The 210939-nt window shown below is 41.9% G+C and overlaps 10 protein-coding genes, 1 long non-coding RNA gene and 3 other non-coding genes across 22 annotated transcripts; 8 read left to right on the top strand and 6 right to left on the bottom strand.

Moving 5' to 3' along the window:
- The first annotated feature begins 11802 nt into the window (after nucleotides 1–11802).
- On the top strand, nucleotides 11803–31374 carry ccdc9 (coiled-coil domain containing 9). The gene is made up of 15 exons (XM_026369628.1): nucleotides 11803–11937; nucleotides 12591–12631; nucleotides 12777–12881; nucleotides 13142–13291; nucleotides 16095–16601; nucleotides 17139–17222; nucleotides 17492–17656; nucleotides 17750–17931; nucleotides 18710–18774; nucleotides 21812–21932; nucleotides 22050–22182; nucleotides 22507–23020; nucleotides 23863–24081; nucleotides 24351–24506; nucleotides 28932–31374. Exons 2-15 carry the CDS (start codon nucleotides 12629–12631, stop codon nucleotides 28934–28936), a joined length of 2409 nt encoding a protein of 802 aa, XP_026225413.1. The 5' UTR covers nucleotides 11803–11937; nucleotides 12591–12628; the 3' UTR covers nucleotides 28937–31374.
- A 587-nt stretch (nucleotides 31375–31961) lies between these two features.
- LOC113173815 (putative transmembrane protein INAFM2) lies at nucleotides 31962–32849 on the top strand. Its single transcript, XM_026377392.1, has one exon. It carries the CDS (start codon nucleotides 32435–32437, stop codon nucleotides 32711–32713), a length of 279 nt encoding a protein of 92 aa, XP_026233177.1. The 5' UTR covers nucleotides 31962–32434; the 3' UTR covers nucleotides 32714–32849.
- A 1787-nt stretch (nucleotides 32850–34636) lies between these two features.
- On the bottom strand, nucleotides 34637–39567 carry LOC113169614. The gene is made up of 3 exons (XR_003299573.1): nucleotides 39438–39567; nucleotides 35387–35713; nucleotides 34637–35040 (listed from the first exon to the last, which is right to left on the bottom strand). It is a non-coding gene; the product is annotated as an uncharacterized LOC113169614 (long non-coding RNA).
- A 37-nt stretch (nucleotides 39568–39604) lies between these two features.
- pak4 (p21 protein (Cdc42/Rac)-activated kinase 4) lies at nucleotides 39605–70241 on the top strand. Of its 3 annotated transcripts, none has more exons than XM_026370881.1 (11): nucleotides 39605–39745; nucleotides 57031–57267; nucleotides 57537–57748; nucleotides 57974–58181; nucleotides 58496–58702; nucleotides 59277–59735; nucleotides 61001–61134; nucleotides 61549–61675; nucleotides 63920–64045; nucleotides 64133–64267; nucleotides 65348–70241. In XM_026370881.1, exons 2-11 carry the CDS (start codon nucleotides 57067–57069, stop codon nucleotides 65501–65503), a joined length of 1965 nt encoding a protein of 654 aa, XP_026226666.1. In that variant the 5' UTR covers nucleotides 39605–39745; nucleotides 57031–57066; the 3' UTR covers nucleotides 65504–70241. The 3 variants fall into 3 exon arrangements, with proteins under 3 accessions (XP_026226666.1, XP_026226676.1, XP_026226656.1); XM_026370891.1 differs by lacking the exon at nucleotides 39605–39745 and adding an exon at nucleotides 49512–49742 and having other exon boundaries at nucleotides 59280–59735; XM_026370871.1 differs by lacking the exon at nucleotides 39605–39745 and adding an exon at nucleotides 49512–49742.
- A 1900-nt stretch (nucleotides 70242–72141) lies between these two features.
- On the top strand, nucleotides 72142–81534 carry zgc:152863 (CCP domain-containing protein). Of its 3 annotated transcripts, none has more exons than XM_026370997.1 (5): nucleotides 72142–72365; nucleotides 76894–77000; nucleotides 78590–78787; nucleotides 80422–80572; nucleotides 80959–81534. In XM_026370997.1, exons 1-5 carry the CDS (start codon nucleotides 72157–72159, stop codon nucleotides 81296–81298), a joined length of 1005 nt encoding a protein of 334 aa, XP_026226782.1. In that variant the 5' UTR covers nucleotides 72142–72156; the 3' UTR covers nucleotides 81299–81534. The 3 variants fall into 3 exon arrangements, with proteins under 3 accessions (XP_026226782.1, XP_026226774.1, XP_026226790.1); XM_026370989.1 differs by having other exon boundaries at nucleotides 80956–81534; XM_026371005.1 differs by lacking the exon at nucleotides 72142–72365 and adding an exon at nucleotides 72413–75663 and having other exon boundaries at nucleotides 80956–81534.
- Nucleotides 81535–87032: 5498 nt separating this feature from the next.
- On the bottom strand, nucleotides 87033–103641 carry hif1al (hypoxia inducible factor 1 subunit alpha, like). The gene is made up of 15 exons (XM_026370862.1): nucleotides 103533–103641; nucleotides 94732–94922; nucleotides 93769–93947; nucleotides 93063–93147; nucleotides 92858–92973; nucleotides 92125–92309; nucleotides 91934–92040; nucleotides 91397–91544; nucleotides 91051–91304; nucleotides 90456–90634; nucleotides 90258–90362; nucleotides 89954–90117; nucleotides 89287–89398; nucleotides 88826–88955; nucleotides 87033–88509 (listed from the first exon to the last, which is right to left on the bottom strand). Exons 1-15 carry the CDS (start codon nucleotides 103565–103567, stop codon nucleotides 88442–88444), a joined length of 2058 nt encoding a protein of 685 aa, XP_026226647.1. The 5' UTR covers nucleotides 103568–103641; the 3' UTR covers nucleotides 87033–88441.
- Nucleotides 103642–108459: 4818 nt separating this feature from the next.
- On the bottom strand, nucleotides 108460–116032 carry zmp:0000000529 (WD repeat-containing protein 20). 2 transcript variants are annotated; one of them, XM_026370844.1, is made up of 4 exons: nucleotides 114840–116032; nucleotides 112026–112208; nucleotides 110032–111500; nucleotides 108460–109677 (listed from the first exon to the last, which is right to left on the bottom strand). In XM_026370844.1, the coding sequence occupies exons 1-3, from the start codon at nucleotides 115254–115256 to the stop codon at nucleotides 110034–110036; spliced, it is 2067 nt and encodes a 688-aa protein (XP_026226629.1). In that variant the 5' UTR covers nucleotides 115257–116032; the 3' UTR covers nucleotides 108460–109677; nucleotides 110032–110033. The 2 variants fall into 2 exon arrangements, with proteins under 2 accessions (XP_026226629.1, XP_026226637.1); XM_026370852.1 differs by having other exon boundaries at nucleotides 110094–111500.
- A 201-nt stretch (nucleotides 116033–116233) lies between these two features.
- LOC113169403 (mitogen-activated protein kinase kinase kinase kinase 5-like) lies at nucleotides 116234–141134 on the bottom strand. 2 transcript variants are annotated; one of them, XM_026370796.1, is made up of 32 exons: nucleotides 140800–141134; nucleotides 128602–128659; nucleotides 127650–127740; nucleotides 127501–127565; nucleotides 126735–126790; nucleotides 126489–126536; nucleotides 125917–125959; nucleotides 125492–125564; nucleotides 124900–125031; nucleotides 123982–124044; nucleotides 123664–123745; nucleotides 123250–123366; nucleotides 123074–123155; nucleotides 122858–122910; nucleotides 122274–122320; nucleotides 122145–122189; nucleotides 121970–121990; nucleotides 121831–121879; nucleotides 121493–121646; nucleotides 121296–121396; nucleotides 120738–120779; nucleotides 120204–120282; nucleotides 120040–120116; nucleotides 119875–119935; nucleotides 119273–119375; nucleotides 119113–119171; nucleotides 118822–118922; nucleotides 118095–118272; nucleotides 117943–118011; nucleotides 117425–117517; nucleotides 117214–117340; nucleotides 116234–116854 (listed from the first exon to the last, which is right to left on the bottom strand). In XM_026370796.1, exons 1-32 carry the CDS (start codon nucleotides 140905–140907, stop codon nucleotides 116758–116760), a joined length of 2574 nt encoding a protein of 857 aa, XP_026226581.1. In that variant the 5' UTR covers nucleotides 140908–141134; the 3' UTR covers nucleotides 116234–116757. The 2 variants fall into 2 exon arrangements, with proteins under 2 accessions (XP_026226581.1, XP_026226571.1); XM_026370786.1 differs by having other exon boundaries at nucleotides 118822–118925; nucleotides 140800–141133.
- Nucleotides 141135–145569: 4435 nt separating this feature from the next.
- Nucleotides 145570–150300, top strand: eif3k (eukaryotic translation initiation factor 3, subunit K). Of its 2 annotated transcripts, none has more exons than XM_026371096.1 (8): nucleotides 145570–145743; nucleotides 146787–146885; nucleotides 147140–147260; nucleotides 147946–148020; nucleotides 148336–148402; nucleotides 148571–148648; nucleotides 148791–148916; nucleotides 150150–150300. In XM_026371096.1, exons 1-8 carry the CDS (start codon nucleotides 145682–145684, stop codon nucleotides 150179–150181), a joined length of 660 nt encoding a protein of 219 aa, XP_026226881.1. In that variant the 5' UTR covers nucleotides 145570–145681; the 3' UTR covers nucleotides 150182–150300. The 2 variants fall into 2 exon arrangements, with proteins under 2 accessions (XP_026226881.1, XP_026226872.1); XM_026371087.1 differs by having other exon boundaries at nucleotides 147943–148020.
- An 879-nt stretch (nucleotides 150301–151179) lies between these two features.
- On the top strand, nucleotides 151180–163881 carry zgc:85932 (CysPc and EFh_PEF_CAPN13_14 domain-containing protein). The gene is made up of 20 exons (XM_026370822.1): nucleotides 151180–151490; nucleotides 153932–154001; nucleotides 154679–154797; nucleotides 155011–155144; nucleotides 155518–155689; nucleotides 155816–155887; nucleotides 156086–156177; nucleotides 156278–156352; nucleotides 156760–156920; nucleotides 157257–157414; nucleotides 157789–157997; nucleotides 158179–158224; nucleotides 159736–159810; nucleotides 160041–160101; nucleotides 160463–160527; nucleotides 160794–160862; nucleotides 160990–161068; nucleotides 162446–162562; nucleotides 163198–163256; nucleotides 163399–163881. Exons 1-20 carry the CDS (start codon nucleotides 151248–151250, stop codon nucleotides 163423–163425), a joined length of 2103 nt encoding a protein of 700 aa, XP_026226607.1. The 5' UTR covers nucleotides 151180–151247; the 3' UTR covers nucleotides 163426–163881.
- Nucleotides 158892–158964, top strand: trnak-uuu. Its single transcript has one exon. It is a non-coding gene; the product is annotated as a tRNA-Lys (tRNA).
- Nucleotides 161217–161289, bottom strand: trnak-uuu. Its single transcript has one exon. It is a non-coding gene; the product is annotated as a tRNA-Lys (tRNA).
- On the bottom strand, nucleotides 161851–161923 carry trnak-uuu. The gene has a single exon. It is a non-coding gene; the product is annotated as a tRNA-Lys (tRNA).
- Nucleotides 163882–166971: 3090 nt separating the features above from the next.
- On the top strand, nucleotides 166972–209876 carry actn4 (actinin, alpha 4). 2 transcript variants are annotated; one of them, XM_026370774.1, is made up of 22 exons: nucleotides 166972–167365; nucleotides 194987–195101; nucleotides 195779–195898; nucleotides 197443–197529; nucleotides 198639–198726; nucleotides 199117–199195; nucleotides 199459–199540; nucleotides 202141–202226; nucleotides 203453–203545; nucleotides 203648–203773; nucleotides 203846–203950; nucleotides 204124–204271; nucleotides 204489–204639; nucleotides 204802–204910; nucleotides 205112–205252; nucleotides 205408–205590; nucleotides 205902–206036; nucleotides 206414–206593; nucleotides 206772–206918; nucleotides 207814–207894; nucleotides 209353–209511; nucleotides 209592–209876. In XM_026370774.1, exons 1-22 carry the CDS (start codon nucleotides 167240–167242, stop codon nucleotides 209748–209750), a joined length of 2700 nt encoding a protein of 899 aa, XP_026226559.1. In that variant the 5' UTR covers nucleotides 166972–167239; the 3' UTR covers nucleotides 209751–209876. The 2 variants fall into 2 exon arrangements, with proteins under 2 accessions (XP_026226559.1, XP_026226551.1); XM_026370766.1 differs by lacking the exon at nucleotides 202141–202226 and adding an exon at nucleotides 200488–200573 and having other exon boundaries at nucleotides 166973–167365.
- Nucleotides 209877–210939: the final 1063 nt, after the last annotated feature.

Genomic DNA, 210939 nt, shown 5'->3' with positions numbered 1-210939 from the left:
TGTTTTGCCCATATGAAGTCACATATCCACTCATAAGTCATTTAATTTGTTCACTCTGCACATCGATCGGTGCATTATCTGAATTCGACCTTTGAACAAATGAAACTCTCTGTACCCTTCCAGTCGTGTTTATCTTCAGGGACAGTTAACGTGCTTTTATTCTGATGGCCAAAGATGTTTGGGTATTATTTTGGTAACTTCACTTCCTTTACTCTCCTCCTCCACAACAAGTGCTGACATGCTCCGTCACAGGATGCTGCTCTCTCCAACCCTCCCACCGCTCTTTAGTACTTTTCTTTGTTTTTTCTTATTTTAAATGATTTTTTATTCGATCTTTCTGCAGCATTTTATTATCTGTGTTCTAGTTGCACACATATTTGCATGACTCTCTTTTAACACCAAAAAGTTCCAAAGGATTAAACCACTGCACAGTTGCAGTCCCTCATATCCTGTATTTACCCTTCCTTCCATCTAATCTTTAATCTCAGGATACAACACATTTCCTCAGCATGTGACAATCAACAAAACATTTCCTCGATCCCACCCTCAGCTTCTCAGTTTGACACGTGGAGCAGCAGCTGTAAACTAACACAATGTGATGCTGTGTTTAGATGAAAGCAGCACTGTTAACCAGTGTCAACGCCATTAACACCTCTAATCACCTCTGACAGTCGTGATTTGAGTTTGCAAATGAATGTAAAGAAAAATAAACCTGTTTTCAAACGGAAGCAGCGAAGTCCAGTTTCCAGTTCTCTCATGTTTTTGAACATGATTTTGAATTTGATGGTGAAAGCTCATCACATCGATCCAGGTAGCTACAACAGCATGAAAACACAATTAATAATGGACTGGAACTGTAGACTTGAAGATGTTCCACCAATCATCGTCAGCGACTCTCATGTGACACCATGATGCCAACAGTCCTGTGTAGTTTTAAAATGCAGGGATTCCCCTTTAGTCCACCGTAGGAGCCTCTTGGATGCTTGCTGGTGTAAAGTTTCTATCCAGTGGATAATTTATTTTGTCTCGAGGAGTAGTTGTTGCATTAAGTTTTCATAAAGTGACAGCTGAACAATCTGTCATTGGGAATCTCTCCTGTTAGAGCAGCTGTGGTCCCGTCTTCTGCAAACAGCCTTTCAGTATCACTGCATTTTACATAGACTGTGACTAAAGCTGGGATCCTGAAATGAGCTGATTAGTCTGTTGTTTGTCCATTTTAAGCTTAAACTAATGATCATATCCCGTCATTTCCTTTATATTAAATGGAGGTCAGACTGGCATGTATTTAAAGTCTGTGTAAGTTTATCACGGAGAGGGAGAGGTGCAGTCAGCCAAAGGTAACATCTAAAACATAAAAAGATAGATGTTTGAATCCTTAACTCAACAAATAATGTTATTTTATATAGTTAATTTATATTATATAGTTCACATTTACATTTAGCTATTCAGCAGATGATTTTATCCAGGTGAGGTAAAAAGCAAAATATCCTATAAGAAGACAAACTTCAAAATAAAGTGCTCTAGATAGAGCTGCTTCAGTTACATGGGGTATAAGTGCAAGTTAGTTTTTTTATGCAGAAAAAGATTTAAGTGCAGAGAAATGTTTTTGAAAGTTCAGAGGGCAAATCTGCATGATGTGGAGACAGAGCACATGTGGTCGGTAGAGCTCAGCTGATCATCAATGACCACCCCCAGGATTCTAGCAGACTTAGTTGGATCAGTCACGTGGACCCTATGTTGATGCTGATGTTGTGTTTTATTGAAGGTCCTGTGGGAAGACGAGAACTTCTGTCTTGAGGAGGTTGAGCTGAAGATGCCTCTCTCTCCTCCAGGCAGTGATGTCCCAGTGATGCCCAAATCAGAAAGTGTAGCCAGGAGGGTCTGATGGTCGACGGTGTCAAACGCTGCAGATAGATCAAGTAGAATTAAGCTTTTGCAGCTCGCCGAGATTCCACGACCTTCAGGGGTGCAGTTTCTGTGGAGGGCCACTCTTGACATCTAGGAGGTCGTTCCTAGAAAGGAGGTCAGTCAGTTCACTGAAGACTTCGCGTTCAAGTGTCTTGGCCAGAAATGGAAGAAGAGAGGCAGGTCTGTAATTCTCCAGAGGGGGAGGGGTCGAGAGTTGTTTTTTAAGGAGTGGGGTGATCTGGGTCTGTTTAACGGAGGTGGGAAAGGTGCCTGTTGTGAGAGATGTGTTAATGAAGATTAGTTCAGTTAGGTAATACCCCTAATTCTAATCCAGTCGAGTGATTTTGTTGGAGCTGCACAGATGTTGTGCTGCTACGTGAATATTTAGTAGTAATACATTATTTATTTAAAACAATAAATGGACGTTTGCTGATTTGTCTTTTTGACAAATGTATAATGAAGCCAACATGTGTTTAAGTTTTCATTGTTATCTGTGATTTTGTTACTAAACCTCGAGTCTGACACGTTCTTTTAAATAGAATCTGTGCACTTGACGCTTCAGCACACATTCCTTTTTATTGCATATAATTATACATTATATTGTATATTTCCTGAACCCAAACATTAAAAATTATATTCCAGGATTAGCAAATGTTTTGTTAACGCTGCCTAACTATTTAATCCACATCTTCAGTCAGTCATTAAACGCATCTCAACGGATGCATGTTGCTGTTTTTATTTATTTATTTAAAGATTACAGTTTAATGCATTTCTTTTAATTTAATTTTATTGTGATAGTTCCTGATGTTCAAACACCTGCACTGCCTTCGCCCCTCACACCAACCCCCCTAATTGTTCAAGCCTTTACACCCGACAGCCCCCACCACATCAACCCCTGACCCTTAGATCATTGTCTTCTGTGCACACCCCTCAGCTGCAGGACGTGGGACAGGGGCGGCTCAGCCAGGCTGCGGGGTCCAGCTGGATAATCGGCTGGAAGTGGCAGCTTGTCTCAATGACCCCCCCCCCCCCCCCCCCCACCTCCTCCGGCAGATTGGTGCACACCCCCTTGTTTGTGAGGAGAGCCTGTAGAGGGCTTGGTCTCCTCTCAGGTACATGCCCGGGCGAATATCCTCTGCCAGCTTTGAAACAGACAGAATGACACGTGGCCAACAGTGAGTTTAGATAATGAACGCTAGTGTGAGTCGACACTGTGTCAATGCTCTTCTGGATCTTTACTTCGATTTTTTATTATGAAGCCAGTGACACAAGTTAGTGAGGAAATTCTTATGGTCATGAATTTAATGCGTCATTTCTTCTTCTAAGATCCTTCGTGGTAGTCTTTGTTTTCTTTGTTCTAGATCTTTTTTTAATCATCTTTGTACTTTGTAATAAAAAATCTGTAAATTCAGTAAAAAATTCACAAATGACCACAGTTAATTTTAACTAACTAATCGTGACAATTAGCAGTTTGATGCAGAATCTAAGATTTTACTAGAATGAACTGAATGCCAGAACATGAGACTTCATCTGCAGATAACCAAACATGCACTGTGGTCATTTGGTATCTATTCATACCAGAAACTCAAATTTTAGTACCTTAAAAAGTCATTCAGGTCGGTATGTGATGGGGAAAAATCTGTCGAGCTCAGACCTCAGTAGTTTCTTCCAAATGATCCCAACCTATATAGAGCGTCAGTACACATCGGGGATTCTTTAACAGCCAGTGTCAACAGGAGGAATGATGCACACTGACGCATCAAGGAAAACACGTCACCTTTAAATTCCTTTTGTCTGAATGTGACGATATGTTTTAAATGTCTTTTATCTTAATGTAGATTGCTGCAGCATTAGAACAGCAGCAGACTAAAGGGACAGTCACACAGCACAATACACCTGCTGATGCCAATCCCTGTCTGATGCCACCTGCGATGAAGTCACCTGCCGGGTGTTTAGTTCCAAGCAGCATCATCAATATTGTTTTCTGTACTGCAATGTGTGTGTGTGTGTGTGTGTGTGTGTGTAACCTGAGTGTAGCCATGCTATAGAGAGACGACATGACGGCACCAGATAAGGTGTACACACAGCTCTGTGACCCTGTTACTGTGTTCACCTGCATCTCGCTCTCTCTCTCATACAGACAAACACACACTCGTGCAGGCGTCGCTCGCGCTCTGACAGGTAATCTATACCTCTGCAGTTGTGATAAGTATGTAAATGAAATCTGCCACCTTGTGTCTCACCTCTGCAGTAAAACCATGTCACTCTTTTCTCTCTTTCCACTCTTCAGTCCCCTCACACTCAAAATTTAATCTCAACCTCTTCGTCTCTACATCAACGGTAAAAGAAAACAACCGTAACTTTACCTGTAAGAACATTTTGTGCTGTAACAATGGAAATAAAAAAGACTGCTGGGATGGTTTGCATGGCTGACAGACTCTTGATCAACAGCAAAATGCAGGTTGAATGGTTGGTGCAGCATGTCATATGTGTGACTAGCGCATCATGCTGACCTTTGACCTGTGACCTGAAGGTGTTTCCGTGATCCTACATGTGATTTCTTAAATAGTTCAGAGTTATCTGTGGCTCCTACGATCATGCACACACTCTGCTCATGTGATACTTTAGAGTCTTATCTAGGAGCCAGATATTGTTGAGGACATACAGTCACATTCATTTGTTCATTTATTACCAGGCTGTAAACTTTAACTCAGCTGCTGCAGGTTGGATTATGATCCTGTCAGAAATATGTTTTCATTTGCACTGGATTTACTTTAGGTTTTAGTTTGACTCCATTTGGTCATAGAGGAAATATGATTATGTCAGTGTTTACCCACTTCCTCTCTGTTCCAGCGTACATCCCCTTTCCACCGAGACACTCTGAAAAGCGGTTCAGAGCCAGTGCCCAACTTTGATCCAGTTTTTTCCATTTCGAAACTGAAAGATCCAGCTCTCGGACAGGAAAACTGATCCCAACAGCTTTGCTAATGCATGTGACTGTTGTGCATCTTCCACCAGTTCAACCATCCCCATGTAGCACAACGCTTATTTGAGTTTACATTTGTGCAGGATGCCTAGGCAGTGGAAAGGAGAGGCTGACAAAGCTCTGTCTGCCAGTGTTTGGGACACAGACACTGAAAGTTTGAATTGACCTTAACACTGAGCAGGTGACTGCAGAAGCTGAGTGACCTTCCCAATGAAGGTTACCAGAGCAGCAACAGCTCTGTCGTGCAGGAGGAAGTGTCACGATACCACAGACTGTGGATTATGGACCGACTTCACATGAGGTCAACCTGTGACAGGACCAGAGCAGATTTTAATACTTTGTTTGACTGTTCTAGCTGTCTACAAAAATTAAAAGCTCTTTTCTTCCCTCTGTGCTTCATTAATTCACATTTTTATCAAACTCTGCCCCTTCTCTCAGGTTCGGACACTCTGGCAGCAGGTGGAAGACGCGAGGAGAGCCTTGAAGGAGGAAGAAGACTCGGTGGAGTCCCCTCCAGAAGTTTGTGTCATACACAAAGCAGAAGGTTACAGCATGTGGATGACAGCTGTAAGCTGACCCACTGTTTCGCTTGATCCAATGACATCACCTCCACCACATCATCGTCTCTTCATCTACCCCAAAAGCCCAGTTTGTCCTCTTTTTTTAAATGAAAAACCCACTGTTTATCTCCCTTCTCGTTCCCGTTAAGCTCTCCTTTCTTTGGTGTCTTCATTTATTTATCATCACTCTTTTCTCACCTTCATTTGACAAAGCGGCTCCCACTGCTGCAGTGATAATTACCCGCTAAAGAGGCACCAGAGGAGGTGGGAGACACAGCGGAGGGTAAACATCTCTCCCGTGTGCTGATGTGTCAGCGGGCACAAAGACACCTGTGAACAGGTGAAGGTGAAGCCATGTTGGGCTCACATTCAGTCGTCTCATTGTTGTTATTCTACAGTTAAATCTTTGACTCTCTCTACTTTTCTCTGTGCACAAAAACCTAAAGAACAGTAAAAAACTGTCTTTTAATCAACAAGCATCAAAAGTGCACCCCAGCTAAGCAGGACTGAGCCTCAGTCTCTCTTTTGTTTTGTGTGTTGATGCTGGCGGACGACAGAGAGAAAGAGGCTGATGGACGGATTTATGAGAGAAGACGTCAGGCTGAAGAGCGAAGAGCAACACCATTACCTCATCGCTTTCACCTCAAACAGAGCCGGACAGATGGACCTGGTGTGTGTGTGTGTGTGTGTGTGTGTGTGTGTGTGTGTGTGTGTGTGTGTACTGTGGTGCCCTGCTCGGTCTGAGACAACCCACCAAACCAAATCCCTGTTGTGATAAGACAGGTCAACACAATGTGGAGGAATGTGCATCTGCAGCACTTCACATCTCATCTTCACACATGGATTCATTTCTCTCTCTTTTCATTCTAACGTTTGGTGAATGTCCTTCAGTACTTTAGTGAATCCATTAACCTGCTTTTTCTGATAAGCGGTGGAGGAGCTGGTCCCAGCTGTCACTGGGTTCAACCTGGACAGGTCAGCAGTCTGTCACAGGACTGAATTTAAAACCACCAATCAGACAGCATCTAAATATCACCAGACTTCACTGCTGTTGGTTACAGTAATATGTACTTTTGAAGTTTATTGTGAAGACACATATCAAACAGAAAACGACTGCACACTGAGGTCAAGTGATTTTATTTGTCCCAAAATGTTAAAATGGCTCAACGACTGATCTTAAAGAGGAAAATCTAAAAGTAAGAACCGCAAATGAATGAACACGTGGACATGTATTCAAACTAATCTTTAAGAGAAGAGCTACGTTATCTCTGTGACTTGTTGATAATGTAACCTAACACCACCAGATATGTGATGTAAATTATATCAATGAGGCTAAAAAACATCTCTCTGTTTAATCCAGAATTCTCCTGAAGCTGAATCAACTAAAACTGAGCCTCATTACCTTCATCACAGAGGATTTACTGCATTTACTGTTGGGTTAAACTTAGTTTTAGCCCCAGAAACTGGGAACTGAGCTGCTCTTTAAAATCACAAATCATCTGCTGTAGGACGAGACTAAAGGGAATGTTTTGTGAATATGGGAGATGCCGACGTCTGGTATTTCCCACATTTCTCAGAGGAAAGTCGGTGACTTCCCCTCAAACAAGTGGATTCTTCTGTTGTGAACTTGACAGAGACGCTCCGTAAACCCCCGAGTGCTGGTTGTTTGTATCAACAAGAGAAACCATCGTCACTTTCCTCTGTTCGTGCTCAGAGCCTCCAGGGTTCTCATGTTATCCCCGGGGGAGGCTGTTGTTTGGCTCTCACAGCAATGAGCTCATCGCTGAGTCCCCCTCAGCATCCAGGCCTGGACTGAAAGGCGATCCACGACTCTGCCCTTTCAAAGCAGCACGTGGAGCTGCGGGATAATTAAACTCTAATTAATCCAGCGTACACATGTTGGAGCTGATCACAGGGTGACATAAGGACCGACAGCAGCCCAACAACATTTAGTAACTTTATTTTTAGATTTGATGTGTTTATTATTCGTTGGTAGTTAACTGTGACACTACTTTGAAATGTGTGTTTAGCTTACATAACATTATATAAGAGCTGCAGGGGTCATGTCACCACACTTCACATCATGTTCCCGCATGTTTAAAAACATAACATATGACTATACAACCTCAAATTATAAAGACACATCATGTGAGCTCTGATTTTATTCAGTTTATTATTAGTATTCAGGTCAAATCATCTAAGGTCAGCTCCAGGTCCCACTTTTTTCATAACACTGTTGTGTCACAACCTCGTCGTACATCTAGGCTCCTAATATAAAAATCACACAGAGTTAGGTCAAAGGTTTGTCATGTGAGATCACATGTCATGTTTGATGTCACACCAGATACTGGTTTGTGACTTGGCAGCGTAACAAAAGCCTAAAGGTGTTGTTAATTGACTGTGAGCCTGCAGGAACTACTTTATTAGTTTATCTTAATACTGAAATGTGCATTTCAATAAGTAGAGATCCAAAGACAAATAGTTGGTGGATCATGAGAACAGCCCTGCACGTCCGCACTCCGTGACGATACTGTGGGTAATAGGATGAATCGTCTGGGTCTAGATGCTGGAAAACATTTCACTTAACATCATCCAGTGCTGCATGAAACTCTTTTACACAAGGAGGAAGCCAAACATCAATTCTGTGCAGAAACGCAGCTGATTCTTTATAGACTCATGCTTGTGTCTGTTAAACCAAAGACAGTGGAAACGTGTTTTACCAGGTTCTAGTTTCCAAAGCTGAGAAACACCATCCGTCAGCCAGTGGATCAGTGCGCAGGGGGATCAGAAAGGGTTTTAATGAATTAACAATCCAATTATTTCATTTTAGAAAAAAGTCAACATCTTCTAGAAAACCTTTCTATCTTCTTAGTTCAGGACGCATCACCCTGTCAATTATTTAAAGTTTGATTCTGTGAAGTTTCCATTAACTTTCTTGCTCTCACTGCTTTCCACACTCACATCACATCGTTTGTGGTGACTTGTTATGAGTAGTGGTAACCCTGCTTGTCTCTATGGGACATTAGATCGGTCTTATCAGTGTAAATGATGCGGCTGCCTGTTGGCTCTCTTCACCTTTACCTTGGCAGCAGGTCCTTTCTACTTGTCTGCTGGTGATATGATTGCACAGATACTCAGCTCTGGTTGCACGATCTTATCAAGTGATTAACAACTCCTGCGTGGTCATTACTCAGTGTTCTGCCTAACAACAGTGTAGCTGTTTGTTTTGACTGTGTCCACTGAAACTGGGCCGCGGGATAGTCTGTCATCGTGTGTGTGTGTGAAACAGAGCGAGAGCACGGTGGAGTGTTAGTGTCTGTGTTAGAGCAGCAGTCTGGAAGAAGTAGTAATTTAAAGTTTTAATAAAACTGGAATAAATGTGCATTGTTGTTATTTTTCTAATAATGTTATCACCTGTATTAAAAACTAATAGAAGCAGCCTGTAAACACGTCTGAGGAATCGTTAAAAGGAAAAGCTGCTCATCATAATGTGCTGTCTCAGTTGTGACTGTTGCACAATCAGCCTCATATCACCTGTGTGTTATTCTGTCCAGACTAATTAGACTCATCTATTCAAAACAGGTACGTCATAGTACTGAAAGGTGAGAGGGGTCACAGTAACTGCTTAGTCATAGCAAAAGGTGGTTGATGCAGTTAAGAGGATGTTACAGGATGAGGTGAGGGCCTGTATTTAATTATGTCATTAATAAATATGGTAGGGATTAGAAAAATCTTTTTATCATTTAAATTTGTACTGTGCCCTTTTGTTTTCCTGTTAATATTCTTGTTTTATAATCTTCCAGTGCTGTATGAAGGATGATTGGCAATAAACTGCAGATGAAATGAACTAAAAAATAACTGTGGTAATACAGCCAATAGAAACGTTTCAATTAAACCTACAGACATTTAAGTGGTCAAAGGAGGAAAACTACAGGTTACTCATAAGTAACAGGGTGACAATGAGCTGCTGAAATCCTCATTCATTTTATTATATACACCTGTTATGTTCCTACTATGAAAAATAAGGTACAGATGTACAGAAATAGTTTTAGTTCCTGGTTTAGTTCTTTTATAGTTTCAGCTATATTGTTATATAATGTAATGGGATTATTTTTACTGATGAATTAACCATTAAGCAGCATTTTAATATTACATTGCAATTGGAAGATACAAAAACATATAGATTGTGTATCGGCACAATTATGAGTATATATGTAGCTTTTTTGTTATTAGAAAAAGAAAACATAAATAATAATACACCTCAATAATACAGTAGGTACAGAAGGAGAATATCAAATCTAAATTAAACTACTGTAACTTTTTATTCAGATACACAAAGTAAAGTAGAGAATAAACTATAAAAAAAGAAAAAAGTGCTGTATGCAAATGAGTGACTTGTGAAATGTGTAAAAGTGATTTATCAACACAAAGTGGAGGAAACAGAAATATCACAGTGTAGTAGAGATACTTCAAAACTGTAATAATATACTTAGTTACTCTAAACTGTAAGTAGTAACTTTATTTTATGTGACAGTATATAAAACTATAAAATACCAGGATACACATGGACGTACAACAGGCTTACTGGAGACATCATATATTACAGTAGGCAGTGGAATTATAGTAGAAATAAAATAATAATGCACTGTATCACAGTGATAAAGTATAAATATATATAAATCTATATAAATCTATATAAATACATATAAATATATATAAATATATATAAATACATATAAATCTATATAAATCTATATAAATACATATAAATATATATAAATATATATAAATATATATAAATACACATAAATATATATAAATACATATAAATACATATAAATATATATAAATATATATAAATATATATAAATACATATAAATATATATAAATATATATAAATATATATAAAAACATATAAATATATAAAAATATATATAAATACATATATATACATATAAACACATATAAATACATATAAATATATATAAATATATATCAATATATATAAATACATATAAATATATATAAATACATATAAATATATATAAATATATATAAATACATATAAATACATATAAATATATATAAATACATATAAATATATATAAATACATATAAATATATATAAATACATATAAATATATATAAATATATATAAATACATATAAATATATATAAATATATATAAATACATATAAATATATATAAATATATATAAATACATATAAATACATATAAATATATATAAATATATATAAATATATATAAATACATATAAATATATATAAATATATATAAATACATATAAATATATATAAATATATATAAATACACATAAATACATATAAATATATATAAATATATATAAATACATATAAATATATATAAATATATATAAATACATATAAATATATATAAATACATATAAATAACATAAAATAAATATAATATATATAAATACACATAAATACATATAAATATAATAATAATATAAATACATATAAATACATATAAATATAGATAAATATATATAAATACATATAAATTATAAATATAAGAAATACATATAAATACATATAAAACTATAAATACTATAAATACATATAAATATATAAATATATAATAAATACATATAAATAATATAAATATATATAAATATATAAATACATATAATTATAATAATATATATAAATACATATAAATACATAAAATATATAAATATAGATAAATATATATAAATATATAAAACATATAAATACATATAAATATATATAAATATATATAAATATATATAAATACACATATAAATATATATAAATATATATAAATATATAAATACATATAAATATATATAAATATATATAAATACATATAAATATATATAAATATATATAAATACATATAAATACATATAAATATATATAAATATATATAAATATATATAAATATATATAAATACATATAAATACATATAAATATATATAAATATATATAAATATATATAAATATATATAAATACATATAAATACATATAAATATATATAAATATATATAAATACTACATGTTTACTGTTTTGTACTGTGTGTATTTGTTTACCTTGGGGCGGAAGGATCTGGCCTCATCACTGCAGCTCAAGTTCATTTGCCTTCCGCCGGCGCCCTCTGATGGACAGCTGAAGAACTACACTTTCGCTACAGCTACATAACATCTGTTTTCTATTTTCTACGCGTTTGTTCGTTATATGTTTAAAATAGTGAATACAGAACTGTTTTCTAGCCGTATTTGTTAGCGACAGGTAAACTAAAAGTGTAGTTAATACGGCGCTGTCTCTTTAAGCCCACCGAGGGGGGGTCTTTATTTGGCAGGAAGTTAGCGCAGCTAACCGGAAGTCGAATAATGAGGACACAGCGAGGAGCAGAAATTGGCAACGAGTCCAAACGTTGCTCGTCTACACTCGTTTAAAACCTCCCCCGTGATAAAGGTAATAAAAACTAAATGTGACTTTAATTAACGTTAACGTTTATTCCGCTGCTTGGTTGTTCATCGTCTCTATTTTTGGTGTGGTGCGTTTCCTTCGTGAGCGTGTTGGGCGCTTTGTATCTGGGCAGACATGGCTCAGTGTGGTTAGATTACTACAGATCAGACCAGAGTGAAACTAATACTTCAAATTAAACACATCACACACGATTCAGCGGGCTAAATATCACGGACACGCTTTTTACTGGGCGTATAGGTGCTGCTGCGGGTCAGGTAGTTTATATTTGCAGCTCTAAGACGCTTACTGAAGCTTTGCAAACACAGGATTTATACATTTGGGTCGCTCCTGCTCATGCGTACACCTGGTGCAGCCTCACCTGTGATCAGCTGGTACCCAGTGGACCCTGTGTAGTCCACAGTTATGTCCCTCTGATCAGTGGTACAGAAGGTCTATTCAGTGTGGTATTGGTCTAGTAACTAGTGTGCCAATTATCTCTGTGCTTAATTAAGTGGTTAATGATGTGGTGACCAAAGTGTCAGTTAGTATTCAGTTTTTTCTCATTAAAAGACAAACTAATGTATTCAAAAAGTGAAAACGAGCTGCTTGTGTCAACTTCTGCAGAATTGTCTTCATCCTATTTATCGTCTGTGTTACAGGAGGAAGAGACAGCTGAAGAGACAAGTTGGAGGCAGCTATGGTGAGTAAGGCGGAGAAAAAGAAAAGTGAATGTAGTATTGTAGGCCGTGGCAGGAGTAGCGAGGAGATACAAGAAGGCAAAACTCAGCTAAGTTTACCTGCTGCTAAGTTTAGAATTATCCGTATCCTTGTCCCCTCTCTGCCAGTCTTCAGCGGTGGATCTCAAGACCAAGGAGGAGAAGGACGCAGAGCTGGACAAACGGATCGAAGCTCTGAGGAAGAAGAATGAAGCTCTGGTCAAGCGGTACCAGGTATGGAGGTATATGTTTGTATAGATAATAAGAGAAGATAAACTTTCATCCATTTAAATGTTGAAAGAGTGAGTTCAGTAAAGTCACACATTTCAACATCAGTTTATTCAGAACACCTGGATGTTGCTGTATGTGCTTATTTTTCAAATTCATTCACAGTCTGTTTTTATTTAGACTGCTGTAGCTGCTTAGAATCAGGTTTATCTTTTAAAATACAGCTTCAGTCTAATCTCACTTATTCTGTCACTTGATGCCAACAGGAAATAGAGGAGGACAAGAAGAAAGCAGAGCAGGAGGGCATTGCTGTGACAACACCTCGGAAACCCCGTCCCCACGAGTTGGAGACGGACAGAAGAAAGACGGAGAAAGAAAACTTCACAGTCACAGTCGACCTCTCTAAACCGACAGGGGTAAGACTTGATGTAGATCCTCAACTTTACTTAATGTGACATCCACCATATTTGTTTCAATCACCTTCAAACTAAAAGATGAAACCGTTACTCGGGTATAAGAACACTGAAAAGTCTTTCCATCGCTTGATGTTGTTTCATGAGCTGTAGCACAGATAACTTCTTTATCTGCTTTATGACGGTCCTGCAGACAGAGGATGCATCTTATAAACTCTGACAGATTCTCATTAGTGTGATGAGTTTTACCAGCCACACGCCTGCCAGTCTGCCCATCGCACCCTGCATCAGACCTCCTGACCGAACATCAAGCACAATAATTTAGTTCTTCTAGAGTGAAGATGGTTGTTGGGTGGAATCTGTTGACTCTCTGAAAAAGTCATGAGCAAAAAACTTTAAAAACCAACTATATAAACTCAAATCCTAAAAGTAAAGCATAGTCGATGTGAAATTGAGGCTGTTTTTTGAGTCATGAATACAAATATTTGTGCGAATATATAACAAAACTTATCTCAAGGCACTTTATAAAGGTTGAGACCATACAGAATTATACCCTTTAAATAAAGTATTCCTTTGAGCAGCAGTAAATGAGAGTGTAGTGTTTAATTAAAGAAATCTCAAGCAGAAGCAGGCTCAGGGTGGGTGGTCATCTGCCTCCACCGGTTGGAGTTAGTGGAACGAGGAGAGAGAAAAAGTAGCAGATGATGCAAACACGACTATGGGACAAAGACGTAAAAGTTAAACGACAAACAACAGGGACATGAAAAACAGGAGGGGAAATCATAAATATCTTAGAAAATACCCAACACCAAAACACGCATTACTATTATGTCGATACTGCATTAATAATGAGGAAGAGTTTCTAGCTTTCAGTTTTAAAACCACCCTCAGGAGGCACAGGTGAAAAAGAAACCATATGATAAATACCAGTTGTCACCTGATTACCCGAGCAGCTCAAAAATAATGGGTGCGCTCCAACACTGTGCTGGTTTGTGCTAGATGGGTGTGGTTGCTCTTCCATTTAAATTGGGCACAACAAATTACACAAGTGGCTGGTGTCATACTTGACACTTTTGTAAAATCACAAAGGAAATTAATTTAATTAACATATATCTAATTTGATGAGATGGTGCCATCTTTACACTTACATGTACATGTTCATGGCCTAAAAAACGGAAATGTATACTATACAGTATTAAGAATTTGCATATAAAATAAAAAAATAAACTGTAGCACACTAAACATACAATGAGTTCCTGAGTTATCTGTTTCCCATGTTGGTTAGTGATCCATGTAGATCAGCACCTGGTGCACTAAGATTTGATCAAACAAACATTTACAACAATTTTCCCCAAACAGAGCTGAGCACTTACAGCAGCATAATGTTGTAACAGCAGGTTCTGGTGCTTGGTGAACTTCAGTCAGCGTATGAAAGTCCACAAATATCCTGGAAAACGAGCTCTGTAAACTGTTTATCCAGCTCTTTCAGTACATTCTGGGCAGTTTACCAGATCACGGTGTTAACTATACTCGCATCCTAAAGATCATCTGCAGTGCGTCGACGTTTGCTTCATGTGAAACTAATTTACACATCATGAGAAATTAAATCAGCAGAACCAAAAAACTAATCGGCCGCACCTAAACAAAATGCATCACGCTTTTGATTTCACATAAATCTCTAATAAGTCTCTGTCGTTGTTCCCTCTGTGTTTATTTTTACTGTGAGATGCCGTCACGGCCTGATGACAGGAAATGTTTACATGTTCACACAGGTGAGACACCTAAAATAAAACACATGCATCTGACTGTTCTGACACCAGTCACATTGTCAGACGATGAATATGAATAAAATCTAGGACCAAATACAAAAATCTAATTTGTGCCCCTGCAGCATGTAGTGTGAACACAGTCTGATTTGAATATTGTAGAGCAGCATAATGACGGTTATCCAGACATGAAGCAACAGTAGCATTGATTTCTGGACAGTAGTCGCTCATTGTGTTTTTATTGTCTACTAACTCCTGATGGAAAGTTGTGGCTCATAAGAAGCACTCACCAGCTGCTCACCTGCTGTGTCTGTACAGAGGCTTGTAACTCGCATCATTTCATATTATCATCAGACACGTTATTTTAAACAGTCGACTGTAGCTGCTTTAATTAGCTACCAGAGTTGAGTGATGCTGTTGTTATTAAAATTCATGTCATGTTTCTAACTGGCCTCCTGCAGGCTGCAGGGCAGGTGAAGTAGGTGCTAATCAGGTCCTAGAGGGATGGTGGGGTAACGGTGCAGTCACCACCTGCTGAGGCCACAATCAGTGATGTGTGCAGACCCCTGGTGGTAAAACCTGCACAAGTTGCAAGACAAAGAAAGGCCTGAAGGGTGCACTAAGGTTACATTTGTTCCACACGTGTAGCTGTCTGAGTGGATATTGATTCAAGTTCAAAAGGTGAAATTTGATTAGTCTGGTAAACCTCCTCTAATCCTGAAATCCTTAAAAACAGAACACCCACCGCCTCCCCTGTCTCTCGCTCGCACTCTTGTTCATCACCTCACAGCCTCTTCCGTGACACTCACTCCCCATCATGTTGTAGTTTTGCATAATCCACGGCCCTGATTAGTCTTTTGTGCTTTTACACGGCACCAGTTAAAGGCAACTGAGCTTAAATCAAAAGTACAGGGGTCAAATTCAGGACAGGGAATGAGTTCTTCCTCACAAACTCACAAACCTTTTACCACTTTGTTACGAGTCAAATTAACTCTGATTTAAAAGTACATACAGAATGTGTTTTCTTTCTCCCCATTTAGGACAAGAGAGTCGTGAATGACTGGAAAGCTGGAACGCCACGTGGCCGGAAGACATCAGAGGAGAGCGACGGCCACAGGGGGCAGAGCGACGGCCACAGGGGGCAGAGCGACGGCCACAGGGGGCAGAGCGACGGCCACAGGGGGCAGAGCGACGGCCACAGGGGGCAGAGCGACGGCCACAGGGGGCAGAGCGACGGCCACAGGGGGCAGAGCGACGGCCACAGGGGGCAGAGCGACGGCCACAGGGGGCAGAGCGACGGCCACAGGGGGCAGAGCGACGGCCACAGCCCCCCCAGGAGGGCAGGGTCAGGGCGAGTAGGTCGAGGAGGTCAGAGAGGAGGAGGAGGAGGAGGAGGTCGCCAAGAGAGAAGAGATTGGGAACCAAGGACACACAGGGATGGAGAACCTGGGGAGACTGCAGGACAGGGACGCAGAGGAGGAAGGAGAGGAAGGGGAGGAGAAATGGGAGGAGGAGGGACACCAGGAGGCATGGACAGGAAATCCAAGGTGAGTGTGGGTGAACTACTGAGTGTTATTAATAGATTAATTTAAAGTTAGGTCTGGAGCTTGACAAACACCACACGTGTTGCAAGAACAGAAATTCATGCTCTTGCATCAAAAACATGACCAGCAGACTTTTCAAAAACATGTTCAGTTAGCACTGAAATGAGCAAAAAGGATTTCAGGTGAGATCCTGGATGGAGAGGTGCAGACTATTATCTGCAGAGCTAACAGAAGTAAACTGAGGAAAAATACCCATTAAACGAAGCTGCCGTCGCTGTGTCTCCCCTGTTGGTACACAGCACCAATTTTAACGATCTTCATGACAAAGTCACATTCATGTGGCTGTACAGTTACAGTAAGGGTGTGCTGACCTGAAGGGAGAGTTATGACCAACGTTAGCCAGTGTGCTGCTACTGAGTCAAAACAGGTGGTACTTTATGCAACTTTATGCAAATATCGTCTGATGCAGATCTGTGAACTTTCCAGAGTTGAATCCTTCAAATAGTAATTCTGTAACAAATGATTTTGTTTCGTGGACAGGAATGGGAAGAGAAGAGGCGACAGAACATTGAGAAGATGAATGAAGAAATGGAGAGAATAGCAGAATATGAGAGAGGACAAAGGGTATGAGAGAGCCAAGACTTTGGATTTCACTACACATCATATAAATTCACACAGACCTGCCTCTGTTGTTGTTCTCTGACTCTGATATTTGTTGATCTTGTTGATCAGTTGTTTGAAGTGAAGTAACTTTTTGAATTGTGTGTTGATGAGAAACCAGCTTGTTTTTAATTAAGCTTCAGCATTTTAATCATAATGAGTTGTGCTGTAAGTGAAATTACAGGAAACTGATCAAATGTGACAAAGAATTACATTAGAATTCATCTTCTTAGACGGATGGAGACAAGCCGATCCGTAACTTCCTGGACGACCCGAGACGTTCAGGCCCGGCGCCAGACACAGACCGCAAGGAAGGCAGTAGGAGACATGTTCGAAACTGGGGAGGGCTGGACTTTGACAACGTGAAGACACGAGCTGAAATGGAGAAAGAGTGGACTGTAGGTCATAGTCTTTAAAAAGGGTGAAAAAACAACCCTCTACTTTCTCTCAACACAAATTTGATAACTTTGTGACCTGTCCTGTCTCTGTAGAGTCGAAGGCCTGGTCCAAAAGGCTCAGTGGACATGACCATGTCCATGACGGGTCGGGAGAGGTCAGAGTACCTGCGCTGGAAGAAGGAGCGTGAGCAGATTGACGAGGAGAGACTAGCACGCCATCGCAACGCCACAGGCCAGTGGAGACGGGAGTGGGACGCTCAGAAGACAGAAAACATGTAAGGAAGGGGGGGAGGTTATTAAGACTGGTTTATTAAGACTATATTTCTTCTACAGGCTGAATAAAATGACTTTCTCTCTCATATTGAAATTACTGTTAAATCTGTCACATATCTGCAGCATCCAGACATTTAACTAAAAACAGGTGGATTTATATCTGAAGTTTAAAAATTACAGCTGCTCTTGAAGGAGACTTTTAGAAATGATACTGTTTAAATATGTAGATGTGGTATTTACTCAGTCGTCTCCTTGAGAGAGACGTTCAAACTGTGACACTTTTCTCACAGCAGACAAATCACGACATGACAAGTGTGATTATGGGATTGTCGGGTTTGGAAAGGGGAGTGTGTTCAAGCAGCTGTTTGGCCCTCCTGCAAACACTTGTGAAGCTTAAGTTACAAAAACTGAGCAGATTAACCTTCAGACTCCTGCTTATTGGAAAATTGAATGGCAAACGATTAAATGTAAAAGCTGTAAGTCGACCATTAGTCCTCTGACGGTCAGTTTTATCTGCTGGATCTCTTGTTTTCCATCACGTCCATGTGTTGTCAGTTCTTATCTGGTGGTGATTCAGAAAGGACACAGCGTGAATAAAGTCAGTAAACACAGCACATGCAGTTTATCAAGCCTCCAGCAAGGTCCTCGCCCTTGTCAGAGGACGGTAGACGGTTTGTCGTCATCTTTATTCCAACTGACAGGTGCTCTGAGTGGCATGACGCAAAGGACACGCTGATTTTTGTGGTGGGTGCTCGTCTAACCCTGCGGCTTTTTTCACAGGTTCAAGGAGGACCCATGTGTGGCTGCAGAGGGCATCGCATCTGAACAGGGAGGCGGCAGGAGAGGCAAGTCCTACACACACACACACACACACACACACACACACACACACACACACACACACACACACACACACACACACACAGTTGCTGTGGTTACACAACACCTGGCAGGACTAAAACAGAAGCAGACCCCTGATCCACCTCTGTCCCACATCTCTGCTCGTCTGACACGATACTGCTCCAACATGTCGTCACATACACACGGTGTAAACACCAAACACACAGCACCACCCAGCACCACCCAGCTCTTCCAACTTATTAAGACCGTTATGTAAATAAGTTGATTAAACTTGTTATGCAAATGTTTGCTGTATTTCCCTAGAGTCCAAATCAACCTCTTAAGCCACGGTCGTGTTGATCTCAGCTTTCAAAAGGACCCAGTTTTCCTTAATGGGTATAAACGGCAGGGAAATAACAATAACATAACATACACCACCATACACTGGCCAAAATATACAATTTAATATTGCTCATCTTTCTCATTAATCAGTCTATTAACTGCCGATCACACAGAGACCAAAGTTATTTGTTAAAATGATTCACACATCATTCTTGCTGCTTCTCTAAAGGAGTCACAGCCACAGCTAAATTCTAGGGATTTAGTTCATTTCTGGCCAAAACGTTGCTAGATGTGTAAACAAAACAAAAACTGACAATAAAATTATCCAGAAAGGGGCGAAATTAGCAGAAAGTCACGTGACCACGTGCCAAAATAACTTCAGCTTCGTCCTTGTTCAGGTTCCGTGATAACATGTTGTTTTCCTTTAAGCATGTGTAAAGATGCTGTAGATCGATGTGAATACAGCTTCATGTCACTATATTATTATTGTTATTATTAAAATATGTCTGAGTGAGATGTTGATTTATTTCAAAGAAAAACTGCTGGATTTACGTCACATCACATCCGTCATCTCAGTGTGTCGTGTGTGTTTTAGCTCTCCGCTGTTCATTTTGATTTAGTAGGGAGATTAATGATGTTTATATGGATGATGTCGTCTTTGGTTTCTCTTGTGGACGTGGTGTTTGTGTACATGTGATGGATACACTGTAATATATGTGTGTGTGCGCATCCTCTCTGCAGCCCGGGGACGTAACTCTCGTACAGAGCCTCGGGGCAGGGCCTCAGGTTAGACCACAGCATGGGTCTGAGATTACATTGTGTGTTTTTGTGTGTGTTTTTTCTTTTTTGTCTGTTTGAAACACAAACACCTGCACCCTGTACTAAACTCCCCACCCCCACAGCCCTGACTCACCCTCCTGAGTCACCCATCCCTGAACTTAGTCCACTGTTAAATCTTATTTGCACCTTTTATGTACCCAGAGAGGCTCATAATGAATCGTGTGTAACTTGAAATTGAAAGTTTTAAAAGTAAGTGAACGTCTTGCAGACATTTAAGATGACAAAGAAATCCTGGATTTGGCCTTTGATCTAAACATGAAGCTTCACAGACCTTTAGATTTGCTGATCATCTTTTTGCTGGCAGCACTTCAGAAGCGTCCGACTGCACACACACAACACAGCAGGACGATGAACAGCTCCTGTGAACTGTTGTTAGTGTTGTTCTCAGAACCTTGTGGGTGATGTTTGACATTTGTCTTTCCAGAGATCCACTAGGAATTCAAATGACGTGTTGTTTATCCGATCTTCCAGCCTCTAATGTTCTGGGAGAAGGTTTAACAATAAAAAACGCTGTTCAATCCTGACTAGAACTGCAGCGTATATTACTGGTTATGGAAGTTCACAGTCATCACGTTAAAGCCTGCTCTTGCTCTTGTGTATGCGTCTCCCCGGTGTGTGTGCATTTCTTTCTTGTTTAACATTTTTAATTTCTGCTATGACTCGAGTGTCCTCTTCACAGCCTCAGGTTCCTCTGTTAAATCTTTTCATCTTCATCCTCTATCTCTATATATTTTCTTCTCCTCACTGATCCCTTCCTTTCTTTTGCACTTGTGGCTTTGTCTTTGACCTTTTTATCACATTCTCCATTATTCTCTCATCGTCTGAGCTCTTATCCTCCTCCCCTCCTCTCTCTACCTCCATCTCTTCCTCCTCCTGCCTCCCTCCCCTCGTCTCACATCTCTTGCTAACTTTGACTGTTCTCAGTCCTTCACACCTTGGATTTCTTTCCACCTTTCTTTGCCCTCTTTCTCTGACTTTGAGAGAGGTGATGATTCATTCATCATTTCAGAGGCTGCAGTTTGTGCTTCTGATGAGCTCTATTGCATTAAACAGAAAAGGATTTCTGTTTTCTAGCCTACCCTCGCTGATGTAAATGCAGTGATCTTCTTTGCTTCCCTCCCACGCACAGTCCCCAAAGCATCAGCAAGTACACATTTGACCTTGTCCCTCGGTTCAGATGGACTCTGCTAGTGTTTGACGCTGCAGAACTGCTGCTGTCACACGCGTCCTGAATTTGTTGTTATATAAGAAACAGACTGAAGCAGCAGGAAGGACAGAACAGAAACAGGACTAGATCAACTCAACTGGTCTTGTATTTACCTACACTTCTTTAAATATATATAGTTTTTACAGAACATGGTTAAAATGAATTTTTGAATGACCTTATTGTACAGACGTTACATTATATATATCTGTGTCATAATCTTGATCATTATCTTGATCTGTATCAGCAGGAATATATCACGATGCAGACACAGTGCTACGATGCAGTGTTACGGTTCAATATACTGCAGCACTGCAAGCAAGGCGATATGTGCAGTAAGAGTTGTAAAGTCTTTATGTAATCAGAACATCTATTTAGCTGAAACACAAAAACATTTCTCTCTCTTAAATCTTTGCACCATCATTATCATCAGATTATCACTTCTGTGTATCCCCTTTTAAGTGTTATGTGTTGACATTGAAAAACTGAATCACAAAGTGTGTCTTGCCTTTTTAAAAACTACTGAAGTGGCTGTGATAATAATAAACACACGTCCATCATCTCTTTTCTCTTTTTTCAGTCCTTCTTCTCTCTGATTCCCTCTGTCTTAAAAAAATAATTACAAAACAACTTGATGTGCACATTATCTCCTCCAGATGACAACAAGAAGCCTCCTAAAGCTCCGACATTTGGCGACTTCCTGTCCCAGGGCAGGACCCAGGGGCCACGAGGGGACCGAGGCAGAGGCAAGAGTCGAGGACAGAAACCGAGCTACAGGTAAATCATCCCCTACTCGTTAATGGTCACACATTACTTTTTATTAAAAATATGTATTTTACTCGGTAAATGTGTGTTTGTACACTGAACCTCTGACACTCTGGATGCTTTTGACAGTATGCATGACAACCGCTGGGAAAGCGAGAAAGTAGAGGAGAAGGAGAAAGAAGACAAGACAAAGAAAGAGGAAAAGGAAAAGGCTGAAAAGGAGAAGGAGGAAGAAAAACCGAAACCACCTGCAGCACAGAAGGTACTGTAGGAGGCCTGATAATACAAATAGCTGCAGCTGAGCATTGCTGCACAGCAGCTCCAGTCAAGCTACCAGCAGTACATGAAAGTAGCTTTAGGACAGATAACAACATATTTTCACAGTTCATCACATCGCTGCTTTTATGTGAAACAAGTAGACTCTGTGGTTTCATCAGCTCTTTGAAGCATTTTAATATGTGCAACTTTCTCTATGAGCCACAATCTGTACAAATAATGTTAACTGTTAATGAGAAGCTGGTGAGCACAGTGGAGAATATTCTCTCAACAGCTTGTTTTTGCTTCCTCCTTTTTTGGCTTTCAACAGGTGGAGGAGAAGAATAAAGATGGAGACGAAGATGAAGATGAGTGGGAGGATGCCAGCGATGGAGAAGATGTTGAGGAAGGGAGCGACTTGGAACATGACTCCAGGGGCGATGAGAAGAAAGACACTGAGAAGGAGAAACCAGCCAAGAGCAAAGACAACTCCCCTACGTCCCCTACACCTCGTTCTCGACCCGCATCTGGAGGAAGCCCCAAGGAGCAGCGGACTCCCAGGCCGAAGGTCCATATCCCACCTCCAGGAGCTGCTCAGGAGTCTCCAGAGGGAGGCAAACCCCTCAGCCCCTTCTCTCCACTGGACGGCCACAAGCCTGTGTCAGACTGGGGAGAGGAGATGGAGATGCTGTCGCCCCGAAGCAGCATGGGAGGTGAGAGCCCACTGAAACCCCCGAGCATTGAAGCCAGCCCCCCCCAGAAGAAGGAGCAGGATGAGAAGGAGCCAGAAAGCAAAAGTGTCACCTCCAGTGAACCTGCTGAGCCACAGAAAGAGGAGAATACAGGTAGGACACGTATCCCTACTGTTCAGTAGGTTTAGTTTTTGATTTCCTGGAGCTCAGATGTCAGTGAAAGTCTTGGTTCGTGTTTCTACTGAGATTGAGCACAAATACGGCATAAAAAGCATAAGATGGTTCCTTTGAAGGCCATGTTTGGTCAGCGTGAAGCTGCAGAGGCACCTGAAGATGGCAGGATGATGACAGCTGTGAGATTAATATGTAATGCAATAAATTATTTCTGTTAAACCAGTGAAGGAGTCTGAAAAGGAGGTCTTCAGGTGTAGTAATAGGAGTCCAAACATGGTCATATTGAAATAAATCTCTGGTTTGGACGTAGCGTGCAGAACAGTTTTTCTTCAGTACAGCTGTGTGGAGCAGACCTTTCTAGTGACCGACTGATCAGTCTGAGCTGCATGTGATTAAATCGTTTGTCCACATATTGTCATTAGATGTCATTGTGTGAACATCAGCTCTGCTTTCTGAGAGAAGAGAACTTGAACCTGGAGCATCACCTGTCATTTGTGTGCACACTGTCAGTAATTAGGTGACAAAACCTGAATCCAGTAATAGCTGTACTGTTGTCAGTAAAAAGATCAGTGTACTGACGTTCTGCTGATCTTTCTTATATCTTTGGTGTCTCCGTTTGTCCCATGATACCTGTCCTGGATTTGTATCAACCTCTAGATAATAAGCTGTTTGTAGACAGAGATTCAGTTTGAAATGAACCTTTTCTCTGACTCATTGATTTTCTGACTCTCTGCTCAACCTCATTTGTGTCTCAACACTTCCCACTTCTCTACACCTCCTTTCCTTTTCTCCATCTTTGTCCTTTTCATGATCAACCATAGATGTTTCTCTGGATGAAATTAAAGCCCAGCAGACTGTGATGGTGTCAGAACCAGAGTGTGTCCCCTCAGACTCGTCTGCTGCCTCTCCACCTGACCCCACCCTGCCTGAGGTCTCTGACTGCAGCCCCTCTGTGTTTTCTGCCCCGGTCCCCTCTGAGGTCAGTGGGACGGCTGAGACGATGGACCAGGATACGCCAGCGGCACCATGTCAATCAGAAGGTAATGAAAACCTCAAAAAGCCACGACTGTGGTTCTGTGAGACTCTGCTGGTGCTATTGTGCATAATAAAACAGTCATATTCGTTATGATCAGTGGTTTTTCCTAAAGAGCAGCTGGATTCTTTGAAAGTGTAACATGGTGAGATTAGACCTCCCGTGTCTTCGTCTCCCTCCAGTAGTTGTTGAGGTATTTCAGACCCCACTAGTGCAGTAACAGACCAACATTTCTATGAACTCAGAAGGTAAGACATACTGATTTCTCTTTGACAGGTGACGAACTGGACACCCCTCCCTCTCCCACTGTCCCTGAGGCCGACCAGAGCTCCTCTGAACCAGCAGCAGGGACGGACGATGCCACGGCGTCTCCTGTGACCATCGCCGCTCCAGGAGCTGAGTCAGCGGAGCCCTCGGAGCAGCCGTCCTCAGGTGCGGTCATTATCAGTGACTTTGAAACAGTGGCTTTCTGTAAGAAACCTCGTGCCTACGTCTAACATCCTGTCTCACGTCACTTTTCACCTTTTTATTTTTGACTGTTTCTCCTTCTGTCAGCTTTACTTTTTGTTTTTGTTTCTTCATCTTTTATATAAATCGTAGTGGGAGCTTTTTGATGGCATCATGAACTCAGACATATTTAAACACTCACATATCATCTGAGCCTTTTGCCTGGTTTCTGGACTTGACACCAGCCGGTTTTGTTTTCACTGCCTCCAACCAATCAACACCCCCCTTACAAACTCCTGCTCCTCCTGTGATGGACTGAAAGTGCTAATTCCACCTCCTGTAATACCCTGTGCTGTCTTACTCCCCTTCTGGTGTATACTCCCCTGTCTCTCCTCCTTCTGTTTTCCTTTCTGTTTATCATGTAAAACCTTTTTTTATGTGCCTGTAATGAAAATGCTTACACTGCTGCATGACATGCTGCCTGCATTACCAAACCCTGGTGTACTGCTTCTTACCCGCTATACCTAATTTATCCTGGTGTTAATGTAAAAATGAGCATTTGCTGTTTGCATTCATGGCATCTTGGAAATCAGATAAACTGCATATAAACAAACTAAAATATACTTTGCAGTATGTTTTCAGAAACTAATCACAAACTGTTGACTGTGAGTAGATCTGGGTGGTACACAGATTGAGAGGGTGATACTCTCAGCCAACGGCTTAGAAATCTATCCACTAATCAGGGCCCGTATTTATCAAGTCTCCGTGCAGGGAATCGCTCCAGACATGTTTTGGTCCTAAATTTAGGCTGAAGATTAAAATCATTTTATTGAAATTCCCAACTTCTGAAATCACTTTATCCAATGTTAGGGAACTCTCCAGATGTTTCCTGATGTGTATCACACATTCATCTGAACTGTGTGTTAGTGAGTAAAATAATTCTGATGCAGTGAAATTCAAAGTCACTAATGGAGTAATGACAACACTTTCTGATAGAAGTCTAAACCTGCAAACAGGCATTTAGAGCCCGAGGCCTTGTGCATGTGCAGAGGAGAACACATGCTCACGTCCTCACAGCGTTTATAACGTACACATCTCTGACACTCATAAATCAAGCTTTAACTCCTCCAGCACCTAAAGGTAATGTGCTTGATGAGGGTCTCGAGCCGACTAAATCTTATATGATTAAGTTGTCTCCCTGTGGCTGGATGTCACCTTCATAATGAAGGATATCACAACTTAATTACACGGGGAAATGGATTATACTGGTGGGTTTTCCACATGTAGGGCACAGAACAGGAGGGTTTGGACAGGAAAAGAGAAGACTTCATGTCCTTCACCGAGCGACGTGCTGTCCTTTTACATACAGACATTTTCTTCAGCCAGTGTTAACTTACAGGCTGTTGTTCCTGTTTAGCTCTATTATATGATAGCAGTCATTTAGAGCTGCTTGGTAGATGTATTTATGTTTGATCTATTAGTTTACTTATTAGTTACTTATCTATACATATAAAAAGAGGGGTGCCATTTTTTATATTTCGATGTTTTATGACCTACTGTTGTCGCACTGTTCCAGAAGTGTATTCTCCGTCCTGAAATAAGGGAAGTTAATGACACTTCCTAAGTATCCCCCTCCTAAAGTCAGTGAGATGTGCTGTTTTTGGTTCTGAGACACTTTAATTATTAATATAAACCCAGATTTTCTCACATACACATTTAAATTCTGATGTACCTCCCACTTTTTATAGTCGCCTGTGGAAGGTGAAACTTTACTAAAGCTCAAAATCCTCCATTAGCTAAAAGAAACAATCGTCTGCAGAACTCGTCCCACCAGCAGTTTCCCGTTCTTATTCGCCATGAACGCAGCTTGTCTTCAGCTCCTGCTCAGTTTCTGATTTATAACTGGTTTATAACTTTTCCATCAGATCTTTAATTGTTTCGTCTGCACCGCTTCACTGCTCATGTTAACGTCCTTATACTGGTTTTACTTCTGTTGTTTTCTCCTTCTATGTTTGAACATGTCTGTGTTATTTTCCCCCTGTGAAATACCTAATGTGTTGTTTTAGTCAAATAGTTTTTCATTCTGTGCCAAACCATAAAAAGGCTTTAGACTCCACTTGGAGAACACATGGATCCAAAGCAGCTCACAGTACCAGGAATAAGTGGTGTGTGCGTTTTGAGCACGGGAACCATCAGTGGGAATTCAAATCACTCACCCTGGTTAGAATCCGTGTTTTGCTTCATGTTTTCCTGTATGTGGTATTTTAAAAGTGAGTGAGCTAAGTGGATAAACCACAGACCAGAGGAAATGAAGCTGCTCTCCTTACAACCACTTAGCTTGTGGTTTTGTTTCTCTGGCTAATGGTAAAAAAAAAAAAACACATCTTCATCAACGTGGACTTAAACTCACACAGTAACATTTAAACATGGGAAATGTTGCTTTGGTTGTTGGGAAGTACAAAACTCAACACTCAAGTAAAAGTACTCCAGTAGAGATACCACTTAAAGTACATGCTCGACTCCATGTTTAAAGAAGGAACACAAAAAGGTCTGGTTGTTTGTTAGTGGACGGCTGCTACCGAACTGGGAGGCTGGATTTACAGCATGTCAGAGGACAAGTGGACCTGTTGGTCGGACTGTGGAGAAACTGTGATTAGAACACGGTCAGTGTTGTCTAGTGTCGAGAAAAAGCACAAAGTGAAGGTAACGGCTTCAGAAAGATGACAGCAGATTATTAAGATGCTGTGTACTGGGGATGGATGACGTGAAGCATAATCTAGTCACAGCATGAAGAGAAGCAGTGTGTGCAGAGTACAGAACAGACAGTGTTTTATCTGCACAGGACGGTGTAAACACAAGTGAAGCGGAGACAAATACGGGTGGAAGAGTGGAGCTGATGTGTTTAGTTTTAAGACATGGTTATTGTTGGTGGAGAGAAGGCTGGTCTTCAGTGTCTGTGGCTGATTCCCCTGTGAGAGGGGTCAGACGTGAGGTTCTTTGTCTGATCAGGGAGGTCTGTGAGAGTCTGACACTCGCTCTCTAACAAAAACCTCTTATTTAGATTTAAAGCTTTTTTTATTTTTAATACTTGAACGCACCACATGAATTTAAGCATTGGTGCTGCTGTCGTCTTCTCTTTGCTGATCCCATTTACACTTGTCCTGATGACTCATTTTTGATAAACAGCAGCAGTCAGATGAGCTCATGTGGGCATTGGGAGTGTCTGCGTGCACGTGCACGTCTGTTGATGTGATTGTGCAGCAGTGTTGTGTGTGTGTGTGTGTGTGTGTGTGTGTGTGTGTTGAGTTGGTGTCAGGGTGGAGATGAGGAAACCAGGGAAATTAGAGGCACAATTAAGTTTTTAAAAGCCTTTTCAGAGGAAATGAGCTGCAGCCTGCTGGACAGATGATCGGGCAGATAGGATGGAGGTCGTTTGAAGTCTGATTGAATTAGATCTTGTGATGTTTCTGAGGCTCCACAGTGGAAAATGAGACTGTGGATGGAGATGAATGGCACTAATCACTCAAGGACCAGCAAACACCCATATTACAAACCAGTAAAAGTATTCTGGAAATCTGTGAGCCAGTGCTTTTTGAGGGCGTGATTGTTGATGCCATAAAACACCCAGTGACTTTGAGAAAGGATGAGTCTTGGTGATATCCGGGAGCAAAATAGCTGCTATAAGTGGGTCCCATTTGCAGGACAGGTAATGATAAAACTGATGCTACGTTTGCACTAACGACAAATGATACCATTAAAACAATCCTGTTCCCCACGTTCCCGGTCTTTTGACTAAGCTAATCTACCCTCACAATCGAGCTGCAGACACAGGAGACTCTCTAGAGGATGGATGCCTGGAACTGACGGAGTCAAACTTTAGGCTACACAGGTACTAGAATACTAAAAACCTCACTCGTAGATACGACATAAACCAACGCTCTGTTACTCTAATTTAAAGTGCTATTAAAATTTGACATAATGAGCTGACTGTGCTTGTTACTGCACAAATACGTGGCCCGATCCACACTCTGGTGTTCTCATCACGATATATTCTCTAAAGTTAATTTTTACTGTAAATTCATATTCAGCTTTTTGATATTTAGTGTACCCTGTTTAAGACTTAAAGATCAGGATCAGTTCTTGCAGCTGCATGATTGAGTATTAATTATTAGTCACTCTGCATGTGATTATTTCCTCAGTTCAGCAGCTGAGTAGCTGAATGAGAAGATTAATGGCAATAATTCTGCAGGAGTAACAGGAAAGATTCTTCCCGGGGATGTTAGCTCTATGAAAACGTGCACGCTTATGGTACTGTGATGTGCTTTGGATATAGAGACACACACACACACACACGTTCCTGTGCAGTGTGTGACCTCCTGCACCACTTCCTCCCTGTGTTTGTATCAACAGGCTGAAGCCTTTGGGAACAGACAGACATCTGAGGAGGATGGAAAATCAAAGGAAGAGGAGACGGATGAAGACGTCACACAACTCATCACCGGAGTGGTCGTCACACATAAAAACATAATGGACCATCCTCTTTTTAGCGCTCTGTCTCTAAACTGTTTTCAAGTGTTTCGAGTCAGCGGGTCTGATCACCTGCGGGTTGGTTGCCATGTTTTGTCTCATTCTGTTAAATATTAAGAAGCTCAGAGTTAAAGTGTCAGTCACTGGTTTTCAGTAATGAAAAGCTTTAAAATGCTTTGTTCTCACAGTGGGGTCTGAAGTTTCCTGTAGAAATTATTGTCACAAATCGGCAACAAGCCCAGTTTTCAGCTATGAGGAGTGTTTAAGGTGTCAACAAGAACACTGATTGTTCGTAAGCTCATTTAGCAAAAGTCCTTTTCCCATTTCATGATGGCCCTAAACTAAGCAGACGCCTGCTGAGCCCGACCACCTCACTGTGAGTGAAGTAGAACTTGTGGGTTTGCGTCTCAAGAACATGTATGTAGAAAAAAAAAAACACGACACCAAGTCCTAACTGGTCTGATACCAGTTTATAGCTCACTGCTGTGGAGCTCCACATACTCTTAGAATATTTAAATAAATCAACATGTCTGCTGACAGAACAGTCGGAGGTTTGGTTTTGTTTTGCTGGTATCAACCAACGCAGCCTCAAACAGAAGCTACAGAGGTTTTTTATTTTTATTTTTTTTAAGTTGACTGCATGATTCCATCAGGAAACGCAAACGCCTGCCTCATGATGTCATTACATCCAGTCCTGGTGCGTTTCTCTAAACTTAGAGACGTCCTAACACAGACACCACAACATTAACATTTACAGACGTTACAGTAAAACACAGTTATTAAACTCCAGCCTCAGCTGGGTCACCTCACAGCCAGGAAATCAGAACGCCACCAGGAAAAGACTCTCACGAGTTCATAGAAAGACATGAAACTCCTCAACACAGTGAGAGCCGCTGGATACTGAACACACACGGACACACTTTATCCAGAGTGCAGCACCGGAGCTGTGTAGAGCAGGTTCCTGTACTGACCACAGACACGCAGCTTCTGCCAGTAGCATGTTCCACACTTCTAACTTCACACACACCTCTGGACAAACGATCTGCTTTATACTATTAACATTTTACCTGTCGAGCTCCTGATGAATATATTAGAAACGAACGGATCGTTTTTCTGCAGGACGACGCTGATTAACTCTCACTAAACACTCTCACTCTCTTTTTGTTGAGACAGTATTTGCAGCTCAGTATTCCTCAAACCGGACTCGGGACTCGCTGCAGTGAGGCTGTGAGCGAGTGTGGCAGCCATCTTGTGACTTTTCTGTCAGTGATCTCGGCTCCATTAGTCTTCCTGATGCAGAGATGGGACTCCACCCGTCAGCCTGCTCCAGACCCCACTGACACTTTTTAAACCATCTTTATCTTTTACATTAAAGGCGCTTTGAGGGATTCCTCATGTCAAATCTACACAAACACCAATTCTGTACAATTTGGTGTTTTAATGATGTGTTTCACATTTTCACTGTCATTTTGAGAATCGATCGGAGCCCAACTCTGCACAGAGATCTGTCCTTTCCGTCCTCTTAATTAGACAGTTTGCTCCTAAAATCACTGGCTTCATTCCAAAATGAAAAAACAAGCCACTTAAAGAGCTTTTTAAAATTTAAACAGATATAATCATCTATCTGGAAACAGAGACGTGCATTAAATTACTCATCGTGGACTAACAGTGATGTTTGCTGCTGTTTTGATGTTTTATTTTGGAATGAAACCTTCACTTATACCTCAGCAGACCAAGGGCTTTAGTTTGGTTTGTTTCCTGCGGACGGCTCGGTCTGTGAATGGTGTCAGTCGTAGCGACTCGCCTGTGGCGTTTGAGGACAGGGGGTTAAATGAGACGCTTTAATGTTGTGTTCTGCATCAGATGAATAAAAGTGATACATCTGGAGTGAGAGGAGCTGCAATATGTACAGTTTTTAAATGGAAATGATCATTCCACCACAGGGTGTTTGTGAATAATGAAGCCTGAGAGCTAGAAGAACTATCTTTTTATGTTTTGTTGTTTTCTGAGCTTCGATGATTGTATTTAAAGCAGTAGGTATTTCATCCGTTTCTACTATGTCTTCCTGTTTGATACATCGCTTTGAGAACTAACTGCATTTGCCTTTTCAGAGTGGTTTGCAGCTGTTTTCATGAGACGATCAGGACTAGCATGAATCCAGAATTGTAGCTTTTTAATGTTCGTGTATCAGCCATAGGTGAAATCATCGACCTCAGACACAGAGCGGGAGTCAGTCCCGGTGTTTGTTCCAACATAAAATGTAAAGACGCCGCCGTTTCAGCAGGTTTTGTTTTTTCTCTTTTAGCCAATAAATGTTTTTCTTTGATGTCTTAAGTCAGATGTGTTTTCTCTCTGTCTCTAACACGACGCCTCCTGACAACTGTGCAGTGAGTCGATGTTGGATGTTCACAAGCTGCACATGATCACATCCACTGATGAATGAACCCTGCTGCCTCTTCATGACACATGAAGGCTGTAGAACATCCACTCGGCCTCTTGCTCCTGACCGGAGTGCCGTGTCTTTGTTTGACTCTTGTGCCTGATTGTGACCTTGGCTGCTGCAGAACAGTGTAGTTATTCTGCTGTCAGGTGTGACCAGGGTTAGAAACCCCCTCTCGGGTGTCTGCAGGCTGCAGCTTGTGGTTCAGGTGGAGTAGGAGAGGCTCCTGGTGGTTTGGACCCCTCTTTCATGAGGTCCTTGGTGGGGGTTATCTGTGGATGCTCTGCGCCTGCATCGCTCCCATCTTCTGCTGCGGGACGTTTCTCTCAAACTATGACCCAATCGTTGGGTGTTGCGTACTTTTGAGCTCCTCCTCGTTCTGAGCTCGGTCAAGCTGGAGGGAGACGCGCGGAGTGGAGCCGGAAACGCTGCGAACTTCTCCTTCAGAATAAGAGGGCATTGTTTTCCCGTTCTCATCACTAACTAATGGGCCAGCAGCCCATTTATAGTGTGTTTCCATCTTCAACATGTTGCATTTAAAAGTAGTTTTGAAGCGATTGTAGACATTTAAACAGTAACGGTGATTAGAATGAGTATTACTAGAAGGATTCACAATAATTCTTGCAGTTGCCGTTTTTTATTTTGAAAAGCCACATCAGGAACAGCTGGTTTAACCCCGGCCAGCTTGACACCAGTCCCATCAGATGATGACAGAGAAAACCTTGAGTTCAGTTTGCCCGGTGCGCACCGAGGGATCAGAGGGGTCACGGAGCGCGTCAGTCCCGCGGACGAGGCACCAGAGGAGGCGGCGGGACCCGAGCAGCTGCCCTGCGGTGAAGACGGGAGGAGGAGAGGGGGCAGCTGGCTCAGCTGTCCGGACTCAAATGATCACACAACAGCCAGCGGAGGAAAAATCGTTGGATAAGGTCTCAGCGCCGATACCAAGATGAAAGCGGCCGGCAGGCAGGTCACCGTGACCGGGGAGAAGCTGAACGGGGACATGAAGCGGAGGCCGAGCTACCCCGGAGAGCTGCGGGCCAAACACGCCAACATGTCAACTAAGATCTGGGTGAAAGTCGCGATGGCGATCGCCTATTTCCTCTGCGTGTCCGTGGCCGCGTTCATCCTGGTGATTTACTATGTGTTTTTCTGGACACCGGGCCCGGTGTTCAACAACAGCACCGAGTCACCGAACCGCACCGAGTGCGCGCACAGGCTGGGATGACTACACGGCGCGCGCACATCTGCACGCAGTGTGTAGGTGAGCGCACACACCTGACGTGAGGCTGGAGGAGGGAGCGCGGACAGAAAGGACTGAAGGACTGCATCCAGAGTTTGGGATGCAGGCTGAGGACCCGAGGGAGGACGGGGGGGGGGAGTGCTGCCGGGATGCATCGGTGTTCCGCATGCAGAATGCAGGTGGGGAGGGGGGGGGGGGGGTGTTCTTGCCAGCTTTACCCAAAACCCAGTCCAGAGGGGAACCAAAAGTCTTGATGTTGCTGCAGCACCATGTTATGGACACTTCTTCCCTGAACCCTTGTTTTCTTTGGAAGACCCCTATGAAGCTTTATAGCCCATTAGAAACCACAAGCACCCTTCACGAACTCTTCAGTTCCTAACGCATCAACCAACCCTTCACCCTAACTGGATCCCTGAATGATCCCTGAATGACCTCTGGAACTGTCTGCAGAACCTCCTCTAGAGCACCTGAAGAATGTGTAAAGCCCAGATCAACCCCTGAACCCCAAAGATCCCACACCTCGCTCTGAGATCCACTGCTCTGCACTGATGGAGCCTCCTTTTTTAACAACATGCCTACAGAGGACTGATTTCTTTCCACAGCCGGATGCTGTTTTTATTCAGGTATCTAGAGGAACTTGAAGCGGTACTGTACTGTAGCAGCAGTAGCCTAAATTGTGATGTGCGAGAGCTCGTAGCTGTATGAATTGCAAGGCCATCACTCTGTATACTCTCTGTAGCTGCAGCAATTTTACTTTTGTAGAGAACTTTTGTCTTGCATAGCCTCACAGAATGAGCGTAAATAATCAGTGTCACGTCCCGTTTGTACCTCTTCACAATGACGCAGTCTGTTCACCTCACTTCCTGTTCATAATTTAGGCTACACTCCCTAAATCTTCTAGACTGTTTTATTTACGATTTAGCCTCGACACTTTATTGTAATGATATGATAAACTATGCATTTATTCCAATGTGGGTGGTGTCATTTTGTCAACACTGGAGGACGAGCAGACAGTGGTGCAGGTCACTGCTGTTGTCGTTCTGCTCTGAAATGACAGGAGCACATTTCCCCCCAAAAGGCCAAGCTGACGTCAGCTGATCCGAAACATTGCTGCTTTATTTTTTCTTTTTTTACAAAATAGGCTTCTGTGACATTTTGCAGCACTTTCTACTTTCTGTACAAATCTGTGCTCCAGGAAATAATACTCACATCGGCCTCTTCAGCAGCTTGTCTTTCTGCTCCACCCTCCAAATCCACTCACGTGTCTTTTCTAATTATTATGTTTTGTTAACCTGGAGAGAAATTTGCAAGGAGAGAAAACTGTTTAAAATGAAGTTATAATAATACAAAAAAAAATATCACAAATATTTCCTATGCCAGTGTCATCAGGGAAAAAAACCTAATTGATAGAATAACCTGGTCCTTCAGTATATTCAGGTCATCAGCTGACCTCATTCTTTAGACCTGACCAACTGCAGCAGCCCCAGATCATAGCACTGCCCCCACAGGCTTGTACAGTAGACACTAGACATGATGGGTGCATCACTTCACCTCCTCTCTTCTTACCCTGATGCTCCATCACTCTGGAACAGGGTCAATCTGGACTCATCAGACCACATTGGACAGGTCTTAACCCAGTTTTAGTAGTTTCATCATCTCCTTAGATGTTTTCTTTGTTTGATTCATGTCAATAATTTGATCCTTCTGAAACAGATTAACATCTCTTCTATGATCACAGGATGTGTTTTAAGATGTGGTTGTTCCTCACTGCATCAGTTATGGTTAAATAACTTGTTGGCAGCTGAAACATCATCATTCATGCAGTAATTATCCAGCGGGAGGTTCTTACCTATTTGCTTAGTTAAATCCAGGTGGTGACTTTTTTTTATTTTGAGTATATGCAGTGTATTTACTCTTCAGATTCACTTTAAGTTGTAGTAACATCCTTTACAAACGTTACAGCTAGTAAGTGCAATTGAAAACTACAGGAAAACTAACTAAAAAAACAAAAAAAAAGCAACTGAAGACTCGATAAACGACGGCAGAACAGGAGGAACAGATTTACTGTCTGTGCTTAAACCTTATGGGATACTAAAAAAACAGCACAGTGTATTGTACCAGTCACTGGCAGGATTTTACACTTTTACACACAAAGAATTAGTCCATGTTACAGACAACTCCACCGTGAGCGTGATATTTATTTGGATGAGGCTTTATTTGCTTCATGTACTGACTCCTGTGTTTTGGTCACATCCTTCGTGTGCAATCAGTCAAGTCTCTTCTTCAAAGACGACTCTTCATTTTTTGATTCACTGCAAAAAAACACACACGAAGGCATCACCGAACAAATGAGGGGATGATTTTACATAAAGAATCCAAATGTGGACAAATGACAAGATTTTAGTAGAGAAACTAAAGCTACAGTAGATTATTAATGTGATGCCATGATCAGCTGTACGTAGGTGAATGTAACTTACACATAACAGACCAGGACTTTAGAAAAAACAGATGTCAGTTTGTGTGTAATATTACATATTGTTATAAGAGAGATAATCCATTTTAACCCCAGACTCTCCTCAAATTGAAATATAGAGGCTGAGAAATATAAAGATGTGTTTGTGCCAGGTCACTGTCATCATCGCTCAGTGTGCTATTCACCTTTCTTCACACAAACGTCCTCGGAACGAGCCCCAGGGACGTTACTCTATGTATTATTTGTAATACAAGAGCACAAACTGTGTGTGTGTGTGTGCGACTGAGAGTCGCTGTGCCTCCTCCAATCAATAATTAAATTAGCAGCTGAAGTTGTCAGCAGTTGTTCTTCCTCATAGTCGCTGCAGCAGCTGCGACCTGAAGACGAGGCTTGTGTGACTCAGCAGAGCTCATCGTCTGCTCCGGACTGCAGCACCAACCAAACTGGAACCATTTCCACCGGTTTTTAACAGGATTCAGCGTTTGTTTGTCATTCAGTCCTTTACGATTCCCCTGTATTAAGAATAAGAAGTGGACTTTTAGTTCAGAGAAAAGGATTAACTGAATGTAATGATCCACAACAAACAGCCTCTTCAGCTGATGGGAGAGGTTTCATTTAAAATGCTGCAAAGTGGCCTGAGAGCATCAGTCTCAATGACTTATCAGTGGGGACAAGCAGTCACCATCAATTCCACTGTCAGAGGACGATAAGCTGTATATTGTATTTAAATGAGCTGCATCCTTTGACAAACTGGTAAAGTGGGTACAGACGTCTTTCCTCACTCTTATTACTTATTAATATGTTTTAAAAATGTTTTCTTATTTAGCCTGCAGCTCTGGGAACTAATAATATAGAGAATATTATATGAGTAATCACAACGACAGGTTGTGTGACTTTAACATCTGACAGCTGATGTGTAATTCAAATTACAAAAAGGCTGCAGACTTTCTGTGTTCTGTTCTTTCCAGACTGAAACCTCTGTGGACAACAAGCCTGAGTTGTAGCATTTCTGCAACAGCATCAACTCTTGATGCATAACATTAAACTCTCCATCTGTGCTCTTTCTCTTTCCTCATTACACCACTTTTTGTACGTCACGTCTTTTGTATGTAAAGTTACTGTATTTTACAGTATTTCCATTCCAGCACTCATGGACATGAACTCTTTTTACATGGCTGTTGCAGTTGTGCAGTACTGTTGATATCCTAATATAAGTATACAATGGTGCCTTCAATGACCATGGTGAATAAACAAAGTCAAACAAATGCAGACATAAAGTCAACAACGCCTATCACACTAAACTTCATCAATCCCATTAAATTACACTAGGCAACTAAAATAAACATGCGAGAACTTTCAGGGCTGTACATGTGTGAATATATAGGCAGCAAACACAATTTTAATTTTAACACGAGGACTCACAGCTCAGGCAGTAAAACCTGAACCGTGTGATGAAATGAGCCAAACTTTATATTTTACACTTAATGCTCTCCCTCTTCTTCAACACCTTTTTCTGACACACTTGACCCCCTGTTGAAGTAATTAGCCGGCTCCTGATCAGAGGCAGGATTGATGATGGAGCTCCGCGTGATCTGACCACGACTTCCATTAGGAAGATGGAAACCAGTGAGGCTGCTCACCTGAGACCGCTGAGCTGTGGAGCAGAGTCGACACTGAAACTCTGCCATGTTAGTGCCTTTAGCATAGAAGATATTCCTTTCATATGATTTTTCTAGTGATTTATAATAATGTTTGAATACAGATTTACAGCCTCTGACTGCATGCTACTCCTCCACCTTTGACCTTTAACGAACCTTTAGTGAAACAAGCCAAACAAATTCATATTTACAATAACAGCCGCAGAAACAGAGAAACTGTGTTCAGCCACTCAAGAAACCAAACGGACAGAAAACGCTGTGAGACGTTAAAATACGTCTCTTGTTTTTACATTCTGACAATAAAAATAGACATTTTAAGTTGAATGAGCTTGAAAAATTTAAAACGTACATTAACATTTTTTTGGTGATTAACAAAACATTTGAATAAGGATTATTAGTTGATAGGTGCTCGGCTGGATGTGTGTTCTATCACTAGAGGTCAGTGTTGTACAGATTTATCTCTGCTATTTCTAAATGCTGCTGGAGGTTAACAACATATTTGATCACTCACTGTATTTATGCAGTGATATGAGCTTTTGTTCAGTTATACATGAATGTTGAATTAGAATCAAGATGTTAAGTCATACAATAACAAAAGGTAAATAAAAGGTAAGTAAAATGGATGAGTTTAACTAAACTGACCTGTCCTGTTACCTTTAGACTTTCTAGTACTATTAACGAATACTTTATTGATCCCCCTTCACACATACTGTCAAGGAAAAGTAAATGAACTATTAGCAATTTATTGATTTTTAATGTCTTTATTGAACACACCCATTAAAGGTACAGAGTGATAGTAGAAAAACTGTGTTTTTATAACTGGTTGAATCATATTTGGCTCTAAGCTCTTCCTGTAGCTGTGGATTAGACCTGCACAACCCACACAGAACCGCTTCAGCTCGGACACAGACGTCTGGTGTGAACAGCTCTCTTCACGTCATTCTGCAGTATCTCTAATGGGTTGAGGCCTGGGCTTTGACCTTTTGACTCCAAAAGTTGGAGTTGATGTCTCTGAAGTCATTTTGTAGTAGATTTACTTCCACTTTCCACTTTACTTAGTCATCGTCCGGCTGCATCACCAGCGTCTGCAGCTTGCAGACACCCTAACATGTTGGATGCCTTTATAAACTTGAGAAATTATTTTCTCTCCTTGATGGCAAAGCTTCAAATCACAATGCTCCTTTCATAGGATATTTTCATGTTGGTACACAGTTCGCTTTTTGCAGTGTGAGTACTTCCACTTTCTTTACTTAAAGTACCTGTCAGTGGAGGACATTTACTACTGATGGATTAAGGGAACCTTTATAAACTCCTGACCTGTTTTGTACATAAAATCATAATCTAGTCAAATAAATGTAGTGAGAGAATAGCAGTATTTCCCTCTGAACTGTACAGTGCAGTACAAATATGGAGTGACATTATGTGAACAGTACTTCAGTAAAGGTATTTAATTACCACTGTCTATGAGGCTTTATTAGTAAATAAAAAGGTTTTATCTGTGTGACATTTCTGTCTGACATCACAGACGGAGTTTTCAAATACCACTCAGCAGCAGCTCACTCACACTGGTCGTTAGTGATTATTGATTGACTGAACCAGCAAACCGTCAATGAAACTGCAGCTGTCCTGCTGACCTGCATTAGTGAAACACGGGTTGTTTTCACCCACTAACATAGTTAGATAGATACATCGATAGATAGATCAATAGATAGATAGATGTCATTTGGAATAATCTGAGAAGAACATTTAAAAAACTAGTTTAAAAAATCTCTCTCTCTCTCTCTCTCTCTATATATATATATATATATATAAATATGATTTAAAAATTGTGCAGCAACGTCTCTTGGTGCACGTCTCTATAATAGCAGTGTAAAACCTATCAATTACTAATGTTTTTATGGTTTTTCCTGCCAAAGTAAAATCTAAAACAATTAATTGTATGTGTATGAGTATGTGTCCTTCATATATGACCTGAATCTAATTTTAAGAAGAAATACTAAATGAATTAATCTAATATAAACTGATATTGTTGGCCTAACACACATTTTATATTGGAGACACTGATTTATAAAATAACCTGTTGTAATCACCAGGAAACACTGGTCTTCTTTTAACGGTTTCAGTATCCAACATGAATACTGTGTAAGTAATAAAAGTTAACCAAATATATTTATACTTGAAGTGCTGTGTGATATTACTGGATAATAACTACTTGTGTTGTGTTTATCACTGTAGTGTGGAGCTTGTTTTATTTAGCCTTCCTTATAGGATGTTTATTATTATTGTTTTGAATGTAACTCTGTTGTAATTGTGTTAATTGTATGAAGTATGAAGAAGCATAAAATAGCAACGTTCAAGTAAAGAAGAAATACCTCAACATTGTACTTAAGTACAATATTAAATGTATTAATTAGCTTTACTAGTTACTGTTGGTAACTTCAGTTACTAGTTACTTTCCTACACTAACCCTTCGTTTTAATATGTCACATCCTGGTTAAAACTATGAATAACATTAGCATTCAGTTTATTGCACTGGCAGGTGCAAAGGTGGGACATGTTCTTAATAGTACAAGCTTACCTTTTGGTGTAAGTGTGACTCAAAGATGTAATTATTATAGTTATTATCTAATTTAATGTTAGCTTGTTGAGCTAGCAGGTTAGCACTGTGCACCTCCGCGGTCCGTCGCTGCCTCGGTTGCCATGGAGCTTGGCTGTGGTTTCCCGGATGTACTATTTCCCCCCGTTCAACATGGCGTCGGGAAAGTGAGACTTCGGCTAATGTCACACAGTTCACCCAAAGTTAGACCGTTTCTGCTTTTTTAAACAGAGGAAAGTTTGTTTCCATATCGCAGTGGCAGCAGAAAAGGGGTTTCCTGTAAGCAACGGGTGAGTAGGCGTATTTGGCTGTAGTAGGTGTAATTAAAGCGTGTTGTGCGCTAGCTTGTGGCGCGTCTTTGCTCCCCGTTTGGTTGCTAACAGTGGCTAACGTTAGCTGCTTTCAAGTCTGGCCGTCCTGGGGTTGAGGAGACCGGACAAACCTCCTTCTGTCTGCTCAGTGTCTCTGTTTTGTGGAGAATGCTTTATGGTGATGTTTACAGTTTCTAATTGTCAAGGTGCAGCACAAAGTTCAAGTGGTCGATGAGTTGTGAAAGTAGTTCAACAACTAAAAGCTGCAACTCCGAAGAACACAACATTAACGAGGCTAATTTTATGTTGGGGCTGTTTCTTTGCTAAGACCCCCTTAACTCTGTGGACGGCTTAATGGCAAATCCTGGAGACAAGGTAGCCACAGGAAGATTGCCTTTGTAAAATCTGTCTACCAGCTGTAGTGAAGCACAGGACCAGTCTTCATTAGTGACAGAGCAGTGCATATTTATGTCACTGCTAAGTTAAACTGGTTTTAACAACCTTAATGACAAGTTAGTTGAAGTTTCAATTTCACCTGTGAAGCAGAAATGTGACAGTGTGCCTCAGACTTGCATTGTCTATCAGAGTTAAATAAGTTACTGTTTCTCCAGTTAAGACTAGAGCCCTGTCGATACAGGGTTTTTTTCTGAACTCAGCTGAGCTGTGATGTGTTGGTGATGTTAAATATTCAAGCTCAGTGCTCCCTGGTTGGTTAATTACACAACAGGGGGACTAGTAGAATAACTCAGTAGTTTTAGGCTTTCCGTGTCTTTAATTTGTTGTTAGACACCAGTGATTACAATTGTTGATACCTTGAAGTACATAGGTTTACTTATCCCCAGCCCGTGCCTCTCATGTATTAACTTACATTCATGTCATATTTGAGAGAAAAATAATCTGGTCCAATGCATAAACCATTATGCATTTTAATCACTTTCTAGTACAACTTGAAAATCAAGGGTAGTAGTTAATATGTAGCCCACTACTGGTGAGCAAGATGATTTTGAAAGTTACTACCTGAGAAACTGTGAGGATCCTGTTCTGTTTTTGTTTTTGCACCAACCTGGATTATTTTAAATCCAGACAGCTTGAAAAGTTTTTGAGGATTTAGGAAATACCTTCAGCATTTGTGCAAGTGTTGTCAAATGACCGTTTGGATTTAGAAAAGGTCACCATGAATTGATTTTTGGGGTAATCTTCAAGTTATCCTTGGGACTCAAATGGTAATACACAAGAGGCACAAGCTGCGGCAAAGATCATAGCATATTTAGATTTCTGTCTCATAAAAATAACGTATTGGTTGAAAAGGAGTTATATCAGATATTTATGTTTGCAGTGTGACTACAGACCTGTGTGTGGGATTCACTTATAATAATGATTACATGACATACTTTATTGATCCTCTTGGGGAAACAGCTCTGTATATTGCTTTAAATCAGTAATAGGAGATGCAGTGATGTAGCAGCAACAGACCTACTATCTCTGGTCCATGACCCCACCTTTATTGCACATGTAGTTTTTTTCTCATTGTCTGGTCTTTCAAGTTATTCCTTCCTTTTCTTTTTCTCTCAGCTGGCAGATATATACTTTGTATGTGTGTTACACTCAATGCTTTCATATGTGTGCAGTGAGTGAGTGGAAAATAGATTTTGCATGCAGTTATCCAGCAAGGTTGTGTGATTAGTGCTGGGCACGCTACACATTCCTGGGATGCCAGAGCTGTATGGAAGGGTCACTCTTCTCTCTCTCACACACACCATACACCAGCAGTGAGCGCCCTTATCAAATTCAACCCCCAACACTACATCATGCTATGCAGATTATTCAGAAAGGATAACTCTATTCAGGATGACTGAAGTTTTGTTGATAGATCAGCATGGTATCAGCAGATTTCTGCTTGGAAAAAAAATATTTTTTAGAGTTAATTGTGTGCATTTGTGCTTATAACAAGACAGTTTTTCTTGGATATGTTACTATCAAACATGCAGGTAATGTGAATGTAAATTGACTTATTTGGGTTGATTATATTTGAATGTCTTAATCCAGCCTTATGCTGCTGAAATAAGAAGCAGCAGCAGCATCATCAGAAGAACTAAAACCTAAAAGAACTAAATAGGGAAAACAGGCTGTCTGGCTAAACAGTCCTCATATTTAAACTGAATATTTTCATTAACAAATTTTCATTTTAATCTATTTATGATTTTCAAATTGCTTCCTTTGATTCTAGTTTGCGGAGTACAGTATTGAACTTCACAAAATTAAAATATTGCTGTTGGAAAGTTCTCCAGGTGACATCAGCTGGAGGAGTTTTTAAGCTAGTAGCAGAGAGATTTAACACTATTTATATGAATGTGCTCCAAAAACTATCCAAAAAACTATAGAGAATAAGTTAAAATGAGAAATCAGGAGACATCTTGGAACATGCTCCTCTTCCTGCTGTCTAGTAACAGTAAAATAATTGGACACTGCAGAAAGACATTCTCCTCTCTCAGCAGTTTAGCCACTGCTCAATAAAGAACTAGCACAAGGAAGGACATGATTCAGGTCCTAAAGATGTAGGTGCGCCCAACATCCAATAGGAGAAAGACATTTATCAACATGATTTTACTATTTCAGAATCATTTCCTGTTGCACAGCTCTCTGTCTGATTTTGGTTTTTAACTTTCTCACTAGTGTCAGGTTAGAAGGGCATACAGTTCCTCGCAAAACTGTTAAGACATTTGCATTACGAAAGGAGTTTTACATGTTTCTTTGTTCATGGAAGTAAAGTTAGGCACGGAAAAATCAAAATGAAAACAGTCTCTCTGGCTGAAACAGCACCTGTTGCTGGCAGGTGTAATATAATTAACTACAAAGTAAAACTTATTTTAGTTACTCAGCAAAGTAGATTTGGTGGTTTCCTTCTTGAGCTTCAGCCCATTTTGGAAACACAGGTTTGGAGGATGAGTGTTTATGGTAGATCACAGTAGGGAAGTCAAGCCATGAAGGTGCAGACAATCAGGAACTGTCTGACTGTTGATAGACGTGTCAGCAGGAGTCGAAGCTGATAGCAGGAGGGATGTTGTCATTAGTTTGATGTGAGTTGACCTGAGAGTTCACTGGAGAAAGACACAAACACAGCTGCCATTTAGGGGTCTTCCATGAACTCCAAGAAGGTTTCAAATCAACATGTTATGTGGCAATTAGATGCTAAAGCTGTAAATGATGATATTAGCAGCTGAGCTTATTATAAGTAATCAAATTCTACATCTCATTTTCTGTGTTGGTTTCCTTGTTACTGAGACTGATGAAAAAGAAAATGTGATTTTCTGCTGTGGAGTTTTTCCCAAAGGTCAGAAAGTTGCTGAGAGAACAGTCACTGTGTTTCCTTCCCAGAGCATTTCCTGAGGTTGTGGTTTGGTAGAATTACTTCCTCATAGTGCTGCATGATTAATCCCACTGCAATGCCAGTCCATGCAGTTATATAAGTGCAAAATGCTCTGATTTAATTAAATAAATATCAACATAGGTACAATATCTCACCTGTTCTGTTTGTGTGCATTTACCTCATTATCTATGCCCCTAATTAAGAGATGACCAGTCAGCCTCTGTTTACACAGTGGCACACAGTTGTATGTTATCATGTGACTTTCTGGTGTGCAGTGTTGCTGATTTAGCTCCGATGTTGCTGGATTTAGCTACATTTCAGACTCCTTTAGTGACTGTATGTCAAAAGAAAGAAAAAGTGAAGTGAAATTCTTTGCTTTGAGTATTTTTCTGTGTAATGTAGGGACCACCAGATGCTGTTCATTGGCAGAGTGCAATGGGCGACTAATATTATCTGGTGTCCACACTAATCACAGTAAGCATAAACAAGTGTATAAATGAGTTCACTGTTGCATTTTAACATGTTTATTCATTGAATAGTAAACTATGCAGTTATTATTTATTTTTAATTGTATTAGTTGTACCTGATTTCTGTGAGAGCATGTAAACACTGAAAATCTCTCATCTTTCTGATGGGATCAGGTGTCAATGATACTAGCTTAAAAAGACAGGGAAGGGGGGTGAGTAAGTCATAAATGGAATCGTGATGTGGGAGAGAGGGAGGCAAAGATAGATGCTTGTTCTCTGTGTGCAGCCCCTCAGACAAACTCGGTCTCTGTCTGGAGACAGAGGATCCAGCTTAGCTGACTGGAAATGAATCAAATAAGCCCTGAGTGGGGAAGAAAAAAGATAGAACCAAAAGGCAGAGCGTCATATCAGACCCTACAATGTGATTCTTCCCTGTAACAGGGAAACGGGCCAGACTTTTTGCTTTAGAGGAAGAAAAATCCTCTGTGGAATGACTGCAGCAGCAAACAGCAACACCGCCCTCGAGGTGCTCAGGAACAGAAGCAAGAACACAAAGTGTAAATAAGAAAAACTATATAAGTGTTTTAACAATAAATGGTTTGTTATTTTAGGGTTTTCATAACAGGATCCCTTCCTTAAAAGAAGATAATACATTATTATAATGGAGACTTTATATTTTATTTATGCTAAGTCAATTAGTCAGTAACTGATGAAGATTTCTTTATTGCTCATTGTTGGTTGCACAAAACTGGGCAATATTAAGTATATCATTAATCTTTACAATTCTGTGATGTGAATCTTACATATTATCTGACATTTTATTGACTGAACAATTAACTCATCAATACAGAAAAAGAGAGATGAATCAGCAATGAAAATATGTATTGCAGCTTTAAATAGCTTCCATTGCTGGTAGTTGTTTTAACCACCAGTGGAGCCTTGTATAATAGTACTGTTTGCTCAGGCGAAACTCTGTTGTCCTTTTTCTGGCTGTTTGTTTGAACATAGGAACAGAGTGTGGAGTTTTGTTCTTGTGTTTGCATGTACAGTTGTTTTAATTTGAGCTGAAAAATCAAGCCTGTGCCTGCACGTTCCTGATGACAAGGAGGTTTCATAAACACGCACACAACACAAAGAGAGAAGAGGCTTCTGGATTTCCCTTCACTTGTACTGGCGTTGTAATGCTAGTGAATGGTGGCATGTTACAGTTTTGTTTTTTGCACTCGCATAACACTGGAACAGTCCAAATGGCACATGCAGGACTTTGCTATGTTTGTATAATAAATATACAGGTTTTTTCCTCAGGAGCAACTGTCTTTATCCCCTTTAAATAGTGTTAAACATGTTTTAAGGTCATGAAGGTCATTCACAGGAAATAAATTTACCATCTGATCTTGATTTCTTTCCTCTGGATTACATTACATGTTTGGCAGAACTTCTTACATCCTGTAGAGCTCAACCCAGATGATGGAGTGATGACTGGTCTCACTAATGACAGGGGAGATTGATGTGATGTTTGACTTCTTCAACAACATCACATCATTGCCTCTGTTGTCAACAACATGCCATCAGTGTATAATGATGGTGCTGCAGCTGATGGCTGGTAGGCTACCACACTGGATGTGAGTTGTTTTACAGTGTGCTTTAATGTTCAGCGTAATAAATAGTGAGCAGCAAACAATATTTTTATAATCAGTGTCAGGGATGCCTTGTGTGTATTACAGCTTTTTGTTTTTGATTGGATATTCAGAACTCTATACTTTCAAATCAAACATTAAAAAGGTATTTATTATTTTATCAAATATTTGTGCACCCGCTTTGGGTTCAGTTGTTTTTTTATATAGTTTATGCCGGCCCAAAAGTATGTTCATCTTTGTGATTCCTCTGTTTATTGTATTTGTGAGTCCTGCCAACACAAAACAAAAACTGGTATGAACTGTGCCTCAAAAACTGAGGTCTAAACCGAACCATGGGTTTTGGAGATTTGCTAAACACCCAGGGTGACTTTTGTTCTTTAAATCTTTAAAACCTTTAGTAGGGAATATTTCAGCAGTAATGCCATGTACTATTCTAAAAGTCTGTCCCAGGAGGCTTTGATAGCACTTCGCCACATTAAGATAAGTTATGGAGCATTTATGAACCTAAAATCTATATTTTTAAAGTTATACTTACTACAGCTTGAGTCTCTGAAGACACACTGAGACGTTATGTTTTCTTGTTTGCCGCTTGTGCAGTTGAGCATATCTTGTAGCTTTGAGTGTGTTAGCTAAACTAGTATCTACATATTGTACAGTACTAGTATCATGTGTTTATGGGACACTAACATGTTATGTTGATGAGTACAGGTTAATCCGGTATAGTCGTCTGTCAGTTTAATGAAAGACTGCACAGATCCACTGATCTGCTGCTCTTCATTCAAGAAATTCATAATGTCGGGACTTAAAAGATCAGGAGTACATTCAGATAAAACATTAAAGATTGTACGTGTCTCGGCTTGATGCCCAGGCGGTGCTGAGTGGTGAGTGGGCAGCAGCAGCACTTGAAAACCTGTTGCTTACTTTTATTGTGTTTTTTAAAACTCCAGTAGTTTCCTGAATTTACTTGTTTAACTTTTCACCCAGAACCACCCACCCACTAATCACCATTACCGATCAGTAAACTTTACTTTTTCCACTTCACTGTTTCTGTACTTGTGACTAATAGAGTCAAATGATAGCACCGTGGCAGTCCTAATTTTCTGATCTCATTACCATCAGAGCTGCATTGAGTTCTGTAGCTGGGGAAAAAAATAATAATAGTGTTTTTCCCCCATCTTTAGTAATAAATTGTAATAGGATGCAATACAGACGGGAGGAAAATGTAAACTAGATAGAATCACACTAACTAGATCAATATCTTTTACCATGCTCTTTCTAAATGAAGAAAACATAACTTGTAGTTATATCCTTCATGCAGAGTTTTAATGTGCTACTTTACATTTTCAGTGGTTCAGCAATGAGCCAACACATCTTGACAGAACCATCTTCACACATGCATTATGTTGTGTCCCAGATCTTTATCTTCTTTAAGATTGTTTTTATGACACCTGTAGTTCCTGAAGTCTTTCCGGGGAGTTTAATAAACTTTCTGTGTATGAGTTAGCAAGCAAAGGTTCGAAGGTCCTTAGCAGTGTCAAAGTATCCGGTAATCCCTGTGTGTGTTTTCAGATATGTGGAACGTACATTGTGTGTCCTCTTAGTTTTTATCATTGACCTTTCCACATTCCACAACCTGCCTCTGGAAGTCAGCTACTATTGGCTGCAACACTGCATGCTTTGTTTGAACTCGGCCTTGGGATTGGCAGGTTTGTGTGTTTCTGGCTGTGATGCGTTGAGTGGACTTGTTCCTGCTGTAGTTTTACTCTCAGAGGAATGTATGCAAGCCCTTTCCTTATTGAAGCTGACAGCTTATTGTTTGTTAGATGGTGGATAATAGATAATGAAACAAGTCGTGTTTCACAATACTCACTCAGGCTGGGTGTGATAAGGAACTTTTATTGTACATTAATCAGTGTTTATTTTATTTAGGGCCACTCAGTAAAAAATGGAGAAGAGTAAACCTGTGAAATCATTTCCAGTGGCCACTGCAGTAAATCTCTTTTAAATATCTCTCTGAAACAGGTGTTTGTGTGTTTTAAGTTGCTGTGTGTTTATCCATTATGTAATTGTGCTGTTTAGATTGGCAACACTCCCAGCACAATGAGCAGTAAAGCAGGAGTCAAAAATCAATTCTCTTTCTCAGCAAGCAGCATTAAAGTATTTGATTTAAACAGCAATGCTGACACAGTGCCTTGGCCAGTGCAGCCCAAAGTTCTTTTGCAACTGTGATGATGTGTTTTATCATTTAGCCTTGACTCAGTCTCTTTTGTATCTTCAGTGATGGGTCTGTTTATATTTGCAGTCAGACGTGGTATTTCACAATAGCCTGCCTCAATCAGCTATGAATAGCAACAATTTGAGCCATACTGTCAGTGTCTGTTGTGCCAAAGTGATTCACTGTCGTGTGACAGAAGCAAAAACTGCACTTCAAAAGTTCATCTCTAAAAATAAGATCCCTCTGTGTCCTTCTCATTAACCTAATTTAACAACAAATAATGTTTCATCATCTAGGTCTTCTGGTATCATAAAGTAAATAAATCAATCAATCTTATATTGACTTAATATTAACATGTGAGTTTGTGTCATTTCAGAGCCTGTAAAAAAATATACAGTACAGTATTGATTAATTATTTCAATCAGAAATAATTAAAGATCAGCTTTAACTAACAGAAGTCGAAACGATTAGTTGACAAACTATTACTATTACCAGTCAATTAACCATTAAAGTAATTGTTTTAGGAGTTAATTCAGAAAGAATCAGCACTATTATTGTTGTTACGATCATTTATTTAACTAACTTTTTAACTGGCTCCTATTGTTCTTGCAGATGCTGAATGTTCTCGCTCCATTTATTGAAGGTGCATAACGAGGGTGGGCTTTGAACAGGTGCAACCACACAACCGGCCTCAGTGACCACGAACAGTTCTGTAGATAGTAAAGGGAACTGGTATTAATGTTATTGCAAGGCTAGCAACTCCAACCAGAACAAATGCAGCTGGCATGGTGCCATCTCTGCCTTCTCCGGTGCATCTCTTAACATTCTTGATGTCGCTGTGTAATTCCAGGTGAATCAGAGTTGATAAACCTAAACAGGTACTTCTGGAAATCTCTCCAGTTTGACTGCTCTCAGGGAAGAAATGCTCTTTTGCTATTGGATGACACTAAAGCAGATCAAGTTTGCATAGCCTACCCTGAACAGTGGTGCATCGTGCATCGTGCATGATCTGCGACTGGAAAATGTGTCTCACAAAGGATGAGGAACTGAGCAGACACGGCTCTTTCAAAGAGCATCACCTGTCGTGCGTTTGTTGTTTCGTATTATTTTTTGATTTTGTAAATAAAATAATAATTGCACATATTTTATCCCCTCACAAACTATTTTGCTCTTTTGCTTCATTTAAAGTCAGAATAGTTCTATTGATTTAGAATTTCAGGGTCTGCTTATAAAAATAAAATGCTCGGCTGGTTTATAAGGTGGGAGGTCAAGCTAAGCATTACTGTCACTATTGTTAGTGATAATGATTTGATTGTGTTATTTAAAATGTCTTTAGGATAAGGCCTGGTGATCTTCTCCCATATAAAACACTAAAACTATAAATTGATGGTTGTTCTTGGGCTTTTTAAAAAGATACTAGTGCCCCATTCTTTAAGGAACATGTCACGCAGTGCAGCACTGTGGCTCACTGATGTGTTTTTAATAGCTTTTGAACAACAATGGAGCTTGATGGTCCAGATGAATCAGATAAAATCAGGTTCTGGGATCACGGTGAATAGACACAGCTCATTGTGGGTTTTAGTTTTTTTAATTTGTTATGAGATTTGTTTGCAAAAATGGAAAATTACTGGACTCATCCTGGTGAATGATATTTAATTGAATGCTAAATGCTAATATTAATGCTTATATCAGTATGCAGATTTAACGTGTGCCTCATAGATTTCATACAATTTCCCCAAGGGGATCAATAAAGTATTCATTATTAGATAATGTAAGTAGAGTGAAAGTCCTCAATTAGCAGAATGATGTGTCACTGATCAGTCACAGCAGATTTTAATTACCTTATGTAATTATACAGGACACCTGACAGGTATGTTCGACAGGAAGGAAGGAGTATGGTAGAAAAGAGGAGGAGGAGACGGTTTCGTTATCATCTGTGTAGAACCTCTCTAAGACCTGATGTCATGTCCCCAACAGACCCGGCCTCCCTCCCTGCCTCCCTCCCCCGTGACGTCATGATACTGGGCCGCTGCTTGCTGAAACCATAGGAATGCGACACACTGAGTATTTACACGGAGAAGCTGCAGCGACTCGTGTTTTCAGTCGGGACCTGTGTTCATTACTCTGCTCGCTCGTTGTCGGTCTTTCTTTTTTTAATGGAGACGTAACGATGAGTTGAATTTCGTCGCGGTATCAACTTTTCTCTGTGTGCGGGTTTCCCCTCGTCCTCCGACATGAGATCAGGTGGATAGTGTGTAGCTGCTGGCTAACAGAGCACCTGGGACCAGAAGTGAGTGTCCTCCTCCATAAAACGCTGGTTTGACACCGCTCGGTTGTGTTTTTACTGCGAAGTGAGGAGTTTAAAAAGTTGTGTTCGGGCTGTGCTGCTGGCGAAAGTTAATCTGGGGCCATAAAAACAAAAGTCTGTTGTTAAAATCTCACAGCGTGGATTAACTGTGAGTCAGGGGGAAAAAAGCATAATAACTTTATTGTTTGGCTTGTGTGAGGGGGGAGAGAGAGCAACCAAGCAGCAGTAGAGACAGGGGGAGATCTCTGCTTCACACAGACATCCCTGTCGGATAGGATCTGACTGTATGACTGTCTCTTTTAACTCTCCTCCCTCCTCTTCCTTCTCTTCCTATTTACTGACAGCTCATATTGTGACTGTCAAGGCAGCTGTTGGACTCCGCTTGTTCTGGTCATCTGTCTCTCTTTGCACAAGTGTTGGTGACACATGGAGATGTGATGGAGGGGGTGGCGGTGATTCACTGTTACCTACAGTGTCTCTGCTGGTTTACTTCACTGGGAAGTTTTGTCAGTGTGCCTATTTACAGGAAGTGTTTTATTTATTTATTTATTTAAAGGCAGTAGTTTGAACTTCCTAGTCTGATATGAGCATGGAGTTGTTGCTGTTGCCGGTGCTGAATAAAATATCCAGTTTAGATTTTTATATATATGTATATAGCAAATATACACATTTGGCAATGTCACAAAAACTTTTCTATTTAAAAGCAAATATATAAATTGTCCTGCAATACTTACATTTTGTCTTTTTAATTGTCTGAGTCTGAGAAGCAGCAAAAGGGAAAGTACAAACACTTTTTGTTAACATTTAAAAACATTTAAAAGGCTTTAGCCCACAGTGTATATTTCTGAGAGAAGGGGGAACAAAATAGTAGAAGCTCCAATAATTGTTCAACAATTAGTTTGTAATTTTAAATATTAAATACTAAAATACAAAGCCAGCCTAGATAGTATAATACAGATTTTCACATCACATACAACAAATCTTTGTACACGTTGTCCATGCTGATATTTCAGGTATCTTCAGTGATTGTTGAAATCTAATCTGGTCTTTTCAGATCTACGACTACAACTATCTTTCAGTTGAGTGAATTACACAAAGATAAACTGTTCATATCCAGCCAGAGTTTCTCACCTCTATTTGTTTTCATTAGTGTCTTTATTTTTCCAGACTTGTCCTTCCAGATTTCAGACTGGTCCTTCCAGGCTATTCCATTATAACCACTCCTTCAAAATGTAAACATGAATCATATTTAGTATTGAACTTTTTCTGGTTAACATGCAAACCTACCTTCACATCTAACATAACAACCAACCAATGCCCACGAATGTGCAGAAGAGATGTAAAAGCCAGAACTGGATCTTAATCCAGAACTGTGTTTAGACTTCTTGCTTGTGAGATCTCGTGATTTGCTCAATGCAGTTTCACATCACAGTAACTTAAGTAAGTGTAACAACCAGTTCTGTATCTGAACTACCTCATTGACTATAATAGCAGACAGATGTAAGCAGTCCCACACACACACATACACACACAGTGTTATGAACATGCTGGTGGCCCTTAGTGCAGTCGGTAGCTCCAAGGTCACACTGAGTACAGTATGTTTGCACAGCACTCTATAAATCTGGGAAACAGAGTGAGAGCATTGCTGTGTGTGTGTGAGTGTGTGTGTGTGTGTGTGTGTTTGCAGTAGCGCGAGAACAGGCTATTAATTATCGCCACTGCTTCAGCACCAGCCAGCTAATGTTAGAGCAGCACAACAACAGAGGTGACATGAACGCTACTGTCTCATTTTTAAATCGGTTTCTCTTTGTTCCTAGATTAAGAGCTAATTACTTTGAGATTTGGTGAGCAACACTTTATAGAACAATTAAGGTAAAAATGCTTGTGTAATGCTGTAGCGTGAGAAATTGCCACCTGACAAACACTGGTAATGTTTTTCTTTCTCTTTTTCTTTTTTTTTTGGCCTTGGCTGGTAACTCTGTGTACTCTACCAGTCACATTGGCAGGTTACCAGCCCTCATTTAGAAGCTCTTGCCTCAATTCTTGATGTGGTCAGCTGTAAAACATTTGGATTGAACTCTCACTGTGGTTTGTATGTAAACAATAGGGTTTCTGTGCATTAATTAAACTCACTCCAAAGATCCAGAAACATCTGTTTTGCATTAGACAAGAGACCTAGTCAGCAACACTTAAAATGGCCTCCAACATACTGACAGCTGAATTCAGAATACTTAAGAGTGTAAGAAAGAAATTATCTTGATAGATGTTGCTTATTTATATTTGGTCATGAATAAACTGCAGCCTAACAAGTAGAGTGGGGCGTAATAAGATAAAATTCTGCAAATCATGAGGGTTTATTTAGCCCTTTTGAAGTATGTTTACATTTACCCCATCAACATTTGAGTGTCGTTAGTGTCTTCTTAAGAGGATAGTTATGAGAGGTATGTCTCAATCTAGCCACAGAAAATCATTATTGGAGGTCTGTGTTGTCATACAGATGGTGTTGTACTATACTACGTACACTGACAGATGATTATTTATGGTATTAAGTGAGTGTTAAGAGTATTTTACAAGTTGTTACAGGAAAGAAGTGAGGCCAAATCTCCTCACTGAAACTGACAGAAGACATGGTAGTTGATATGAAAATCATAATATATATAATAGGCTCCACATTGTAGTAGAAATCTACCAAAATACTAGTAAAACACTTAATATTGAGTTTTGCCTTGGGTGGTTATGGGATTGAATGTGGTAAGGAGTCAGTCAAATCAGAGGATGCCCCTGATTGCAGGAGGCCAGTTGACACCTGCTGTTGATAAGTTGATTGACCCTCATTGTTAGCGAAGCGCTAAAGGGAGTCACTCATGAAACCAAAGAACTGCTGAAGAAGACATAGCTGGTACATTATTCCCCCCCCGTGCTGATACACGAGTAGGAAAAGAGACCAGAAAACCAGTTTTTGTATTTACCACCAGTTCAGCTTCAACTTTACTTTAGAGATACAACTACATGTGTGTTAGGTTTAAAGTTGTTTATAGATCTCAAAAAGCAACCGTTTCACAGTCGGCTGTATCACTGCAGCTCAGTAGTATTGTTGTGACCAGTGGTGTCCTTCCAAGTGCAGACCACCCATGTACAATACTTGAATCAGGCCGAAGGACAGCAGCTTCATCCAGAGCTCATCAGCTTGGCTCTGGCCCGCTGAGCGGACAGGCTTTCTCACTGTTCAGCCAGGCATACACGAGTGGCAGCGGAGCAATGCAAGGAGAGAGGGACGGGGAGAAAGAAGGGAGGAAGGGTGGGAGACTGTTAAAGGGAAACATAGCAGAGAGAGACGGAGATTAAAAGGAAACTGTGGGGATGGAGAGATTGAGGTGTGGGGGAGTGGATGATGAGAGAGAGACGGATTTTGAGTTGAGCAAAAGACAGAAAAGCTATAACTACAGTGATTGTTGTGTTCAGGGAGGGGTCTGCTTGTTTTACTTTATGAGAGGAGGGGCCCTGTTATAGCTTCTGTTTTACTTTGTCTGTTACAGAGAGCATTAGCACTGTTTGAGGGGGTGGCTGGGTGCAGCGGTGCAGCTGTAATACTGTTTTAGCATCAGATCGACATCCCACTGTAAGTTTTTTTCTGTCTAAGCCAGTACAGAAAGTGATTTATAGCTCACCTCGAGATCAGGCTGCGCATATTTATCTTTTAGCTTGCTGTGTGGAAAAGTACAGTAAGAAGAAATGTAATAAAATATGATTATTAATTGTATTTGTCATTGTTTAAAGTCTCTGTTGGACAACAGAGTTTCAGTAGGAGTAAATAAAAGCTGCAAAATTGTTGAAATATAAATTTTATTCTTTAATACATTAGATCGTCCTCAAGACACTAGTTTTCTTTGAGTAATGTAACTGATTGCGTAGTCATACTTGACACTTTAGTTAAAGAGGCTGTAAATGAGCTTAACAGGTCTTTAAAGTTGAGCTGAGCATGCAGAAACGTATAATCATCTCGGAGAGGAACGGGGAGTTTAGTCCACTCCTCAAATTGTGGTTGCTGAATACATGTTTACTGTACCATATGACTGCTTATTCTGTCTGTATATTGAATTTTAATCAAAGCATTAGATCATTTAGTGATCACAAAGAGCAGACACCTGTTGCTTTCACACTTTCTGTTTTATGGTGATAGGGATATGAAGCAGCAGTAGGGAGGGGAGCTCAGGCTCTGAGCCCCGGGGCTGTCTGTGATGGATGGAGTGACTGTACACCTGTTGTAGCTGTTAATCATGCTCCTTATCTCAATGCCTGGAGCTCACCTGTTTCCCCCAGCACCTGTCTGACTCTGTAGATGTCAGTACAAAGCTAGTGGCATATGGGAGAGAAAATCACAGTTGTGTAGCAGTATTTTGATAATCCTTGTCACGTCTTCGTTTGCATGTCAGCTATCTTACTTTATATTTGTTTACAATTTTATATGAAAACCGAAGCTGTCCTAATCCTCATGCATAAACAATAAGCAGTACATTTCTAATTAAAAGGTAATTTATTTGCTTTCTCATATTTTAATAGTTTGCCAGGCACAGTGGGTGGTATCACAAACCTCCAGTCTGCTAATATAATTTTATGCACATCTCCATTGTTATTTCCTGATGTTGTGTGTGGATTTATTGTCAGAACTTTAATTTCATATCTCATCTCACATTGTCACACAAAGCCCTCCATTTACTCCCACACAGTTATGATTATTCATACTACAGCCAACTATGTTAGTGCGACCTTGTGAATAAAGTTCTCTGTCAGATCAGATCAGGTCTTTGAGGTAAGAGCTCTACTCTCTGTTTTGGTTTGTCGCTTGGCCTTAGTTCTGTTCAAACCTTATCATTCTATCTTTCTTGGCTCTTGACAGCAGCAGTAAAGTCTTGTTTTTCACCAACATGCCTTTTAACTCAGACGTCTAGATGGCGTTAGCTGCAGTAAAAAAGCTCAGCAGTTGAAAGCCGCAATCCTCCATGAATCACAGCCAGACCGCTGCCTGTGAATATAAGACTTTCAGTGTCATTCTCAGCACCCACATGACAGTTTATTGTTGTGATTTACAGTCTGTTGAAGCTCCTTATGCTTTGAATAAGATATTATGAATCAAGCCATTAATTATGTGCCCTAAATGTGTCCATCTTGCCTATAATATATCTAAAAATAGTACTCTGTACTTATTGTACTCTGTAGGTATAATCATACTTTCTCCAGCCAGCTCCTCCAGTCTTCACTAATTTCATTGTTCCTTAAGGCAGTAGTTAGCATCTGTGCTGCAGAGTTTGGATGCATTGATTGATAGTATTGCTCTCCCAGTCGAGCACTAATGATAGGCGTCCACAGTGATTTATACAACTTTTCCCTGTTGTCACCAGACTCATTATGGCTGCAAAGAGGAATTTATCACCAGTGTTGTAACCTCGCTCTTATGACATCTTTTTCTAATGGCAACAAAATGCAGAGCTGGTAGTTGTGTGCAGATGAACACTGTTTCTGTTTAAATTTTATACATGTATTTATGCTAGTTTATATTTAACATTTCATTTAATGTATTTAAAAAATGACATGTGAAAAGTGAAGAAAGTGATAAAACTGAAAAGAAGATGGTAGCATCATTAGAAAGTAATTCATAAGCAAAGCTAGTAATTAAGTTATGAGATAAACACCATGGTTGAGGACACGAGCAGCTTTCTTCCATCTTGGTTTGTTTACAGACGTGTTTGTGCACTTAGTATTTCTCCTCTGCAACTCTGACCACATATAGCCAAACTTTTAGTGGATTCATATGTCAGTTACTGTCTACTATTTTATGTTCCTGCAGCCTATGCATCATGTAGTAACATGTTCTTTATATCACTGCACTGTTAGTAAATAATCCACATTTCTTTGTCATGTTTTACTAAAGTTGGTGTTGAAGTTCTGTGTCTGCACTTTATTGTTGGCTGTGAACCTCACTTTTCTGTTTTTTCCTGGGCGGGTGCTGCTACACTTCAAACACTCCTACTGAGAAAGGCTTTATTAACACTGGAGACTGCGAGCCCGGCAGCATGACTCATGCCCTCTAACTTAAGACCCACCCAGATCGCCCTCACGCTTCACTCACCCACCCTCCATCTGCCTGCGCCTTTTTAGTCCTCACACCCCTGCATCTTTTTTCATCACCCTGTTTTTAACTTCCTATGTTTTTCGTTCTTTTTTATTTTGCAAGAGTAAATGGAACAAGGTGGGACAGTATTTTGTAGAACAACAAGAAGAACTTGTATCAGAACTTGGAGGCCAACTGCACCACCACACCTACTGCCCCCTCTGGCCAGCTGTCCAGCAGGGTCTGGTTCTGCTTAAAACACTGACACAAGCCTCTATTCGACTACTGGGAGTGTCTCTTTTCATATTCACTGAAAAAGGTGGAAAAATGAAAGGGAAGCAGTTCAGCATGTATTGTCTGAACATATATGTGTGACTTTATGTTATGTTCCTTGTATAGTAATGGTGGTACTGTATTGGACTGTAGTATTTTGTGTGTCTGGTATTTTGCCCCCCCTTGTTGACATTTAGCGTATGGGGAGAAAACACATGCTGTTCTTTTGGTTGTGACCCACAGCACCACACCCTGGAATCCGAGTCCCGTTGCAGCCATCAAGCTGTCCTCAAAGTAAAACGTCAGCATGCAGCATGTGTAGATACCAGGACTGGGAAAAGTTCTCACTCTGATAAATTAGGATTGTTTTTAAATAGCGCAAAGTCCAGAAAGTGGCATGTATCTGTTTTATGTGACAGAGAGTGAGCTGTCAACAGTCTGAGTAGAAACAGAATATACTGACTTTGACACTGGAGCTGTAACAGACGAACAGGGAAATGCTTTATGTATGTAGCTGCTGTGATATAAGAACAGTAAAGAGAGAGAAGCAGTGAACCTACTCATGAGCCTGTTGATGATCTTCAGCTACAGGTCGCAGCTGGTATAATTCAGGAAGGTCACCAACCACACATATAAACTCCAAACATTTTTCTATTTAGTGGCTGCTTTTACAGTCACATTTTATGCTGGATAGGATTTAAGGAGTTTAGTTTTACATGCTGATTTATATTTGTAAATACAGCTTGGACAAGGTGTTTCTTTTTTTTCTGATTGTTGTCTGCAGGCTTGTGTGCATCATGCACAGTATGTTTTACATATGCCACTGCAATGTTTCACATTTGCATTTTCCAACTCATCCGACCTCTCTTTGCTTCTTCCTCACTGCAGGTCTGATGCTAGGCTGCAGCTGCTTCGGTCGCCATCATGTTCACCAAAAAGAAGAAGTCTCGTATCCAGATCTCCGCTCCGTCTAACTTCGAGCATCGCGTACACACAGACTTTGACGAGCAGGAGCAGAAGTTTGTCGGTTTGCCGCGGCAATGGCAGTCGCTCATCGAAGACACAGCCAAAAGGCCCAAACCCTTTATCGATGCAACGATCATTACTACTGTAGAGCCACGCAAGGTGGGATGAATGTTAATTTTGTGAAATTATGCATATTTTAAATGCGACTGTCATGAATAGTTTAACAATTTTTGTAGATCAAGCTAAATTTTGACTCTAATTTAACTAAAGATACTCATTTCTAGCTAATTAAGACATCTGCTTTTTTACCACTGACACTTTTTTTTCCCCCTTAAAAAGCTAAATTTAGATACAACAATAAGTTTTATTAGGACTTCTCATCCTGTCACTATCCTCTATAGTTATTTTGTTTTCTCCAAAATCTCCAGACCATTGTACGTGGCAACAAGATGGCGGTGGACGGCTCTCTGACATGGCTGTTAGATGAGTTCGATACTATGTCTGTGACGCGCTCCAACTCCCTGCGACGAGGCAGCCCTCCCATTCAGCCTCGCAGGGACTCAAGTTCGTCGGGAGGGGGAGGTCAGGAGAACGGAGATCCTCACCACAAACACTACTCGCACCCAGACAGACAAGACAGGTAAGCAGTCTAACCGCACCTCCAGTTGGAGCACAGGTTTTGGACAGAAATAAAATCATAAGTTATGATTGTTGTGTAGCTACAGTTCTGCTTCTTTCGTCAGCAGCAACATGTTGTACTGATGTTACAGCATCAGGACAGAGCAGTGATTTTGTTAAAACAAGTCCAAGTGTTGCACCACAGTTACTCTATGTGTACTGATCAGCACATTACCCTGCTTCTCAGAGATCGATCCAGACTAGACCACCAGAGTGGAGGTGACCCCCGCCAGGGCCAGCGTGCAGTTTATCCTCCTCAGAGAGATGAGGGAGTCCATGGTCGGCCCCAGCAGCAGCCTAGGGGCCAAGAACCCAGCAGGGCCCACAGAGACAGGCCGGGCTCTGGGCCTCCCCCTCCACCTCACAGAGACAGAGATCATCGGGACAGGGACCAGGTAGGGACTGAAACCTGGGTCAAACAAACAAAACATCTTCAAATCCATATGTATTAATATTCATTATGATTCACATTGCTCCCTCCTCCTCTTGTCTTCTAAATTTTATTTACTACTCAAACATTTAAATTGCATTGCATTTTTCACAGTTATGCATATGGTGTGTGCCTAAAGCTAATATTGCTGCAGATATGATTTCGAGGTCCTAAAAAACTATGAGTGATTTGCCTTCATTTGACCCTGCAGCAGAAATCCACTTTTCTATTTCTTCTAGTAATTTTCCCAATAATCTCTCACTCAACTCTGCCTCTCAGGGTGATCACAGGCCAAAGTCAAGCTATGTGGTACGGGATGGCAGCCCTCAGTCTCCCAGGGACAAGAGGCCTCTCTCTGGACCCAACATCCGCACCCCAAACCTGCCAGTAACAGAGGGGGGAATAAAGACTGCTCAACAGAGCACACGACCGTTTAACACCTACCCACGAACAGACAGTGATGGTGGGCGCAGCCCCACCGGACAGGTACGGGTGGCATCATTAACAAAAAGACAGGCTTCCTTTTAGGTTAGACAGAAGGAGAAGCAGCAACCCAGAGGGAAGCTATTGACTGAGAAGAAGGTAGACAGGAGCAAATTGAGCCACTAGCTGATGGATGATGGTTGTTATCACCTTGTTCTTGCTCTGCAGACCAGATTTAGCCGCATCTGTCCTGGTTCTCTTTTCCAAAAGCTGTTATGATGCTTGTGTGATAATGTCAAGATTTGTGCTGTTCTATGTCTGGGTTTTTAAAAAACAGAACCACTATAGGTCAGACTGCCTTACAGAATTATGTAACAGAATTAAAATTAAAGAGTTACATATATGAAAAAGTCTAGTCTGATAGGTCCTAGAGTTACCACAAAATTGATTAGTTCTAATAGGCAAAAACTGATATTTCTATCTTGTAATTTTTCCGTTGATGTGCAATATAATGATTAATTCTTTGTTAAAACCTGCTAAGTAATAAATATAAGTAATATATTGGATGAAGGAAGTTATTCATAAGTAACATGTTGCAGCTCAGATTTCACTGAATTTGCTGCATGTTTTGTTTCAGCAGGTGCGACACCCTGAATCATCTCCTCAGAACGGTCCCTCCAGTGGCTCCACCCGGGGTTCCTCCAGCTCCAAGCCCCCTATAAGCCATCCACATCCTCATCACGCTTCCCACCCTAGCCTGACCCCAGAGGCCAGTCAGCATCCACACACCCCTCACCCCAGCGTTCCAGCCCCACGACCCCCAGTGCCCTCTGGGCCACCGGCGTTAGGTGCTCCACCTCAGGGCCGCTCGCCTCAGAGGGAACCCCAGAGGGTTTCCCATGAGCAGTTTAGAGCAGCGCTACAGATGGTGGTGGATCCTGGTGATCCACGGACTTATCTGGACCACTATATTAAAATAGGGGAGGGGTCCACGGGGATTGTCTGTATTGCTACAGTGAAGACAACAGGGAAACTAGTCGCTGTGAAGAAGATGGACCTGAGGAAACAACAGCGCAGAGAACTCCTCTTCAATGAGGTAGGAGTTCATGACTTAATGAATGCTGTTTGGTGGAAACTGTGATTTAAGGCAGTTTAATGTTAAACTCACTGACTGTGATTAAAAAACGGAATCACTAAATGCTTTAATACACTTAAATCTAATAGTGTGGAAATATCCGATTGTATTTTTCTTCTTTGGCCTGTTATGATGACAAATAATAATTTAGTAATAAGTGATTATCGTGGTCCAAAGTCCTCTTTTCAGATCAAAGTAATTTTTGTATCTTATTTGTAAATCAAGTTTCCAGAGTCTGGAGGTAGAGTTAAGAGGTGAACAATTCACATTTGTTGATTTGGGGCCATGTCATCTGTCAGCATCTACCAGGAGATTTTAAAGCACTTCATGGTTCTGTCTGCTAAAAAGCTTCATGGAGATGATCATTTCCTTTTCCAGCAGGACTTAGCACCTGCCTGCAAAACTACCACAAAATGGTTTGCTGATCATACTTTGCTTGATTGAAGACGGCCTATTTGCTTTGCCTGAATCCCATAGATGATCTGTGAGGTGTTCGAGAAACACCCGACCCAATAATACTAAGTCTGGGCTATAATCAAAGCAACCTTCATCCTTCACTGCAATGATGCAGTAATTCATTCTAAAGGAGCTGCGACGTGTGTCTTGAGTGAATAAATGAATACACTTTTCAGAAGTTTGATATATAAAATCCTCTTTTGATTGACCTTAGGAAATATTGCAATGCTTTGATACACAGTTTTTCATGTATTATATACATGATCATTAGAAAGAGTTCTGACTTCAGTGCCAAAACATATAATTGAATGAACACCTAAATGACAGTGTGAGAAAAACCTGAATATTATATGCACTATAACAGTAGAACTTATGGCACAGCTGTTGTATTGGATTACATTAGATGATATAAGTGTACCTAATAGAGTGACCTGCGAGTGTGTAATTTACTGGAGGTACACTGTAGATCGTAGTCATTAAGACCTCACAGGTATGAAAGCTCCTGCAGCCATTAGACATAAAAGCTTTGGATAAACGAGTTCACCACTCAGTTTCAAACTCGCATTAGTTGCAAATTGTTACCTCACATTTTAGACATTTGAATCAGCTGATCAGGTAAGGATGTTTTGTCCTGGTTGTTGCTCCACACAGTATTGAACCTACAGATATGTGAGTCTCTCACCTTTAAGGCCTCTCTGCTATTCTCCTAAATCTAATATGTCATCCTATTAAACCCTGTCTGTGTCCATCTGTTTCCACGGTAACTGCAGGTGGTGATCATGCGGGACTATCACCATGAAAACGTGGTGGAGATGTACAACAGTTACCTGGTGGGAGACGAGTTGTGGGTCGTTATGGAGTTCCTGGAGGGCGGCGCTCTCACTGACATTGTGACACACACTAGGTGGGAGATTTATTTATCTCCACATTTAAGGGTCTTGTATTAAGGGTCTGGAATTACCTCTTATCAATGGGTGTCCATGTGGTTAAAGTGTTTTAATTTCTAATGCAGCTTTCCTCCTCCCTTCATGTTGTTGTTTTTTTATCCATAAGGGGGCAGTGTCACCTCATGTGTTCCTTACAGAGAACATTGGCCTCTGTCCTTGTGCATTTTAAAACGTTTTTGCTGACTCTGTTTCCAAAAACTATAAAACAGTTTGTTTTTCTGATCTGTGTTTGTCTATATCACATATAATATACAGTCTTTAAAAATAATCACGCCCATTGACAGACAGAACAAACAATACTAATACTGCAAAAACAACAGATGGTGAAAAGTCCAAACTGACATATCTCACTGGTGTTTCCTCCACTCCAGGATGAACGAGGAGCAGATTGCCACCGTGTGTCTGTCTGTCCTGAAGGCGTTGTCTGTCCTCCACACACAGGGTGTGATTCACAGAGACATAAAGAGTGACTCCATTCTCCTTACTCATGATGGCCGGGTATGAACCACACTTACCACCATCCCAGGAGTTCTTCATGTGTTATTTTCAACCACCAGACAACACTAATATATTATATAATCTTAGTTTTAAGGAGGAAGCGCATCTTATAAAAGGAATTAAAACTGTAAACTATGTGCAAACTATTTTTGTACGTGTATCTCAACCAGCTTCTTTTTAAAGCTTTACATGGTGTTGAAAAGTTTTTTATAAACTAACCAGTCATAACAATGAGTAGTGCAGTGGGGGCTTTACACTTTATTAGCACTAGAGCATAATCAGCTCTTTTTTACAACAGGCTAGTCATAGCAGAACAAGCACAGGAGTCATTAATGTTAATTACAATTCTGTTCCAGGTTTCGGTCAGCCATCTCAGCACCCAACACTGGCACACTTAAACAGTATGCGGCAGCCATAAAATCAAACACTCATCTTAGTTATTATTTCACTAGCTACACAAGTGCTTTTCCTTCTAAGGCTAATGGTTTGCACATGATGGACAGACGGTGCTCTCTCCTGTTCAATGTTTGTGTCAGAGTATGTGAGGTAAACTCAGTGCAACTCTGCAGCCGCTGACGAGACATGACCCACTTTTACAGGCATAAAGAGAAAATGTTGACTGAAAGGAGGAACTAAATACCTCTCTGTTAACCCATTACTGTAGAGCTGTGGCAGATGCCAAATCACTTCCTGCCTGTTGACAAGCAGGTTTCTGCTTTCTACACAAAATGAAACTAACATGGTTGCACAGCAGTGCCAGAGAAGTTCTAGTGTGTCCTTAATAATATAAATGATGCCTTATTTCATTAGACATAATGATTTAATTTAGTTTAATAAGTTTACTGAAGTTAGTGTTTGAGCCTGGCAGGGTTAGTTTTACTGACTCTTCGCTTACAACAACAGACACAAAGCGTGCATGTCACACATTTCATGCTAAGATGAGCTAACATGTAAACCACAGCGTCCTTGATAACAGCTGATGTGTGTTTGTGGTTCAATGTCTTCATGAGGTGTGGTTTCACCCATCTTCTTGGCCTCCAACAGAATGCATGGCCAGGCAGTCTGCACTGTGACACTGACGTGCTTCTTCTCCATTGCTGAGAACCTGCAGGCAGTGCTTCGTGTTTCTCATCTTACTGTTAATGGGTTTCTCAGAGGACACTTGGTGCCGCTCTGCTCTTTGATCTCAGTAAAGTTTCATCAACAGCGAGGACTAGGTCTGACTGTTTTGACTATCGATCTGGATGATATTAAAAAATAAAGTATCAGCCTAAAACTATGCACATTTTGTAATTATTGCCCTTTTACCAAGCCCACAGTGTCATCTGTGGCAAGAAAAGAAAAAACACAATGTGAGGTTGCACCAAATGCATTGAAGGTTTTGGCAATATAAGATTTTACTGCATTTTAACACTTAAATATACATTTCCATTCAAACCATAGTAGTTTAATTTTGGTAAGACCTGTGAGTCACACAGAAACTGTCCTGTTTCTGCTGTGCAGTCTTGATGCTAAGCTGCGTTTGTGTTGTTGCTTGTGGTTTAGCCTGGCAGGGGACTTCGGCTCGGTCAAGCCTGAAGCGTTTCTCGTCATTAGGTCAGGTTTGTTAGGTTTGTCTGGGTGCACCTGTGTGCTGGGTGGTATACAGTTGTATGAGAAAGTATCTCACACAACTGTATAAATAAATAAACCAAACTGCAGGACCTTTCCCAGGTGGTTCCCCCTCCAATGTAACTGAATGAAAGCAGTTCTGCACAGAAGAGAGGTTCAAAATCCCACCTCAGCGATTGGAAAGACTGATCTCTAGTTATCTGCAGAGTTTAGCTGTAGTTGTTTCGTTTCTCTTTCTGATCCATCTGAGAACAGCACTTGGCCTCGTGAGCAATATCAGAGTCTGGTTCTCTCTAGATATGCAGCCATGCACAGACTTTCTCAGAAGTAAGGGTGGATAGGAGGAGGTAGTGACTGGGGGCTGACCTCACAGACTGGACTGCTCTAACTGTTCATGCATAAGATGCTGTACTTCGGATTTGGAAATTAAATTTTTATTTTTATGCAGCTCAAACACCTGTAGTATGACTTTGCTGAACCAGCATAAATACACTTAATATAAAATATAAATAAATTGATACAGATCGTATTCAGCCTCTAATATGATTCTTAATGTGTGTTCTGTGAGAAAAGTGATCATGACGTATTTTGCTTTTTGTTTCTTTTCTCTCTTTCTGCCCACATCCTCTCCAGGTGAAGCTGTCAGACTTTGGTTTCTGTGCACAGGTATCTAAAGAGGTTCAGAGAAGAAAGTCTCTGGTTGGAACGCCATACTGGATGGCACCAGAGCTTATATCCAGACTGCCCTACGGGCCAGAGGTAACCCTCATGTCTTTCTTATCTTCAAGATCTGACTTGAACTTTATTCGAACATTTTAACAAACGCACCTCTACCACCATGTGTAGGTGGACATCTGGTCTCTGGGTATCATGGTCATAGAGATGGTGGACGGAGAGCCGCCGTATTTCAACGAGCCACCGCTCAAAGCCATGAAGATGATTCGAGACAACCTGCCTCCGAAACTGAAAAACCTACACAAGGTACAACAACAGAGAGCGGTATCAAAGCTTGCGTGCAACAATTTTAGACGTCAGAGCACTCGTTATCTCAGATAAACACATATCTGATTTATTCTTTTTTATACATTTGGTGTTGTGGTTTTCTTTTTGCTAAAACAATATCAGATACATTGGAAACTGCTAATTGTTATTATCACATAAAGCTTCTACAAGAGAAATGCTTAGTCATGTTTGTACACACTGAGTGTGTGGAAAAGGTTTGATTACAGCCTCTGTCTTTTGTTGTTGTTGCAGTTGTTATTTATGTGGATTGAGGTTGGCAAGTGACATACAAGGTTAAAGAACTGTTGTCTGACTGTCTCTTATTGACTTGTTTTCAGTGATTCATTCATTGTTTTCCCCTCTTCTGGCAGAGCTCCCAGTACTACTGGCACCACCCTGGCTAATGATAGCATATAATTTACACTGACTCCAAGATTACATTGTCAAAGTTAAATGAAGAAGATGCTAAATGAAAATGGTGGTTAAGCACAGAAGTGTCACAGATGGAGTGACAGAGGAAGAATAACGTGCTGCATTTTATTCACGTTAAAACGCAGTTTAAAATAGTGTTTCTAAACAAAACGTGCAAAATCTCTGAAATGTTATTAATAGTTCACGTGAACTTTCAGCAGTAGTGGCTCCATTTTTGTGCTTCCATGTTGGCGACAGCCATGGTCAGAGGCATTATGTTTTTGGGTTATCTGTCCCATTCTCATGAACACAATCCAGAATCAGACTAAAATGGAAAGTTAAATAGCAGACAATCCAACTTCTCTGCCAGGAAAGAAAGTTAATTTTAGTCTGCGATGTCATCTTGCATATCACTGAACATGTCCCAGTTTGAGTCATGTTTTGAAATATGTGTCTGTGTGGGAGATATCTGATTATTCACACAAGAAATTCACATGAAGTTGAGTTTCGCAACATCACATCTCACTTTTGAAGTACTTGTAAAACAATTTTTCCGATTTCACAACCTGAAAGTTCACGGCTAACGGTTGGTTAATGTGGTGTCACTGCATCTTTTCTCCCTCTCCTCTCATTCTTTCATTCTCTCAGGTCTCCCCTCTACTTAAGGGTTTCCTGGACAGGATGTTGGTGCGAGACCCGGCTCAGAGGGCCACAGCCAGTGAGCTTCTCAAACACCCCTTCTTGTCAAAGGCAGGTCCACCGTCCTGCATCGTCCCCCTGATGAGGCAGAACAGGATGAGATGAGACATGCAACACTAAGACCTCCGGACTCTGGGGGGAACAGAATACTCCTGCACACAGAGGAGTGGCCCGCAGAGGTCACAGATGAGAGGTCTGAACTTTGGGTGAAACCCTCTGCACAGACTGTGAGCTGCAAAGTGTGGACCAGGTGTGCAGGAGTATTCTATGTGTCTTATGTGAATCACTGAACCGTGGGGTGTGTCCCCGAGTAAGAGGCAATAAGGCTGTGTGCGTGTGCGTGTGTGTGCGTGTGTGTGCGTGTGTGTGTGCGCGTGTGTGCCAACAGCAGAAAAGCCACCACTTGCCTGTTGAATGATTTTTAGCTGATTTTATGTAAACACCTTTTTGAATTGAAGGGCCTGAGCTGGAAAGTTTAAGGACTGTGGTTGCTCTTATGTTTCCATTTGGACCTTACCTGGATTTTAAGTGTGAAGGTTTTTGCACACCATGCAGATGCTTTGAAGGAGCTGCAAGCCTATTGGCTAATTGTAGAGGTAGAGATGTCCCTACTGGACAGTCTGGAAGCTGAATTTTTTTATCACTACAGGGACCTCTCTCACAGCCAGATCCCAGACTCAGACACTATCCTCATCACCCAGAACTTACTACTGAGGGAGGAACTGTTTTGACTTCAGTGAGTCAGATGGATTTTACTTTGTCGCCGTATAAATACTAGTTTGCTTACACTAATTCAAAAGGTAAACACTGGAGTTGTGGTTTTTTAACTGATGATTTTTTCTCTCCTATTTTCTCTTTATTTTTCTGTGTAAGTACCATGAACATAGAGAGATATATCCGTTTTGTTGTTTCACCATCTCTGTTTTGTGATTGTTTTAATATTATTATGATTTCCTGGTTTATTTTAGAGTGAGATGTGTTGATTTTTGAAGCACTGTTGAAAAGAGATAGAAGCTGCACACCCAGCTGATTCCAGCACACAGATAGTAGACACTACACTAGATAGGACCTTTAGATCTTTACCCTCAGTGGTTAAAGTGTCAGACGAGCAGGAAAGGTTTTACACTAAACATGAAATTGAGGATGAGGATACATCCCTGTAAAAGTGAATGTGTCTAAAATTCTGATGTTTTTTGAGGAGAGTAGACTTTTCTACACCCTGTTTTTTTATTTTAATTAATCATTTCAGCTGGTAGAGATAACTAATCGTACACGTGTTCATTCTGTGCTGCTCGTTAGCTTTTTGAAATATAATCATTCTCCTTGAGCAAACACACGGTGGCTGCCGTTTTCAGTGAAAGGTGCTGACATGGAGGAGCCGTCATCGTCTTCCTCTGCTACAGTCGCCCTGTTAAATCAATTCATGTTTGATTTCTGTGTCAATCTGGGTTCTCCTCCTGAATTCACCTCATAGTGTGAGGACTTGAAAGGAGGAGATTGTTGGTCGAGTAAATTAATAAAGAAAAACTCTGACACAGGATGTTACTGAGATCAGAAAGAGAAGCGGCTTTATGTAGATGTGTATCGCTAATGAATCGCGCTACTCATGCTACTAATTCATAAGTGGACCGTCAGGCAGAAAACGGAAATCTGCTCTGTGTGTGCCAGCGGGTAATGCATGAGCTAAAAGAATGATCAGAGCTGGGTACGATGGTTCTGGATCAGAGCACAAGCAGCGATTTCTTTATAAGCATAGACCAACTTTTCAGAAAAAGGCTTTCATGGTGGAGTTCGTAGGTCTGTTGTAATGAAACCATGAAGAATTAATTCCACTTGAGTTTGGTCCAGGTCTGATTTGTGTACACCCACTTCTTCCCTGGGAGGCATCTTTATCAGCAGACAACTGTAGTTTCACACTGACCTTTGTAGCCACAAACAGTCATTTATGCAGGAGATGAAATTAAAGATGAGGCCGTAGCTGTGTTATAATTCAAGGTAATGACACACAGGTGCACACAAACACATTCTGCAGACACATTCCTCTCTCCAGGGCACAGCTGCTCTTTCCATTGGTTCTATGTCTTCCACGTCAGCTGCTGCAGAACCTCCTCTTATCAGACTTGACCTCAGTTGATTAACATTTTAAAGTTTTTGATCTGATGGTTCTTGGAAATGAAGGCAGAGAAGGGTTTTCTCACACTTGCCTTTTCTCTCCAGGAAAAACTGCAACTAGGTCTGTGTTGTTGCACAGAGCATTGTCAGGTACTTTTCTACATAAACATGCAGAATGTGCACAGTATAAACACTCAATGGACAGTTTATTAGGCACGTCAACCTGAAGCTAAGTCAGTCCAAAGCATCAGTCCTAAGTTGATGATTAGTTTCTGCTCACGCTGCCCAGAGTGTTTACTGTAAGTACACTGTTCAGATTCCCTACATGTGCTCACACAGAACGATCGCTTCATTTGCAAACAGTAAAACTAACTGAGGCCTCGGGTAAAGAGCAGCAACACAGTAGGATGAAAACTTATCTGAATATTTTTATAACATAGTTAATAATTACTTCAAAGCACAGTTAGCTGAGGACGGTGAACTAAAGTGATCACGATGTTGTTTATTAATGTTCTGTAGCTAATTACTGCATAAACGTGTCACTGTGGTTACTGTGATAATGATGCTGAGTCAATTAGGGTTCACCTCAACCCACAGTGAAAATCCTTCTTCCAGACATCTCTGTCTGTAACTTCAAACTCTTCAGAGTCCTGTTTTTACTGTCGTTGAGCTCTGTTGTTTCTGTTTCTCAGCGGGTTTTTAAAACTACATTAACAGCTCCCTCCTGCTGTTTTTTGTGCCAATTACCATTCTTTAAAAACACTTTATGATTTTTCAGCGTCCAGACTGAAGCTGCTCAAGAACAAGGTTGTTTTTAGCCCCTGCAGTGTGAACGCTGGTTCATCATAAACGTTGTCACTGCCAGATTTTCCTCCATAAACAGTCACCCACGTGAAATATGTAGTGGGCGTTTTCTACATTGTTTCCTTGACAGACACAATTTTCAGTTGGTTAGTTTCTGAATTTGTTTTGTGGTGAAAAGTGGAAATCATCAATACTGAGTGAGATTTCAAAATGTGCTGTGGGTGTTTCATTTTCCTCTGAATGACAATCAGGAACCGTTTAAGAAATTCAATGTGGATTTTCCTGTTTTCTGGTTTGAGTGTCTCCTCACAATCAGGACCACAAACGCGATTATTGATCTTGAGCTGAATCTTTAAAACTGGACAGATTGATTTAAAGCTTACTTTGTGCATATTGAGAAAATTGTCGGGGATTCAGTGCTGATGATTTGTATCCGGCGCCACTGTTAGGAAAGAAATCGGAGAATTAACTCACAGCATCTACAAACATCTGCAAACGTCTTTCTTTTGGTCAAATAATGATATTCTGAGAGAAAAATAGTCTGACAATAATGTTTTTATCTCTAAATTTGATTAATTGGTTTTCTCTCACTGCACCGTCCAGTTGCTAATTGTAAAATTCTAATTTTACCTCTGTTGTAAATTTATCCTCCAAATCTAAATTTCTTTCTCAACATATTCCAACTTCAGTCTTGATAACTTTCCTAACAGTTGCCTCAGATATAAGTTCCTTTTTTACCTTTTTTTTTTTTTTTACCTGATGTTTGTCCAGGTGTCAACAAACACTTGTCTTGTATGTTCTTACTGACTTTTCTTTCTGTTGTTTGTCTGACATTGGATCAGTTCTTATTATTATAAATGTGAAAAACCCCAAATCTGCTCATTCTGCTGGTGGACTGACGTTCATCAGGTTGAGGTTCACGCCCTAACGGTTACAATCACTACTTGATGGATTATAATAACTTCCATCATGCTTTTTTCTCTTCCTCTCACACATGCAGTCTCCTCTGAAACGACACGGCTCATTCATTTGTCTTTGATGTGCACCATCCATGTGCCGGACAGGTGTTTGTGACCTGAGGGAGTCCTGTGAGGTGGATTTTCAAATACGTGTTACTAATTTACCTGCTGCTCATTTTGGATCAGAGAGGAGAATTTATGCAAACATTTGATATAATTAAGAAGGTTGTGAAAAAGAAATAAACCCCCGGTGTGAGCAGCAAACACGTGACAGAAGCATTTTATGAGAACTGTGACGAAAAACAAAACAACGAAAGCATTATCAACAAAGAGCTGTTGAATGTATACAGGTGTACGTAGCATCAGTTATCTTCTGATCTTAAACCCAAATGTCTTCCGTTTACAGCAGGAACAAATGAATGAGCTTCACTTTTAAAGGGGACTGTATGAAGTTATGTTATTTCCTCTGGTATTTCCATCTAAAGGAAAAATCCCTCATTTACATTCCTCCGTGTTTTCTAATTACTGACACTGTTCAGATTCAGATTAACGATTTTCCAGGGTGTTTTTTTTTTTTTTTTTAATAATGTAGTTACTGAGGGCCTAAACGTTGGCGCTCTTCTCACCTCGGTTACATTTTCTAAAGGTTCGGTCCAAAGGGTTTTTTACTAAGCAGGACCGGAGATTGTCCTGCAGCTTCTTGGACACTCCTGAACATGGGTTAGAAGGAAACCGTGACCACTACTGACCAACCTGCCTGCTCTCAACCAGCCAAACGTGAACTCTTCCTCTGCCTCGTGTTGAAAAGCTGATTGTGTTGATCAGTATTGACATGTTCTGACTTCAGATTCTAACAACTGTACCTGCACCATTTTGTTTTTCCTAAACTTCACTGGTCTTGTAAAAACTTAGATTTCACTTTCTAATGTAACTTTGTTTTTTTGCAAATACAGTTTTTGTAAAAGTCGTCCACGTGTCTGTCCCCTGTGCTTCTTTAGTGTTTGAAATGTTCAACAGAATAACCACAAACACACGTTCGGTTTTGACACATCCTTCTCAGCTCTCATTTAAGGACCAGGGAAGGATGCACCATCATTTCTGCTTTGAGTAATGACCTGACTGACCTCTCTCATAGGTTCTCGTGACCTGATAATCAGCTTTCAGTGGAAACCCTGAAGTAACGTGTGCTGTTGTCTCTGTATTAGAGCAGCAGGAAGAGTCAGCACAGCTGTAAATTTAGCATTTCCGTCGAGACGCCGCATCAGTTGAGGTAACGGAGCAGCAGGTCGAGCTCTGCAGCTTTTACTGTAAACAGTCAGCCTGCAGGGTGGGTCCCTCCAAACAATGACAGCTCCTGTACACAACAGACAGCTGTGTTTGTGATCTGTGTGCCACTGTTTTCCTCCATCACAGCAACAGAAAGTGAAGAAGTAAAGACATTCAGCTGGTTAGTGGCCAGTAAACAGACAGACATCAGGATTAATGTGCACTGATGTATAGAGGGTTATGATATACTGCTTATTAGAAAGAGATTTACAGTGCACGCAGCACAGAAATAAAACTACTTCTGCTTTAGGGGAGAGATGTGAAACTAAAACACTGCTTGTGAGGAGGTGAATAACGTGTTTGCCGTTTGGTTTTGACTTCATTACATTTACATTTAGACATTTATCAGACGCTTTTACCCAAAGTCCCCTCCATGTACAAGTGTAGGCAGACGGATATTTTAAAGAGATAATTAAAGAAAGCAGAGTTAATATGTATTGTTGTATTTTGTTCTTTATTTGCTCAGCTGACAGCAGGTCCCCTCCCACCGCCTCATGAATCACATTTCTCTTGTCTCTGTATGAACATGACTGATGAGTGTTTTTTTTAATTTTGGTGTTTTTAAGGTAGAAAAAAAAATGTTTAACACCTGAGAGAGAAGAGAAGGAGGCTGCACCAGGGGAAATACACAATAATTAGAAATCAATCAAACAGTAGTTTTACTGTGAGGATGAGGTGAGGTTTGGTGAACGTATTCATGGTTTGAGTTTTCACTTCCTGTGAATTCTTGGTTCAAAGTTTCAGAGGAACGTGGCTGCAGAACCCAACAGGAAGTTGGACCTTAACACAAAGATGGTTCAGGTTTAGTTTCTTACATAACAATCCAAACAACCCAGTTGGGTCATGGAAAAGTATTTCAGGTCATTTTTTAACAGACACAATAAACAAAGTCTTTTTTTTTTATTATCATGAGAATTTCTCCTCCACATCAACAAAGATGGCGGCAGGAAATGAAGTGGTCTCCCATCTTATTCGTAAATGTTTTGGCATCTTACTGAAGGAAGAAATGAACAAGATGCAGATCTTCATAGAACTATAGATAAATACTAAAATAAAATCAGACTTTTCCTGCTGAAAAGGTTCTTTATCTGCAGCTTGGTCCCCAGATGATGAATCCTTGAGGCTTGTTTCCCTGTAGTTTTTCATCCACCACATTTCTGTCTTAGTGAAGCTGCTGGATCATTTAAAAAGTGTTTTAGGGTCAGAATGAGACAGGATGGGAGTTAAAGTGACAAAAGACGAAACATGATGTAAATATGTGTCTTCAGAAAGAAGAAGAAGAAGAAGAAGTGGAGCCGTGTGTGTGAGGACAGGGAGAGAGGAACTGAGTGGTTTGATGGTTTCTCAGTAACAGCAGCTCTGGTGTGTGTGTGTGTGTGTGTGTGTGTGTGTGTGTGTGTGTGTGTGTGTGTGTGTGTGTGTGTGTGTGTGTGTGTGTGTGAGAGGCTGAAAAAGGAGCGTTTCCAGAACATGACGGAGCAGCGCAGGTGGGCGGTGTTTGTCGACCTGCAGCGACCAATAGGAAGCCAGGGTTTCTCTGTCAAACACAGCTGATCGATGAGTCAGGAGGCAGCAGCCAAAAGGTTTCACTTGTTGCTGAGCAGCAGCAGCAGCAGACGACCAGAGACCAGATCCAGATCCAGATCCAGGTCCAGGTCCAGGTCCAGAGCCAGACCACGTCCTGAAATCTCTGGAAAACGCCAGGATTCGCCTCCGCAGCCCGAGAATCCGCCCCCCCCCGCTGCTGCCTGGTCGACAGCTCTCAGGTGAGACCCGTCTCCGTTCAACCTGCTTATTCCTGCACACGGGGTCGTTCCGGGAACTTCACCGGTGAAAACCGGTGATTAGAGGAAACGGATCCGAGCGAGGGTTCGGTCCGAGCCGCGGGTTCAGGTCCAGGCCCGTTAGACACGACTGGATGTCAGAGCTCATTAATGATCATGACTAAAAGATGACATCAACGCTTTTTACATAATGACCTGGTCAACTGGCTGCTGCCTGGTCTCCTACTGTGGATTTCCAGGAGACCTGGAGCGGATTCAAGGTTTTTCAATGGGGGTTCAGGTTTCTTGCAGGACCTCTGGGCTGTACCTCAGGTGCACCAGGTTTCTCTGTAGAGTCCCCGTCCAGTTTTTGCAGCTTCAGGGTTTTTAAATAATAAATAATCTGCAGCTGAGTTTATTTAAATGATCTGTTCAGTAAAACATTTTCTGGTTCCAGTTTCTTTCATAGTTTTCTTCATACAGTCCAAACCTGCTGCAGGTTTTCTGTAAATTAAGACGGGAACTTAGTTTTACACCTGTAAACACACACATATGTGTTCCTGCAGGTTTGTGACCTTGTGCATGTTTGTTGGGGACACACGTTCTGTTATGACTCGTCCTGACATCCAGTGGAACCACTAATAAACTGATTTAATGCCACAGATCAGCTGACGCACAGACAAAAAAAGCTCTGCTACCAGTATTAAATGTGTGATTATCAGTAAGTGCATTTGAAAGATGCTTTATCTGGAACTAGTGTCTGAGGAAACAGGTAAAGCAGCTGCTTGTTGAGATATTAGCACTTTATTAATGCTCTTACATCACAAGATGAACCAGCAGCAAACGAACGACCTGTTATTAATTCTGTTTATATCTATTGACGTAATTAACCAGGTTATTAACCAAGTGTTTTATGGGTGAAGTTGCAGAAACATTCATGTTTGCAGAAAAAATTGTTGCACCACGCAAACCTGTTGGACACCACCCCCGCCCCACCCCTCTGCACATCCCTGTGACCTGTTGAGTAACGCAGCCTCAGCATTTCCACTGTGTGCTCATTGTGTGTTGTGTACACTGGCTGTTCAAAGCATTGCAAACACCAGCTCATCCTGCTATTTTAAATAAAATGCACGGGCTGGAGGAAGTTTTGAAGGCGTGTATGGTTTTTTCTTTTTTTAAATTTGACTTCCCCTCTGCTGTATGTGTAAAAATACTTAGTGTGTTTCCTTTTCTTCTGACCTCATTTAAACCCAACACACTGAGAAGTGCTGAATTGATAACACTTCCCTCTTAACATTTAATGAATGTGATGTTTCTGATCCAAACATACTGGGATGCTGCTGCAGCTGCTTTCTGCTTTCTGTCAGTTCAAAGTGATGCATTTCAGCAGTTTCTGTATGTGGAGCTAATGAAACTGTTCGAGCATGAAAACTAGAGCACGCATGTTTTCCACGGTTGTTGTTAGTCACTAGTTAATAAAAGAGAAAAGAAACACCCTGGCATTAAATTTTAATTCTACGCGGTTTGTCTTCACGTGTGCTCAGCGACTGTAAAGCATCAGAGCAGAACGAGTAAAGTTCAGGCTGCTACTGATCAACTGTATGTGGGTCAGTGGATTAAAGACTTCCAGTGGACGCCCTCATGCTTTGTGTTTTGCTCTTATCTGTGGTATTCAGGTCAGTCTCAGACATCAGTTAAGGCAGGAGCTTCCTTCCCCGTGGAAGCGTCTGTGGCATCTCTTTTCTTATCTGTGCTGTCGTCACGTGTGCACAACTACCAGCTCTTCCTCTGTTTGCGCCAAACAAATCTCTGTTGTGGCTGGAAACATAAAATGCATCACTTCCTGTGTGCCAGAAAATATTTCCAAGAACGCGCTCGCAGGGTTTTCAGCAAACGTCGCTTCACATTGTTTAACTTCACATAATTTAGTATTTGTTCGTCGCCTTTATCCGGTTTATCTAAAGCCAGGGAGAGCTTCTATTACATCACAATCATATATAACTACTGACATTTTAAGCATCCAAGGTGCGTTTGAGACGTCGTGTTCCCAAGTTGTGAAGAAGACGTGTGGATCTGATCTGAGACACACACAGAGCGACACATGTTCAGTTGGAGAAAGGTCCTCGTGTCCCTCATAGGGACGTGAAGAACGAGGCAGCAAAGTCCAAGACCTATTTGCATTATGATTCTTGTAAGAACAAAACAGCTTCAATGCAGGAATCTCAGACTGCACAGAGCTGCCGTACACACACATTCACATATACAAATAACACATCGCTCTTCTCCTTAAGCCACAACTTTCTTTCTGAGTCTGTGGTGGTCACTTACTGTATTTGATGAGTCATTGCAACACGTTGCACTTCCTGCAACAACAAATGTTTGGGAGGGAAAGGTATTTTAACTTCCAACCAGGTAAAAGTGGTCTTTGAGACTCTCAGGGCCTCTATCGTTGAGTCATAGTATATTGGTTTGTCCCTCCACTGTCTTTAGCGGCACCAGTTGCAGCGTGAACTCACCTGTAGAAACCTGCAGCTTCAGTGGGAAAACTAACATTGAGCTTCGTTTGCAAAGATTCTGATTGTTACCGCGTTGATACGTCGCATCTTTTACCACAGCTTCTGAAAATGTGGTTCAAGCGAAGCTGAGACGGTCGAACTCTTTATAAAAAGTTCAATTTACTTCTCACAGCAGAGAGATATTTTCTAATTTGACAAACATTACAGCAGAAGTTCTAATATCACAGAGGGCATGATGACTAAGACTCAGACCTCCTACACAGGTTGTGGTCACATAAGATTGTGTGTGTGTGTGTGTGTGTGTGTGTGTGTGTGTGTGTGTGTGTGTGTGTGTGTGTGTGTGTGTGCACCACACTAAGACAATGGGGCCCTCCCTCGCTGCTCCCGAGATGACTGGCATCTCCCCTGACATGAAAGCTCCAAACACAGAGTAAAGAAGCAGCGCACACCCACACACACGCACTGAACACACTGTGGCATTTAGGTTGTCACTACAGCTCAGCTCCAGCTCCGGTGGCACTAGTTTGTGACAGGAAGTGCGTGTCTGGGACGAGCGTGATGCAAGTCATCTGGAGAAAGAGTCTGGGTTTTGGTGGTGATGTGTTTCTGTTTCAGTGTGAAGAAGGCTTTGTTGCTGCTCAGCTGCAGGTTGAGGGTTGGTCAACAGGGTCAACACTGAAACGGTAAACAGTGCAAAGTGATAGTTTCACTATTGGTCGACTGAGAGGTTGAAGCTGGGCCAGGTTCACACTTGTGAGAGGAGTCTGAAGAAGACAGGAGAGCAGGTTAAGCTTTTTAGATTTCTACATGAATTCATTATTAAAATGTCCTTCGTCTGCTTTTTGTTCTCATTAATTACGACGTTCTTTTGTTCATGTTGTTTATTTCTGGGTCTTTTTTAACGATAGCACCGAACTCTCTGTCCGCCTCTGCTGCTTTTAACAGCTTGTGCCTCGACCGTGTGTATTTAAGGAGGTTACAGTCACACACCTCAGGCTAAGAAACTGTGATGGTTATATTTCACTGTGTTATGATGATACCTGCAGATTTACTGGTTGATTGCAGCGTGTTTGTTGTCTTAAAGGCGTGAGCCAGGTGCCCGTATGAACCCTGAAACCAGTTGTACCCGCTGTTAGTCCTCTTGGTCCATGTGATACTCAGGCGTCTATCTGTTGTGTAGATGAAAGTTAAATGATGTAGTTGTCACATGAAGTGGACTCTTTAACATTTGCAGCGTCCGCTGTAAATCTCCAGATTTATAAAGGGATGATGAACATTAATGAACTTTACATAGTTTCTTACCAGTTATAGAGCCTCACTTAAAAAAACACCATCACAGTTTAAGATTAACTAAATTACAGAAATACAAAGTTATACAGTAATAACAAAATAATGTGAATACAGTAGAATTTAAGGAGACACTTTCTGGAGTAGCACAGTCCACTCTTGTTATGCTTCTTGCTTCTTATCTACTCACAGCTGGTGGGAACAGGAACAATAGATGGAGAAATCTGAACTGTATTAAGTCATCTTCTTCTTGTAATTCAGACCCTAACGCTCAGTTAAACGAGCGCCTGCAGGTTCAGGTTGACGGGAGGTCGCTGTGTTGTGAAGTGCTGCTGAAATGCTGCTACCCAGCAGCTGACAGGTGTTGATGAACACAGCAGCAGACTGGCTCGTTCTCATCACCGGCTCCCAGCTGACACAGCACATTAAGACTCACAGTGGTGATGTCACTTTTCCAACATTTACTTAAACGGACACTTTTTTTAATGCATCTTTTAGTGACAGAGCTGTGACTTCTGCTTCCTGTTACTAAGCATGTCCTCTGTGTGTTTATACAAAGACCAAATCAAAGATCTGCACACTGCGCTTCCAGCAAGTTTAATTATGAGGTCATGTTGAGATTGAGACGCTGCTGGATAATTAAACATGGAGGGGAGAGAAGAGGGGACCTTCCTCTGGCTGCTGCTGTTTTTTCTGCCTCTGACTTTTCATCTCTGCTGCGTCTTCAGGAAGTCTGGTTTGATGTCGTCACCAGTCCCGTATCCATGGCCGTGTGGACGCATCAGTCTGGTCTGCGGACTCCTCCTCGTGGCCTCCTCACCGCTCCTCGCTGCAGGTACGACATCTGACCCCAAACCCCTCTGTGCAGGTTCACTTATTCATTAAATCACTATGGTTTCACCTTCATTTGAGGAGACAGGTGCAAACTGTGACTCAAACTGTAGAAACATCAGCTGCGCTGCACTGTTTACACACAGTTCCAGCAGTTTGCAGTTAAACATCTGTTATCTGATATTATGCATCATTTATTCAGTGTGACGTTGAAACATTTGTGTGCAGCTAACACGACCTTTAATACAATGTTATGTCTGGTGAATGTTTTCTGCAGCTCATCTGCTGCATGTGGTAAATAGTCAAACACTGTGAAACCTCATTGTTTTTATATCACAGCAGTGAGAAACTTTAGCTTTAAAATACCAGAATCAGGGTTTGTTCACGAGTGGTTTGGATTTTGTTGGACTTTTATCCTGACTGATTGTGAAACACTAAATGAACTTTAGACAGTGTATCAGCAGGATGTAGCAGGTTTCTGTTGAGCTCGACATGTTCACTCTGTTTGTCAGGTTTGAAACTCTCTCGTTCTTCCTCTTATTGTCATAACTTATTTTCTTTTGACTGTACAATTTTATTGAAGCTGCAGTCCGACACTTTACGGCTGCTCCGAGTTCCTCAAAATGTGGCTGCCAAGCTGTATCCTTCCTGTTTGCAGTTTAAAATCATAACTTTGCTTTGACTCCAGGATTGTGAAAGCTGGAGTATTTCTAGCTCAGAATTTAAGAAAACCCATAAGTTCCCTTTTGCTGCTTCCTTTGCAGAAATTCAAGAGGTTTTCCACTCTGACCTACGCTTCAGATGTCGGTTTTTGGGGCTTATTAACTTGCAGAGGTTGTGAAAACTATAGTGATACAGAGACAGACGCTTTAGGTGGAAGGTGAAGAAACAGAGGAAGCGGGTAGCAGCGTCGGCTGCTCTGGCAAATCTGACCATTATGTAAGCTGAGGAGGCTACGGGCAACGATTTTCTGTTTGTCTTGAGCAGGAGGTTTGTTGGAAGTGCAGCATGCAAAATGAACACAGACTTACACAACAGTAACTGAACCAAATCCTGACTCCACGTCGAGGCTTTACCCACGTCAGCATTTGTTTGTTATAACAATATCACTTTACTGTTCTTCACGTAGCATCACCATCGCCCTCTGACCCTGACGTACGGACGTCTCTGTGTGTTGGTGTTCAAACTGAGAAATGAAACAACAGCAGAAGCTGTTTTGTCTCGGTTCCTCTTTGCCCTTTTTATTCCTCCACCTCCACAGCCCTCTGCTGCCTCTCCTGACCCAGTAAAATCTACTGGATTTCATTTCAGCACAGAATGAGAAGAATTGACTGTAGCTTCCATCCACACTGAGCTAAATCTGTCAGGGTTCCTGGCAGCGACAGCTGGTGGACGGAGTATGAGTAAATGACCTGCACGATGTTTCATCCTCGTCTTAAAGCCAAAAGACTACAAATGCACGTGGAGCGGTGCTGCAGAGTTGAAGGCCGGGTCAGAAAGATGAGGGTTTTATGGGAAATGCTGTTTCAATCCTCAGATTGTCGGGCTGCTAATATCACCCTTTAAAATCAGCTCTCATCTGTGTTTCTGCAGGAAGGCTGAGCAACTGCACTCACCCTGTGGTTCCAGAACATGGAGGTTTCCGATGTGACCCGTCCCCATGTCGCGGCTTCCCTCAGAAGAGCTCCATCCATTTGTTCTGTGAGCCCGGGTACCACATCAAGGTCCGAGTCTCCAGGTGTCACCACGGGAAGTGGCAGCCTCCGATACCTGCCTGCATCCCTGTCAAAGGTGAGAGTCTGGTGATTTGACATGACTTCTCTTTACTTTATAATTCATATGCAGACAGTGAAGTTCCCTGTGAGGGTTGATTCGTATTGAATGTGAGACTCAGCCTCAGCTGAGAATCCACTGAACCATTAGTCCATTCATTGTATTTTGGTTTCAGCTGCTCGTTTCGTTCTTTTGGTTTGTTCAGTCAGACAAAAGAAGTAGAAGAAATGAGTAAGGGAAGCAGCTCGACCTTTAATACAAACAGCTGTACAATAAAAACACTGCACTCCTCAGACATTAACCTGCATAAATAAAAGACACACAGCAGAGTTCACTTTGATCCTTTTATCACAGAATAATGTGCTGCTAAAGAAATAATCTGCAGAACGTGGGTTTCTGAATCAGACCAAACGTATGTGTGAAAAGAATTAACAGTCGACATCATCACTCAGCTGTGCACATTTTACTTAATGCAATAAAATAAAAACCCACATTTGTTTGTTTTAGTCTCTGGTGCATGGTGGTTTTGAGTTTCTCTGCTCTGAAACTCACCACTTCCTTCAACATGAAGTCCGATTCAATGAATTCACAGAAAAACGTCCCTCTCAAAATGTTTTGGGCCACAAACAGCTGGGTTTGTAGTTTGAATCCCTCCCACTCTGCAGCTCTCTGCTTTCAGACACACGACACATGACTTGAACCCCCCCTTCTTCGTTATAAGCAGATGTTCTTGGAGGATGTTTTCCAGCCCCATCCTTCCTCAGAAACTACCTCAGTGTCATGAATCATCACAGCGTCAGTCGGAGCTGTAAAAAGCTCATTAGTCAACTTCATGGTAACTTCTTGTTGTCAGTATCTACTCGTCATTGCTGCTGTCAGGGGGGCACTGCGTGATAACCAGTGAAGTGACAGTTACTTAAACTCATCATCTTTAACAAGTGAGACCTAAAGCTTTCTATCAGGTGTCGTCTCACCACCACAGCTTTAATTTTCTAATAATCATTGAACCCCATGTGTCAGAACGGAGGCTGGACCCGTCTGACAGCAGCAGCAGCAGCAGCAGCTCGGGTTCGTCTTTGACCTACTTAACAGAAATGCACAGACACGCTCGTGCTGTGTGCAGAGTTATGGGGAACTCAACTTTCCCCAGACCAGTGTCGACTTCCTCTGACATCGTTCACTCAACAGGAAGACGCGACAGGAAGACAGAGCGCAGAAAGAGGAAGCGGGCAAAGCCACCATAATAACCATTAAACATTTCCTCTGCGTCGACGCTGTCAGAGCCTCATGGAAAGCTCCTCATGTACTGTTATGGGCACCGAGAAACCACACGTGCTGATACAAATCTTCCTCTCATAGATATTGTGTCTGATAATTTATTCTATTCTATATTCTATTTTTCCCACAGACGTGCAGCCAAATTATGGATTTAGAACTAAATTACAAACTGGTGATGCAATAAATCACCATTGAATGTTTTTGCTTTAAAAATTATTTAAACAGCATCATGGTTGTTGCTTTATTTTCTGTTAATCAGTTAATTCAGTGTGTTCAGGCGTCGCTGTATCCAGATATATTATGAGCTTTGACTGTAGGAAATGTGTCTCCTGTATCGTCTGTGTGAATTAGACATTTATCTTCCTCCTCCTCAGATGGTCCTAAGGTCCAGAGAGACGCTGACGACAGGCCGAACGACTCGATGCCCAGCATGGCCACGACAGCAGTGGGCGTCTCCATCTTCCTGCTCACCACCACCGCCTGCCTGGTCGTCAAGTCCCGCCTCTACCCCTGTCAATCACATGGGTAAGAAAAGCTGAATACACATATAGAAGCCGGGGTTTTATCCTAGTTAATGTCTCGTTTTACAGAAAGCTGGTGCAACTTTTCTTTTCAGTGCACAAAACATGTGTTGTAACTGTAATTGTTGCTGGTTCTGTTGTGTAATCGTGCAACACTGACATCCTGCTGGAGGTTACTAACCTCAGTGGACTGTGATGAGATAAAGGTTAAGTAAATGCAGATCACGTCATATTATTGCTCACAGGTAGAATTACTGTTGACTCTGACTTGTTCCCGTCATGAGGAGGAGTTATCACCCCCCTATTAGAAACAACGTGACTCTGATGAGGGTCAGAGGTCAGGAGGTGCTGTGTGTTTTATCAACTCTCCTCTTCTCTTGATTCCAGCAGCCGTCGCTCCTCAGACCAGCTGGACCTGATGGTGGACGGACTTCCTGTCCCTCTTCCCTCCTACGAGGAGGCGGTGTACGGCAGCTGGGGGCAGCGCCTCCCCGCCTGCTCAGCACCTGGACCCACCCAGCTCCTGCTGTCTCAGGAGGCTCCCGGCCACCACCAGGCGTCTGTCACCAACCAGCCGGACGGGAGTTACCGCCCTCTCCTGTCCAGCCAGAGCCCTGACAACCCCCCGCCCCCCTACGAAGAGGTCCAGTCACCACATCGTATAGACAGGACGAGTGACGGGGACGTCCGGCGGCTACACGATGCACTTTCAGACGACAAAGACACTTGATTGACAGATTGTCGAGGTCACATGTGACTCTATTTCTAGCACACGTGTGCAGTCGTTTAGCAATGAGAGCAGGATTTTGATTGACAGCTCTGCTGCAGCGTTCACTCTGCAGACGACAGCTGAAAACAACAAAACTGGACTGACAGCAGACTCCTGTGCTGCCTGCACTTTTCCTGGTTGGCTGCAGCTCACCAGCATCAGGACCCTGTGTCCTATCACACGCTATTTCAGATGAAGCTCATAAGCTCTGAGCGTTGGGTCAGAAAGACCCGAGCGAGGAGGATTAAAGTCAATTTATTAAACAACTGTTGATTGTATAGTGTAATGTTTGAATGTATGTGACAGACGGAGGAGGTGATGTGCACGTGTACGTCTGCTGTCAGGTGAAAACCTTCTATCAAGAATCTTTTCAGGAAAACAGCTGCCTTGTTTATACATATTTATTATTTTTAATGAGAATGTAAATAAGTAAATAATATATAATATTATGAAGGATTTCCCAGGAGAGCAGCAGCAGAACAGTGGAAGTGCCTGTGGGTGTGTGTGTGTTTTCAGCTTTGTTCTGGAGACGTTGTCTTTCCTTCCCGTCAGTGACGGGCTAATCGACGCTTCCTCAGCGAAGTAGGTGTTGCTGCAGAAACCTGCTCGTTTCCATGGCAACCGACTCTCTTGCATTTCCATCTCCGTTGTGCTCGTGCATCGTCACCCTGCAGAGTCTTACTGGTGAACGTGTTGTTGATGTGAAGCCGCCGTGGTGCACACACACATACACACTGATGGTGACTTTGTGAAACAGCAGCATGTTGTGATGTTGATTTTAAAATGAAATTAAAGGTAATTCTGTGTACAGCTACTTGAAAATGCTTTGAAACCAAACAGTCTTTGAAAGTGTTGCTCCTGTGCTCAATCGGTGTGAAGTGATCGAAGGTTTCGTTTGAATCAACAGATTTATCTTTTGTTCGTTTCTGATTGAAATGGTTTTGCAGTTTTTAATTCCTCTGGTGGCATCAGTGGAGACACATAAGTGCTTTTATCAAATCCCCAAATAACCTGAAACAGCAGTGATCAAACACTGACTGTGTTCTTGCTTCTCCTCGCTGGTTCCCCCTTGTGACTTCTGCACAGCGACTGACGCCTTCACAGACCTTGAATGTATTTTATGTTTCACTATGTGGCAAAAAGAAAAAAAAAATCTGAATTAATATATGGATTGTAATATTTACAGAATGACTATTTGTATATTGTATTATTGCACAGAATTATATGATGAATAAATGTTGTTTATCTGACATCCTGGTCTTTGTGTCTTAATGGAAGTTCATTAGCATCACCTGGGGTTGTCAGTGTTGCAGGACACACCTGTGTTCAGAGCAGAACTGGTCCAACGCAGGTAAAGAAATCCTTTGTCTTCTTTTATTTCTGGAGATTTACAGTAGCAGCTGCTAAACTAATAAACTGTTCAGTAAAATCTCCACAGAATCTGATCACTGTCCTGAAAGACGTGATTTAAAATGTTCACACATCAGATGCAGCGTTCACGTGTTTGTAAAACGTGGTTTCATTGCTCTGTTTATCAGGTCCTGCTGATAAACTCAATTTGTTCCCACAAGATAAAGTTGATCCTGATGTGATTGACCCTTCGCTTCTACCTGCTGCAGGTCAGTGCACAAACAAACACACACACACACACACACACACACACACACACACTCAGCAGCACAGTTAATGATTGTTTTACACTTCATAGAAAGAGAAATCGATTCCTCGATTATCCTTCGAACTCAGTCACAGCAGCGGAGTTTGTCCTCAGGTCCCAGCTCCTGGATGAATTAATATGATTAAAAGAGTTTTAAAAGCTGAAGAAAGAAAAGAGCCACGAAGTTTAAGAAAGAACTAAATACTGCTGAGCCTTCCTGTTAGTTATAAAAGTTATTACTGTTTCTTTTGATTTGCTGAATTTACAAACTAGAATGTATATTTAGTGATGGAAGAAGCACTTGATACTTCATTTACTTATAAAAGTATCATAGTACAGTGTGAAAATACAAGTTAAAGTACTTTACAGGAAAATGTTGCACAATTAAAGCATCAAATTATTCAGACTGGTTGTTTTAACATTGAACTTCTGCTCTGGAATAAAGGAAAATGTTACATTAATCCAAAAGAAATTAGTTCACTTGTCATTAGAAGATGTCTCTGAAATACTGTGCAGTAGAAGTAGAAAGTAGCTTTAAATGGCACCATTGCCTGGAGTTGATGTTTTCAGGCCACACTACACCTGTGGACTGTGACTTATAGTACATTTGACTCCTGAAGACGCACAGTAAGTTGTAAACTACTGCGTCATGTTCCTTCTTGTTGCTGCTGCTTCTATAAATATCGAGCGACTTGCTTCCTGTGATTCAGAGGATTTTCCCCAGGAAGCTGAAACGTAATCCTGTAAATACGAAATGACAGACACATGTTCTGACGGTTCATGACACACCTCAGCTTCAGCGTGACCCCTGGGTGCGTTCGAGGAGTTTGTCCAGTTTGACCAAAAGGAGAAGCTGAGTGAGCTGTCGGGAAACGAAAAGGAGAAGAGTCGGCCTGGTTTACTGTAACCTGCAGGTGTGACTCCAACACGTTAGTGGATGAATGAAGAAAGTACTGCAGTACTGTAGTACTGTAGTAACTGTAGTAACTGTAGTTACTGTAGTACTGTAGTAACTGTAGTACTGTAGTAACTGTAGTAACTGTAGTACTGTAGTACTGTAGTAACTGTAGTACTGTAGTAACTGCAGTAACTGCAGTAACTGTAGTACTGTAGTAACTGTAGTAACTGTAGTAACTGTAGTACTGTAGTAACTGTAGTAACTGCAGTAACTGTAGTAACTGTAGTAACTGTAGTTACTGTAGTACTGTAGTAACTGTAGTACTGTAGTAACTGTAGTAACTGTAGTACTGTAGTACTGTAGTAACTGTAGTACTGTAGTAACTGCAGTAACTGCAGTAACTGTAGTACTGTAGTAACTGTAGTAACTGTAGTAACTGTAGTACTGTAGTAACTGTAGTACTGTAGTAACTGCAGTAACTGTAGTAACTGTAGTACTGTAGTAACTGTAGTAACTGCAGTAACTGTAGTAACTGTAGTACTGTAGTACTGTAGTAACTGTAGTACTGTAGTAACTGTAGTAACTGTAGTACTGTAGTACTGTAGTAACTGTAGTACTGTAGTAACTGCAGTAACTGCAGTAACTGTAGTACTGTAGTAACTGTAGTAACTGTAGTAACTGTAGTACTGTAGTAACTGTAGTACTGTAGTAACTGCAGTAACTGTAGTAACTGTAGTACTGTAGTAACTGTAGTAACTGCAGTAACTGTAGTAACTGTAGTACTGTAGTAACTGTAGTAACTGTAGTACTGTAGTACTGCAGTAATTGTAGTACTGCAGTAATTGTAGTACTGCAGTAACTGTAGTACTGTAGTAACTGTAGTACTGTAGTAACTGTAGTAACTGTAGTACTGTAGTAACTGTAGTACTGCAGTAATTGTAGTACTGCAGTAATTGTAGTACTGCAGTAACTGTAGTACTGTAGTAACTGCAGTAACTGTAGTACTGTAGTACTGTAGTAACTGTAGTACTGTAGTAACTGTAGTAACTGTAGTACTGTAGTAACTGTAGTAACTGCAGTAACTGCAGTAACTGTAGTACTGTAGTAACTGTAGTACTGTAGTAACTGTAGTAACTGTAGTACTGTAGTAACTGCAGTAACTGTAGTACTGTAGTAACTGTAGTACTGTAGTAACTGTAGTACTGCAGTACTGTAGTAACTGTAGTAACTGCAGTAACTGCAGTAACTGTAGTACTGTAGTAACTGTAGTACTGTAGTAACTGTAGTACTGCAGCACTTTAGTAAAACATTTAACAGTTACTCTACAGATTCATGACAAACACATTGTGATTAAGTGAAACACAGATTGTACATGAATCCATTTGTCATGTTTCATATGACATCATCAGATCTCATCTGTATCTCGGTCAGAGCAGTAGAAGTACCACAGGGTAGAAATACACCCTGCAGTAAAAGTAAAAGTACCTGCTGCCCCCCCATGAGTCTTCTGATTACACTGTGTGGAGTTTTACTTATAGGTGAAAGTACAACATTTACCTGTTGACCTACTTTCTTCCTGCTTCTGGCTGTTTAAGTTTAGTAATTAATGAACTCTAAACATCTCCAGTCGTTTGCTTTAATCATTTATCAGCCGGTATGTTGTGACACAGGAGCCCTGTGACCTCTCGACCCCTGTGTGGAGACCAACACCTGACAGACGCGTGTGAACGAAAAGTGATGGAGCCGACGTGACAGGTTAAGTTGCACAAGTGAGGAAACACAGGATGAAGCTTTGAAGCTGTTGCGAGAAAGAACGACGTGTTGTCTCACTTTAGGTCTTTCAAAACGCTCTCGTTGTCCGAGGATTTCCCTCCTCAGCTCAGAGTAACACCGTCACAGTCGGGGTTATTTAAGATGATCACCTGCAGCGCACCCTGCCAACAGTGTTGTTTTAAAGTAGACACATGTCAAACAAGTCACGTCTTCAACATCATGAAGAACAGTCTCTGTTCAAAAGATTAGATTGAATCTGAGCTCTGATGTTCAAAGATGGTTCAAATAGTTCAGATTAAACTGTTAGAAATCACTGAGGACCCCTTTGTAAATGTTCCTTGAAGTTATCTTGTGTCTGGACGTGGTGCCGACCACTTCTATAATCCTTTACTTACTGGCAGCCTGAGATACGGCTGCTTTTATTTTTAACTGTCGGAGACCAGATCGCTCTTTTTGTCGACACTTTTCCGTGAAGCAGCCAGTTGAGAACCTGTGTCTGTTTCCTCCAGCCTAACGTATTTGTCCATTTGCTGAGTTGTGCACCACGGCCTCCCACTCCTTTCTATTCTGGTTGGATCCAGTTCGTGCTGCTCTGTGAAGGGAGGACTGCACAGTGTTGATGATATTTTCAGTTTCTTAATTTCTAACAGATGAGTTACAGAGAAAAGGTCTTAGCTTCTGCTCCAGATACTGAACCAGACTGAAGGAGGGCAGTTTTAATACTATTTCTATTGATTCATTTAGAAACTGATGAACGTTCATTAACAAACACGACAGATCATCGGCCACAGGATGAGGGGGTGTTGGAGAGAGGCGGAGGGACTTTAATCCTTTACCAATACAATTCAAAGATATTCTATTAACAACAAGCAGTGACAGATTTATCACATTATTTTATTGAAACCTGAATCTAGTTAAAACCCAACCTTAAGTACGAGTCCTCTAAAAGGTCAAAATGTGTCTTGTGTTCTCTTTATGATGAATACTTCTTAATCTTAATCCAACTACTGCAACAGACACAAGTAACAGAGCGAAACATCAAGAAACGACTGACGTGTTTCAGAAAACTCTAAATATTTCCCTCTGAACCATAGTGAAGGAAAAAGTAGCTGAAACTTTTACTCTAATACTTGAATAAAGTTTATTTCTTAAAGTGCAGATCTTTAGTGAACGTGCCTGGTTTTGTTCCAGCGTCGTCTTCCTGCGTCTGTGCACATTAACAGATTGTTATTTTCCTGCAGGTGATTCACCAGGTTACACATCTGAGTTTCTGGATGAATCTTTACTGATGAGGACAAAAAAACTCCTCCCTGAATGAGGTAAATGTGTCACCGCTTCTTCAAACACACACACACGAGACACAAACGTCTGCTTTGGCAGCTTTATTTAGTCAAGAACAGTTACAGGATCGACAGTAAAAAGAAAAATAAGGTAAGAATTGATTCTGGGGACATGTAGAGCAGGTCACGTGAGGAGGTAACAGGTTCAGTGAAACGTCTTCTCTTGGATGATTAAAAGGCACCGACAGCTTTGGAAGACGTAACATTTCTCATTTCCACTGAATTAGGACAGAATTATTTGCACTTTTCAAACACTGCAACTCAAAATGACAACACTACAATCTACTTTCAGCTTGTACATGTTTTACGTCAGAGAAATCCCAACATATGCACGACAACATGGACGCTAGTGTTTAGTTAAACTTCTAATGAGTACATAAACAAGCTGACTACTACTAATTAATCAGATTATACATTTAAAAACGATAAAAAAGACCAATAGAGCTGCTTCAAATCTGCATGGATCAATACGTTTTGCCGTAGTCCACACTGACGCCACAAATGGGAAACATTTCAGTCATGATGCGTCTGAAAGTCAATTTACTCAAATGTTTCTGATACAAATGGCTTCACATGAGCTCGTAGGGAGTGTTGGATCAAGTAAACCCCACCCGTCTGGCACTTCAGGTAGACTAGGACAAACGCCACAAGTAATCTGCAGATGATTTGGGACTTTTGATTTACGGCTGACAAATAAAAACCCCAGTTGAGAACTTTGTCGTAAATGCATCAATTTAATAAAAAAAAGCACAAGTGTATAAAAAGACGTAAAAAGATGCCACTGAAATAAACGATGCCACTGATATTCGCTTGTTTGCCGGTGTAGTTGTTTAGAAGATTACGGCAGTGAGACTGACTTTAAAAACAAACTCTTGCTCGACAATTGTTGGCTCAAAGTCAAAGCAGAGCAGCGCGGGAGTCCGCTTCGTGCGCAGAAGGTAAAAAGTGACAATTAAAACTTAAAAGCAGCAACAAATTCAGTTTAGCTGCACAGAGAAAAATGCTTTTGTCTCACTGTTGAACCCTTGTTGAATCTTTAACCCCCACTGTGCATGAAAAGAAATCAGCACCACCGGCTGAGTCCATACGACTGATCACAATGATTTCTCACATTAAATCAGTGATGATGTGCATGTAGAAGGAATTGGTTTGCAGCTGCGTCAGTCTGACTTTTCCCAGCCTGATCTACAACATCAGCTCTTGTTTCACGGTGAGAGAGGGATGAGAACGCAACGTGAGTGACTGTCCTGGTTCAGCTACTGGTAAAGAGGTGTCACGTTCAACCGTACAGCATGGTTACAGAGCGGGTGTGGGTCTATATTCATGTGTGATGTGTTGCTTTTGCATGTGTGTGCTCAGTTTGCAGACAGATCCCGTGACGACTTTCCCGCTTCGAGCGCAGAAGTCGAGCCAACTCTCGCTTGACGGGAGCGCCGTCAAGTCATGGGCGACAGAGGTGGCGTCAACTCCGGTGGGCGAGGTATGAACATGTCCCTCATCAGAGCTGAGAGAGAGACGAAGAGCACAAGGTCAGAGAGAAGCTTTTAGAAGTGTGATGGAAGATGTGGTGTCACTATACTGGAGGTCGTACAGGTCGTATTCTCACTGGACAAGCTGCATTTTGATTTTAATAAATTACACAAACATACTGAGGCGTTTCAGGCCCGACCGTCATTCTACTGTAACTGTTAATAATAAACAGTCTGAACTGTTCTGTCTGAACATTTAATTAAAAATCAATGGTTAATTGATCAGAGTCTGTTAGAAAAGTCTTAAATGTAGGAAAATGAAAACTGTCTCTGTGTCTGTGCTCGTCTTACCTGCAGTATCACAGAGTCCCTGTATGCCTCCTAAAATAGGGTCTCTGTCTGTGAGCAGCTGACTTCGCGCCCCTGAGCCCAGGTCTGGGTCCAGGATCAGATCAGATTGGTCCGTTTCATCCAGACAGTCCTGAACATGGAGATGAAACAGAATTATTTTGGAGCAGAACCTCGGTGATCAGGTCTTTAAAGTGCAGGTATGAATGTTATTTAATTAATAACCAATGATATGTTCAGTGAAATCATTAAAGTCCTGTAGGATGGTTGGAACCAGAACCAGACTTGGACTCTAATGCTGGTCCTGCAGCTGTTTTATCTGATTCAGCTAAATGTTAAAATAGTGCGACTGCTTGTTAAACACAGTAGAAACCTGCTCACAACTGTCGTTGGTTTTTTCATTCTTTATATAACACAGAAAAAAAAAAGAGCTGGATAAACACATTCTCTTCTCTTTAACTCACCAGTAATCTGTGGCTGAGGAGAAGTTCCTCTTCTATTGAGGAAGGAGCTCGTTTCTGTCTCTTCTCCTGAATGATTAGCTGTGCTGGCATCTCTTCTTCTGGTTTATGGGTCCTAAAGGAGAGACGGTGATTATGAAACGTGTCTGTTTGGACTGTAAACCTTGAACAACAAGTCTGAAGGAGCAGCTTCTGTTAGAAGTCCATCAGCCTCCAGTGAAGGTCTGCAGCAGCAGGATCGGATCAATTTATCCCACAACTTTAATGATCTGGTGCCACCTGCAGGACAACAGGGACATTTCATGTCCCACTAGGCCGTGATCGGTTTCAGGTCCTTTTTTTTTTTCCCTTTTGCTTTATTTAACTTTAATTCAAAGTCTTAAGACTAAAGTTCTAAATGCAGGAAAATAAAACGATTTAAAACTGATTAAATAAAAGCAGTTAATGCTCCATTTTAGACGTTTTGCATGAAAAACAGCAGAAATTGTCAGGTGATGTGTAAACGGTCTCATATCTTCATTTTAAAGTAGCTGTCTGCATTTAGCAAACAGTTCATCCACCTCTTCATGGGACGTTTTTAAAATGTATTTTTATGTTTACTTCCTGTATTTTCTCAAGCTACCATTTGATTTTCGACACTGCCTGAACACTTGTGACGAGCCTTTCTTACCGTTTCCTGCTCACTGCGGCTGCAGGTTTCACAGCTGAGGCTTCAAGCGACGAGGACAAAGGTTTGTCGGCTTCCTCGGGCAAACTGCTGAGGAAGGTGAGCTGGAAGTCATCGTCCATAGAGATGTAAGGAGCCAACATGTCCAGATCCATCCCATCCATGTCCTGAGAAGAACAGGTATCCCTTAAGTTGGAGTCTAAAAATGTTTAAAAATCAAGCTGCAACTTTTCTGATTTGATCTGTTTAACTAAACATTTCCAGCTCTCGTTTCCTTGGCTGAGCTCTACGGATGTTCTGCTCTTACCCCCAGTGTTTGTCCTTTCTGCTGACCATCTTCTGGCCAAACAGCGAAGAACTTCTCCACTTGGCTGGTGTCCATCACCTCCTCCTCCTCCTCTCCACAGGGGCTCTGTGAGAGATCGATGTTAAAAACTAAACCATTAAATCAGAAAAAGAAACTTAAAGTTTTATTGTGTATGTTCGTTGTTATACTTGTACTTACCAGCAGCGGTACGGGAGAGGAAGCTAGTGATGACGATGACGACGGCAGTGATGAAGGTGGTGTGATGGCGTTGAAGATGGGTGTGAGGAGCTGACGCAGCCGGGGTGTACACAGATCCTGAGGGTGCTCTGGCAATGTGTTCGGACTGGGGGGACTGGCAAATGACAGCTCAACAAAACCTAACGGGGACAGAGACGGAACACAAAGAGCTGGTAAATGATCAATAAAACAAAGAATCATTAAATTAAAAATTAAATCTAAATGAGATTAACTCAATGTCAAATGGCAAAATTAGGACATTTGAACATGTGATTCTATGCTAGGACCAGTTAATCCTGGTCCAACGTCCCTGCTGATGGGCTGAACACACCTGAACACCAGCATCAGAAGCAGTAAGTGCAGGGGTGAAAACAGGAGGTCGCCACCTCTGTTCAATGTAAACTGACATTTGACTTGTTTATGAAAGTAAAACTCAGCTACTGCTTGAACAAATGTACAAAATTTAATTCTAATAATATCACATATATTGAGAGTGAGCAGCGAGCTGAACTCAAGAACATCACTGGTGCTCAAGTAAAACCTGAACGTCTCTGACCTCCGGCCTCGGGAGCCAACTGGAGAAGCTCCTCCGGCTTCTCCTTCAGTTTGAAGAACAGATCTGCAGCGCTGCTGGGAGTCGAACCTGCAGCCTCAGGTTGAGCGGCGTCAGCGAGATCCTCACTTTCAGGTTCGGGGTCACACATGTCGTCAGCCTCTGCTGTGGCCGCTGGCGACTGTGGCTCCGCTTTAAGCTGTCGGCCACAATGGATCTGCTCGATGGAGAAAATGATGTCGGGCTGCTCCACGGCACTACAGAAGAAGAAGGAGGAGGTGGATATTAAAAAACAAAGGACAAACAAAGAGTTTGTTGTTAAAGTAAAGTAAGTAAGTAAACTAAGTACCTGAGTATGAAGTTGAGGCAGACGATGGCTTCAGGCTGCGACGTCTTGTTGCTGTAGAGGACGGTCGCCTGCGTCTCTGCCCAGACGAAGCCGCCGTTGTTTGCCAAGAAACGGTACTGACTGGTGCACACCTGACCTTTAGACAGCACTAGATGGGACAGAAACAGAGAAGAGAGCTGAGTAAAACACCTGCTGCTCCTTAGTTAGATTCAGATTTATACGTCTTTATAAGAACCCTATAAATCTGTGACGTCTAATAATAAACTAATGCTGGAAATAATAAAATAAGACATTGACATACAGTAAAGTACTAATAGTAGTTCAAATGTTTTCTTACAGTAAATCCTGAAAATGTTACTGTTGGGAAACAGTGGTGGAACGTAATACATCAAATACTGTTCAGTACAAATACAGTATTTCTACTTACAGTATTTCTACTAAGAGTATTTCTACTAACAGTATTTATACTAACACAGTAATTTTAACTACATTTAAAAGGAGATACCTGGCCCCCCCAGGTAAGACTATTATACTCACATGTGTGCAGACTTTTGTTGACGTGATCCGAGTCGAGCGCGTGATGGAACTCGTAGGCTGAGCGACCAATCAGATCGTCAGGGCTGTATCCCACCAACTCTGTCACCCTGGAAACAGAAAGATGGAAGAACATTAAAAACGGCTTTAAAAAAACCAAACCACCAACAAAACGTATCTCAGATCTTTCCTACCTGCCCTCGCAGTGTGTGAAGCGCAGGTCCATGCTGTGGCGGGTGAGGAAGGTGCAGGTGTCCAGAGGGAACTCCACGCTGGACGGGTGAGGGACCGGCTCGCACAGCAGCGTCATGACTCTGGCTGCAGGGGGCGACGTGGAGCTGCCACCAAAGGGACGCATATGACCTGTGCAGTGGAGAACCTGGAAAAAAAAAACGATTTACTCAGAATAGAGTTCAGCACTGATCAGTAACGCAGTAAAAACCTAAATACAGGGTTGTACAGTGAAAAGCAGCTTTTCTTACTGCAGAACAGGTTAATATCATCACACCAAGAGGGAGAGATTAGAGACAGGAGGAGGCTCAGGACTGTGACGGTTTCCACACAGGAGCTGGATACACGTCACTGACGAGATGTTTTATTTAAATTAAATGTCTCATTACTGTACGTATGAAGGAGTCTGTGTGTGTGTGTGTGTCACTGTAAACTGTGACTGAACCACGCGTACTGTGCATGCTGCAGGAAGAGCAGCGGGCCACCTGCCAGAGATCATTTGACCGACTCCTATCTCTTTCAGTCTGGACTTTTGCCCCGTGTCTGTGTGTGTGTGTGTGTGTGTGTGTGTGTGTGTGTGGTGTCCTCAGAGCAACCGCTCTTGGCTAGACGGAGCTATCTGTGATTGATTTTAACACTGAGATACGTGTGTGTGTGTGTGTGTGTGTGTGTGTGTGTGTGTTTATATGCAGCTACCTTCCAGGTAGCAGACTTGAGGTTGACGGTGCGCCCCCTGTTGGTCAGTGTGCTCTTCATTCGTAGGAAGAAGTTCCTCTCGCTCTGCAGCTGCGTCTGTGTTTTCTTACTCAAGCCTGAAAACACAATAACAAAGCTGATGTGCTGCGTCCAAATGAGACATTCATTTTAGATTTTATATACGTTTCCTTCTTGGGTGTCTGACCTGGACGTGGAGCCAGCAGGTCTCTGAGCTCCTCCTGATCACAGGGATGGATGAAGTCATAAATGCTCTGACCCAGAAGCTCCAGCTGTGGAAAACACACACATATTAATCAGATTGAGGTTAGAACATTTTGCACAGTCTTTATCAGTTCACAGTGGAGCAATCAAAACAAAGTGAATCAAATGAAATCGTGTGCAGAGGGTGGGGGAGTTACATCATTACAGCAGGATGACACACTTCAGCTCACGTTACCTCAGGTAGTCATAACAGTTCTGTTTCACTGATAAATCTGATCTCACACAGAGCTAAGAATAGATTTAAGACCTGCTTCTTCATTCTGCTTGAGTTGAGTATAATAACAGTCACATAGAGCCAGTGTGATAACATGCAGAGCCAGAGTTTGGAAGTAACAAACTACTTAATTACAAAATAATCACAAGTTCAGTCTTAAATTTAGTTTAAATAACTGAAAGATGTCAACGGCTGATGTTAAATCTCGTCTTAAAGTGATGATTCCTCACATTTATTTATGAGTAAACTACAACCGGCTCACAGGACAGAAAATGTGAATAGAAATTCTGACGCTGACTTTATCACAAGGCGGTCACACAGACGGCAGCAGCTGAGGGGGAAAAGCTGTAGAGACTAAAACAGTTTTCTCACTTTTCACTTTTCTCTTTATTCTAATGTCGTGTTCCCGCTCTACCTGTGTGATGCCGATGTGTTTGCTGACATTTTCTGTCAGGTAAATCATGTCTCCTTCCTCCGTCGTCACCATGATGAAGCCGGCGAGCGCCTGAGGATAAAAAGTGTCCATCAGATCCTCCTCTTCGTCGTCTTCATCTTTTTTGCTGCCGTCTTCAGTCTCTTCGTTCTGACTCTCACCTGTTATTAGAGCAGTGAACAGGATAATGATGTTCCACTGAAATCAGTGATGTGAAACAATGGTAGCAGCATTAATCATCATCAATCATCAGCCAGGTCACACAGAACCAGGTTTAACGAGATCCTCAGCTGAACAAAATACAGCAGTTTGAATTGTTTTCCACATGTTTATATGGACAGTTAACCAGAGATAAGAAAAACCCACAGAAGACTTCACTCTAGGGCGCAGACGTGTTATGAGAACTGGATAATTGACCAAAACAGGACGTCTTTTAATCCCAGTGAAAATTACTCACATTTCTGGGAGCATAGAGCACAAACATCCCTCTGTAGTCGAGCTTCTCAGTGCTCCAGTTAAATTAAAATAACCCTACAGCTCTGTTGGACGAGTCATACTGGACCAAACGGATCAAATTCTAATAATAAAATGAATTAATCACAAAAAAGAAATGTATTAACCACTTTATAGGCGTTTTCTTGCCATGCGTCACAGTTTGCATCCTACTGTTAAGTTTAGGAACTGGTTGTGCAGGTAGCTCATCAAAAACAAAGTCAGATCCCAGTGTTACGTAATGTTTGTGAAACTAAAAAGATTTGTAACATTAACAATAAATTAAATCCATGTGGTGGTTTTTATGGTGTTCTGACACCTGTAGGTCACTGCCAGCTACGCCCCAGTGCACCACCTTAACACAGCTGAGACTGGGTCTGTGGTCTGTTCTAATCAAACTGAACAAGGACACGACACCTTTAGACATATAGTTAATAGAAAGAAGCTTCTTACCTGGTCGCAGCAGGTGATGCATCCGCAAGAAGCTGAGGGTGATTCTCATGATGGCAGCTTTGTCCAGGTGGGTGGAGACTCTGCGGGGAAGCGGCAGAGTGCGAGCGAGCTCGTAAAACACCTCCGTCTCCTGACTCCGCCTGCATCTAGCTGCATCACGAGAACGCAGCTTCCTCTGCTCTGAACTGGTCCTGCAGGAGGAGGGCGAAGACAGAGGGACGGGAACAACGGGGATGGACGCAGAGAGAGAAGAAGAAAATGAATAAGAACAAATGAAGAAGAAATGAAAGACGATGAAAAATGAGAATTACATGACATAATAAATAAAAATGTACTAAAAATTAACTCTTAAAAATCAGACACTGCTTTTGAGTTGTGGTTCCTGAACAAACATGATACAAACGTCTAAGATCATAAACTCTTCACGTCTCGTCAGCCTCGTTAACATTTTTCTTCCTCAAAAACAACTCTCTCCTCTCAGTCCCAACATCAGTGTGTCTGTCTGAGCTCCTGAGAAAAACAAAATGTCTTCACGGTTCATGTAACACAGAACATTTCAGCTTTTTGAGCTAATAACACCGAAGAGCTCTTCATCTTACACACAATAACACATAATACTGCAAACGCATCGATGTGTATCATTAACTTGTGCTGAACAGATCATTAAAGCTGCGACTTGTGTAAAAACTGATGGAACAACAACCACATTTGTTTTAATTCATTTCTCCTACAGAGACGTCTACTGACAAAGACTCGCGTCTGTTTTTTGTTTTGTTTTTTGAGGGGTTGAGACATCGTGACCTGATCAGCTCTACAAACATTCCCGGACATGTTTTCCCTGACGTGGGAACACGACTACAAAAATAGGGAAAAATGTCCCAAACTAAAGGGAACAGAATGTGATTTATTTCAGCTACTGGGACGTCGTCCAGCACCTCCTCTCCTCCCCCGCTCACTATCTTTTCTTCCCCCTCTCTCTTTATCCACCCCTCAAACTGCCCTGTACCAAAACCATGTGCTGACAGGACAAAGGCAGAGTTTCACTTCTCTCCTCAGACACACAGCAAGCGTTCAGCACAGTGGGTGGATGTGCAACATCAACGTTAGACGTAGGAGCCAAACAGAATAAACCTTCTCCTGAAACGACCTCGCACATGTTCACGCTCTGTAAAGAAGATAAATTCTTTAAACACTTTTATTTCACTAGTAACAAAAATAGTTTATCATCACTGGAAATACGACACATTTTATTTTAACTTCCTGTTTCATTCTATGGAGTTTGGTTCACAGGTCAAAAACTGCTCCAGAGACTCCAGCTCACAAAGACTGAACAGACATGGTCTCTGATCAGCGCTCACTAAACAGATGACAGCAAAGTTGTTCTCATGTTGATGCAATCATCACTCTCAGTACTTTCACACTGTGTTTGAACTCTCAATCTTCAATATGCATTTTCATTCTTCTATCCTAAACACTTTGTTTCTCTATATTAAATCTGTTTGCTGCTGATCGTCCTGGAGTCGGGACCACTCCTCTGTTTCCTTAGTTGCAAAAGGTCAAACAAGTGAAAAAATGCCGCTTCACTAAATAAAGGCTTTCAGGAAGGAAACAAACAGAATCTCATCTATCATTTGTACCTGCTGGAATTAAAACGCAGTGAAAACAAACACCGTTCTGTAGAACACCAGTGTGTCAACGCCACCCGTTAGTATTTAGAGCAGCACGCAATGTTCCTGCAAACATAAAGGTTGACACACCCACCCCATGCGCCCTCATCCAATATGACAGACTCAACAGCTGATCCACCTGTGGCGTTTGAGGCCGAGAGTCTGTAAAACAAACAACCGTCCTCAGAAAGGACAGTTAATCTCCAGTGACCGGGCTTCACTCGCATGACTCACAGGCTGCAGACTCTTTGTTCCACTGAAGCAAAAAACAGACTGGAGCAAATCTATTACAACATCTATATCCACATTATGGCTTTCATACAAAGGTCAGCAATGAACACACACACACACACACACACACACACACACAAACAAACACACACACAAACAAACACACACAATCTGTGTTTGTTACACTAATCTTTTAACTGGAGCCAAGAAATTTCCTCGCTGGAGGGAACAGTTTTACGTCAGCGCCACTAAACCTGCCTGGACATTCTGTGTGAAGAACATTTGTACAAATCACATAAGGGATGATTTCCTCACAGACATCTGCATGTGGGCAAAATAACTTTGCCCGGAGATGAGATCTTGCAGTGAACAACACGACCACTTGTGCAACACGGTGCAGCTTGCATCGATTTGGAGCATTGGTTGCACACGTTGGCAGAAATTAACATCATGTGTGTTCAGGGTTCAATGGCTGTTGTGGTCACTGCCATTTTCTCTACTGTTATCTTAACATTAGTCGGTCGCTGTGGCTTCTGTTTATATTGTGCAAAGGCAGAAGTTGACAAAAAGAAATCCTGCTCTTGGTCAGATACGATTTTGCTTTCGCCTCATTTCTTCATTTTAAACGTTGTGTTTTCACTGTGCAGTCTGATGACACCTCTCGTGTTTATTTTCCATATTCCTGCTGATTCTGCTCGATTGTAGAAGGTGAGTCTCACATGGCCCCGACTCTTCTCTGCTCTGGTCTATTACACACACACACACTTACACACACACACACACACACACACACACACTTACACTTACACACACACACACACACACACACACACACACACACTTACACACACACACACACACACACCTTAACTGAACCCAGTAATTCACTCGTGAATGTGTACGGCCTGCAGCAAATGCCTATAATTACTGACAGTTGACTTAAGTGTCTCTCATTTGTTGCTGAGCGCACAACTAGTTCTTCACGAGTGTAACTGGAGACACAAACACAGCAGGAGGTAGGGGGAACTCTTCTACAAGAAATATAATCAAACCAACACACATGTAGTTCAACACTGAGCAGTGAGATCAGCAGAACCGACCTTCAAAATGAGAAAGTGAAGTGGTTCCCCTCTAACCCCACCCCGACCCCACCCCCAGCACAGTCAGAGAAAAAGACAAGTGCTTTTACACCTTTAGGTCCTTTTGTCTTTGAAACGTTAACTGTGGCAGTTTGAAGGCCGGGAGCCTGGAGGAATTACTTTATCACTGTGACCAGGTCCTAACCCCAGTCTTCCACCGCACAGATCCAGTTTTCCTCTGGTATGAGATCAACCCACGACACTCACGTGACTTCCTTCTTAGTGATGTTTACTATGATCACACAGCTGTTGTCATTCACCTTTATTCTAATAGTAAGAACACGTCTGATTATAAAGTCGAGACTGGATGAATGAAATCAATGATCAGACCTGAAACTCTTCTCCTGCTTTATTGTGGATTCATTCTTTTCAATGTGGACAAAGAAGCAGCAGTGTCCAACGCTTCCAACCTTCTTCAAACTCAAAGAGAGTGTTTCATTGTTCCAATAAGTGGGTCATCAGTGTGACCGTCACATACCCCTCACTAGCAGCAGCACTCCCAACCCCCGCAAAGAAGCAGGAAACTCTTCCACACTTTGTTGGCTACGCCCTGACTCTGCAGATCTTACTTCTTTACTATCTGTTCTGCTTCAGATCTTCCTGAGCACCGTCTCGGTTTTACTGGTCAACAACTTAAAGCTGGTTTAATCCTCACATTCCAGCTCAGGTCCGTTTTCGGGGGGTGAAGCCCACCTGCAGCTCCTCCACACCGGTTCAGATCATTTGTGCACCACATGCTGCCTTTTTAAACTTTACAGCCAATTTGACACTTTCCTTTTTATGGTTAGGATTCAAGTTAAGATGCAGAAGGTGGAAGCTGCTGTAGCAGAGTGAAATATCTCACACTATTCACCGTTTTACATCGGTCAACATCTTTTGTGTAAATAAATACTTCAGGAAGCACCGCACTAAAGATACTGAACATGTTGGACAAGTCAAACGTATCTTTCTATTTGAGGATCATCAGGCATACATACATCCCTGGGGGGGAAGTGCAGCTAAGACACACACACACACACACACACACACACACACACACACACACACACACACACACACACACACAACAGGAGATCACAGAAAGAGATATAACTACCCTGACCCACACATGAATTCCAGGACACATGTCAGCGTGCAGACACGCCCAGGTCAACAAAAACAAACCTACGTCATTCAGAAACACCCCGGGCAGGTTCTTTTCAGCTCAGTAGCCAGGCTGAGCCTAGTTTTCCTTCAACTCTCAGCAGCAATGACTTCATGAATTTCTTTACTGCTCAAAGATGTTTTACCTTTGATCAGCACGTCCACATTAGATCAGATCTCTCTATCTTTACTAACAGGCTACGTACCACAGGTTTTTAAGGTTGCTGCAGTCGGACCTGTACTCAAAAAGATACTCTGGACTGAGGGGTTTGAACCAATTATAGATCAATATCCAATCTGCCCTGAGTGACCACGTGTACAGGAATAACCTGTTTGAAGATCTCTGGTCAGGATTTAGGTAGATCATGGTACTGAAACAGCACTGGTTAAAGCCACTAACGATCTTCTCTTAGCGTCAGCAGAGTCGTCCTGACTTGTGACACTATAGATCACATTTTATTACACAGACTGGAACAAGTCACCTGGGAAGAAACAGCTCTAGGCTGGTTTAAATCTTACCCATCACATAGATTACAGTTTGTTCTTGTTAATGATGAACAAAGCTCCCAGTTCAGGTTCAGGAGTCAGAGCTGGCTCGGCCTTGTTGCGACTTGGCTTTACTCAAGTCATGGAGCCATTTCAGGACAAACCGACTTCAAATTGCTGCTGAGAGGCAGACGGTAATCGGAATTCATGCATTCAAAAAGTTTCACATGATCCCATAGTCTTTATTCACACAAGGGCTGACAACAGGGATTCAACTTATAACATGGGAATGTGCTTTGTTTGGTTTTCTCTAAAGCGGTGGTTCTCAACCTCCCAAAGGGTCATGAGAGAAGTTTAAGGGGTCATGAAATAATTAACAAAACCACAGCACAAAAACACACATGTAAAAAATATTCTAGTAAAACAATCTGAAGAGAAGAACCTACAAGCAGATTGATTTTAGGGAGGCACCCTCATTGCTCATCTGCTGAGAGCAGTGTTTGGTTTTAACATGCGACAGTCAACAAGTTAAAGTTCACTTCAATGCGTGTGATCGACTGTCTGAATGCTGCCATGTCTGACTTTAAACAGTTTCAACTCCAGCTTCAGGTCACCAGGAGAGAGTGTTTAGTCTGCAGCGGCGTGGCGGTAAACGAGTTTCTTCACTGATAAAACCAGTATCTGTACGTCCTCAGGACCCCCGATCCAGCTCAGCAGGTCAGCAGGTATTTCCAACAGCATCACAAACTGTCAAGAGCACACACAGCACTCCCACGATGTAAATAAGAAAAGTGCATCATCTCATAACGAGTAAAACCAGAGTCTGCTGTGAAGGGACTAGAGGAGCTGATTTTATCTGGAAAACACTGAATGGACACCGACTGGAGTCGAATCATTATTTTGTGTTGTTTAGTCTAATCATTAATTAGTCTTTTAAAGTGTTAAACTTGCATTAACAGACACATTGCGCCACTGGAACACAGGACTGGACATTTGCTGATGAACGACCTCTGTATGCTGGTTCAGATCCTCCATTACAAAACAGCCGTTTCTGTATATGATAGTCAGACAGTGTATTTTTACATTTTCAGTTCTACTGTTTCTTCTACTAAACATGTAGAAAGAAAGATGCACCTATTTAAAATACATTAATATGAGAAAAACCATGTTGACCAGAATTCATCTGGAGTTTGGACTATTGGTCCAACACATCAGACACTTTGAAGAAGGGACTCTGGTGAAAAACGCACCGAGGAGTTTTATTACCAGGATTAAATAAACTTCAAATAAGAAACAGCAGGAACAACAAGAAACCCTCTGAGACACAGCTCGTCTCAGGAGGATTTACAATCTGTACAACACAATCTCCTGTTAGTAGTATTACTACCACCATCACCATCAATAATACTGCTGCTAGTAGTAATATTACTACAGGAACTAGTACAACTTTACAGTTACTGTCACCACAGAAAACAGAAACCTGCCAGCTGTGTGGAGCTGCAGAGAACACGGTGTCCTTGGCTGGAGAGCAAGTTGGTCCTTATTGCTCAATGACTGTGAGTGTGTGTGTGTGTGTGTGTGTGTGTGTGTGTGTGTGTGTGTGTGCGTGTGTGAGCGTGTGTGTGTGTGAGTTTGTGTATTGAGATATAAAAGCCTGATTATGCTCTGGACCAAACACCAACATTTGTGTATTTGTGTGTGTGTGGTTACTGAATGTAAACAGTAGCAGGCCCGTGGAAGTGTGTGAAAGGGGAAAACACGCCTCCACGAGGGCCAAATAAAGTCATTCGGGCACAGGACACGCCTGTAGCCTCTTCTGACACACACTCGCTCACTGTAATCTGTGTAGTAGGTGTGTGTGTGTGTGTGTGTGTAAACCGAAATACACAGAGAACACAATGTCCTCTGTGGTCGTCAGTGGGGAGAGGTGGAGTCAGAGAAGATGGAAAGATCTTCAGTGCATCACAAAGATTTAAAGTGAAAGGAGCTGAAGAGACGAAAAGAAAACAATCAGTGACACCCCCCCTCACACACACACACACACACACACACACCCACACACACACTCCAGACATCTGTTGACATCCGTACTAAACTTTGAATAATAAATGCTGCTTGGCCTCGTTTCCGCTGGAACACGCTGTTCACCAAAATAAGGAAGAGGTTTCTGAGTCAGCTCGAGGTTGCAAAATCGAGTGATGCTATCAAACACGCGGGTGCACACACACAAACACACACACACACACACAAACACACACACACACAATCTCTGGCTTCACGTGATCAAAATAATTGACTTCTAGAACATTTTAACTGATGCTGAAGATTGATTTTGCGTCTCAACTATTCCAAATATGCTACAAGCACCGACTGTTCTGTTGTGACAGATAAATAATCTACAAGCTTCAGAAAGTATTGACGACATCAGGAGCATGTTTTCCTCCCTTTACACTTTCTGCAGGACTCACACATCTGAAACTGTAACTTGCCAACATGCTGTGGACACGACAGCTGCAGTGATTAGTTGATTAATCAATTAATTGATCAGTAGTCTGATCTGATCCGTCTGTGCTCAGACATTTGATGAATGGAAATTGTCCCAGCATCAAATCAACACTGTAGAAATACTTCATTACCTACATGTAAAATCCTACTTAAGTACAAGTATGAATACTTGGCCATCACAGGAATATTACATAATCACAGTGTTTAAATGTTTGACCTGCTTTAACCAAAGGTTCCCAACATGGGAGAGGAGAAAAATTAATCTGCATCAACCTCCGTTTATATTTCTTGTACTTCACTGTTTACTTTCTGTTAATCACTGCATCACTTTCCGTCTTTGTGGATTCAAACTGTTGTTTAAATGAAACCATGTGAGGTGTTGAGAGACAAGTCGCACACGTCTGAACCTGGAGAGAGGAGCTCGTTGGTTCTTCTTGCTTTTGTGTTTCTCTAAATATGTAACTGCCTGTAAACTTTCACACATACCTGCGTAGATACGAGTCTCTTTCTGGACAGACCTCCTGCCCTTTACCTTGTGTTCAGGTGCCCTCTTTACCTTCACTAATTTTCACATTTGCCTTCTTATCTGCAGCTTTTTCTACAATCTGCCACATTTTCAACATTCAAACTGCACTGAACAAACAAATCTGTTCACATCCAACCCATAAACTCCACATACAGACTGTCTTTTTGAATCCTAAAAATCTAAATCCATTTGTTATATTTCTAAAATAAAATCTAATGCCAGGGGCTGTATATTACATTCATTCTGTTTTATTGTTTTCATGGGTTATACTGTTTTTATCTTGTTTTATGTCGAAGAATCTTAATTTGTTGCAGGAGACAACAACTGATCCCTCAGACATGTAACATGAAAGGGAAACACCCAAGAACAAGCTCTTAATTATTTTAATTAGGTGCAGCACAGGAGTAAAAAGTAATTTGCTACTTTCTACTTCGACTGTCAGTCAATTTAATGACATTTGCATATTTAGGTGACTAATTGATCAATTAATCAACAATATAAATGAGAGATTTACTGTAAACAATAATTATTAGTTGCCTCCCTGCAGGATCTTTTCTGTTCACACACACAACATAGAAACTCAGTAGATCACAGACAAACAAAACAGTAATCACCATCAACCACATGTCCCACTAATATGAGTCACTAATAATTCACTTGTACAAATAAATGCAAAAACCCAAACAGCCTCAATAACCACAGCAAATCTCACGTATAATAAACCCACAGAGGCCAAGAGCTAAAAAATACAAACAACATCCACCACATGTTTTGCATTTGCTCTGCAGCTGACCCACACTCCTCCATCTTGGATCTCGGATTGACACACATTACTTGTGTTTACTTCTCTCAGTGCATCTTGCATTTCAAATCCCTGTAGACCTGCTAAACGCTGCAAACCACGACCTGTGAGCGGGGACAGTGTCGACACAGACCCGCAGCGCAGCCCCGCACGGTGCCGTCTCCCACCGCCCGGTCGTTACCGACTCACCGGGAGTCGCGTCGGAAAGTTGCATTGAACACAGAATAAAACGCAACAGACACCTTAAAACCGTCTGAATGAGCTAAAGCTCAAATCAAAGCAGTGTTCGGATCAGTTCTCACCGTTTCCCCGCCACAGGCTCCTCGTTCGTGTCCATGTTGAAAGTGTCCGAGAAGCTTCGATGGAGGTTTTATTGTTGTTTATCCTGCAGCGCAGACGTCAGAGAGCAGCTGGACCGTGACGCAGCTTCCGCTGCTGCGGGGCCCCCGTCTTTTCAAAATAAAAGTCTAATTTCACGTCAGAAGCTTTAGTCAGAAAACGTCCTCTACAAGCAGAAGTACCACTCATGATGGTTAGTCAGGTTAAAATCCTATGTGCATGCTGTAAAATCATTTCATAAATATTACTCTGAGCTACAAATAGAAAACCGTTTTGAATACTGTTAAAATTGATGCAGTTGGTAGCATAAGGGTACAAATCCAGTCCAGATTTGTTTCATATCTGCCTCATAAATAAGGTTTCTGCAGAAATCTAAATTGTTCAGGCCTTGTAAAGTTTATTTTACGTGATTTCTGGTAATTTACCTTTAATTGAATGGCAGACATCAGTGAAAATGATTGTGGTGGATTTGTTATACATTTGGTCATTAATAAGAAAATGATGTTACTACTGATTTGCCGAAAGCTGTTTCATCAGATAATAATACAACTATAAGACTCAGAGGGAGGTTCCTGTTTTAACCGGTGTTAAAACCATTGTTTTAGGCCTTAATCCTAATGTAAAACTCTTTCCGCATTTTATGAATTATTGGTATCGGGGAGCTTTATTTTAATGTATTTGTACGAGTTATAACTGGATTTGAAAAATAGTTTTACTTACTATTTGTCATTGAAGAACCTGATTGCTTTTCATGTGACGAGTTGTTGATGCTTTTTACTATTTTTTCTTAAATTGAGTTTTGTGACCACAGTCTAACCTCTGATGGTGATTTATGATTATTGTCTACATCTCCAGGCTGCACACATCACAAATGAGTGATTAGTGATGAAAATATTAACTGATTTCATTCTTACTTACACTAGGTCACAGTCTGGTGAAAGTAGGTCATCTGGTTATAAACTTTTATTTTGTTAGAGATTTGAATTTCCGGTGGGGCTTTAACTTGAGGCTCCGCCCAGAGTCACATGGGAGACCCTCAGGTTTCTGTGCATTAAATGTGGAGGTAGAACCCAGCTGAACCTGCTTGAACCCGGTTGAACCGGGGATGTACAGAACCAGGCTGCAGGTTTGCACAGAGACAGTGAAGCTGAGTGTTGAGCTCTGCAGCGCCCCCTACTGATCATCACACGGGAAACACACTCAGTCACTCACAGCTGTAAATGAACACAACAAAATAAATCTTCACGATTAACTCATCAATTATCACAAGTGCTGCATTACCCTGGGATTCATTTATTATGTTCATGTCTGGGATGAATAAACCTTGACTTACAGAGGTGGTAGAAGTACACAAACTCAATAGTCAAGTAAAAGAGCAGAGAAATACTCCACTAGAGGGTAGAGGTACCCTTTAATCTTTCTACTCAAGTAAAAGTACTCAAGTGCAACCTCTCAATGTTACTTAAAGTACAAAAGTAGAAGTACTTCACTGTGAAAACGGTGTATTTGTTCTACAAATTCTCAAAAATGAAAATTAGAACTAAAACACAGTAAATGTGGAGCTGATTTTAACCAGCATCAGCATTTTATTTTTACATCATGTTAATCTGATCCTGCAATGAGTAACTAGTAACTAATGATGTAGTGGAGTAAAAGTACACAGACAACACACGTGATAGTTTCAGGTTTACCGTTTTAATAACAGATATCCCTGTACAAACTGATACAGTGACGTCATACTGCCGGTGTAACCTCCACCACAGCAGGCGTGAAGTGTGTGTGTGTGTGTGCATATAGAAGCTGAACGGTGATTATGGATTACACATTCACACAAACGCACTGAGACAGAAACCTTTGCTGCAGCCTGAAATGCCAAATGAAAGCCGAAACAGAACACAATCGACAGATTCTGAAAGATCTTTATTCGCGTGTTTGAGTTATTTCTGTGCAGAACGAGGCATCAGGACGAGAACGCTGAGTCTGTCTCTGAGTTTTCACTGGACTGTGACGTCCGCAGCTATTTTTGAACACAGAGTGGGCTCCACTTCTCATTTTTCCTCAACTCAGAGCTGTTGTTGTTGTGTTTGGACTTTCTGCCTCAACACAGCCTGGCGGCAGCACTTTGTAGAGGTCAAAGGTGAGTTATTGGAATTCCTCAAGCTGCTACACTCAGCTGTGTGGAGCGACAGCCGCGCTGTGATCAAAAGATAGAGTCATGGCAAATTACGCAATAAAGAAACATAGAGACAAAAGACAAAAGTAGAGACAAAAAGTGTAAAACATTAGCCGCACTACAAATCAGGCAGAGAGACAGGTTTTCTTTTGGGGTGAAGGACGCTGAGCAGTTTGGTGCAGCTCTTCACTCCGCCGTGTTTTAACTTGCTGTTTATAGTGAAACCAAATCTCAAGTTGCAGAGAAAGCTACCTAAAACAAGATCTTAGTGCAACAGATGGACTGACACTTCTCCCTAAGGTCGGACCAAAGTCCATCGTTATTAACGGACCCGTTTCCTTCTCGACATGATTCACTGATTGGAGGAGTGAGAGGGGACAATGTTCCCCCCAAAACAAAAATATACAGTGTGTAGAAACAGATTCATCTGTGTCTGTGCAGGAGAGATCTGTTCTCCTCTTCTGTTTGAGCTGCTCACTTCACAACCTCCTCATTTCTATTACACCTCTTTAGTGTTTAGGTAAAACTGTTCAGGATTTACAGAAGTCAAATAGAAAATATTAAAAGATAATTAACGGGCAGTTTAGATATAAGTTCATGCGTCTTAAGAGGAAGAATAAAGGTCACATTCAAATTCCTTTAAACATTTGTGCAGCAAACTCCAAGTGTTTGTGTCTGAACAGGTCGGCAACATGAACCACCACCCTCAGAGCCGTGTTCAACAAAACCTCACAAATATATCTTGTATGATTACATCTGGTTTAATTTAAGCTTCTAGTACTGACAATATATTTCAACTAAACAGAAAAATACACGTGCATTTTGAAAAAGAGCCACAGAAGAGGACTGTGATGTTTGAGAAAAACTCAAAATAAGAACTGAAAGATGATAACGGCAAAGAAAAGCTGTGTGAATAGTTTAACACGGTCAGGAATACATTTGCATTCAGACAAAACAAATGTGGTCCAACGCCTCCCTGACCACCTGCTGATGTGACCTGAGACATGAAATCAGGAGGGAGTCGCTCCTCTATTCAGCCATTCTCCGAGCCGGTGGAACAAGCAGCTAAACTCCAGGAAGCCGGTGGTCATAAAATACTTGAAATAAGCTGCACAACCTGGTTAAAGAAATTCAAACCTTCACAAAAAAGAAAAGACCAATCTGCCCATGGTAGGTTGAATATTTCTGAAGGAGGTTCAGATGAATCATTTTCATATTGAGGGGAAATCACTCCTCTAACATCCGAGGGTGAGCCGGTCCAGGTTTGTCTCTTATCTCAGACATCGTGATGAAGCATCAATTTAGCCTTAAAGCTGAGATCGATCCCCAAAAGCCCATAAGCTCATTCATGATGTTTGGCAGACATGTTGTTGCTATGACAACGGAGACAAGTGCGCAGTATGCTGCAACAGTACCCCCACGCCGGCTCAAACACGGTGAAATCAGGTGTTTGGTCTGTTGCTCCAAGGGCATAACCTTGGCTCCTGCAGTCCTGAAGTTTTTTTGCTATTTAATCGGACGTATTGTCAGACGGGAAACTCTATAACTCAGAATTTGTTATTAAAGGTGCTTTTATATTATTATTTATTTCCGCTTAGTGATTCCTGAGAACAACTTTAGGCAGGAGAGAGCACTCAAAATAGGTCTTAGTGGCACAAAAGTTAAGTTTCCATAATTGTCTGTACGAACATTCGCACTGGTTCAATCTGGATCAACCTGCCAGGTCAACAGAGGGACATATATCACCTTAATTTGCAGCTAGCACAGCTTTTAAATTGGCAGAGGCAGAATGTCAAATATGATGAAGCATTTCATGCTTTTTATGTCCAAAAACAAAAATAAAGCTGCCAATGCAAGAATGCTTTATTTAGATTTACTCTTTACCCAAAATGAATCAGTTTAACCCTTTGGCTGGGGTTACTGCTGCCCAAAATCTGCTAAATACTTCTTCTCTTGCATATAAAATATGCCTGGAATCTGAACAAACATCCAATAAGAATCAAATTCAATAATCAGGATCAATATCATAATCAGTGTAAATGATACCCAACCCCACAGAGGCAAAGACAAAGAGAATAAATCTTTAAGCCTTGGACACATCTATTACATCCTCTGCAGCAAAACAATCCAGTGAAAGTGGGTTCATGGGAGCTGTTGTTGCACAGAGATCAGATCCAGTGAGACAATAACATCCCTTCATTTCAGTCAGGGCAGCTCAGGACGGACGGTGGCTTTACTGTATGTGCAAATTCTTGCAAGAGGCAATTCAGGTGCAACAGGAATGGAGTCCAAGAACCACTGTACTGTATATGATGCTACACCATATGGGGTTTGTTTGTGTGCGTGCATGTGTGCATAAGCTGTTTTACGTTAAGAATGTGCAAGACTGTGTGTTTGTTCATGAGTAAAGTTATTGATGAAGGTGTTCAGGAGTATTATTCTGACTATTACCTTGGACAGTCAGCTGAAATGTACAGCTAGCAGCCACTTTAAAGATTGCTCTCTGTGCTCGTCACGGGTCGGTCTCTAAAAAACTCACACTGGACCCAAAACGCTTCCCCATGCGTTTACAGATTCAACCCAGCTCACCTTCAGGGACAAACTGGAGAAACTCTGTCACACAAAAGAACCCAAACAAACAGGAAAAAAACACATTGACATCTTCAGGTTCTCTAAAACAGCAGACATTCAGCTTTTAACTGTGGTTACTATGTACAATAGAAGTATCTTCATATAATAATATTCTTCATCTTTCCTGTTTTCCTTCGCTTTCTTGTGGTCAAGTCATTATTTCCATACACGTTTGTCCTTTTTGTATTTATAGAGTATTTTCAGTATTTACAGTATAAATTACTACACAGTCTTGTGATAAAATAAATAACTTAAATACAATGACCGTGGCTTTTTGCAGTGTCTTTTGCATGAAGGGGAAACAGAAGGATCGGATGTGAACGAGCTGAAGAACAAATGGCTGCTGTTCGCTCCTTGTTGCTTCAGGGTTGCACACAGTGAGGATCAATGAACACTGGGGAGAAACTTCTATCCCATGTGGCATGAGGTGGAAACACTTCCTGAAGACCACCTTAAAACCAGTTCAGACAGTTCAAATCTTAGGTTCTTAGTTAAGGAATTGATGCGGTCTTATAAATAGAAGGTCACATCATCAACAAAACACTTGTTTGTGGCTTCTGGACTCCTACCAAAGCCAAATGTTCCTTTGGGAAACTGAAGGGAATTGTGGGTTTTATAAAGGGAAAGGTGCAGCTAAAGGACGAGGAATAGTAAATAATTAATACTGAGAATTTTGTCATAAAGAACAATAATAATTCCTGCTGTTGCCTTTGTAGGACGGATATAAATCAGCATTTAAATTCTGCTAAAGGTACGTGAACACCCCTAAACTCAGGTGCAGCTTATCAAGTTCTGCTTTTGTGCACGTTGGCATCAAACAGAAACAGAAAAGGGCCAAACCCAGTCTAAAATACGACTGTGCGCTGAAGTGTCAGGTTTCCTTTCCTGGAACAACAGGGGTCCACACACTTTTCCCCTGTGGTCTGCACACGTTAGCTGCCACGACCTAGTCTAGCACGCTAGCTAATGCATCAGCTAGCATCTTTGCTGTATTCAAGTATTTGTCGTTGTTCCCAAAATGATCAGCTAACTTCATATAGTTTCAACCTGCACGCAGATCTTCAGGAAGTGTTTCCAACAAACTGTGGAAATCAACAGGACGGAGTTTGAGTCCGAGTATAATACTGCAGCGGTAGCTCGGGTGCAGCTTCAGGTTTTTGGCCCCAAATTTGACATTTCTGAGAGTCAACGGAGAAAAGACGACGACGAAGAACGAGGGAGATGGAGGGAGGGGTGAGTGCAAGCTTCTCCTCCAGCTATACCACGGTGCCGCTTGGAGAGTTCCCATTCTGTGCTGTCAAGTTCTGAACAAGAGACAGAGACAAAACATAAAGGACATTTAGACACAAGGAAAATTCATACTTCACTTTTAAGAGCAGCAAGATCAGAAGCCAGAGAGGAGGAAAGATGAACTGGTCTCGACTGGGGGAAAGAAACTCCAACAAACTGATCACTGAGCTGCAGGAAAACACTGTTTTAATGAACGTATCCATGTTTATAATATGAGTGATAACATAAACTTAGAACTAGCAGTAAGTCATTTCCATTTTGTAATGAATGTATTTAATTAAGTTTAGTAGCTTCTAAAATGTGATAATATGCTGCTTCATCCACATTTTACATCACTGTAAAGTTAAATATTTTTGAACTGTCATCACCTTCAGCTCTGAGTATGTTTGACGACTATTTCTTCATCATTTACACTTAACAGAAGACGTACCGCCTTCCCGGGCCGCGCCCAAGTGCAGATGAGGCCCTCTTGGCAGGCTGTGATGATGCAGTCGTCCATGAACACCAGCACAGTCAACCTCTCGTGTGCAATCTTCTTGCACACCAGGGGCTCCAGCAGTGGCACCTCATGCATGCGTGGGCACAGTGTGGTTCCCAGGACCTTAGCGCCGTCCAGCCGGTTGCTCCTCGGCGCCACATTGATCTTATCGTTGCTTTTGCTGATGTTGCCCAAGCTGTGGTACCGCTTGTGCTCCTTCTCAACTCCGCTGCTGCCACCAGACTTGTCCGACTTGCGCTCCTGGAGCGACAGTGTGGCAAAGCGGCCGATGCTAAAGGGGGTGCTGTTTCCTCCGCCACTGCTCCCTCCACCTCCTCCACTTCCCCCACCGCCTTCAGAGGACCCCTGGCCCTTGGAGGCATTTGCCACGGCGGGGTGGGGCAGAGAGTTGGAGCGTGAAAGGGAGCGAGGAAGCGGTAAGGGCAGCGTTGGGGGGTTGGAGGTGCCAGTGTTGGTGTTAGGTGGGTGATGGTGACCTTCAACCCCTCCACTTCCTCCCCCAACTGAGGTGCTGTTGACCCCCCCACTGCCTGAGTTGGACAGCGAGGGTCCAAAAGTGTTAGTAAAGGCGCGAGACAGCGGCAGGCGTGGGTACAAGACATCATCCGTTAGGTCCCACAGACAGAACTGGGTGTCCTGCCCCACTGAGCCAAACCGGTACGTGACCGACGGCGAGCCCCCTTTAGAGCTGTGCCGAGAAAGACGGGACAAAGTGCTGCTTGTTCGGACCCGGCCGAAGTGCATGGAGTTATTTGGCGCCCCCTGATGGAGGTCCTCCTCGCTGCCACTAAGCTCCATAGGCTCATCATCTTCCAGTGAGGTTGTGAAGGGGTCAAATGCCACCACATTGACCCAGGACTTGTGTCCGTGTCCCCTTGCTACCACACGGCTTTCTGCAAATGACCACACAGTAACCAGGTCATCCTCTCCGCCTGTGGCGAGATATTTCCCATCAGGGCTCCACGACACACACAGCAGCCCGCCAAAGTAGCTCTTCATCACCCCCTGCAGTTCCATGGAGTCAAAGTGGAAGACGCGCAGGCAGCCGTCCTGTCCCACACAGGCCACGTGAACACCATCTGGGGAGAAGGCAAACTCGTTGAGGCCCCCTTCACCCACAGCCCATCGCAACAGAGGGTTGCGTGGTGTCTTCGTTTTACAGGCGTAGACGGCAAATCCTTCACCCTGCCGCAGCAGGGAATACTGTGGGGCTGTGGTGCCGCATGGATGATCCACATTGTAGAGGTAGAGGTGGCCGCTGGCGTGGGAGGCCAGGAACAGGTTCTCTGACTTCGGAAGCCATTTTAGACACGTCACCTTGGATTTATCTATCAACCTCTGGAAAACAGGAATGTGGAAAGACAGAAAGATGGAGGGAGAGGGAAAATAAAATATAAAAGATAAAAATAAGTTACTGGGAAACCAGGTAAAATCACCTCAATGTTATCAAAACATGGAACAAGTGTGAGCTGCAGCAGAGAAACCAACAGAGAGAGAAAACCAGTAGAAGAAAAGAAAGAAGAGCAAATCCCAGAAAATTAAACAGATTCAGTATACCCATCTCACAAAGTCTGCATGCAGAAGGGCGCACATCCACCCCCAGTCTCCTAAATTTAATTGGGAATCCCATTAAAGAGAATGCCATTAAACAGAAAGAGCCGGTTCAGAAGACACGGCAGAGGAATGTGAGTTTAAAGGCTGTATCACAGCATCTAACTGGGGCAAAATCGATGCAAAGAATGACAAATTACTTCTGCTGTGTTGTGGCAGACTTTAATCACAACAACACAAAGAGCTGCAAGCCCAACCAGCTTCCTCAGCACAGAGGAAAAATAATATGAGCAGACATATCCGGACAAATACCTCCTCATTGAAGAGTTTACTGGTCTCCTTCTTGATGGGGTCGAGATACTGGACCTGTCCGGCTGAGAAACCAACGATGAGAGCTACACTCTCTGCTGTGGCCGAGTATTGGTTGAAGTCATGACACGTCGGCTGAGTCCCCTTGTAGATTCTTTTGTCTATAGGCTTACTGAGGTCCACTGCCTGCAGACACACAGGGTGGAGAAAGAACATGATGCACAAGCAAAACGTCACAAACTGAGTTCCAGAGGATTCGTATGTCCATAAGTGTTTCAGGTTCTCCAGTGAATTCATTTACATTTAGAAATTTAGTCATTTGGCTGACAGAAAGCAAGCAAAGGGTCAGAGGAAGCAATTCATACACATATTAGGTCACACTGAAAGGCCTGTGGACTAGAACTTAGGTTTTAGCAGATTCCAGGTGCAGCTGCAGCAGTTTAGAAGTTATTTTGCTTGAACAGGGAGTTGAGCCCTGGACTCTGGCTCTACCGACTGAGTGGTCCAGGCTCCAGGATACAGCTACAAATATCTGCTAACAACAAACTATAGGATTCTGGGGCCATTTATTATTTGTTGATTATCTTCATGTGCACATCAGAAAAAGTCACACTGAGCTTTTTGCTCAGAAGCGACAACAAAGTGTGAAAGAAAAACATCAACGGCAAACGTTGGATTCTGGGCTCAGAATGAAGGAACAAAGCTACTAAACCGTCATCCAGGGAGAAATCCATCAAACAAGATTTAGAGACGTTTTATTTCCACAAACAGTGGCCACGGGAGCATTTCTAGACTGGTAACTCTCTTGCTCCTGTTATTTATCTCCCCAACAAACGGTACACCGACCGGTCGTACCTGATCTCAGAGGGTTTGTTACACACTGCACCCTCCATGAGGATTTAAATATACTCACTGTGCTGGAGGGAAAGAATATATCTTTACAACATCATTCACTGACAGTGAATTTTTTTTGTCCCATGTAAGGACTGAACCACTCCAAAGCTGTCCCCCATGTCTTCTATTTGAAGTATGTTAGGAAGGGATCTCTGAAAGCCAGAATGAACAGCAGGAAGCATTTCAACTAGTGAAAACTATTATAGTACAGCACTGGCACTGACAATACTGTACTGTTTCTAAATAGATAGAGGAAAAAATGCCAACTTGTCCTTTAAATCAAGGTGTGGTTTGGAGTGAGCATGCAGGCTTCATCAATGATTTATTTGGGGACATTTTATGTGAGGAAAACATTCTGGAAGATGTCACTGGGGGCGGTAGATGACAAACAAAGTAAGTAATGACGGGTGATTTGCAAACATTTACTGTAGACCTATATTTTAAAAGCGGGTCGCATAAGAGAGCTGAAAGTAGTCGAGATCTGCTTTACATGGAAACACGGCCACAAAAAGACCATAAAGTAGTGAAAACTGCCTGTTTCAAGGCTTCAGACGTTCAAATGTCTCATTATATGTCAACAAAGACACAGAAATATTCAGCTTCCTGCCATATATCACAAGGACCAGCTTTAAATCTTCACAGTGGCAAAAGTGTTTGACTAATTCAACTAAGTGTTTCAGCTCAGACCGGTGTCAGCACCAATAATTACTTTATTAAGCAAGTCGTTGGATCAGTTGTGACCAGTTAATGTTAGGTGCATCTAGTTCTTATCAATAGTCTGTTAATAGTTATTAATATCACTATAAGAGTCGGTGTTTCAGTAGTGACCTAGTTTTCACTGCCACGGTGACATACATCAGGTGTCAGATCAGTACTCGGCATCAAGTGTAGCGACAGTCCCAGAGCCAGTATCAGGGAGGAGAAATCACACGATGAACCCCTGTTGATAACATGTAAAAGCTTCAGAAGATGAATTTCAGATTTTACTCTACAGTTTGTGCACGTGGAGCTTGATTTGCTGCATGTCACGCTGCTGAATGTGCATCATGCACGCGTGTTGCATGTTTCCTGCAGACACCATGCATCAATTAATGAGCACTGAATCTGTCCATTTATCCATCCACACATTCCTCCATCGTCAATAAAGACAAAGCATCCTGACAAATGAACAGGGCTCGTTGTAGCAGTGGAGTCATTTTATTATGATGCAGAAAAAAGGAAATATCAGGTGTGCTGACATTTGGACACATTTTCACTCATTGATCCACACCACATTAGAGGAGGAGAAGCTTTTTACACTCCTCTATGTGGATTATTAGCATTCCTCCTTTAGCAGCAGGTGGTGCAGCAGGTTCAGCTCTCTACATGTCCCCGGGTCCCTGAATGCTAGTGGTGCTAAAAACAAGCTCTATGAGGAAAGATCTGATTTAAAACCTTAGATTTAAAGAAATGAGCAGCAGCAGTGTGCATCATTTTCACATCTTACTTTTAATTTTGAATGATGATTATTCATTTTCTCCAAGCTGAGTGTGGGATGCACTGACAAATCCTCTGCTCTTTGTAAAGTCCTGTTCAATATGAGCACAGTTACAACTCCTAATGTAAACCTAGTAATGATTTGTACCATGCAGATGCCTTCACGCACATGCACTTGTTCCTGGAGAGAGTTTCCAGCGCTGCTGCCTCCTGGAGCGGCCGCTGACACCGTGCATCCGTGTGCATGATGCACCACTCAGCGTCTATTCACACACATTATCTGCCCCTCCATTTTGAATTGCATAATAAACAGAGGTGTAATATGTGCATGTCCATCTGCTCTGCGCAGCGTCAGCAGCGAAACATGCTCCGATTGTTTAATATGACGAAATACGAGCTGGAAGCATCACAGCAGCAGCTAGCATGCTAAGCTACCAGCAGGCTCACCTTCTTGATGTTGGTGTACGTGTAGAAGTACAGCTCCCTGCCGATGTTGAAGCACACACGCTCCGACTCCTCGCTCGGGTCCTCGGGCTGCAGCTTGACCATCGAGACCCGGACCGGAGGCAGGAAGCCGCCCGGAGAGGAGTTGGCTGCGGCATTGGAAGAGGAGGAGGCGGCGGCGGCGGCGGCAGCGGCGGCGGCAGCGGCAGCCCCGGGCCCCTGCAGCAGCCCGACCCCTCCACCGGGTATCGGACCGGCTCCAGCCCCGGGGCCCAGCGGGGCTCCGGCGGTCGGACCCCGCGGCAGCCCGCCCCGCTGCTGCGAGTCGGAGAGGGTGAGCAGCTTGTAGAAGCCCTCTCTGGTCCGGAACTGGGATTTAATCTCATTGATATCCTTCAGAGCGCCGCCATCTCCGGCCATTTTTAGTACAAACAAGCCGCACAGGAAACTGCGATTCTGACCTGGAAATAAAAAAGCTGACAGAAAAAAGTCCTAGAATAAAAATGGGAGCGGCGACGGCGACCAGCAGCTGCTGAGCTCAGCTAAACCGACCAGCGCGCCCGGTCCGGTCCAGCGCATTTTACAGCGGCACCGGCGATTATACCGCGGCTCCCTGGTAAATAAACCCGGAGAGAGAGCTCTTCTGAGCCGGTGTAAGCATCATCCTCGGCCGGGTCCTGCCTCCGTTCATCCAGTGTGCGTAAAATACGTGTGACGATACGTCGGCTGCTGCTGCTGCTGCTGGCCCGGTCTGGCACTGCGCACTCCGGATCATGTGTCAGGGGGTAGAGAGGCTGATTTAGCACTCGATTAACCTCCTGGTGACACTCAACAGGATCATCTCAAAGACATGAGACAGAACCGTGCGTCACTGTACAGTCCTGGACTCATGGTTATAATACACCCAAGTACGCAAATATGGATTTGTGGTTTTCTGGCACCTGTTAAAATGAAAATATGACAACGCCAGCATGTTTTGATGGAAAGAGATTAGTGCCACTAGAGATGTCTTCATTTGAATGCAGAAGTATGACTGTCAGGCTGAGATTTAGCTGTTAAATATGAAATATGGTAAATTAATTCAATTTAAGGATCATGTGCATCTGAAACGGAAAGCACGGGCTTGAAATATGCAAATGTTATTGACTGTAAGTGTCTGCTATAAATTCATATTTGCCCTCTATATTTGTCGGATTCATTTGAATTTCATCAGTTCACGATGCACAGGTCACATTTCTGCAGAAAACCATCCTCCTTAGTCTCTCACAGGACAATCAGAGTCTGCTGCTGTGGGACCTCGAGTAAAGTGAAATACCATGTCATCGTCTTTCTAGGTTACTTAACATTCACCTTGATTTGTCCATTTCCCATCCCCGATCAATTCAGTTCACCTCATCTTGTGGTATTTAACTTTATTACAGTGTAACGGCAAGAAGAGGGGTGTATCTTCGATCCAACACTGACAAACAAACTCAGGATACAGTGAAAAGCTGTATGTTTCAGTCCCTGCAGGCGTCTGCTGCTGTGATCAACAATACTGTGGCAGAAATAAGTAGATCTCCTCTTTAGTGTCAGAGAGGAGGACTGTCCTTTATTAATTTAGGGTTTTCTCAGCTGCCTGGATTCTGGAGATTGTTCCGAATCTCACAAACCAAGTAGAAATTACCATAAATAAGAGCAGATTCCCTCAGATTGAGGGATAAAGGTTACACACAACAATTCTTAGGTCAGTAAAATTTTGCAACATCCTGTCATCACATGCTCCTGAAAAATCTCCTCTCATCCCGTGAGAAAACTAAATACTGTGGCAGCTTCCATTCCAGTCAAAGTTCATGACAGACGCAGTGTCTGATCTCGTCCATTGAATGTCGGGAAGACGTTCATACAGAAGTGGATTCCTCCTGTGATGGGACAGGAGAGGTCACGGCAGCATGACGTAATTCTCAGCAATTTCCAGGACGTACAGGTTGGACAGGCCTGACTGGTCCTCGGTCTGACGTGTCTCCAAGACCACCATCCTGCAGTGAGAAGGTCACAGGACGTCAACATGAAGTCTAAACTAAGTCTAATACTCACAATGAGGCTAATAAATCCTCAGTTCACTGAAATAATGGATAATATGGACGTCAGAGGATGAATGGTTGGTCGTCATCTGACCGTCTCTCTAATGCTGGTATGAGTTTACAGTTTTTATGTTAGTGAACTTTCTCATCGACTTTTCATCGAGCACCTTCACTTAGAACTAGAGGTTGCAGACTTCTAGTCCAGTTGGACTCTGTGCTGTAAAAACCTGTTTTCAGGTGAGCCACCACGGGACAACAGCACCACCTACAGCTCATTTCATCCACAGAAACCAGCGAGTGATGGAGTGCTGTACCTGTCGGACTGCACCAGCCTGTGGATCTTCCTGGGGTCTGTCACTTCCTCCAGCACCTCACTGAAATCTTGTCCTCTCCTCTGCCAGCCGTGACGCCACACTGCCAACACCGTGTCCTCAAAAAACACTGAACAGACAGACAGAGAGTCAGCGCTGAGTGCTAGTCACCCCCAACACCAACTGTTGCTCGTTTGTCAGTGGACGTTCTCACCTATAGACTCAACGTCACGAGAGAAGCTGATTTCATGTGTCTGAGCTCTGTTGCTCTTCAACTCTCCGTCCAGATTGACAAAATGCACGGACTCTGTGGAGGACAGAGGAACAAGTCATCAGCAGAGTCTAAATATGGAAACGGAGCATGGACAAAACACAGTGGACGGTTTCCAAGCTGTTACAGATCCCTGTCTAACACACAATCACTGCCTGTGACTGTGGTGAGAGGTGGTGAGGTGGCTTTAACTGAAACCTTACAGTACAATTAAGGAGGTATTTTTAACATCAGAGCCGCAGGGTGTCTGTCGGTTGAAAATAAACCTGGTTCCCAACATGTTTTAGGATTTTAATATATTTATATTAAACAAAAGTGAGAATTTGACACATTAAAGGATCATTACAATTAGTTTTGTACTGTCTTCAATATTCAGGTGGTCACTGAACGAGGAGTTGCTGTGATTGTTCAACATGTGTAAAATAATTAACGACAGCTGGTAAAATAAACGTATTACTTACTTTCTATGAGGACGAGCAGTGAGCTGCCGTCCAGCTGATTTACTTGCACTACGTCTGGAGAAGGTTTCTCTGTACGAAAATCCAGAAAACCAGAATTCAGATCACGGCGTTGTGTTTCTAATCTGTGCACCAATAATGTAGTGTTAACCTACCCAGGCCAGTGTTGGTGAACCAGGACGTGTTGGAGTTGAGGTTGATGTATTCTACACTGACTGGCTGGTTGGGGTTACACCCCTGAGACACACCGATACACACCAGTGGGTAGTCCTGCCGGGGGGCCACCACCATCTCAAACACCCGCAGAGGGTTGGGCAGCGGAAAGTCAAAATGCTGCAGGCATGAAAGTGGAAAAGTCCAGAGATTAGTCTCCTTTTAAACTCGATGTTATGAGTTTTGTTCAGTGAATCTTCAAACTGTGAATAACTGAGAGCATGAATGAAGAAACATAAGAGTTTTATGGTGAGAGGTCTAAAGCTAACTCATAAATTTGATGGCGACCATAAAATACTTTATGTCACTACCAGTAGGTATTTTATTAGCTGCTGTCAGTGTTAACAAGCCAATAAAAAGTAAATGTTGAAGGACAGATAAAAGTAAACCTATAGCATCACCACACTGCACATCATTCATCACTGTGTGTTTTAAATTAAAACCTTGAAAACACAGGACGTTCTTTCTACATCCTGTGATCTTTAGGTTGCTGCCACATCGACTCGTCTATCTAATATGTGCCACTGCCCATTAACGCTTTGTTTAACATTTGACTGCTCCTGCAAACTGCGTTAAATCTGAACAGAAATAATTAACTATCAGTAATAAAAAGTTAGGTAGGGATATACATCCTGCTTAAATCCAAGAGGTTTTGTTTTATAATCATACCTTAATCAGCATGAACTTGTGCATGGGCTCGTACCACTGCAGCAGCACCACACTGGACTCCAGAGCACAGCACAGGAACACACAGTTTTGCTGCGTGTTAGCTGCTACAGGAGAAACATCAGCAGTCAGAAGAAGCTTTAGTTCAACACTGTAAAACTGTCTGCTGGACATGAATCTGCACAGTGTCTGCTCTAGTTTTTTTATTTCAACTAGCACATAGATAATATATATAACCAACACAGTTTCTGCACAGACGTATAAACTGTTAAACACGACTTTCTGTGGTCTCACCGACTGAGCAGGTCTTGCAGCCTTTGGTATCAGGTATTTTACACGTCACTGCATATTTCCTGAAGGCAAAAACACATATTGTTTGTTTTTTAATTGGCAGAAGAATCGAGCAGAAGTTTTGGAGACGGAAGATGAAACAACATCAGGAGAACTGTGTTACCTAGGTAACAGTCTGTGAGTCGGCAAGGCAACCATCCTCTGGTCTTTCCGAGCCTGTTCGTACAACTCCTTTAGTGAATGGGAGTGAAGCTGCGACGACTTCCCTGTAAACACAAACGCTCCGTTTAAAGACCTCATATGTTAATGTGTGGAGATGCTGTCAACAGGTTTCTGTGACCCAGTGTCAGTGAGCTGTCTGACAGCAGTACAGAGATATCGTATTTACACATTCAAAAGTCTGGGCCAGCGACAGCTGCCATTCATTGTCACTATGAGCTGCTCAAAATGAGGCCAGAGGAGAAAAGAAAAACTTAATGCAAATATCCTCTGACACACTGTGAGCAAACTGGGCGGATGCCAAGCACCATCATACTGGCTCCAGCGGAAAGAGGTGATGTGTTGGTGGAAAACCGCAGCTTCAGTTTCCTGATTTTTTATTAATGTTGTAAAGCACCAGGGAAGACACATACATTAAAGACTTGTAAAATCAAACTGCTGCCATTGTTGTAGGTGGATCTGAAAGGAAACTACCGTCTGAAGCTCTTTAAACTCTCTTTAAAAGTCCATTAAGACCTAAATGAGGATCCACTAGTTTTAAATTACCTGATACAGACATGAGGACGTTACTAATGGTGTAGACCCAGGTGCACTTCCCAGGATACAACTGAAAGAGAATGATCAGACATCGTTTGTTGCCTCTTTGTGTTTGTGTCTTAATGTTTGTGAAGCACTGATGTAGCTCTGTGTTAAATTAGATAAAGCTCCTACCAGCTCCATCGTCGCCTCTGAGCCGTTGAGGTTCAGGGTGTAGATTCCTTCCTCTGAGCCCAGGATGAGATGATGATCTGAGGGGGCGAGAGGAAAGCTGATAGTCAGACAGATACAAACGAAGTTTGAGAGAATTTCCTGTGCAGTTGATCTGCTGATACAACCTTTGGTCGCTGGGTTTTCCCAGGTGGTGGAACAGTTAATTTTAAGAGGGCAGCCATGGAAGATCTTCTTAAAGTAAACCTGGAGAGAGAGGGAAGGACATTAAAGTATTCACTCATACTGTCATACTGTAGACTTCATGCATGCAAATACACAACTGGTGTATTTAGTTTCTAGACACAGTGAATGGATGTATATGTGTGCTATGATATTTTTACTGTTTTAATTTCTCGTTTTAATTCTCCCCTCACGTCCATCTCATTGTGCATAATTAAATAATAATAATACTGAGCATAATAAGAAGCAGCTGGATGCTCTGACTTTTAACATTTTTGATGCTGAGCTCAGCCTCATAATCCCAAACTCAAGATGTAATAACAACTGTGGAGCTTCCTGAATTTCCAGTGTCTAACCCAAAGGGTAGTTTCCCTGGGGTAAGACACTGAACTCACAAACATCAAACACCTCCGCACATCTCAGACACACAGAGTTGATGTGAAGGAAGGAGAACTTCTGCCAAAGCAACAGAAACTCACTGGAGGTTTCTTCATGATGGGGCTGATACAATCAGCAGGATTCTGAAAACGAAAAAGGAAGAAGAAGAAAAGACTTAAATAACTGAATCTACAGTGTGGCTGTAATTCTTAACCATGACATATAACCACGTCTGGATGAGCAGGTTAATCTGTAACAGGTGAAGGTGTCATGGTTGAGTATAAAAGGAGTAGACGTGTTTGTAAGCTAACATAGATTAAATATAATAATATTATTAAATAATAAATAATATTTCTTAGCACAAAACTGAGGAAACACTTTCACTGTCTACAGAGCATAAAATTAAGAAAAGCTTCAGCCGCTCAGTGATTAAAATGTCAAATTAAAAGGAGAGGTGATGAAACACAGCAGTAAACATGCCTCTTATGAGGGTGTTGCAGTATTAAATCTATGTTTGATAGGCAAATGAAAGTTCAATGATCAAACCACAGATCTGAGTTTTTGTGGCAGTTCAGTAAAAGTCCCAGCTTTTTTTGTAGGTTGTGAACTCCAAACCGTGGAGACGAACCCCTTTCTTCACATTGTATTTTCTGTTCTACCTTTGATGGGGTTTTCTGTCTGCGGATGCCTTTAGGGGGGAGCTCAGGAGGAATGAGGCCTGGGGGGTTTTCCTTCAACTGGGCAGGCAAGGACGCGGGATCTGGATCACACACACACACACGAGGACACACTGAGTGAACAACGTGATGATGATAAAACAGATGTTTCACTGCAGAACAAAGGTGAGTGCACTGACCTGAGTGTCGTGAGGATCTCGGTTTGGGCGTAGGTCGGACGTGTGTCCCACTGGAGGTCCTAATGAGCGGGGTGGGGGCATACAGAGAGGAGGGTTTCCTTGCTCGATCATCTTCCCCTGCCATGCTTTCCTCTGAGCTTGTCCGTGCTTTGGGCTGCAGACACAGAAACATAAAACAGTGTGTTTGTTAAACCGACTGTTCTTTAGTGTCTTCACAAAATAGAGAAATAAATACAATAACACCAGTTTAATACCAACAGCTACAGTCAAACAGAATCCACAGCCCTGTCACTGTCTCTCACTGTGTTGATGAAGTTATCTGATTTCCATCCACTCACCTTTGGAGGAAGTGGAGGTGGGATGTCATCAGCTCGCACCGTCGTGACACTGTTGGCAGAGAGAGTGTTGATTCAGTCTTTGTGTGAATGATGCAAACACACATTAACACAGATGTAGGTTTGTGTTTGCTCAGTTTACCTGCTGGCTTGTATCGTAGGGCTGAGGTGGGCAAAAAAAAACAGGAGGACACTAGAATTAATTCACACAAGCAACTACTGGACATCAAGTAAACACACTGCTGGCATTAAATTAAGCAAAATACCAAATAAGGCCCAAGAAAAAGAGTAAACGTGGAACTTGGATGTTTTCTTACATGTCCACATCATCGTAGTCATCGTCTGAGTCTGAGTCCTGGTCCCTGAGAGAGGAAGAACATGTTTATTTAATACATACTAGAGTTAACTGTGACTCTGTGTCTGTGCCTGATCGGTCATCCTGTTACCTCAGTGGACTCTTGCTACTGTCGGGGGATCCCACTGAAAGTCGTAACTGGAAAGAAAATAAAAAACACAACTAAATGAAGCGATATTTACAGTTTGGAATGAACAGGATAAGTTGTATTATCAAATCAAATCAGTAGTTCTGTTTGGTCTGTATATCTAATATAGAGTTGGCTCAGAATGATGATGGTAAAGATCCTAATTAAGGAAACAAACGGGGTTTCCTGCACACACAGAGCACGATGGGCTGTTGGTAGGTGAGTCTGTTTGTTACTGTGCCAAAACCAGCAGCGCTGACAAACTGTGATAGCAGTGAAGTGAAAATAGAAATATTTACTTTGTGCTACTAACTGAGATGGAGACAGGCTGAACACACTGCTGACTGTGTGCTATCGGCACTATTTATACAGTACGGTGAACTACACGTACTGTATGTTGGTAACATGTCCATATAGAGTACATGTGTGTATAAATACTGTATCTTTGTGCATGCAAATCTTCCATATTTATAATTTATGAATGTGTTTACTGTATGTGTGAACATAGACCCATATAGATCCACCAGCAGCACTGAGGTGTCGCTTACCGTTACATTCGGCGACTCTTTCTTCACAGGCCTCTGAGTATAAATCTGTTCCACTAAGAAACCAGAAGCAAAACAATTCAACACACTGACTCGTTCATTCACTGTCCACAATATCATATCAGAAGAAATAAGAGCAACTGTAGGTTCCTGTATTTCCATTTGCTTTAGTCAATTAAAGAACGTTTTAAAACACAGCCTGAAGCTGCGTTGACTTACAGCTAATGTCAGAGTTCGTCCTCTCTGCCCGGTTATGTTTGCTGATGGATTGGATCCTCCTTAAAGATCCAGGGACTGCCACCTTAAATCACAGAGATAAAACCCATTTTCATGCTTTGTCTCCAGAGTTTCATCTTAGTTTTCAAATAAAGTGTTGGTAACAATGTGGTTAGGACCTCCATATCCTCATCCTCTGTCACCAGACAGCTCTTCAGTTTCTCAGGATGTCGATACTTCTCCAGCAGGTCCAGGGTCAGCTCCTGGTTCAGGCACTGCTGGGTCAGAAACAAGTGCTGCAGAAAGCAAAAAGGAGTAACAGAGCACAGGTTAAAGGCATGATAGGTCAATTAGTACCAGTTATTGAGTAAGCACAGGTCTTACAGTGATGCTAAATGTGTGTTTACTCTGTGAACATGACAAATGACACGATGACAGCAGTGAGTGAACTCAACAATGATCTGAAGTGAAATGTTCATTTTCTAGCTGCTAAAAGGTTTGAAATGCAAGAAAACGTGTAGATAGAGTCAAATTGGCAGATTTCATAGAGAACTGACTCTAAACCTGAACAGGAGCGTGAGAGTCGTACTGACCGAGAGCATCTTGGAGGCGCCGGGTCTCTTCTTCGGGTTCCTCACCAACATGGCTTTGACGAAGTTATAAAAATTAGACGACCTGTGGGACAGAGAGACCAGAGAGAGGTCAGGGTTTTATAACGTGAAACACAAACAACATGCAGCATTAAATACATGCAGCATCTCATATATAATGCAGTGTATTTAGAAACATACACGTTTCACCACCTTGGATCACGTCATAGGACTGATTGATAACGTAGGAACCACCAACAGCTCCAGAAGTAAATAATAAAACATCATGCACCGTGTTGCTGTAGCAGGTTTAGTATTTACCATTTAGACTTGTCCTTGAGTTTAGGAGGCTGGTAGCCGCTCTTTGACATGAGAAACAGGACCCTGCAGGAAAAAACATGGTAGACCACAGTTAATGAGAACGTGTCTGTGGTTCCGTGTGTGGACGTCACATACGTGTGCACCGTCTTTCTTATTATAGACTCCGTTTTCGTTTGGACTATGTTTCATTGAACAAAGTGAGGCGTGTGTAACATCTGTCCGCCGGACGTGTGGGTGGTGGAAACACTCGATGTTTTGTATGAAATACAACAACACTCATCACTGTGCATGGGTGGGAATTAGTTTAGATACAGTGCGCCTGTGTCCACGTGCACGCTAATGCAGAGAGGGGAAACATTTGAGGTGAGGTTTGATGAGCCACGTGTGCAAATGTTTCCAGCCCCTCTGAGACAGATCTGTGGTGTGTTTCTGTGTGTGAGAGGCAGAAAACAGGGTCAGTCTGAAATTCTAGGAGTGTTTTGGAAAATCTGAAAGGAAAATTCAAGCTGTTATTAAATTGAACTAGAGCTTGTGATCACCTCACACCTGACTGGAAAAGACGCCGAGCTTGTTTCCAACAGTGCTTCGTGTTGACAGCAGGACAACAATGACTGGTGTCCACATGTGGGTCATTAGAGACACCGCTTACCAGCCAGGTTTAACACACACTCACAGCTGACTGACTCGTGTGACCCTAATGGCACACATGACGCAGGAACACAGACCTGCATCTGACCTCAGTGAGCCTCATGTCTCTATGCAGGTTAACTCCTATAGGTCACACTGTACGCCCCATTGAATGAGGTCAAACTGTCGGGACGTGGAGGCTGAGCGGCAGAACAACTTTATTCAACCCACTTATTCTCATTCGTGTGTGTCTGTGTGTGTGTGTGTGTGTGTGTGTCAGTGTGTAATCACCGCAGTGGGTGAACATCAAACATTGGCGGCTGCAGCTCCGCCAGCTCTATAGCAGTGATGCCCACAGACCAGATGTCACACAGCTCGTTGTAGCCGCCTTTGAGCTCCACTGCTGCCACCTCTGGCGCCATCCTGAGGACAGAAGGGGAAAAGCAACAAGTCTCAGACACACAACCAAGCAGCTCCAGATTATAACGAGAGGAAAACAGCAGGATGTAAAAGAAGATGAAGCTATTTTGCTATTGATGACAAAAGAGTTTAACAGTAAAATCAAATCCCTCTCACATGGTGCTGAGTACATGTCATGCAAAGAAATGCTCCTTGTGCCGACATGCAGCATGTTGAATATGCAAAAACTTTTGCACTACTTCACACTGCAGCCTGAGAAGTTCATGTCATTATGCATCAAACATCTAACACATATTTTAAATGATGTGTTATTTTCATTTTAGTTAGTTTATGAGCCACTGTATGCATGAAATAATGTATGTAAATGTGCTTCCTGCAGACTTTTCCTCTCTAAACCTTCTGCTTCAGCTGTTACAGCAACACTCAAACATGCAGAGTGAACAGGTTTGGGTTTTGATCTTACCAGTACGGTGTCCCAATGAAGGACTTCCGCCGGGACAGAGTGTCTGTGATCTGAGCTGAGATCCCAAAGTCAGCTACACAAAATTGGAGACAAACATTTAAATACAACTCAAGTTACAGGTTCACAAACTTATTTTCATTATTAAACCCAATTTTTATCTTCATTCATTATTTTATACTAATTATTCTTTTATCATTTCTTCTTCGTCACAAACTTTACAGTTGAGTGTGATTTGTACACAGTTGTCACGTCGAAGCATCAAAAAAATGAACTATCAAGCAGCGGGGAACAGCAGAGGCCCCTTCAGTCCCTCATGTACATAGAACGTTACAGCGAGACAGTGCAGACGTGTCACCCTTGCTCTCAGTGACTCATCTCAACCACGGCGGCACAATGAAGAGCAGACAGTGCAACCGTCCACCTACCCAGCTTGACCTCTCCGTGATCGTTGAGGAGGATGTTGGCACCCTGAAAGCAGAAGAGGGCAACACAAACATCAACACAGACACAACCACAGAAACATCTTATTTTACCCACGCAGTGATCTTTAACCGAACCCACACAGAGTGGAAATTAAAAACTTAAACATCTAAATAAACTTCTTTAAATAGAAGAAGCATCTATTACTGTCATGTGTTTCCTTACACTTTAGCTTCTCTAAGCATCAAGTAACATCAGTTTTTATCTTGATCTTGATTTGACTTCAGATTGTCTTCATAATATTTATCAACATATGAAGAAGTTATTGTCTATCAGCTATGTACAGATTGTTTACTGTAGTTCCTCAGGATACAGACTGGACCCTAAACTTTGCTGAGTTCTTGTTTACTCTCTGCTGCTGCTGCTGCTGCTGCTGCTGCTGCTGCTGCAGTGACCCAGTTTTTCCAAAAGCAATCTGAAGGTTTCATCTGCTGCAGCCTTCACCACAAATAAATCCAAGACACAAGTAAACAAAAATGTAGAATAACTGTCCCACATCGCTGTGTGACGTGCTCACCTTGATGTCTCTGTGGATTTTCTTTTGTGCGTGCAGGTAGTCCACACCCTGATCACACACACACACACAGACACACACAGACACACACACACACACACACACACACACACACCGTAAACCTGAGTTTGTCACCATAATAAAAATGTTTATGAGTTAATTTCACTAGTTACACAATAGGATTATCAACAGTAGGATGTTTCACATTATTCACACTTAAGCCTGAATGAATAATTAGAGTGCATTTACCTGTAGCATCTCCCTGCAGATGTAAGCTATCTGTGGCTCTGACAGAGGACCAGTCACTGTGGATCACATGTTACTTGTTAGAATAATAATTTAATATATTAAAAGAGAAGATAAAGCAGAACTTGTGTGTTATAATAGGATTATTTTACTGACAAGTGTTACAATGAAAGTCTAGCTACACCTCATTATCTAGATTGGGAAATGTGTCTGTAAATCCCACAGCCCCCATGTTTCATGTGACAGTGGTGACTGAAATGTTGTTTTAGAGTTAAATAAAATAATAAATAATAAACAATAAATCTTTTTAGCCTTCCTGACACGAGTCGTCCTCTTGTAGACCCACTATCTCAGGTGAGCAGGTCAAAACCAGACATTAAGAGTAGGAGGGGGATTCCTGAACATCCTAAATCTCAGAGAAATGCAAACTAATCACGTGTTTTTGCTTTTTCTTATCAAAGCTGTTGCCAACACCTTGATGTGGAAGAGCAGGCAGCTCCTAAAATACATAAAGGTATAAACGGTATAAACGTATTTATCAAGAGCCAGTGGGACTCAGCACCTTCTGAGATGTTCACAGGCCTTGTGGTGCACTTCATCTCAGTCAGGAGTTCAGATTTTTATCACTTTATTGAGGTGTTGGTTCTTTGAATGGTTTTGTCAGTAGAAGTAGTAGAAGAATCGTTTTTATCAGATAAAAAACCCTCCAACTTCTTAAGGTGGTTTCTTTGTGGTTCTTCACTCATCAATAACACACACACTCTCTCACCATGGTAAATGTCCTGAAGGGAGCCTCCTCCACAGAACTCCATGCAGATCCACAGTTTATTAACTCTGCAGACAGAAAAGCAAACGTCTAAGTTCTCTGCTGTGCGAGTGATGGGTACGAGAGAAGGAACACAGAAACAGGCAGCTTACCGTATGTAGCTGCCGTAATAAGCCACTATGTTGCGATGTTTGCAGCTTTTTACGATGATGATTTCCTGCTGGATGACAGAAAAATCGTCCTCTGTGGAACCAGGCAGAGAGCGAGATACGTATTCATTATTATCATCACATTAAATACGAACACAGGAGCAATGACTGTGTAAACATGTAATCAACACCAGAGCCACAGCACTGATGAGGATGGTGAGGATGAAGAGGACGTTGAGGATGAGATGCATACTCATTAAATCAACCACGTAAACTAAGAAAATTATTGTAATATGAACTATGGATGAAAACATCTGCACGCATACAATCATTAGATTGAACGTCGTCAGGAGCCACAGAAATAAGCTCACTGTCACTTTGGGCCAGTACATATACTGTACCGATGGAAACTGACTAATCACTGAAGAGCAGATAGCTGAGGAGACTGTTTTACTTACACAAGTGCAGCTTTAATGACACGCTAACGCTCTTAATGAGTAGAGTAGTCTCTTATTGATGCTATACAAACTAATTACTGTGTTCTCCTTGTAATCAAACTGAATAAAACCGTTTTCTCTGGTCGTTAGTGGAGTCTAACGGCTCATAGCTTTTATTTCTCTGGCTGTTGTTGCTGTGCCACTGTGGAAATGATGACTCCCTCTCTTTCTTAATATGCGTGTGCCTGTCAGGTTTTTAAGAGTCATGGATTGAGTATTCGAGATAGTTATTGTTTTGCATTACAGTAAAACGGTTTGGGGGCTTTCACCAGATGAAGCTGGGACGGTGCACTTGCCTCATATTTGGAAACATGCTTATTACTGTACCTCTGTCCAGGATCATTTCATGAAAAAGAGATGGAAAGAAGTGCTCACAGTCACAAACAAGCAGAACACAAGCACTCGTGTATTTGTGAGAGCTTGTTTTCTGTTCACAGTTACGCAGATTAAACGCTCACCTGGCTCCATCTTGATGACCTTTATGGCTGCCAGCTCTCCATTCTGCTTGTTGCGTGCCTGAAAACGCAAAAAACCCAAACACATGTCACCGTCTTTACACTGCAGCAGCCATGAGATGACAGCACGTTGTTAGTGTAGCGTGTGTTTGAGGTGCATTTTTTGTTTTTCTGCTGAAGGAGCTTCATTTGCATGTTTGCCGTCCAGATCAGTGAAGTGCAACAAACAGCTCACCGCACCGCGCTGTACCATTAGAGACGCAAAACACATGGAAGCTCAAGTTAACACACACACACACACACACACACACACACGCATAAGCGCACATGATGACCTTTATACCAGGGAGGGGTGCCACTTCTCTTTACTTATTCACACTGTTTATACACAGAAGCTATTAAGGTAACTTCCCTTACACTTAAATATGATCTATGGGTCGATGGTGAGTTTTGTCTGTTGCAGAGACCAGAAGGAGTTCCTTAAACCAGTACTACTCCACTCAGATGTTTTTAATTAGCAGCAGTATCACTAAACTCTCACAACACATTAGATTTAATATATTATTATTTAAAATATCACAAGGATGAAGGATAAATGTGTTTTTACAGCTCTCACAAGCTGAGAAGTGAGTTAAAATGCTTCTTTTTAACACAGCGTTGGACAGTTTAAACTGTAATCCAGGTACTGAGGGGATAAGATGACTTAACACGGAGATAAGTGGGTAGTTTATAGATGGCAGAACTGGCAGCCCACCCACCTCACTTTGAGGAAATACCCATCGACACCGTTTCACTCCTGAAATAGAACACAGTCATGCGAGTACTTGGTCAGTGAGGGTGGGCTACGTAGTAAACCATGACGACAGAAACCCTGCTGAGCTTTACCAATATGACATGTGGATATTTGATGTATATAAAGAACCAGATATTATCAAAGTGGTGGTGTCAGTGACGACGAGGTAAACTAATACATCATCGTGTCCATTTTATATCATTCTGCTACTGAACTCTTAAGACAATATTTTAAGAGAAGGAAGCTGAAATATGCAAATTAAATGAGAAATAAACCTTCAGCTATTAAAAGACACCACTAGAAGGCAAATTAAAAATGAGACGGACTGTAAGAGAAGCTGCTGCTCTGCTGTTGGAGACATTTTAACGTTGGCGGCGTTCGGTTGCTCAACCAAAAGTCTCCCTTTAAGTTTGCCGTTGAAGTGGAACAGTGGAAAGTCAGAGTGTGTGGTCGCAGTGGAGGATGGTCACAAACAAATGTCATGGATGTTTTTTCTGAGCACACACCGTCCTTATTTAACCATGACCAAAGGCTAACGCTGCCCTTTCACAAACCGAGGCTGAATAATTAGTGGTTCTGTCAGCTTTTTATTTAAGCTCTTCAAAAACAATTAAATCTGTAGATGTGTCCAGAAAAATCACAAAAGTGTCATAAAGTTTCTGTGTGTCTGAAAACATCAACACGTAAAACTGTGAGTGATGTTCAGATACTGTGAAGTACACAAACCCAAACTGAAAAGTACAAGTACTTGTCTTACAAAATACTTCCAAATATCTCCACTTTAAAATCTTTATTAAAGTCTTGAAGATCCTTGGTTGAAGAACTAATCACATGATCTACAGAAGCAGAACAACAGTACTACACTTAAACACTATTGAATGAGCTGTGGAATTGAACCCAGCTACTGACCTGATCTCAGTGAGATTCTGGGTTTGAGTTGATGAGCGACCACTCTACCAACTGATCCACAGAGCTAAAGCAGCATAAATGGAAACTGACTTGTTTAAGTCTGGAACCAGTAAACTTTAAGATAAAAAGACCAGACTGGGATTAATTGATGCAGGAAATCTAACATCGCACAGAGTGAATTTACAGTCATGTTGCACATGATCACAGTGAAGTGATCAGCAACCTTCTGGTTGTACGTTTGCTCCTCGTTAATTGTTTCTGTCTTTTGCATAATTTTTATCACTGTTCACAAAAACTGCTTCAGTTTAAAGCAGGATTCAGGTCTCATTTTCTGTTTCCTTCCACGCACATCTCCTGGTTTCCCACAGCTCAGGATTCATTGATGCCGTTCGTTTTAGAAAACACAGAATCAGCTCAGGAGGGGACGTTGGGACATGATCGTGCACTGAGTGCAGCTCAGCTTTTCACCACCTACTACGTCCCTCGCTCGTGAACATACCTGATGGCCTTTTCAGTTCCCCCTTTTCTCTTGTTCTGCCCCCTGTGCTGTCCACTGCTCACACATAGCAGCACGGAGGCTGAACACCTACAGATCTCAGTGACAGCAGCCGCCTCGTGCTGTATTTTTACTACTGGTTTGATACTTCAGGCCAATCAGCTGATCAGGCCATGAGGAAGTCCCCTTATGTGACTGATAGATAAAAATCTATTAATTTGTGGCTGAGGTTAACTGACCTTTTATTTTCGCTTTTCTAACTAACACATCCTGCAGAAAGTGAACACCCCCTCGCTGTGTGAGCTGAGGGTAAAGGAGGAAAAAGGAAGGAAAAATAATCTCTTAGATGCTCAAAATTCTTAAGCAGTCACTTTGCATGCACTCGGCTTGTCTGAGAGTTCGTCTACAGAAAGATGAAATGCATCACATGCATATAAAACAGCTGAAAGGCTGGCTGTGAATTTTCCCTGCAGAAAATACCACTTGTTGCAGTAGAACAGTATTTAAATCCTTTAATTTAACCTGTTTACATCTGTACAGGAGAGTCTTCATATAAGCTGCAGCAGACCTCAACAACAGTCTGATGTAATCAGTGAAACCTGTTTCTGAGAAGGTTTAGTCATGTTTATCGTTAGAGAGTAGAGCACATGTACCTGTACCTGGTTAGACATTATTACACAACTCAGGACTTTCATCGCAGCTACATATACCACTTGCTGGGAAGTGACTGATGTAGTCATACTGTGTTTGTACAGTGAGTACAGTAGAGACAAAAGGTTCAAAGTAGCACGATGAAAACAATGACGATGGAAACTCCACTTGGTCAAAGGTGTGTGTCAGTGTGTGTGACATTACAGAGGTCACTGAGGGGAAACACACCCTGTCAGTAAACAAACTGAAACACACACACGCGTGTGAGTTGGACGTCACAGTCGAAGCTGCAGACCTTCCACACCAAGATTTCCACCTGAATGTGTGTTTGCTCTTTTCTTTTGAGCTCAAGTGGAGAGGAGGGATCTTTCCTTTCACTCTGCTCTGTAATCTCACTCACACACAAGACAAAGCGTTACATCACGATACTTGAAGCCAATAAAGCCAGCAGGTTTGATCACACGTGCAATCCACCTCAACAGAAACGAGAGAGGTGAGGAAGGAAAATGAAGAAGTGGATCCTGCTTACTTCCTTTAACTATCGCTGAGATCTGACCTATTGATATGAAAGGTCACAGGGAGAAAGTGATTGAGATGCACACAACTTGAGGGACACAGCTGGTGATTTTATATTCGTGTCAGCAAGGCCCCTAAAAGACTAAAACCTACAGTGAACTGAATTTCAACTAGTCTGTGCAGCGGAGCTCCCACTGTTGTTCAGAAAGCATTAAAAACACATTAGTGACTCACACCAGTGACTAGGTGGCATGTTGCTTCCTGACACACTATGTGACAGCAGTATTTTATCTAAAAAGAGAATGACCAGCACTTTTCACAGTCTCTGCACAGACGTCTGCACAAATAAAACAAGATCTGTTTCTAGATTCACAGATGTACAAATGTCTCTTTATGGGATTTGTTGAAAATCACCGGTCTCAACCTTTGAAAACTGTTTTGATGCACACTGACTGTCCACTATGCTCATTCTCAACCACGTGACACATTAACCACACAGAACAAACTAATGAACCCATGTGTGTAACTCTTAATTAAGCCCAACATTAAGCTATAACCCTAATTTAAACCTAACCCCAACCATCACCTTTATTTTAACACTTAACCTCAATTCCCTCAATTCTAACCACCACCACAGGAATAAAGGAAAGCACGCTTACTTGAGACTTTTCTACGTCTTATTCTCATCGTCAGATGTTGTGAAATGTTCGACTGCTCAGTTCAGAAACATCAGCTTTATCTCTACAGAGGAACTTCTGCACCTCACAGATACGTTTGTCTGAGATTAGCTCTAAGACGGGTTGAATGTGACCATTTAACGTGTTGAAATAAAAAAATAGTTTGCAGTTTGTTTGAAGCTATTAGCTTGGTAAGCACCAGCCTGCGGACTCTGGGTATACTGGTGGCAATCTTGCTGACAAACCAGAAAGATTTCACGTTTGACATAAACTAATTGTTTACTATCTCTGTGGTATACTAGACTTGCATGTTGCACACAACAGGAAATCCAATGTAAAACAATAAGCACAAATTTGACAGGATGGAAACATAAAAATAAAAAGATAAAACCGACCAAGATTGGTTCGACTTTAGCTAAAGACTGAAACACATGAGAGCTGATGATGTTCACGTTGTGAAGATTTAAAGACTAAATGCTGCTTCTTCCTGTTTCTTTCTTCCAGATGGCTGAGACCTGAGCGGCCAGCGTGGTTCATATGCTCAGTGATGTATTTTGGTTCTGAATGAATCAGAGACAAGCATCTTACTTTAAGCTCTCCAGGCCTGTTTTGACCAGAAGCTTCTGCACAAATCATTTTAACCTGCAGGTAGGAAACGACGTCAAGTGTCTAACTCTGTATTTATTTATTAGGATGATAGTGGGCAGACTTACTATAGACTGGAGGTGAATATTAAAGGTTTGAGACGAAGTTTTTATTCCTTTTTTTCTTTTGCACTAAGGAAAATGAATTTTTAGGCACATGTAAGGAACGTGGTCAAAACTTCAATGAACAGAAGTAACGCTGGAAGAATTTCTTCACGACACAATCTTTTATCTTATATGTCACTAACCACCAACAGACTTGATCTCGAAATGATAAAAAATACATCCTGTAGGTCAGTAGAGCAGCATGTCCACAAACACTCTGCTTGAGGGAATCTCTGGTGTGGAGTTAGTGTGTGGGCGTCACCTCTTTTCAGTCCTTTGATTATCCTTCCTTGCATCTATGTGACGTGCGTACAGCTACTCTTACCTGACAGATAATGAATTTATCATCTCATGTAGCTATGTTTCATTTAGGGAGTTATTGGTTTAAGATATCTGAGGTCACTAAAGTAGTAAAACTCGGACAGATTTCACAGTTATGAGCTGCAGTTTGTTTGATCTCCTCTGAATTGTAAATAACTCCGATCAGCCACAACATTAAATCCACCTGTATCTCTCTTCCTCTTTTTTCGGTTAAAGATAAATCAACGCCAACCATAATTCAAGCGCATTTCATTGTAAAACACACATGTGCACACACAGACACACACAAAACCACACTGTTTCAGCAGAAACTTGACACAGTTAACTTGGCTCTGCAGGCGGATTCTGTATGTAGTCCGCTGCTCATTTATCTCACTTCTTCATTTTGCGTCTGAGGTTGCACACACACCAGGTGCAGCCCACAGCTTCTGTGAGGCTACAAGCTTGAAACTAGAGTTGCACCACGTTGAACAGCAAGCACAAGTGCAGCTTAGTAGCACAAGCCACATCAGATAAGGAAAGTCAGGTTTTACTGTAAGAAGAGGAAGATCCTAACATGATCAGATGCAAAGTTGCAGAACAGCTTAGTCAAGTTTGAGACGATTCCCAAACTGCTCTACAAACAGCTAAAATCTCTCAATGAGCATAGATATGAACTATCTTTGTGCAACTATCTGGTGAGAAAAACAAAGTCTGAGTCAAAGTCTGAACTACTGATGGTGTTTTTTAACTTAAAAACGTCATAAAGGTGACACAGAGGAAGTCACCTACTAATATCACAACAGTATACCTCATCACATCTCTGCAGACACTGGGCTTAAAGTATTTATACTAGGACTACATGACGTAAAAGTTGTCCCACATCGCTGTCAGCTTGTACAACCATTGACATCCATGCATTTCGGAAACTTGACAAGCAGTGCTGAAGGCATGTGCTCGCTGTGATGTGTTCAGGGTCACGTGGCTCTGTAGCATCCGAAAGTAACAGGTAGTTGATTAATCAGCTATTTCAACTTCAATCCAACTTTCAAACCTTCGGATTCTGTGTGTGTTTTTTGGCCGTGCTAGCAGGACGACTCTAAGATGAAGGTTTGCAGACATTCATGGTCCCCAGAGGATGAATCCTGGTGACTTTGATGATCATCTTTTCCTCTTGTAAGACCAACAGACTGACATTTTTGTTCTTGTTTGACATCTCAACAGTTATCAAAACGCAGTTAGATGTTAGATATACTTGAGTTTAAGTGATGGCTCCACCCAGTTTCATTGAGTGTATCACTTGCGTGTCTTTATCTCTGCTACTATTTCCAGCTTCTGGGTGTAAATGGGACATAAATCCAGCCCAGTCCGCCCAGCCTTATTTCTCTAGAACACAAGAAGCAGCAAATTCAGTTGGACTGGTTTACCTGAAATGCTTGGTGGCTCAGGCAGCATGCTGCTGGACATCACACGCCTGTTGAACAGCTTGTTTTGTTGCCTAATTGCTTGTGAACTAGAGCTAGCAGAAGAGGACTGGACCTTTTCAGTGTCATGTTCCCAACTCAACAACTCATTGAGCGGGTACCCACCTGAAGACCCTGTCGACCGTCCCTATTTTGCCTGTTTCTCTACTTGTCAATGGTCTTAGGACAGTGAGGATAGCGTAAGAAGCTGTTTAGCAGGAAATGTTTTCAGTATTCATGGCACCACTGTTTCTGAAGTGAGATCAAGCTGATAGCTATTTTTAGTCACTGGATGTATTGAAACAGTGTCTATGAAATCACTGGGTGTGTTCTCCATTACATCAGTGTGATGATACATTTGGGCTAGAAAATGGTGTTACTTCTTATGGAGCCCTGCAGCTTGGTCAGATACACCTCGCTGGGGCCAAAAACATCATATCACATGAATACTGAGCTTCCATTGGAATGCCCACCAATTCTTTGGCACATTTAATTGTGTATTGTGAGTCCCAAAAGCCTTTGACAGCACCTCTCCACACTGAGATACTGTATCTGCAAAACTTCACACCACTGTATAAACTATGGAAAGCTCATTACCAGTTCACGAGTTGAATAGTTTGCTTCCAATTTGTGGTCATACGATTAACAAATCAGACTCCGGTCAATTAACCCTCATGGAAAAAGCCATGCAAATACTTGTACGGCTATGTATAGCTACTAGTTACTACACAACTGCTGTGTAAACTTGTCCAACAAGTACAACAAGGTACTATTTCCAACACAATAGAGAGGAGCACAAAGGAAGTGTGATAGAGACAGGTGTGATGTCTCATCAGGCAGAAATGTTGTTTGTGTGATGACGATCCTTGTTTCACGCTGTCAAAAACAAATGTATCCTGTTTTTATGTACTTGAAAAAGTAACAGTGAAGAATAAAAACATTTTGTGTCGGTGTCATGGGTATTGTAAGTCAAGCTTACCCATAAGGCCTGCAAACCTTCTCAGTCCACGGTCAACTTTTGACTCTTTGCAGATCATTAGTTTGTCTAATCCATGCATTTCTTACTTTACAGCACTCACTGTCTACAATTTCCTGTTGTTCTGCAAAAACTGGTCATGAACTGTGTTCTAATCTTCACCAAATATCAACAACCACAAAATTTCTAAGTGGATAAAAGAATCCTGATAGTTTGTCTTTACTGAACACACCCATTAAATATACAGTGATGGTGGAAAAAGTAAGTGATTTGATTTATTATTTTAATAACTGGTTGAATCACATGTAGCCGCGAGCGCTTCCTGTAGCTGTGGATTAGACCTTCTTCATCACAGAACCGCTACAGACCAAACTAATTCTGAGGACGTCTCTCTCCAAATCATTCTACAACTCTTCTGTTGGGTTGAGGTCTGAAGTCCTTCTGTAGCAGTGGCTCCGTCAGTGGTGTCGTGTAGTGGAAGCCATGCCTGCCTCCATTTATAGGCAGTTTGTCTAATTATAGACTGATGAATATCTCTTGGATATTAATCTGCAGATCAACAACTCTTGATCGTAAGTCTTCTGAGTTCTTTTTTTGTGATGCTGTTTGTGAAAAGCAACCAGACACTGATGAGCCACGGTGGCTCTGAACCACTTCTCTATTCTCTCATCAATTAGACTCCAGGTTTGCTGCTCACTAGTTAAATACAGAAAATGTTTAAGTTCCCAGGATTCTGAGGAGGATTTTATGTGATGTTTATAAATGAAATCATCCTTAATCAAATCGAACTGAACTGAAATTAATCCATTATGAGCTGTGAGAAACGGAAACATGATGCCAATATTCACACCTATCATTCAACACCTTCACTTATTATTATATGAATGACATGTTTTAATGTCACTATGATACACACTCACAGCTCAGGGTTAGAGTCAAAGAGAGACTGTAGGCTGGGTTAACAGGGGTAATAAATGTAGTGCTTCATTTTTTCATTCATTATTATTATACGATTATATCTGATATAAACATGATTGTGGATGCAATTTAGTTGCATAAGAGGATAATGTTTAGGAGACAGCATTAATTGTACCAATTAAATTCACTGCATTTTGATTAATTAAATGAGCACATTGTCCTATTTAAAACCTTTTTACAGCAGTAAACTGAAATTCACTACAAAGGGAAATGTCCATCACAGTACTTGGTTAAATCCAAAACCACTCTAGACTATATAAATGTACAGGTTGACTGATAGAGTAGGACACACTACCTGTTTTTACAGAATGAGATAACATCAGAATCCAATCAATTCAAATCTAATGGATGAAATCACTGTGTACATGAAGTAGAAGTAAACTAAATGTGGCCAGTTTTACTACACATACAGTATCTGTGCAGTCACAACCTTCTCTATGAAAGTGTTGATGTTGGTGTCCGCTCCTGAATGAAGACAGTACTGTTCATTATACTGTGAGGTTATAGAGTTCCCCTCCCTCCTTCTTCAACACAGACGTTTTGGTATGAATAAGGTAATTTCTTCTAAACACTCCCTCTCTCGCTCTCTCTCTCACACACACATGCATGTGAAAGGCCTACTTTCTCATCGCTGCTGATGGTGCAGAAGTGCTGCATTTGCAGGCTGACCTCTGTTATAGTGTGAGTTTAGCAACACGTAGCCAAAAGTAAGTGCATGTGTGTATGTAGGATGCAATCATACATTACCTGTGTGTGTGTGTGTTTGTGTGTGTGTGTGTGTGTGTGTCCGTTTGTGAAGGAAAGACAATTATGCAAATCGGTCTCTGTGTAAAACAGAACACCGGGGTCTGCTGATCTTAGAGGAAGTGGATTCACTCTACAGCAAACCTGCTTTGCATCTGCTACATTTACTGTATTTGATGGCAGAACAGCTTTCAGCTCAGCAGAGTTTCGTACATGAGATGATTAAAAGAGCCTGATACTTCCCAAAGTTGTCAAAGCGTCCAGACGACTAGAAACAGGCACATCAAGGCCAACTGAAGACTTTAAGACCCAAATAACAAAGTGAGCTTTAGGACTACAACTGAGTCTGGAGAGTTGAATCATTCAGGATAAATCAAACTACAAACCAGGAACAAATTAACAAAATGATCACGTACAGTAATAAACACAACTGACTGACAGGTTGTCCCATTATATAGGATTTTAAATGTCAATACCAGGATGATGCCATGTTAAATTTAAACAGTACTGTCGCACAGAGAGACCTTACATATACTTTTTAAAGAAATAAAAATAAAATAAAAATTACAAAATAAAACTGACATGAAGTCGAGAGAAATACTTCATGTCTCAAATGGCCAGAGTCCACTGACAGTGAGTTAGAGTACTTTTTCTGTGGTAATACTTAAATCTAGCGTCATTATGAACCATTCACTGTGGTGACAATAGCATCACACAGTATTTGTGTCTTGGCTTTCACCATCCTTTGTACCAGGTCGACTGTGAACCTGTGTAAAACCTGCAGACTAACAGTCTAGAATCACCCAAAAACTGAACAAACCTGTCAACTGAAAATACTTGAAGTACGACGTGTGCCGAGTGCTTCACATGCCCGTCCATCCACTCTGGTGACACATGTCACAGTGAGCAGCTGAACTCAAGCTTTTATAGCAAATGAGTAGCTTAGGAAACAAATTCTAACTTATTTTAATGGCTCCGTTGCCCAAAAGGGTTAGATTTAGATCAATAGCAGGTTAGTTTAGCACCCATCAGCTATGATTCAGTGAAAAGCTGCAGATGCAACAGCAAAACAGACTGAAGCACAAAGACTCTCATTCAAAAACAGACAGAAAGGAGACAAACAGTGACTCTGATGGAAGCTACAGCTTCACTCTTCACTTACTTTTTCCATGCATGAATGTTTCAGGTGTGAGTAGCTTTGTGGAAAGTACCAGATAATCCTGAGAATACGGCCCACTAGTCCAGTAATTCATTTTTAACACCTCACCCTCCACACTTAAACTGATAATGTACCAGCTCAGTCTCTGTGGACATTACACTTCAACATCTCCGCCGTGGGACCCTACACAGGGTGCTGCTGGAAAAGTCGAGCGAGTGACAAGAATCATTTTAAAGTGACCCAGTTACTTAATAAATGTGATCATCCCAATTCTAATCCAACTTCACTGGACCATCGAAAGCTCTGAGGAGTTCTGAACCTTTTCTTTGTTAAAATCATCACAGTCACATATCGTGACACAGGTCACGTTTGTTTTAACGTCTTAACGTGTCTTTTCTACAGTGTAGTTAAGGGAAGCACCAAGACAACGTGCATGACGTGTCAACAGTGATGAAACTGAAGAAATATGACGCCAAACTACCCAAGAGTACAGTTTAGATCTAAAAGATCACATCCAGGGGATCCATTCGCTGTTTTTATTACAGCTCATTGAAGCTAACAGGGCTCTCGCCATTTTTGGCCCCTGATATTGTTTTACATCCATCCTTTCTTAGTACTGATGTTCCAAACGTTTGAGGTCAGTTCCTGGAAAGACAAGTCGAGCTGACGTTTCCAGAAGTTCTGTCTTCAGAGTTTTGAACAGTACGAGCAGAATTCGAGTCACTTCCACTGCGCTGGAGCAGCAGCAGTAGTTTCAGAGGCAGAGACCTCAAAACCACAGCAGATAAAACCAAAATGGTGCTGCATGAGTGGACACTGCTGCTGATGGGAGGTAGAACAATATGTTCCCCCCATAAATATAGTGTCATGTACGTATATATGAACAGAGGCTTCAGCTGAACATAGAGAACCACAGTAAATACATTAAGTAGACGGGAGTGAGCCTGTCTGCACCAGCTGTGGTCGTTGTTCAAATGAATGAAGCTGATAACAACTTCTGTTCAAATCAAACAATAATCACTGCTGTGAGAAATATAAAACAGGAAACTACAGAAAAGAGAATCACATAAGAAGGGGAGCTGCCTCGATCCCGTGTTCCCACTGTGGTGAACTACAGCCCAGAACTCTCCTTCTTCTTAGGTCTAAGCTTTGTTTTGAACTTTAGATATAAAGTTTCTAAAATACTTTTGACACATATGAAATCTACTAGAAAGCAGCAGCACCGTCGTTCAGGTAGACGTATGTTTCAGTTGGAGTAAAATTCTCTAAAAAGGTTATCAGCTATTGAGAAGAATACTTTCACTTCATGCAAAACCACTTCCTCCAGCAGGCTGGAGCCTGCACTGAAGTTGTGATTGCAATGAACCAATGAAACTAAAATCACTCACACCTAAATTTCCTCCTAACTCCTCAAGAAGTTTACAGTTAGTTATCACAACATGTTCACAGAATGTGTGCACAGTGGTAGGTTACACTGCGAAGTGGCAAAAGTAAGTGAAGTGTGTAAGTAAGACACGCTCGAGCTGTTCAGCAGATGACGACTGATGCTGGCAGTGAGCGCAGTAACATCTGCTTCACTCTCATTCATTTACAGCGTTAAATCTGGATTTTACCCTGAATTAAAACACATTCTCTTTTCTCTGACTGTTTCGTCTTTATCTTTCAAAGAGTCTCCAAAATCTAAGACAAACACAGTTTCTAGATTTGTCACTCGTTCAAATCTCTTTGTGACTCAAGCTGATGCTCTGATCACTGATCGGTGACGTTCAGCAGCAGTTCAGGACTCTGACCTTGTAAACCTCTCCGTAGGTTCCTCCTCCGACTCTCTGCAGGATCTCAAAATCGTCCTGAGGGTTCCTGGTGGAGATGTCCAGAGCTGCCCTGTGTTGGAAATCCATTTTGATGTTTGTCACTAAAATCCCTCCTCAGTCATGTCACACACACACACACACACTCACACACACACACTCACACACACACAACCTCAGTGTCATCTACATCTACAGTCAATAAAAAATAATAAAGTCTCTCTCCGTCTCTTTTTGTCTCTCTGAATTGTTGAGTGTCGTTTAACTGCTGTCACACACACCACACACACACCTTCCTGTTTCTGTTTCTCTGGCTGCTATCAGTCCTCCCTCTCTCCCTCTCTCTCTCTCTCTCTCTCTCTCTCTCTCACCACTCATTTGCATAATCCATTTTCCTGTTGGGTGTGTATACATGTGACACAGACACAGAGAAGCTTTTAACTTTTTTGAGGTTGTGGTATTTTTTGTCTTGTGTTTTTGTGCTTGTGAGGATGAAGCTACACAAACAACACAACTTTTAGGATGAAGAATCTTCATCCTAAAAGTTGATGAAGGGAGGTAGATTTAACTTTTAGGATTAAAAGATAAGACACTAAGTTATAGTGTGTGTGTGTGTGCGTGCATGCACACACACACACGCGTGCACTAATGAGCAGATACTCTGGGAACCTACTGGTGGCTACGCATGTGTGTCTTGCAGCTGATTAACTGCAGTTGTGCTCTTTGGGGTTTTCGGTGTAGGTTTCAGTCTCAGCTTCACGCCTACTAAAATGTGTCTGTTTGTGTGAATGTGTTCGGGTGTGTGTGTGTTGCAGCTCTGCTCTGTGCAAGAAGTCACTCGTGCTTGGAGCTCCCTGTCAGCTTCCTGTTAAGAAGCATTTCCCCACAGAGAAATTAGGCGCTCCTACTGTATCACCTTAAGAAACGATATGATACGATAAATGATACTTAGAACTGGACGACACTGGACTGAACGATGTCACCTGGTTATGTGCTGGTTTACTTCGTTATCTACACTCAACACTGTAACAGGTTCATTTAATTTCATCATTTTTATCTTTTGTGTCTCAGGGATTAAACGACACACTCAGCTAATTCAGATTGAGAATGTACAAAGCTGTGTGTGAATGTCAGATCATTGCTTTCAGAAAGAGGCAAATAATCTAAAGCCCTGCATCGGAGAGGTGAGGGGACACAGTTCACGAGATGCTCTGTGGCAGCTACAGGCGGAGCACTGCTCTAAGTGAATGAGGGTAAATCGATAACACAGTTTAACAGAAGGTAGTGTTCAAACGTCATCACTGCGATTTCAGCTGCGATTTCTTTGTTTAAATGCTACAAATACAAAACCATCAGATTGGTAAACTTCTCCCCACAGGCTTCACATGAAACCTGCAGGGAAATTCATTGACACTGGACAAGAACAGTTCAAAAGCAACAAGTTCACCAGAAGGTTGGATGTTCGTGACTGTCACTACACGTGAGTGAGTGGAATGACTCGAACCATTAGATTTGTCTGGACAGATGGTGAATAAGGTCGAATTTAAGGCCTCTGTGAGGATACTGATGCGGTATAGCATGTCCTCAGAGCGTATAGAGAATCAGACTGAAATTAATCTACATTAAACCATATCAATAAACCTATTGATCATCTCTACTACAATAAAATGCTAACAGTGCTAAATGTTACAGTTCTGATCCCGAGCAGCTCCAATGTTCTGCAACCATCTTATTTAATCTAATGAGAGTTTATATATCTATAAGTCGAGACATGAAAACCATGCACATATGTGAACTCGTGGCGCTACAGCAAAAGTCACTAAAGTTATTAACCTCAATCACTTTCTATTAACCCTGGCGGGTCGAGGCAGATGGCCGTCCACCCTGAGCCTGGTTCTACTGGAGGTTAAAGTAGTTTTTCTTCTCGACTGCTCACGTGGGGATTAGTTGGGTTCTCTCTCTATTATTCTGTGAGGTCTTGACTTTAACATGTAATGTCTTTACAGAATTTCATGGCAGTCCATCGAGTAACTGTTGAAATATTTTAGTATGGAGCAAACTGACCAACACTTTCATCCACATGGCCAGGCTGTTTTCAGCTGGGCTAAAAATCCTGGAGGAAACATACTGATCAAGTTTTCTTATTAACTTCCTTCATGATGTGGTAGTTTTTATTTGCTTGGTTGGTCTTTCTTTGAGGTTCAACCTCGTGTCCTGGTTTCTTATTAAGAGTGTTGCTGAGCATGTGTTATTTATTAAAGGGTTAAATAAAAGAACCAATTCGATTTTATCATATAATGATACCATCATCATCCTTTGACATTTATTATCTGCTCTGCAGCTGACAGCTCCTGCCTACACTTGCACATCTACCACATGGTTCACAAACACCCACATATGATAGACACACACAACAGGCCAGTTAACCGCAAATAACTGCCGCAACCTCAACTGAGCCATGGGACCACGACTGAGATGGTTATTGGGTTTGATAAACTCATACATGAATTGCATTGAATTGAAAGCAGTTTGTTTTCCTCGTGTCTCTAAATTATCTAAAGGTGTTACTTGCACATGCATTATATACAACAACAACAACAACAAATATGCTGGTAATTGGAGCTGCATGTTCTGTTTGCCTTAGTCTCAAAAGACCTTTCCTTATGACATTAAAAATGGGTGCAACAACAACAAGTCTAGAAGAGCTGTGCCATTAAATGATTTCACACTTATTTTGTGTGGGGGGAGCTAACAGGAAATCAACTGTCTGACACTTCAAGCAGGGAGAATGTAAAGACCAAAAAATACTGAAAAACTTCACTGACAGTAGCAACTTTCATAGGAATGAATGGAGCGCCATGTTGACCTGTACAGTACAATGCATGTCAGAACGGGTTGTGTACATGTCATGTTGTATTATGTTATGACCAGTCAGGAGTGGTGTGCAATGAACAGTGATGACATAATAAATCATGACAATGGTCAGTCCGCTCCCCCTTGAGAGGGGTGAGGAGTTGTACAGGTTAATGGTCACTGGCAGAAAGGATCCTGTGGTTCTCTGTGGAGCACTTAATGTTGATCAGACTTTGGCCGAACATGCTCCTCTGTCCAGCAGCACGCTGTGCAGTGGGTGGGAGGGATTGTCCAGGATTGAGAGGAGTTTGGACAGCATCCTCCTCTCATTTACAACATGGGTCCAGCTCCGGCCCCAGAACAGAGCCAGCCCTCCTGATCGCTTTGTTCAGCCCGTTAGCGTGTGCCACCTTCATGTTGCAGCCCCAGCAGACCACAGCATAGAAGCCACAATACCGTATGTTATATTTTGTGCACACACTGGGGTGACACTGAACCCTGAACCCTTGGTGCTTTAAATGTGGCTGCCTGACCACAAGGGCATTAATAAAATGTGAATTATTATCATTAAAAACTATTTTTGAAATAGGGGTAAACTCGTTTCTCACCTGCATCAACGAAGACGTTTTTTTTTCTTTCTTCTGAAGTGCCCTTGAACAAGACACTGAACCCTCACAAGCCCCCAGCAGGATTTGTCTGTAGCTGTCCCTGTCCTCTGATGTCCCTGCATAGAGTTATATGAAAAGACATAAGTATTACTAACGTCAGACATACAGAACACAAAAGGTGGTTGAAAGTCATTTTGTTTCTGTCAATCCAGACAAATATGATGCTACTAAATTTATAGCCTGAGAAAATACACAGCATGACATGTTCTCCAGCATGTAAACAGCTAGAAACTCAAAACTCTACCTGGTATCTAGTAGTGAAAAGTAGGCTGGCTACTTTATTAGGTACACCTGTAGAAAGAAATGCAATCCAATGTAGCCATGCCCCTGTTTAATTACATGAACCACTAACTACGTAATATGATGAACTAATGAACAAATATCACCTTAAACTAAAAGGTTCAACTTAAAGAATGATAAATTATAACCTGGTAAAAGTAGAATATATGTCACTAATAATATGTTGACAATTCACCAAAAAGGTAATTTATTTAGTTATTGATTTTGTTGTTGTTTCACTGTTAACACAGAAATGTTACAGGGATTATTTAGATTCGGAGTCAATGGAAGATATGAGAAGTTTGACGCACTCCCAGTTCAACGTGTTCTAACGGGGATGGTGCGTTCACTGCCCCCTGTGGGGCAAACAGCGTCAATATGAAGTGCAGTGGCATCCGGTAAACCCTTTCAAAATAAGGCAACCAAAACAAGAGAAAAGTTCACACATTGACGAAGATGATGATGTTTTTCTCTATTTACCCTAAAACATTAAATTAATTTTTTGCATTGCTCAGCAGTGAGACATTTTGGGAATTCATTCCTTGTTAATAATAATTTTTGCTTAATGTGAAATTACCGATTTCCCCCCAGTTATTTGTTTAGTATCACTTTTGAATGCGCTTTTTATATGATTGCAGGTTCAGCAGCAGAATTAAACGTATTAACTTAAAATAAAATGCAGACATACCGGTGCTTCCGGTAAGAACTTTCAAAATACATAACAGTGGCAAGCGGGAGGTGATACATTAAAGAGTTATGAAAATGTCGTGTTGACTATAACATACACTGACATCTGCTGAGATGTGTCAGATGAGGATTAACTGATGAAACACATGTACTGAGTTTAAAAACGTGCATTTTGATTGGAAGTGAATTGTTTTAAAACTTCTTGAGCAAAGGTCCTTCGATAAAATGCATCCGTGCACTTTCCGGTCCGCTTGTGCGTCGGTCTTTCCTGTCCGACTTCTTTCTTCCTCCGCCCCGGTGCCGCTTGTTCTCTGAGGCCCACGTGTGGAGTTAATTCGTTTCTAAAATTTAAAGTTTACAGCAAAAGTTTGGACCAAATGTCGTCGTCTTTCGAGCAGATGAGGGCGAACGTGGGGAAGCTCCTGCGAGGAATCGATAGGTACAGATAATTAATTGATGATCGGTAAACCGGCGAACAGGCTAACGATAGCTTAGCCTGTTTGCTAACGTTTTAAGCTAACGTCAGTGTTCGCAGAGTTAAAGTCTGTTCATAAAAGTTTTCTACTCGAGTCAACAAGTTCAGAAAATGTTGTCAGTCCAACACACGTGTGAATAAGATAATTAACATATATCTGGCAAAGTCAGCGAACATGACAACGGATACTGTTATCTTCTCATGCATCATGTTTGCAGCAGCTGCTAACGTTAGCTAACGACAACTCTGCTCAAATTAACTGCAAAAATGGACAAATTTAAACATTTTAAAATTATGAATAATAATCATATTATACGAATGTATTGCTTCTTCTCCATGATTAGACAAACGTTAATAATTTACTTAGTTACGTTTTGTGTTGAAAACTGGTGTTCGAAGCTGACATTAGCTGGATCCAGCTAATTGTGGTTGTTATTAAAATACAGTTAATTTTGTCTTCTGATCAAGTTTCATTGAGCTTCTGCCTGCTCAGTATTGAGGAGGTGTTGAGGATTCTGCCTCTAACTAAGCAGTAATTAGACTAAGAATTGCTAAGAAATGAGAGGATGATCTTAAAAAAACATAACTTTTGTTTTAAACTTTACCAGCAAATACTCATATCATGGATTCCTGACTTCGTGCAGTTATTGATAGGATTCTTATCCAAATATCAAACTGTATTGCTTGATCTTTATCCATCTTCTCTTTCCGCATGTGAATGCCTGTATGAAAATAGTCCTAACTCCAATCTTTTTGTTAAAGCGTTCCAACTCTCTTGATTATTTTATTTTTAATCCAGTGTGGTAGTTTACAAATGCACTATTACACAGTGTAATGTGGTTCTCTGTTTGAATACTTCTGACCGTCACTCATTGCTTGTGCTTCTATCTCTTCATGTTTTGTGTGTTTTATATAGTTTGTGATATTTTACCACTTGGATGAACTTTTGTTGTTTGAAGCATTTGAACTGAACTTGTTAGTTACACCGGTCTTGTTTGTCTTCTCAGGTACAACCCAGAAAACCTTGCAACGTTGGAGCGTTATGTGGAGACACAAGCTAGAGAAAACGCCTACGACCTGGAGGCCAACCTGGCTGTCCTGAAGCTGTAAGTTACAGCGTCATTTAGGAATCAGGCACCACACTGGTGTAGGCTAATTCAGGACCATTTGTTTAGTAACTTTGAGAAGAATCTGGAGCTTGTGTTGACAGATGGCTGAAGCAGAACGCATCATTGTTATTATGACATGTTGAGAGAGAATAACTTGTTTCGTACAGTTTTTCAATAAGTTGTGATTTGAGTGTGTTTTTGTGGCATTGATAAAGGAATACAGGTGTTTCATTAAATCTCTGTCTTTGCAGGTACCAGTTTAACCCCGCCTACTTCCAGACTCAGGTGACCGCACAGATTCTGCTGAAGGCCCTGACCAACCTGCCACACACCGACTTCACTCTCTGCAAGTGCATGATTGACCAGACACACGTATCTTTTTGGTGCTGTTTGATCTAAGTGATCATCTCACTGTTGTACTAGTTTCCTTTATTGATGGATGGAGGGTTTATAAGACCATGCCTGGGATGTACTGTTGATGAACAGCTGACATTAGGGAATCCTAGCAGTAGCTGCAGACACTGATCAAAGCAGCACAGATACAGGATGGGGCAGAAGCACTGATCCAGGCCTAAGTGCCTCACAATCAGTCCAAATTAGTGGCAGGGTGCAAAATGCAAACAGGAACAGCATACACTAAATGACACAACTAAGTATCTGGCATGAATCACAAAACATCTATGTGGATTAAGCACTAGACCAAAATCCAACTTCCATATGCAGACAGGCAGGAAAGTAGTCGCTAACCAAGTGGAAACTGTGCTGTTAGACAAGGGGATAGATAGGGGAGTTAAAAAGGAAGAAAGGGTATGAAATATATCTTATTTTATAATATATCTGAAGGAGGAAGTAGAGAGTATATGGAAAGTGAAGGTCAAAGAGGAACCAGTGGTTATCAGAACTCGCACAGTTGTGAACTGCATCAATCAATCAATCGACACCACATTGTACACAGTTTAAGATGCACTATGCTGCACATGGGAGAAGTAAATAGATTAGAGTGGTTGGAGGGGCTGTCATGGGGTCAGGGGGCATTTCCTTGACTACAGTGTCGCAGCAAGAGGAGCGCCCCATCAGACAGATCCTCTACCTGGGGAACCTGCTGGAGACGTGTCACTTCCAGAGCTTTTGGGTGCGACTTTCACACACACACACACACACACACACACACACACACAGGCTGCAGTTGTTCATATCTCTGCATTAACAGATTAATAACACACTTCCACATCCTAACATGTTATGGGTTAGGGTAATTTAATTATGAATGCAGTTTTAGCAGCTATTGGCCCACGTGTTACTGACTAATCCACCGTTCGGTCTTAATCCATCATTTAATGTCTTAATTTGATTTCCTTATTGCAACATCGCACTCTGTCTTGTTTTGACAGCTGCTGTTGTTCATTTGGTGTCGTTACTAATTATCTCCTCTTTGTCTTGGTGACAGACGAGTCTTGAGGAAAACAGAGAGCTCATCGACGGCATTACTGGTTTCGAGGACTCTGTTCGCAAGTGTGAGTATCATCTTGTGACTCACAGTAAACCTGCTTCTGTTACAGTAAATACAAACAGGCTTCATTTCTTAAAACAATATTAGCTGGAAGAAAAGAGGGAAGCAACCACTCCTCAATTGAAGGAATGCAAATTATACAAATAATATTTCCCATTTTTGTTTTCTTCAGTCATCTGCCACGTAGTGGGCATCACCTACCAGACCATTGAGCACCGGTTACTGGCTGAGATGCTGGGAGACCCCCTCGGTAAGAACTTTACCCAAGTCCCAATCTTCAATATTCACACAGTTGTACACAATCATAGATGTTGAACATGTTCAGTGAGTGCGACACACTTGTGAGAACACGCAGTGACAGACCTAACAGATCCTCTGTCCCCTTTGTCCAGACACCCAGGTGAAGGTTTGGATGAATAAGTACGGCTGGACGGAGAACGAGGATGGACAGATCTTCATCTTCAACCAGGAGGAGAGTGTCAAGCCCAAGAACATCGTCGAGAAGATTGACTTTGAGAGTGAGTGCTGCCTCTCGATAAGTCTGGTGTAAATGTGGAAATACAAAAACACCAGTGTGTCAGAGGGACTATGGTGTGATGTCACCAGTTTAACGAAGCTCGTTTTATTTTCCTCTTCAGAACAAAGGTTTCTGTTTAACTGAAATCTGAATGATGATTCAGACTCGAGTTCTTGTTAATGCTGACTGCTGTTTTGGCGTGCTTCAGTTAAAGAGGCCACGTTTAGGATAATGTTGGGTTCATATTTTATAGTAGAGCTCTCTGTCTGAAACAGTTTGTTTTAGCTCCCGACCTCACAGCTCAGCCTCTCACTGGGGAGTTCTTCTGCCGGCTTCTGAGGCTACATAAACATTTTCTTCTTTGGAAAAGGAACAGAAATAAAACTTTCAGAGCTCCTTCGTAGCTGAACCACAGCTTCCGTGGTTAAAGTCTGGCTGCGTGTCATACCTTCTCTCACCACTGTCACTATCAAATGAAGGCAGAAAGCTCAAAAGAACAAATAGCATTTTCCTTCATAACAACAAAAAAAATAACATTCTGCATCTGCACAGCAGACTAACGTCTCTGCAAACACACCAACTGAGCTGGGCCTTAACAGAGCGGAGGAAATACTGCACCGTACCCAACATACATGCACTCAAGTGTACTCCCGGGTACAGTCGAAGTGTGGTGTAAATGTGAAACCTGGTTACTGTAATCAGGGTCGGGGATTTGAGAAACCTGTTTCTCTGAGGTAGATTTCTCCTGGAGAACTCTAATTACTGCCCGTCTGTCGCTGTGTCTCTCTCATACACAGTAAAAAGGTGAGAGAAATCTGTGGACCACGCTTCTAAAATCGGATTTCCAGTAACCGGGTCTCTTGAGTGAATGTAAACGAGTTCCCAGATTACCAGAGAACCCTGGTTTCTCTCAGTAACCTGTTACTAACACACTGACTGTAGTTGGAGGATGCCCATATTTGGGCTTCAGGGAAGCTGGATGTCATAACAACCAGGAAGCAAAGAGCAAAAATATGGAAAGTGGGGAAACGGGGTGTAAAGAGTAGACTGAGATGTAAGATTAGGTCTTTGAGAGATTTCTCCTGCACACGTGTGGAACTTTGTTCCTGTTTTAATATGAACACATTTAAGTTACAATTTAAAAAATACCTTAAAATCGCCCCTCTTCTGTTTCTGAACTGTACGTGAAGTCACAATTTCTCTTTTTCTTTCTCTTGTGTTCTGTTTTTCACAGGTGTGTCCAGCATCATGGCTACATCCCAGTGATGAACACACACACACACACTCACACACACTCAGACACACACACACACACACAGTCACGCCGGAGTCGACAGGTCATTTGTTTTCAGAATCGCTCTTTTCACAATAAAAATAATTTATCATTTACAGCCACTTTCTGTGTTTGAGTCTTCTTTAGTCTCTTTGAAACTTCACGTCTGTTCTATTACTTATCACATTTATGAGAACATTAATGAACGTCATCTCCAGAGAGGAAATGTTTTCCAGTTCTTCCTGGAAATCTTCAGACTATATCCTGATAGTATTGAGGTGTTGGTGCTGTTCTGTTATTGTGCAAAATCAATTCTGAATGAAATAAGATTATGACAACATGAGTCAGGTGAACCGTGCCACTACTGAGTCATCATATTTTACCTGTCAGACTTCCTGAATGTCAAGTGTGTAATAAGAAGGATGATGTAATGTGTGATTCCCCGTGTTTCACGTTCGCTGAGCGCTGGTGTCCAGCTCCACGAAAATGACCCGAGAGCCTGTGTGACTGAGTTTCAATGCACCTACAGACAGAGATCCTCTCACATTAAAAGCAGGTCCAGAGGAGCAGCTCTGACAGTGATGGGAGAACTGTGGCATCAGGATTCCAGAGTTACACAATTATCTTAAATGATGTTGAGTTGTCATTAAAAACTCTGAAACCTCACCGTTAATGTCAATAAATGGTCATGTTTCCCCTTCACAGTGTGAGAAAAAGCAACAAACAATAAAAGAATATACATACAGTATATTTATTCTAATAATACTAATAAATATGAGTTTGCAGATGTTGGTTCTGCAGCACACCTGACAGATTCCACCTGGTTCTGGATTTGACTTTAATGATGGGCCTGTGTTTCCTATTCTTCCACGTGTCCATAATATCTGGGAGTGCCTCAAAAACCCGGAGGGGTCGAACGAGCAGCAGCAGCCCACACCTGGCGCTCAGGTGAACATGTACCTGTGCGTCGCAGAGGGCGTGGCTTCTGTCTGCAGACATAAGTAGGAAGCTCAGTCCTGTCTGCTCCACTGCTCCACAGAAGCGCATTAACAGTTTGACATGAGAAAGTTGTCGAGGAAGTCCAGCAGCTCCCCTCCTCTGGCGGAGGATGACGCGGACTCGGTCTGCTCCGACGAGCTGCTCGGTTCGCAGTCCCGCCTCTGGCTCACCGACATCATGACCCGGGGTCCTCCGCCGGTCGGCGACGTCAGCGCGCCCGGGCGGGACGGTCTGTTCGTGGACCACTACTTCCCCGTGGGAGAGCTGGAGCTGCAGTCCGGAGTCAGGTGGAAACGACCACAGGTAATCAGACATCATCTGCAGTTTGATGATGCGTTTACTGTCCAGGTGGAGCTGATGATGATGCGTTTACTGTCCAGGTGGAGCTGATCTGCTCTGTAGTAACTTCACCTGTTATCACATGCAGGACAGTTTACACTAAACAAGAAGTAGGAAGACCAGAGATGGAAGTAACTCACAGTAGACTCATTATGTTAATTAACTGTTAATTGATCTAATGAATCAGTAAATATTCTAATAATGAAAACATCACTAGTTATACACACGATACACACACTCTCTGTCTCACTAGTATATTTTGTACTTTGACAGTGTACTTATTGCTGTGTACTGACATTAGAGTATTATAATCATATAATAAATCTAATACATAATAATCATCCATCAACACTAAAACATGAAGTTGCAGTAAATAGAAAAGAAAATGTAACGTAGGTAAATGATGGATGAATTCTGACTACTACACTAAGGAAGTGACATCAAAGTCATTTTCATATTCATTTATTTAGGCCGTTTGCCTTTGTTTGATAATAACAGGAGTAGTTCTGATAAAGAGACAAAGAAATAAACATAAATAAATCTAAGAGTGGCCTAAGACGGCACAGTACCTGATTTTTATCTATATTTATTACAGAGTAGCTTGAAATAATATTTGCTAAACACCAGAAGTAGTAACATCAGTGATAAATGTGCATGTTCCCAGCAGCGTGAATGATCCACATTAGTAACAGTCTGTTGGTTTCTATATGATGACAGGACGACGTCGCTGCTTTTCTGCCTTTTTACTCATTTGAACACAGTAATAATAAAGCGTGCTGTCACAGTTCAACACTGTTGTAATGCAGGGAGACGTTTGACATAACAGTCTCATAAAGTCGCGCCTGGATCTCTGTGTGAGTCAGACGGGATTTATTGTTTGAATTTCCACATGTTGTTTTGTTCCTCGGTGTCGTAACTAGACGGACTCCCTCAGTATTGAACCTCCTGACACTTATTTTTTACTGCATGACATAGAAAGATAGAAAGAGACGTTTCATCAAAGTCTAGTTGCACTTTACTCCAAGCTAATTCTGGATCAAAACAGAAACCGGTCTGTAATGTGTTTAACACCAAATCAGCCTCTGAACCAAATACAATAAAATAAATGAAACATTAACTTGTGCCACGGTGTGTTTCCTCTTGTGAGGCAGCGCCACACAGCAGCAGGACCACAGGTTAATAACGTGACTCCTGGATTAACCTCAGTAACAGAGAAGTGAGCACACGCTCAGTGTGAGAGGAACTGAACTTCTACTTCTGATCAGTGTTTGATTCGTTTAACCTGGAACACTCACTGGGTGGAACTTGTTTGTAAGGACTGGAGCTTTGTCTGTAGACTGATAATGATTTCTGTATCTCGTGTGTGACTTTGTACAAACATGTTAGACTCTGTTACAGAGATGTGAACGTGGATAAGAGCTGGGCCGTGTGTAAACACGTCTTTGCTCCTCTCTGGGTTCTAAGTAGCTAATAAAGACGACTCTTATGTTGTGTTCTGTGATCATCTCAGATTGACTGTTGTCACTTGTCACGTTCATCGTTGTGTAGTTTGACATCTGGTCCATCAGCCAGTTCACCTCTAATCCAGTTTAACTGGTAACATGGACTCCATCATATACACCATCAGCCTCTTTTTAAAGTTCAGTCGGTTCATAATGAACCATTGACTGTGGTTCATCTCGGTCATATGTCAAGTTAATGTAATTCCATGAATGCACCTGTTCTCCGGTCTATTAAACCTGCTCAGTTTATTCACCCGTAGAACACCTACTCTCCTGATTCTGCCTCAGCTGCTCCCTCATCACTTGTGCACCGTCCTGTCCTGTCGTGCAGTATCACATTAACTCTCTGGTCCCTTGAACACCCATCGTACCTTGTGAGTCGTACGTATGCAGACTCTCCGTGGCTGCTCAGAAATATACTGTGGATTGATTTGTCCATCGTGATTCGACTGAACAATTCAGATCTAGATGTTTGCTGCTGCAGGATCTAACTCTAGGAGTCCATCTAACTAAAAGTAACGCTGACACACATCAGTCATGCAGTAAGTTGTAATGTTGAGTTTTTGTACACAGGTTGTAGTTGAGGACCCGTTGAACTGTACTTTCTAATCTTATTACACCAGACTTAGATTAGTATTTATTATTTATCTTCAAAAATACACCAAGAAGCAAACTGTCAACGCTGCACAGAGATGAACCTTCCATCAATCTTACCAACTGACTGCAGCAGTATTTGATATTGTGCCAAGTGTTTTGTGCAGCCACTCCCTTTGGCTCGGTGCTAAATCCTGGTTCATTTTTCATCTACTGACTTCTTCCCCCTCCACCTCGTCTCTCGTTTCTTCTCTCTCTTTCGTCTCCCTTGCTCCTCCCCTCCTTTTGTCCTCTCTCTCCTGTTTCTAGGAACTCTGTCCATCACCTCAGTTTATAGTGAATGGAGCGACACGTCTAGACATCTGCCAGGGGAAACTGAGTAAGTAGGCAGCTCCTGAGTGTGACGGTGGACACCAAACATGACAGAAGAGTTAAAAGCATGAACCTGTTTTAAGTGAAGTGTTGTTTTAATCTATCATCAGATTTACTTGAATGGACGTAAATGTTCTAGAAATTACAAATAGAAGGCAAACAGAGACGGTGCAGTTTCCACTACACTTCTACTCAGGGCATTCACTTTCTTATGGAGCAGCACCTTTGTCAGCTGTGAAAGAATATGCCTTTAAGCACTTTGATGTGGGTTCTCAACAAAACAGCTTCTGTGACGTATCTGCGGGTACATGAATGAATAAAACCTGATGCACCAGCAGCTGTGAGATGAACCTGATGATGAACATACACTCTTTATGACAGTTGCTCTGTGTTCGACTCCCAGCTTAAAACAATTCAAAAGGAAATACTGTATTTTATATAGTAGCACAAACTGGAGTTTAGGTCATTTCATACAGCTACCAGTGACTAATCAGTTTGCATTTTCCACCTAAAGACAAATACCTGTTAAATCATGCACAGCAGACTGTGGTAAAGTGCACAATAATGAGAACAGATGATGTCTGAGGATGGAGGAGCATTTAAAACAGAAGCTGGACTTAATAACAGTGCAGATTTCTGCACTGAAAAGCCTCCTGACCTGCTTCTCGAACCTCTTTTCCTTAGGTGACTGCTGGCTTCTTTCTACCATTGCTTCACTCTCCATGAACCAGTATCTGCTCAACAAGGTCGTTCCTCTCGGACAGAGCTTCCAGGATGGATACAACGGTTGCTTCACCTTCAGGGTAAATAACTGAACGCTGCCCGACCTGCTGTTGTAGACATGATAATGACAGTGTCCTGCAGTTTTACCTCTTAGCAGACTCTTTCTTCCTTAAACCTTTACAGACGTGGAGTTTGAAATAATGAAATGTCGGGAATAAATATTAGTTTAACGTCTTTCCTGTGTTTTTCTTTCATCATGATATTGAACACCCCTCCCTCTTTTGTCTTTGTAGTTCTGGCAGTACGGCCAATGGGAAGAGGTGACGGTCGACGACTTGTTGCCCACTAAAGACAACAATCTGATTTATCTCAGCTCCCCAGACAGAAACGAGTTCTGGAGCTCGCTGCTGGAGAAAGCCTATGCCAAGTGAGCACCTGTTAATCTGTGTGTGCAAAATAGGGTTGTTTGATTTAGCTGCATTGTAAAGTGAGGGTATTAAAAGTTAAGCTTTATATATTATTGTGACAACTTTGACATTTTATCTGTAAAGCCCAAAACAAATATCTCAGTTCAAAGATCTGCGTGCGTAGCCTCTATCTGCATTGTTAAAAAGTCTTTTCATTGCAGAGAGTCCGTGACATTTCTCTGACAACACCCACAGAAAGACTTTAATCACCTTCTGTCAGACGATTTTAAAGCAGTATGGATGGTTTACCACTGCAGCCTGCCAGTCCGGTACTCTCAATCAGTGATAACCATCTCATTTGTCTGTTTAATACCTGGATTCTCCCCGTCCCAGGTTGAAAGGTGGCTACAGAGCTCTGGACATGGGCTTCCCTCACGAGGCCATGGTTGATATGACAGGCGGGGTGGCTGAGGTTCTCACCATCGCCTCGCTTCCTAAAGACCTGCCAGCCTTTCTTGGATATCTGCTGTCTAAAGGAGCGCTCATCAACTGTGGCAACTGCCAGGTACGGAGAGGAGATCGGAGCTGAAATGAACAGAACCAGAACACTTTCACCTGTTTGTGATGAGTCACGGCGTTTTGTCTTTTCCTTCTCTCCTGGTTGTGGGTGGATGTTCTTTTCACCCTGCAGGGTCCTCTGGAGCAGAGGAATGAACTGGGGATCATGTTCAGACATGCCTACTCTCTAACTGCAGTAGAAAAGGTAACTGTCCCTGCACATTCCTACTATTTAGACGTGTCAGAGCCTGGATATGGTGAAATTCCTGAAAACAATCGGGGAAGTCGGCGGCTGTGGATGTGAACCACAGTAAAGTTTAATAGAGGATGTGTTGAGTTGATTATTTTGTAGATTCATCATTGAATATTGTCCTCCCCGTCCTTTTTCCTCCTTTCCTGTCAGGTGAAGACTAAATATGGCTCCGTGGATTTGGTTCGAATCCTCAACCCGTGGGGTAACACAGAGTGGGAGGGGCCCTGGAGTGACATGAAAGGGTTGGTACAGGTCTAGATGATCCAGATTAGCCATATTTTAAATAGATTTTATGACTTATGCCATTTAATGTTGAATAAAAACCTTTCTGTCTCCGTCCAGTGCGGAGTGGAACACAGTGAGCATCGAGGAGCAGAAGAGGCTGAACAGAGTCAGCAGAGAGGACGGCGAGTTCTGGTGAGTTATGAGGTGTCTTACAGTACATCACCACTGAGCCTGTCCAACTCCTGCAAACATGAAACATAACACTGACATTTGATTCTCAAGCACAACTGGAACCACCAGGTCAACAAGTCAGCTTATCCACGACGGCACTTTTTGTCACGCACATGTTTGTTGAGGAGCTGGTGGTTTTGTGACAGACTAAGATACATAAACACAGCTGCTGCAGCACTGTTCACTACTCACACTGTTCCAAAATGATCTAAGACACTGTTTGAGTTTTTAATCCGATGGTCTGAAACACTGGGAAATGTTTCCAGTGCAGGTTTCTGGTTTCTTTCTAAACTGGACCTACAGTATTAGTCACAGTATTGTTTTACTCACTGTATGTCAAAGGTATTTACTTCTGACCTGTCCTTTAGGATGTCAGTGTCAGACTTCAGACAGAACTTTGAGTTGATGGAGGTTTGTCACCTGACGGACACTGACGACGAACCGGGCTCCAGTGTGGTACCATGGTCCTGCGCAATGCATCACGGGAACTGGGTGCCAAGTATCACGGCAGGAGGGTCTCCGCAAGGAGGTGAAGTCTGAGTAGAAAAACTTCAGTTTTATTTGTTCAGTTAGTAGAACAGGTGAATTGTTCACCTGTCTCTGGATTTTGTTTGTTTAAACAGACTGTGTCACTGTTGGCATACAAGCTTTAACTTGTACAAAGTCTTAGTACATTAGTCATGTATATTATAGACTCATTTTAGGTCATTGGGGTCAGAAATAATCCTCATCAGTGTTTATCGCCTGACTGCTGAGTGATTCAGCATGCAGTGTGTTTCATCATTGCTAAACAATTTGTGTCTGAATGAGCCTCGGTCTTCGGGGATGAGAAGACACAGTCACTGAATAAGTTTTGTGTGTGCAGGTTTCTTTTGGCAGAACCCACAGTTCTACTTCACTCTGTCGGAGTTGGACAGCGGCAAAGCGGATTCTCAGAAGACATGCTCCTTCGTTTTGGCTCTGATGCAGAAACACCAGCGACGTAGAGGAGTAACCCTTTCCACAGCCCTGCACATATACCCGGTACACAGCACACACACACACACACACACAGCAGGACACACTTACACTTAGTTATGTCCTTTCCTTTGTGCCTAAAGTTAATAGATGTGTGAGTAACAGCTGGTTTCTTGGTGCTGACTTTCCAATTAGCTTTTTAGTGCACGTGAATGTATAAATACTGCAGATAGTTTTTTCTTCTAGGCTTCTAAAATATGTAAGAATAAAATCCTATTCTATTACTCATCTGCTACTTGTATACATGGACTTAAGTGCATGTGAACATGTTTCCTGATTATCAGGGCATGTGACACACTTGAATCTTGCTGACAGTGTAGTTTGGACGTTGTTGTTACTACTGTCAGTATAAAAGTGGGTCTTATTACCTATCCCTCCAGGCCCATCCTAAGAATACATACCTATCACCCGAGGACCTGAGTGCAGTCCGCCCAGTCCTCTACAGCCCCCAGTACTCCCCACGTCGGGAGGTGGTTCTTCGTGGCTCTCTTCCACCAGGTCGTTATATCATCATCCCTTCCACCACCGAGCCCAATCAGGAGGGAGCCTTCCTCCTGCGAGTGCTGACAGAGAAAGGCAACGCTGCCATGTGAGTCATGAAGCAACCAGTTGATGTACAGGGTTTAAAAAGACAGAAACTTAAACATGCTCATCACGTTTTCGATTGATCCTGCATCTCTCTTGTTTTCCAGTAGTTGGTTGATCAGATCTCAGACTTTAACGTGTTTCATTTTTATTATTCTAATATGTTCAGTGTTGTGTTTTTTCAGTCCTGCTAACAAACCAGCACTTCAAGACATATCTACAATAAAAGAGGTAGGAGACAAGTTCATTATCTGGTTAAAAAGACAGTTTGCTTTATATCCAGAGCTGATTCTCAGACCTCACTGTAGTTCAGAGCTGTGAGACCTGCATATTTATTAACCACCAGACCCCCCAGCTGTCTTTCACCTCGTCCTTTCACCTGGGCTGTATGAACCCAACACAGTCGGTATTTTTCAACCACTGCTCATTGTTAGTGTCACTAAACCTGATGTTCCAGCGTTGAATTAGCAACACGGTGCAGAAAAGATTAGAAAAGAAATCATTATGATTCATTTCTGCTACGTAACTCTTGGTCTTCTGTTTCTTGGGTTTAATGTATTTAATGATGATGAGGCTATTCTCACAGATCAAATTTGAATCAGATCAAGAAACACATACAAAGTCTGACAAAAAACACAAAATACAAACACAAAATAATCTAATCTGAGTCAGTGGAGGGATCAGATTTGGCCGCTTCAGCAAACAAAGCAATTTAACATTTGAATTAGCCGCAAGTCGGCTCTTCAATAAAAGTGGAGGAGTTCAGTTAGGTTGAACAGGTTGCTAATTAAACATATGGCTGCAGTATTTGTCTAAATAACAAACATTAATTACATCTGAAAATGAAAGTCAGGGATCTATCAGGATGTGTATGAGTCATGACTCAGCACTTCACAGAGCCTGGATAGCTCAGTCGGTAGAGCATCAGACTTTTAATCTGAGGGTCCAGGGTTCAAGTCCCTGTTCAGGCGACAGCAGTTTTAATGCAAGAGAAGAACTGTTCTAAAATCCTGTGTCTCTGCTGCAGGTATCAGAAATGTGTGTCCCTGTACATCAAGATATAAGGAGGGTGAAAAATGACCTAACTATAAATAAATATATCCATAATTAATATATACTGAAGTAACTCTAAAGAATGTTTTAACAATTCTGCACATTTCTTTCTTTTGTTTTATAAATATCAACATTTATTTCAGTTTATCAGTCGCTTTATGCTAATTAGGTGAGGGGTCCTAATCCCACTCTAAAGTCTAATTAACATACATACACAGATAAACTAATAAATAAATGTTGTTATGCATAAATAAATAATAAATAAAAACAGAAAAATTCAACCAAATATCTATATTCATTTCAGTATATAGTCATTTATTTTATTTAGGCATATTTTTCATTTCTACATTAATTTATTTATTATTTAAGTAATTTTTTCTTCTCCATGCTCGACTGCAGCTGCATTGAGACAGAAACTCTGTGTAAACTTAACTTGTTAGAAAAATCACTACGCTGTCACTTTTGCCAAGTAAAGAGCTTGAAGTGTATCTCAGCCTGCATAGCTCAGTTGGAAGAGCATCACCTATTTAATCTGAGGGATCCGGGGTTCCTGGATCCAGTTCCTGCTTCAGGGAGTTAAACTTAAATGCTTCCCTAAACTTAAAGACTTGAATCAAAATGCAGCTGGTGTTTATTTGAATGGGCAAAGCAGATATATCCAAAATGGTTAATGTGTACTCTTCCTGCAGCTTTCGTACCCTCACCAGACTGCTCTTCCTTCGTCCATATCCATGAAGCAGCTGTTTGAGAAGCACTGCAGCTCGGTAAGTTTCTCCTGCACACAGCTGCTGGTCATCCAAACCAGAGCTGGGGTCAAAAACTTCTGTAGATACTTTAATCTACTTTAAGATGTTGTGTTATCATTTAATGGGACTGCTCTGAACAAGTTTAAACAAATACTGAAGCATTGTGCAACTGCTCATTTAAAGGTCCAGGAGACAGAACCTGGCCTACATGTCCTGTGTTTTGAATGTTTCCTGTTATGTGTCATTAGAAGGGGTTTTGCAAACCGGTTCACCTCCACAACCTGCTGACTGAAGCCATAAAGGGAGGAGGTAAGGGACATATCTCTCTGGATGAGGATTAAAGCTCTTGTTTAGTCTTGTTTCTTTCAACAGAACATTGTTAGTCATGAGCATGTCTACATCCCCAGAAATGTTGTTCATGTGATAAAGCAGCAACAAAGGATTCCTATTGGAGCAACTGTCTACACACAGTGTTTCCTTGATTAGAGTATCACATGTTTGAATGCATGAGAAGAGTAAAATAATCAGAAAAGAATCAAATGTACAATTCAAATTGGACCTCATGCTTCAGTTACACCTAAATTAACTGCAGCACATGACTTTACAATCCTTGATGATTGAATGTGAACCTGTTATATTGTCCACTAATGATGTGTCTTGTTGCCCTCAGTGTTGGCTGGCAGTGAGAAGAACCTGGCTCTGGAGCACTGCAAGAGCCTGGTGGTCCTCATGGATGTATCCTTTAACACACTTAGATTAATTTCTCCCAACTCAAAGCTCTATAAGCACAGTCAGTGAGAGAACTCCACTGAGTGCAGATCGGCATCAGCAGACCGTGTTCAGGCTGCTAATCTTCTCAGCGAGGGTCTTGTTAGTTTACAGTAATTATGCTGCTTTCTTAAAATGAGTATGGTAATTATTTGACGATGTGTAACTGCACACTCAGCAGTGCATCACCTCAGACTGTTGTTTAGTTTCCTTGACATCAGTGTTTTCTCCAGAGCCAAGACATCGCCCAGCTGAACTGGTCTGAGTTCCAGAGTCTGTGGGACAAGATCAAGAGGTGGACGGTAAGACTGCAGCTTAAAGGTTAAAGGTTGTCATAGTTTAACGTTAAACAAACTAACACGGGACAGAAATGAATGAGTCTATGCCGCCGTTCATGCATTCACTGTGCTGTGTTTAATGTCTCGTCAGGATATCTTCCTTGTGTTTGATAAGAATAAAACTCAGCGCCTTGAATACCAAGAGGTTGCTCCGGCTCTGAAGGCAGCAGGTAGGACTGACGTGCACACAGCTCTTAACTGTTCTTTTTACTTGTTGCATCTTGAAGATGTGATTTGAAATGGATTTGACTTTAGTTTAGTAGTTTAAATGCTATTATCTTTTATTTCAAGTCCAATCAAATGTTTTAAAACTGCTGTCGCCTGAACAGGGACTTGAACCCTGGACCCTCAGATTAAAAGTCTGATGCTCTACCGACTGAGCTATCCAGGCTCTGTGAAGTGCTGAGTCATGACTTAAAGAGGACGTTCTGATTGATGCCTGATAATGAAATGGAAAATTATATTACATGGTTTAAAATGACTTTAATTTCCAGCAGTAATGAATGTTAGTCCCTCATCTTTATCCATATATTTAATTAATTATGAAGTAAGTGTGAACCAACCAAATCAGACTTCATGTGCGGTTCTTGACCTGATTCAAATTTGATCTCTGACAATGTGACTGATGTGAGAACAGATGAGAAGAAGTGAGAGGTCAGTTTTAGATTTGTTATTCATCTATGAAAACAAATAAATATATGTAACCGTGTGGGTTCAGTAGCTATTCAAGAAGCAGATGGTTTCTCCTTTTCCAGTGGGAACATGCTCCATCAGTGTTTTGTACAGAGGTGACATGCAGCCGAACACATCATCTATTAAACATTTCCAGTTTCAGCACGTACATGATTTCTAGATGCAGCTGTGTTGGTATCACACTTTAATGCACATCCAGTAGTGAGACACAGCTGGTAATTAAAGTACACTGAGTCCTTTTTCATTTTAAAAGTAATGTCGCCTGAACAGGGACTTGAACCCTGGACCCTCAGATTAAAAGTCTGATGCTCTACCGACTGAGCTATCCAGGCTCTGTGAGGCAGAGTTCACATGTACTTTGTTCACATTATCTGTATGTTTGAGTTCAAACCTCAACGTTAGACTTAAAGTTTAAGAGAGCTATATGAGAAGTGTCCGACAGAGGGAGCCAAACCCCGTTTCTTTACTCATCACTCAACAGTGTGTGGCGATAACTCGTCTTTAGTCTGAGAACATTCAGCCACAGATGTAGATGGAGTCTTTTACAACATGTTATTGAGCTGTGGATCAGTTATAAACACTTTTGTGCTCCTCAAGTCATCAGAGTTTTCATAAAATCACACTCATCATTTGGTTTCTCTCCACCTGCTGCTTCTAACTAAATAAAACACTGTGTCTCTGTTCCGAACACTTTGGTGTAGAAACTGAACTGACTTACAGTAAGACTGTAATAATTACAACAGCCTTGTCTGTGCCTGTATCCAGGATATGAAAACTTCCACAGGAGAAAACTGCACTCGTTGCACATGAATAAAGTGACATATTCTGGTCTGTCTGCTCTGTATCTGCTTCAGGAATCCCGGTGGACGACTTGGTGCTGCAGCTGATTGGACTGAGATACACAGAGCCTGACATGACCATCAGTTACCCCGGCTTCCTGTACCTGCTGATGAAACTGGAGACCATGATCTGTAAGTGGGGGAGATGGGGAAAGAGCTAAACAATGTTACACAGTCACAGTATTCAAAACTGTAGGAGACGATAAGTGCTACAAATTACAAGCAATAACATTGAAATGGCTTAAATGTTTGAATGCTAACGACTTAAATCCTGCTGATAATTATCGCTGCCAGGACAGGAAGTCTGTGTTGACAGTCCTGATGTGATGCAAACACGTCAAAGAGCCACAGGGGGCTGAGGAGGAGGATGTGAAGGAGGACAGAGGAGGAGAAACAGGGGGGAGAGAGGATGAGTGAGGTGACAGAGGAGGCGTGGGAAAAGGATGGAGGAGGAGAAATGAGAGGAAGTGGCGAGAAGTGACAGAGAGGAGCGAGCAAGTTAAAACAGAAAACATCAGAGATGCTGTTGGAGAATGAAGTGTCAAAGATCTGTCAGCACACAAGGGTTTCATCTTTAATGTTGGTTTTAACTCATGACTCAAAAAAACCAAGAGAAGCTCTGTATGAACGTCTTCTGGTCCAGCTTTAGTCCCACTGTTATAAAACCTGTTTTATAAGCGTAATAGATGCTGTAAATTCCCTCCTCAAACAGAGCCAGGTATTGGTCAGTTCAGTTATATCTGTATGATGTTTTTTGTCTTTTGCAGACAAATTTCACGCGTTCGACGTGGTGGGAATGGGAACCATCGCCGTCAGCTACAGACAGGTACGAACACATCTACTAGACAGTATCTCGTTACAAATACATGTAACAGCGACTGTAGAAATATACAGAAATAGAAATGAGTGTTGGGGAATGGTTGAGAATTAAGCTGCTCTAAATGTTTTTTTTCTCTGCTTGGTTCCAGTGGCTCCAAATGACCATGTACAACTGACCTCATCCGGCCTCACACGGATCCATCAGGATATAATGAGTTTCTTTCATTTTCTTCTCTCCTGTTTTTCATGTGTGATCTTAATGTGATATGTTTATTTTTAAACGTACTGTACTGTAGAAACGTAGCATTTTTACTCTGCTATTATTCCTCATATCATCCACTGTGTTGGTGACAGCAGCGAACATCACCTTTAATGGATCTGGCTTCATTAAAATGTATATTGGACTGTGTGGACACTCATCTGACTAATCGTGTCAGCATTTTACATCACTGTTTAAAGCCAACAAACAAATTAAAACAAAATGCTGTCACTGGTGCAGCAGTGTCCTGTTTACTAAATAATACAGTGTAAGAAAACTGAATAGAAAGTGTGTTTGAATACATGTGTTGTGCTTTGTTTCAGCATACTGCTGTTTAAATAAAGAATGTAAAGGGTGTCTGTAAAGTCCTTCAGTTAGTTTCAACTAGCAGAGTTTATCATGTGAGTCATGCTGAGTCTAAATTACTTTACAAAATTATGAGAAATCAGGATTCACTCCCTCACTGTGCCCTCTGACCTCAGAAAATGACAACAAATAGATATTACAGGGATCATGTGACCTCACGTACTGAGGTCTTCTTCTTCCAGCACTTTCTTTGGACTGTTTCACACACACACACACACACACACACCAGAGTGTGTGTCTTCAGCATCCTGTTGTGCTGCACTTGTGTTTACTCAACGCGACTATTCAGATGACATGTGATGTGGTCGCGTATCAGCCACACCCTGATGCACCTCTCTGTAGTGCTAAGAGTTTTTACATAAATGTGTTTAAATAAATAACAGAGCATTTAAATATTTCAACAGCAACCAAAAAAAGAAAAAAATCACCATAGACTGTGACGAATTAAATAAAAACTCATTTCAATCAGCAGCAGGTCACATGATATTTTCATTATAAAACACGCATTTAATAATAAGTGATACTTTAACATTCCCCTAGAGTTCAGAGTTCAGAGTTCAGTGACTTGTCCAACCAACCCTGGGGTTGACGGATGTTTACCTGACCTACGGAGCCACAGTGGTTTGACTTCAATCTAAAAACTATTCTCACTTTTTGTTAGCACATGTTTAAGTTTGCATCTAATCATTCATATTTACCCCTGTGTGAATATCATTAACTTTGTTTCAGCTGTATTGCATGTTGCACCTCTCTCTGTTGTGACCCTTCTGTTCTCCTGGGACCAGACCAGACTGTAATAACCATTCACAGCTGTTTCTAACAGAGTTGCACTATGTGGCATCACTTGACAACACTGAAGCTGAACCATGGTCCTGCTTCGGTCTATATCCTGCTGCCGTGATGACGCTAATCGCCCAGGACACGTGAGCATGACCTACTTCTGTAGGTGGCTCCTGCCTCCTGCAGGGAGGACAGTCACCCTCCAAATCGGCCTGAGCCTCTGCACATTAGATATAATTCATTCATTTTTATGGTGTTAGTCATCTGGGTCAGTGGTTCGGCTGCATGGGTCATGACACCGTTATGGTCACTAGCTGCACATGAATCAGCCACTAAAGATGTTATAAAGATATTTCCCCTTTTCAGGTCTCACTATCAGAGGAAGCTAAGACACTGGAAACTCTGTGATATCATTTAAATTAAATATTTTAAAAAGTGAGAATAACCCAGAATAAATGAATTTACATCAGAATATTGTTTATATATTCTGTCCCCTCGTCACTTTGTGATACTCAGACAGGTCAAGCACCAAGTCAAGGTCAGAACCACTAGTTGGACCACCTTTTTAACTCTTTCTGGGGAAGTGTCCACCACGATTTAATTATGATTAACAAATTATTATAATGTGCCGCTGTTAAAAGCCTCCTGTGTGTGTGTGTGTGTGTGTGTGAACACACTCTACTTTCTTAATTTGATGTAGTTCTTGATTAAACTCTGGCCTGATTCAGCTGGAGAAGAGTTTTCAGGGTACGGGTTCTTAGCACAGATACTGTTTTTGTCCTTCCTGATCTGGCACATTGTTTCTCTAAAGTCCCACCTCAAAAAGATCCTAACAACAATAAGTGTTAATTCTCACTTCTGAACAGACCCACCGATTTAGACTCAAACTGTTGCAAGAACTGTTTAGTTGGGTTTCAGGTTATCAGGATTTTTCTTTCCTGACGGTAAATTTAATAAAGGACAAGTGAAAATACCATGTTTGTGCTTCAATTATTGAACATTTGCTGCTAAAAAAGCTTAAATTAGTTATGAAACCCTGGTTTTATTCATGTTCAGTCACATTTACTAGAAATCATACAGTGGATGGTCTCCACTCACTGGGTTCTGTTTCTAAACGGAAATAGAAAAGTGCAGTTTTCGTGGTGATGTTAAAGGCTGGAGATTAGTGTATTTTCATGATTACCTTCATTTGTATTTCATTTAAAGCACTGTTATGCAGCATTTCTGCTATTTACAAAGCAGGACCACTGTTTTTATCAGCTCCAGACTGCTGTTGCAAATCTTTTATCTTATATTAGCATCGAAATTAATTCAAAGACGACTGTAACCTGAATTATGTTCATGTCTTTACTAGTGACATTATCACTGCAATGTATTACAGTTTCAGTGTAGATTTAAAAGCTCTTTAGTGAAATATCACTAAAAAATAATAACATGACAAAGTCAACAGTGATACTGTTCACTTAATTTTCATATTAGACAAATTTAAAACACAGCAGCACAGTTTGCTGTAATATTAGCTAAAATATTAAAAAGGATCTTATATAAGGATTTGTATGAACTGGCTGCAGCAGGTTGAGGAAAACATCAAGATAAGTCTTTAATAATAACAATTTTAAATGTTCATGTTCTTTATGTTAATGGATAATTTGACTGTAACACAAATATTTTTGTTGAGTTGAAATTAATCACATCAACTCTGTGAATAAGGAGACAAACAACCACGACAACACTAAGAAAACCATTAACTTGAACTTGTTTGTTTAATTTTTTCTGATTTATAATGTTTCATCAGTTCATGTTCAAATGCATCTTGAATATTCATGAGCTGTCTGGACCTATAGCAGCACTTGGACGTCAACACAGAGAAATACACAGGTTTACACCGGAAAACAGACGATTGAGCCTTCAAAATAAAATCTCGTGAGATCGTCGGCGGCACGTTTAAAAAAGAAAAACGTACAAGAAATTTGAAAATGTCCTTTAAACACAATAAAAAAACTATTTAATTATTAAACATATTTATTTTTTATCTTGATACATTTTTAATTTTTACAATTTATATTAAAAACACATCACGCGTTGATTTTGCTAAATACAGATATAAATAAAAATCAAACAGAAACATTATCATAGGTAAAAAAAGATCAAAGTAAAATAAATGATATCGTCGGTGCTGCTGTCAGCACGTTAAAGCCACGGACGGGAATTATTTTGAAAGGCGCTGCAGGAAGCGTGTGTGCACACTGCGTGCAGCTTGTCGGCGGCGCTGCGGCACCGTAGGAGCGGCCGGTTCCTCCCAGCAGCTCCGTCCGGAGGGAGAGCTCTTCTTCTCACGGCGGCGGCAGCAGCAGCAGCGGCGGGTTTCTGACTGCACACACCGGATATTCATCCCATTAAAAACACACTCACGTCTGGGAGCGGACAGAACAGGAGCACTCTTCCCTCGGTCGTGTATCCCTCCCCGTCCCACCTCTCCGAACTGGGCCGTCGTTGCTTTCTTTTCATTCCCCTTTTTTGTTTTCTGTCCGGGTTTTGTTCTCCTGACAGTTCCTCCGTGGCGCACTCGGCTTTCTTTTGCTGACATGGTCGATTATCACGCTGCCCACCACCAGTGCTCGGCCGGCGGGGCGCAGACCTACATGGAGCAGGAAAACGACTGGGACCGGGACCTGCTCCTGGACCCGGCTTGGGAAAAACAGCAGAGGAAGGTAAGAGAACCAGAGCAGGGCCCGACTGGGCCGAGTGGAGCCGGGCTGAGAGGAGGAGGCGGCGGGCAGGAAAGAAAATGGCTGGGGAGGGAAAGGATGGGGAGTGGAGGTCAGGAGCGAGTGCGGGCCTCGGTGTGGCTCCACACGCTGTGCCCCACTTTCCGTGAGCCGCGTCCCCCTGTCGGCTCGTCCCCCTCTCGGCTCGTCCCCCTGTCGGCTCGTCCCCCTCTCGGCTCGTCCCCCTCTCGCCTCGTCCCCCTCTCGGCTCGTCCCCCTGTCGCCTCGTCCCCCTGTCGGCTCGTCCCCCTCTCGCCTCGTCCCCCTCTCGCCTCGTCCCCCTCTCGGCTCGTCCCCCTCTCTCCCTGTGTGTTTCACATTAACCTGTTTCCGTCCAACGAGCCTTTGATCCGACACCTTTTTCCGGCGCCACATTGTTGCAGAGATCCGAATCAGTGCTGCTCGGTTTTTCTCCAGCATCACGTCAAATTGGGTGTTTGAAGGTTTTAGGGTGTTTGAAGGTTTTAGGGTGTTTGAAGGTTTTAGGGTGTTTGAAGGTTTTAGGGAGTTTGAAGGTTTTAGGGGGTGTTTGAAGGTTTTAGGGTGTTTGAAGGTTTTAGGGTGTTTGAAGGTTTTAGGGTGTTTGAAGGTTTTAGGGTGTTTGAAGGTTTTAGGGTGTTTGAAGGTTTTAGGGTGTTTGAAGGTTTTAGGGTGTTTGAAGGTTTTAGGGCGTTTGAAGGTTTTAGGGTGTTTGAAGGTTTTAGGGTGTTTGAAGGTTTTAGGGCGTCATCCAGTCCTGTCCCACTTGTCTTCCTGCTTTCTGGGAGGCTGCTGGACGAGTTCCTGCTCCTCACTACTGGAAGATGTGACCAGAGAATCTGAAGCTGCTCTGGTTGATCATCTCCACGTTTAATCATTTGTATCCACCTGAAAGCAGTCAGCTGTTCTTTCTTCAAGGTTAAACTGCCTGGTGAACACTGATATGAGTGACTTACAGTTATTTTAACAGCAGTAATAAATCTAAAACATTAGTTAGAGTACTGTGGCAGAGTCCCCTCATTGATCTGTGGATCAGGAGGACACGGGCTGTGCTTGTCTGACAGGTCAGAGTCATGTAACAGCAAAACCAAAGTCCCAGGAGAAGAGTGTCCAACACAGGTGTCACAAATAAACAAGGTCACTGAAATGACCTCTGCTAAGTTGATAGACTGAGTATTGTTGGATGTATCTGGTGTGATTTATAATTTTCCCACAGCTCTGAGAGATTCTGTAGCTGCACATAACTAAACTCCGACTTGCTGTGCTGCAGGTTTTATCCAGCTACACTAATACTCAGCACTTATTAAAGTAAAATAACTTTGCACCATATAGTGCATCAGGGCCCAATACTACAGGGATCCACCGTCCTTATCAGAATAACAATACTACTGCTCTTCATCCCCCTCAGTGACATTTACACAGCGTTGTTCCTAGTTTGTGTAACACCACCAGCCCCAGTCGTTTGTCGTACTCTACACCCTCTGTTTTTAATCATATCTTTATCCTGGGATTTTTTTTACTGCTTTGCATGTTTTTTTTAGGAGATAAGATCAGTGTCTGGCAAAACTCTGCCTACTTGTGTGCAATTTTTCTCCTAGCGTGGCAATGAAAGCTATTTTTTATTAATACGGTGTTTCCCTTTAGGTGTTCACCTGAAAGAAACGTCTTAATAAACCAATTCAAACTCTCAATGAATCAGAAATAGGAGTCGAGGGGAAGTTGACATTACGTGCTCTCTTGTGACTACATGGACATAAAACAGCACTAGATGACAGAATGATTGAAAGGGTGTGTTCGGCCCTAACCAGACTACGCACCCTATCGTATTCACTAACTAGCCAAATGACTGGCATTCTTTCTAGTGGTGTGACAGCATGCCAAACATTGAATTGTGCCTCTTCATCTGGCCACTCAGCGTTTTCAGCCGTCATCATCAGACATTCCTGCTGTTGATTTCTGTGAAACCTGCCAGGTCCAGTCCTCTGGCGTTACCTCCTGCCATTGAGGTGACTGTGTGCATATTTGTGTCGATATCGCAGGTCAAAGTTTCTTCAAAAGGAAAACCTACTCTACCAATCATTAACAGAGTAGGGCTAGTTGTGCAAACGTATGCTGAGGTAAGTTCCTGTATAAGTAGGAGAGTCTGATAGCTGCTGGGTGGATTGAGAGCAGCACAAGCCGAGTACGTGTCCCCCAGTCAAGCTTTAGCTGTGATGCAAGGGAACCAAGGACAAATTCCTGCGGTGTATTCACGCTCACGGTGCCAGTTGTTGCACAAAAAGTGAGCCAATGTCTCCCACTGGACCGTTGACGAGCAAAGTGGGTGTAATGAGTGTGGGAGTGGGTTTGTCCTTGTAGTGAGTAAGGTCAAAAGCAGGAGCAGTTTTCTATCATGAAGACTCTTTAGCACACATTTAGCACGTTTAGTAATAGAAGCGGCAAGTAGACGGAAGTGCTTGTTATGCTTTGGTCTTTATTAGGTGCCCAGAGTAGAGAGGAAGAAAGAGATTGAGTTGTGAGGAACTCCTCGGTACACTGAAGGTGAATAGTTTACATCTTATCTAATGGAGCCATCTCGACACCGTTAAGGTTAAGGCGACAGCTGCTTGTGTAAAAAAAGAAAAAATGTGACCTGAATGGGCAGATGTCATGTCTATTTATCCTTTCAGTAAACAAAGAGAACGCAGATGCTAAAAATGACAATAGGTAAGAGCTTCAGCTGCAGTTCGGCTTAAACTTTGTTTCTCAGTCCTAGAATAACTTGTTTTGGGCTGGGGTACAATGGGAGTCGTTGCAGCGTGTTTCCAGTTGTCTATTTTGTACATGGAGTAACATTTCTCAACACCCAAGAGTGCACAAACGGACTGAGTCCAGTCGACTGCAGCCTGACAAACATGTTATTAAGTCGTTCTCACTGCTCAGGGATCCACTACACGTTGGAACATGTCAAAGAACGCAGTGACGCCACCAGAGATTTTACTGTAACTCCCGGCAGTGTGACAGACTCTACACGCAAATCCAGCTTCTCAACGACAGTTAGCCTGCACATATTTCTCATGTCACGAAGTGGGAAGCACGTAGAGCGAGGTGGGTGGATGAGCTAACAAGGAAAGCAGCAGAGTACACAATCCAAAAGGCCTGGAGCAGTTGGAATCACTGGAGATTGATTGTTCTTATCTGTCAAACAGGCATATTTGAAATCGTATTAATTAGCACTTTTCCCACTGTTCCATGCTGTAAAACACACACATTAAAAAAAAAAAAAAAAAGTCATGCACACAACTGAGGAAACGACCCAATGTAAGCAGGCGAATCATAGCAGTTTTTGGTATTTGCAGAAAATCAGATGTGCTGCCAAAAACAAGATTAGAGAAATAATTTCCTTCTGGATTCACATCAGAGTTGTAATGTTTTATCCCCTCTATATCAGGAGTGTGTAGAACTAATTGTGGGAAGTTTCCCATCATAAATCAGCTGTGTTGCAGTAGCAGTTGTGGTTGCTGAATCTGATGTTTATCTCCCTTCATTTTCCTATACCAGCAGCCGTCTGTGTGTTTGCACAGAAGTGATTGAAGCTAAACTGTGATGTGCAGAGATGTTAGATGGGATCATTTGATCTAATGATAAGTTTCCTGAACTTATCCAGCACATTTGGTAAACGTGTTTAACTAGACTTATTTTTCCATAAGCCAGACATAAGTTTGTTTATATCACACAGGTTTATATCAATCCTCGACTTTATTTCTCATCTGATGTTTAGTTGTTTCAGCTTTGTCCGTGCACGTGTGTCCTCCGGTGTCGCAAAGTCAGCAGCGTGAATTTGTGTTTCCTCTGACATACCCCAACAGCGCCAAGACTTACAACACATAACACACACACTCTCACACCATTTTTTCCCTTTGCTGGTAAGGTAGGCAGCTGGGCACAATGTTAGTTTGTTCTTTTGCCGCCCACTTTCACATGCTTCTGTGTGACTGGCTGGCAGGCAGGCGGAGCCGGTTCAGATGGCCCGGGTTGGCTCCGGACGAGCTGTGAGTGACATGTTGTCAGGACAAATGGACCAAACAATGCTCCCTGCCATCATCACTACATCCTGCCGTCATCACTAAGATGCATAAGCTGCCAGGCTGCGTCTTCCTGTTCCAAAGCCTTTGAAAAATGGAGCTGTGTGGTTGGCTGGTGCTGGGTACTAGGACCACTCTGTCTGGGACGCAGTGGACACAAGAAGAATCTGCTCTTCTTAATATTTTCTTGCCCTTTGATTTATAAAACTTGTATCTTTAATGTTGTTTATTCTACTTTCTCAGCTGAACAATGTTGAACAGTAGCTCAGATGAATCCTTATCACACACATGTACTCTATCGACAGTATGGTGTTTCAGGCTCGGACATTAGAACTGTGTCTACACTAAAAAGAACATTCTATGTTAATCCAACCATATAAACTGCCTGTGTGTCACACACAGTAATGGCAAACCAAAGTATTTCTACAGAAAATACTACATTATATACTATATATTAGTATATACAGTAGTTTATAAAATATAAACTGGTGCTAGGCCTTTATTCATAAAGCTCAGGTTACAATACGTAACCAACATTGTGGTTATGTATTTTATTGATCACAATGACCTAAGAGCATTTTCAGAGGCTCTTCCTGCTTGACAAGAATAAAAAACCTTTGTTTTCCAGAAGTGGACAGTGTTTCGTCTTAACGCACTTGGTGAAGGAACATTTTTCACTCTTAGTTCCAGCTGTAGATGTCTGTGTGTATTTTGGGATGTGAGATAATGGAAGTGAAGCTTCCAGTCATTCCCTCACTGCCAGCTGATTCCAGGTCAGCTGTGGGAAAACCCACCACCTCAGCTGACCGTGATCCAGAATCAGCTCGTCTACATGAACAACAAACCAGTCAGTCAAGCAGACAGCCAGTGAGGGGACGGAGCAGAGTAGAATGTGGCCCCCTCTCTGTTTTTCCCCGTCTTTCCCTCTGTGTTCTACCATTGGTGGTGGTGGTGGTGGTGGTGGTGGCGGTGAGGGAGCATGCAGGGGGAGACATTCCTTTGGTGGCCCATTAAAACTTGCTAGGCCAGTGCGAGGGGCCTGTTTTTTTTTCAACAGGAGAAAAAGAGCTGAGGGGCGGAGGGGTTCAGGAGACAAGAAAGAGGGTGGGAGCGAGAGTTTCCACTGGTTACGATGTGGCGGAAGTCGTGGCGCCAATCTTTGCTCCAAATATTTGTTTGCAGAAATATTTTTTAGACACCACCACCCTGTGATGTTTGCACTTTGGCACCATTTGCTTTGTTTCTAGTGTGGTAATCGAGTTCAAAGTGCAGACCTCAGCCGCCCAGCGCACTGAACATCAAGCTTTAACACGAGCGCCAATCAGATGAGAGATTGTGGCGAACGTGTAGCCCACGGCTGGTATTGACATTGCTGGGCTGTGTGACTGTGTCGAGGTGGAGAAGCCTAATGTGTTTGGCTTTCAAAGAGATTTCTTTACGGTCTGTTTCTCTCCCACTCTCTTTGTGTGCAGGGGAGGCATTGCATTTTGGGGCAACAGGACTCGGTGCATTTGAAAGTCATAGAAGCCATAAACCCAGGATTTATTTCATGAATTCCACTATAGCTCTCTCACTAATTGTGGCTGTTGATGAGCTTATTCTTGGCTATTGTGCATAGTTATGAGGATTATTAAATGGCATTTCCTACTGATGAATTGAAATTGGCAACAATAGGGACTAAGAATTTCCTTTTGGTTTGCTGCCAATGTTCATGTTGATGCTTTTAGCTCAGACCCCTGGACTTTTACACACTAAATTCTGGAAGCGCTGTGATGCTGCTTGTGCTGAAACAGACTTACTGAAATATATTAAACTTATAACCAAACAGTTGTTTCATTTTTCATGTAATATTTTTCTGGTTTTAGCTTCTACGATGTGACTATTTTTAGACTACTGCACTGATTTTGCCATGTCTGTGTGACAGAACCAGTGTTTTTGAGAACTTGTTTAAAGTAAAGCAGAAGAAGAAGAAGAGGAAGAAAGGGATGTGTGTTTAGATCCTGTGTGCATGTGTGAAGGGACTGAGCACAGCATTACAGTTCTTAGGGAGGAGGCATTGACAGCAGTTTGAAAGTGATGTTTCCCCTCTCTAGTTTTCTAGTAGAGACACATAACTGTGGCTTTGTCTGCTTGAGTCCTCTGGTAAACAGAGTGCAGTAAAACAAACACAGACCCCACTCATGTCCTCACATTCTGCACGGATGTGTGTTTGCATGCATGACTGTGTGTATTTGATTGTGAAGATTTCAGGTTATCGGGCGTTATCCACAGTCCATTTAACATAGAGGGAAATAAATAGAGGAACAGTTTAAGAACAATATGTTGAAAATGCTGCTGTTCAGCTTAGCTTTGAGCAAGTTCCTCATAACAACCCAGGAGTGTTTAAATGGAAGGATTACAGCAACCTCGCATCACACCCCCACTGTTTGTAGGTGTCTAAATGGTCTGCAGTTATGACAGCAAAGATACTGCGTTCACTGCTGGGTGTTCTTCAAGGAAAACGAGTTTATGACAGTAATGTAGAATCCTTTGCCTGAAAATCTCAATTGTATTAAACAGTTTGTCACAATTCAAACTAACTTGTGACAATAAGGTCTTTAAGTATAAGAAATTATGTCAGCAGTAAAGAGACTGGTAACATTTTGCAGTTGTGCCTCCTCATTGTGTGACACTGGATCTGTGAACATGTCTGCTTGCCTGTGCATCCCGCTCCTGTCTCCATGGTTGCAGAGTGCAGTTAGCTTTCATACATGTACACTATCTTTGAAGCTGCAGCCTCTCTATTCTGAACCACGGCACTCTGCAGCAGAGCTCTGTATTTTTGGAAACACTACTCCAAAGCTGTGCTATCATTCTGCACCTGACAGAGAGCGAGAGTTCAAATTCAGTATAAATATGGTCAGAGAAACAGAATAAGAAGCAAAACCCTCTTCTTACTGGTGCTGATTCAGACAGTCCTCAGTGGTTATCAGAGAGGCAAATGCAGCAGCTTGTTTCTTAAACTGGAGGCTATAGATAGACAGACATGCTTTACCCACATCGGGGGCACTTTTCTCAGCATCTTGTTGGTTGGTGGGTAAACTATTAATACCATGAGAAGATGTATGCTAGTTTGGGGATATTTTATTATTTCAAAGAACTGAATAAGTGCCTTTACTTTGGTATTGATGTAGACAATTATGTACAATTAATACAGGAAACACATTCAGGTTTTTTAGACCTCAAACACACATACAGTATGTGTTACTGTGGACTTCCACTGAATAGACTTGTCCCAATTAAATAGAGGAACAGTTTAAGAACAATATGTTGAAAATGCTGCTGTTTTTCAACGTTGTTTTTTTTAACCAGATCTGAGTCTTTATTACTGACGTAAAAAGACTTGAGGCTTAGGGCTGTATTTCTGTTGTACAACCAAGAGTGGAGCATCTTCTCTCAAACAATCTTCGGCTGATTACAGGCACCGCCACAGAGACAGTGAACAGACCACATTCTCGGGGAGGTTCTCACTTTTCAGCTGAAATGACCAGCTCTTAGCTATTTCTGTCATTTCAACCAGTACATGCAGCACCAGCACTGGTTAAAAGTGAAAAACTACTAACTGGAAGTTTTATATTTGCTGATGATAGAATCTGAGTTTATAAAACATCTGTTCAGCTTTTGTTTTCCTAGTTTTGGCCTGATACTTATCAGCTACTTAACCCAATTACTTAGGGATCATTTGATCGTGGAGCAGAGATGTTGGTTCTCTAAAGAATTTTTGTCATATTTTATATATTTTTTATTACCTTCCTTCTTTATCACCCATATTACTTAATCTACTAAAAACCAAAGCACTATGGGGAAATATAGGATTTACTGCTTTTGAGCTCGACCCACATCAGGAATTAAAAGTCGGTGTGTCTGAGTGTGTTCAGTGTCTGAGGTTTTCCTCAATCTGTTTGTTCACTTGAGCCCAGTGTAGCTGTGCAGCAACATCTGTCAGAGGAGGACGGTACACCCCACCATCACCACTACCGCTATACTCTCCCAGAGATTATATCCCAGCTCGGATGAGCAGATTATACCCAGATCTGACAAGTCTGATGTGAACAGAAAGGTAGAGAGTGGTATGTAGAGGAGCATGATACTGTAGACCTATGAATGTGCTTTATTTTGCAGTGTTACCTGCACAAGGTGAACAAATGTGATCAAATGTATTAATTAATTGGTGAGAACAGTGAGGCACCACTGGAAGCTGAAAGAATGGGGATAAGATAATAAGGTCTAATTTCATTTATTTCCCATTAGAAATAAAAGATAAGTGAACAAATTGTTTGCTGTGAGCTTGCTGTGAGTCATTTCACAATCTGTTTAATCACAGCAAATAAATGTCATGTGAAGACCAGAAAAGGAAGTAACACCTCAGTTCAGACGCTCTTCAGGTGCCACACATCAGGAGCTCTAAGATGTGTAGAATTAAACCCTGAGTTTAACATAGAGCAGATTTCTTTTGGCTGAAGTTACTGTCTGTTCCTTCATTGCATCATGAGGAGAGTAGATTGTTTTGTAGAAAAAAGCTTGATGTCTGTCTGCATGCAGGGCCACACCTAGACGGGTTATTCTTCCTCTGAGTTGGGTGTGTGAGTGAGAGAGGGAGACAGAAAGAAAGCGAGAACAACAAACCAGCAATGCTTGTCTGGTAACAAAGCGTGAGCAGGGATGGGAAGGCCTCATGGTGCAGATAGTATATGCTTACACACACACACTCACACATATACACAGAAGACATCTGGAGGGGATTTTTGGCTGGATCAGGGGTTTATCACCGTAGCTGCCGCGTGCCACAGTCCTCTACCTCACAGATAATCATACTGCTTCCGCCCCAAACGAGACCTCTGCACTCTGAAACAATTAGACCAGAATTAAACAGTGAACCTGATAATTTACTGTTCCTCACCACCAAACATGTCATCTGCTACCTGTCAGATATTGTTTAACAAGCCAGTGTCTGAAAACCATTTATTATTTTAAGTTCAGTTTGTAATCATCAGCCTCAGTTTGCTAAATAAATCCATTAAATCCTCATTTATAAAATGGTCTAAAGTATTTGCTTTGACATGTAAATCTGCTGCATTGAAAGTGAACTGAACTCAACCCTGATGGGGAACCACCCGATGAGGCTGCACGGGCCTGTAGGCGCTGGTTAGTGTTTGTTGTGGTCTCCAGACAAATGGCTCCTCATAACAGAGTGGCTTTTAAATGTAGCACAGGTGAAGATGGTCCAAACAGATTATCATTCAAACTGTGTGTGTGTGTGTGTTTGTTTCCTCCGTGAGCTCCTGTTCTATTATTTACCAGCTTTCAAACTGGGACACTGGGCGACGAGGTGAAGATGAGAGGCCTGCTGGGACACACACACAGGCACAATGGATAGTATACATACAGTAGTTTAAACCCACACACACACACACGCTAGAGCTGCCTTTGAAAATCAAACTAACCAGAAACATCAGCTGCCTCACTTTGTGAATACATGAGGTATTTAAACAGTAAATACAAAAACCCAATAGAGGTTTATTGTTAATCACCTAAATATTAATTAGTAAATGTGTCGGTTAACGATCAATGATTTAGAAAAGCAAAATGGGAAAAACTCTCTCTGGGTTTTCACACCTGAAGCAGAAACATTTCAGTGGGTATCACTGGAGCCTGTGTTGTGTTGGTTTCAGGGCATCATTAAATATTTACTGATTGTGCCTGGCCTTCAGGTTGCTCTGCTCTCATTTATAGCAGCAGCGCTCTGCTCACCACATAATCCCACGCAACACTTCTCTTCTCCTTCGCTGACTCTCCACGTTTATTTCTTCTCTTGCATTTCTCTAGTATTTGCCAGAGTCGTTAAGGCAACAGGCTCAGACAAAAAAAGGATAACTGGAGTGTGTTGCTATTTGTAGGATTTGGACAGGTTTGTTTTTGACCATTGGTTTTGCGAAGCCAAATAGTTTTTCTGTGGATGTGATTTATCCGTTCAGCTCTGAGGCTCCTGTCCATATTGCTGGATATATTACTGGTCCGGGATCTCCAGGACCAGCCTGGGGCCTGTTCAGAAACTTGGTCTGTTTTCTTTTTTTAAGTTCACAGTTCTTAGGGGGAGGTGGTCCCTCTGAGACTACTAGCCTAGAGCTTTCACATAGACACACCTGGGATGGATGATAGGGTTTAGTTTTACAACACAAAGGAGGACTCTGGAACAAGCGCACACATCAACATTCAGAAACATGTTGTGATTTCAAACATGTGTTTTGGCTCCATGAGCTTAAACAATACGTGCAATGATTGGAAATCACAGACAGACAAACATATTTTTGTTGAGATTCATTTACATTCAGTTATAAACACTTACTGTAGCTTTGCTGCCAGTTTCTACAACTAAAAGGGCCTTTGGCCTCAGGGTGTGGAATAAAAATGGAAAGTAGGAGGATTATTTTCCTCTACCCTCATTTTTTTTCTATTGTTGTTAATGATTATTTAATAATCTCTACCATGGGCTAATATACTTCTGCCTCCCAGAAGAGGAAAACCTTGTCTAATAACGTGAACAAATCAGATTTTTTTTCATTAATGGCTCAGTGGTGAAAAATAAATCAAAGTAGCAGAAAATAGATGAGTGGGACTCTGGAGACGGTGTTGAAGAGTGACTCCAGGACTGTGTTCATCCCCCTGGGAGTCAGTGTAGTAGTAGTAGTGGTAGTGGTAGTGGTAGTGGTAGTGGTAGTGGTAGTAGTAGTAGTAGTAGTAGTAGTAGTAGTAGTAGTAGTAGTAGTAGTAGTAGAAAGAGGAAGGATGGCTCTGAGGTTTCTATGGTTTTCTGCATATTTCCAGTTTCAAATATAAAGTCACCACACACACCAACAGTCAGGCAAAGCCCTCTGAGTCAGGCCAGCGAGACAGACAGATCACTGTGTTTGTGTGTCACCCCAGCCTTAATGGACCAGATGTCTGGCCGAAAAGTAGGGAATGCCTGCCCCGTCTGTAAATTGAATAAGGGAATAATTTGTCTCCAGTTGGTGACACTAACAGTTAGTAAGTTAGTAATATGCACATATTCTGTTTAGCATCCAGGAAGGGGTAGTTTGACTTGGAGAAGTGCAGAAAAAGAGGATCTGGTAGAGTTTAAGGTAAAGTTTGAACTTCCTACAGAACAACGCATCCTGTTCACCATTTAGGAACTTTTAACTTAAAAGGTCCAAGTTGAAATATTAGCTAAAGCAGCTGCAGTAGCAAAAAGTCACCTAGCTCTGTGCTGTGATGCTGCTGCAAATGTGGGTCAGGGAAATCCTCTGCCCTCTCTGCCATCGGCCACGAGCCTACTATCCTGTCTGATCCAATCAAAGCTAGCCTGCAGGGGATTATTTAGCTCCTGTTCCCCCAGTTAACAAAGACTCTTCTGTTGTGCCCTCCTCTGACTCACAGCACTGCAGTAGCTTCAGAGCAAGCACAGTTTTTTTTTTTTTTTCTTTGACATGTGTGTATGATCTCAGCACTCTGGTTTTGGCACTCGGGCTGTGGAGACATGTCGGCTCGTCGCTGCAGCGTGAGAATCGCGCTGCAGTGTTTCCTGCTGTGCTTGTCACCCGCAGTACGAATGCAGTTTCTGTACTAACACTTTCCTACGAATGATGCGTTATTTTTGCCTTGATGTACGTGCACACACTGACAACTGCAGTGGTGCAGGTTTCTAGCTGGGCTTTATTATTTTAAACAAATCAAATACTTTTTAAAAGAAGTCTTTTCCATGAGTTTCCATCTATTGTAGTGGACGTGCAGGATTCAGAGAGAGACACACAAAAGAATAATGGTATGCAGCTCTCTAATGGATGGGAGGTTGAAGAGTAAACAGCGTTTTTAACAAAATGAAGCGTGCACTGGTTCATACTACGGACACCAGGTGCTGAGATGCATTTTAAACCTTCTAAAAATAAGATGCTGTACTTTTATGTTGCTTAGCAACAGCTCTGAAGCAGGGTTGTGAGACTAATATGGCTGCTGTGGTGTCCAAGTCTGTATTAGGATTACCTCAATTAAACTAGAACTAACTTGAAAATGACTGTATCTCATCAACGGCTGTAACAGAACTGAATGCAGAGAAACCCACTCACCCAGTGCAGTACCACAGGAAATCTAGTGGTAACACACAGATGCAGCTCTGTGAACTATGCTGTTGAACCTTGTTGAAAGCTGAGAAGCCAGTGTGGATACTGTTCACAGGCATTTAATTCTTGGAAGCTCAGTGACAGGGAAGTGGAGGAAACTAGTTGGAGGTTATTGAGCTTGGAGACAACTAAAGTGTGATTTTGCAAGAGGAAGTTCAGCGTTTCAGAATTTCCTTACTTCCCCCAACATCTCATTGATGCATAACCATATTTGGGCCCTCAAAGCTCTCACTGTGACATTGATGTGAAGCATTCATATAACGGCTTCTTAAATCACATTTACACAAGATGTACTGTATCATGAGCTATAGACCTGATGGAAAACATGTCATACTTGCTCACTATAGTTAGATTATAGATTATACCTACTTTACTGTTGTTGTTTTTTGTTTGTTGCCAAAGTTGCAGGTTGTCTGCTCAGTAATTGCTTATTTACAGAGAGCGAGAAAGTGGTTGAGAGGATCAGACTGATCCTCCACTGATTCGCTGTCTGCACATACTCGACTGCTCCGTAAAGAAGAAGGGAGGTTTCTAGAATATTAAAGTCATTTTAAAGGGATTACATTGATCTGGAGCAGTGACCTGCTTGCCCACAGCCCTGCCCCGCTCACAGTGGTAGCTGCCATGACTGAGTCCTGCACCCGGAGGGGCTCTGAGGGGGGTAGGCTGTGTTTTAAGAGCTTTGCCTGCATGAGTCTATATGGGGCACTAAGGTCACTGCATTAAATCAACTTAAGGTTTTAGTGTAGGAGGAATGTGTTTTTGTATAAACATGTGTTTGGGCGGTGTGTGCAGTCAACTCTATTTTAAGTTGAGGGATAAAAAGCAAATCCTACTCATACAAGTAAAGGAATACGATGGTTTAAGACCTATTTGACATTAACAGATGACTCAAAGTGAAAATAACGGTTGTTCCAGGTAAAAAAAAAAAAATTTGCCTGCTAATCCCTGACTGCCACTCATAACGGTCCCGTCTCTGTGACACTCTCAGTGGTTGATTAATATCTATTTGCATGCTGTTTTGCCTTGGCATCCGCTCGGCTGTGTGTGTGTCAGACAGGCGTAAGGCCAGTGAGTCATGAAGCCATAAAGGGCAGGGTGAGCTCTGGAATGTGTGACAGAGCTGGACAGAGGGGGGTGGTTTTGGCTAGACTAGTGTGTGTGTGTGTGTGTGTGTGTGTGTTGTGTTGTATGGACCATCAACAAGCGGAAACTCAGAGGAACAAACAATGTGCTGCGCCCTGTACTGGGTCTAAGCCTAAACCCTCTCAGCTCCTTTACGAGATCTCGAGGAGGTTCATGAAGGATCTGGAAACAGTTTGCATGATGTTGATATAAAACTTGCTACAGCACCTCCAATTTCTAACATTTCTGTTTTCTAATTTCTGCTTTAGTGTCTTTCGAGATGGTCTGCACACAGATAGCACGTTTATATGTTGAATAAAAGGCTGAGTTAATTAACACAAACTGCATGATCCTTATAATGAGATTGAATTGTGCAGATAGTTTTGTGAATCACACAAAAAGATGGTAGCAATGATTTCCCCACACTAGGACACCAAGTCTCCTAAAAAATGTCCAGATCTGTATCTTTTTATCTCGTTTGTAGCCAGAGTTTTCAGAAAATTTATCTCAGTCAGAAATCTGCAGCTTTGTTTCTTGTGGTACAGGTTTTAAATTCAGCTCCATACAACACAAAAAGTGCGATATCTGGCTTCCTGAAAACTCTGACACATACAGAATTTAAGAATTCACCATAGTGGGAGCAAGGCCATCTAGGGACATGCACACGCTCCGTCAGCCACACAACTTGTTGACACTGCGTTTAACCTGAGTCTCCTGCACAATGACAGGAAGTTGCGACATGTCGCTGAGCAGTAGCTGTATTTTCAGACACTTTTTTTTATATTTTTTACTCTTATTTAACTCTTTGCCAAACCTTCTTTATCTCCTCCCGTGTCATGTTTCTGCACGTCTGTCCCTCTATCTGTGTTTCTTTTTCCTGTTTGTTTTTGCTGCTTCATAGGAAGCAGAGGGGGGGAATAAGGTGCAGGGTTGTGTGTCGTGTTTCACATTCCTACACACACACACACACACACAGAAAATTGACTCGGATGCAGCCAGGTAGCTCGAGTGTGTGTTTACTTTGCTCATCTTTTGTAATATTCTTCATGCATGTCCATTCTTAGTGTGTGTGCACCTTGCTGCCCTCTTACATCACCACTGTCGCTGTGACAGGCTGTTTAATGCGTTGCCTTATACGGTAAAAGCTCGCGAGGTGGGTGGAAAGAAGGAGGGGCAGGAAGAGCCTGTTACCGTGACAATGCTGCTGGGCAACTGGGCCGTCCTGAAACTCCTGTTTGGCCACATTTTCTCTGCACACACACGGACACTCCTGTGTTTTTTTATTTCCCCTCCTTAACCTTCATTAGTTATAAGTAGTTTCCCGACTACCGCATGATTCACTCATTTAGTATTTGCTTTTGTTGAAGGAAATATGTTTGAGTGCCTTCTTTTGGTGTCTTAGTCTCTTTCTCACTACTACAGTAGGTGTGTGCATGAGTGTTGGTTGATGTAATAGGATTTCAATGAGGTCAGTGGCACATGAGCAACAAACTCTAGTGTTAGTGGGAATGCCGTGCTTCTCATGCCACACACACGTATCTTGTTTTATGTGTTCATGCTTGCTTGCAAATCTTAGTTCTTACCTTTTCTTGCTTCCTCTCCTCCCTTTTCTCCCTGTTTTTTTCAAAATGTGTGTGCTGTGTATTTGTCAGGCCTGATTTCAGTCAGCACAGAGGCGTCACAAGGACGGTCAACCTGCTGTGACCTTGGCTTTATACCTTAATTATCAGCTGTGTTAGTCTGTTGCTGCCAGAGAGGTAGATGAAGCGAGGCTGCCAGCTAAGCACGTTTTAGCTTGTGTTTCTGGTGTGTAGACATTTTATTCCTTAACGAATAAAATAAACTAGTGCTGAGTAACTGAGTGTTGGTCACTAAGTTTATCTCTTTACTCATTCTATCTTTAGTTATGCTTCGTCACACAAAGGCAGACGTTCGCAGTGATGAGAAAATATCAGTCATAGCTTATGTTTTTGTATTAGTTTCATTTCTCATTTGAAGGTCTTTTAGAGGAATATAGAATTAGTGACCCACATGAATGCAGCAACAATAATTACTTCTCTTTTTTGGCCAATAACTTCCCCTAACAGGCTTGAACTGGTTTCAGATGGTTTTTATCTATCACGGTTACAAATAGACACTGTGGGTATGTGGTGTGAAGAAAGCCATGTCTGAAAAGAACCTAACCCGAACTAGTTGCCTAAACGAGTCTGTGCAACACAACAGCATAGGTGAAGTAATAATTCCCACACTAAAATGCATCAATAAGAGTGGGTATAATTTTAGACTTGATTACACTAAAGGTTGTAACTCTACTATGTTAAAAATAATGCTGCAATGCTGTTTTTCACTGCTAAAATTTAATCAGTGCGAATGACATAATTAGCACCAAGATATCGTGTTGAACATATCCAGCATGTTTGATGGAGGTATGAGGTGTGCAGGTACTGCTCCTTAAACTTCAAAAAAAAATATAGAGCTTTTAGTAATTTATGATACACAAAAGAAACACAACAACATGATTTGGTGAATGCATCCAGGAAGGATTATATTACTGTGTACTGTGTCAGATTTCAGATAATGATGGTATCGGTGAGACAGCTCAATGAGAGATTAATGTGTCTGTGACTGAGCTGCTCCTGTTGCCTGATAAACGGTAAATGCTGTTACGTAAGCAAGCAGGTAGTTTTGTTGTTAACAATATCATTTATCATCTGTGTCATAAGGTTCAATCACGAGCTGCTTGCTCATTTATAGGTACACGCACTCAGGCACACCCGTCATTAAGTTTTTTGGACATGCACAGTATATGCAGAGTAAATCAGTTACACATGTTAGTGAATCGTGTTTCCAAATATGATTCTTGGGCAGTAACAGGCAATAAACATATCAGCTTTATAATACACTCGTGTTTACCCCAAATTCACTCTCTGTGCGCTTTAGGTAGTTTATTTTATATAAACCTAAACAAAAAATAAGGGTGTGTAAACACAAAATAAATGCAGAAATAGATTTTATTTTTAGATACCAGATGATTTATTTGTCCAACTCTTGTATTCCACCTTAAACACCTTGAAAGGTCATTTATTACGTTTTATTTATGCACAAAATACAGATATGCTGCTGTATGCTTTGGAGGACAGTTGAATGCTGAAAATACCAGCATCGGGCCATTAGTCAGTTTGGCATTAAGGCAGCAGTATGCTTTCTAACAAAGCCAGGTTTGGTTTAGTGATTCTGTTTCCTCCTGCCTGAACTGATCAACAACAGAACCGCAGAACTGTCGCGGAGCTCTGGAAAGATTCAGTTGCTGGTTTTAATAAAAGGTCGAAACAAACAGCTGACGCTTCGCCCTGCCAACTGCTATCGGGCTGCCAAACCCCTGATTGGGACTGTAAAAACACACAAGTGGGTGTGTAGTAATAATGACCTCAGCTCACTGAGTGATGGGAGGGCTCTGGTTTTGGAATGGCAGGGCAGGCTGCTGATAGAACACCACTTTAGCTACTGGTGGTTCTGGCTGCCCAGACCAGCTCCTGCAATGTGGATCCTTCATAACTGAAAGGACCCACATGTATGTCTCAACAAGGCAAAAGTCTTCTTCTCTTGTTTGAAGTGTGATAATCAACGTTGGTCTGCAGTGATCTCAGGGTCGTTACTCCATCAAGGTTCTGCTCCGGGCTCGGCCACAATTATACATAACGAATTCCAGCTGACTAAGAATAATCTTCCTAAAAGACCATCAGTACAACCTGCTCTAAGTGTTCACAGCTATGCTATAATAGCAAGTTGAGGAGGCTGCATGCTGCCACAGAGCCAGGGTGGCAGTCAGACCTTGTTGACAGCTTTGCATGTCTAAAAATATTTTTACAAATGTTTTTATTATCATAATTTGTACTGAGTTTTATTTTTTATTTCAAGGAATTTGAAGTTGGCATTACACTTCAGAAATGGTAGAGCAGGCAGTGAAACGTGTAAGATTAAGATGAGCGTGGCAGACAGTGTGCATCAGTGTGTTTTTTTTTTTCTCTTTTTCTCAGAATTGTAAGAACCTTTCCAAACTCACACAGTGGTTGTGAAATGACGGCCTGGTTGAGTCATTCAATTCCAGCTCGTGGGTGGAATTTAAGGCCACTGATTGTAAAATGGTGTCATTGCTACACCTGTCCTTATTCCCTTTACCACACAGTTATTCCGCATGTTTGTGTTCCTGAGGTGTGGCTTTTAGAAGGAAGACAATGAGAGGGGGCGTTTATTTAGTTTTATAACACTTTAGTCATTTTAGGTGTTGAGAAGTCAGATTATATTATTTACAAGGATCCACACTGATCAGGTACTTTTCTGTTTGGTGTTTGAGCAGTGACTATGTGTCTTTTAATGACTTTTATTTCCAACATTTTGAGTCCACACAGTGTAAGTGAGCCTTTCATTGGCAATAAATACAACAAGGTAAACTTTTCTGCTGTGGTTGTGGCCTGAGAAAACATACTTGCAGTATTAGTCCTCTGGGGAGGAGGAGTGACATGTGGTGGATGCTTGTTGAATGCAGCCCAGTCATCTGTGTAGCCTTTCTGCCGTTAGCAGCACCTTCTTTGCTGCTGACCTCACTCAACTTTTCAACATGAGTCACTTCAGTCATTTGAATCAGCGTGGTGTGGCAGGTCTTTACGAACTTCCTGTGCACTTTCCTTGTTGGGCCTGTTGTCATGTCTTATTGGACAGACGGCTGTAAATCCTCAGATGGCTGATTTTTACAAGTTTTCACCACTTGCTCAGGGGGTTAATGTTTTACATCTTGCACGTTGGACTCATTCGCTGCATTCCTGGAGAATTAACATGGACATCCTCTGCCCCCGCGGTTTCCTGTGCTGTGGCTCCAAAGACAGGAAGTGGATTAGTTGGCTGCTGATTGTCTGAGGAGAAAAAGGGAGTGATGGTATGATGTGAGAGAAACGGACACAACACAAAGTGGAGGGAAGCTAAATGAATACCAAGTCATGCCAAGTCACTCCTCTGTGACTTTGAGTGTTGTCTCACTGCCTCTTTTTGCAGATCCTACCTGTTTAGTTCCTTGTAGCTTCAGTACATGTTCTGTATCATGGTGTGTGGGCCATCACGTCACACAGGAGGAAGGTGTGATGGTTGAAAGAACTTTTTCTCTCAAAACTATAATACTCAGTTTCATTCTAAAGCCTAAACGAGCCTTTAAATCCCTACAGGATAGAATGAAGAAGTTGAACTGGCACAAATTTAAAGTTATAGATAACACTATAAAAGCATGGAGGTTGATCCAAGATGACTCCACTCCTCACGTCGCTAAAATCTCAAACCTGGCTTTCCACTGCATCCAGTGGACAGTACTAGTAGTGGTAGTAGTAAGTGAACTACTCCAAAGCCCCACTTTAATATCCTTTAGTTAAGTGTCTGAGAGATAACTGTGAGGCGATTTCTGTTTGTGAACCACATGAGCACCACCATTGATCATTTGAGAAGAGAAAGAAAGATAAGCAAAGGAGCGTGAAGATGTTCTAGAAAGGGAGTCAGCGGGAGGAAGAACATAGTTGGCATTCCTGACATCTCTGTCGTGTTCGGCAGGGTTGACACACAGACTGTGCTTGCTCTCCTTCTCTCTCCGCTCACTCCTACCATAACCTATCCTTCTTTCTTTGCTATGCAGACTTGGCACTAAAAAAGCAAATTTGAAGAGGAATATTTTTGGTTTGTTGTGCTGAGCTGAAGTGGACAGAATCGTCAGCGTAAGATAATATAGTGAGTGCCAGAGAGCTGAGACAACAGAAATCTGTGTGATTTGTCTGTTGCAACATAAAATATAATTCAAACTCAACAGGAACGTTTACATAGAAATCCTTGTTTACTTCTCTGTAGACACAGTTACTTTAAAAGAAGTACGTTTGTGTATTGGATCAAATCCTTTGTATTTGCTGCCCTTGGTCTTTTGTCTTCCCTTGTCTTCATCTGCCCCACCCCTCCTGTTGAGTGGAAGACCCCGTTCTAGATACAGGATCAAAGAGCACATACCCCCCCTTCCTCTCTTTCCCTGTCTTCCCTTCATTTGATCCATGAGTCTCAGTAAATCTCTCTTCGCCTCCTCGGTCTCCTCCTGCGCTGAGCTGTCACAGCAGCGTTACAAACCAGTTTTATCAACAAACGGAACATGACTCCTTCAGCGTTTCCCCACTGCTCCTCATCTTACGTAGACTGAACAACAGCTAAGTAGTCTAGAAAGTCACTATTGAATTATTATATTTTACAGTTGGACTGTATTAGAGCCAGTGATAGATTCTCGTCTTCTGTACAACATACTTCAGAGTTGGACTGATTTGTTGTCACTTAAAACAAATCCAGCAGATCATTGCGTCACAGCATTTTAGACTGTTTCCTCTCAGTTCTCAGGGCCACGACACACCAATCTGACATTAATGAACTAGCGGTGACAAGATCAACTATTGCTCAAACAAAAAGTGGCACCAAAAAATGACTCTCTCTACACCAACGCTTTATAGCTACTTCTACTTTAAAATAAGTTGTAAAAGACGTGCTGAACAGCCAATCAGTGGTTTCTATCAACGACAGGGTCTGCTGCCAATTTACAACCTGAATTGGTTGAAAAAAACGTCAATAAAGGTCGGACCAGCGTTAAAGGTGTTGCAGCACAAACTAACACAACAGATGCCTGACAGCCGACCGTTGGCGTTTCACAGCTGCCAGATGTGGCCTCTTGTGCTGGAAATCCTGTCTGCGTGTAACCAACAAGTAGTGGATTGTTGTAATAAAGAGTACGAGTTTGTTTTCTTCATAGCAGAAAAAAGCAAGATGAAATTCCTCCAAAGCAATAGTAAAGAAATAAAAAGAACTGAGAGATCTCTGAAGAAGAACTTCAAATTTTAGTAAAAAGTTGATTTGGTGCCCTGTAGATGGCAAATGTGTCGCCTGGAGGCCTAAAATGTAAACGCAGTATAATTTTTGCGGTGCGTAGTGTCAACATACAGTTTCACAACGTTGGAACTGTGTGATACAGAGTGAAGCAATGAGAACCACAGAGTCACCAGCAGTTTTTATTGACACACAGCACGATGACATGGCTTCACATAATGTTGAAATATGCAAACTCACTGGGTTAGAGGCCATAAAAATGGGTTGACAATGTTTTGTTGGACACACGCACACATAACAGCTTAGATAAGGGAGTGGTTTTATATGATTTTTACTGTTCACACCAAGTGACTTCATGCCTGAATTCGAATGAAGAGCAAATAAAAACCCTGGGATGGTTCAGTTTCCCCCAGTTTTGTTTACTCAGCATGCTCGAAGATAACACAACCAACACGTTACACAATATAAAACGAGTAACAGAATGAACTAGTGTGCTGTTAGGTGTGGATTAAAATTTACTGAAGTGAAAAAGAAGAAATCTCCAGTTTGAGTAAAGATTATGAAAATCACAAATAAAAACCATGATAAACGTTTTTAAAACGGACGTGTACAGTTGTTATTTTATCCCTCTCATGTGTCTGGTTAGAAATACTGTGCAGTTTTTTGGTAGGAAGACCTTGCTGATCCTAAAATAGGACAGACACACAGGGGCAGTGCAACCCGACCCTGGGCCGGACTCTTCGAGCAACAAAGACAGGAAGAGGCATAAATAAATGAACAAACAGCCACACTGCTGGACACTTTACCCCTTCCCTCCCCGTCTCCTCCCCCCTCATTCCCAGTTTCCTCTCTTCTCTCCACCTTTTATGTGTCCTCACATAAAATGGTAACAAATGACCGAAGGCCACCAGGCAGCTGGTGAAACGCTTAGACTGTGGTGGGTACCTGTAGGTTTGTTTGGTGGCAGGTTAACGGATGAGACTCGAGGTGAAATGATAAAGTCCAAGCCATGATGAAGTGAAGTCCATTTGATTTGATGTGGAAAAATAAGAGTTAAAGTTCAAATAAGACCTGTATATAAGTTCAACAAATAGGAAGCTTCTGTATGTGTTGTCTCTTATTGTGGCAGGGAGATCATCTCTCTCACACACACACACACACACACACACACACACACACACACACACACACTGTATAATCCATGTAAGTGTGTGTGTGTGTGTGTGTTTTCCTTGTGGGGGACCAGTCATGCTCTGGTTACCCACACTTGTCCTCCCCTGTCTCATCTTCCTTCTTACTCAGTCCTCAGTTTTTTCCTGATATGAAGGAGGAAACCGCAAACAAACATTTTATGTCTTCCTCATTGGTCTTTTATTTTACATTCATCATTTTGTGTCATGCTCCTCCTCTTCAGCCTCCATCTTTCATCTTACTGACTTATTTATTTTTTTAACTGTTCTCCTACGTTCAGCCCTCTGTGAGCCCTCGTTTTCCCTCCTCCACTGCTGTGGAGTTGATCTTATTTCCATGTTGAGCTGATGTGTTACATTCTTTCTTTACTACTGTTCATATTTGTCATCTATTCCTCCTCTTTCCCACACTCCTTTCTCCTTCTCGTGATCAACTACCAACTTCCTCCCCTCATACCTCCCCCTGTGCTTCCTGTCCTTCTCTCCTTAATCCTCCCTTTCCTTTGTTTCTGTTAGCTGCTATATTAAGGCTTCTCCAGAGAACTGTGTGTCTGACTGGATGCAGTCGATGAAGCTTGTTGAAAACTGTCGGCATTAAGCTGTTGACTCACATAATGGCATATCTGAAGGGCATTAGGCCAGCCAACAACTACACGGCAATTACATGTTTGTCAGCTCCCTCTGGGAGGTGTGTGTGAGCTCTGTGGTGAAAGATTGTCCCCACATTATAACTCCTTTACTGACTACCTGTCAGCACATGAAGAAGGAGGGAGGCTCCCTCAGCCTGTGTTTGTGTGTTTGTGCACACATGTTAATGATCACCTGTCCAGACTTGAGAGGATAATGAGACCAGAACAGCCTCTGCAGCGGGGCCCTGCTCCGTCTTTCTTCTTCCTCATCTCCTCGTTGCTCTCTCTAGCAATGATTAGCAGCACTCTGGTGACCACTAGTATTTTGGACAAGAACATCTTGGCCAGCTCTTCTCCTCTCTGTAGAACCACTCCACGCTTGGCTTTGACGCTGAATTCCAGTTAATCTTTATCATTCATCATTTCGCCGTCAGAGATGCTGCCAATAGTGAGTGTTTGTGTTTGAATGTTTTGAGCGGCCTTAGGAGAGTGTTGATCTCCAAACAGCTGCTCACTCATTTAAGTCGAGGCTGGTTTGTTCCTCCTCAGTCATCACACACACACATGCACTGATGCACATGAATCCTCCTTGGTCCCACAGTGGCCCCTGAGGGACAGTGTCATATTCCTGCACTGTGACACCAGCGAGTCCACAGTAGCAGGCTGCTCATCCAGTTACACCAGTGTTGTATGAATGAGGGGCTTCATGTACAGAGACGGTGAAATCTAGAGCACACATATTTTTTCCATTTGTGCTTGTGTGTATTTTAACTGTGCTTCTACATCTGAGGTGAACTCAGTTCTAAAAACGTGTTGACAAAGTACAGTGAGGATTGTAAGCTGGGGAACTTCCCCACATACATTTTTTAAAAATAGGAAAATGGATTTAAACAAAGTTTCTTATGTTATGTTAAAACACAAAGAGCAGCAGGTCTTAAGCATTTGAAGCAAAACTGTGTGACAATAGCCAGCAGTGCTACTGTGTTGCACGCCACAGCCCTTCTTTAATTGCTGTGTGTCTAAGAATAGGAGGCCTTGTGTCAGTCCAGACCAGACTAGTTACTGGGCTTTATTCACAGGGCCAGGGCAGCATGGTTTTGGCTCAGCTCAGCCTGGTACAGCCAGTCCAGTCTAGTATGGCTTTGTCCAAGTTCCTTGAGGTTGTCCCTCGTGCCAGCAGGTCCACATATAACTTCTTTAACTAGCAGTACAAATCTGCTCCGTTGGTGCAACAGCTTGCCGTCTGCTGCTGGTTTTTACTTTTGCGATTCATTTCTCTAAAAGCAACAGGGATTTAAATGCCTTGCTCAAAGGCCTGTTAATAGCTGATTTTCCTAAGTCACCGGTAACCTCTACACATCATTGTGGTTCTTCTGCGTTTCCTCCTTGAAGTATTTTGATATTCACACAGCAGAAGTGATGAAATGACGCTGCTGCATAACTAATTCAAACCACATCTGAAAAGGTGCAAATTATCTAAAGTTCTTATGAGAAGTGACGAAAGCTCGACACAGAAAGGACGTGACAAACTATTATCTGCATGTGCTTATCATTTCATTGAAACTCCAACACCTGTGTCAGTCTTGTTTTTTGTCCTAAGCTCACCTTGCTGCATGTCGCTGCCTGCCTGGTTGAGTTTGTGTTTTATCAGGGTAACCGACATCAACACTGTGTGTGCGTGTGTGTTTAAGTAGGTGGATGGACCTTGGCTGTAAGAGAATGAGATGTTCTGAGAATACATGATTCATATACTGAAGATAAAGGCCTTAAATAAGATGTGTGAGACCTGTGTGACTTTTTGTGACAAGTGTGTGGTTTGGTGTGATATTGGCATAGTCACAAACGGCAGTAATAGCAGTATGTATTATAATTAGCAGCAAATATGTTTAGCATTTGTTTTTTTATGCTATGATTCTATTGCTGTGTAAGTCAGAGAGAGAAAGAAGACGAGTGATGTAGAAAGGAATGGCAAACGACAGACTATCAGCATGAGCTCATCAGAAAAAAGGGTGTGAAATCTAGAAAATGCACACACCCACACATGCACACTTTTCTGACGTCATGCAGGGAATGCTAGACAGTTGAGTTGTTTTCAACCTGCCTCATTCTCTCCAGGTGTAGAAAGACACACCCTTACCTGGGTGTGTGTATGTGCATGGCTATACGTACAATTAAGAAATGCATGTAGTGAGGCAAGTGCCCATCTACTGAGAAATGGGTGGATGTATATGTCAGCTGTTCGTATTCATGTGAATCTGCTTGATATTTTTTGAGCTTTAAACTCCCGTCTCTTCTCTTCCACCAGTCATAATCACAACTTTTACCTCTGACCTTGTAGGCTCAGTTGGAGATCAGAGTTTAAGGACTGTTGTGGTCGTAATGGTGACCCCAGTACACGTGTTTGTGTGTTAGAAAGCCAAGATCAAAAGCTGACCTCAGGAGACCCCATTAGACTCCCTTTCTTTTCTACACTCATGCAGCACTAGAGCAGTGAAGAGACGGCTGTATATCTGCCATGGAGAGAGAAATGTCGGACAACCTAACCACTTCCAGACACACTCTCCAAGACACAAACAACAAAGATTTCTGTACCCTGAAGAGCTGACCCCCCCATCATACACCCGTAATGCCTGAGAAAATGAAAGGAATGATTGGAAAAACAATTATGTTATATCTGCATGGATAATGGATAAATTAGAGTCTTGGTTAAAATGCTAAATGTTTGAAATGGAGACCAGTGAAATATAAATGGGTAATGATTTTTATTTAGTCGCACTAAATTCACATCAACTTCGTGTGACCCACTTTCTTCAAAGCCACAGTTATATTATGAAGACTTTCATGAAAAATTAACCTCCTCCTTCTTCTTCTTCTTCTTCATCTCCTGCAACACAAACACATGCTGCAATAGAGAAATTAGACGCTGTGACTACTGGTTCAAATAAAATAGAGATGTTGTGTATGTTTGTGTACACACACACACACACACACACACACACACACACACACACACATCAATACGGTTTTACACTTTTTAAGGGAAAGTGTAAAATGATCAAAACCAGTGTTAAAAGTCAATAAGTTTAAAGGTTAAAAGGTGAAAGTCTGTTCCTGACTGAATAGTAATACTGTTAACTCCCTCTGCCTACTACAGTTGTGTACTAGATACTACAAGATAAGAGAATGAGCTTCACGTCTAAAATATAAACCTTCCTAACTCTTAGATCCAGCTCTGCTCTGCCCCTTCGAGCCTTCAGCTTATGCGTCGTCAGCTCAGGTCAGAAATCCTCTCATGTCAACCGTCTGATCTGACTCGTGAAGCCAACAAACGGACAGGTTTAACAGGCTTCTCTGGAGCTCATCCTGATCTGCATCTGTGTCCACAGTCAGTTCACTCTGAATTAGATCAAGTCACTAATGAAGTTCCGTTCAGAATTAAAACTGAATCGGTTTAAAGACAATTACTCTCCAGGGAATGTACTGCAGCTACTGACTTACAAACAGATATTGAGAAATGCAAACCAGGGTCAGATTAAAGAGTTAGAGATAACTTTCTCAAATAGTGCTTGTGCTTTTATCACCAAGTTGTTATTTTTGCAAAAGGCAAATAAAGGTTAGTCGACTTTACCTGAAACCTAACTTGAAGTCACATGATATCAAGCCGAAGATACTTTTAATGCTGTAGCTGACATTAATCCTCAGTTTTGTTAGACTGAAGCTCCAGTGCCTGTGTCAGAATCACCCACACAGCAGCACCACACCTTGTTATTGCTGATTGACGTAAGGTAACCAGAGAAGTGCTTCACTGGTCCAATAGCAAAAGCTAACAGCCTTCAGCAGCACAGCATAGTGGTTTCTTATGCACTGTAACAACCTAAGAACCACCTGAGAGACTTACCTGTGGCAGGTGAAGTCAGGATGAAGTGTGTGCCGAACTGTGTCAGGTGTATAATCTGCAACAAGTCATGTTGCAAAGGAAATAAAGTCGAGCTCTGTTTACTTGGTTATAAATGTTAAACTGACTGTGAAGTGAGGAGAACTTTCAAATGCTGAATGTGCTTTATATAGAACAAAATAATTTTTGATGTGTTATATCTGTCATAAACTAGAGTCTTTATGCTGTGAACCATGTGTCGTGATCAGTGTTTGAGTCAGTGACAGTGATGGATGCAGCTTCACTCCAATTGTCTGTTCTGTCCTAAACTAGGCTGGAATTTCCTGTCATTGCAGTGCCACTTCCTGCTGCATTGTCCTCAAATGTATGTGTGTGTATGTGTGTGTATGTAGTAAAACAGGCATTGTGTTTCTGCACCTACCCCTCCTGCCCTCCAACTTTGTCTGTTTGTTTATGTGAAACGTATCTGCCCCTCCTTAGTACCCTCGGCCCTCACTGTTTCACTGAGCCTCCGTCCTCAGGCAGGGAGTTCTACTTTATGTGTGTGTGTGTGTGTGTGTGTGTGTGTGTGTTGGGGGTTGGTATCGGGCGGTCTGGGGGAGGGTCACAGAGTGAGAGCGGGCTGAGGGAGGGTACAGGGGGCTGAAGGGTGCTATTATCCATGAGGCTCAATGGGCGCTTTGTGCTGGTGGCCACGGTGGGACGGTGAGGAGAGGGGCAGGGCAGCGAGCAGCACCCTGTCATAATGTTTTTCAAATGTAAGTCATGTAATTACACACAAACTGCAAAAACTCTCATTTAGGAAGCTTCTTTTTTTTTTTTTTTTAAACAGCATTTTAGCACCAAGGACAACTGGTCGTGTCTTTGTTAACATGTCATGTCATCAACTTTTGTTCCCACTGTGGAAACAAAGCTCCACGTTCCCTCGTTCACCTCCTCCTTCCCTTTTCCTCTTCCCTTCAGTTCCCTCTTGAAAGAAGGTGTTTATGTTGATTTAAAGGCTGGTGTCATTCATTTCAAAGCTGTCTGGTGTAGAAACAATTTAGATGATGAAAAATAGAAAGCGATGGCATCTTCACGGAGTGTGTGCAGGTTTCCACAAAATTATGTAACAAGCTAAAAAAACAGTCTCAGTATTTTTTATTTGATACGTTGATTGATGATGTGCCATAGCTGAGATTTTTGGAAAGGAGCGTGACAGCCTCTCCACAGTCCCGTGCCTATCTTTGTGCCACGAGCTCCTCCAAAATAAAATGATTCGAAACACATTTCTGAAGAATGCTGCCTAACCAGATGCACAAAAACATACATTCCAGCCTGCTATTGATGTGTGTGATTTGTGCTGGTGTGTTTCTTTTTCCAGATGTCTGTGTTTGTGATTTGGTATGCCATTCTGATATTTAATTACATGCATAACAGATGCTGCTCAGTTTTATTCCTGTATGGATTTCAGATAGTAAGGGCACCTCTCTGTCAGGTTTTTAGGATTAATTAGTGTTCTTAAACATTTCTAAACAGTTGTTTATTAGTACAAACCTGGAAAAACATGATGTCTCTGTATAATCACCACTTGTGTCCTGTTGTTTCCTTGTGCAGACGTTCACGGCGTGGTGTAACTCCCACCTGAGGAAAGCTGGTACGCAGATTGAAAACATCGAACAGGACTTCAGGGATGGGCTCAAACTCATGTTGCTGCTGGAGGTCATCTCAGGTAACTTATAAGTATGACCTTAAAGCACCAGTCACCAGAGTCACCAGGAAATTAGGCCCAGCAGAAAGGTTTTTAATTAAACTAAAATGGCTGTAATAGTATTTGATTAATGTTTTGAGATGTTTCACACAGAAACCACAGGGAAGGCCGTCCAGCCCACCACAAACTAACACACACTCATTTGTCACCGAGCAGTGGCCTGATTTTCAAAGCAGTCTCCGAGCTGCCAGTCAGAATGAAAAATGTTTTCAGATGTGAAAGATGCACAACCCCTCTGTCCGTTGCAGGGCGTGGCTGCTCACGGTTTCCCACTCCACTGTGCATCATTTAAAAACACACTGGGAACACCCTGCTATAGATCTGTCATTGTGTGTGCCAGTGTTCCTCGCAGGGTTTCTTGTGTTTAATTGCTGTTTGTAGAAGGGGAACTACTCCTATAGGTACTGTAGACAGTCATTTAAATTGCTATCATTGCATAATCAAATTTAGACTTTCATGCAGCTTCCTTTTTCACATCCACTTCAATATTTTATGCTGTGAGCGGTGCAAACATCACCGCTGTAACTTTAGCCATCCTGTCTGCTCTGCTGAGCCGGCGGAAACACACTCTGCACTGTCACTGCAGAACTCGCATGCTCACTGTTTTTGTTTGTTCCTATGTGTGTTTATATCTGCAGGCGAACGGTTACCCAAGCCCGAGCGAGGCAAGATGAGGGTCCACAAGATCAACAACGTGAACAAAGCCCTGGACTTCATTGCTAGCAAGGGAGTGAAACTAGTCTCTATTGGGGCAGAGGGTAAGTGTGCATGCAAGTATAAATACTGAGAGAAATTTAGGTCCTCCCCAAACCTGCACATCCCTGAAACACACAAATCACCTCTAAAGTAAACTAATGTGTCATTCACCCAACTTTATCCTTCTTGAAGATGTTTCAACCCAAGACAAAAACACAGCTTTCAGTTTTCTGACTTGGTAGTGAGTTTAAAATAAACACCTAAATGACCCCGTTCAGAATCTCTTCAGGTGTCTGAAGATATCTTGACCTCTCCAAGAACAATGCTGATATGTATTTATTCTTACACGTTCCAGTTTTAGCTAACAGAACAGATATTGTGTACCTAATAATCACTGTGGCTGTATGTGGCAGCTGGATGACACTGACCTTTCTTCTACTCTGTCCTACTGTCCTATTCCTGCAGCTTGGCACCACTGAGACTAAGACCACTGAACACAAAATTGCTCAAAATGCTACCGTCCTGCACACACTGTGTAGGATGTGAATGCACACACTCATTTTTTCCGTTCTTCTGTGAAAGTAGCCCACTAAAGGTCATCTGCTGGAAAATGACAGACAGAAAACTGACTGAAAAATGTCAACGTAGGAGATAAAAGTGGAAAAAATGCAAGAAAATTTGGTGAAATGAAAGAGGAGTTTCCTACGCCAGTTCCTGTCTGAGACTGGTTAATCCAACGCATTCAAGTTCCCAAACTTAGATTTCATTCAATCATTTTCAGACATTGATGCTCAGCCAGTTAGTTGAATTTGTTTATTATCCTTTTGTAAATTCTTCTTGTGTCTGTGGCAATTTTTAGACAACAGGATGGAAATCAAATCAAACATCATTGTTAGAAAGAATGAAAGCGATGTAGCAACAATTTGCAGGTGACGGCGAGCGTGTAGCTGATAAAGTGGAAGGTGCATTATGAAAGGACTAATAGTCTTGTAACTATGAGTGGAATCTGACCCGGGCCACATATCGCTGCACTTGAATTACTGTTCTGTAGTATGTGCCTTTGTGTTCATTAGCCTGCAAAGTACCTGTGGATCGTGGAGGGAAAACCGAGATAACGATATTGTCAAGTTTCGATGTACCAGGCTGTAAATACTTTCACTGTATTACTAGATGTGCTACTTGATATCAAAGCCAATAACAAAGCATATTTACTGCTTCACAAAGCACCAAGTCAGCCCATACAATGCAGATATGTGTAGAATTAAGTTGTTTATCCCTTTTTAAATTATTAAATAGCAATGTGTGCATTTCAGTTTGTCTTATAAGCCTCAACTAAACTTATCTAAGAGAATTGAATCTGTTTTATGAAAGAAATCATTGTTCAGACATCACACTTTCCCTGTAAATACTGGAGGTTTGGCAGCGGGGGGACGTTAAGTGTAGCTGTGTGGGTGTGTTGGCATTATTAAACGAAGGAGCAGCTGTAACATTGTAGAACCAGCAGTGATGGACACGATTTATGGACCAGTGGCTGTAGATGAAACGACAAAATGTGGTGCTGTAATTGATCGAGGTGGTTTTTAACTGTGTGTGTTTGTTTGTGTAGAAATTGTGGATGGAAATGCCAAGATGACCCTGGGAATGATCTGGACCATCATCCTCCGCTTTGCCATTCAGGACATCTCTGTCGAAGGTACCGCTCACTCTGGTTTACTTTGCATTAAAGATTCAAAACCAGACGAGAAGTGTCTCGCTGAGGGGCAGCGCGGCAGCACGTCGAGGATGCACTGTGGGAAATAGAGTGGAAATAACAAGGCTAGACATACACACACGGTCATGTCTCATTATACTTGTGAGGACACTCATGGACCGTGCATTCCCTACCCCCTTACCAAAACCAACACAACTAAATGTCTGACCCTAAACTTTATCCTAACCCTAAAACCCCCAATATGCACTTTGTGTCATCACAAAAACAGTATTTAAAAAAAAAACTTGTCGACATTAGGAAATAAAGACGTGCGTGTGCACACACACAGTGGAATGAGTGGTGCTGGAACACAGCCAAAGTAAAACAGGTCTGGTCTCCACGAATGCTCACTAAGACCAAAGATAATATGAAAGTACTCACACTGTAGTAACCACTATGAGTAGTGACTCATAGACACGCTGATGTAACCTCTGCTATTGTTTTACCTCATTATGCAACAGAGAAAGAAGCTACCTAATAAATAAATCCAACTAGATCTGCAGTTATTTTCATGATCCGCTAGTGTTTTAATCTATTTCTGTAAAATGTTGAATGTCAGAAATGTACAGCACAAGTTCCATGAAGATTTCAGTTTGTTAAAACACTGATGATGTCTACGTTTCATCACTTCCACGTCCTTAATGTTTTTATTTCTGTGTTTAGTTTGTGTTGATAAATGTTGACAGTGGAATCATTTCCTCTGTAATAACTCTGTGGTGGTTAATTAAAACTGTCTGTGCTGAATTATCTCTGGTGGGTGTGGACCACTGCAAGGAATATTAAGTCATATTGTTTATCCTCTATATTAGAGACTGATACTTCTCTGATGTTTGTCCAGGAAAATGCAGTAAACAGAAAACATCCTCAGTATTTTCAGTTCACTGATGAGTGCTGAAGGAGTTTATATTTAGCACAGACATAAACAGGCACTGCAGTATTTTTCTGTCTGCTTGTGCAGCGTTAATGGAATAGAACAATTCAAGTATTTGGTTGAGTTAAATGACGAGGTATTCACCATGCTCAGACTCGACTTCTCCGCTTCTTCCCTGCAGAGACCTCTGCAAAGGAGGGTCTTCTCTTGTGGTGCCAGAGGAAGACCGCTCCCTACAAGAATGTCAATGTGCAGAACTTCCACATTAGGTAACGCAAGCTGTACACACATGTGCTCCAAAGTTGATCTCAGCTTTACTTTTCATCTAAGAGTTTGTGTTAATCTTGGACAAACGCTGCTCTGTAAAAGACCTTTTATGTTCCAGTCAAGGCCTCCAGTGACACTTGTAGGATAAAGTGTGTTTGTTAGCTGCAAAGTTGAAGTTATTAATAAATAATAATATTTTCAACTGGGTGGAATTTGGTCACTGGTATGATGAGTTGTACAAACAATTTGCAATTGTGTTTTTCATTCTTCAGATTTATTATGGACATCTAAACCCATCTGGGTGATACTGACCTGAAAAGCAGACGGTCTAACAGACCAGTGTCCGGTCTCCCTCTGTGCTCTGTGCTAAATTGATTTGTTTTCTCCAACAGCTGGAAGGACGGTCTCGCCTTCAACGCTCTGATCCACAGACACAGACCAGATCTCATCGACTACGACAGCCTAAGAAAGGTAGACACAGTTTGACGTATATTTACTACACCCACCCTACTTCCAGATATGAATAAACTGCTCGGACCCCCATCAAGTTCTCAGTATCTAATATAATAGTCTTTACACTCGTACTTATACTCTGAACCATACTAGAAGTTACTTTAAATGACCTAATTAAAAGCTTGGAGCGTGCTGATAGTGAGAAAGTAAAATTAATTCATAAACAAAGATCATCTTCATTAGCTCGTCAATTGTCTTCTGACGCTGTGTTCGCTGTTTAGGATGATCCAGTGACCAATCTGAACAACGCCTTTGAGGTGGCTGAGAAGCACCTGGACATCCCCAAGATGTTGGATGCAGAAGGTAGATCTAAAATTTATTATGAAGTTGCTGTTTCCAAATGTATTAAAACTGGCTGTGTGTGCATGCACACAACAAGGTGACTGTTCTCGATAGTGGAGCCTGTCTGGCTGCTAACAGCTACAGTTACTTCTCCTGAAAAGAACCTTCAATATGATTTAAACCCCACTTAACTTTAAAGGGATGACTTGGAGGAGCTCAAAATTAAAATGGCCTGTTCAATGTAAATGACTGAATTGACTTAGTGTCTCACTGACCTTACAGTCACAGTGTTGATGTGCATGTAAATGTGGCTGCTGATCACCAAATACACTGTTGTGTCTGTTCTTGTGTATGAGCTGTTACACATCCTCAGGACGGATGTCGTCACCAATGCTCTCCTTCATTTCTTTGTTTCTTCTTCTTTGTCTTTTGTGGATTGTAAAGTACAGTAACTGTCTTAATGCCTTTATTCTGATGCATGATCAGTATGAGCTTTGAGGATATTTACTAACTCTGTAGAAAGCAGTGTGTTGACATCAACTGTCTTTATACTTGAACATTTTTTAATGTAAGTATATCTCTACGTAATTACAGTCTAAAACATCCCATTTTGAGATAGTTTAATTCATTTGATTTGTTGAAGGACAAAAACCTGAAATATTAGGGATAATATACACATACATTTGATTTAATTAATCTTTTACTGGCAGGTTTTATTATGTTTTGATCATACAGCTCTGACCCTTGTATGTGCAGTAGTATTAATGCTGTGTTAATCTTCATGTATTAGTACTCATTCAGTTTGCTTGTGAATTGAGCTTTTATCATCCCGTCTGGCTGCTAACAGCTACAATTGCTTGTTGAATGTGTGTGTATATGTTCATACGTGTGTCGTGTATTATCACGTGTCCTCTGTCTTGCCTGTATGTTACCTGTATGTCCTCATAACCACGGTCTTCCCCTTGTAGACATTGTGGGCACTGCTCGTCCAGATGAGAAAGCCATTATGACTTATGTGTCCAGTTTCTACCATGCCTTCTCTGGAGCACAGAAGGTACCCTCTGACCTCTGACCCCTTGACCTTGACATCTAACCGCCTATTACTAACAAGATGCTGCTTCCTGCCCAGCATGACTTCGCTCTCTCCACAGTGCTGCTAAGTCCTGGTCCTCCACAAGGACACTGGTTTTGTTGGGACACAAACACATAAACATAAACACTGTGAATCTAACTGTGCTGGTAAAAGCAGTAAATCTTCCCTCTGCTGTGACAGCTATGGAAGACAGAAGGCTGTAGCCAAGATCGTTTGTAATGCTGTTTTAAATTAAGTTGGTATTCAGGGGCTCTGATTTCTCTTTGACACAATGTGTGTTGGCTACCTTTGTAAAGATAGGGGCTTTATATCAGATCACATCATATTTGGCTTTAGTCGCAGTCACAGCAGATATAAATGACGTGTGCTTAAATGTTCTAGGATATTATGAAGCAGTGGTTCTGAGGATTTTTGGTTCAGGACTCCAAAGCTAATTGTTAAATATATCAGCTGCAGTTGAAGAGCAGTGGAAACACATGGTAATCCTGCAGGTACTTTCTGAAGAGTTTTATAAAAACAAATCTCATCGTGTGAACGTTCAACCTCAAACTGATACTGTCAGTTAATCGGTCTTCTCCTCTGATTCCCTTATCACCAATTTTTCTACCCTCCCATCTCTCGTTTCCGTCCTTTCAGCCCCTCCTCTCTTATTTTTCCTCTCCTCTCTTTTCCCTGTGGACCTCTGACAGGAAGCCCATTGATGCATCTCTTGTTTTTCTCCTCTTCTTCTAATTAGTTTCTGGCTCATTCAGAACCTGTTTGTGTTCTTCTGTAAGTCTCACGAGGTGTGTGTGCGTTAACTCGTTCTATGTACAGCTTATTCTCCTTCTGGTCCTTGAATTATTCACCTGAAATCGGTAACTACAGAGAAGGTTTATGTTTGTGCTGTTACTTTTAAATCTCCAGATTTACTGCTTTTGCCAACATTTACACTTCATTCACCTTCATCACACAAATCTAAATTAATCTGATGTGAGATGGATTTTCATCTGGGAATAATGATTATTACATTTGCATAAGATCTGCACAGAGACCATGAAACTGTATCAACTGGACTCTAGTTCTCTCTGAGGAGGACAAAGACTTTCAAACCTCAGTGCAGCTTCTCTTGTGCGTCCTGATTTCAAATGTCCTCATTTCCACCTGAGTCTGAATAAACCACGTTGAGTGAATTCACCTTCAAACACGCTCGCTGAGCTTGATTCAGCAGATGATGTGTGTTTGTGTCCCATACTTGACCTTGTGGTGCCAGTGTCCTTCAACTCTCTTCAAGAGGACACTCGTCCTCCTTATGTCCCCGCACATTGCACCTCCTTGTGTCAGTGTGTGTGGGAGGGGTCGGCTGTAGCAATGGAAGGAACTTGAAGCTGTGGACCTGAAGAGGGAGGCGCTCTCTCTCTTTTTCTTTCTTCAATTTCTCTTTGCTCTCACGTCCTGTAGGGAGCAAAGACATGTAGCTTTGGGTAGCTTTGGCTTCACTCTGTCTCTTTTTCTGTCCAACTCTCACTGCCTGCTGGGTGATGCGTAGACATCGTGGGTACGCTGAGGCCGGATGAGAAGGCCATAATGACCTATGTGTCCTGCTTCTATCATGCCTTCTCTGGCGCACAGAAGGTGAGCTCCTCATGCTTCAGACTCGCATTAACACTTCTCTGCAGCAAAAAAAACAATAAAACACCAGATCCACCAGGGTTCGTATCAGTCGTGATTTGAAGTTTTAGAGGCTTATTTCAGTGAAAACATCTTTTATTATATGGAGGTTTTCATCTGCCTTTTGTTTCTCCCTGCCAAATCCAACGGGTAGAATAAATCAATTTATGGAATCTCAACAAAATATTTCCAGATTAGAATCATGGTGGGAACAAACTCTTTCTGATGCTGCTGGTTTGGTGCTTTGGATTCCGACTGTTTTCCCATATGGTCTGGACTTAAATTCCCAAATTCATGTTAGTTTTGTGATCGTCCACTATGCGTAACGAGCTTCTGAATAAATATCATGTATGGAGTTTCCTCTGGGATCGTGTGTGTGTACATGTGTATACATCAGATGAACTGCTAAAGAATACATGTACACACACAGCGATGTTTATCCTGTGGAAAGCAAAACAGCATGACAGATCATTCTACTGGTATGGCTTTGGGAAACCAGACCTGTTTGTTTATTGGGAAATACTTGTCACTGCAGTTTTTCTTCAGCTATTAACACTTTCATCTCCAAATGTTTGTTTTATATGATGTTTGAAATGTTCGGTTTTTTAAATATTTATAGTCAAACAATGAAAAATATAAAAAAAAACATGTTGGATATGTCTGATAGAACAAATAATTAACTTAAATCAATTTGTTATAGTCTGTGTTCTGTTTATTTATGTTCTATTCCAGTGGTACAGTAGAGTAATATCCTAGGCTGATGTGGACTACAACGCTACATGAAGCTGTAACTAGATGTGTGATCTGACTCCTGAGTTGTGACAGGAGACGCATGGAGCTTTAAACCACACAGACACTGATTGATTTTGACACATCGAACTAACAGTCAGCAATGGGAGCATGATTTAATTAGTCCAATGAAATCCTTTTGAATGCTTAACTTTGTGTTTAGATTTATTCCAATTCACTGCCTGTGTGTGGAGTGTGTACGCACAAATTTGAACAGCGAAGAGTAATGAAAGTCCAGGGTGAGGTACTAATAATAAGCTGTAGACACGTAGTTTATGTGTAGTGACTTCAGCGTGCAGCATCTTGTTGAAATGTGACTACAGGGAAGGTTCTCACTAAGCTTTGGGCACAGTGAGTGGACCCTGTCTGTAAGCTCTACTCATCACAGTGTTTCCTGTTAGGCTGAAACGGCTGCAAATCGTATCTGCAAAGTGCTGGCCGTCAACCAGGAGAACGAGCAAATGATGGAGGACTACGAGAAACTGGCCAGTGACGTGAGTACAAAACATACATGACTTTTCAGCACGTTTACATCCCATTAGATTTCTGCGCTTCAGTTTACGTTCCTGACTTTACTCTCTCTCTGTTTGTCTCAGCTGCTAGAATGGATCCGCCGGACCATCCCCTGGCTGGAGAACCGAACCCAAGAGAAGACTGTAAATGATATGCAGGCGAAACAGGAGGACTTCAGAGACTACCGCTGTGTCCACAAACCCCCCAAGGTTCAGTAAAGCTCCCATGCTTTTATTTATTTATTTACTGAATCTGTGCCCTAACGACGTCTGTGTTTTCAGGTCCAAGAGAAATGTCAGCTGGAGATCAGCTTCAACACTCTGCAGACTAAACTGCGACTCAGCAACAGACCTGCCTTCATGCCATCAGAAGGACGCATGATGTCTGTACGTATTTAGACACAGTCTGTAGAAGTCCTCTGTGTTGCTCAGATAAATAAAATGTGTAAATTTGAAATGTGCTGATTCTGTTAAACATTTGAATTTAGTGTTTTATTAAACTCCAGCCACTCTGAGTGTATTTTGTCAAATATGAAATAAATCCTGCTGTTTGTTCTCAGGACATTAACGGAGCGTGGCACACTCTGGAAGGAGCAGAAAAGGGCTACGAGGAGTGGATCCTCAGTGAGATCAGACGCCTGGAGAGACTGGAACACCTGGCTGAGAAGTTCCACCAGAAGGCTGCCATCCACGAATCCTGGACCGATGGTGTGTAAATGTTTAATGGCACAAACAAACTCATACAGTACAGCATATTCCCACCGCGCTTGCTTTGCAGAATTCATGCCTCAGTTCAACAAAAAGTATAAAAAATACAGAACCTAAAGGACAAAACTCACCTGAAGCAGATGTATTCTGCTGTTTTGAATTTATGTATTTTAAGTGAAAACAATAGAAGTGAAAGTTTTCTTTTCTTCACATGCAGGTAAGGAGGCCATGCTCACTCAGAAAGACTACGCGACCTCCACCCTGTCAGAAGTCAAGGCATTGCTACGAAAACACGAGGCCTTTGAGAGCGACCTGGCAGCTCATCAGGACAGAGTCGAGCAGATCGCTGCCATCGCACAGGAGCTGAAGTGAGGAGAATAAACAGCTGTGAACATAATGGGTCGGGTGTTAAAACAAAATTTAAAGTAACACTAAAGAAGCACGAGATCAGAGAAAACCCTGTTGCCTTTTTGTGAATGAGTCGTGTATAATTTATAGCTATATAATCGGTTCTGTTCTGTGTTTTCCAGCGAGCTTGACTATTATGACTCCGCCAGTGTCAACGCGCGCTGTCAGAAGATCTGTGATCAGTGGGACGTCCTGGGAGCCCTCACCCTGAGCCGCAAAGAGTCACTGGAGGTACGACTCAGTCTGTGTTTTCATGTGTGTGTGATACCGGGCCGTCTGATCACATATAAGATTTAATAGAAAAACTGAGAAAAAGGCTCTAATACTAAAAGAGTATTCACTCCGTTCTGGATCAACTGTGAGTATCCACACATTTAAATCTTGTCATAAAGTCAGTGAAGTTTATTCTAATAAAATATTTCCCTCCAACAGAGGACAGAGAAGCAGCTGGAGTCGATAGATGAGCTTTACCTGGAGTACGCCAAGAGAGCAGCACCCTTCAACAACTGGATGGAGGGAGCTATGGAGGACCTGCAGGACATGTTCATCGTCCACAATATTGAAGAGATCCAGGTAACGGGATACAGGACAGAGAACATCTGAAAAGAATATACAGGCTAAAATATTGCAGAGGAAGGATGCAGCCTGAGGAATTTGGTGTATAATAGGATAAATTAGTAAACACTGTGTTGTACTGGTAGTAAGAGCAACATGTTTTCCTCCCTCAGGGTCTGATCACAGCCCACGAGCAGTTCAAGTCCACCCTGCCAGAGGCCAACAAGGAGCGGGAAGCCATTCAGTCCATCCAGGCTGAGGTGCAGAAGATCGCCCAGAGCAACGGCATCAAGCTGAGTGGAGCTAACCCCTACACCTCCATCACACCTGAGAGCATTGACAACAAATGGGAAAAGGTAGGCCCCCATTTATGACGCGTTTGTCTTTTCTTTTGACAGATTATAAATCCTAAATATGGTGCATTGATCTTTTGTTGATGCAAAACTGTTTATAATATCTGCAAATCATTTTCAAGAGAACTGTTAGAACGATGCGGTCAAGTAAGCAAAGTTTACAAACTGAACTGCAGCGAGCTGCAACTTGACATGAGCCCCAAAATGCCAGTGGGTTTAATGACCTGCTCCGGCTGCTGCCTCGTGTGTGCAGGTGCAACTACAGGTGCTTTCTGTTACAGTTGTGTTTCTAATGTACGTGTGTGCCTTTTCAGGCGATGGCCATGGTTCCGCTGCGTGACAGCGCCCTGCAGGATGAGCTCAACAAGCAGAACTCCAACGACACTCTGAGAGCCAAGTTTGCCACTCAGGCCAATGCAGTCGGAGCCTATATACAAGAGAAAATGGAGGTAATGGATCAGTCCGAGGGCTCAGTGTGATGTTGAAGCTGTTCATCTTTCCTCAGCTGTGGGTGGTTTGTCACAGTTTTCAGGGTTGAGTTTTAAATCATTAGAACATAGCATGAGCTTTCGTTGGGGTTATTTATAACCATTTCCATAGTTGGGATAAATCCCAGACTAAAAAAACTCAGGCCACTAACAGTCTTGCAGAAAAGGTGAAGTACTTCATTTTCCAAGTGTCCTCTGCTGCACATGGATGGTTTTTAAAACTGAGCTGCTCCTGGCTGTGAGCTGTGTGAAAGCTTCAGAATACCCTGTAAAAATTTCAGAGCCTGCATATGTAGAATAAAGTCAAGGTGGTAAATACTGCGCGTTTGTGTTGGCAGGAAATTGGCAGGATATCCATTGAAATGAACGGCACTCTGGAGGACCAGCTGACCCACCTGAAGGAGTACCAGCAGAGCATCATGTCTTACATGCCTGAAATTAACAAGCTGGAGGGATTCCACCAGCACATCCAAGAGGCCCTCATCTTCGACAACCAGTACACCTCCTACACAATGGAGGTACTGCCCACACACCTCAATCCTCGATTAGAGTCTTGAGTGTAGCCCTTACGTTCTTGTTTTACAGTTATTTGTAAAATTACCTCTGTTTCCTCTGAACCAGCTTTAAATCTGGACTCTGTCACCGTTCACTCTTATTTATTTATGTTTTGTAACCCCCCCCTTCTCTTTCCTGCAGCATCTCCGTGTGGGTTGGGAGCAGCTGCTGACCACCATCGCCAGAACCATCAATGAGGTCGAGAACCAGATCCTTACGCGTGACGCCAAGGGTATTAGCCAGGAGCAGCTCTACGAGTATCGTGCCTCCTTCAACCACTTTGACAAGGTCAGGGGCCCAAATTGGGCTGACGGCTTACTCATTAGACTCCTTTTATACTTTCTATCCTTAAAGTTGTTCCTCTTTCCTTCTGTTGGTATTGTTTTAGTGCAGTCATACCTGAGGAGCAACCTTATATGTTGATATATATCATATATCAGTGAAGAACACAAGCAGAAACTACCTTTTAACCATTACATCTAAAATGCTTAATTTTCTACACAGCTCAGTAAACGTGTGTTTTTACGTATATACATTGTACATGTGTCATTGCGTTTGTCACGCTGGCACATACATGCATCATCCCAGTGAATATACAGATACGTACACGTGCACTGATGATGCACCTGAAGGAAAATAGCACCTCTACCTCCAGATTCATTACAAATGTGTGGAATAAGAACAGTCGGATGGTTTGACCTCCTGTTTTTAGCGTTTTGTGTTTTCATGTGAGGATTAATCTTCATTATGTGTAAAACCAGCTCACTCCTGTGTTCTTGTTAAACTTTGTCATATATATGATAAAGACACATCCTTCATTCACCATCTACCACTGTCTGTGGTCACAAACTCATCCACAGCTCAAAAGTTGTTTGTGAATAATGACGTTTCTACATCATGATGCATTTTCATACATAGCTGTAGATGTTGTCTCACACAGACACGTGCATGTGCGACAGATTTCCAGTGTGTGGGTCTTCACAGGTTCATCATAGCTGCCTGTAGAGTTCTCTGTGCCAACTTTGTCTAAACATCCATGAATGTCTGTCTGTCTGTCAATCTGTCTGTCCTTCCACCCTCCACGTCTTCATCTTTTCCCTGCATGCTGTGGGTCCACCACCATCCCTGTGTTGTGATTGGTTTATCCTCATGATGATGTCACTGGGTGTTTGGCCAATCTCAGGACCACAGCGGTGCCCTGCAGGCCGAAGAGTTCAAGGCCTGTTTGATCAGTCTGGGCTACGATGTGGAGAACGACAAGCAGGTAGGAGCCTTCAGGACCGGACGGAGGGACAGAGTTGGTGTTTGTCAGACCACAGAGCAGGAGAGCAGAGCAGAGATCACTGCCCGTCACAATCGGCTCGTCCATATGTTGAATTAGGCCAAAAGATATTGTTTAGTCTTTTAAATGTATGGTGAATGAAAAAACGTGTGCTCTGTCATAATGTCTGTTTTTCACAGTCTGACATTTTCAGCACATAGTATCTAGAAATGGTGAAAGATTTATCAACTTGAGTTTGTGCTATGAAATGGACAAATGGAGTCTTTTAATTAGTGTGTTACATGTTTAATATAGTAGTATATAATAGTTCAATTTAACAACAAATACAGTAGAACATCTTCCATCTGTTGCTTCCATTTTGTTACTTTAACAAACTCCATTCTTCATCTCTTCTGAAACTGCTCAGTGATCAGTCGTTGCTCCTGCTCTGTGGCTCTTGATAAACTCCAGGTTCAGGCAGGGTCGAGTCCATCGGCATGAAGACAGTCAGAGTTGTTGTGTCCCTGTTTGTCCACCGGGGGTCTCTGTTGCTTTGTGCTGCTTCAGGCTCCCTCTCTGAACAGACCACACGCCTCGTCTGTCTGTCAGGTTTTACTTTGCTCCGAGACTTTCTCTGTTAACTGTTTGTACTTTTTTATCTCTCATTTCATCTCTCCAAACACGACTCACTTTCTCTGTATCTTTTTTATATCTGTATTTCTGTTCATGGCTCTTTCCGTCTCTGTCTTCTCATCCTCTCTTTGCTCCTCTTCCTCCTCCTCTCTGCCACATCTTTGTCAACTCCCGTCCCTTGGCCTTTGCTGTGCTGTGGCGACCCACAGAAGCGATCAGGACAGATGGTCTCAGATGATTTCCGGGCTCTACTCATTTCTACAGGAAACAGCCTGGTACTGCTGCTGGCGTGATGCTCTCACAGGGTGTCTGCAGGTCCAACAGCCTCCTAAATCAAATCCTTAAATGACTGCTGATCAGAATGTTCATTATTTTCCTTTAGTTAAATCATATTTTTTATATTTATCAATATTTCTAAACCATCAATACCTAAACCTGACTCGACACCTGCAGACTCCCTGATCCTCTTGCTTGTCTTACTCTGTCACATCTGTGTTGCTTTTCTACTTGCTGCACTTGTGCTCTAGTTGATCGATATTTTTGACAATATATTTATATCTGTGTGTCCTCAGTGCCCTCATCTGTGTTTCCCATTGATACTAACCCGTGAAAATGTCACGTATAGACCTGCATGCATCAAAGTGTGACACATAAAACATGACGACCACCATCACAGTTTTCCTCTATTAACTGGTTCTGTCTGTTTCACGGTGGTCCTGATGTTTTGCACACTTTAAGTTCTCTACACCATCTTCTGTCTGTGTCTCACGTCGTCTGAGAACAAACCGCCCTCTCTCCTCGGTTAACCTGTTGTGTGTCTGTTGCCAGGGCGATGGCGAGTTCGCTCGCATCATGGGTATAGTGGACCCCAATGGAACCGGTGCCGTCACCTTCCAGGCCTTCATTGACTTCATGTCTACGGAAACGACCGACACGGACACCGCAGACCAGGTCATCGCCTCCTTCAAGATCCTGGCTGCTGATAAGGTGAGTGACATAATTTACACCTCTCCCCAAAGTAAACTACCTAAAACTTCCAATTAAACTACCGTCTCTGTTTCCATCAGAACTACATCACAGCTGATGAGCTGAGGAGGGAGCTGCCCCCCGACCAGGCGGAGTACTGCATCGCTCGCATGGCGCCATACACAGGCCCCGACGCCATCCCCGGAGCTCTCGACTACATGTCCTTCTCCACCGCACTGTACGGAGAGAGCGACCTGTAGAGGAGGAGGCGAGAGGAAGAGGAGGGCTGGACAGATGAGGGGTGGGGGTGGATGGCTGGAGGGAGAGGAGGAAGAAGGGAGGGATGTAGAGAGTTGTGCTGTGCATGAAGACGACGCCAGGAATCAAATGTTTGGAAGATTTGAGTGGTGGTTGTGCGGTGCCCCTGAGTGTGTGCAGGTGTAGACGTCATCAGGTGGAGTTGATGTGAACGGGCACGTCCAGGGGCAGCTGTAGAGCAGGAGGACACTCTGTAGTGCAGGTTGATAGCTTCACCCTCTCTGCCTTTGTGGGGTCAAACTGGGCAGGTACAGGTGTTAGGACTTGGGGAGGGGTGGCGTGGGGTGGGGGGCAAAAGCTAATCTGATACTTATGCTAATTTTTGTTTATTTTATTATAATTTCTTTCTTCTTGCCAGGCTGGGTTCAGGGCGTCAGGTGGGCCGGTGTGGGGTTTGACTTGGCGACTGGCGAGGTTTGTGTATTAGATCCTAGAGAGAGAAAGATCCTGCAGGGTGGGAGGGAGGGGCGGGTGGGGGTGGGGTTAACCAACAAGAGATAAAATGAGATATTTACCCATAATTCCCACGTTGCTGGATAAGGTGACCTTCTAACCTCAGCTCTTTTCCTCCTCCTGTCTTTGTTTTTGATTCTTTTCTAGAGCAGGTGGGTGGCGGGTGGGTTCGAATGTGGGGAGGGGGGAGCCGGTGGTCGGTCCGGATGCGAGGGTGGGGCTCACCGCTGTACATACTTATTTTTTCAGTGTGAAGGATGACACACATAAAGAAAGAATAATCGATGGCAGGCTTTCCAGTAGGGCAGAGTAGAGTGACATTTATTAAAATAAATAAATCAACAGAGCAGTTTCACCAGTGGATAAGTTTGAGCTTCCACAAGTCTTTTCTTTATTTGTTTTAGCAACAGAAAATACTCACGGAAGACGTCTGTAGCCATGAAGTTGAGGCTAGTGTACGTATAAATCCCATGACAGGAAGCAGCAGCAGCATCTTGTCTCATCTTTTCTCCTCCTGGGGTGGGATCAGGTGCTTATTTAAATATAAACTATACATTTATTTGAGAGCTAAGACTGTAGTAGTCAAAGTTAGACCTGTTTTATACACCAGAACATACACGTACACACGTCTTGTCATGGATGCTGTTGATTGGCTGAATGAAGGTTCTTCCTGGATTT

Source organism: Anabas testudineus, chromosome 13 (assembly GCF_900324465.2).
Source record: "Anabas testudineus chromosome 13, fAnaTes1.2, whole genome shotgun sequence".
Lineage (NCBI taxonomy): Eukaryota > Metazoa > Chordata > Actinopteri > Anabantiformes > Anabantidae > Anabas > Anabas testudineus.
The sequence above is the reverse complement of the archived record's forward strand: the minus strand, read 5'-3'. Positions and strand labels throughout refer to the sequence as shown.

Bases quoted from the DNA above. Each gene is read 5' to 3' on its own strand.
- ccdc9 (XM_026369628.1), top strand. The intron at 17,932-18,709 runs GTAAGGAAGGGG...CTTTTTTCACAG, and splicing joins GCTCAGAAGACAGAAAACAT to GTTCAAGGAGGACCCATGTG. The intron at 21,933-22,049 runs GTAAATCATCCC...TGCTTTTGACAG, and splicing joins GGACAGAAACCGAGCTACAG to TATGCATGACAACCGCTGGG.
- LOC113173815 (XM_026377392.1), top strand. From the start codon at position 32,435: ATGAAAGCGGCCGGCAGGCAGGTCACCGTGACCGGGGAGAAGCTGAAC.
- pak4 (XM_026370881.1), top strand. From the start codon at position 57,067: ATGTTCACCAAAAAGAAGAAGTCTCGTATCCAGATCTCCGCTCCGTCT. The intron at 61,135-61,548 runs GTGGGAGATTTA...CCTCCACTCCAG, and splicing joins GACATTGTGACACACACTAG to GATGAACGAGGAGCAGATTG. The intron at 64,268-65,347 runs GTACAACAACAG...TCATTCTCTCAG, and splicing joins AACTGAAAAACCTACACAAG to GTCTCCCCTCTACTTAAGGG.
- zgc:152863 (XM_026370989.1), top strand. From the start codon at position 72,157: ATGAGTCAGGAGGCAGCAGCCAAAAGGTTTCACTTGTTGCTGAGCAGC. The intron at 72,366-76,893 runs GTGAGACCCGTC...CTGCGTCTTCAG, and splicing joins GCCTGGTCGACAGCTCTCAG to GAAGTCTGGTTTGATGTCGT. The intron at 80,573-80,955 runs GTAAGAAAAGCT...TCTTGATTCCAG, and splicing joins TACCCCTGTCAATCACATGG to CAGCCGTCGCTCCTCAGACC.
- hif1al (XM_026370862.1), bottom strand. From the start codon at position 103,567: ATGGACACGAACGAGGAGCCTGTGGCGGGGAAACG. The intron at 91,545-91,933 runs GTGAGTATAATA...TGTCCCATCTAG, and splicing joins CAACAAAAGTCTGCACACAT to TGCTGTCTAAAGGTCAGGTG. The intron at 90,635-91,050 runs GTCAGAGACGTT...TGTCCCCGTTAG, and splicing joins GTTGGCTCCCGAGGCCGGAG to GTTTTGTTGAGCTGTCATTT.
- zmp:0000000529 (XM_026370844.1), bottom strand. From the start codon at position 115,256: ATGGCCGGAGATGGCGGCGCTCTGAAGGATATCAATGAGATTAAATCC. The intron at 112,209-114,839 runs GTGAGCCTGCTG...GTGTGTCTGCAG, and splicing joins CGTACACCAACATCAAGAAG to GCAGTGGACCTCAGTAAGCC. The intron at 111,501-112,025 runs GTATTTGTCCGG...CCTGTTTTCCAG, and splicing joins GTAAACTCTTCAATGAGGAG to AGGTTGATAGATAAATCCAA.
- LOC113169403 (XM_026370786.1), bottom strand. From the start codon at position 140,907: ATGGATTTCCAACACAGGGCAGCTCTGGACATCTCCACCAGGAACCCT. The intron at 127,566-127,649 runs GTAAGCTGCCTG...TTCTGTCTGCAG, and splicing joins TATTACGGCAGCTACATACG to AGTTAATAAACTGTGGATCT. The intron at 125,960-126,488 runs GTGAGCACGTCA...TTCTGCTTTCAG, and splicing joins AAATCCACAGAGACATCAAG to GGTGCCAACATCCTCCTCAA.
- eif3k (XM_026371087.1), top strand. From the start codon at position 145,682: ATGTCGTCGTCTTTCGAGCAGATGAGGGCGAACGTGGGGAAGCTCCTG. The intron at 148,021-148,335 runs GTGCGACTTTCA...TCTTGGTGACAG, and splicing joins GTCACTTCCAGAGCTTTTGG to ACGAGTCTTGAGGAAAACAG. The intron at 148,403-148,570 runs GTGAGTATCATC...TGTTTTCTTCAG, and splicing joins CGAGGACTCTGTTCGCAAGT to TCATCTGCCACGTAGTGGGC.
- zgc:85932 (XM_026370822.1), top strand. From the start codon at position 151,248: ATGAGAAAGTTGTCGAGGAAGTCCAGCAGCTCCCCTCCTCTGGCGGAG. The intron at 157,998-158,178 runs GTGAGTCATGAA...GTGTTTTTTCAG, and splicing joins GAGAAAGGCAACGCTGCCAT to TCCTGCTAACAAACCAGCAC. The intron at 163,257-163,398 runs GTACGAACACAT...GCTTGGTTCCAG, and splicing joins TCGCCGTCAGCTACAGACAG to TGGCTCCAAATGACCATGTA.
- actn4 (XM_026370774.1), top strand. From the start codon at position 167,240: ATGGTCGATTATCACGCTGCCCACCACCAGTGCTCGGCCGGCGGGGCG. The intron at 206,037-206,413 runs GTAATGGATCAG...TTGTGTTGGCAG, and splicing joins ATATACAAGAGAAAATGGAG to GAAATTGGCAGGATATCCAT. The intron at 206,594-206,771 runs GTACTGCCCACA...TCTTTCCTGCAG, and splicing joins ACACCTCCTACACAATGGAG to CATCTCCGTGTGGGTTGGGA.